The sequence below is a fragment of the Moschus berezovskii genome, chromosome 18 (assembly GCF_049115385.1).
Source record: "Moschus berezovskii isolate FMDL1 chromosome 18, NW_MosBer_1.0, whole genome shotgun sequence".
Taxonomy (NCBI): Eukaryota; Metazoa; Chordata; class Mammalia; order Artiodactyla; family Moschidae; genus Moschus; species Moschus berezovskii.
Window position 1 is genome coordinate 47,519,325 of NC_142477.1, and position 288,358 is coordinate 47,807,682.

The 288,358-nt window shown below is 37.0% G+C and overlaps 1 protein-coding gene and 1 pseudogene across 1 annotated transcript; both read right to left on the bottom strand.

Moving 5' to 3' along the window:
* Window positions 1-12,835: 12,835 nt before the first annotated feature.
* HCN1 (hyperpolarization activated cyclic nucleotide gated potassium channel 1) lies at window positions 12,836-233,813 on the bottom strand. The gene is given in 8 exon segments (XM_088827586.1): window positions 12,836-13,830; window positions 17,339-17,503; window positions 68,870-69,110; window positions 96,477-96,623; window positions 148,843-149,061; window positions 232,756-232,932; window positions 232,935-233,017; window positions 233,810-233,813. Coding segments are annotated over 8 exon segments (1,905 nt in total). The 3' UTR covers window positions 12,836-12,961.
* LOC129553462 (U6 spliceosomal RNA) lies at window positions 171,398-171,496 on the bottom strand (annotated as a pseudogene).
* Window positions 233,814-288,358: the final 54,545 nt, after the last annotated feature.

A 288,358-nucleotide genomic window follows, 5' to 3' on the forward strand; every position in this document is an offset into this window, starting at 1 on the left:
TTCTTGCCTGGAGAATCCCCATGGGCAGCGGAGACTGGTGGATTAGTCCATGGGGTCACAGAGAGTTGTACACAACTAAGCAACCAAGAACACACACACAATACCTGTAAGTCTTGGGTCATGAGGAATGGTGTAGTAACTAGAAGCATGACTGCCCATAGAAAATTAAGATTGCATGCATACATAGTTCCTTCCTCTGGGAAAGCTAGGCATGAGATATCAGCTTCATCTAGTTCATATTCCAAGTAGCCCAGCATGACTTAGAAAATTCTGTTCTTTGCAACTAGAATGATGTGAGTCAAGAGTTGGGATAAACTTTTTTGAACAGTTTATCTCATTTAATACTCCTAATCACCCTGGGAAGCAGAAACTATTTCAATTCTTACTTGTTCAGTTATGGAAACTGAAATATAACAGTTTATGTAACTCTACCGTGGCTCCAAGTGAGGAGAGCCAGGTTTTGTACCAAAAAACTGAAAAAACATTGAAGATATGTAGATATGGCATGAATAGAAGTTCATTTATAAAGCACTGTCCAAATGTATTTATTTTTACAGTGTTAGCATGGTATTGTTAGCATTAAAAACATTACAAAAAGCAATAAACATGTTGGATTAATGTGAGATTAAGAAACATGGCTGGCTATGGCACCAAAATTCATCCCAAAAAAGGAAAGGTTAATATCTAACATGTATGAATTACTTCCTATTTCTAATTAAGAAGCGCCAGGAGGCAGGCTAGGAAAGTCAGTGTGACCAACAGTAAGTCCATGGATCAGTTCAGTTCAGTTCAGTTCAGTCACTCAGTCATGCCTGACTCTTTGGGATCCCATGGACCACAGCACACCAGGCCTCCCTGTCCATCACCAACTTCTAGAGATTACCCAAACCCATGTCCATTGAGTTGGTGATGCCATCCAACCATCTCATCCTCTATCATCCCCTTCTCCTCCTGCCTTCAATCTTTCCCAGCGTCAGGTCTTTTCAAATGAGTCAGCTCTTTGCATCAGGTGGCCAAGGTATTGGAGTTTCCGCTTCAACTTCAGTCGTTCCAATGAACATGCAGGACTGATCTCCTTTAGGATGGACTGGTTGGATCTCCTTGAAGGCCAAGGGACTCTCAAGAGTCTTCTCCAACACCACAGTTCAAAGGCATCAGTTCTTTAGTGTTCAGCTTTCGTTATAGTCCAACTCTCAAATCCGGAGAAGGCAATGGCAAGCCACTCCAGTACTCTTGCCTAGAAAATCCCATGGACGGAGGAGCCTGGTAGGCTGCAGTCCATGGGGTCGCTACGAGTCAGACATGACTGAGCGACTTCACTTTCCCTTTTCACTTTCACACATTGAAGAAGGAAATGGCAACCCACTCCAGTGTTCTTGCCTGGAGAATCCCAGGGATGGGGGAGCCTGATGGGCTGCCCTCTATGGGGTCACACAGAGTCGGACACGACTGAAGTGACTTAGCAGCAGCAGCAGCAACTCTCAAATCCATCCATGACTACTAGAAAAACCATAGCCTTGACTAGACAGACCTTTGTTGGCAAAGTAATGTCTCTGCTTTTTAATATGCTGTCGTGCTGTCGAGGTTAGTCATAACTTTCCTTCCAAGGAATAAGCGTCTTAATTTCATGGCTGCGGTCACCATCTGCAGTGATTTTGGAGCCCCCCAAAATAAAGTCAGTCACTGTTTCCACTGTTTCCCCATCTATTTGCCATGAAGTGATGGGACCAGATGCCATGATCTTAGTTTTCTGAATGTTGAGCTTTAAGCCAGCTTTTTTACTTTTCTCTTTCACTTCCATCAAGAGGCTCTTTAGTTCTTTGCTTTCTGCCATAAGGGTGGTGTCATCTGCATATCTGAGGTTATTGATATATCTCCTGGCAACCTTGATTCTAGCTTGTGCTTCATCCAGCACATCTGGCATTTTTCATGATGTACTCTGCATATAAGTTAAATAAGCAGGGTGACAATATACAGCCTTTACGTACTCCTTTCCCGATTTGGAACCAGTCTGCTCTTTCATGTCCAGTTCTAACTGTTGCTTCCTGACCTGCATACAGATTTCTCAAGAGGTGGTCAGGGATAGTCATGGGTAAAATTATTAAATAGGAAGTTCGTCATCAGTTTCAATGTCTTCATAAAAACTTCAAAATTCTTGGCATGGATGACTCTGTCCATCAACCTCATAACCCTTTACACTGAGACTCAACTAAACTCTAGTATGACTTCTGTTGGCCCAAGTTCATCTCCCTAGAAGGATTCCAGGTCCTTTCAAAATATCTGCCTGAGAAAAATTCAGCATTGCCAAAGGAATTTACTGTTTGTTCCAGCCAAAACATGACTATGGACCGCTCTCTTCCCTTTTCTTAGAGTAGCTACTTCAAAAAAATTGCAACTATAAATCCTTTCTCTCCCCTTTGAGACATTAATGCTCTACCAAATCAGACATATTTCCTCAAAGACTTGGAAGTCATCTCTTTGAAATGTAGGCATCTAGAGACATAACTCTCCTGTCTCCTAATTCCTGTGAGAGGGTAAAAACTTAACTATGGTGCACCTGGCTTCAATTGCAAAATTAACTTCTCTCCTGAATATATAAAATTGTTTCTCTATCAAATAAGTGCCAATCAGCAAACTACATTGACTACCTCCACCCATCTTAACGTCCTTATTGTTTTTCTTTAGCAAGTATGTGTATATGTACGTGGCTCAGTTGCTTAATCATGTCCGACTTTTTGGGACCCCAAGATCTATAGTCCACCATGATCTGTAGTCCTTTGTCCACAGGATTATCCCAGCCAGAAAGCCAGAGTGGGTTGTCATTTCCTCCGCCAAGGCATCTTCCCAACCAGGGATAGAATCCGTCCATGTCTCTTACATCTTCTGCATTGCTGGGCCGACTCTTTACCACTGAGCCACCTTGGAAGCACATTTTGGCATTTAAAAAGCCTCCCACCTCTTTCTTTACCCGTGGTGGAGTTTGAGTAAGCTCAGTTTACACTGAGTCTCTCTCTCCTACTCTACTTGTCTGAATGAAATCTGACTTACTGGCAGTTCTCTAAAATGCTGTTATAATTTATTTACCTCTTCTAAAACTTTATTTACCGTGTACTTTTCAAATATTAATCCACATATGGATCACCTGGGGATCTTGTTAAAATCCTAAACATTGCTTGTAGATACAGGGTAGGATTAGGATTCTGTATGTCTTTCAATCTCCCACATGATACAGATGAATGAACCTACTTTAAGTAGCAAGGCAAGGAGGATGCCTAATTATGCTGACTGATAAATCCCTTTTGGCCATTGTTTAACATTCAACTCAATGACGATCTTGCTGATCATACTGCTTAAAATAGTAAACCCTCCCCAAACCCCTATCCTGATGTTCCCTTTTCTCTTTCCTGCACTGTTTTTCTCTAAAGCTCTTTCACCATCTGAATTATTATGCATTTTCTTATTTATTTGTGATGTATTCCTTCCCAGAAGGATATAAGCTTCACAAAGGAACACATTTATGTCCTTCTTGTCCACAGCCATACTACATTATACAGAATATTTCTCACCACAGCATAGGTGCTCAGGGAATGATTTTGGTGAACTCATAGACCATCTAAATTATACATAGAACTAATGGCTTAGTGTGATTGAACCACTAAGGCAACATGTATACCAAAAATGCAAGCAAATGGAGTGATTAAACACAAGGATTCTAAGCAACACAGGGGAAATATTATGGATTAAAGGACTAACAGACCTTCCTTAGGTGTCACCATCCAGGTAAGTCCTCTGGCTCGTCAAAGAATCAGCTGCTACTGTGCAGTCTGCAAGGTTGAGTGGTTTATTGTTTAATTAATTATTGCAAAATAAGACCCATGTTCCTTCTTTTTTTAAATGTAAAAATGTTTACTAGATCCAGTTGTTTCTTCAATTTTTGGTTATTTTTAATAACTATATTCTGTATTTTAAATTTTATAAATCTGAAAATAGGAAACCTGTAAGAAATAGAGTCCAATTCTTATTTTCAAATTAATCTGACAACTTTTCCTTCACGGCTGCCTATGCTTACATCTATTCTTCCTAATTCCAAATATTTATTGATACTTTCTATTATAAAATGCACAATTATATAAAAATTAGAAGTCCACTTAGCAGTGAGGCCATTACAGAGAATGCAGCACAAATCCCTGTGCATGCATGCATGTTTGCTAATCACTTCAGTTGTGTCCGACCCTCTGTGACTCCATGGACTGTAGCCTGCCAGGCTCCTGTGTCCATAAGATTCTCCAGAGAAAAATACTGCAGTGGGTTGCCATGCTCTCCTCCACAAATCCCTATACACATCAGTATTTAGGACAATGATTCTTAATCCTATCTACACTTTCTTTTCATAACTAATATTTTGTAATAACCCCATTACTCTTCTGAAATGAGTTATTGCTAGAATAAAAAAATTAAATGAACACGTTATTTTATGTGTGTAATGTGAATCAGACCTCATAAAAAGATGTTTGTAGTAAAAGAATTTTAAAACTAATGTATAAATACTAATACATAGTTAGAGCAGATTTTATTTCCCTTTCTCCCCATACAAACCCATACATTCTAAGGATTGATACCCATTAGATTGGAACTCTTTATAAAAAGAATTCCTCTGTTGTATGTACTGGTGATACATATCTTTGATAGTATGCAGTTTTGTGTGAGTGCACCTAGGATTAGTGGATTTCTTGTGTTTAAATTCTGTAATCCCCTGACAACCTTTCACTCTTGAGTGTCCTCCATTAGTAGCAGAAACCTTCTGTGCATCCTGCCCTAATCTCCTAGAGCGTTTCCTTTCTGCTGAGTCATTCTTTGTCCACCAATGGGTTTGCTACTCTTTCAGCTGAAAGCTGCACTTTGGTTCACTCCTATTTCTGAATAGGCTGTATTTTCAGACCTTTTCACACTCATAGTCAATCCAAACCCTGTCCTTTCCAATAGTGACTTTGTTTTTTGAAGTACCCAGTATTTATATTGATGCTATTCGTAATATCTCATAGCTAAGAAGTAAGATTAGTTCTGAAACATAGGCATAAAAATAACTCAGTTTTCCAAAACTTTCCTCCTTCCTAATGTATCATAGATTTTTAATATGTTGAAACAGAATTCCTACAACCTATGACTTCTCCCTTCACTTTCACCATTATAAGCTATATAGTTCTGCTTCATACTTATATTTGTTACTTATAAAAGCTTTGTGACTTCCTTTGAAATCCATATCTTCATTTAAGGCATACATTTTTAGCTACATTATAAACAAGAGCACATGATTGAGATAATAATCATAAAACAATTTCACTTGTCATAAAAAAATAAGATTACTAGGTACTTTGTTATAAAGATCCATGGAAAATATCTTTAAAGAGACTGACCAATGTATGAAAATATAATGGAAGGAAAGTAGGAAAAAATGTGGTACTAAATGAAGACAGCAATAATGACCCAATAATGTCTCATTATGACCCAGATTCTATGCCACATATTCTAAAGTAGATCTTCATAAGCTCTTCAATGTCACATTCCTTTTTGTTATTTAGAACTAATAAGGTGACACTCTTCACTATCAAAATGAATATTTAAAATTCTTTTCATGTATATTTTTGATCTCCTTCAGTGTCATTTTTCCTCTTTTCATGCTCTGTACTTGAATTATTCTCCAATGTATATTGATGGCAAAGTTTGTTTCCTTGTGGACCCAAGGCCCTGTAGCCCCTTTGAATCTTAAAACAATATAAAGTGGGCATGTAGAAGTCTTGAATTGTGTTTATGTACAGAAGATTATATTAGGATAACTTAAGAACTGAGACGTGAAGTGTCTTAGTTTTTGGCTGATGATCAATTCTAATTTATCTTGCTCTCAGATCTAAAATATATGAATAAAGTCAGTTTTCAAAATTCCCAGTCATGATCTCCTTATATAACATAAGTCTTTGAGTCTGGCAAATACTTCATAATCTGGAGAGATAAAGCATCTTTAGAAATGTCACAACTTTTTTTTTGGTTAAGAAACTTCGCTAATTTTGTCATCAGAGAAACACATGTTTTGAGAAATAAGCTGAAACAATAGGTAGGAATTACTTATGGATTATTGCAGATACTTAATATTTTGCAGCTATAAACTAATTCCTTAGGTAGATATTATAGACTGAAGTCACTTTCAAGTGTGCACAGAAAAGTTTATCATTTATTTTACAACTTAAATGAAAAAGATATTTCTCAAACCTACTTAGGTAAAGCCTGCCTGCAATGCAGGAGACACAGGTTCAATCCCTGGGTCAGGAAGATACCCTGGAGAAGGAAATGGTAACCCACTCCAGTATTTTTGCCTAGAGAATTCCATGGGCAGAGGAGCTTGGTGGGCTCCATGGGGTCACAAAGAGTTGGACAGAACTGAGTGACTAACACTTAAGGACCAGAACTTTTTCTGGGATGTATTTTACTGTCCTTCTAGAAAGCAGTTAATATTCATGGTAAAATGAGCAATTTTCTGACAGACTTTCAAGAAATTAACATCTTTTCTGGGAATATGTCATCACCCACTAGACTCAGACTTATAAAGGGGAGAATCACAGGGATGGAGGAGCCTGGAAGGCTACAGTCCTTGGGGTCACAAAGAGTCGGACACGACTGAGTGACTTCACTTCAACTTCACTTCAACCTCTAACCAGGGACTTCCTAGGTGGCGCCAGTGTTAAAGAATCTGCTTGCCAATGAAGGAGACATAAGAGACACACGTTTGATCCCTGGGTCAGGAAGATCCCCTGGAGGAGAGCATGGCACCCTATTCCAGAATTCTTGCTTGGAGAGTCCCATGGACAGAGGAGCCTGGAGGGTTACAGACCATAGGGTCACAAAGAGTCAGACACGACTGAAGTGACTTAGCACATACACACACACACACACAATCTTTATTTAACCAGATAATTTTCTAAAAAAATTATTGTTGAAATGATATTTTAATTTTTACTTACAAAATAGTTCTATCTAGATGGAATCTTTGAACTGTCTTACTTGGAAATATCTTGTCAAGTTTGAGCTAAATTTTTGACATACATTTGCTATTCATTTATATGACAAATTATTTTAATAAAAATATAAAGTCTCAGAGCTTGTCAACATTCATATCTTGGAGTAATTAGCAAAATCATATAGTAGATTTTTGTTTATGTTGTTTATGTAAAGGCTAATAATTAACTTGGGAAAGACTAAGCGTTCATTGTAGGTTTTACTTTAAGAAACTATTATCTGAGAGTTTCAAATATGAAGAAATTAAAATTCAATACCATTTATTCACAGAAATATATGATGTCATATGTATGGTAAATAATCATTCCTTCAAAAAGAACCATGCAAAACAAGCCCAGATCAATAGATTTGATCATCATTTTTCTGTTAGTATAAAAACAGATGCTTACGCTGGATTTAAAGCAATAGTGGTTTAGTTGCTAAGTCATTCCAACTCTTTGAGACCCCAGACTTGTAGCTGGCCAGGCTCCTCTGTTCATGAGATTTTCAAGGCAAGAATACTGAAGTGGGTTTCCATTTCCTTCTCCAGGGGATCTTTCCAACCCAGGGATCGAACCTGTGTCTCTTATGTCTCTTGCATTGGCAGGCGGATTCTTTATCACTGAGCCACCAGGGAAGCAAATGTTTAGAATCTAGACAGTCTGAATTTGGGAAGCTATACATATTTAAAGGGTCATGGAACATGCCTAGAAAGCCTTCAAAGATCACTTATGAGCCACACACATAAAAGTAACCACAATTGTTTTTTATTCCAAAAGTGATGCCAAACTAGGTGATTTATTAAGAAAATTGAACTTCAAATGAGTTTTGACTGCTTTCCAAAATGGAATTTACTGTTACCAAGTAGAGGTAAACAGTTGGGGATATTCACATCAACTTGTCCTTAGATTGTTCTGAGCTGGGGGTCAAACATATTTTGATTCATTCTACTGGCTTTGTGATATATGTTTAGTGTTTTAAGGTAATTACTGTGCAAAGGACAATCACTTGAATCTTTCCATATGCTTGTTTACAAGCCAATATTGTTAATAAAGACGATTTTGGGCATGGAGTTATATGCAGACTATATGCTATATAGTGTATTTAAGTTTTTCATCCATTTAATACTATTTAATATTTCTCAAATGAAATACTTCATTATGTTAAGTACCTGGATATCACACTTTGAGCAACTCAGAATTATATGTACCTTCTCAATACAACTGAGGGGGTAATCAATTCTGAGAAGCAATCAAATATTAAAAAATCACTAAGATTTTCTTCTGCTGCTAAGTCACTTCAGTCGTGTCCGACTCTGTGTGACCCCATAGACGGAAGCCCACCAGGCTCCCCCATCTCTGGGATTCTCCAGGCAAGAACACTGGAGCGGGTTGCCATTTCCTTCTCCAAAGATTTTCTTCTAAACAATTTTAATAGAATTATCTTTTTCTGGGGACAGATTTGTGAATATGCCATAAAATTTTTCCTGTAAAGAAAAGTTCATGCTTTTCATACCCTAAAGCTATGAAGGAAATGATGAAGAACAAAATGACATATTAATGGAAATGTCAATTGTTCCCAGCGAAGAAAAGAATGTGGCCTCTGGTGAAAAACTCCAAAATGGGAGGAGGAGCAGTATGGCCAGTCTGTTTCTAAATCCTTCATGAATTTAGACAAGGTACTTCCTACTTTATTTGTTTTCTTTTAAAAGCAGAGATTCTCATCATGATTAACTTCACTGTTGGCCAGTATATAAATCATAGATGCTATTTTTATAAAAAGGAAGGAATCAAAATTATGTGAGAAAGTCACTGCTTTCAAGTGCCAGTAGCAGGTATACCTAACCCTGAATACAGCACATTTTTGTTTCATCCTGTTTTCCTGGAAAAAGGACAGAGCGAATAAAGTTATAGAAGTAACAATTCAGTTCAAGGAGCCAGTCACACTTTAAAAAATTTCTGACCATTCCTTTCAGCTATTGATGCTCAGCATTCAATTATCCTACAAGCACCTCATTTCATTCATATTGTACAATACAAGCAATTTTTTCAAATAGAGCATGTAGTTACAAACAAAATAATCACAGTTGGGTTTCATGGCACATATTCTAGAAGGAAGGTAAGGAAATGGCAACCCACTTCAGTATTCTTGCCTGGAGACTCCTGTGAATGGAGGAGCCTGGTGGGCTGCTGTCCATGGGATCGCACAGAGTTGGGCATGACTGAAGCGACTTGGCATGCATGGCATTCTAGAAGGATGGAGGTAGAAGGGAGAGAAACCTTGTTTAAAGAGCTTAATGTTGTAAATGATGATAGTGAGATCCACAGAAGCAAAGTAGCATAGTGAAATTAACACATTTAAACACACACGGTGAAAGGAGGTGTGGAGTCTTTAAAAATAGGCTTGAAAGACAGTACAGATCGTTTGCATTTTGAAGTGTAAATAATTCAAGATTTGAAATAATACATCTAAAATTCAAAACACATCACATTGTTTAAATCACCCAAGTCCGTTAGTGTGTTCTAGCAATTTGACTGAGTACTTTGTAGTGTCTTGCAGATGTTATGTTCTTTTTTTGTAAATGGAAAAACAGCCACCTACAGAAAGTGAGGCAGCATTCACTTAAGGAGTGGTGACAGAGAAAGGGAGACAGGCCATTTATTTGATGACTATAATCTATTTCCACTCCTGCTATTTTTGCTTAACACTTTTGAGAATCCTTCACTTATGGTAATATCCTCTGTCTCAAGCCTTTAGGTCTGATTCAAAATTCATTTGCATATGGAGATTCTGTCACTATCCAAAGTCTTTAGAAGACTGATGGCTATCATAAAATAGGTTTGTATATGTAAATTATAGGGCAATTATTTCTCATCCCCATATCCAATAAAGCACAGAAATAGCTGTGTTTTGAAATTGGATAAAACCACATGTAAGAAAGTACAGCGTGAAGAAGAAAAAAAAAACTCAACTTGTACAGTATAGAAGAGGAAAAAAACACAGGGATAGCTGGAAAATCCATGTTCTATTTAAGTTCTTTTCTTTCTATAGTTAGAGAATACCTATAATTAATTTTATGACGATTATCAAGTAAAAGCACTCTTGGACATCTTATGATATAAAGACAGAAAGACAGAGGCAAATCAATACTCTTAAATAAAATGTTTGATTAGTGTATATTAATAAAATAAAATATTCATGATTTTAGTTTTTTTTTGTTGAATTTATTAATAATCTTTATATATATTTATATATGTATGGCTTTGAGCAAAGACAAAAGAAATTCTCTAATTCATCCCTGATCATACAGTTGTTGTAAGAATCAGCTATTCTACTATTTTCCCAGCAGCAGAAAGATCAATCTTTTCAGTAATACATTTCTTTCTGTACAGTTTAAAACTCCATACTTATGGGCTTAACTATGTACATAGAAAAGTGGTCACTTTTCAACTAGTAATGAACTTTTATGTTACAGGAATGTGAGTCAATTTTCTTCTTAACCTAAGTATATATATTCATACATATATATGTATATAATTTACCCTGTACCACTTTATTAGTTTAACATATAAACCTTAGGGTTTTTTTTTTTCTCCATTCTATTACAAAGTGAATAAAAACTTTATGGTTGCACTGAAAGACCATGCAATTCAATTTTGCTTATGTTTCTCAATAGTGCTCAAAATAAAAAACCAAACATTTATATATATAAAAATATTTCACTACCAAACCCATTAGTTCTATCAAATGTAAACCTTTAATAATTTAAAGGACCAATAATGATCTTAATAAATTGAAGTTAATTATCAGTATTTTAATAAAATAAAGGAGTTTTGTACTGATATGTAAATGGTCTTGCAGCTTCCCCATAGGTCCTAGGTAGACTGAACAATCCCTTTCTTACACCACTCCTGACACTCCATCATAGGTCACCAGCATGTTCATGATTACACATTATCTAGCATTGTTGATTCCTTTCACACAAGCTAGAATCTGTTAGAAATTAAACATAACAACTCATTTTGGTATTATAAGCATTATATCCATAAAAGGCATAACAGGCGGCATGGATCCATTTTAGCGTTTTGCTTTTGTTTTCTGTTCTCAAGTCTATCTGGAGGCCCTGCCCCATTTAGTGCATGATCTTTGTTAAGTTCTTCTTAAATGCATCTCCAGTGTCAGAGATACGGAAGACCTCCACTTTAGGTCATTCTCTTAACTTGGGTTATTTACAGAAGTCTGTTATTGGTAATCTTCCAACTGTGTTCCAGTCATCCACCATATTTGAGGGGTGTGTTAGGCACAAATGATTTCTAAGGGACTTCTTTGAGAAGAAGCAGATGTTCACAGATCATGAACAGAGTTAAGGAAACATACAAACAAACAAACAACAAAAAAAACGATGCTCGCAGACATTGACTTTGACCTCCTGCTTGATGTCACCAGGTCTGTACTTTTTTCAGCACATCTAAAATAACAAACCTGCTTTCTAAGGACTATGTTAGTCACCACATTCCTTAAGATTTACTAACCATTTAGTTAACAATACACAAAGAGCAAAGTGTATGTTTCCAAACAGTTGATGCTATAGTGTATTTATTTTTTTAATTAACAACACAGTAAACTATCAACTACAGTGAGAGACACAGAACACACTGGCAACTCCAAATCAAGCTGTAGTTTACATATTGTCATTTAAATTATAAAGATAATAATAACATTAAATGAAAGTGAAAACCTCACTTCTAGACTTAAGTCAAAGATCCAAGTCAGCCTTATAAGAATTTTAAGATAGGCAATTAATGAATGGTTATACTTTTCTAGAAATGAGAAATGCTTTAAGCTTTCCCCTACAATGACTGCTTTGAACCTACTTTTTTTCCCCCAAAGCATGCAGGGCCTATTTTCAGATGCTTGATTATGGCAAGAAAGAAGAAAAGTAATGATTTTTGGTATAATACAAGCAATTTGTAGAACCAAGCATACAATTTTGCATAAAACATTGCAGGTTAAAATAATATTGTAGGTTTCAAGCCATTGCATTACAGTTGAATAATTGTCACAATTAGGTTTTGTAAAATTTAAAACTCTAAGTTTTGAAGTGAAGCAGTAAAACTAAATTCTTAAACAATGACTTTTACCTTCATACAGCACAGGAGAACTATTTTTATTTGGGTTGAAACAGTTATTTACAGCTAACATTGATTGAGTCTTGGTAAAAGTCTGATAACACTTGAAGAGAAATATCCCTTCAGCTTTCTGAAAGATCAATGAACATGTTTGAGGTTAGAGATAGTCATATCTCTATGACTACAGAGATCATAGCCAATGCTACTCTCCTACCATGGCCAAGCATATGGTGTGTTCTTTAATCTAATTCAAAATTCAAAGCACCAAAATACAATTTAGATTTAGAAAATGGGATCTGCTATTTAACCCTCTGTAATTAATGATTAACAATTTAGATGGAGAGACACAGCTAATGAGAAAAGTTTTGATTGGTGCTATTCAGCTCACTTGAGTTGCCTTTTTAAAATCAGAGTTTTGTTTCCACGGAATCCAAGAACTCTTCATAAAATAGAGAAATACATATATCAAAGGAATTAAGTAAAAGTAGGTTAAAAATAAATAATCTTACAACAACATTTGAAATCCTTTAATGATTTAAAGAAAGGAAGACATATAACACTGAATGCTAAACAAGTCTTTTCAACTTCTCTTGAGATTTTCAGATATAGATTTAATAGCATATTTATATATATATATATTTTACATTTTGCATGTAGGCCAGAGCTGTCTAAAATATCTCTTCATAGTAGGCTAGAGGGATCTATCAGGAGATAGAATAAAATCAGATCTGAGAAGCGCCTCAGTTCGTTAGAGTATTTCTTTCTGCTTTGACAATCAGCAGGGATCATAAATTTGAAGCAAATCGTGGCTTTTCTGCCTCTGGGTCTGCAGTTAAGACTGAGGACGCCTCCCTCGGGTGAGCGGCTGCTGGTGGAGGGGGCGCCGGGGGGACTCCTCGGTTGGGGGGGATGGCTCCCGACGACATCTGTCGGAACAGGGTGACTCGCTGGGGGACGGTGCCCCTGCCCCCTGCCTGCAGGCCCGAGCCGTGGACCGTGGTCACGGGTTGAGGGATGGAGGCCAGGGACTCGCCCACAGTGGGATGCGGTCTGGAGATCAGGGTGGAGACCTCGTGGGGCAGCGAGGGCTGCGAGGCCGAGAGGGGCCTGACTTCTCGGGTCAGGCTGGTGTTGTGAAGCGCCTGCGTGCTCTTGTGCACTTCGTTTTTCGGTGTGGAGCTGCCGGGGGTCTGAGGAGGCTGGGGTGGCTGCTGGGGCTGCGGTGGCTGCTGCACCTGCTGCTGCTGAATGAGGGACAGCTGGGAAGCCGTCGGGGAGGCATAGTGGAAAGTTCGAGTGGCTAGCGGGCTCTGTACAGGAGGGCTGCAGACAGCGGTGGTGTAGGAGCAGGGCGAGAGGATTGCTGACGGCTGGGGGGTCTGGGTGCTGGGGCTGGGGGAGTGCAGGTTGCTATGAGACAGACTGGTGGCTGTGTACACTGGCGGCGACTGTGTCCTCAGGCGAGAGGTCGGGGTAGTACTTGAAGAGGTGGAATTCAGGGCTGTCATTTGAGGGTAATTGAGGGGAGGGATTGCCTGCACCATTTCCCTGTCGTGTTTCACAATCTGCTTCAGGATCTCGTTCTCCTGATTGTTGAAAACACCCGTGTTCAGATCCTTCTGGAACTTTTGCAGGAGAATTGAATTTTTCTTCCCTGTCAGCGAAAGGAAGATAGGCACTTAGAAAGTCTATAAATGACTGATGACAACTCCAAGCACCAGTGGCTCCTGCCAACAGGACTATGGCAGTGTTTCATTGAAGAAGCTTAAAAGTCGAGCACTTACCTTTAGACACCAAATAGAAAGTTGCCTCCTGCCTCTCATGCTTCCTGTGTCTTTCTGTTAAGTCTTACCTTCTACAGGAGTCAAGTTGAAAAGTCTGTAATATGGCAAAAGCCATCATACTGAAGAAATGGAGAGATTAGCCTGAGGGCTACCCTGAGAGAAAACAGGTCGCTTGGAACAGGATGGGTCTGACAGCAAGATTTCAGTTTCAAGTTCCTTTTTCAAGAAAGGTCAATGGAAAACATACTATGTGAAAAGCACTGTACCCAAGGCTTTTGTTGTTGTCCAGATGCCAAGTCCTGTCTGACTCTTTGTGACCCTGTGGAGTGCAGCACGCCAGGCTTCCCTGTCTTTAGGCAGATTTATTTTATTTAATCCTCAACTCTTTGAGGTCGGTGTGCTTATAATTCTACCTCACCTAAAAGGAGACTGGAACATAGAAAGGCTAAGACCAATGCCCAAGAAAATATGGTTAATTGACAGAGATGGGCAAGGAAACCAGTAGATCTGACCACAGATTGCCTACAGACTATGAAGCAGCAGCCTGTGTGTCACGTGAGTGTTTGCTGGAAATGAAGTCTCCTGGGTCTCACCCACTTGTTGCACCAGGTGCTGCCTTTGACTCTGATATCTGGGGGATTGTTACATGTATGTCTGAGAAAGAAAGGCCTTTGCTTTTGACCAGTGCCCTACACCAGTGATTCTCTGCTCTACCTGTGTATTTATCTCATTGCTGGAGTGATAAGAGTTACTGATTTCCAGCTGCACCCTAACTAAAATGAGAATAACCAGACAAGGGTCCAGATTGTGGCACTTTATAATCAAATTTTGTCAGGGGATTCTTATGTGCAGCCAGATTGAGAACTTTTTCATAACCTTTCCTCTTCTGAGAGGTTGTTGTGAGCATCAAGGGGCACTGATGTATGCCAAGCGCTTAGCTCCCTCTAGAACCTCAATAAGCACTATCTCTTCTTGCTATTGTCTTTGGTTTGCATTAACAAGACATTCTTTGGAAAAATAACAATTAGCATCAATTGTAGGTTGATAAAAAGGGGGAAAATTAGTGTTTTTTTAAATGATATCAATAAAATAATACCTTCGTAAATATGGTAACTGAAAAGTAAATCAATTTGCCATATCACTAAATAAAGTATCACATCTAAACTAACAAGGAATTTCTTTGAATAGAAATGTGGTGTTATAATTTACTTGGCTGCTGGGAAAGGCAATCATTTAAAAATGACTACCAATATGAACAGTTACTTCTCTTTTTACAGAATCGTCCTAATTTCCCAAAGAACAAAGACTTCTATATTAGTAGAAAATATAAATTCTTGCTTAACATATTCCCTTTAACTACAGTATATGCATTTATAAGCAATGACCCCAAAACTGAGAAGGATATTTTTTTGTGGTCATGTGGATAGTCAACATTTCATAATCTGAGTATCTGGGTCCTTGTGGAAAAATACTATAACTTTTAATGCACTGTTGGAATTTTGTGAAGATTAAAAATGCAAATACTGGTGCTCACTTGCAATTTTATTGCCTGTATTATTGGAATGAAAATAATTTCATGCAAATTTTTCTTATAAAAATTAATTGTAGTAAATTATATGAGAGAGATGCTCTATCAGAGCAACAGAAAGTCTCTATTGAAATACCTTGATTTTGATGCTTTTCAAAATATGGCTAGTTGGCTTAGGATAAAACTCATATGTTCAGAAATTAGTCTCTGGTTCTACCATGAACACTCACGTACCACAAAGAAGGAAGTTATTTTCAAATTAAGTAAAGATGCTTTCAGGAATACTCACGTCTTTCATGGGCACTGTCTCCTGGACACTCCGTCCTATTACAGCCTCTAAGTTATCAGTGTGGTTTTAATATGTGTGTTGTGTCTAGTGTGCATGTGTGCTCAGTCATGTCTGACTCTTTCCAACCCCATGGACTGTAGCCCTCCTGGCTCCTCTGTCCATGGGACTTTCTTGGCAAGAATACTGGAGTGGGTTGCCATTTCCTTCTCCTGGGGATCTTCTGACTCAGGGATTGAATCGGCATCTCTTGTGTCTCCTGCATTGGCAGGTGGATTCTTTAACTCATTACTATTGTGCCACCTGGGAAGCCTTGTTGTGTCTAACTAATGGTAATGTCCAAATACTATCCTTAACTTCTCCTAACCAAATTTCAGATCCTTATGCAGTCTTCTGTCCTACTAATACAGAGGAAAAGAAAGACGTAAAGTGCAGAAGAAAAACTAACATAACCATAACATCAATCAAAAGTCCTTACCTTTAATAAGAATGAAGCAGTTGAAGTACCTCTTTGTTTACTTTTCAGTGATCCCAACCCCATCTCCTTTGAGTTCATTGATTCCTTCATCCCTCCCTAACTCTCTTCAACAATATTCATTGTGTACTAGGTACTGTGAATGTAATAGTGAATTAGACATGATTCTCTTCATTCATAAAGCTTAGCATCTCTAGAGCAATTTAAATAATAAAAGCTGTACTGTGATGGAGGAACATCCCAGGGGTATGGGAGAACATATCCAGGGTGCTCAAACTATTAAGGAGGAGTGGAAGGTCATAGGTTTCTACAGGGAAATGATGTCTGAATTGAAATATGAAGGCTAGTAGGGTTAAGCTGGGAAAGGGAGCAGAGAAGGGTCTGGTGGGGGAGAATTTGGGTGTTGAAATGAATGCATACCACCTTCTGACATCAGAATGTTCCAGCATATCTTGGGAAGTTAACAGCAAGCCAGTCTGATCTAATTTTACAATGGCAATTATTCAAATGTTTAAACTAGTTTAACTAGTAAGGCCTTATATATCAATATTTTGAGAGAAGAAAAGATTTTAAAATAAGTTGATGTTTGCAAAATAAAGCATCTATGTGGGCATTTCTATTAAGGCTTTTTCTGCTTGAGTCTGTATTACAAACATTAAAGTTTCTACTGTGACAAGTAAAATGCACAATTCTTTTCAATTCTCAATGTAAGAATAAATGTAAAGTTGATCCTTAAAATTTAAAAAAAACTTGTGATAAAATATAGTTTGTAATGTAGACTCATACTATTTTATTTTTAGTTCTATTTTAATGCCATCTAGAATTTGTAATCATTGTTTTTACCTTTTGGTATCCCTGAGGAAATCAGACTGTGTAGCTAGTAAAAACAGAGATAAATAAACAAACCTAGAATACTTAGAAGAAAAAGTTAGTGCCTCAGATCTTTCTAGAAATATGGCTACAGCTAATTGCTGTTTCTATGCTAGTTAATGAGCAATCTGTAAACTAGCATTTGGGACTATACTGCAAATATATACTCAACCACTAGATTAAAAGTGAATTGTAAGTAAAGAAGAAAATAAACAGTACCTATCCTATCTAATCGGTCAATGGCAACCGTCTCAAAGGCTCTTCTCATCATTGGATATTCCTCTAGGACCTCATTGAAATTGTCCACAGAAAGTGAGTAAAGACGACAGTATGTATCAGCTCGAACACTGGCAGTGCGCCGTCCCTTGGTCAGCAAGCAAATCTCTATAAAAACAAAGAAGAAAGATATGTTAGGTAATTTTCTTTAAAAGGACATTAAGACCCACCTCAAAAATAATGTCTCATGGTTTGAGAAACCAATGACTAGCAGCATTTTATATTTTATCAGAAAATCCCTTTTGACAATTAAAAGTACCCAATTGATAATACGTGATCTTAAAATATCCTTTTTTTTAAACAATTGAGAAAAGCTGAAACAAATTTATCTCCCCCAGCTCTCATTTCAATTCCCCCAAAGTAATAAGAAATTGCAGAAAAAAGAATAATAAATATAAAATGGAGTTGAAAAAAGAAGAGACCATGCTCAGATAAAAGTTTTTTTATGAATTCTGGAAGGCAGGGAGGAGATGGTATCTTATAGACAGAAACCAAGTGCTCAAAGTGTTAGTCGCTCAGTCGTGTCTGACCCTTTGCAACCCCATGGACTGTAGCCCATCAGCCTCTCTGTCTATGGAATTCTCCAGGAAAGAATACTTGAGTGGGTTGCCATTCCGTTTTCCAGAGGATCTTCCGGACCCAGGGTTCGAACCTGGGTCTCCCACATTGCAGGCAGATTCTTTACCATCTGAGTCACCAGGGAAGTAAGCACCAAATCATTGGCTTAAAAAGTCCTATGATCAAGCAAAGTTGGATCACAGGGTCAGATGTATGCATTATAGAAATGCTTTAAGTAGTTCATATATTCCCAATAAGATCAGTATAAAAATTATGTTCCAAATCCATAGAGGAATTTTTCATTTACATAATTTCTAAGGAAAATCCTTTGTTGAAATTTTGATTCCCAATATATGGTAAGCAAATATTTGTAAATTTGGATTTTCATATTAGGTAAAATCAATGATAAAATTAATTATTTTCTATTTCATTTTCCAAAATTTATTTGTTAAAATCCTGTAGATTTTACTTCTTTAAAAAATTTAAAATAATAGAAAAACATTGCTTCAAAATAACGTATTAGAAAAAAAAGGAATGGGAGTATTTCTGAAATACACACTCCCAACAAAAGGAAATACAGCAAAATCATTATTGCAGAAGGCCTAAATTCACACTCCTCTGAACTTATTTAAAGGATTTCAGTTCACGTTGATAAACATCATAAGTAAATTATGTGGTAGGCATTATGTCCTGGATGTTAGAATTGGAAACATTAATCAAACAATATCTTCTTTTGTATTAATTATATGCTGGTAATAAGTTTGAGTGAACTCCGGGAGTTGGTGATGGACAGGGAGGCCTGGCGTGCTGTGATTCATGGGGTCGCAAAGAGCTGGACACGACTGAGCGACTGAACTGAACTGAACTGAATAAAAAGAAAAAATTCATTTTAGTTAAAGAATTCATTTAAACTCAATCTGGCAAGAATAACAATATGCAGGCACTGTGGGAGTACTAAAGATGTGCATCTGAACCAATCTGGAAATTGAGAAGATTTTAGGAAATGCCACCTAAGCCTCCAGTTACACTGTTATTGTTCATAGTGATAGATGTTTTAAATTTAATAAACAATATTGTGGTGTGGCCAAGTTGGCAAAAGAGGAAGTCACTGAGGTCACCTCCTCTTTCAGGCACTCCAAAATTACAACTGCTTACAGAGCAATTATTGATGTGAACGACTGGAGACTAGCAGGAAAGATCTTCTACAACTAAAGATATAAAGAAGGAATTAGAGCAAGATGGGCAGAAGAGGCAGCCACGCTGTACAGTTAAGTCCCATAACCCTGGGTAGGTGACACACAAACACAATAATCAAAATGGCAGAGATTCCTTTTAAGGAGAAAGGAGCCTGAACCTGATCATAGGCTCCCCAGCCTGTGAGTCCTGAAATAGATCCCCAGAAAGTCTAGCTTTAAGGGCAGTGGAACTTGCATTCTGGAGAGTGGGAGTGCTGTGGGAAATAGACTCCACTCTTTGTTGTCATATGTGAAACGAATCACTAGTTCAGGGTCAATGCATGTTATAGGATGCTCGGGGCTGGCATGTGGGGATGACCCAGAGGGAGGATAAAGGGAGGAGGGAGGTGGGAGGGGGGTTCAGGAGGGGGAACTTATGTAAACCTGGGGCAAATTCATATCAATGTATGGCAAAACCAACCAATATAATATTGTAAAATAATTTGCCTCCAATAAAAAATAAATTAATTACCAAAAAAAAAAAAAGAATATCTGCAAAACCTCACACCTTCCAACACTGAGTGCAAAAGCAGTAATTTGAAGGATCCAGGGTCAAACCTACTAGCTGATCTTTTAGAGTCTCCTGGATTGGCAGGAGGCAACTGGGACATACCCTGAGGACACAGATACTGGTGGCATCCATTTTTGAGAGCTCATTATACCCTAAGGTCACTGGTGCTGGCAAGTACCATTTTGGAATCCTCCTTCTATTTATTAACACTAGAACCCAGTCCCATCCACTAACTGGTCAGCACCAGCCCTGGGACTCTCTGGGCCATGCAGTCAGCCATGCTGGGATCAAACCTAGACAAAGAAGCAGCCAGCAACCTCTACAGTAGCGGGAGTCAAAGGTACATTAGATAATACAGAGGCCTGAATCAGCAAACTGGAAAAAAAGAGTAGTAAAAAATCAACCAGTCTGAATAGAAAAAGGAAAAAAGAGTTTTGTGTTTTTTTTTTTTTAAAGTATAGTTTAAGAGACCTTTGGGACATCATTAAGCTTACTAACATTTGCATTATTAGAGTCTCAGAAGGAGAAGAGAGGAAAAGGGGGCAGAGAACACATTTGAAGAAATAATAGCTGAAAAGTTCCCTGACTTGGGAAAGGAAATAGACAGTCCAGGTCCAGGAAGCACAGAGAATCCCAGGGATGATCAACCCAAGGGGGACCACCCTGAGACACATTATAATTACAAAGGCAAAAATTAAAGAGAGAATATTAAAAGCAGCAAACTAAAAGCAACTAGTTACATACAAGGGAACGCCCATAAGATCATTAGCTGAGTTTTCAGCAAATCCTTTGCAGGGCAGAAGGGAGCGGCGCAATATATTTAAAGTGATGAAAGAAAGAAACCTACAACTAAGAATACTCTACCCAGCAAAGCTATCATTCAAATTAGAAAGAGACACAGAGATTTCTACAAACAAGAAAAAGCTGAAAGACTTCAGCACCACAAACCAGTTTTACAAGAAATGTTAAAGGGACTTCGCTAAGCAAAAAAAAAGGACAAAAAGATAAATATGAAAGCTATGAAAGAAAAAATCTCATTCATAAAGGCAAATATACAATAAAGATAGATCAACCAAATATAAATCTAGTAGAAATGTTAAAAGAATTGTTCATTTAGAAATAACATAGTGTTGTAGGTTAATTGTACTTCAATTATTAAAAAAATATATAGACATGGAGGAAATCCATCAACATGCTAATGGTAGTTATTTCTGGAGGATGGGGTTTCTAGGTGATTGTTCTTTTCTTACATCATGCTTTTATGTAGTTCTATTTGTCTGCAATGAACATTCCTTACTTGTAAAATTAGAAAGAAATAATGTGATTAAAATTGAAAAAAATAATATTGTGAACTGTTCACATTTGTGTGCATGTCTGTTTGTGAGTACCTTTGGTGTGTGTAGGAAGACAAATCTCTATTGGTCAATGTTGAAGTGTAAAGTATATGATTATACCATGGAATCTAGGCTCTTCTAATCTAAAAAATGTAATAAAAATATTTTAAACCCTATCTTAAAATTAAATTCCTATGTCACTATAGTGCTAGTGTTATATACAACTTATGATTGCTAAATTATGTCAAACAAACTGATGAGAAATATTTTTATTGCTAAGTGTTGCTTTCCAATCTGTATTGTCATATAGAATGATTATAAGCCTCATGGAAAATAACTCAATGACACATAACAAAAACCTAAAAGTGTATCCATACTCTAACCAGAAATTTCACTTGACAATCTAGCCTAAGGAAATAGCCTGTAATCAGACACTGATATGGTGATATACATTATGCATTTATGAATGCATCTGAAAATATGGAATTGCCTTAAATAAATCAAGAATCAGAATCAACAATGTAGTAGTTAATAAAAGTAAACTTTTAAAGTCTCTGTTAATAGTAGAATGGTCATGAAAGCTGAAGCGAGAAAATCAGGATACAACATTGTAATTATAGCATGATAAAAATGATCACATATAGTGCGATTAATAAAATCTACCAATGACAATAAAATCTACCAATATGCATTGCTCTGGTTGGAAAATATTCCTTTATGTAGATATACTGTTTATATGTTTTTGTTTTTCTGACTTTCCTTTATCTAAATTGGTTCTTTTTTAATTTATTTTTTTATTGAAGGATAATTGCTTTACAGAATTTTATTGTTTTCTGTCAAATCTCAACATGAATCAGTCATTGTTGCTAAGGCACTTCAGTCGTGTCCGACTCTGTGTGACCCCATAGACGGAAGCCCACCAGGCTCCCCCGTCCCTGGGATCCTCCAGGCAAGAACACTGGAGTGGGTTGCCATTTCCTTCTCCAATGTGTGAAAGGGAAAAGTGAAAGTGAAGTCGCTCAGTCATGTCCGACCCTTAGAGACCCCACGGACTGCAGCCTACCAGGCTCCTCCATCCATGGGATTTTCCAGGCAAGAGTACTGGAGTGGCTTGCCATTGCCTTCTCCGTGAATCAGTCATAGGTATATATATATATATCCCCTCCCTTTTGAAACACCCTCCCATCTCCCTCCCCATCCCACCCCCAAGGTTGAAATAACTTTTATTTTTTAAATGTTCCTTAAAAATTAATATCTAAGTGCACAGAATAGAAAAAGAAAACAAGATAGGAAGTAATAAAAACAAACCTAATAATGGTGAATAACTAGTGTGGGAGATTTCCTCATTTTTACCTTTCATTATTTTTAATCTATTTTTATTTTGGCACTTACATTTTTAATTTACAAATGTTTTTCAATTTCCTATGTTTGTGGCTTTTTCATTATATCTTCCTCTTTTGCTGGGGATGTAATATCATCTATCTTCCAGTAGTTGTTAAGAGTTCTAGTTTTGAATAATGGACATATGCTACAGTATGGATGAACCTCAGAATATTTCACAAACATAATGAAAGAAGCAAGACATGACAGTCAGTACATGCTACCACTGATACAATTAGCAAATCTAAAGCTAGTGGAAGTGATGGAATTCCAGTTGAGCTCTTTCAAATGGAAGATGATGCTGTGAAGGGGCTGCACTCAATATGTCAGAAAATTTGGAAAACTCAGCAGTGGCCACAGGGCTGGAAAAGGTCAGTCTTCATCCCAATCCCAAAGAAAGGGAATGCCAAAGAATGCTCAAACTACCACACAATTGCACTCATCTCACACGCTAGTAAAGTCATGCTCAAAATTCTCCAAGCCAGGTTTCAGCAATATGTGAACCGTGAACTTCCAGATATTTAAGCAGGTTTTAGAAAAGGTAGAGGCACCAGAGATCAAATTGCCAACATCTGCTGGATCATGAAAAAAGCAAGAGAGTTCCAGAAAAACATCCATTTCTGCTTCATTGACTATGCCAAAGCCTTTGACTCTGTGTATCACATTAAACTGTGGAAAATTCTGAAAGAGATGGGAATACCGGACCACCTGACCTGCCTCTTGAGAAACCTGTATGCAGGTGAGGAAGCAACGGTTAGAACTGGACATGGAGCAACAGACTGGTTCCAAATAGGAAAAGGAGTACATCAAGGCTGTATATTGTTACCCTGCTTATAACTGAACTGAGAGTACATCATGAGAAATGCTGAGCTGGAAGCACAAGTTGGAATCAAGATTGCCAGGAGAAATATCAATAACCTCAGATATGCAGATGACACCACCCTTATGGCAGAAAGTGAAGAGGAACTAAAGAGCCTCTTGATGAAAGTGAAAGAGGAGAGTGAAAAAGTTGGCTTGAAGCTCAACATTCAGAAAACTAAGATCATGGCATCTGGTCCCATCACTTCATAGGAAATAGATGGAGAAACAGTGGAAAGAGTGTCATACTTTATTTTTCTGGGCTTCCAAAATCATTGCAGATGGTGATTGCAGCCATGAGATTAAAAGACACTTACTCCTTGGAAGGAATGTTATGACCAACCTAGACAGCATATTAAAAAGCAGAGATGTTACTTTGCCAACAAGGTCCGTCTAGTCAAGGCTATGGTTTTTCCCAGTGGTCATGTATGGATGTGAGAGTTGGACTGTGAAGAAAGCTGAGCGCCGTGATGCTTTTGAACTGTGGTGTTGGAGAAGACTCTTGAGAGTCCCTTGGACTGCAAGAAGGTCCAACCAGTCCATCCTAAGGGAGATGAGTCCTGGGTGTTCGTTGGAAGGACTGATGCTAAAGCTGAAACTCCAATACTTTGGCCACCTCATGCGACGAGCTGACTCACTGGAAAAGACCCTGATGCTGGGAGGGATTGTGGGCAGGAGGAGAAGGGGACAACAGAGGATGAGATGGCTGGATGGCATCACTGACTTGATGGACATGAGTTTGAATGAACTCCGGGAGTTGGTGATGGACAGGGAGGCCTGTCATGCTGCGATTCATGGGGTCGCAAACAGTTGGACATGACTGGGCGACTGAACTGAACTGATAGGGATATATAACAGATAAATAATGGAGAAGGAAAGGTCAACCCACTCCAGTATTCTTGCCTGGAGAATTCCATGGACAGAGGAGCCTGGAGGGCTACAGTACATAGGGTCGCAAGTGTCAGACACGACTTAGTGACTAAATCAACAGATTAATGGTTGCTTGGGAAGTGGGTGGAAAAGGAGATTAACAGTAAGTGGAAAGGAAGAACCTTATGGGGATGATAAAAACTTGAACCTGTTTGGTTTGCATAATGTTGGCTTCATAATTTGGGAAATTTCTAAAAATATTGGTTACTTTAAATGATTGAATTATATATGTAAAACGTTGCAATAACAGTGTAAAATAATCCAAGAAGTTTTAAAATATATTTTATCTTTATTATATTTTATATTTAGTTTTTGTTCTGTTTTCTGAATTCGTTCTTCTTACTCTAGAATCATTATTTCTGTCACTGTGTTTAGATTTTCCCTTTGTAATATATGGAATGTTTTTTTCAAGGAACCTATTGATGTCTATTTCTACTTGAGGATGAAAACTCCAGTGATGTGGCAGAATATGTGAATTTGGAGTTTTTCTTTAAGGGTGAAGTTTATTCTCATATTTCCCTAAATGCTAGAAGGAAGAAGGCTGTACTCTACGATTACCAATATGTCTTTTACTTATTCTAGTTCTCTGCTTTGTTTAACTGCTTTAGAGAAGAACCACTAGCTTTTTTCTCCCCTCAGGAAAACAAACGCTTGATTACAGGCTGTTCTGCAATGTGGAGGGAGGGACAGAGAGTCTATTGTAATGCACACAGACCTTCCATAAATCACCGTTCTCCCCTTCACTTTTCAGGTGGCCCTCTGTCATCATACTGTATCTTCAGTCAGTTCAGTTCAGTTCAGTCGCTCAGTCATGTCCGACTCTTTGCGATCCCATGAATCACAGCACACCAGGCCTCCCTGTCCATCACCAACTCCCGGAGTTCACTCAGACTCATGTCCATCGAGTCGGTGATGCCATCCAGCCATCTCATTCTCTGCCGTCCCCGTCTCCTCCTACCCCCAATCCCTCCTAGCATCAGACTCCTTTCCAGTGAGTCAACTCATCGCATGAGGTGGCCAAAGTATTTCAGTTTCAGCTTTAGCATCAGTCCTTCCAATGAACACCCAGGATTGACCTCCTTTAGAATGGACTGATTGGATCTCCTTGCAGTCCAAGGGACTCTCAAGAGTCTTCTCCAACACCACAGTTCAAAAGCATCAATTCTTCGGCGATCAGCTTTCTTCACAGTACAACTCTCACATCCATACTTGACCACGGGAAAAACCATAGCCTTGACTAGATGGACCTTTGTTGGCACAGTAATGTCTCTGCTTTATTAATATGCTATCTAGGTTGGTCATAACTTTCCTTCCAAGGAATAAGCGTCTTTTAATTTCATGGCTGCAATCAGCATCCACAGTGATTTTGGAGCCCCAAAAAATAAAGTCTGACACTGTTTCCCCGTCTATTTCCCACGAAGTGATGGGACCAGATGCCATGATCTTCGTTTTCTGAATGTTGAGCTTCAAGCCAACCTTTTCACTCTCCTCTTTCACTTTCATCAAGAGGCTTTTGAGTTCCTCTTCACTTTCTGCCGTAATGGTGGTATCATCTGCATATCTGAAGTTATTGATATTTCTCCCAGCAATCTTGATTCCAGCTTGTACTTCTTCCAGCCCAGCGTTCCTCATGATGTATTCTGCATATAAGTTAAATAAGCAGGGTGACAATATACAGCCTTGACGTACTCCTTTTCCTAATTGGAACCAGTCTGTTGCTCCATGTCCAGTTCTAACTGTTGCTTCCTGACCTGCATACAGGTTTCTCAAGAGGCAGGTCAGGTGGTCTGGTATTCCCATCTCTTTCAGAATGTTCCACAGTTTATTGTGATCCACACAGTCAAAGGCTTTGGCATAGTCAATGAAACAGAAATAGATGTTTTTCTGGAACTCTCTTGCTTTCTCCATGATCCAGCGGATCTGAGCTCTGGTTCCTCTGCCTTTTCTAAAACCAGCTTGAACATCTGGAAGTTCACGGTTCACATATTGCTGAAGCCTGGCTTGGAGAATTTTGAGCATGACTTTACTAGCGTGTGAGATGAGTGCAATTGTGCGGTAGTTTGAGCATTCTTTGGCATTGCCTTTCTTTGGGATTGGAATGAAGACTGACCTTTTCCAGTCTTGTGGCCACTGCTGAGTTTTCCAAATTTGCTGGCATATTGAGTGCAGCACTTTCACAGCATCATCTTTTAGGATTTGGAATAGCTCAATTGGAATTCCATCACTTCACTAGCTTTGTTTGTAGTGATGCTCTCTAAGGCCCACTTGACTTCACATTCCAAGTTGTCTGGCTCCAGGTGAGTGATCATGCCATCGTGATTATCTTGGTCATGAAGATCTTTTTTGTATAGTTCTTCTGTGTATTTTTTCCACCTTTTCTTAATATCTTCTGCTTCTGTTAGGTCCATAACATTTCTGTCCTTTATCAAGCCCATCTTTGCATGAAATGTTCCCTTGATATCTCTAATTTTCTTGAAAAGATCTCTTGTTTTTCCTATTCTGTCGTTTTCCTCTATTTCTTTGCATTGATCGCTGAGGAAGGCTTCTTATCTCTCCTTGCTATTCTTTGGAACTCTGCATTCAGATGCTTATATCTTTCCTTTTCTCCTTTGCTTTTCGCTTCTCTTCTTTTCACAGCTATTTGTAAGGCCTCCTCAGACAGCCATTTTGCTTTTTTGCATTTCTTTTCCATGGGGATGGTCTTGGTCCCTGTCTCCTGTACAATGTCACGAACCTCCGTCCAGAGTTCATTAGGCATTCTATCTATCAGATCTAGTCCCTTAAATCTATTTCTTACTTCCACTGTATAATCATAAGGGATTTGATTGAGGTCATATCTGAATGGTCTATTGGTTTTCCCTACTTTCTTCAATTTAAGTCTGAATTTGGCAATAAGGAGTTCATGATCTGAGCCACAGTCAGCTCCTGCTCTTGTTTTTGCTAACTGTATAGAGCTTCTCCATCTTTGGCTGCAAAGAATATAATCAATCTGATTTCAGTGTTGACCATCTGGTGACGTCCATGTGTAGAGTCTTCTCTTGTGTTTCTTAGTAGCAGCTTTTGCAGTGTTCTTCCAGGAGCTTTGCTCTCTCTCTGGTCACAGCTCTGAGCTTATATATTCCAAGCTCCCTCTATTTTTCCTTCAAGTTTCATCAGTAACCACCAGCATAATTAGAAAAAAAAAATGTCCTCAACATCAGAAATTTATTTCTTCACAATTCTGGAGGCTGGAGGTCCCAAATCAGGGTGTCTATATGGCTGAGTTCTGGTGAGAGTGCTCTTCCTGGCTTGCAGATGGCCATGTTCACACTGTGTCCTCACATGGCAGAAATGGGGAGAGCGCCCATCTTTTCTTTGATGAATATGCTCATCAATCCCATCAGGAAGACACCACACCTATCACCTCAACAAATACTCAGTGTGCTCAGTCATATCTGTCCCTTTGCGACCCCATGAACTGCATTCTGCCAGGCTCCTCTGTCCATGGGATTTCCCACACAAGAATATTGGAGTGGGTTGCCATTTCCTTTTCCAGGGGATTTTCCTGACCCAGGGATCAAAACTCGTGTCACTGGCGTCTCCTGCATTGGCAGGCAGATTCTTTTTCACTGCACCACCTGAGAATCCCCCATCATCTCATCTAACTCTCATTACGTAAGTTTCCCCTTCCAAATTCCATCTCATTGCAGCGTAGGGGTTCAACTTATTGAATTTGGATTTGGTTGGACACATGGACACAGTTCATAACACCATTTCTCTTGTCTTGAAATACAATTTATATCCTTACTGCTCTTTAAAAAAAACACCCAAAACCAGAAATCTGGCTTTACTGAGGTATAGTTGATATGCAAAAAAAATCTGCACTGCACATATTTAATGCATATGGTGTGATGAGTCTGGACATCTACCTGTACCTCTGAAAACTTCAGCATGTCCTCTCACTTCCAAGTTTTCTTAATTTCACATTACAGAATACCTGAATTATACTGGTTTACCAATAAAATATCTTAATTATATTACAAAGCAAAAATCTGGGAGTAGGCAGTTCTAGTGCTAAGTTAGCATCTCAGTGATGCCAACGCACTGTGCTGACATGACTTTATTTTTTTGGTTGACTTCTCATGATCACAAGCTGAAAGCAGCAGTCTACATCTTCACATAAACCGTGTCCATACAGGGAAAGACTTCCTTCCCACATTTGTTTCTTTTAATTGTGAAGGTAAAACTTCACAATATTCTTTTACTACTTTTAATTTGGTTTCTAGAAGGGAAGATATAAAGACATGGTAACATCCTAAGTAAGAAATGGATTTTTATTTACTATTTTGTATGCTGAAAATTTATTTGAACACTTTTTACAATGAGTATGTGTTTCTAGATTTTGTATATAAAAAGTACATATAAAGATTAGAAAAAATATAGCTACTCAATACTTATTTTGGAGATACAGTAAAAATAGTTTTACTTCAGCATGGATATAAATGTATTTACGATTTCTCTAAATTATTCTTTAATAATTGTTGGCCTCTGTCATCTGGAGTTTTCAAATAATGAATGTACAATATATGTAGCTAAATGAAGCAAAGGGACATGCATTACATGGTAGAGGTCCCCATTTCTTACTGATGAATCCATTAAATACTGCCTTTGGTAGGAAAAGAAATCTTAATGGAGGATGCTTTTTAAATAAAAATGAATACATGTGTTATGAGACCTTACCCTTTTTATGATGTTGTTCAATCTTTTTTCCCTAATAGCTTAGTTGGTAAAGAATTTGCCTGCAATGCAGGAGACCACAGTTTGATTCCTGGATTGGGAAGACCCCCCTGGAGAAGGATAGGCTTCCCACTCCAGTATTCTTAAGCTTCCCTTGTGGCTCAGCTGGTAAAGAATTCGCCTGCAATGTGAGAGACGTGGGTTCGATCCCTGCATTGGGAAGATCCCCAGGAGAAGGGAAAGTGTACTCACTCCAGCATTCTGGCCTGGAGAACTTCATGGACTACAGTTCATAGCGTCACAAAGAGTTGGACATGACTGAGTGACTTTCACTTTTCAGTCTCTTTTAACCCTAAAAGCTCCTAATTGCTATCTCAGTAAAACTTCAGAGATGTTATTGTCCAGCAAATCTTACTTCTTTAGTTCAGTCAGTTCGGTTCAGTCGCTCAGTCATGTCCGACTCTTTGAGACCCCATGAACCACAGCACACCAGGCCTCCCTGTCCATCACAAGCTCCTGGCATTTACTCAAACTCATGTCCATTGAGTTGGTGATGCCATCCAACCATCTCATCCTCTGTCAACCCCTTCTCCTCCCACCTTCAATCTTTCCCAGCATCAGGGTCTTTTCAAATCAGTCAGTTTTCCTCATCAGGTGGCCAAAGTATTGGAGTTTCAGCTTCAGCATCAGTCCTTCCAATGAATATTCAGGACTGATTTCCTCTAGGATGGACTGGTTGGACCTCCTTGCAGTCCAAGGGACTCTCAAGAGTCTTCTCCAACACCACAGTTCAAAAGCATCAATTCTTCAGTGCTCAGATTTCTTTATAGTCCAACTCTCACATCCATACATGATTACCGGAAAAACCATAGTCTTGACTAGATGGACCTTTGTTGGCAAAGTAATGTCTCTGCTTTTTAATATGCTGTCTAGGATGGTCATAACTTTTCTTCCAAGGAGCAAGCATCTTTTAATAACATGGTTGCAATCAGCATCTGCAGTGATTTTGGAGCCCAGAAAAATAAAGTCTCTCACTGTTTCCATTGTTTCCCCATCTATTTCCCATTAAGTGATGGGACCAGATGCCATGATCTTAGTTTTCAGAATGTTGAGTTTTAAGCCAACATTTTTACTCTCCTCTTTCACTTTCATCAAGAGGCTCTTAAGTTCTTCGCTTTCTGCCATAAGGGTGGTGTCATCTGCATATCTGAGGTTATTGATATTTCTCCCAGCAATCTTGATTCCAGCTTGTGCTTCTTCCAACTCAGCATTTCTCATGATGTACTCTGCATATAAGTTAAATAAGCAGGGTGACAATATACAGCCTTGACATACTCCTTTCCTGATTTGGAACCAGTCTGTTGCTCCATGTACAGTTCTAACTGTTGCTTCTTGACCTGCATACAGATTTCTCAGGAGGCAGGTCAGGTGGCCTGGTATTCCCATCTCTTTAAGAATTTTCCACATTTTGTTGTGGTCCACACAGTCAAAAGCTTTGACATAGTCAATGAAGCAGAAATAGATGTTTCTCCGGAACTCTCTTGCTTTTTTGAGGATCTATCAGATGTCAGCAATTTGATCTCTGGTTCTTCTTATTTCTTAATTAAATTTTATTGAAAATAAACGCAATTTTGTACTTCTTTATCTTTTGTAATTTTTGAATCAAAACTGATTTTTCAGTTCGGTAGATTTCTTGCCAACTAATGAAGTAGAGTGCTTTCTCGGTGATTATCTGCAGCAGTGATGGTCACCTGCTGACTCAGCTACATGCATGCATGCTCAGTCATATTCATGTCCAACTCTTTGTGGACCCATGGACTGTAGCTCACCAGGCGTCTCTGTCCATATTTTCCAGGCAAGAATACAGGAGTGGGTTGTCATTTTCTCTGACAGGGGATCTTCCTGACCCAGGGTTTGAGCCTGCATCTCCTGCACTGCAAGTGGATTCTTTACCACGGAGCCACCAGGGAAGCCCCAATTCAGCTATATACATGCATTTAATTTCTTAGGTTATTTTAGAGTTTTTTTTTTTTTTTTTTTGGATGAGTATAAAGAGTATTGGACTGGGGATTAGGAGTCCTGTGTTACTCTCTCAAACTGACTGATCTTGGGTGTGAAGATTTGAAGAAATACTTATATTCTCTGGACCTTCATCTATTTATCTGTAAAATGTAAAATTCAGTTGCATCTCTATAGTTAAATCAACATTTAATCTATAATTTCAGACTTCAGTCATATTTTCTATCTAAAGTTCCACTGGTTTTTATATCTTTAGTTCCTCCATGGCATCTGGTAGGTGCTTACTGTTTGCTGAATTAAATCACTGAACCAACATGCAACATGTTCTACAAAATGGATTTCAATCACCCGTGGAAAAACTAAGGGCTAAAGATAGATTTATACTAGCAAAGTCCTTTCAGAAGTTATCTAATGAACTTTGTTCATTCCCAGCACAAAACTCCTTTGCCATTCTCTCTCAGTATCTCAAAAATTTCTTAGTGAGAAACAAAAAATTAGAGTATATTCATGAGGCATATTCTAGAAATAGTCACTGGTTGGTGTGAAGAAAAACAACAATTTAAATAGTTCTTTTGTGTTTAATGCCTCCAAACACTTTGTTTCATGGACTGAAATAAACAATGCCACATATTTAGCAATGAGAAAAATTAAACTTGATCCTAAAAGTCTTAGATTTCATGAATTGAATTTCCAGATTCCATATGAATGGAGTAGCTGTTATTTTGTAAATTAATTTTCTCTTGATTTTAAGTTATTTTGGGTATCCACTTATTAAATGAAGAGAATCCTGTTTAGATAATTTGCCACTGAGCTACCAGGTAAACAACATGATGTATCTTTGGGGTTTTTGTGTAATGTGTATAATAGAGAAAGTATCTAGAAGGTTTGATAATGTTTTCTTCAATGTAGATATGTTCCTACTCACCAAGTAGAAAATTAAGTTGCTTTTGTGCTCAGATTACTGCACAAGGAAAATAAAACAAAATGGAATTAAAATATGAAATAAAATTGAACTTCAAAAGAATAAGTGGAGTGTGGCTTACACATGTAACCTTTTAAAAGATTCTTCTAGCATATTTTCTAGATCTTGTTGCTTGATTCAATCTTTCTGCTTATTTTCCTTGTTTGTTTACTCTCTGAGAACTCAACTAGGAATTTCCTAGAGGTGTAATCACTGCTTTTAAAATTTCAGTGCAAATTTACTTGGAAATACATCCTTTCATCAGGATACCAATTTCTAAATGATAAGTGCACAAGTAATGGAAACTTGGAATCTTAATTTTAATTCTGCATGATTCTCCTGTTTTTCTTTACAAAATAAGTTATTTTCTTTACAGGTTAAGTTATTTCACTTATCGAAGAGAAAAACTGGGGCTTCCCTGTGGCTCAGTCAGTAATGAATCCGTCTGAAATGCAGGAGACCTGGGTTCGATCCCTGGGTTGGGAAGATTCCCTGGAGCAGGGTAAGGCAACCCACTCCAGTATTCCTGCCTGGAGAATCCCCATGGACAGAGAAGCCTGGCGGGTTACAGTCCATGGGGTCGCAAAGAATCAGACACGACAGCAACTAAGCCCCGCCAGAGGGAAACAGAGTAATGCACCTCATTACAGGAGTATTAGAAATCTGTTTCCAATTGCAATATCATTAGAAGTGTGTCCACGGAGATTAAATTTGGCCTCCCACACTACACACACACACACACACACACACACACACACATGCCTGCTAAGTCACTTCAGTCCTGTCCAACTCTTTGCGACCCTATGAACTGTAGCCCACCAGACTTCTCTGTCCATGCCTTCTTCTCCAGGCAAGAAGACTGGAGTGGGCTGCCGTGACCCAGCGATTGAACTCATGTCTCTTAAGTCTCCTATATTGCCAGGTGAGTTCTTTATCACTAGTGTGTGTGTGTGTGTGTGTGTGTGTGTGTGTGTGTGTGTGTGTGTGATTAACTCAGTCGTGTCCGACTCTTTGCAACCCCATGGACTATAGCCCACCAAGCTCCTCTGTCCATGGGATTCTCCAGGCCCCAAGAATACTCGAGTGGGTTGCCATTCCCTTCTTCAGCGGATTGTCTCAACCCAGAGATTGAAACTGGGTCTCCTGAATTGTAGGCAGAGTCTTTACCATCTGAGTCATATACCACATATATACATATGTATACTTTCAATGAGCTTCCCTAGTGGCTTAGACTGTAAAGAATCCATTTGCAATGCAGGAGACCTGGATTCAATCCCTGGGTTGGGAAGATCCCCTGGAGGAGGGCAAGGCAACCCACTCCAGTATTCTTGCCTGGAGAAACCCCATGGACAGAGGAGTCTGGTGGGTATAGTCTATGGGCTCACAAAGAGTCGGACATGACTAAGTGACTAAGCACAGTGCAGCACACCTACTTTCAATAATCTTTAGGGTATATATCAACCACCCAGTGCTACTTTTGCAAACATTAGTTAAAACTGATTATAAACATTTCAGTCCACCTGACATTGCTGCTACTGCTGCTAAGTCACTTCAGTCGTGTCCGACTCTGTGTGACCCCATAGACGGAAGCCCACCAGGCTCCCCTGTCCCTGGGATTCTCCAGGCAAGAACACTGGAGTGGGTTGCCATTTCCTTCTCCAATGCATGAAAGTGAAAAGTGAAAGTGAAGTCGCTCAGTCGTGTCCGACCCTTAGCGACCCCACGGACTGCAGCCTACCAGGCTCCTCCATCCATGGGATTTTCTAGGCAAGAGTACTGGAGTGGCTTGCCATTGCCTTCTTCTACTATCACCTATATAAACAGTCATTTTATAAGGTAAGTCAAATGGCCTCTAATATTTTGCAATTCAGCACTATTTCTCTAATATCTAAAACAGAACTTGACATCACTGTAAATAGAGTTAATCAGGAACTCATGACGGAAATTTCTAAGTCATTGAAAATTTTTAACCTGAGTTTCTAGAATTTATGGGAAAATTTGTACTTGGTTGATTATATTAACCTTATATTAAGTGAAGCAAGAGATGCTTCCTTCTTTTGAACCCAATATGAGGAAATACAAGTAATTCTGTTGTGTCTTAAAATACTAAGTTCCTAGAAATTACTTGGGTTTCTAATCCAGTGTCTCGTAATAATGCTTGAGAGGAAATATCACTTCTTTGTTTTCTATTTGTATTTATATTCTTTCCATATCCATACTAGTGAATTAGTAAATTGGCATAGGATATGGTAACATCTGGCTTAAATCAATTTGTATATCAAGCATGGTGATAGAAGCACTTTAAGTGTCAAATGGATCTGAATATAAGGAGCTAAAGAAATTTAGAGTAGGATAAAACATGGGGATTCAATTCCTGGGTTGGGAAGATCCTCTAGAGAAAATGCAATATTTTTGCCTGGGAAATTCTGGGACAGAGGAGCCTGGAGGGCTACAGTCTATCGGGTCACAAAGAACCAGACAAGACTGAGCATGCATGCATGTGAAAACATAAAATAGATGTAAATTTTGTGGTAATGTATTTTGAAAAATTTTAATTTTTATAATTTTCTGAAACAGAGACTAGATATAAAGTATTTTGATATACAGATTATATGTAGACAGATTTTACAGCATGATAAATATCCTAAGAAACCAAATACCCAATTTTGCTTTTTTTCTAAAGATCTGATTATTTCAATCCTGGAGACACAGTCATATTTGCACAGTTATTAGTGTCCTCTACTGCTGTTTATTCTGTTATTTAGTCATTTACAGTTATTGCCTTGTAATATGAGCTCTCCCCATATGTTTGGTCAATTTATTTCTTTTAAAAACCAGGATTAGGGTGATCACCTGGGGCTGTGAGTATTGACTCTAGAAGTAACATCTCGGACAAGTTACGCATTGGCAAAATTGTTATGAGGTTTACCTAAAACAATGTCTATAAAGTGTCTGGTACAATCAGTACAGTATGGACTCTCTCACATGAGTTCCCTTCCTTTTTCCTTTATGTTCCTTCTCCTATCTCTGAATTTTTTCCTGTGATTTTGTCTCTAAATGCTGCTGCTGCTGCTGCTGCTAAGTCACTTCAGTCGTGTCTGACTCTGTGTGACCACATAGACAGCAGCCCAGCAGGCTCCCCCGTCCCTGGGATTCTCCAGGCAAGAACACTGGAGTGGGTTGCCATTTCCTTCTCCAATGTGTGAAAGTGAAAAGTGAAAGTGAAGTCGCTCAGTCGTGTCCGACCCTTAGTGACCCCACGGACTGCAGCCTACCAGGCTCCTCCATCCATGGGATTTTCCAGGCAAGAGTACTGGAGTGATTTCTCTAAGTGCTAGAACCAGGAAAAAGTTATGCTTCATATATTCAATAACCCTCTAAATTGGTCAAAGATAATGACCATCTCCCACACCCACCAAACTGTTTATGAAGCAGTTTGTTCATAATCTAACCATCTTATTTCTTTAGACTTGTCTCAAATAAAATGGTTTCATACTGATGGATATCTTTTTCTTAATTACCCAGGGAGAATTCACCTTTGTGCATCCACACAGTTTTGATCCTCTGGTAACATAGCCTCTACAGCACATTATTGCCCTTATTTATGTGATATTTCTCGATGCTAAACTATGAGGTATTTAAAGAAAAGTACACCAATCTAATTTGCAATGTCAAGCCTTTACCATACAATATCACACAATGTCTAAGTCGTGCAATATAACCTGGTTCACGAAATGAGGAACGAAAGAGTCAATTGATAAGGAGCAGAACTTAGACCCGGTTGGAAGCATTCTTCATAAAACAAGGTACTCACATCTGAACGCAACATCCCAAAGAGCCAGAACTTTTTGAGGAGCACTGATGCTATTCACCAGATGCTACATTGCTCTTCTCTTTTATCTCGTTCCTATTGATCTCAAATACTTTAGTACATTACTGTTTTATTCTGTTGGATACGTGGAAGTTTGTATTAAGGTTTATAGCTTTCACTCCTTAAACCCTCTCTCCTTCCCCTTCCTTAGGATCAGTTCAGTTCAGTTGCTCAGTCGTGTCCAACTCTTTGTGACCCCATGAACTGCAACACATCAGGACTCCCTGTCCATCACCAACTCCCAGAGTTTACTCAAACACCTGTCCAAGGAGTCGGTGATTCCACCCAGCCATCTCATCCTCTGTTGTCCCCTTCTCCTCCCACCATCAATCTTTCCCAGCCTCAGGGTCTTTTCAAAAGAGTAAGTTCTTTGCATCATGTGGTCAAAGTATTGGAGTTTCAGCTTTAGCATCAGTCCTTCCAATGAATATTCAGGACTGATTTCCTCTAGGGTGGACTGGCTGGATCTCCTTGCAGTCCAAGGGACTCTCAAGTCCTTCAACACCACAGTTCAAAAGCATCAATTTTTCGATGCTCAGATTTCTTTATAGTCCAACTCTCACATCCATATTTAACTACAGGAAAAACCATAGCTTTGACTAGATGGACCTTTGTTGGCAAAGTAATGTCTCTGCTTTTTAATATGCTGTCTAGTTTGGTCATAACTTTTCTCACAAGGAGTAAGTGTCATTTAATTTCATGGCTGTAATCACCATCTGCAGTGATTTTGGAGCCCAGAAAAATAAAGTCTCTCACTGTTTTCATGTTTCCCCATCTATGTGCCATGAAATGATGGGACCAGATGCCATGATCGTAGTTAACTGAATGTTGAGTTTTAAGCCAACTTTTTACTCTCCTTTTTCACTTTCATCAAGAGGCTCTTAAGTTCTTTGCTTTCTGCCATAAGGGTGGTATCATCTGCATATCTGAGGTTATTGATATTTCTCCCGGCAATCTTGATTCCAGCTTGTGCTTCATCAAGCCCAGCATTTCTCATGATGTACTCTGCATATAAATTAAATAAGCAGGGTGACAATATATAGCCTCGATGCGCTCCTTTTGCAATTTGGAACCAGTCTGTTGTTCCATGTCTAGTCTAAGTGTTGCTTCCTGACCTGCATACAGGTTTCTCAAGAGGCAGGTCAGCTGGTCTGGTATTCCCATCTCTTTCAGAATTTTCCAGTTTGTTGTGATCCACGCAGTGAGAAGCTTTCAGTTCAGTTCAGTTCAGTTCAATCGCTCAATCATGTCCGACTCTTTGCGACCCCATGAATCACAGCACATCAGGCCTCCCTGTCCATCACCAACTCCCAGAGTTCACTCAGACTCATGTCCATCGAGTCGGTGATGCCATCCAGCCATCTCATTCTCTGTCGTCCCCTTCTCCTCCTGCCCCCAATCCTTCCCAGCTTCAGAGTCTTTTCCGGTGCATAGTCAATAAAGCATAAATAGATGTTTTTCTGGAACTCTCTTGCTTTTTCCATGATCCTACGGATGTTGGCAATTTGATCTCTGGTTCCTCTGCCTTTTGTAAAACCAGCTTGAACTTCTGGAAGTTCACGGTTCACATACTGTTGAAGCCTGGCTAGGAGAATTTTCAGCATTACTTTACTAGAGTGTGAGATGAGTGCAATCGTGCAGTAGTTTGAGCATTCTTTGGCATTGCCTTTCTTTGGGATTGGAATGAATACTGACCTTTTCCAGTTCTGTGGACACTGTTGAGTTTTCCAAATTTGCTGGCATATTGATTGCATTGTTTTCACATCTTCATCTTTTAGAATTTGAAATAGTTCAACTGGAATTCCATCACCTCCACTAGCTTTGTTTGTAGTGATGCTTCCTAAGGCCCACTTGATTTTGCATTCTAGGATGTCTGACTCTAGGTGAGTGATCTCACCATCATGATTATCTGGGTTGTGAAGATCTTTTTTGTAATGTTCTTCTGTGTGTTCTTGCCACCTCTTTTTAATATCTTCTGCTTCTGTTAGGTCCATAACCATTTCTGTCCTTTATTGAGCCCATCTGTGCATGAAATTATTCCCTTGGTATCTCTAATTTTTTTGAAGAGATCTCTAGTGTTTCCCATTCTATTGTTTTCTCTATTTCTTTGCACTGAGGAAGGCTTTCTTATATCTCCTTGCTGTTCTTTGGGTATATGTTTCCGCATTCTAATGGGTATATGTTTCCTTTTCTCCTCCGCTTTTCGCTTCTCTTCTTTTCACAGCTATTTGTAAGGCCTCTTCAGACAGCCATTTTGCTTTTTTGCATTTCTTTTTCTTGGGGATGGTCTTGATCCCTGTCTCCTGTATAATATAATGAACTTCATCCATAGTTCATCAGGCATTCTGTCAGATCTAATCCATTGAATCTATTTGTCACTTCCACTGTGTAATCGTAAGGGATTTGATTTACATCATACCTGAATGGTCTAGTGGTTTTCCCTACTGTTTTTCAATTTAAGTCTGAAAATGGCAATAAGGAGTTCATAATCTGAGGCACAGTCAGCTCCTGGTCTTGTTTTTGCTGACTCTATAGAGCTTCTCCATCTTTGGCACAAAGAATATAATCAACCTGATTTTGGTATTGCCCATCTGGTGATGTCCATGTGTAGAGTCTTCTCTTTGGTTGTTGGAAGAGGGGGTTTACTATGACCAGTGCATTCTCTTGGCAAAACTCTATTAGCCTTTGCCCTGCTTCATTCTGTATTCCAAGTCCAAATTTGCCTGTTACTCCAGGTGTTTTTTGGCTTTCTACTTTTGCATTCCAGTCCAATATAATGAAAAGAACATCTTTTTTGGGTGTTAATTCTAGAAGGTCTTGTAGGTCTTCATAGAAGCATTCAGCTTCTTCAGCATTATTGGCCGGGGCATAGACTTGGATTACCTAAGGATATCTGATTATAATATACCTAATATGCCTATCTAATATATTTATTAGATATCTAATATACCTAAGGATATTTCATTGTGACTTCTTCAATCACCAAATGTCTGCATAATTTCAGCTCTATATGATATTATTTATAAACTGATATATACTATACATTTATACCACTTGTCACTGGCAAGTTAAAATACTTTATGAAGTATTGCAATGATTTTCAGAATATCTACTGGGTAGATAAGAAACCATCACTGGTATTCCCATGGTAGCTCACATGATATACAGAAGATAAAAAGGGATGTGTTTTGTGATTGGAACAAAAATCACATAAAAATATCAAAGCTAAGAAGAGTAAGGCCACCGTTTTCCTGCTTTTATCCTTCTTTAAAATCTACCAGACCACTCCAAATCTTTCCTTTTGATTTTAAATCTACTAGCACTCAACTCTTTAAAAGTTAATCAAACACTTTGAATTATAAATGCCTTTAAAAAGCAGTCAGCTTTTAAAAAATTCATCAAATGATTTCCGCTCTTAGATACCTCAACTGTATTTTTTGAAGTAATATCTTGATAGCTCTGTTTTCCTATGTGATTTAACACAAAATGGAAAAAAATAGTACAGCAGAAATAATAGTCTAAATAGAAAATATATTCACTAGATTATTATGAGGTGAGTCTACTAAAGCAAAAAATTGCTTATCCCCCAAATTTTCCCCTGGTTCTCTGTCTTCCTCTCATTTCACACAACACACATATACATGTGGATGATAAAAAAGAGATTTAAATACACATTTTCCTGGCTTACTGAATGTAAAAATCAAAGATCACTGATTCAGAATGAATTCTTTAGTGGCAATGTTTCCAACTGATTCAGACTGGATTCTTTAATGCAATATTTCCCATATCTTAATATGCATAAAAATCACTTTATGCATGCTAGTGTCTTGCTAAAAAGCATATTAGGATATAACATGTCTAGAGTGGGGCCAGAGACTGCATTTCTAAAATGTCTTAAGTAATGGCAATGATGGACTTTTTTGGGAAATTAATTCTTCTAGCAGTCAGATTTGCATATAAAATAGGGTTTTTTATTTTAAGTTAAGTTGGGTAAAGGTGGCAAAAAGAAAAGGAATTTCAGGGATAGAGTAAATTCAGGTTAATGAATGATTTTCTTGTACCAGCACATTGGTGGAAACTGTGGGAGCTATAAAAGAAATGAAAGACACTGATCCTGACTCAAAGCTTTTATAATTAATTAGAAATTCAAGTACAGTATGTAACAAGAACTTGAGAATAATCCCAAAGCTAAATCATCTAGTGGTTTCTAAAAATCTAAAAAGTTCAGTTTGTACAGCTTTGGTGGCATTGAAGGTCTTAGGTAGGCTCCAAAAGAAGTATAGGAATTACAGTGCTTAGGCCATGAGGCTGGAGAGGACAGGGAAAAGGGAGTGGGAGGGGAAACAAAGGACACTGGAATGAAATAATCATGAGAACAGGTTCAGAGAAGAATTTACAAGGAGATTTTCTTGAAATTGAAAAAATAGCAGTTTCACAGGATTATAGGATTTTGATTGGTCATAGAGAATATTCCTCCTTAGATAAGAAGTTTGGTCTTGATCCACAGTGGGATTGCAATGCTTTTAAGGAAGAAATTTGTTTATAAAATATTGTCTTGGAAAAGGAGATTATATAGAATAGTATGGGGAGAACTAACTCTCTAGATATCATGCCAAATTTTGGAAAGGTATTCAACCCCTTTTTCTCTTGAAGGCAAATTTATTCTTTCAAATTTTCTGTTTTGTGACACAAGGATATTGATTTAGGGTTGTCTTATAATATGAACTAAGAAAGAGATTCTTACCAGTTAAAATAAAGAGTTGAAAAGAAGTTTTGACAATAATTAGGGGTATGAGATGATGGGAATTTGCATGAAATAAAGCTATAGAACCAAGAAATGATCTCTCCTGAGAAGCCCTGTGAAATGAAGCTTCAAAAGATATGAAATGTGATGAGGCACCCACAATTTTCAATGTTGATGTAAAGGAAAACCACAGAAGGGTAACTGTCCTCTAAGTGAACGTAAGATGAAGGTTGTTTTGGAAAAAAAAAAAAAATTAAGCAAAACTTTGGCATCCAGAGAAACCTTTCTGACATTAAACCTACTAGTAACTCATTTTTCTCAAATTGGTTAGAAGCAGTATTTGTCAGGTATGACCTAAATCAATTCCCTTATGATTAAACAGTGGAAGTGACAAACAGATTCAAAGGATTAGATCTGATAGAATGCCTGAAGAACTATGGATGGAGGTTCATAACACTGTACAGGAAGTGGTGATCAAAACCATCCCTCCAAAAAAGAAATGCAAAAAGGCAAAATGGATTTTTGAGGAGGCCTTACAAATAGCTGAGAAAAGAAGAGAAGCGAAAGGCAAAGGAGAAAAGAGAGGACATATATCTAAATGCAGAGTTCCAAAGAATAGCACAGAGAGATAAGAAAGCCTTCCTCAGTGATCAATGCAAAGAAATAGAGGAAAACAGTAGAATAGGAAAGACTAGAGATCTCTTCAAGAAAATTAGAGATACCAAGGGAAAGATAGGAACGATTATGGAATTATAGAAATGATATGGACCTAACAGAAGATATTAAGAGGAGGTGGCAAGTTCTTCTCTCTTAATGACCCAGATAACCATGATAGTGTGATCACTCACCTAGAGCAAGACATTCTGCAGTGTGAAGTCAGGTGGGACTTAGGAAATATTACTATGAGCAAAGTTAGTGGAGTTGATAGAGTTCCAGCTGAGCTATTTCAAATCCTAAAAGATGGTGCTATTAAAGTACTCCACTGAATATGCCAGTAAGTTTGGAAAACTGGGCAGTGGCCACAGGACTGGAAAAGGTCAGTTTTCATCCCAGTCCCTAAGAAAAACAAAGAATGTTCAAACTACCACACAACTGCATTCATTTCACATGCTAGCAAGGTAATGCTCAAAATCCTCCAAGCTAGGCTTCAACAGTACGTAAACCAAGAGCTTCCAGATGTACAGGCTGGATTTAGAAATGGCCAAGGAACCAGATGTCAAACTGCCAACATCCATTGGATCATAGAAAAAGCAAAAGAATTCCAGAAAAACATTTGCTTAGCTGACTACATTAAAGCCTTTGACTGTGTGGATCACAACAAACTGTGGAAAATTCATAAAAAGATGGGAGTAGACAGCACCTTACCTGCCTCTTGAGAAACCTGTTTGCAAGTCAAGAAGCAATAGTTATAACTTGACATGGAACAACGGATTGGTTCAAAATTGGGAAAGGAGCATGTCAAGGCTTTATATTGTCACCCTGCTTATTTAGTTTGTATGCAGAATACATCATGCAAAATGTTGGGCTGGATGAAGCTCAAGCTAGAATCAAGACTGCTGAGAGAAATATCAATGGCTGAAACCCCAATGGCTGAAAGTGAAGAGGAATTAAAGAGCCTATTGATGCAGGTGAAAGAGGAAGAGTAAACACACTGGTTTAAAACTCAACATTCAAAAAAAACTAAGATCATGGCATCCAGTCCCATCATTTCATAGAAAATACATGGGGAAAATGGAAACAGTGAGAGACTATTTTCTTGGGCTTGAAAATTACTACTGAAGGTGACTGGAGCCATGAAATTAAAAGATGCTTGCTCTTTTGAAGAAACGCTATGACAAACCCAGACAGAGTATTAAAAAAAGCAGAGACATCACTTTGCCAAAAATGGTCCATATAGTCAAAGCTGTGGTTTTTCCAGTAGTCATGTACAGATGTGAGAGCTGGACCACAGAAAAGGCTGAGTGCCGAAGAACTGATGCTTTCAAACTGTGGTGCTGTAGAGGACTCTTGAGAGTCCCTTGGACTGCAAGGAGATCAAAACAGTCAATGCTAAAGGAAATCAACCCTGAATATTCATTGGAAGGACTGATACTAAAGCTGAAGCATCAATACTCAGGCCATATGATGCAAAGAGTTGACTCATTGGAAAAGACCCTGATGCTGGGAAAGATCGAAGGCAGGAGGAAAAGGGGGCAACAGAGGATGAGATGGTTGGATGGCATCATTGACTCACTGGACATGAGTTTGAGCAAACTCCAGGAGACTGTGAAGGACAGGGAAGCCTTTCGTGTTGCAGTCCATGGGGTCACAAAGAGTTGGAGACGACTGAGCAACTGAAAAACAACAAAGTATTTATTTGTGTGTGCCAACTGGTAAACTTTTATCCTCTGACTGAAAATCTGTAATAACTGATTCCAAGATTGATGCCTATCTGAAAGATGGTAATCTGTAATCCAGTTAGAAGCCCACAGGATGGCCTGTCTGGAAAACTCTTCCTGATGGGCATGCTTTATATTGGACTGTGACTAATAGGCCTGATTATGTCTTCTTATGAGGAGACTGACAGTAACGAAGGAACAGCTGGAAAAGTCAGAGAGTGCACAAATTGCGGGACTGGTGTATCCCTACAGTGGCGCTTTGACCAGTGGAATCACTGTTTCTTGAGGGCTGTTCCCACTTGCCAGCAAGTTGGCTTCGGACTGTCTGGAGGCAGTCTGCTGTTCTTCCTTTCTTCATGTGCTCACTTACAATAGACTCTGTCACCTCAGGTGACCTGAGCTTGACTCTGTGCCATTCAGCTCAAAAGCGCCTGACTCATACACACTTCCATCTGTGACCTCTTTCTAGATGTGCACAGCCATCCATTTTGCTAAAAGCATCTCCCTTTCCTTCTCTTTCCCTCTCTTGAGAGGCTACAGTGAGTTCTGCAAGTCCAGGATATGAGTACCATAGAGAGGTCTTGAAGTGAGTTGAAAACTTATATCCTATTTGTGTGGAGCTTTCATTTTCTACTTCTGCATAATCCAAAGTATCAGTACACAAGTCAGCCAGAAATCTCTGTGTGCAAGATAATAGCAAAAATTTATTAGGCAAAAATGCAATCCTACTAATATCTCCTCATCAAAAAGGAAACAATATATAAACAAAAATAAAAACTTAGTACATTAAAAATTAATCCTAACAAAACTAAATATCTGTTTATCTGTTACCAACCTAAGAAACATCACTTATGTGACAATAAATGAGGAAGTTTACGGTAATAATTATAATCATAAAAATGACACTGAGTTTTGAATTTAAAAGTTTGTGTGTAGGCTCAAGCATGTGTTATAGATGATAAAATATAACACACATCTAATCTAAATCTAATTAGTTGGTCTAGTTAGCAGCATGTATTACTTGATAGAGCTAAAATGCATTAAAGTGATAATAGCAGAAAGTAAAATATAATTTATTGAATGATTTTACTTGTACTGTCTTATTCAGAATGATATAAATTTGAAAGAAAAGCTAGTTTTAAAATGAGAGGTTGTATCTGGAGTCCTACAGGCAAATCCAACCATAATATATTTTTTGCTACTGAGCTAGGAATAGTTTTCACATTCTTAAAGGTTTGTAAAACAATATATGACAGGGACCACATGTGGCCCACAAAGCCTTAGATATTTATTATTTGGCTCTTCATAGGAAAAATAACCCTTAGTTTGCCAACCCCTAATTTAAATATATTTTTTTCCTAGTCCGTTAAATAGGTAACTTTTTTTATATCTTTGCATGTGTGCATGCTTAGTTGTTCACTCATGTCTAACTTTGTGACCCTGTGGACTGTAGCTTGCCAGGCTCCTCTGTCCACAGTATTCTCCAGGCAAGAATCCTGGAGCGGGTTGCCATTTCCTCCTCCAGGGGATCTTCCCGACCCTGGGATCGAACTTTATCAAATAACAAAATCTGGAAGGAGTAGAAATCAGTGGGCTAAAGATGTATGAACCACATTTTAGCTTGTTATTTTAAGCAAAGTGAACTGAAGAATTGGGTCAGATGCCCCAACAGTTTATCTGAACTACATTTTAAAAAATTCCTCCCTGACCTACTTGGTCAGTATGATAAATGGACATTAGGACACTGTCCTACAAGAGATGGTCTGGATCATCATGGAGAAAAGCTTTATATATTTTCAAATCATATCCAATAAAAACTTCACTTAACCAGATACTCAGTCAACCAGTATTTTCTTAGGTTTGTGGAAAAATTTGGAGCAGGGGAAAATGAAAGTGAAAGGGTTAGTCACGTCTGACACTTTGCGACCCCACAGACTGTAACGTGCCAGGTTCCTCTGTCCATGGGATTCTCCAAGGCAAGAATACTGGAGTGGGTAGCCATTCCCTTCTCCAGGAAATCTTCTTGACCAAGGGATCGAAACTGGGTCTCCTGTATTGCAGGCAGATTCTTTATCATCTGAGCCACAAGGGAAGCCCCTTGGAGCGGGGGGAACACATCTAAAAAGACAAAATTATAAAAAGGGCTAATATTTTATTATTTTGATTGTTTTCAATGTGGAATATTTAAGTTGATAAAAGAACAGCATAATATTAAGTACTGTAGGATAGCATAATATCACAGTCAAATAAACTTGTATGGTAGTATAAATAAATCCCCACATGTTCATTTTCCAGCTTAAACAACTACTGACTCAATTAAACTTTTTTCACCGATACTCACATATTCCCCATCTCCTTTATTATTCTGAAGTAAACTGCAAATATATTAATTCAGCTTTAAATTTCTATATGCATTAACATATAAACATATTAACTAACATATAAACTTTCAATAAAAATCACCATAAAGTTAACAGTTATTTCTTAATATTATCAAGTATTCAATTAGTATGGGGGCAATTTCTGTATTATGTCACAACTCTTTCTCCTTTCTGAGAAGCCTAAATAGAAATGTCCCCTAGAACCTATACATGTAAAATAATTAAAAATAAGTTTTGAAGGATGAAAGACATGCAATCCATTATAGTATTGTACCAGCACAAGAAAAGCTTATTAATGTGCTCCCCCAAATTATAATAACCTATTTTAAAAGAATATCAGTTGAAAACAAATAGGGATTTTGTTATTGTTAGACACCAGTAAAACATAACTAAGATAACTTAGACCTGGAATATAGACTTATCAAGGTATATCCTTATTTACTTTCTCTCTCTTTTTTTTTTGCATCATCATTATCATCATTAGTGGAAATCCCTAAATGGAAGACTGGACGACAGTGGAAAATTCAGAGATCACATAAGAGTAAAGAGCAGAAAGGATTGCAGGAGAAAAAACAAATGCAAGAAACCTACTTATTCTTGTTATTGAATTTGTATTAATATTGGACCTGTTTTCTAAAATATCAAACTGAATGAGGCTCTTTAGACCAGGGTCTCTCTGTCCCTACTGGCATTTGGGTCTGGATAATTCTTGGATACCAGGATGTGTCCTCTGTGTTGAACGATGTTTCCCAGCTCCTTCGGTCTCTGTTACCAGATGTCAGTGTCAAACCTCTCACACTAGAAGCATCTTCACTGTGGGGTGACAGTAGCATTGATGAAGACATATTTCTGGGCTCACGCCTCTGTAAACCCTGCTCTAAAACCTAAGGTGTCAAACACGATATTGCTTTGTGTGTCTGCACAACTTTCACATCAACTCTACAACAGAAGCTTAAAATTACATTTTTGATATCAAAGCATTCATAATTAAACTCTTTGGGACATCTGATTTCATTATGCAGCCTTTTTTGGATAATCTTGGAACACTGTAACATGATGCTAATCATTTTGTTGATGAGAGAAAGCTATTTAAACACATGAAAAATCCTTTTTTGAAACCTCCATCGATTTTCCTCCGCCATTCAAGTCTCAGGTAACTCTAGTGGTTTACTACTTTAATTATTGAACAAAAAGGATAAAAGAGATCTGCAAAAGAATCCATGGACTTAGATACAGAAAAAAAAAATGAGAAAAAAGAAAATAAAATTTATATTAGTGTCAATAAATAGCAAACAATGTACAAATTGCTTATAACAGATAAAGGTTCACTAAGTTGGGGTTTTCTGACAGTTGTGGGGACAAAAAACATCTGAAGGTATGGAAACAAAAAATGGAGGGAAGCTCTCTTATGCAGACAGAGTTCACATATAAAGGTGTTTCTTTAGTGTTGGGATGTCTGGTTAAATTTTATAGCATTTCCAGCAAAGGAGACACAGATGTAAGGAACAGACTTTTGGACTCAGTGGGAGAAGTTGAGGGTGGGATGATTTGAGAGAATAGCATTGAAACATATACATTATCTTATGCAAAATAGATGACCAGTACAAGTTTGGTGCATGAAGCAGGGCACCCAAATCCAGTACTCAGTGACAACCCAGAGAGACAGGGTGGGAAGGGAAGTGGAAGGGGGGTTCAGGATCAGGGGGGCACATATACCTGTGGCCAATTCATGTTGATGTATGTCAAAAACCATTACAATATTGTAAATAATTATTTCCCAATTAAAATAAAAATTTTCATAGCATTTTATCTGATAAAAAGGCAGAAAGTATTGCTCTGTGTGTGAGTGTATGTGTGTTGAAGAGAAAAAATGAATGAAATATATCCAGTATGTGTCACACAGCACTATCATGTGACACCATAAGGGAGAGGCCCAGCAACATGCTTATTGTCACGGTGATGACTGATTCCCCGGAGTAGATGGGTGGGTAATCCATGTCAGTCCAGTTAAAAATGGTACAGTACTGGTGCAATACCTAGCCATGGAAAACACTTACGAGAAACTGTTTTGCTGTTGTTCTCAATGCATTTGCAACTATCTGGAATTATCTTATTTATTTCCCTTTTGTATTGTCTGTCTGTCTTGATGAAGATGTAATCTGCAGGAAAGCAGGCTATTGTTTCTCTTCCTCATGACTGTATTTTCATTACCTACAATAGTAACTGACACTTTGCAATTGTTCAAATATATTTGTTGAAGAAAGAATGAATAATGAATGAATTCATTATGCTACATTTAGATATTACAGATCAATAATGTTAAAAATTGTTTAATTGGGACCAAGAAGTTGTAGTGCATTTTTAGTAGGTTTGGACACAGATAAAAAATTAAGAAAAATAAATGAAATAATCATCCACCATCACCATCAGTGCATAAAGAAAAAAATTTAACATAGAAATAGCAAGAGTAATTTCAAAATAAAACTTAGGCATAGAATAAAGGACAAGACAGTTATTTATTTTTTGAACACACTAAACAGCATGTGGGGTCTTCACTCCCAACAAGGGATGGAACCTGTGACCCCTGCCTTGGAAGCATGGAGTCTTAACCACTGGACCATCAGGGAAGTCCCAGAACAAGACAGCTAAATAAACTCATCTCTAAGGATAACTCACTCCATTGTTATTATATTACTTATTTCATCATAGATCAGTGACACATCAGCATGTTCACTGGGTTTTAAAAAGACAGCTATAAAAAGTGGCTTTCCATCAGGAAATACAGAGATGAATAACTATTAATTGTTATTTTTATCATAAACTCATATGTTTTTCCTGAGCCCCAAATTACTGAGTTAGACTAACCATATATATATATATAGTAAGAATATATAAATATATAGTAAGAATATTTGGTAATTGGTTTTAGGGTCAGAGGTTTGTCTTCATTCTCCTTGTTCTTAGAGTCAGAGACTTGTCTTTGTTCTTGTCCTCATTGCCGAAGCCCCTCTTGCTGAATAACTTTCTTTAAGGTCTGGTATGTCTTCCCAGCTCCCTTCATTCTCCTACATAAAAGTATCTTTCTACCATCTCAACAAATTGTCTTTTCTTCTGCAGAGACAGCCAGAGGTATTCTATCATGAGTGTTTGTTTTCACAGACTAATTGACAATTAGAATATTAGATAGCAGAACTGGATAGGGGCCTCTGTTCCTTCTTTCCTATGTAAGAATTATGTAACTTCAGTATTTTTATATAAGAATTCTGGATATTGTAAAGTTCAGGTATAGACTTGGCCTTTTTGAGAACAGACACATCTAGTAATATGTAGAATAGTTATAGAAAATGTGTTGTAAATGTGGATCCAGAAACTTATAAGAGGTGGGTAAGGAAACTGAATAGTAACCCTAGTGAGAGGTATGTCAAAAGCTTCTTTTGTTTTCCATGTCTATGGCTCAGAACACTTTCTATGGGAACTGGTTGTTCTAGTGGAGGAGGAGAGACTTTCTCAGTGAAGGCTTCTAATCTAAACCATATAACACAGAAAATTATTTCAGTGACTATTTTATGAATTCTCACAAGGATGGTACATAAGTAGATACATAAGTGCTAAGTTAATTCATTACTTGTAATATATGCTTTAAGATAATAGGGCTTGATTCTAAGTTCTGGTTGAGAAGCACTGGAGAGTAGCAGACTACATTGGGAGAGGAGTAAATAAGTTATAATAGAAAAAATATAAACTCATAATTTTGTAAGAATTCCTTATGTTTATGAGGCTAGTGATCATCTTCTCTGTTCTCATGTTAGTGGCAGCTTTCAGCAGGGAAATTAATTTTCTTAATTTTTTGTGAACCACATTCATCTTAATCTTCATTATATGATTTCAGACGTGGGGTACTACAAACAGACTATTGATCCTCCTGGACGTTTACAAGCTGCTTGTTCCACAGGCACTCATTAATGTACTCACCAAATAGATATTAGGCAAACATATGTATTAAATAGTTGTAAACATGGCAGATTTTGGTATAGACTGTAAATACAATTCATTCTTTGAATGTGTGGTCCAGCAAGCTCAAAACCCAACTCATTTCTTACTTCCTCCCACCACAAACTCTGCAAACCTGCTTTATCTATATTCACTAACCCTGGTGGTTCAGTGGTAAAGAATCTGCCTGCAATGCAGGAGGGGCAGGTTCAATCCCTGGGTCGGGAAGATCCCCTAGAGGAGGAACTAGCAACCCATTCCAGTATTCTTGCCTGGAAAATCCCATGGACAGAGGAGGCTGGCAGGCTACAGTTCATGGGGTCACAAAGAGTCAGACATGACTTAGTGACTGATCTTGAGTATCATGGAGGCACCACATTTACCCAGTTATCAAACCAAAAATATGCTACTATTTGTGGATCTTCCCTTTATCTTATTCTTCATAGAAAGCAGGAATGTAAGTTCCATTAATTCTTTACTTTTTTCTTTAGTAGTATTTCTAATCCCTTGTTGAAGATTAAATCCTCATAACTTTTTGTCTGAGTTATTTTAAGACCTTTCTAACTATGTCTATGAGGATACTTATTTCCAAAAGCAAATGTCATCATGCCAGTCCTCATGCTAAAAGCCTTCAATTCTTGTCTATTACCTGTAGGATAAAATCCTAATTTCTTGCAAAGACAGAGATCCACATTTACTCATCTCCTGTGGCTGCCTGCCTCCCACTCTGCATCCCCCAAATTTTGAACACTGTGCATGCTTTTCTTCAAATGGCCATGCTCTCACCAGCCTCTGCTTTTATAACTTGCTGCTCCTTCCACTTGGAATGCTCACTCCACAAACATCCTCTCAATCCACCACCTCCTACTCAGACTTTGGAACTCAATACCTCCTTCACAGAGAATTTTTAACAGATTCCTCCATCTTAAATTGCTATTTTATCTTATGCTTTTAATGCATTGAACTGTGCTGATTTGCATATTGTTTTGACTTCTTACATGTTTACTTTCTGAAAGACATACTGATTATAGGCCACAGTGACTAGCATAACTGGAGTCTCCATAAAGCTTGTTGAACAAATGAATATTAGTCAAAGCATGAGCTGTTAATATTTAGTAGATTATATTACTTCAAACGATCAATGTTTAATTTTAAAGATTATTAGTGTATAATAATAGATTGAAAATAATTTTATGATAATAAGTCAGTTAGGAAGATATTGATATGGAATGGTGAAGCAAATGATGAATGAGAAACAAAATATGTTTGTGTCCACATATGTATGTGTCTGTGGATGGTTATTTTGACACACATTATTGATGACCTGCAAAAACCAGGGTCAGAAAATAGCATTACAAAGTTTAAAAGGATCTAGTCCAGTTGGCAAGCACAGCTAACTTAATTGTAATATATTCAATAAAGAGATAGAAATACGCTGAGAATACTATAGACCAGCTTAGAGGTTCAGAGCAGGCTTGTTGGAGGAGTAAATATTTTGAAGAATAAATTCAAAGCAGACAAGTAAAGATGAGAAATGACGTTTATGCCACATGTGAAAATGTAACTAGCTATATTATCTTTAATCATGAAATCTATCTGAAGAATTTCACTGGAAAATGATATTTTTTTAGAGTTACTCAGACCTTGGGAGAATGAAAAGACATTGAAAGATAGGGTCAAACACTGCAAGCACACTTCCGTTCCGTTCTGTCACTCAGTCGTGTCCGACTCTATGCGACCCCGTGGACTGTAGCCTACCAGGCTTCTCCGTCCATGGGATTCTCCAGGCAAGAATACTGGAGTGGGTTACCGTTTCCTTCTCCAGGGGATCTTCCGGACCCAGGGATCGAACCCGGGTCTCCCGCATTGGAGGCAGATGCTTTAACCTCTGAGCCACCAGGGAAGCCCACTATTCTATGGCAAATAATTATTTTATAAAATGGATGAACAGACACATGTGAATCTGTTTGGACTATTATAACAAATGAATGTTTGAATTTTACTTCTGTGTCCACTTGCATCCACTTTACCGAACCATGTCTGGTATGTTACACACAAGTACACCCCCCAAACATAGTTATATATAAATATTCCTTGCAACTGCCCTACAAAGTGAGTAGTATTATCCTGATTTTATATACTCCCACACTCAGCTAAAAGAACTGAATAAAACTACTTAAGGTCTAGTGACCAGTTGGTAATAGATTCAACATCTGATTCTCTGTCTGTGTGAGGTCATTCCTGTTCTGTCATGCCACCTTGACAGATATTGCATTGAGCTGCTTAAAATGCTACTCTTAAGGAAAAAAGACTATTTTAATATATGGTCAGCTCTTTCTTTTCCAAAAAACATGTTTTGAAATCTTAGAGGTAGATGATCACATTCATATAAATCACTATAAGGATGAAAATTAAAAGAAACTGAAACAAAAATATATTTAGTTGATAGCTAAGAAGGAGCAAAGTGATCCAAAGCATAGTTCCAAAGAGATTTAGCATCTGTGCACTGAAACGCTTGTTTTAACAAGTCCAACTGTGTTTCCTAACTATGCCAATCCTTTCCCTTGGCTAATGCAGCATCCAGTTTACAGAATATATCAAACTGCAGCTTTCTTGCTGAGAGGAGCTGAATGCTGCTTTAATTTCCCAGCCGGGAGCTGGTATTTCATCATGAACCAGGCATATTAAATTGTTGTGTAAGTGGAAAGACCACAATGTCAGCCATATGGCAGTTTCTCTTTGCAGAAGAGGAGAGACCTTCAAATCAAACTGTTAAGTCTGATGTCAGTTATTCATTTGGAGATATGGACAAGCGATTTATTTCCCCTAAGGTGTTTTTCCTCCCTCTTATGCCCCATAGAAATGACGAGTACATTTTAAGTTGAAAAAACAGTGTAGATTAACCTTAAACACATCATGTTATGAATATGACTTCCAGAAGTTTCTATTCTATAACAGAGAGGAAAATGCTTCTTTACAATCAATTTTCCAAGTCTACATTTAGGGTTGTACTTCACTCTGGAATGAGCTGGATAGATTTCAGACCATCAGATGTGGGTTTCTTGAGCTGAAAAGGCAGAAGTGGTTCCACATCATTTCCATCTCTAAAACAGGTCACCCTTCCCTTCAATGAGCTATCTCCACCCCAATTTCTCTTTGACTCAGCACACTATTGTCCAGTTTTTACAGAAATTGCTTCAATTATCCATCCCAGAAATTTATGTTAGAGACTAGTGGTGAATTTGAGCAAATTCTGGGTGACAGCTGAGGACAGAGAAGCCTAGTGTGCTGCAGTCCATGGGATCGCAAAGAGCTGGACACAACCTAACAACAGAACAACAACTAGTGTGTATCAGATTTCATCCTACATGTTTCAGGTATAAAACAAGTTCCTTATTCTCATGGAACTCACACTCTAAATAATCAAGTAGATGACTTGTATAATACTGACTGCTATAGAAAAATAAAACAAGGTAATGTGATGGAGTGATAGTGCTTGTCTCAATGGCAAGCCACTCCAGTACTCTTGCCTAGAAAATCCCATGGATGGAGGAGCCTGGGAGGCTGCAGTCCGTGGGGTCGCTAAGGGTCAGACACGACTGAGCGACTTCACTTTCACTTTTCACTTTCACACACTGGAGAAGGAAATGGCAACCCACTCCAGTGTTCTTGCCTGGAGAATCCCAGGGAAGGGGGAGCCTGGTGGTCTTCCGTCTATGGGGTCACACAGAGTCGGACATGACTGAAGTGACTTAGCAGCAGCAGCAAGAATGTGATAATTGCAGAACGGTGGGTGTTTTAGGACTTTTGATATCTCTATGAATCATTTTTGTTTTAATGATTAGGTTTTCCTTGCAAGATTTTCTTCTTCTCAGTTCAAAACATTTAGACGTTTCTGAAGCTGTGATCTAGATTACAGGTTCTTCACTGACATGTTCACAATCTCCTCTTCTCTCCCCACTGCTGCTGTAGCAAATTCTAGTACTAATCCCTGCAATGATGATGATGCTGTTAGACTTACTGATGGGGATTTCTGAGAGAAGGAAAATCCACTCCTTCAGAGTCACGTGCAGAGTCAACCCCCCGAAGGTCATCTCTTTCACTAAATAATCACTTCTCTCTCCTGTAGGGCTCCACCTCATCCCCCTTCCTGGCTCCTCTCAGAACCTCAGGCATTTGGTTCAGGCACAAGTGGGCCAATGAAAACAGCAAATGCAAAGAACTGAGCATTAAATCCAAGATCTCTTTCTAAAAAGTTATCCTCTGGGCTGGAAATAAAATTTCACATTCCCTGGTGAATGTTTCTCTCATTTTTCACTCTTCTTATATCATTATAGAATTCTCACTCAGAAGCTGGTGGGAATTAGGTTTATTCTCAGGTATTCCTGAAGCCCTGTAGACTTAGACTCTTTAAAAACAATAAATTTCATTAGGAAGGGAGTCCACTAAAACCTTTTTACTGAATCTTTTCAGCTTTCAGTTATTAAAGGTTTCTATGTTTTGATTTCTTATTTGTTGCCATGGTCTCTGAGCAATATCTCAAGACAACAACCTGAAAATGTAGCCAAGAACAATTATCACTCCTCTTTTTTTTTTTTTTTTTTTCTTCACACTTTTAGTGATAAAAGGGCTTGGGTCCAAAAGATTCAAATTAACGATGGCAGGGAGTTGATTTTTTTCCCCTAAAACAATACATACCTTCCAGCAAAACTGCAAGGTATAGGGCTACATCCACTTAAACACAAGGCAATTATGACAAATGAGTGATCTAGAAGGGCTCCATAAAATAGAAATGACCTAGGATTTATTCCGGAGAAGGCAATGGCAAGCCACTCCAGTACTCTTGCCTAGAAAATCCCATGGACGGAGGAGCCTGGTAGGCTGCAGTCCGTGGGGTCGCTAAGGGTCGGACACGACTGAGCGACTTCACTTTCACTTTTCACTTTCACACATTGGAGAAGGAAATGGCAACCCACTCCGGTGTTCTTGCCTGGAGAATCCCAGGGACGGGGGAGCCTGTTGGGCTTCCGTCTGTGGGGTCACACAGAGTTGGACACGACTGAGGTGACTTAGCAGCAGCAGCAGCAGGATTTATTCAGCTGGATTCTGACTCCCTGATATATAAGATAACCATGCATTCCCAGTTTTCTCTGATAAACTCTTTATTGTTTGGGGGAGAACTACAAAAGACAACATTAAGTCCTTTTTTTTGAAAAAAAAAAAAAAAAACCACCTATTTTAGGACTTTATAACAACTGAGGTTCTGGACAACAGCAAACTTTCACTGGATAAAATTCCTATTTAAGGGAAAGAGTTTATGATTCAATTTAAAAATTTTCATTCTTTATTGTTGAAATAGGAACATATTCTTCAATAGAAGCCCAACATGCACAATGATACTTTCACAATGCATTTGCTCAAATATAGCTATTTTCCCTGATTTAACTTGCCTACAATTTTCCATGTAAAATTATCTGTCTGGAGCACAAGCATTTTGAAATCCTGTTATATATTATTCTTTATGGTAACACTCTCTTGTCCTTCCACAGATTACCTTATTGCAGCTCAAATAAATCACATCTAGTAAGAAAATTAATCTCCATCTGTAATACAATATCTTGGTAAAGCTGTGTCCACACAGTGCAAGGACGTGAGCTGGCAACTGTGTGTTTTATTTAACCCAAGATAAAGTCAAGTCAGAAAATTAAGACTCTAGAATGATCAAATGGCTTAGTTCAAGGCCTTTCTTTACTCTGAACTATACAGTTATAACCAGAGTGCCCTGATAGTAAAGGCACTAAAACCATAAAGCAAACTAGACCAGATCAAGATTCTCAGAAACTTGGAACCAGCTTTCCTCTAGAGCCTATCCCTTCTCCAGTGGATGTTCCCGACCAAGGAACTGAACCAGAGTCTCCTGCGTTGCAGAAGCCCATTTCTCTAGAGCACATACTTCGTCATCAGATAGGAAAAGGGACAGATATATAGAACACAATATATGAAGTACTATTTTGGTTCTTTTCTCACTGGAAACTTCATAATGATAATAATAATGATACCTCTACCCGTTTATGGGCTTCCCTGGTGGCTCAGGTAGTAAAGAATCTGCCTGTAATGTGGGAGACCTGGGTTTGATCCCTGGGTTGGGAAGATACCCTGGAGAAGGGAACAGCTACCCACTCCAGTATTCTGGCCTGGAGAATTCCATTGACTGTATAGTACATTGGGTCACAAAGAGTTGGACATGACTGAGCTACTTTCACTTTCACCATTTATATTGTTTCTTTAAAAAGATAACCTGTTAAAAATTATGAGTCCAAGCATCTCTCTTCTTCAACTTACAACAATACATGCAAAAATATGCATATTATTCACATAAAAATGATTTCAGTACCAAATGTTTCCAGTTTCCTATCGAGCAGGAAGCAATGGTGATTGTTTTACAATTACAAATATCTTGTAAACGCCAAGAAAACGAGAACTTTTAATGTACTCATATTAAGTCCCTACAATAAGAGGATAAATAAATATGAACTGAATTAATAAGTGAACAGTTGTATTGTGTAATGGATTCAATTAAGATTTCAAATGTTCTTCCTTTAAGGAGTCTAGACTAAGGAGTCTAGACTTTAATTAATGTTCTCATTCATGTCCAGTGTGAATGTATAAGTACGAGTGGCTATTACTGACTTGCTAACATCAATAATATTTAGACACATCTTTGGAACCTACTATTCCTTTCATTGGAGGTGCACATATATATCCTGGAAAAGGGAACCACTCACTGCATGTCACTAAACCATCATGTTGTTAATGTGTTTCTCTTGTGATTTACAGTATGAAGTACAAAGAAACATTTTAAATACTTCTGGTATTTTAAATTTGTTAAGGGTATTAAAACATTTCAAAAAATTTACTATATCTTTCAAAATAGGTGATGAAAAGCAATTTAAAGTGAGTAAACTTTTCCTACTTCATTATCTTTTTGCTGAACTATTCTGACTGATAATTTCAGTATTCCCTTCTAAGTAAATTCAACCATGGAGAAATGTCTCTATGGATAGCAGAAGCATGCTTAGACTTAGGAAACAGATTTTCTAGCAACAGACTAGGAGGATGCAATTGTAGGTATGTGTGTATGTGTGTAATAGGAAGGGATATTTGTTTTCTGAAATGCTATAAACTAATAACATTGTAACGACTTGCAGAGGGTGCACCTGTTACTGTGTGAAGAGCAGTGGTCTAAAGTCAGTCCATCTCTGTCACTGCTCATCTCTGTCGCTCTTCAATTGCACAAAAGAATGAAATAAGGCCTCCTTCTTAATTCCAAATTTTACAAAAATGTTTCTGAATAATTTAACTTTTGAAAAATATATGTCTGTTCTCCCATTTCCCTTCTAATGCATTTGGGAAATTGATATAGAAAATGATAAAGATTATGCATTTTTGTAGTTACATTAATCTAATGTGGAATTATATGATATACTTGAAATGAGTACAATGCAGGACACATTAAAGTCTAGTTATTTGAACAATTTGGATTTTATGAAATCTTAAGTTATTTCTTGGGGGTGTGTGTGTGCATAAACATGAACACACATATGTATACAATAAGGCAATTAGGATTTTTCAGCATTGAGGTGACCTTTAATTTTAAAGAGCTTTCAAAACTGTTTATTTCATCCTCACATCCCCACCTCCACCACACACACAAATTGATTTCTCATAAATTTCACTGCTATTGCATTAAGACTAACAGTGACTCAGGGGAATATACAAATTGAGTATTAGATTCTCTGTTAACTCAACATGAGCATTGATTCAAGAATACTTCGGTAATGTCTTACACATGTGTCCATTGCTCTGTTTGAGGCCAGTCGGTGGCTTTTGTTACTACCTATCATCATAGCACAAATATATAAGCATTTTGTATATGTTAAGTCATTTAGTCCTCTAAGCAAGCATAATGAGGTAGAAATTATTATTATCCTGATGTTACCAATTTGGAAACAGGGGCATAGAGGAGATCAGTGAATTTCTCAAAACCCAATAGCATCTCAAGATCCAACTCTAACGCCTACACTCCTTAAGCAGCATCCTTCTGTCACATTTCAAGAACTTCACAACCAGCCCCTGACACTTTCTATTTTTCACTACTCATGAAAAAGAGTTGTAGTTAATTTTCATCCACTAGAACATGAATCATCACAAATATCACCTTCCTCCATTTTTTTCAATGCTGGGATCTTGTCCTAGAAAATATCCTCAATGGTAATACTTCAAAAATATTGTGGACTCTAGAATAAGAAGGAAGACATTTCAAATACTCAGAAAAGTATTAAAACAAGCACACTGGCAAAAGAGAATATGTCCCCAAGAGTCCCATCCCAACAACATCATAGACCCGGAAAAGTACAGACAGTGTCTGTTTTAATAGTCTCCTTTTACAGATGATGAATCTAAGCCCTACAATGTCAAACAGACTGCCTGGGGACATGCAGCTGGGTTGGGGTCTTACTGACAGAGATGGGATTGGTTCCTGACTCTGTGGATGTTGAGAACTCTGCCATATCTTATTGTTTCCTAATCCTCTTACAGTTTTGCTCCTCAAGATAGAATTTGTTAATTTAATTGGCAATATTATGAGAGTAGAACAACCATCCAGTGAAATATGCTTAAGCTACTCTGACATAACCTTTTAAATGGTGCATGGCACAAGGTTCAACAAGGCATGCCACTGTGAAGTTGCATAGTTTCAGTGATGTGGACCTTCAGATTTGAAGGTAGGACCTAAATTTAAGAGTAAGTAAAATCTGGGCACAGAATAAAAAGCCTTTGTTATCAGCTTAAGTGGACAGCCACATGGACAAGGAGCATGCTAGAGATAGAGTTGAAATGAGGACACAGTGAGAACCTATCCATCTGTCTACCAGCAATTATGCACATAAACTCACCACAGGACTTCACTCCAAATGAACCTGTTCAAAGAGTGAATTTTTTAAGGCCATAAACACTACAGGTTGGGGGTATTTATCAAAGAAAACCTTAACTTATGTTTTATACTAAAATACTATATTATGGTAAAGAGCCTGGCCTGTTTTACATGCATACCTGTTAACTCTTTTATAGGATAAAAATGTAACTTTGGTAGCATTATAAAAGTTTTAAATTACTTTCAAATTACCCATGCCTCGAAAGGCAACATATTTTCCACAGAAAGATGGTCTTACTTCACCTTATCCCACTCTGGGCTGATAGTATAGAATAGAAAATGTGAGAGGGAAACAAGCTAATATTCAAAATAAAAATTTGAACCTCTACCCTTCCCATGCAATTGCTATGCTTTTATACTTTATTGAAGTGTGCCTACTCAAAGACACACTTCTTCCTGCTTTTTGCGCTGAGATTCCACAAGTATCATGAAGTATGATAATGATCCTTAAAGAAAGTGTCACAACAGAATAATAGTTTGCACAGCTTTCATCCACAGAACTCAAAGTACTTTACTAATGTTAGCTCATTCATTGCACCTGCCTGTGACAGGGGATGAGCAGATCTACTGAAGTAGGGCAAGAAAATCTTAGCAATGTTGTACTGAGGCTCTGAAAGCTAAATGTGAGGCTGGAAAGCAAAATAAAAGAACAAAACCAAGAGCATTAAAAGAAGCAACCAAGAAGGAATCTAGCTTCTCTATTCAGCATTAGGTAAAGTTACACTTATGACCTGTGTTAAAAACTTACAGGAGAAAAATGAGCAGTCATCATAATTTTACATTTGAAAAACTGAAAGGAAATATAAAGATCATTTATTAAAAACTTGATCACTGACTTCATGATATAAAATATTATTCAATTAAAGATGACTTCAAAGTTAGATTCAATGCCACAAATATTTATTCAATAAAAAGGATATACCAGGAAATGTGCTAAGGATGAAGACACAAATAAAACCTCCGGGAGTTGGTGATGGACAGGGAGGCCTGGTGTGCTGCAGTCCACGGGGTCACAAAGAGTTGGACACGACTGAGCAACTGAGCTGAACTGAACTGATGTGGAGGAAAAAATGGAAGGAAGGGAGGCAATATAACTTGCTCCATTTATGGCATAAGTTGAAATAATGATTTTTTGGAAGATTGAAAAATTTCTAAGAAGGCAACAATAGGGGAGAGATGTGTCTGACTTTATTTATTTGGCTCCAAAATCACTGCGGATGCTGATTGCAGTCAGGAAATTAAAAGACGCTTGCTCCTGGAAGGAAAGTTATGACCAACCCAGATAGCACATTAAAAAGCAGAGACATTACTTTGCCAACCAAGGTCCGTCTAGTCAAGGCTATGGTTTTTCCCGTGGTCATGTATGGATGTGAGAGTTGGATTATTAAGAAAGCTGAGCACAGAAGAATTGATGCTTTGGAACTGTGGTACTGGAGAAGACTCTTGAGAGTCCCTTGGACTGCATGGAGATCCAACCAGTCCATTCTAAAGGAGATCAATCCTGGGTGTTCATTGGAAGGACTGATGCTAAAGCTGAAACTGCAATACTTTGGCCACCTCATGCGACAAGTTGACTCACTGGAAAAGACTCTGATGCTGGGAGGGATTGGGGGCAGGAGGAGAAGGGGACGACAGAGAATGAGATGGCTGGATGGCATCACCGACTCGATGGACATGAGTCTGAGTGAACTCCGGGAGTTGGTGATGGATAGGGAGGCCTGGCGTGCTGTGATTCATGGGGTCACGGAGAGTCGGACACGACTAAGTGACTGAACTGAACTGAATAGCCCTCTATATTATTCTAGATACAATTATTATATTATTTATACAATTATTTATATTATTCTAGATACAATTGCCTTGCCCTTTTACCCCATTTTTTAATCTGCATAGTGTTTTTGTTTTTCATTAAAGTATAATTGATTTACAGCTTCAGTTATTAAAGTGATTCAGTTTTATATATATATATATATTATTTTCCAGATTATTTTCTATTATAGTTTATTACAAGGTACAGTAAGTGCCCTACATACGAGCCTTCGAGTAGTGAACTTTCAAGATGTGAATGTGTGTTCGCATGTCTAACCACTCAAGGTGCGAGTGAAGCTGCAGTTTGCCCTCTGTCTCCTGTTGCTGGCAGTCCTTCAGCTCTACCATCTTCCACTTCTTCTCCCTCCTCCAGTCAACTCTTCTCACCTGTTCGCTCGGTGCCAGCCCCTGTATGCCAGCTGCTGTACTGTATCTACTTACTTTTCAAGGTACTGTACTATAAAAAATGTTTTCTTTATTTTTTGTTTGTTTTCATTGCTTGTGTGAAAAATATTATAAACCTATTATGATACAGTGCTATATAGCCCAACGTGTTAGCTAATTCTGTTGGCTAGGCTAACTTTGCTGGATTTACAAACAAGCTCTTGGAACAGAATGTGTTCTTATTTGGGGATTTACTGTATTGAATAAAATTCCCTGCTGGTAACTATAAGCCTGTTTTCTATGTCTGAGGATCTATTTCTGTTTTGTAAATATGTTATTTTGTGTCACTTTTCCATCTTCCACATATACGCACAGTGTTTCTAACAACTGAGATAACTGACACTTGAGTCTTCACATCAAGATCTAGATCTGGTTTTCTAAGCAGACGGGAGTACTGGAAACACAGGGCCTCTTTAATGAGTGAGGGTCATGGGGAAGGCCTGGGTAGCCACCATCCCTCTCATCTGGGTTTAGAAGAGCCAATCCTTGTGTCTCCTTGACTCCAAGACAGAGCATTGGCTGCCATCAGTCACCATGCTTGTTCTAATGTTCACATCTCACTGGGTTCACTTCACTGCTTTCCTGCACCTGCAGGCTCTGGGGCATTTGAGTCATCATGCTTGACAAGGTTCTGGGACTGCAACAGAGGGCCTGATGAGGTCCTTTCACCCTAATTTTACAGCAATCTAGAATAGATTTCCTGAGAAGGCAATGGCACCCCACTCCAGTACTCTTGCCTGGAAAATCTCATGGAGCCTGGTGGGCTGCAGTCCATGGGGTCACTAAGAGTCGAACATGACTGAGTGACTTCACTTTCACTTTCATGCATTGGAGAAGGAAATGGCAACGCACTCCAGTGTTCTTGCCTGGAGAATCCCAGGGACTGCGGAGCCTGGTGGGCTTCTGTCTATGGGGTTGCACAGAGCTGGACATGACTGAAGCGACTTAGCAGCAGCAGCAGAATAGTTTTATCCAGTATGGTAGGAACTAGCCATATGTGGCTATTTACATTTAATCTAAAATAACTGCAATAGAATGACATTAAACATTCAAATAGTCACACTAGCATCAAATGTTCTATAGCTGCATATGGCTAGTGTTTGAGCAGTATTAAGTAGAGAATATTTCCATCACCACAGAAAGTTCTAATGAATGGCACTACTCTAGATTCTGTTTTAAATTCTAGAACCATATTATTTGATTCTTATTATACTGAGATTCATTTAAAATTAGATAGAAGGTAATTTAAATATTAGTATTGAGTTTCTCAGAAATAGTTAATGCTTTGTTTCATTCAGCGTAGTTTATAATTTATCATTATTATTTGTATTAGCTTCCTGTCTTGACATAAAGATAATGAGTTTAGCACAGTATAGTACCGAAGTGAATGGGATGTTTGGTTGCTTTTTTTATTTTAGAGCTGGAAAGAAAACAGAAGAGATAGAATAAGGAGTAGCAATGAGGGAAAATATATCTGTTCATCCATTCATCCACTGACTCATTGTACAGGTTCTCCTTAAGTTTATGTAAGAATTCAAGCACTATTCTTTGGTATTGCAGATTTAAACTGGAAAAAGTCATTGTGTCAAAGCTCAGAAATCTCATAATCCATTATAGAAGACTGACATAAATTATAACAAAAACAGTTCAATAATAGGTTGCTGCTGCTGCTGCTGCTAAGTCACTTCAGTCGTGTCCGACTCTGTGTGACCCCATAGACGGAAGCCCACCAGGCTCCCCCGTCCCTGGGATTCTCCAGGCAAGAACACTGGAGTGGGTTGCCATTTCCTTCTCCAATGTGTGAAAGTGAAAAGTGAAAGTGAAGTCGCTCAGTCGTGTCCGACCCTTAGCGACCCCACGGACTGCAGCCTACCAGGCTCCTCCATCCATGGGATTTTCTAGGCAATAGTACTGGAGTGGCTTGCCATTGCCTTCTCCGCAATAATAGGTTAAGTGGTAGGAAAGCAGAAAGAAGAAAAGTCTGCCCAGGGGAGACTAAAAAAATTACATTTCAGTGATGTCTTCATATGGGAAGCAAGTGCCAGCCTAAAGAATGGAGAGGGTTTTTCGTTGTATTTTGCTTTTTTTTTTTTAAACTAAAGGGATAAATCTTTACAAAGGCAACTTTCATTCTTTGCTAATGTAAGAGCTAGCAGCCTTGATTTAAGGATAAATCAAGGTTGATTTAAGTATATTTAGAGAGGAAGATATGCATTGAGGTTAGGAAAATAAACTGGGCCAGATTGTATAGAGTTATGGAGATTTTGTTTAAGAATTTGGATATTATTCTTCTTCATACAAAGGGCAAGGTACATGATTCAGATGAGCCTTCCTAAAAGAGGAATAGCTGCAAAAGGATGAAAACACAAAGAGTATATAGGTCTGGAGTCTCCTCTCCAGAATCCTGGGAAACAGGCATGAATGGGAAATGTTGGGCTTCAAAATAAGAGGCCCATGGTCACTCTCAATTCACTAATGCATGGTTAGTTTAAGGAGAACCCTTAAAGAAAACATGAGAGCTTTGCTAGTGTGGTAAAGATTCCACCTGCCAGTGCAGGAGATATGGGTTTGGTCTCTGATCCGGAAAGATCCCATATGCCAATGCAGGGCAACTAAGCCCATGTCCCACAGTGAATGACCCTGTGCTCTAGAACCCAGGAGTCACAAATACTGAGCCCACACTGCAGCTATTAAAGCCTGTGTGCCTTAGAACCCATGCTCCACCACAAGAGAAGACACTGCAATGAGAAGCCTCTGCTCAGCAACTACAGAGTAGGCCCGGCTCACTGCAACTAGAGAAAAGCCTTCACAGCAACTAAGACCCAGCACATCCAAAAATAAATAAAATAAATTTTTAAAAAAGATTTCTCTTTAAAAGAAAGAGGAAAAAAATATCATTCCAGGAGACAGTTCTTTCTTAAGGCTATCCTTATTGATGATGTATATTCTGCCTAAAATCCTTTTTTCTCCAGTTATGCTTGATGGAAAGCCCTGCTTCTTTCTACCTTTGAGCTATGCATGCAAATGAAAAAAAAATCTTCCATCTGTTCTTTATTACCAAACATTCCCTTAATAGCATATACAGAGCTTATTGTTACAGAAGGTAGCATTTGAAAAATACAAGTAAAATGCAAATACCAATAATGCAAGTAAAATGTGAATACCAAAGAAAACTGGTAATCAAAAGTCACAATTTTTTGCTTTCAAGAGAATGATAAAGAGTATGTCAAAATAGTCAAATCAATTGTACATTCTAAAGTGAATCATAACCTGCTAGATTTGTTTTTACCTTGCAACAGAACCCCATAAAATCAATTACCCTAGTTTTTGATAGAAAACCCTTACACGTTAAATAAGTACGGTTCTTATTATTAGATTCTAACAGCTTTTCTTTATCTTATTTGGTGTTTAAATTGAACAAATATCAACTGTATGTGTAAAATAACTGAAAGTAATGCAGACCTACTTTTTTCCATAAAAAGGACAGGCCCACTAATAACCATTTCAAATCACCATAATGAAAATATGAATGACACTAAAAGCACTGAACCCAAACCAATTGCTATTTTGGAGTATTTCTTACTGAGGTGAGTTGGATTGAATAAGTAGATATTTGTTTCACAGGAATAAACTATAGGTGAAATATTTGTTAAATGGTTAAAATGAGGGATAACTTCATCAGTAATTTTGTAAAACTATATTTAAAGATGATCATTTATGTCTTAAAAAAATTTAGAAAAAGGATGGAGAAAAATTTTATTTTATCTAGAATTACATCTTGATAGTTATAACTAGGTTTAGTAATTGAAGATCACCTCATACCTCTTTTAAAATAAATCTCATTTAATCTTATCTTTCTTACACATTACTTATAGTCAATACAATTTATTTAACATCTTTGATATTCTGTAATTCTCCTATACAAACATTATATGTGCTTTTTTTCTCTCCACCATTCTATCCCCTAATGTTTCCATTTAAAATTTTTAAAGAGAATTTAAATAAAAGATAACTCATGTACTATACAATGAATCCAGATGGAAAGTGCAATCTATTTTTACAAAGTAATATTGAATCAGTATATTAAAAGTGCAGTGGAACTTAACCAAAGCAGTATAGACAGACTTATGTATAATATAAATTGCAGTCATCAAAGATGAAGAGTAGTTCAGAATAAATATACTAGCTTTTAAAGTCAAGAAGCTAAAAGAAGTAAAACTAAAGTAAAAAGTAAAATGAAAGAACAGATTTTATACAGAAAAAATACAGAAATTAGTGAAATGAAAAGCAAAAATAAAAACTGCTTCTTTGAAGACACCACAAAAATAACAAATATTTAAGTAGCTCTGAAAAAAAGTTAACAAAATTAAAAAAACAATATTAGGGAGAGAAAAGGCATAGAGATTTAGCAGAGATTAAACACTTTTGAGGAAATACAGGTGCCTCAGTGGTAAGGAATCCTTTTTCTAATGCAGGAGATACAGGAGACCTGGGATGATCCCTGGGTGGGAAAGATCCCCTTAGGAAGAAACGGTAACCTGCTTCAGTATTCTTGCCTGGAAAATCCCATGGACAGAGGAGCCTGGATAACTACAATCCACGTGGCTGTAAAGAGTTGGACATTGACTGTGACTGAGCACACACATTCTTAATGCATAATAACAACTTTCAGAAATTCCTTTCTAAACTTTTATGTACTTGTCACATTTCCATTAATTACCTTAAAAACCTTTTCCCCAAAGCTGGATTATACTTTTATTGTTTACTACCAGCTTTTATTTATTTCCATCAGCTTTCAATTTCTACTTTTTCTTCATGTGAACACTAATTCTCTGAGCTTACTAGATTTTTTTAAAGTTCTTAGCTTTCCCTAATTTCCTATTTCTTTTTTCTTAGCATAATCTGCACAAGAGTAAGGGGCTGATGCAATCAGAATCCTGACAAGGAAGAAGAGTGGGAAGAAAGTGAAAGATGAAGAATTAAAAAATCATCCTTAATGAATGGGGAGAAAGTCAAAGAAGCTAATCATTTGGTTAACCAAAAACTGGCCAAATATTTTGAGCTGATAGGCTTTACTCAGTTGAAATAGGTTAATGAATGAGAGCCTTATGGTTATTTTGGGCTTCCCTGGTGGCTCAGCTGGTAAAGAATCTCCCTGCAATGCTGGAGACCTGGGTTTGATGCCTGGGTTAGGAAGATTCCCTGGAGAAGGGAACTGTTATCCACTCCAGTATTCTGGCCTGGAGAATTCCATGGATTGTATAGTCTATGGGGTTGCAAAGAGTTGGACACAACTGAGTGACTTTCACTTTTCATACCTGTGGTTAACTTGATATATTCCAAACAAGCATTTAATAAAATTAAAACTTTTCCCAATAAATTTTATAGCTGTTATTGAAGAAAACTTCTTAAACTCAGCATATTATTGTTGTTTTTATAATCACTATTTTAAAATAAAAATGAATATATTGCCTAGTTTTCAGATTAGCCAACATCACTAATTTACTTTCTTTTTACTGATTTTCAGGGGCTCAAATATACTGGTTATTTATTATCTAACTGAACAAACAAATAAAATATTATCCTAGTCTGGATTTACTGAATTAGAATCTCTGATAGGCAGAGACTGAACTTAAACAGCTTCTTCAATGATTCTGATGCACATATTTTTGCCATCTAATATCAGAAGGAAGACAGGTAAGTAACTACAGTGTTCAGTATGGGCCAGAAAGTAGTCAGAACTCTGGAAAGCCGTGAGAAGTAGTATGGAGACACAGAGCTGGGAGACATTAATTCTGACAGAGAAAACTTCTAAAAGCATATTATAAACTCTGTGAAGAATTAATACAAAGTAATAAGAACCATTTATGAACACCTCATTCATGAAAAGAAAAAGTTTCACTTGAATTTGTCTTGTAGAATAAACCTGATATGTTTAGGCAGATTTCCTTACTTTTTCTAAAGAAAACATTTCAGTTTCCTACTGTTGAGTAATATTTAACTATTAAACTTGCCAATGTCTGACACTGTACTATTGATCATTGTCTTTAATGTTATATCAGAACTGGCATTAAGAGACGTTAATAGTCATTCCCCGTCACTTGTTCTAACAAGGTAAAATTGTAATAACAATGTAATGAAACTAAATAAAATAGAAGTAAATATGGAAAACATTTTTATAATTTTGCAGTGCAAAAAACCAACTTTAGAAACACACATGCTCTAAGATTCAAATCGAATAGACAATAATGAAGATCAGAATGGCAAAACAAAAAATTAGAAAGAAAGTTTAAAAAGAAGTAATAATTTTGGAGAAAACAGTTACAGTATATCAAAAATGTATTAGATATTTCTGTAAATTTCCTTTAAGAAAACAAACAACACATTAAAAAATGCAAAAATAGCAATAGAAAATCAAATAAAAATAATCCATATCTATGAAGAAATGCCTCAGTATCACTGTTAATAATGGAAGTACAAAGTAAATAATAAGAGGATGTCAATTTTACTTATTAGGAGGAAAAACATAAAAATCAATGGGAAAAGCAATGTAGAAATTGGCAGTTTCATCAAATAAATGATTTGATGTTTTTTTTTCAATTTAAACGTATGCATAGACTTTGACCAAGTAAATCAACTCAGAGGTAAGTTTTGTACATTTGCACAAATATAAATATATACCTTATTACAGTAAAAAGTTGGAAACAACTCAAAATGAAAGAATTTTTAGCAAGGCAAATAGCCCCTTGTGATGGCTAATTTATGTGTCAATTTGACTGGTTATAGGATGCCCAGAAAAATATAATTTGGGATATGTCTATGAGGGTGTTCCTAGATGAGACTAGTATTTCAATCAGGTGACTCAGTAGTCTGCCCTCTTCAGGGTATGCATCCTCCAAATCCACTGGGGGCTGAATAGAGAAAAAAAAAGAAGGGGAGACAAATATTTTTTCCTATCTCATTGCTTGAGCTAACATCTCAACTCATCTGCCTTCAGATTGGATTTACATCAGACTGAATTTAATCACCCGTTTTCCTGTTTTTCAGTTTCAGATGCAGATCATAATATTTGTCAGTCTCCATACTCATATGAGCCAATTTCTCATAATAAATCTCCTTTTCTGTATGTGTGTGTGTATATATATACACACACTACACACACACACAATAGTGTATATATATATATATATATATATATATATATATATATATATATATATCTTATTGCTTCCCTTTTTCTAGAAATCCCTGACTAATATATCACACAACTAGAAGCTACATTCCCCAGCTTTCCTTATACCTAGAGGTACTCTTTTAACTAAATTCTGGCCAATCGTGTGTGAACAGAGGTGAAGTTGGCTATTCTGGGCACACATCTAAAGAAACTGCTCATTTTTCAATTCCTCTGCCCCCTTCTCCCTTCCTGTGGTCCATATTGTGGAGAGGAATAAATTTGTCTTGTATAAATAAGGAAAATACTCTAGAGGATGGCAGACTAGCAAAATAAATAAAATCTGCATGCCTGAAAACTATCTTGGAGAGAGTCATTAAACCCTCTTGGGACTTCTGTGTGAGAGAAAAACATACTTTCTCTCTGTTAAGCCACTGTTATCTGGTTCTGGTTTAAGAGGCTGAAGCGATATTCTAACTAATACAATAGTAAATGCATATGCACTGAACATGTGACACTGAAATGTGAAAACATACCAGTTTTCAATGAAAAAATGTTGCCTGCCATATCAGTAAACAAATGATGTTCAGCCATCAATCCATCATATTACAGCCACCCAATGGTGAGCCCAGAGCAAACTCAGGAGAAAACAGGATGCCCACCACCTACCAGTCAACTGCTGCAGCCACCCCAGATGATGTACTCAGAGGAGACTAAGGATGAGAAAGCATGGATACCAGTCCCAGATAACTGATGTGCACATCAAAAGAATAATTTCAATGAGCCCAGACTCTTGCATCTTTTCATACAAAGAAAAGCACTAAATTCTTTAATTTGAGATACCTGGTTTTCTCTAACCAACAGTAATCATTCCATGTTTCAACTACCTGTCTTTGTTGCAAAAACTGCTATATACCCTGGCTCCTCCCTTACCTCTTGGAGCAGTCTCTCAGAGTTATCTGAGATACTGTGTCCTGGACTTATGTTCTCAGTTTTGTCTGCCAAATAAAACATAATTCTCAACTTTTAGGTTGTGCATTTTTTTCAGTCGACACACTATTTATCAGAATTCAAATACAAGTCCACATTCAAACTCAATAAATCAACATTCTGACATCTACAAAATTCTGATAAAGATACATATCGCAAGCAAATTAGATTTCATCTGAGTTACATTTTCTTTTTTACTAACCTCCAAAGTATGAGCCATCTGTCAGCTTCATTTCTTTACTGGATTTTGTGATGACACCAGCTACACCATGTTGAATGAAATACATTTTTTTACCCACAGCTCCTTCTCGTATGATATAATCTCCAGGTTGAAACACCTCAAATCTCAACTTGCTCAGCATGGCAGTCACGAAATTAGGATCCGCATTAGCAAAAAGAGGCATTGTAGCCACTAGTTTTCGGCAGTTGAAGTTGACTATCTCCTAAAGATGGCAAGAGTAAACAAAAATTAAGAAAGATTAATCATATCAGGAAGCAAAACAGGTGCTGAAATTAAGATCTCTATAGAGCATAACATTGTAATTTAAATTAAGAAACAAAAATACATAAATTTTAATAATCCACATATTGCTTCAAAGTCAGGGATTATGTTTTATTGTTGAGTTGAAATGTTGTATTCTTAGTATATAGAGTAGTACAGGCATGTATTAAATATCAATAAATATTAATTAAATATATACAAGTTTGCCTTTTATAACTTCCCATTCCTTTATCATTCTTTATACAAAATTAGAATTAAAATGTGGAAGGGTTTTATCTGTTTTTATGAAGAAAAGAAGCCACATCACTTCCTATTAACCTTGATGTTACTGCTTCTGTGGTCCATTGTGTTGAACAATCTAATTTGTACCTGCTGACTGGAGTTCTGAAACAAGAGCCCAGCTGCCAACAAAATGCCAACAGCATTCTGACGTTTTTTCTTAATGTCATTCATATTATGGGAAGGAGACTTGATATTGTTCACATTACACAAAGGAGACTCTAATTTGACTACAATTATAAATTCAATTTGTTTCTGGGTTAGATCAGAAAATTACCCTTTCAAAACCTCCTGGGTTATCATTGGAAGTTTTGGACTGGACAGAGGCCATATTTTCCTTTTCCTAAATTGCTTTATGTATGGGATTGGGTCAGTTCTAAATTAAGAGATTTATGCACCAGATTAGACACAGTGCTATCACTATGAATCAAAACAAGGATATGGGACCAACCAGTTTTAATGCTGAAAGTTAGATATGGAACAGAATAAACAATGGGAATCTAAATTTCACTTCAATGCCATTTCTTAGAAATACCTTCTCCAGTGCCCACCCTCCATCCCAAAGAACAGGGTTGGACCTGAATTTTTGAGCATGCTTAAAAGACATATAAAACGAAGTCACCTCTGCCAAGAGATGGAAAAAGGGCATAAAGATTCAGAGGTATTAAAAGAGAAGGAGATCTGAATTCCTGCTTTGGGAATACAAACTTCTAGATTCCAATATGGGGAAAGAAACTTTCCTCAATCTTCTTCATAAAATAATTTGATATTTAATATTCCAGGATAGTTAAAAAATTCCAGTTGATGCAGAAGGCACAGAATTTTGAGTCCAACATGGAAAAGAAAGTGTTTCATCCTCAACAATATGCTGTGAATTCAGCAAAGCAGATAAGTGTCTTTAATAGTGGAGTTTCATGGGAACTGGTAAAATATTTAAAAATCAGCAGCAATAACCAGAAAGTGAACATAAAGACAAAAACAAGAGAAGGATATTACATGTGGTACTTGGTACAGCATTATCCAAGCTCTATAATGCACAATAGAAATTTGGGTGGCTATATCTAGGGGCATTTGTGATCAATTTTAACTGGTGTTGAAAAGCTGTGGTTGGAGTGGGGGACTACAGTAAGTTCAGCACGTAGCAAGTGTTCAATTAATATGCATAACATATGAGTAGAGAGAAGGAATGGATAAAAAAAGAAAAGAAGGAAGGAAGGGGGCTAGAAGGGAACGAAGGGGGCTAAAAGGGAAAGAAAGCAGATGGAGTTTTGGCACTGGAAAACAAAGTGCTCACAAAACTTGGTTTATATACCTATTGGGAGGTGGCTGTTTAAAATTCTTAAAATGCTTTCTCAAGTCAATAGCTCAAGAAACAAGCCCTATGTATATAAAAATGTGGTTTTTCACTATTCAAAATATTGGATCTTCCATACAAAAAAACACATGAAGATAAAGGTGAACCATTCAAGGTAACCAAGGTAACCACATGAATTAAAAGGAGACAGAAATATGTTATTAAAATGATCAGATTGCTTGTTTGAAAGTTAATGATATTATGTGTAAAATGACATAGAAGTATCCTGCGTAGGAAACTTAAAATAAGCCAGGTTGCAGAGAAAATAAGTTTTCAAAAAAAATAATAAAATAATCTTTTCATATATATTCTTTGATTTGAAGCATACAGATTTTTCTCTTCACTGTTTTCTCACTTTTATTTTAGAAAATAATTGAAAGCATATTTTACAAGAAACTTAATTGGTCTTTATTTACATGGGAAATTCTTTTCTATGATGCATCCCATATTTAGGTGCACCACTGGAGCTGCCTTGATTATATTACTGTGAAAATAATTTCATATTATTGTTAATTTGAAGGAATCCATTCATTTTCTCTCTGTGGAACTTTTACCTCCTTGTGAATTCTTTCTGATTTAAACTGTAAATTCTAACAGAACTTGGACAGCAAAAGACATAATGGGACAGAAAGTTATTGGCATTAAGCTCTTCCTCTTCCCATGAAGTCTGCTTGCTTTGAGAGCATATAGTTTAATGGACTTCCCTGGTAGTTCAACTGGTAAAGAGTCCACCTGCAATGCACAAGACCCTGGTTCGATTCCTGGGTTGGAAAGATCCCTGGAGAAGGGATAGGCTACCCACTCCAGGATTTTGGCCTGGAGAATTCCATGGACTACAGTTCATGGGGTTTCAAAGAGTTGGACACAACTAATCAACTTTCAGTTTAATGGAAACAATCAAGTGAGTCTTGAGGATAGAAAAATTTTTAAAAACTCTTCTCCATCAATCTTATTTCTTCATAGCACATTTTCTTAGAGAGAACATATTTAGCTAAGTTATTAATATCGCTCTATTAGGGACATAACTTTTAACACTCCTCCTCTTTAATCACAGGTCCTTATAGCACATTCACTTAAATAAAACACAGTTAAGTTATTAATATCCGTACTCTCCATCCAGATTCTTTACGGTAGTTGTTCTAATGAGAGTTTTTAGTGACATGTCTGGCTTGAGTTAGGAGTATTCTCTATATGCAATACACTGAGGAACATTCACTCCCTAAGGGAATCAGACATATGGCCCTCACCCTGAGATAATAAAGTATGACCCCATGGACCCACCAGGCTCCTCTGTCCATGGAATTTTCCAGGCAATGGAGTGAGTAGCCATTCCCTTCTACAGAGGATATTCGCAACCCAGGGTCTCCCACATTGCAGGCAGATTCTTTACCATCTGAGCCACTGTGAAAGTGAAAGTGTTAGTCGTTCAGTCAGTCATGAACGACTCTGTGATTCCATGGACTGCAGCCCACCAGGCTTTACCTATCTCAGTGATTCCTCTGTCCATGGAATTCTCCAGGCAAGAATACTAGAGTGGGTAGCCATTCCATTCTCCAGGGGATCTTCCCAACCCAGGAATAGAAGCTGGGTCTCTTGAATTGCAGGCAGATTCTTATAATGTCTGAGCCACCAGGGAATCCCAAAATATGAGCTTGTACATATATAAATAAATAGCTAAGTTAAAAAGTAGAGGAAAACAGACAAATCTCCTTTTTAAATTCCAAATAAATCAACTTTTATATATTGAAAACACAGCATAATATAATAAGACAATGACAATGAAGAATCCTACATTTGATCTTACTTTGACATGTCAGTTTAAGATATGAAAGCCTTTCTTTTTCAGCAGTCCATCCCAATATTTTGCTAAAGTACAACAGGATTATTCATGTTAATTGTTAGTGTAGAGAATATTCTTTTAACTATAATATGGATATTGTTAAAGTGCACAAGTCTTAAACATACACAAATCATAGATGAATTTTTAAAATGTATATGACCCTATATAAACTCCTGGATCCATGCACAGAACAATTTTTAGAAGGCTTCCTTTTTTCCTTTTCTAATCAAGCCCAGAGGTTCTCACTCTACTGACTTATATCACTATAAGCAGTTGTACTTGAAATTCACACAAATGGCGTCACACACTGCAGAGTCTTTAGTGTCTTGCCTCTTTTGCTCATCATCATGTCAGTGTGATTCATCCATGCTGTTGTGTGGCAGCAGCTCCTTCTTTTTATAATTCAGGCTGCATTTCATTCTATGACTATGCCACAGTTCATTTCTCCATTCCACCTTTCATGACACTTGGGTTGTTTCCAGTCTCAGGCTAATAAAATCAGCCTGTTATGAACATTCTTGAAGTGCCTTATGCACTGATTTCTCTTGCATATTTACCTTATGTTGGAACTTCTGGGTAATTGGATAATCATGTTTTTAACTTTGGTAGATACCGCCAAAAGCTTTCTAAAATGATTATATTATTTTTCACATATACCAGCAGTAAGGCTATTGAGTTGCCCTACATAATTGGAAAAACTTGATGTTATAACTTAATTTTACCCATTAGCCATTAGGGGGTTTGAACCCTGCTTGGGGGAGACTGCTTAGAGAAGCAATCCACTCCAGTATTCTTGCCTGGAGAATTCCACGGACAGAGGAACCTAGTGGGCTACAGTCCATGGGGTCGCAAAGAATGAGATATGACTGACTGACTAGTGCTTTAACTTTCATTAGCTATTAGGAGATCCGTGGTTTTACTCTACATTCCGCCAGTGATTAAAGCTGCTATGCACATTTTCATAGGCTCATTGGTCAGATGAATATTTTGTTTGGTGAAGCGTCCAGTCAATAGTTTTTCCTGATTTTTCTATTTAAGGAGTTCTTTTTATATTCTTGACAGGAGCTCTTTGTTGGGATAGCCACCGCAAATAGCTTCTTCCCATCTGTGGTTTGCCTTTTCACTCTCAGTGGTATCTTTTATTGTTGGTAATTTGATTTCTAGTTTGTTTAACTTTATGACAATAAGAAAAAAAATGGGATTTGAAATGTTTAGATTGCTTCAAGGATTTATTTTAACCATAAATCTGTGCTTTGGAATCACACATATTCTGTAACTTTGGGAAATTTTATGCAATATCTTGTTTGTTATTAAAAAGAATAGCAGTGTTTTAAGGTTCTTTCTAGCACTACAATTCTTTATTGACAACTTAAGTATCATTCTGGAAAATTTTGTAAAACATTTTGTTCTCCTCCATTCTACAATATTTTATTTCACACAGTATAGCTCTAAAAAGTTTTAATCGTGGTCGCTATAAATATAATTACCATCATTGCAATAATGAATCATAGAGTAATCTTAACAAAACAGAGTTGCTGCTGCATTGCTAAATTCATACACCCAAAACACTCTGTATTTTTAGACTTTATGGAGCTCACAAGGTTTTCCTTCTAAGAACTTGTGTTAGACAGACATTCGAATGGCATCCAATGTGCAGACTTTTATGTGAACTTTAGAAACAACTAAGTGCATATAGTCAAATCTGTATCAAATGATACTTTATCACCTAGAACATTCTATAAAATGGTGCTGCTAATGTTGTCCTAGTTGTTTTTTTTTTTTCAGTTCAGTGGACTGGGATAGGTAGAATCAAAACAGAGTAATTGCATATGTTAGGGGTTTCTTTAAAGCAGAAATAATTTTAAGGATGAACACGATAAAAATAAGAGATGATATTTATGGGGTTCTTCTTGGTTCCAGGTATTGATTTAAACAAGTATTGGATTTTCCCTGTGGCTCAGATGGTAAAGAATCTGCCTTCAATTCAGGAGACCCGGGTTCAAACCCTGGGTCAGGATGATCCTCTGGAGAAGGGAATGGCAGTTCACTCCAGTATTCTTGCCTGGAGAATCCTATGGACAGAGGAGCCTGGTGGGTCACAGTCCATGGGGTCGCAAAGAGTCAGACATGACTGAGAGACTAACACTACTTTAGGAGTGGAGTCTACTTCCCACTACTACTACAAGTATCAAATTATTTTATCCTCACAAAATGCTATGCCTTAGGTATTATCACTACCCTACTTTAGAGAAGACATTGAATAATATGTCAAAGACCACAAAATTTCAAGAAAAACTATGGCTTATTGGATGGCCCAGCTCCCTAACTTAGTATTTTGAGTAATTCTAAGAAGTCATCTTGCACGTATGCTCAGTCATATCTGACTCTTTATGACCCATGGACTGCAGCCTGCCAGGCTCCTCTGTCCATGGGATTTTCCAGGTAAGAATACTGGAGTGGGTTGTCTTTTCCTACTTGAGGGGATCTTCCCAACTCAGGGATCGAACTCATGTCTTCTCTAGCTCCTGCAATGCAGGCAATTCTTTACCACTGAGTCACTGGGGAAGCTCATAAGAAGCCATCTTATCTTTGCACATAACTACAATTGCTACAAGCCAGAAGATTCTGATGTAAACTATAAGTTCTTTCTTTAGAACTTTATACATTTTTGAGAACCTGACATGTGGGGTGGCAAACATGACTACACACTTGGCTGCTTTTATTTCCCCAGAGCGATTATTTTTAAAGATCAGAATCTGCTGATCTTTACATTGGCATCTATGCTCCAGTTTGCCAGCTTTTAAGTTTTTTATTATTATGATCATTTTTAGGTTTTATTTATTTTGAATTAATTTTTATTGAAGTACAGTTGGTTTACAGTGTGTTAGTTTCTGCTGTATAGCAAAGTGAATCAGATTTGCCACAGTTTTTAAAACATGCTGCTGCATACAATTTGGCTATCTGAATGGCTTTGTAAATCAATAGATTCTGAGATATTTGAACTATAAAGCAAGAGACTGCAAGAAGACAGAGGGAGACCAGAGTTTCTTGTTATTGTTTGTGGGGGTATGTCTTATGTTATAGGAGACAGTGTCAGTGTGTACCCTTGACATCCCCCTTTTAAGAAATGTTTCTTCTCTGGTTCTCCCTACATACCCCCCAAAGGAACACTGTAATTTGACAAGTTAAAGATGATACGTGGAAGGGAAAGAAAGGGAATAATATACATTAGGCACCCATTTTAAGTAGGCACTTTACATACTATGCCTCATTTATTCCTGGAAGATAACAACCAAAGGATGAACTTGAATTTGACTTTATTTCCCCACATATATAAAGAATGAAGATAGTGGAGCTTAGAGAGAAAACACATTGTCCAAGCCACAGAACTAGAATACATCTAGGGAAACTCGTCATTATTATTTGACTTCCCAACCATTGTTCATTCACTCCATTATGGGCCTCCCTATTACCTGGATCAAAGTCACAAAAGCTGAGCAGTTAAAATTAACTCACACTCCTATATTTTGCAATTCTCTATGCTTAGGAATGAAAACAAACAGCCATTTTTATTATTTCATAACTTTTTCAATCAAAAACTTTACCCATTTCAGATAAATACCTATTCTTTTTTACTTCAATGTATTTCTACTTTTCCAATGCAGAAGAATGTAGTTTACATTTTAAACTAATTTGAATGCATTTAAATTAATTTTACGCAATATACATATTTTCAGGGCAGATTATTATATGGCAATATATTTACTGCTACATAATTCTAGCTAATAAATATATATATATAAATTATATATATATATATATGTAAAGGATCTTTGAGTCTATTACATGTGATCCAGTTGCTACGAAAATATAGCTGCTTGAACAATAATTATCAGAAGTTATTTTGAAAACTGAGAAAAATAATGTATCTCTTATGTACTTATTTAATTTTATCTTCAATTATCAACATTCATTTATATATCTGGTAAATAAGAAGCATCTCCTCTGTCCAGAAATTAGTGAAAAATGTAAATATGCAAGAAGACAAATGAAATATTGAAGCATAGCTAAATAATTTGAACTCATGAACTCCTTTCCTCAAACAACCCGATGACATAGTCACAAATGTTGAAGGGAAAGAATGAGATATTGGTGTCAGAAATTATACAATAGTTAATTTAAAAATAAGCATTATAAACCTGGAGCCTAAAGATACTTAAAAAGGATGCTAGGCTTCAGGTGGCTGCTCTGAACCTCAAATTTTATGAGAACAGATATATACCATGTTAGTGTCTTATGGGATACAGATGGTGCTTTCACAGGATTTTCAAAGGAGCCATTACCATCAAGAGGGTAAGTACCACTAGCCTAAATGTAGTATAATGATTTTGATGATGATTATAGTTAATATTTATTGAATGCTTATGACAGAGGAGCCTGGCAGGCTACAGTCTATGGTGTTGTAAAGAGTCGGATATGACTGAACACTTGTCAGTCAGTCATTGAATGATTTGGGTTTTCTCCTTTAATTACAACAACCTGATATACCTATATTATCAAACCAGCAGTACATTTTGAGCCAAATAATTTTCAAATAGGTTGTCATTTCACAAAAATCACATAGCATGCAGGAACTGAGTCCAATATTTAAAAGTATACAGTATGTTTCTAGAGTAACCTTGTCAAACATAGTAGTCATTGGCCACATTGAGTTACTGACCATTAGTAAATATTTAATTTTAACCATTTATCAGCTCTAACTTTAAAGCTGATAATTCAGTTACTAGAAAATATTAAATTGTTTGGAAAAACTTGGAAAGGTGACTATATTTTTTAACTGTAAGTTTTATGAAACCTATATACAGATCAAGCAGTTTAAAAAATTAACATTTTAATTGAAATATTCTGTCAGAATGGCTATCATCAAAAAGTCTACAAATAATAAATGTTGGAGATGGTGTGGAGAAAAGGGAACCCTCCTAAACTGTTGATGAGGATGTAATTTGGTACCGCCACTATGGAGAACGATATGGAGGTTCCTTAAAAAAACTAAAAATAGAGCTACCATATGATCCAGCAATCTTAATTCTGGACATATATCTGCAGAAAATGATAATTCAAAAAGATATAGGTACCACAGTGTTCACTGCAGCACGATTTACAATAGCCAAGATATGAGAGCAACCTAGATGTCCATCGACAGATTAATGGATAAAGAAGATGCAGTACATATATACAATGAAATATTACTCAGCCATAAAAAGAATGAAATTATGCCATTTGTAGCAACATAGATGGACCTAGAGATTGTCACAGTAAAGCAGACAAAAACAAATACCATATGATATTGCATAAATGTGGAATCTAAAAACAAGGATACAAATGAATTCTCTTATGAAACAAAAACAGATTCACAGACATAGAAAACAAACTTATGGCTACCAAAGGGAAATGGGAGGGGGAGGGAGGAATTAGAGGTTTGGGGTTAACATATACACACTGTTATACATAAAATAGATAACAGACAAGGATCAACTGTATAACACAGAGAACTATATGCAACATTTTATAATAATCTAAAGCAAAAAGAATCTGAAAGCAATATATATATTTACAGATGTATATATATATATACATATAAGTGAATTAAAGTGAACAACATTGTAAATTAATTACACTTCAATTTAAAAAATAGAGCTGACTCTGGACTTAATCTAAAAATAATGAATGCAAACTATCTCATTAAAGATATTTTTTAATTGATTACATTTTGAAATTATAATATGGTGAATATACTGAGTTAATAAAATTTGTTATACTTGGTTTCACACATTTATTTTTAAAATGTCACTGCTAGTGTGAAGTCAAGTGGGCCTTAGGAAGTATTACTACGAATGAAGATAATGGAGGTGACGGAATTCCAGCAGAACTATTTAAAATTCCAAAAGATTATGTTGTTAAAGTGCTGAACTCAATATGTTAGCAAATTTGGAAAATTCAGCAGTTCAGTTTTCACTCCAATCCCAAAGAAAGGCAATGCCAAAGAATGTTCAAAATACTGCACAATTGTGCTCATTTCACAGGTTAGCAAGCTTATGCTCAAAATCCTTCAAGCTAGCCTTCAGCAAAACATGAAGCAAGAACTTCCAGATGTATGAGATGGGTTTAGAAACCACAGAGGAACCAGAGATCAAATTGTGAACATTCAGTGGATCACTGGGAAAACCAGGGAATTCCAGAAAAAAAAAAATCTACTTCTGCTTCACTGACTAAAGTCTTTGACTATGTAGATCACAAGAAACTGAAATTTTTTCTTAAAGGGATGGGGATACCAGACACCTTACCTGCCTCCTGAGAAACCTGTATGCAGGTCAAGAAGCTATAGTTAGAACTGGATATAGAACAGTTCTATATCCAAATTGACTGGCTCCAAATTAGGAAAGGAGTACGTCAAAGCTGTATGTTGTCACCCTGCATATTTAACTTATATGCAGAGTACATCGTGTGAAATGCCAGGCTAGATGAATCACAAGCTGGAGTCAAGATTGCCAGGAGAAATATCAACAACCTCCTACGTGCAGATGATACCACTCTAATAGCAGGAAGCAAAGAGGAACTAAAGAGCCTCTTGATAAGGGTAAGAGAGGAGAGTGGAAAAGCTGGCTTAAAACTCAAAATTCAAAAAACTAAGATCATGGCATTCGGTCCCATTACTCCATAAAAAATAAATAGGGAAAAAGTGTAAAAAGTAGTAGATTTTATTTTCTTGGGCTCCAAAATCACTGCTGATGGTGATTATAGCCATAAAATTAAATGACACTTGCTCCTTGGAAGGAAAGCTATGAAAAACCTAGACAGCATATTCAGAAGCAGAGATACCACTTTGCTAACAAAGTCATATAGTCAAAGCTATGATTTTTCCAGTAGTCATGTAGGGATATGAGAGTTGGACCATAAAGAAGGCTGAGTGTCAAAGAATTGAAGCTTTCAAATTGTGTTGCTTAGAAGACTCCTGAGAGTCCCTTGGACAGCAAGATCAAATGAGTCCATCCTAAAGGAAATCAACCGTGAATATTCATTGGAAGGACTGAGGTTGAAGCTGAAATTCCAATACTTTGGCCACCTGGTATGAAGAGCCAACTCTTTGCAAAAGACTATAATTTTGGGAAAGATTGAGGGCAAGAGAAGAAGGGGACAACAGAGGATGAAAGAGTTGGATAGTATACTGACTCAATGAACATGAGTATGCACACAGTCTGGGAGACAGTGAAGGACAGGGGAGCCTGGTGTGCTACAGTCCATGAAGTCTAACAGGGTAGGATATGACTGAGCGACTGAACAACACCTAGAAAATTTAAACTTACATATGTAATGTGATTCATATTATATTTTTACTCAACAGAGAGCATTCCCGCAAAATAAGCATGATATGATATGTATGAAAAGTAGATGCAGTTCTAGATTTTATTTAATCTTCATGTAAAATATGCTAATTATTGAAGAATCCAACAAGACAAACATAACATATAATTTTTTGATATTTATTTCTACTTTGAAGCTACTGGTAAAACTGAATGTGAAATTTTCATAGAAAAGTAAAATATTCTGCTTGATTCTTGAAAAGATTATATTTAGATCCTCTGATTTCTAAGAGTAAATGAATATCTGGGAAATGCTAACCAACATTTTTTTTTTAAGAGACCTCACTGAAAAGCTCAAGAAGTGATCTCCAGTCATTATCTTTAAAACCATTACATGAAGTTTGTGAGGCAATAAATAAATAAAAATATCCATATCAGCTTCTGAGCAGTCCTTAGTGTTCTGGGAGAGGGCATTTCTGAAAAGACTGCTGAAAATGTCCAACACAGAGCAGGGTCCATAGAGATTTCCCAGAGTGGGTAAAGTTTGGGTTCACGGTATGATGTATAGCCATTCTTGGGAAATAACAGAATATACTCAGGATTAGTCTATGGGACTAATCATGGTTCTTATGAAGACAGCGTCAATAAGGGGAAAAAAAAAAAAAGCTTTGATGGCCTGCCAAAGATGGCATTTTCCTACTTGGATGTATTTATAATACTTTTTCTAAGACACAGTTTACCAGGCTCCAGTCCAGATTCAGAGAATCTGAATCTAAATCTTTAAGGAATATGACTCAAAAAATCCTTGTTTTTAATAACACATTTCAAGTCATAAGCAGTCAGATATGGAAACCATGGTCCCTAAAATAAAGAAGTATCTGCAAGTTGAGGAAGGAAGATATATATGTATATATTCAGAGTAAGATAATTGTAAAAAGTAAAACAAACATGGGTGAGACTCTGTGTGTCTCTTGCTGTGTATGTATCTGGGCTTAGTCCTTGATACCAAAACCAACTGACTCAGTGCCTGTACAAAGTGACTCATACCTTAAACTTTTCACTTCGAAGCAACTCTACCTAGATAACTGTAATGATTAAATTAAAGATACAAGGAAAATATTTAATTTCATAAAGTGTTATCTATCATTTATCATTATAAGTAATAGTTGTATTATAAAACAAATGAATGTTAAAATCAAAGTAATGGTAGAGACTATATATTCTATAAAATTTCAGAGAAAAAAGAGTTCAGAGTAATTTGGTAAGAATAGCCTGCCAGGTTCCTCCGTCCATGGAATTTTCTGGGCAAGAATATTGGAGTAGGTTTCCATACCCTTCTCCAGGGGATCTTCCCCACTCAGGGGTTCACGGGCCTCTGGCATTGGCAGGCAGATTCTTTACTGTCTGAGCCACCAGGGAAGTCAAGAATATATTAGGTCAGATTTTTTCTAAATATTGAGTTGAGTACTGGTTATTAAAGACAAAAGTCAAGATAGGAGCAGGGGTTCAGAAGATAAAAATGACAAAATAGTCTTTGAGCACAGTCAGTGATATTCCCTGTGGCCAAAGTAAAAATTCTTATAATTCCCTAATGATGTAGTAATTTAGAAATTGAATGGCAAATTAAATAGACAATCCATTTTTTTTTAAGGAGCACATAGTTGAAATTAAAAAAAAATTTCCCTCAGCATTTCCAACAGGTTTATATTGATCTGGTGGTTTGTATTTTAATTTGCAAGATGGTTGACTGCATGTATAAGTCAATCACCCCATACAAACCTTAAAGCTTGAAAATGTTTTAAACACTTATGCAAACATTAACTAACAGGTAACTGCTTCAGTTTCTGAGAGTCAAAGCATTTCCCTTGATTTCTGTGTCTCCATTACAGAGAATTTATGAAGCACTATTTCTTTAGTTGGGATAATCTGTTTTAGTCTTTTTTTTAAAGAGAGCATTTAACTGTCTTTATAATTCCTAAATAATCTGAAAATAAAAAATATGTAATAAAATTCAAAGGTAAGAAATACATTTAATATTTATTTGGGGGAATTTAAAGGAGTTAGAGATAAGAAAGTGAGGTCTCTTAAAAAACTTTGGTTAGAGATGTGCTATGTGCTTAGTCATTCAGTTGTGTCCAACTCTTTGCCACCCCATGGTCTTAGCCCACCAGGCTTCTCTATCCACGGCAATTCTCCAGGCAAGAATATTAGAATGGGTTGCCATGCCATCCTCCAGGGGATCTTCCCAACCCAGGGATCGAACCCAGGTCTCCCACATCATGGGTGCATTCTTTACCATCTAGCCACTTGGGAAGCCCAAGAATACTGGAGTGGGTAACCTACCTCTTCTCCAGGGGATCTTTCTGACCCAGGAATCGAACCAGGGTCTCATGAATTTCAAGCAGATTCTTTACCAACTGAGCTGAGATGAATAACATTTATATGGGGGAAGTTAAAGGAGTTAGAGGTAAGATAAGGAGTTAGAGTACTGATGAATTAATGTATAGGGTGCCTCAATTTTAGTTTATTGCAGTTTTACATCTTATTAAAAAAATAAAAATTTTTATATTAGCTAGCAATTATATTTTTAAAAATCTTTAAAATAAAAATGAATATACACACATCCCTTAAAATAATAAGAGAAAAATTCACTGTATTTCCATCACTGAAAATAATTTATGTATTCTTTTAGTGTGATTTCTTATTCACCTTAACCTAACTGAAATCATAATAACATTGCATATCTATTATTCTGCACATTTATAACATAAAATACCATTTTGAGTTATGGTCTTCAATAACATTCTTTTTAATAGTCACACAATATTTCATCTTGTGTTAATCGTAGTTATATTCAGAAAAACCCAATAGAGATAAAGAGATAAATAGCCTGCAATGGACTCTTAAATATTGGCCAGTATTTTTCACCATTTCTTATTTTTAAATTCGGCTATAGCATTAATTGTTAGGTTCATAGTCTCTTCATTTTACGAGTTAAAAGGTAACTAGCCTAAAATCTCTGCATATACAAATGGCAAATTATGATTAAGTGGCTTAAAAGAAATCTGCCTGCTTGTAAAGAATAGATCAGAACATGGTGAATTTTGAGAGATACAGATTCAAAAATTTAAATGTTTTCTATAGTTACAGTTCTCATATGCATCTAATTTGGTTCTGAGATATTAAATCACATTTAAACTTTACCAGACGAATGCAAATGAAGCTTCAGATTAATTTGGTCTTTGCATACTCCTACTGTTTTGCCTTCCTAAAACACAGGAACATATTAGGTACCATGCAGGATGTCAGCGGATGACATAAAATTCTCTTAACATTCACTTAAATTTGATTGTACAGGAAGGAAAATAATGTAGAAACAGACCAAAAAGACTAAATCAAAATATTGTATATTGAGACTTCCCTGGTGGTCCAGTGGTTAAGAATCTGCCTGCCAATGCAGGGGACACAGGTTCGATCCCTGGTCCAGGAACTAAGATCCCACATGCAGCAGGGCAACTAAGCCTGTGTGCCACAACTACTGAAGCCCGTGAGCTCTAAAGCCTGTACTCTGAACAAGAGAAGCTGCTGCAGTAAGAAGCCCACGCGCCACAAACAGAGAGTAGCTCCCACTCGCTACCACAAAAGAAAGCCTGCAAGGAGCAACGAAGAGCCTGTGTGCTGCAACGAAGACCCAGGCTAGCCAAAAATAATTAAATTTTAAAAAATTGTATACTGACAATGACAGTGTTCATTAGAGACTTAGTATCACTGTACCACTCTGAAATCCTAGCCTGAATCTCAGTTAGGATTTGTGTAAACACCAGGGAGTGCAGCTCCAGTGGTCTGCAAACTGTGAGCAAGTTGAGTGATTTACAGAACAGGAGTGAAGCCCACTTGGCAGGATAAAAACAGATTAATCTGGACTGTCAAATACAGTGAATACATCAAACAGCTAAACTGAAAAATATTATTCAAACAGGACCAGTGGATAGTACAGTGAGTTAAAAAATTCTGAGAAGGGATTTGGAGAATTTGATAAAAAAACCTATTCATGAAATTTTGTAATAAAATCCACATAAATTCTCTTTCACCATTAATAGGCCAGCAATAGAAATAACAGTATGTGTACACTTGCAAAGGACATGAGGAAATCAGGCCACTCCCTAAAACTAAGCAGGCATTCTAAGCTGCATTAAATATTTATTTGTCTGTCACATTAGTTAGATTTAAGCATTGAACGTGTCGGCAAGCGTTATGGGCTTAATGGTGATACCTCTACATTCATATGTTGAAGTCTTAACTCCCACTACTTCAGAATGTGCCTGTGTTTGGAGACAGGACTATTAACGAGGAGATGAAGTTAAAATAAAGCTGTGAGAGTGGGTCCTAATCCAGTCTGACTGCTATGAGAAGAAAAAACTGAGCACATAGAAAGAAATGTGGCCATCTGCAAGCAAAGGAGAGAAACCCCAGAAGAATCCAAACCTGCTGACACTTGATCTTGGACTCTAGCCCCTAGAAGTGTGAGAAAATGATTATTTGTTGATTAAGCCACCGTGGTATTTTGTGACTACAGCCTTAACAAATTAAAATAGCAAGTTAGGCTGGCTAAAGTGTGGCAGGAAGGACAAAGCTGCCCCCTCGGAGAATCTGTCAAGACACAGCAGCACCTCAGCTCTGGAAGTACTGCAGTGGCAGGGGTAATACACATGATCCAGCTCAGATGGCTCCGAGAAGCTGTGGAATACAGCCCACACACTTCAACAACTTCTGAGCTCTTCAGTCTGGGGTGAAATAAATTAAAAAACAGAAAATGAAAAAAAACTTTACTTACACGAAAAAAGGATTTTGCTTTATTTTTGTAATGAGCATGAAGTATCATGGGCATTTAGTTGACAAGAGCTACAGGCAGATGGAAATGACTTTACAGGCAGGACGAGAGTTATAATAATGGGTGCAATTTTATAAGATTCACTTTTTAGATTTTTATAAAATATATACAACAATACTTATACTTTAAGCAATTCCATTTATACAATTCACAAGAACATTCATAATGTTGTATGAGCGTTGCCATTGGTGATTGTGCATGCTAAGTCACTTCAGTCTTGTCTGACTCTTTGATATCCGATGGACTCCTCTGTCCATGGGATTCTCCAGGCAAGAATACTGGAGTGGTTTGCCATGCCCTCCTCCAGGGGATCTTCCCGACCCAGGGATTGAACTGGCATCTCTTATGTCTCCTGCACTGGCAGGGGGGTTCTTTACCACTAGCGCCACCTAGACGTTCCTCTGTATCTATACCTAGAACATTCTCACCAATTTCAACCAAAGTTCTGTAACCTTTAAACTATAACTTTCTCCCTTCACTCAAATCACTGATAAATTCGCTTATTCCACCAGCCTCATAAGTGGAATTATACAACACTAGCAAAGAGTCGGACACAACTGAGCGACTGAACTGAACTGAGCACAGGATTAATTTTTGAAGTCCTAAACATTGTCACCCAGAAAAATATTGGGGTAGGGGTGAGTACTGAAGCTCAGTTCAGTTCAGTCGCTCAGTCCTGCCCGATTCTTTGCGACCCCATGAATCACAGCACGCCAGGCCTCCCTGTCCATCACCAACTCCCAGAGTTTACTCAAACTCATGTCCATTGAGTCAGTGATGTCATCTAACCATCTCATCCTCTGTCGTCCTCTTCTCCTTGCACCTTCAATCTTCTCAGCATCAGGGTCTTTTCCAAAGAGTCAGTTATCTGCATCAGGTGGCCAAAGTATTGGAGTTTCAGCTTTAGCATCAGTCCTTCCAATGAATATTCAGGACTGATTTCCTTTAAGATAGACTGGCTCGATCTCCTTGCAGTCCAAGGGACTCTCAAGAGTCTTCTCCAACACCACAGTTCAAAAGCATCAATTCTTCGGCGCTCAGCTTTCTTTACAGTCCAACTCTCACATCCATACATGACAACTGAAAAAACCATAGCCTTGACTAGACAGACCTTTGTTGGCAAAGTATTGTCTTTGTTTTTTAATATGCTGTTTGGGTTGGTCATAACTTTTCTTCCAAGGAGCACGTGTCTTTTAATTTCATGGCTGCAGTCACCATCTGCAGTGATTTTAGAGCTCTCAAAAATAAAGTTTCTCACTGTTTTCATTGTTTCACCACCTATTTACCATGAACTGATGGGACCAGATGCCATGATCTTAGTTTTCTGAATGTTGAGTTTTAAGCCAACTTGTTCACTCTCCTCTTTCACTTTCATCAAGAGGCTCTTTAGTTCTTCTTCACTTTCTGCCATAAGGGTGGTGCCATCTACATATCTGAGGTTATTGATATTTCTCCTGGCAATCTTGATTCCAGATTGTGTTTCATCCAACCCAGTGTTTCTCATGATGTACTCTGCATGTAAGTTAAATAAGCAGGGTGACAATATTCAGCCTTGACATATTCCTTTCTTGATTTAGAACTAGTCTGTTCCATGTCCAGTTCTAACTGTTGCTTCCTGACCTGCATACAGATTTCTCAAGAGGCAGGTCAGGTGGTCTGGTATTCCCATCTCTTTATGAGTTTTCCACAAGTTGTTGTGATCCACACAGTCAAAGGCTTTGGTATAGTCAATAAAGCAGAGTACTGAAGGGATGTTAGGAAAAATCAAGGAAAAGGTCCAGCAACCTGGCTCTTGCTCAATGATACAAACTGTCTTCCTCCTGACCCTCCCAGTTTCCCTTTCCTCCATGTCCTCCCTGGTACTTGCTATATCTTGTCCTTTGATAACAGACATTCTAATAGGTGTGAGGTGATAGCTCCCTGTGGTTTTCATTTGCATTTCTCTAATGATCAGTTAAATTCAGCACATTTCAATATGTCTTGTGGCCATTTAAATGTCTTTTCTGGGTGAAAAAAAGTCTATTTGGGTCCTTTGCACACTTTTTAATTGGACTACTTGCTTTCCTGTTCTTGAGTTATGTCCGTTGTTTATATATTTTGAATATTAACCTCTCCTCAGATGTGTGGATTCCAAGTATTTTCTTCCAGTCCATGGGTTGTCTTTTTATCATGTTGATTGTCCTGCAGAAGCTTTTTAGTTTTATGTAGTTCAACTAACTTGACTAAGTTTTTATTTTATTGCTTGTGTTTTAGGTCTCACCCAAAAAAATCATTTTCAGAACCCATGTCAAGAAGCATTTTTTCCTATGTTTTCTTCTAAGAGTTTTATGATTTTAGGTCCATAATATTTAAGTCTTTAATCCATTTCAAAGTTTAGTGAGTAATGTCTGCTTTGCTCTGGCAATTAACCATATGTAACTTCCTACATTTCTTGTATTTTTAGTAATGTATTTTAACTTTTTCTTCATTTTTTTTTCATATTTTTCTCTTTTCTCGACAAACACACAGTAAAGCACTGTGGGACTAGAAGTGACATTTTATGATTTACTTTCTCATCCTGCCTGAATCAGTATCTTGCACACATTAAGAAATCAATAAATGCTTTTTGTCTGTTTGTTTTCTAAAAACTAGGGATGCAAGGGAAAAGTTCTAAGATGAAAGTGTAAAGACTCAATTTCTTTCCTTGGTAATGTGACCAAGATTAGATCACTTACATATATTTTCTAGCCTTTGATTACTGTGCCTATTACGTGAGTGTATGACACACAATTCCTATATAGCTTTATAATACTACGTGTCTAGGCTATTTTAATTAACCTGAACTAAACACATTTTTAGGAGACATTCAAAAAACCAACAAGTATGTACTTTAAAAACTTATTCTGAATTACACTAAATATATGCATGCAAATTAGGATTTTTTTCCCTAACACTCTATTCAACAAATTAAAGGTCAGAAGGACAGTATTATACTCTCAGCCCAATTCATGTTCTGTGAAAATGAAATATACTGACGTCCTATATTCTGCTGGGACACATGATCTGTACCTATTTTCAGCCCACAGCTCTTCACATGCCATTGTTTAAAAATAGATCAGTTCTGAACTTTGGAGACAGACTTAGAAGTGCATTAACCTCTTTCTCGACTGTTAAGTTTGTCATTTTGCTCTAATCAAATCAGTATAAATCTGATCATGATAAAAATAAACCTTCTTACTTTGTACACATTCCAACAGGCTCTCATAAGCAGAGGGGTATGGCTCACTGAATCTTTCTAATTAGTTTTTTGTTTTAAATATACTCCTGCATTAAAGCGTCATCAGTCTCTGATCCTAACATTCCAATGCCAAGTTTTGATGCTAAGATGCTATCTCCAGAAGGCTGGTTGTTAAACTGGAAGAAGGGCTTGTTAGCAGATTATTTCAATAAATTACAAAAGAAATGAGACATACGATAAACCTGGAGTTAATGTCCCTTTGAGGTATGGTCTAACACCCTCTGAATGACCTCTCATAGCACTAACAGACAGTTGTAATTGCTGGTTTAAATTTCTGTCTCTCATCAAGTTGTAAGAGCTGTGTGGACTGAGACTATATACTATTTTGCACGGAATTATAGTAATACTAAGAATCAAATTTTACTGTGTACTTACTATGTACCAGGCACTTTTCAAACTTTTAATGTTTTTTTTCTCATTTAATTTTAAAACATCTCTGTTAGGTACTTATCATCATCATTTATAGTTAAAGATGAAAAAAAGTAAAATATGTACAAGTTATAAAAGAGCCCCAAATTGTGCAGATACTAAGTTGTGGTACTGCATTTATATGAGGCTGATGGCACTATGGAGAACAGTGTGGGACCTACCATATGATCCAGCAATCCCACTACTGGGCATGTATCTGGAGAAAATTATACTTCAAAACAATACATGCACCCCAATGTTCATTTCAGAACTATTTACAACAGCCAAGACATGGAAGCAACCGAAATGTCCACCCACAGATTAATGGATAAAGATGTGGTATGTACAATGGAATATTATTCAGCCTTAAAATAAGTATGAAATAATGCCATTTGCAGCAACATAAATAGGCCTAGAGATTATCATACTAAATTAAGTCACACAGAGAAACACAAGTCTAAAAGATGATACAAAAAACTTATTTACAAAACAGAAACAGACTTACAGACTTAAAAATAAACTTATGGTTACCAAAAGGGAATGGTGGGGAGGGGGGCTATAAATTAGGAAATTGGGATTAACATATACACACTATTATATTAAAATAGTCAAAAAGGATCTACTGTATAGCACAGGGAACTCTACTTAGTATTCTGTAATAACCTATATGGGAAGAGAATATGAAAAAGAATACACACATGTATATGTATAACTAAATCACTTTGCTGTACACCTGAAATTAACATAACATGATAAATCAAGTATTTGTTGTTTGGTAGATCAGTTGCGTCTGACCCTTTGCGATCTCAAGGACTGTAACCTGCCAGGTTCCTCTGTCCATGGGATTTTATAAGCAAGAATTCTAGAGTGTGTTGCCATTTCCTTCTCCAGGGGATTTTCCTGACCCAGGTATCAAACCCCTAAGTCCTGCATTGGCAGGGGGATTCTTTACCACTGAGCCACCAGTAAACTTCAGGATAAAATGAAAACAAACAAAAAATGAGGCCAGTGGAACCAGGGCCATACTGTACCCCTGATGCTGTATGGCTCCTGCATAGTTGGCTTTCACTCATACATGATGCTATTCAAAACACTGAGAATATCATAAAGGCAATTTGAACCATTCAAAACAATGAAACAGAAAACTTCTGAGCCCACAAGGCAAAACAGGTGCATATTTGAAGTGGATGGAAGAAGAACAGGAGGGCTCTCCAGGCGAACTAGAACTGGGCACAGCTGTGAGGGAGAGGAGGCTTCTGATCGCCGAAGTCCGTCTTTGCAGACCCAGAATTTTAACCAGACACAGTCACGGACCAGAGAGTGAAGAACACAGATCAGACAACGAATGCATCACTACAGTGGCTCTAATTTAAAATGCCAAGTTTCTAGGTACTATTCTAAGTAATTTTTTCAGAAAACTGTAGTTCCTGTATTCTCGGGTCCATGTATATTAGTTGACAGTGAAACAAACATAATGTTTTTAGATGACTTTCCAATCACTTCTCAGGATGCTGACAATGTCAGTGGGGTCAGTGCTGTGGTCATATGGCCTAGCTCGAGGATGAAGCACACACAGATTTATGTGCCATTCTTAATTTTCTCCACCTCGAGTATCTCACTGCTTAGGTTCAGACAGGGAATCCAGCAACTTTTGTTTACAAACCACTGCCATTACCCTAGGCACACCTGGCATAGCAATGTAAGAAAAATAGTATTTATTTTCTATCTATTCCATGGATACTATTAATATTATAGAGTTCAGACAAAATACTCAGATACCTTTAACAATTGTACTCTCTTGGCGTACTTCCCCACCCCTCAGATTTACTCAGAAATAAATCACTAATGTGTATAAACGTTGAGAAAGTTAAAAAGAAAATAAAAACAAATGCATGCAAAATAGGACCTTCTGAGTTTTTAGTGTGTATATCAAAACAAACTCACAGAGGAATCTAAAGATGCCAGCATCCTTCAGTTATATGTTAGAAACCACATTCTCCATTGTACAATCTAAAGTGATACTAAGAAAGTTAAGCAGCCACAGTACATCATAATTCTGGGTATCAATTTTCTTCATGCCAGAATCTCTACTGTGTCTCCAAAATGCTTCCTTCAAGTTCTAATCATCTAATAATCTCCAGCCTCTAACAATTTGACTTTTATTTATCCAACAAGCAGTTATTAAAGATGTACTATGGAGGGGCTGGAGCTATGGTGGAAATCAAGAAGTCCTTACTTTCCTGGGTCCTGAGTTCCTATAGCAGATTAGACAATTAACAAATAAATAAAAAGAGACAGCAAGACAACAAAGTTATGTGTACCAAAAACAAAGCTCATGTGATGGAGAATGCAAGGAAATTAACTAGGATGAACTTCTCAGTGGAGGCCCTGGTAAGGAGGTAATATTTGTATTGAGACCTCAACAATGAGTCAGGTATTTGTTGAAAGCATTTCAGCAATTTGTCTCCAGTGTATGAAAGAGATAAATCACCTAGTTTCTGCACAAGAATTCTTTCAATAAAGTAGTGCTCTTGAAATATCTACTAGCTAAATTATTTTGCATATGCATGATATGAGTTTCTGGTAAGAGCTTTCAAAGGTCACACAAATGAAATTCTTCGTGCCATTTTTCAGTTTGGAGATTCTTCATATTTAAAAATGTTCTAACACATTGAAAAGAAAGGATGAAGAACAAAATAGATGCAACACAGACTTAATTGATTATGAGTAGGAATAATTTCACATTCGTAAGAACCACATTTTATTTTCTTTCTCTATTTCCAAACAATGGGTTTTTTTAATTAGCTTTTTAGAATCTGAAGTTTGACTTGACTTTCACTTTTATACATTTGTGAGTACCCAGACTTGTGTTAGCAGAAATTGTTGCTCTAAAGTAAATATCAGCATCTCAAATTATGCAAAACACTTTTATAAAAAAGAGTCTTCTGGACAATGAAGCATTTTAAGTTAAAAGTCTTATTAAAATGTAAGATAGTGTTGGCTCAAACTTGAATATATGATTAACAATTACACGTGGCAGGTATTTGTGCATACAATGCACATCTTATATTTTTACCTTTTATTAAAATATACATATCAAATAAGCTAGTTTACCCTTTCTAAGTATCTTGGTTTCATTCATTTTATATTTATAGTATCAATCATTCAATGTCTTCTATATGCCAAGCACTTTCTGGACACAAGAGGCACAATAGGGACCAAAATACATCTTTGCATAAATTAACACCTTATCTTCTAAATTAGAATACAGATTTTGAAAGACAGATGATGTATTTTACTACTTTTAAAATGTTTCTTGTGATCTACCACTATGACCTAAATATAGCAGGTACATAATACTCCAAGTTAACAGAGAACAAGATATATTTCCCATTGTTCTTACTAAATTTTTCTTGTAAAACATACCTGGGTTTTTTAGATCCAGGTTTCATTTGAATAATGACTTCTGTTACCTGCTGGCCAATGTCTTTGCTTACTTTCCTATGCTACTCTTCCTGTTTCTATAGTTTTAGTTCCCATTAAAGTTTGGCTTTTGTGTGACTCTGATGCTAGAAGAGCAAACATTGAAGAACAAAGGAATAAATATTGTTTTCACCTTTTTAAGGTGTTAAATCTTTCAGCATTTCATGCTTCTACTTCTAAGATCTCTAATTTAAGTAGTTATAATTTTTTACCCTGCTTTTCACTCATTATTCAGTAAAAGACCATTTTTTTAATAAATATTTAATGAGCTCCTATTAAATACTAGTCATCAGAGATACAGAGATACCATGGCTCAGTCTCTATCCTCAAGAAGCTCACAGTCTTGAAAGAGACGAAGAGTAAACCGACAAATGAAAATACAGTGATAGTTTTCAGAGAAAATTTATGAAGAAACTCATGCCTGGTAAGACTGTTTGATGGAAAATGGAAGGAAAGTAGGGTAGAAAGGATTGAAGATAGAGAGGGTAGCATAAAGAAAGGCCAAGAGACAATCAGCAACATTTTTCCTCCTAGGGAAATTATCAACAATTTTCTGTCAGTGAATCATGAATGTAAAGATGGAGGCAGATCACAGAGCTTCTTCAGCACAATTCAAGCAGCTCGGCCTTTTTCTTAGAGGGGATAGGAGGCTATAGTTAGACTCCAAGAAAGTAGCATTGAACTTGTATATCATTCAATATGATAGCCAAGGGATGGGATGCATTTGAGCTAATTGAGATCAAAGGCAGGGAGGAAAATTGTGGGTGTACGTAAGAAAGTGAAGTAAAAGACGCTGAAGCTTTGAAATATGCTGCTGCTGCTGCTAAGTTGCTTCAGTTGTGTCCGACTCTGTGCGACTCCATAGATGGCAGCCCACCAGGCTCCTCTGTCCCTGGAATTCTCCAGGCAAGAACATGGCATTTGAAAATATAAGGAAAAAATTATTATAAGTGAATGACAGAATAGTTGTAGGAATTGAGGGAATTGGGGGCATGTGTATGGATGTGAGAGTTGGACTATAAAGAAAGCTGAACGCCAAAGAATTGATGCTTTTGAAATGTGGTATTGGAAAAGACTCTTGAGAGTCCCTTGGGCTGCAAGGAGATCCAACCAGTCTATCCTAAAGGAAATCAGTCCCAAATATTCACTGGAAGGACTGATGCTGAAGCTGAAACTCCAATACTTTGGCCACCTGATGCAAAGTACTGACTCATTGGAAAACACCCTGATCCTGGGAAAGATTGAAAGCAGGAGGAGAAGGTGACAACGGAGGATGAGATGGTTGGATGTCATCACCGAGGCAATGGACATGAGTTTGAGTAGGCTCTGGGCATTGGTGATGGACAGGGAAGCCTGGCATGCAGCAGTCTATGGGTCGCAGAGTCAGACACGACTGAGCAACTGAACTGAAGGGGATAAAAATGAAAAGTGGAATTTTTCCACTTAAAATCAGAGTCAAAGTGTGGCAGTAATTAATAACAAACATGATTAAGAAAAGTTTCTTGTTATCCTGATTTTATATTACATTAAGCATTTTTAGCATGGAGAAATGTTTCTCATTTAATCATTCAGCTTTTCAGGGTTCATTTTTATTCTCACTTTCTGTTGGCTTTCTATAATCCCTCAATGACATTTTCAGTTGGAATCCTTACTTTTCTACTTCTTTCAAATAAATCCTTAGATCAATCAATCTGCCTATTGATTCCATCTTAATCCCTGATACTGTCTATTCAGTTACCTTTGTCTCTACACTGTGGTTCATCCTACCCCACCTTTGAATCCTGCCTGGCCCTTGAGAACGTAACCTGGTTTCAGTATCCTGAGCTTTGGTCTCTTAGTGAAGAGGATTTTTATTTAAAACAAAATCTATAATCCAACAAAGAGATAAAGCAAAACATATTAATAGATTACAAAACATGACATATAGCTTTCTTAAAAATACAAAGGTTTAATTCTATTTCTCAAAGCAAAAAGATTTGCATGTTATTATTTGATTGGGGACTTTTTAGAGAAAATAAGTTAATCAATAGCAGATATTCAGCTCCTTCTGTTTCCAAAACTCTTAACTGATGTCTTAAGGCTTAAAAATTACAAATAATTTTTAATGGATGTAGATACTTAGGGATGGTTATAAATGGTAAAGATGTTAGGTGAAATGGACATATTTGCTGAGTATTTTATATTTGCTACATATAGTAGGAATTTCAAGAAAAAATTAAAATAAAGAGGAAGTGACCTTTGCTCTTAAGGAACTTTCAAGACAAAACTGGAGGAAACTAATGTGGAAAAATCGTGATAATAGACAAAATGGAAAGTAGCACTCAAACATTATGGACTCAGTGCCCTGGGGATCAGAGAAAAAAGAGACCAGATCTAATCTGGACAATCAAAGGAAGTAAAAATAAAGAAATATTATTTGAATTACATTTGCCAACCGATGAGAAACTTATCTGGAAAACATATGATGCAAGTTGAAAAATCAGAATTGCTTTTTGCAAAACAGTAAGTTGCACAATTTGGCTATAGGCCACTTTGGAAAATATAGGGCAATAGGGAAAAATAAAGCTGGAAATTTAGCAAGGATCAGAGCATAGAAGGGCTCGAAAATGAGCCCAAAGAGGCTCTATTTGATGAACTTGTAAAGACAATGTTTCTGAGCAGAGACATGACTATCTCATACATATAAAAGAAGATTAATTTGGCATCACTGCTTTAAGTGGTAATTAGAGAAAACAGACCAAAGGTTGGAAGGTAAACTAAAGGGATAGTGCAAATAGTTCCTGTGAGAGCAATAAGGTTAGGGTCATGAACTTGGTAAAAGAGACAAGGACACAGCTGTAAGATACATTGTTACAGTGAATTGATAGCATTTGGGGATTGCCTGGATGTGCAGAACAGAGAAAGATTAAAAAAGACTAAAGTTTTACATTCTATATGATCAAAAGAATAAGTAAAATATTTACAGAGAGGGAGACTTCAAAGGATAAATGGCTTAATGATGGAAGATAATCACTTTAAAACACAGTTTACTATATATGTATGGCAAATGGAAATCATGTAGCAATGGCAAAGGGAAATCATATAGCTTTTAAGAAAGCAGAGATCATGTCAAGAATTTGGAGGTCAAATTTCCAGAACTAAAGAAATAAACAAAATAAATCCAGAGATGGAAAGTGAAAAGCCAAAGACAGTAGTGGTTTAGTGTTAAAGCAGCTCCCTCAAAAGAGAAACTGGAGCCTATTATACAGAGTGAAGTAAGCCAGAAAGAAAAACACCAATACAGTATACTAACGCATATATATGGAATTTAGAAAGATGGAAATGATAACCCTGTATACGAGACAGCAAAAGAGACACAGATGTATAGAACAGTCTTTGGGACTCTGTGGGAGAGGGTGAGGGTGGGATGATTTGGGAGAATGGCATTGAAACATGTATATTATCATATCTGAAACGAATCACCAGTCCAGGTTTGACGCATGATACAGGATGCTCGGGGCTGGTGCACGGGGATGACCCAGAGGGAGGATAAGGGGAGGAGGGATAAGGAGGAGGGTGTATTCATGTATACCCGGGGTGGATTCATGTCAATGTATGGCAAAACCAACCAATATAATATTGTAAAATAATTAGCCTCCAATTAAAAAAAAAACACTAAAAAAGATTCAGGATATAGGTGTTATTAAGTGTTTAAAAGAAATGGACCCAAGACAAATGATCTCATCACTAAATGTTCACTGATAATTTTCAAGGAAACGATTTTGGTAAAGAAGTGGAGATTGAACCACAGTGGAAGATAATTATAGAGTAATCTTTCTCGATTGGTAGGAAAAGAAAAGAGAAAGCGAAAACCAGTGTAAGAAACACAAGAGAATGTCTTTTGATTTAGGGGTGACCTGAACATTCTAGTGGGCAGAGAGAAGACATCTAGGGAGGGAAGGAAGGGCCACTTGAGAAAAGAGGTGGTTATAGAGGCTGCAAAGTGTTTTAATGAAGTAATAGGAAATGAATGACTCACAAGGGTCGAGTCAGTCTGTGAGATGAACAGGAAAAATGAAAATAGGGAAAAAGTAGAAATCACAAAGAAGTTAATGAAACAGTTTGGTGAGCATGAGATGAGAGAGTGGAAGACTGGGAGGCTATGGACAATGAGGACCAAAGAAAGGACTTGTAGCCAGGGATACAGAAAATAAATTGGTATTTTGACAATCATAATTAGAAGAACAATTCTCCAGTCATTTTTTTAAAAACACAGAGCCTGTAAATGTGAGAACATAAGGGTGAATAAAGGGAAAAATTGTTTTAACATTCAGTTTTAATTTTTTTTGAGTAATGTCAAGACATGGAATTGAGGATTTCCTAGGGAAAGACAAAGTAAACAATGATCACACTTGGATCACACAATAAATCTTACCTCTCTCAGAGGATCATTGAGTTCATTGAGAATGTTTTCCTCATCAAAGATTTTGCCTTGGTATCTGTGTTCATAATAATCATGTATCTTCTGACGCATATCAGCTGGTAACTTATGGAATGACATGTATTGTTCCACTTGCTTATACTGTAAGGAAAGGAAAAAACATATTAGAAAATGTTGTTAGGCTGTATGAGAAACCATGATGTGATTTTGTTATGCTATATTCAACAACTTTTGAGTAACAGTTAAGAAATTCTTTAAGGTGAAGGAATTAATGTACTAGGTTGTAAAGTACCTACTCTATGTCACATACTATAGATGGTATTTGTTTAGGTAAACATTTCCTGTAAAGACCTGAAAAGTTATGGAAAGGAAGCATGGAAGGAGTTCAGAGTGAACTGGGTATAGCCCCCAAAACCCAGTGATGAGGCAAGAAAAAAAAAAAAATGCTATTAAAAAAAAAAAAAGCAGTTCTAAAAGAAGTACGCAGTTGCTGTTTAGCATTTGGAGAAAGAATCTCATAACTTTGGATAGTACAAAGGTTTTATCTTAGACCTTATAGCCAAAGATAAGACCAAATTAAAATTTTAATCTGGCACAAAGTTTGACAACCGTTTGTAAGTCATATATACTCAAGCGACACTCATGCCCTGTAAATTAAGAGATTACATTTGACTTAAATTTAGGATTTAGAAAAATATCAGAATGAGACTAGATCCACATAGTTTTATAGCTGAAACTTAATTTAATTTTATTTAAATAAGTACTTCTTAAACCTGATTGTTTATAAAACTTGGGATGAGGTGGTCTTTGGGGAATGATTTGCATTCCTAACTCCAAATATTGATTCTGTTGAGGTACCTGCCTTTGTAAAATTATATACGTACTTATATACATAAACACACACTTTAAAAAAGACCCTACAAATTAAACAGGAACCCAGAAGCACGTATATTACTTGGTAGCTTATTAGAGGAGAATTTCAGGCTTTAAAAAACCAGAATCTGCATCTTAAGAAAGATGCCCTGGATGACTCACACACATTTAAATTTGAGAAATATTCCCTTGATATTTCAAATGCAGGCAGTCATAAGACTATACTTTGAAAAAAATTGGTTAGAACCCCCTAAATTAGTTCCACTGTGCAGATGATAAAGCTGAGTACAAATAAAAAGGTAGGTAAAAAAAACTGGATGAAGATAATGGAAAAAAATCTTTCCTTAAACATGACACATTTGGTGTATTATCTATGAATATTTTTATTTCAAATCTTTTCCTGATAACAGAGCTCAAGCCAGAAGATCTAGATGACTGGGCTCCATAACCATAATTATATAACTGGTAATTGATAATAAATATACCTAATGGGAAACAGCAACCCATTGTATTGTACTTCTTCAAATATTTTAAAGTACATTATTTATTCATAAAATTCATATTTTTTGGAAATTCTCTTTTAGAGATTAGTATATTCAAAGGAAATACAACTTTGTCATGAGATCCCTTTACTTGGTCACCAGACTGTTCCTTAAAGTAAAGCCTGTTGGCCTAACTACCGTGGGTGTGTACATGTGTACCTACGGTAACCCTAGTAGGTTACACACACACACATTTACATACTAAAGTAAAGCCTGCAGGCTTACTACTACTGTAGGCACACACACACACACACACACACACACACACTGATGATTTTGAGCTGTTGTGTTTGAGAATACTCTTGAGAGTCCCTGGGACAGCAGGGAGATCAAACCAGTAAATCCTAAAGCAAATCAACTCTGAATATTCATTGGAAAGACTGATGCTAAAGCTGAAGCTCCAACATTTTGGCCACCTGATGTAAAGAGCTGACTCTTGGAAAAGACCCTGATGCTGGGAAAGACTGGGGGCAGGAGAAGTAGGGGGTGACAGGATGAGATGGATGGATGGCATCACTGACTCAATGGACATGAGCTTGAGCAAACTCTAGGAAACAGTGAGGGACATAGTGAAGCCTGGTGTGCTGCAGTCCATGGGGTCGCAAATAGTCGAGACACTACTTAGCGACTGAATAGCAACAAATATATATGCATATGCATGTGTGCATGTTCAGTTGCTTCAGTCACATCTGACTGTTCGCAACCCTATGAACTGAAGCCAGGCTCCTCTGTCGGTGAGATTTTCCATGCAAGAATGCTGGAGTGGGTTGCCATGCTCTCCTCCGGAGATCTTCCCGACCCAGGGGTGGAACCTGGGTCTTCTGGGTTGCAGAAAGATTCTTTACTTGCTGAGCCATCTGGAAAGCCATTATGGGCTTCAGATATATATATATATACATATATATATATATACACACACACTTATATGAAGCAAATTGATTATGATTTCAGGCTCTGAATTTAGGCACCAATGCTGTCACTGTCATTGTGTGTAAATGGCTTCTTGTATGTACTTCAGTAGGACTGGGTTAATTTTTCCTGAAGAAGTCAGAATCTGTGTGCCTACTTAATCTTGGTAGCCTGCCCCTAGCTAGAGACCTGGGGTTCAGCCTTCTTGACCCCTTGTGCATCTGGTTCTAAGGAAAGAAGTGTCAGCTTTTCTCTAACCTACAAGATTGCTGTGTAGGATAAAGTTCATTTGCAGCTGGACTGGAAAAGCTCTCTCCTTATTTTTAGAGACATTTGTGTATCTTATTTTTACTTATAGCCAAGAAGAAGGCAGTGGGATATTTGATATACTGTTTAGGATCTGAAATACCACTGGAGATCCACAAGGCCAACTTCTGCATGAATGATTAGCAACTAGCCTACTTGATTTGACTAATTTGGGTGGACTTTTTAAAGACCTACTGAGAGTTTTGTTGGTGAGAGCTCCCCAAACTGACTCTTTTGTGACTTCAAGGACTGTAGCCAAACAGGTTTCTGTGTCCATAGGATTTCTCAGGCAAGAATACTGGAATGGGTTGCCATTTCCTTCACCAGAGGATCTTTCCAACCTAGGGATCAAACCCGAGTCTCCTGCATTGGCAAGCAGGTTCTTTATCACTGAGTCACCAGGGAAGCCTGAAGACTGGTCAGTTCTATCAAATATCCAAACTTGGGAAAACAATATAATAGCTTCAGACAACAGACCTGCCACAGTTTGGACACTTATAGCATTGATGAAAGTCCTTTCGATTCTGGGCAAATGAAGAATTCTAACCTGCAGAATTCTTTCTGTAGGACCAGTATGTGTCAAGTAACCTCTACTCACTTTTCTCAGCTGATTGCTTGCCAATACAGTGCTTGGGGTGATAAGAATCTTGAATGCTAACCGGCATACTGAGCTCTAGATTTCTCCCCTCTCTACATGCATCTCTGGGGATATGGGAGGCAGCATTAAAATTTAGCAGCATTTTAATCATTTTGGGAAATTTGTGCCTGTATGCAAATGTCTACTCATCTAGAGAAAAAAATAATCTGTTGTATGAATAATCTCTGAAGTTAAAAAACTAATACTTGATTAGCTAAATAAAAATGTGACCTATAAAATTACTTAAGTTTCACGGAAAGTCAAGATGGGTTGAGTCTACTTCTTTTTCCTTCTTTTCAATCCCTTTAGACTTCAGTTTAATGATCTACAGTAAGAGGTTTTTATACCAATGGATCTTCCCTGTTTCTTCAGTCAGAAGTTCTATGAATATTTTTTGTCATTTACTGAGTTCAGTTCATTACTGAGTTCAGTTGACTTTGAGCATATATTATATATTTTAAACATTCATTTGCTCATAGAAATGATTTATCTAACAAGTATTAATTGATTGCTGTGTGCCAGTGGTTCTCAAGGTGTGGTTGCCAAAATGTCAGTATAACCTGGGAACTTAGAAATTCACATTTGTAGTCTCTACCCCAGGCCCACTAAATAAGAAACTCTGAATTAGAAAGTCTGGCAGTTTGTGTTTTAACAGGTCCTCCATACACTAAAATATCAGAACCACTTCTATATGCCAAGTACTGTGTTATCTTAGGATGTAAGGAAGTACATTTGAGGGAGTGTAGGGGAAAGAAAAAGAAATTGAGTTTCTGACAAGCTAAGTTTAAGATGCTCATGGCACATTCTAATGCTTATATGTAGGTCAGGCACTCAGAAGATAAAACATGCACAGAGTCAGTGACTAAGGGATCAGCAAGGATGCGTCAAATGAAGACATAAAAAGACAAAAAGTGGGACCGATATTTTAAAAGCAGTTGAGTCATGGACCTTGAGCAAGTTAAGGGAACTCACATTAGCCAGCAAGATGTAAAAGCGGACAGAAAAGCTTGGTTAACAAAATCCAAAGAAGGATAAAGTTTCAAAGGACAAGAGGCCACTCAAAAGGAGTATATTCAGAGAGAAGAGATATTGAACCATGCTCCGAGAACTTGGGAATTATGTTAGAACATGACACTTACTGAAAAGCTATTTCTTATGAATAAGAATATTCCTTTCATGTGAAGTGAAGAGATAAAAATAATAAATAAAACTTTGAAGAAGATGTCTAGTGGTAGGTGGACAGGGAAATAAACTAGATGTTAAAATTATGCATAAGCTGGCAAAGTAGTAATGAAAATGAAAAATAACAGTTTCTGTTAATTCTAGTGATGTGTGTATATATATATACAAAAGATAACCTCTCTATATATAACTAATCAATACATTTTTGAAAAGCAAAGATTCAAATATAATTATTTCTGGAATATATAAAATCAAAAATTCATTCGATCATATTTACAAACTATAAAATAGGTACCATTTAAAAGTGTAATGTACTTCTATTTTTCAAATGTTCTGTGCAATTAAAGTTATAAGAAGTTGAAGCTGACTGGTTCTATAAAGCCCTACAACATTTTCCAGAACCAACACCAGAAAAAGATGTCCTTATCATTATAGGGGATTGGAATGCAAAAGTAGGAAATCAAGAAAACAATGAATAACAAGCAAGTTTAGCCTTGAAGTACAAAATGAAGCAAGGTAAAGGCTAACAGAGCTTTGTCAAGAAAACATATTGGTGATTATCTTTTTAAACAACAATTGAAGAAAGAAATCTACACATAGACATCACTAGACGGTCAATACCAAAATCAGATTGATTATGTTCTCTGCAGCCAAAGACGGAGAAGCTCTGTACAGTCGCCAAAAACAAGACCTGGTCCTGACTGGGGCTCAGATTATGAGCTCCTTATTGCAACATTCAGGCTAAAATTGAAGAAAATAGGGAAAACCACTAGGCTATTCAGGTATGACCTAAATAAAATCCCTTATGATAATACAGTAGAGGTGCCAAATAGAGTCATGGGATTAGATTTGGTAGACAGAAGTGCCTGAAGAACTATGGACAGAGGTTCTTAACATTGTATAGGCGGCAGTGGCCAAAACCATTCCAAAGAAAAGAGAAATGCAAGAAGGCAAAGTGGTTGCGTAAGGAGGCTTTACACATTGCTGAGCAAAGAAGAAAAGCAAGAGGCAAAGGACAAAGGAAAGATATACCCAACTGAATGCAGAGTTCCAAAGAATAGCAAGGAGAGGTATGATGGCCTTCTGAAATGAACAATGCGAAGAAATAGAGGAAAATAATGGAATGGGTAAGACTAGAGATCTCTCCAATAAAATTGTAGATGTAAAGGAAAAATTTTATGCAAGGATAAGCACAATAAAGGACAGAAATGGTAAGGGCCTAACAGAAGCAGACGAGATTAAGAAGAGGTGACAAGAATACACAGAACTACACAACATAGATCTTAATGACCCAGATAACCATGATCACCTAGAGCCAGATATCCTGGAGTGTGAAGTCAAGTGGGCCTTAGGAAGCATTACGACGAACAAAGTTAGTAGAGGTGACAGAATTTCAGCTGAGCTATTTCAAACCTTAAAAGATGCTGCTGCTAAAGTGCTGTATTCAATATGCCAGCAAATTTGGAAACCTCAGCAGTGGCCACAAGACTGGAAATGGACAGTTTTCATTCAAATCTCAAAGAAGGGTAATGCCAAAGAATGTTCAGACTACCATACAATTACTCTCACTTCCCATGCTAGTAAAGATATGCTCAAAATCCTCCAAGCTAGGATTCAGCAGTATGTGAACCAAGAACTTTGAGATGTACAAGCTGGGTTTAAAAAAGTCAGAGGAACAAGATATCAAATTTCCAACATTCATTGGATCATGGAAAGCAAGGAAGTTCCAGACAAACATCTAATTTTGCTTTACTGACTATGCTAAACGCTTTGACTGTATGGATCACAACAAAGTTGGAAAATTCTTAAAGAGATGGGCGTATCAGACCACCTTACCTGTCTCTTGAGAAACCTGCACGAGAGTAAATAAACAGCAATTAGAACTGGACATGGAACAACGAACTGGTTCAAAATTGGGAAAGGAGCTGCAAAATATACAAGCAGCTCCTGCAGCTCAATTCCAGAAAAATAAATGACCCAATCAAAAAATGGGCCAAAGAACTAAACAGACATTTCTCCAAAGAAGACATAAAGATGGCTAACAAACACATGAAAAAATGCTCAACACCCCTCATAATCAGAGAAATGCAAATCAAAACCACAATGAGATACCATTTCATACCAGTCAGAATGGCTGCTATCCAAAAGTCTACATGCAATAAATGCTGGAGAGGGTGTGGAGAGAAGGGAACCCTCTTACACTGTTGGTGGGAATGCAAACTAGTCCAGCTACTATGGAGAACAGTATGGAGATTCCTCAAAAACTGGAAATAGAACTGCCATATGATCCAGCAATCACACTCCTGGGCATACACACCGAGGAAACCAGAATTGAAAGAGACACATGTACTCCAATGTTCATTGCAGCACTGTTTATAATAGCCAGGACATGGAAGCAACCTAGATGTCCATCTGCAGACGAATGGATAAGAAAGCTTTGGTACATATACACAATGGAGTATTACTCAGCCATTAAAAAGAATGCATTTGAATCAGTTGTAATGAGGTGGATGAAACTGGAGCCTATTATACAGAGTGAAGTAAGCCAGAAAGAAAAACACCAATACAGTATACTAACGCATATATATGGAATTTAGAAAGATGCAAATGATAACCCTGTATACGAGACAGCAATAGAGACACAGATGTATAGAACAGTCTTTGGGAATCTGTGGGTGAGGGTGAGGGTGGGATGATTTGGGAGAATGGCATTGAAACATGTATGTTGTCATATGTGAAACGAATCACCAGTTCAGGGTCAATGCATGTTACAGGATGCCCGGGGCTGGTATGCGGGGATGACCCAGAGGAAGGATAAAGGGAGGAGGGGGGGGGAGGGGGGTTCAGGAGGGAAAACTCATGTACACCTGGGGCAATTCATGTCAATGTATGGCAAAACCAACCAATATTGAAAAATAATTAGCTTCCAATAAAAATAAAATTGGGAAAGGAGTACAACAAGGCTATATATTGTCACCCTGCTTATTTAACTTATATGCAGAGTACATCATGAGAAATGCTGGGCCGGATGAAGTACAAGCTGAAATCAAGATTGCAAGGAGAAATATCAATAACCTCAGATATGCAGATATACCACCCTAATGGAAGAAAGCAAAGAGGAACTAAAGAACCTTTTGATGAAGGTGAAAGAGGAGAGTGAAAAAGTTGGCTTAAAACTCAACATTCAAAAAACTAAGATCATGTCACCTGGTCCCATCACTTCATGGCAAAAGAGGAAATAGTGACAGACTTTACTATTTTGGGCTCCAAAATCACTGTGGATGGTGACTGCGGCCATGAAAAAGATGCTTTTTCACATCCATTAAAAGATGCTTTCTCCTTGGAAGAAAAACTTTGACAAACCTAGACAGCATACAGCATAGAGACATCACTAAACAAACTTAGAGACACCACTTTGCTGACAAAGATCCATATAGTCAAAGTTATGGTTTCCAGTAGACATGAATGGGTGTGACAGTTAGATCCTAAAGAAGGCTGAGCACCAAAAAATCGATGCTTTTGAATTGTAGTGCTGGAACGGATTCTTGAGTGTCCCTTTACAACCTTGAATATTCATTGAAAGGACTGTTGCTGAAGGTGAAGCTCGAATATGCTGGCCACCTGATGGGAAGAACCAATTCACTGGAATAGACCTTTACGGTGGGAAAGACTGAGGGCAGGAGGAGGTTGGGAGTGACAGAGTATGAGATGGACATGAATTTGAGCAAACTCTGACAGATAGTGGAGGACAAAGAAGCCTGGCATGCTAGAGTCCATATTGTCACAAAGAGTTGGACAGGACTTAGTGAATGAAAAGCAGCAGAAACAATTATATAATACATATGTGTATGACATATATAATGCATGTACATGATATTATAGGGTTTCAGAAGAGGCATCCCCAATATGCACCACTTTTTCATGTTGACTATTTTTTGCTACAGGCAGTGGAGACCCTGTTGGCTCAAGAGAAACTATTGCCCTTCGCTTAATTACCTAGGATAATTTAAATTGGGGAATTTTCCCAGAGAAAGTTATTTCCAGAGATAAATTTTATCTAAGTGGCCCCATCTGTATGAGTGGGTAAACATCTAACTACCCACTCAAGAGAAGGGTTCTCTTCTTTTTTAATCATTCTGTGAGTTACCCTCCTGTCTTTGAGAGTTTCAGATCCTTCTCCCATTGCCAAGATAGTAAATACCCCTTAGTCTACCCTTTTGTCTCTGAACCTCCCCTGTATGTGGGGTCTCTGACCCTAGCAACTATGTGGGATTCATATACACACCAAAAATTAAATTTGGTTTTCACCTGTTAACTGGCTCAAGTTAATTTAGTTCTTAGACCAAAAGGAAGAACCTAGAAGGATAGAGGAAATTTTCTTTCTCCCTGACAATAGTAGAAATGAGCTCGAATATAGTGTTTATAACGATTACAAATATTCATTGTCAATTCAGTCTCACTTCTCCCATGTCATCATTTTTATTTATTTTTAATTGGTGGATAATTGCTTTTGTGTTTCTGCCATACAACAACACAAATCAGCTCTAACTATATACATCTATAGATAGATAGATATAGATATATATGCATATATGGAGAGGGCATGGCAACCCACTGCAGTGTTCTCTCCTGGAGAATCCCAGGGATGGCGGAGCCTCGTGGGCTGCCGTCTACGGTGTCACACAGAGTCGGAGATGACTAAGCAACTTAGCAGCAGCAGCAGCAGCAGTGTATATATATCAATACTACTTTTTCAATTCATCCCACCCTGTCCTTACCCCACTATGTCCACAAGTCCATTCTCTATGTCTGCATCTCTATTCCTGTCCTGCGACCAAAGGTGTTTAGTCCATATCTCTAAGCTATATGCTTCTGTCTCTATTTCTCATTCGGATTAATTATAGGCATCATGTATTGACTTTTTGCCATAGGAAAGAGGTTTAACTACTTACAGTCCCCCATATATTTTCAGTCCTTTTCTCATGCGAGGATTCTGTTACTAGTGCTAATTCTTCCCTATATCTCCTTTATAACTTGACATAATCTATTTATACCTTTATTTCTTTTTCAGTGAACTCTAGGCAAATTTACCAGATGAAAGTAACAAACTTCCTCCTTCATCCTACTTTCTAACTTTGGTTGTCTCTACTTTTAAGATGTAAAAATGGATATAATTTTGTACCCATAATTGAACCTACCAAACCCATGAAGTGTCTGCATTACTCTGATCATGTGTCATGATGCTAAGTGGAGTATTTGACGACATTTTCTTTTCTTTCATGGATTTTTAAATGACTTTTATTTCTTGCACAAATAGCTCTTATTTTAGTCTCATATTTTCCAAGCTTCCCTATATTACCCAATATCTATTGAGTTTTCTTCACAGAGTTTCCTTTAGGGTTTCCCTACAACATCCCTGGTTGGGTTCACTGTTTCAAGATCCTATGTTTTTCTTTTGGTTTATATATTCAGGTTGCTGGAACCAATCCCAAAGTAAACAACTAAGAGTTATTTAGTGGGAATATAGGTTTTTGGAATCAATTTTTTTGTCTGAAAATATTTCTGTTAGACTCAGACTACATGACAGAATTCTAGGTTGAACTCCTCTGGTTGGATGTGGAGCTTTGGGATAATGAATTCACTTAGCTGGATATGGTCCATGTTTCCTATCACTTATTTCACATATTTTTTTTTCTCTGTGTTTACCCCTACATTTCCCTATAATCCCGACTTTTTCTCTACACTTTCCTGCACTCTTGAATATTTCCTAAAATTTCTAGAACTCATTTTAATTACAAACATTTTTTCATTTTCTTTGAGCTTTTATTTTCTTAAGTTTACTGTGTTCAGATTAGAAATATGTCAATATATGAAATTAAGAAGTAATTTAAAGGCATCTTTTTATTCCTGAAAAATCTGGGATGCCTCAATAGAGGGGAACTGAAAAGTATCCACTGAGTTAGGTTCAGTAAAGATTTTGGTGACTTTGCAGTTGGTGGTTTCACTGGACTCTGTGTATACAACAGGAGCAGGGACAATTCAAAGCAAGTTGCAAATGATTTGAGAGTGACTGGAAATAAGAAGTGAAGACGGAAATTGCAAATGTGATCATCTCTCTGACATGGTCTAGTTAAAAGCTGAGAGCTAGAATGATGGCTCGGTAAAGGTAAGCAATTCAGAAAAAAAAAATTAAATTACATTTATATTGTTTTTCTGTTCATGAAATAATACCCTTACCAGAAAACTGAATCACTCTTATTTTAATATTCCCCAGTACTTTGTGGCTCAGTGGTAAAGAATCCACCTGAAATGTGGGAGACCTGGGTTTGATCCCTGGGTTGAAAAGATCCCCTGGAGTAGGGAAAGGACAGTATAACTCCAGTATTCTGGCCTGGAGAATTCCACGGACTGTATAGTCCATGGGTCACAAAGAGCTGGACACAACTGAGTGACTTTCACTTTCACTCCTTCATCCTGGGCTTCCCTAGTGGCTCAATGGTGAAGGATATGTCTGCCAACACAGGAGACTCCAGTTCAATCCCTAGGTTGGGAAGATCCCTTCCTAGAGAAGGAAATGGCAACCCAATCCAGTATTCTTGCCTGGAAAATCCCATGGACAGAGGAGCAGCGACTAAACAAAAATAACTCCTTCATCCTAATCCTCAAAACATTACCAAATTATGTAAATTTGATCTGCCAAAGTTTTAATAATTTGCCTTTCCCCTACATCACTATTATTATCATTCTAGTCAAAGTAACTTTATTTATCCTTTAAACTAATTCCTAGTTTTCTAACCATATTCTTTGCATCTATTTGCACATGCCTTCTTACAATCCTAAATCATTTTTCATAATCCAGACAGAGAAATCTTTAAAAAATGTCAGGCTTATTGTCACTCCTTTCCTAAAAGCCTTTTAATAGCCTCTCAGGATCAAGTCCAACTTCCTTGGCCTGTATGGCCTCTCATGCTCTGCCTCATGCATTCTCTTTTGTTCACTATGCCCTGGTATAGTAAGTGTCTTTCATATTTCATATGAAAGCTCTACCAGTTTTAAGGCTAAGAGTACACTTTGCTTAATTAATATTAGTATATACAAACAATATATTCCTCAATCCATCCTAAAGGAGATCAGTCCTGGGTGTTCATTGGAAGGACTGATGTTGAAGCTGAAACTCCAATACTCTGGCCACCTGATGCAAAGTGCTGACTCATTGGAAAAGACCCTGAAGCTGGGAAAGATTGAAGGTAGGAGGAGAAGGGGACAACAGAGGATAAGATGGTTAGATGGCATCACTGATTCAATGGACATGGGTTTGGGTGGACTCCAGGAGTTGGTGATGGACAGGGAGGCCTGGCGTGGTGTGGTTTATGGGGTCGCAAAGAGTCGGACACGACTGAGCGACTGAACTGAACTGACTGATTGACATTCCTCAAGCTATTTATATGGGGTTTTATTAGATAATAAACTTAGTTTTAGTTTAATAAAATGATTTGAAAATAATCAGTATTTCAAATAATAAACTGACTATGGATAATCATCAATAGATATCTGTGAATATATATGTATATATAGTATATATATGCGTACATATATTTAAAGTGAGTTTTAAAAACATACACCAACCAAAATAAGTTATTCTTTTTAGCATGCACAAACAATGTTATTAAGGGCTTCCAAAGTGGTGCTAGTGGTAAAGAATATGCCTGCCAAGGCAGGAGACATAAGAGACTTAGGTTCAATCCCTGCATTGGGAAAATCCCTTGGAGAAGGAAATGGCAACCCACTCTAGTATTTTTGCCTGGGAAATCCATGCACAGGTATCCTGGAGGGAAACAGTCCATAGGAACTGAAAGATTTGGATATGATTGAAGCAACTTAGCACACTTGTTCTTTTTAGAATATATTTGATAATAGCTACTTTACATTTCCAGAATATTCTATTTTACTCACATAATTCATAAGGTTCATTTAATTGTCTTACAAATAGGCAAAAAATAAAAGTATTACATAGGTCATTATACCAAATATAGGCAAAATAAAAGATATTTAAAAATTTTATTTATCATTACATATACTATGTATTATGCATTTTCAGCATACATCAAAAATAAATTTTTAATTCAAAAACAAAAAAGAAAAAAAAAGGTGTAACTCACTAAACACTTTTAGTGTTGCCTCTAAAACTTGTTAAAGCATGAAGGTTTTTTTACAGCCCTCACTTCCTGACGTAAGTACAGGTTTGCTACAGAGATAGATATTAATACCATAAGATCCTCCTTAAAAACTGTATACTTATTGTGATATTCAAAATAACGTGGCCACAATTCTTATTTCTAAAAACATATTTTTCACTGCATTATCTTCAGAATAGTTTTATTTTGAAAAATAGAAGAATAGAACATCTTTGCAAATGACAATAAAGGGCAATGAAAAACAAAACACGTTAGTATAAACCATTGCATAATTTAGTCATGCTATTAAGGAATTGTTCTACTTATGAGTAATTATTGGGAAAATCACTAAATAGCAAATAGTTAAAAATCCAATTGAATTAAAATACATCTTATGTGCAATATAAATACAACATATAAAAATGATGCTTTTCTTACAGAATAAAAATTAATGTAAGGTTTATTTTCAAATGATTCAGTTCAGTTTAGTTCAGTTGCTCAGTCCTGTCCGACTGTTTGCGACCCCATGAATCACAGCACACCAGGCCTCCCTGTCCATCACCAACTCCCGGAGACCACTAAAACTCATGTCCACAGAGTCGGTGATGCCATCCAGCCATCTCATTCTCTGTCGTCCCCTTCTCCTCCCACCCCCAACCTTTCCTAGCATCAGAGTCTTTTCCAGTGAGTCAACTCGTCGCATGAGGTGGCCAAAGTATTGCAGTTTCAGCTTTAGCATCAGTCCTTCCAATGAACACCCAGGATTGATCTCCTGTAGAATGGACTGGTTGGATCTCCTTGCAGTCCAAGGGACTCTCAAGAGTCTTCTCCAGCACCACAGTTCAAAAGCATCAATTCTTTGGTGATCAGCTTTCTTCACATCCAACTCTCATATCCATACATGACCACTGGAAAAACCATAGCCTTAACTAGACAGACATTTGTTGGCAAAGTAATGTCTCTGCTTTTTAATATGCTATCAAGGTTGGTCATAACTTTTCTTCCAAGGAGTAAGCGTCTTCTAATTTCATGGCTGCAATCAGCATCTGCAGTGATTTTGGAGCCCAAAAAAATAAAGTCTGACACTGTTTCCGCTGTTTTCCCATCTATTTCCCATGAAGTGATGGGACCAGATGCCATGATCTTTGTTTCCTGAATGTTGAGTTTCAAGCCAACCTTTTCACTCTCCTCTCTCACTTTCATCAAGAGGCTTTTTAGTTCCTCTTCACTATCTGTGATTAGATGTTGTAAATTTTAAATATAATGAGAAAAATAATAATCAATAAAAATATTTAAAATTTCCCATAAAGACCAAACTTTTTTTGTTTTTTATGTTTAATCCAATCATCATTGGATTTATGATTAAGCTATGATAACTTTTCCAAAGATATATTCAACATTGTCATTTCTTTACATGTTAAATTATTTTGTTATTATATTTAAAAATAAAAGAATCCCTTTTTATATATACATTAAAAGCTAGGTTTCATGCAAGTGAGTTTACCAAGCCACAAGGCGGAAACACCAAGGAGGCGCCCCGTGAGCCCGGCTCCCGCCGCCCGCCGGCCGGTCACATCCTTAGGCACATCCTCCCGTCCACTTGCTCACCGGAGACAAGGAACCCTGAAGGAGATCCGAACTCTTCAGAAGACCACACACCTGCTGTTAAGAAAGACCCCCTTCTGCCGCCTGGCAAGAGAAATATGTGTTCAATTCACTCGTGGTGTGGACTCCAAGTACTATTTCTAAAATATTTACAGCAGATTGAACCATTTTCAAAAATAATGTTATAAACAGCAAAATGTTCGATGGAGGTGGGTTTGAGTGAACTCCGGGAGCTGGTGATGGACAGGGAGGCCTGGCGTGCTGTGATTCATGGAGTCTCAAAGAGTCGGACACGACTGAGCAACTGAACTGAACTGAACTAAAGAAAAGGTTTCTTTTAGCAAAAATGGATTCCTCATTATTATGTGAAATCCTTTCAAGCAGCATAATAGATTAAGTCACATAATAATAAATGAATCCAAATACACCTAAATTTGACTTTCAACATATTGCTGCTGCTGCTGCTGCTAAGTCACTTCAGTCGTGTCCGACTCTGTGTGACCGCATAGACGGCAGCCCACCAGGCTCCCCCGTCCCTGGGATTCTCCAGGCAAGAACACCGGAGTGGGTTGCCATTTCCCTCTCAAAATTAAAAGCTAATGGTACATTTTCCATGGTTGTAACGTTTTGTTTTTTCCTGCATAAATCTATGTGAAATACTTCCTTTTTTTTTTCTTCATTCTACTTTGTCTTTTTGGAAAGTTGGAAATCAAATATGCGTTTCTCTATATGAGAGTGAATTCTTTAGCTGTAAGAATATGGGGAAAGATTTTTGTGGTAATGGAATATGTATCAATTTGACCTGGAAATCTATCAAATTTACAACCTAATGGGTGGGTGATCTTAAAATTCTTAAAGAAAATGTTACTAGATAAAAATAGTTATTCTTCCACCCAGAATGATCCTCCATTACAAGCAGACACTTGACCTCTTGTGTATGGAAACTAGCACTATCTATTTAGATATTTCACAAAATATATTTGAATATAAAAGCAAGATTTTTAAAAAATTGGAAATTGCATACCATACCTTTTTTTTCTTTCCTTCCTTCCTTCCTTCTCTCTCTCTCTCTTTCTTTTTGTATTTTTGGTTTGAAAATGGTCAGATTTCAAAAAAGTTTGACAAAAGTCAGAGAAAAACTGTTTAAGACTTAACTGAACAAGTAATTGAAAATCATAGTAGTAATGAGAATTCAATGTATTTATCAATTAGAAGAAAATGCTTAACTACAAAATAAATTGTTCATGTAAACAATTTTAGAAAGTTAATTTTTATCAATTATAGAATAAAGGCCAAGGGGGATAGATGACTGCCAGAAACTGAAACAGTCATTATTATCATTATAACAGTGTTAAAATACGTGCTTGGATACTTTAGTAATCCTTTAGATTGCCTTCCTGCTCTGAATGCTTTGATCGCTATTACTGTAATTTTTCTCAGTCTGTGTGTTTGTGTGTCTCTCTTTGTGGGTGCATATAAGAAAATGATTTTGATGCATGATCATCTAATCATTCTTTCATTTTTCAATGTTGTTGTTCAATCTCTAAATCATGTTCAACTATCTGCAACCCTATGGCTTGTGGCTTGCCAGGCTCCTTTGTCCTCCACTATCTCAAATTCATGTCCATTGAGTCAGTGATGCCAGCCAATCATCTCATCCTCTTTCACTGCCATCTTCTCCTGCCCTCCATCCTTCTCACCATCAACGTCTATTCCAATAAGTTAGCTCTTTGCATCAGATGGCCAAAGTACTGAAGACTCAGCTTCAGCAATAGTTCTCCCAATGAATATTCAGGATTGATTTATTTTAGGATTGACTGGTTGGATCTTCTTGCTGTCTTAGGGACTCTTAAGAGTCTTCTCCAGCACCACTATTTGAAAGTATCAATTCTTTGCCACTCAGCCTTCTTTATCATCCAACTCTCATATCTTTTCATGAGTACTAGGAAAACGGTAGCTTTGACTATATTGACCTTTGTCAGCAAAGTGATATTTCTGCTTTTCATTACGCTGACTAGGGTTGCCAAAGCTCTCCTTCCAAAGAGCAAGTGTCTTTTAATTTCATGACTACAGTCACTGTCTGCAGTAGTTTTGGAGCCCAAGGAAATAAAATTTGTCACTGCTTCCACTTTTTCCTCTCTGTTTGCCATGAAGTGATGAGACCCAATGGCATGATCTTTGTTTTTTGAATGTTGCATTTTAAGTGATCTTATTCACTCTACCCTTTCACCCTCATCAAGAAGTTTTAGAGTTCGTCTTCACTTTCTGTCATTAGAGTGATATCATGTACTTATCTGAGGTTGTTGATATTTCTCAAAGCAATCATAATTCCAGCTTGTGATTCATCCATCCCAGCATTTCATATGATGTACTCTGAATATAAGTTAAATAAACAGAGTGACAACACATAGGCTTGTCATACTCCTTTCCCAATTTTGAACCAGCCTGTTTTTCCATGTCCAGTTCTAATTGTTGCTTTATGACCTGCATACAGGTTTCTCAGGTGACAGGCAAGGTGGTCTGGTACTCTCATATTTTGAATTTTCCACAGTTCGTTGTAGTCCATACAGTCAGAGGTTTTAACATAGTCAATGAAGTCTGGGACTCCCTTGCTTTCCATGATCCAATGAATATTGGCAATTTGACCTACTGTTCCTCCGCCTTTTCTAAACCCAACTTGTACATCAAGAGTTCTCTGTTCATGTATTGTTGAAGCGTAGCTTGAAGGATTTTGAGCAAAACTTTGCCAGCTTGTGAAACAAGAGCAACTGTTTGGTAGTCTGAATGCCAATTCTTTGGCATTGCCTTTCTTTGGGATTGAAATGAAAACAGACTTGTTCCAGTCCTGCGGGCTCTGCCGAGTTTTCCAAATTTGCTAGGATATTGAGTACATCAATTTAACAGCATATTCTTAGGATTTGAAAGAGTTCAGCTGGAATGCCATCCCCTCCTCCAGCTTTGTTTGAAGCATTGCTTCCTAAGGCCCTCTTGACTTCACATTCCAGGATGTTTGGCTCTAGAAGAGCAACATACTATCGTGGTCATCCAGGTCATAAGACCTTTTTTGTGTAGTTCTTCTGTGTATTCTTGTCGCATCTTCTTAATCTCATTTGCTTCTGTTAGGGCCATACTGTTTCTGTCTTTTATAATGCCCATCCTTGTATGAAATGTTCCCTTGATTTCTCCAATTTCTTTGAAGAGATCTCCAGTCTTTCCCATTCTATTGTTTTTCTCTATTTCTTTGCACTGTTCATTTAAGAAGTCCTTCTTATCTTCCTTGTTACTCTTTGGAACTCTGCATTCATTTGGGTATATCTTTGCCTTTCTCCCTTGTCTTTCACTTCTTCTTCAGTTATTTTTCATTTTTTAATAGGACAATTTATAGCATTCTATGTGGTCAAAACACTTTCACTTCCCTCCCCCGACAAATTCTTTCATTTATAGATAATCACCTTATCTAAAATTTCAGAGGAATAGAAGCCCTCACACAAGTACATCCATTAACTCATTTAGAAACTTACCTGTATTTTTCCCTCTTTCCTTCTTCCTCTTGCCATAATGGAAAAAGTGTCTTTTCTCTCACATGAAACTAACTGTTCAATTGTGTTTGGATATCATTTCCTCACCCCTCCATAGAACCATCACCCTATCCGCTATACTTTTCTATCTTGTATGTTCAGTGTTCTCTCTGTATGGTTGGCTCCTGCCAAATAGCTTTTAAATAAACTCGCCTCTCTACCATTTTAATGAACATGAGTTTGAGCAAACTCCAGAGACAGTGAAGGACAGGGAAGCCTGGCATACTATAGTCCATGGGCTTGCAAAGAGTTGGTGAATAAACAACAACAACCTCTCTAGTTAATAGTAATAAAAATAATACCTAATCCTTGGATATTACAAACTATTTTAAAAGAACTTGACTTGACAGTACTCACGTTTACTTGTTTAATCCTTACAACAACCCTAGGAAAGGTAAAGTGTTAGTCACTCAATTGTGTCTGATTCTTTGCCACCCCATGAACTGTATGGACTCTAGCCTGCCAGGCTTCTCTGTCCATGGAATTCTCCAGGCAAGAATATTGCAGTGGGTTGCCATTTAGTTATTCCCATTATGTTTATGTTACAGATGATGAAACTGAGGCACAGATAATTTAAATAATATATGTAAAGTCATGGAGCTAGTTAGTATTGTAGCCAGGATTTGAACCTAGGCAATCTGGATCCAAAGTTCTTGCTGTTAATTCACTACATGATATTCCTGTCTTCAAAAAGTTCCTCTCAATTGAGCATGGTCTACACTCATTATTACATTGTCTTTTCTTCACTGAAAGTTTAAACACTGAAACTTTAAACTTTAAATAGCTTCCATTCCTTCTATTCCTTAATAATCCTCTTACATTTCCAAAATTTCCCAATGATTACCAATAATTCAATACTTTGCAAGATTTTTTATTGTTATATGAACAGCATTGAAAACTAGTAGCAGACATGAATGATGCCCCATGCAACCCCTCTATTCTTGTAAGCTGGATAACTCTGCCCTCACCTGTAACTATGGTGGAGAGTCCACTCAACATTTCTGACTCATGGCTTCCTGAGAAGCCTAGAAAACTTGCTCATTTCCGGCTAGAGTTGCATGGCAATTTGGAGATAGGGAAAGAAGTAGGTAATATTCAACCAATGAGGGACTTGAGTTTAATGATTACTATATATCGCCTCTTAACCTTTGAAAAGACAATTATAAGGAACATTCTGCATGGTTCTTCACAGAGTCTCAGTAAGATTAAGTCACACTGCCCACAATAGAAAAAAACTCAATAAACACTCAATTCAGTTTTCACATTAGAAAACAACTCGATAAAATGTGGAGCTTCCCAGGTGGCTCAGCGGTAAAGAATCCGCCTGCCAATGCAGGAGATGAAGGAGATATGGGTTCAATCCTGGATCAGGAAGATACCCTGGAAGAGGAAATGGCAACCCATTTTCAGTATTCTTGCTGGACACAATTAAGTGAATGAAAGCAATAAAATACATGTCATTGGTTTTCTTTTTTCCTTCAGTCTTACTCTCCTTGTATCGCCGTTTTTTCCTCTTGAAATTACTACACACCCAAATGAATTATCTACACCCAAATCCTTTTCTTAGGCTTTTATAGGACAACCCAAACTAAGACATTACTATTTATTCCTTCCTTTTAGAAATAACTTATCCTTTATATCGCCATGTATCTTCTCTTCCTATTTTCTTTCTTTTCTCTGGCTTCCCTCTGAAGTCTTACTTGTTGATATATTTTTCATTGTTGGTCTTTCCAAGAATTGTGCCGAAGGTCTTTAAAATTTTTTTCACCTAACATATTTTCTTAAGCAAATCCTTTCTGCTCACATGAATTCAGTCACTATCAAGATACCAATATCCAAATCAATGACTCCAATAAGGAACTAACTCCTGATCTCTAGACTTATAAGTCCACCTTCCCCTTGAGGATCTTCCTTGAAAACATGGCTCAAAAGCATAACAGATACAACATACTCAAAACTGAAAACTTACTTCTCTTCTGCATGGTTACTCAGAGGGTCTCATTAAGACTAAGTCACACTTGCTCACATTAGGAAACAATAAATACTCAACTCAGTTTTCACATTAGAAAACAACGTAATAAAACTCAACTTAGTTTTCATACTGTTTTCAGTATGAAAACATACTCCCTTCTCTATCCACACTTTCTCTATGTAACCAGCAGCCTAAGCTATAGATCTGGTTTACAGGACAATCCTCTCTCTGTTTTCAACACATTTTACCTTTTAGTTCAGTCGCTTAGTTGTGTCCTACTCTTTGTGACCCCATCAACTACAGCATGCAAGGCTTCGCTGTCCATCACCAACTTCCAGAGCTTACTCAAACTCATGTCCATTGAGTCGGTGATGCTATATAATCATCACATCCTCTGTCATCCCCTTCTCATCCCACCTTGCCTTCAATCTTTCCCAGCAACAGGGTCTTTTCAAATGAGTCAGTTCTTTGCATCAGGTGGCCAAAGTATTGGAGTTTCAGCTTCAACATCATCCTTCCAATGAACACTCAGGACTGACCTCCTTTAGGATGGACTGGTTGGATCTCCTTGCAGTCCAAAGGACTCTACAACACCACAGATCAAAAGCATCCATTCTTTGGCACTCAGCTTTCTTAATAGTCCAAATCTCATATCCGTTTATGACTACTGGAAAAACCATAGTTTGACTAGATGGACCTTTGCTGGCAAAGTAATGTCTCTGCTTTTTAATATGCTATCTAGATTGGTCACAGCTTTTCTACCAAGGAGTAAGTGTCTTTTAATTTCATGGCTGCAGTCACTATCTGCAGTTATTCTGGAGCCCCCAAAATTAAAGTCTCTCACTGTTTCCATTGTTTCCCCATCTATTTGCCATGAAGTGATGGGACCAGACACCATGACCTTAGTTTTATAAATGTTGAGCTTTAAGTCAACTTTTTCACTCTCCTCTTTCCCTTTCATCAAGAGGATCTTTAGTTCTTTGCTTTCTGCCATAAGGGCGGTGTCATCTGCATATCTGAGGTTACTGATATTTCTTCCGGCAATATATATTCCAGCTTGTGCTTCATCCAGCCTGGCATTTTGCATGATGTATTCTGCATATATGTTAAATAAGCAGGGTGACAATATACAGCCTTGACATACTCCTTTCCCAATTTAGAATCAGTCTGTTGTTCCATGTCCAGTTCTAACTGGTGCTTCTTGACCTACAAACAGATTTCTCAGGAGGCAGGTAAGGTGGTCTGGTATTCCCATTTCTTTAAGCATATTCCACAGTTTGCTGTGATCCACACAGTCAAAGACTTTGATGTAGTCAATAAAGCAGAAGTAGATGTTTTTCCTGAACTCGCCTGCTTTTTCAGTGATCCAGCGGATGCTGGCAATTTGATCTCTGGTTCCTCAAAGCCGGCTTGAACATCTGGAAGTTCACAGTTCATGTACTGTTGAAGCCTGGCTTGGAGAATTTTGAGCATTACTTTGCTAGCCTGTGAGATGAATGCAATTGTGCAGTAGTTTGAACATTCTTTGGTATTGTTTTTCTTAGGGACTGGGATGAAAACTGACCTTTTCCAGTCCCGTGGCCACTGCTGAGTTTTCCAAATTGGCTGGCACATTGAGTGTATCACTTTCACAGCATTATCTTTTAAGATTTGAAATAGCTCAATAGGAATTCCACCCCTTCCTCTAGCTTTGTTCATAGTGAATTTTCCTAAGGCCCACTTTGACTTCGCATTCCAGGATGTCTGGCTCTAGGTAAGTGATTACACCATCATGGTTATCTGGGTCATGAAGATCTTTTTTGTATAGTTCTTCTGTGTATTCTTGCACTTCTTCTTAATCTCTTCTGCTTCTGCTAAGTCCATACTATTTCTGTCCTGTATTGTGCCCATCTTTGCAAGAAATGTTCCCTTGGTATTTCTAATTTTCTTGAAGATATCTCTAGTCTTTCCCGTTCTATTGTTTTCCTCTATTTCTTTGCACTGATTGCTGAGGAAGGCTTTCTTATATCTCCTAGGTATTCTTTTGAACTCTGGATTTAAATTGGTATATCTTTCCTTTTCTACTTTGCCTTTAGCATCTTTTCCTTTCTCAGCTATTTGTAAGGCCTCCTCAGACAATCATTTTGCCTTTTTGCATTTCTTTTTCTTGGGGATGGCCTTGATCACTGCCTCCTGTACAATGACAGAAACCTCCATCCATAGTTCTTCAGGCACTCTGTCTATCAGATCTAATCCCCTGAATCTATTTGTCCCTTCCACTATATAATCATAAGGGATTTGATTTAGGTCAGATTAAATTGTTTTCTTTACAGGACAATCATCTCTCTGTTTCCAGCACATTTTACCTTTATCCTCCACAAACTAATCATATTGACCCTTAGAAATTCATTTTTAATGTTACTTTCTCTGAGTACTTTTCCCTGATATCTGGCTCAAACTTGAATGTGCATTCCAATAATATGGGGATCTTGTTAACTACAGATGAGCATTCAGTATGCATGGGGTTGGAACTGAGATTAGGTATTTCTAACAATATCACTGAGTTTGTTATTTAATTTCTAAGCCGTGTCCAGCTCTTTTGTGACCCATGGAGAGAGGAGCTTGGTGGGCTGCAGTCCTCAGGATTTCCTGGGAAAGAATACTGGAGTGGGTTGCCATTCCTTCTCTAGGGGATCTTTCCAAGCCAGGGATTGAACCCATGTCTCCTGCAAGTCTCCTGAATTGCAGGCAGATTATTTACTGCTGAGCCACAAGGGAAGCCCCAGCAATGTCATAGGTGATGCTTCTGATGGCTAACAGAAAATCACAGTAGTAAGAATCTAAATTAGACTAGATGGGCCATTTTGCTCTGATAACACCAAGCCTTTAACCTGGTTCTTTTCCTACTATCAAAATTTCTTATTAAATGGTCTGTATTCTCTACTAGACCATAAGCAAATTGTGATGTTTGCTTACTGCTGTATATCTGTTCTTACTGCACACGATGTACAGTGACTCACATATAGTGTTCAATATTTGCTGAATTAATTAGTTACATATATTCTAAAATATTCTCTTTTTTTTGCAAAATATATTATTTAGTTCTCTTTGGTATCAGATTTGAAGTACTTTTTTAAAGTACTAACAAAAGAGATATTTTTATTTGGTAAGGCCAGTGTATATTAAACATTCGAACTGTTTTACTTCTTTTTTAAATGCTAATGATATATTACAAAGGAAAAACAAATATTTATTCACTGTGACAAAATGCCTAGTCTTTTGTATTTTTCCAGAGGATAATATGTCATATTTGAAAGAGTTGAAAGATCCGTAATGTAGTTCTTCAACTTTTAAAGAGCCATCATTTAATTTTTAAAACTTACCTGGTGAAGGACAAACTATTTCCTAAACTATGAAGCCTATTCAGTTCAATTCAGTCGCTCAGTCATGTCCGACTCTTTGCGACCCCATGAATCACAGCACGCCAGGCCTCCCTGTCCATCACCAACTCCCAGAGTTCACTCAAACTCATGTCCATCGAGTCAGTGATGCCATCCAGCTATCTCATTCTCTGTCTTCTCCTTCTCCTCCTGCTCCCAATCCCTCCCAGCATGAGGGTCTTTTCCAGTGAGTCGACTCTTCGCATGAGGTGGCCAAAGTATTGGAGTTTCAGCTTTAGCATCAGTCCTTCCGATGAACACCCAGGATTGATCTCCTTTAGGATGGACTGGTTGTATCTCCTTACAGTCCAGGGGACTCTCAAGAGTCTTCTCTAGTACCAGTTTAAAAGCATCAATTTTTCGGCGATCAATCTTCTTCACAGTCCAACTCTCACATCCATACATGACCACTGGAAAAACCATAGCCTTGACTAGACGGACCTTGGTTGGCAAAGTAATGTCTCTGCTTTTTAATGTGTTGTCTAGTTTGGTCATAACTTTCCTTCCAAGGAGTAAGTGTCTTTTAATTTCATTGCTGCAATCAGCATCCACAGTGATTTTGGAGCCCCCCAAAATAAAGTCTGACACTGTTTCCACTGTTTCCCCATCTATTTCCCATGAAGCCTATCAGTTCAGTTCAGTTCAGTTGCTCAGTCGTGTCCAACTCTTTGTGACCCCATGAACCACAGCACGCCAGGCCTCCCTGTCCATCACCAACTCCCGGAGTTCACTCAAACTCATGTCCATCGAATCGGTGATGCCATCCATCCATCTCATTCTGTGTCATCCCCTTCTCCTCCCGCCCCCAATCCCTCCCAGCATCAGGGTCTTTTCCAGTGAGTTGACTCTTCGCATGAGGTGCCCAAAGTATTGGAGTTTCAGCTTTAGCATCAGTCCTTCCAATGAACACCCAGGACTGATCTCCTTTAGAATGGACTGGCTGGATCTCCTTGCAGTCCAAAGGACTCTCAAGAGTCTTCTCCAGCACCACAGTTCAAAAGCATCAGTTCTTCGGCGATCAGCTTTCTTCATAGTCCAACTCTCACATCCATACATGACCACTGGAAAAACCGTAGCCTTGACTAGACGGACCTTGGTTAGCAATGTAATGTCTCTGCTTTTTAATATACTATCTAGGTTGGTCATAACTTTCCTTCCAAGGAGTAAGCGTCTTTTAATTTCATGGCTGCAATCAGCATCTGCAGTGATTTTGGAGCCCAAAAAAATAACGTCTGACCATGAAGCCTATCAGTCAGCCACAAATCTGGAGGTTATATTTCACCCCAAGTTTGAACCTTATGGTTTTCCCTGGTGGCTCAGATGGTAAAGAATCTGCCTGAAATGAGGAAGACCTCAGTGTGATCCCTGGGTCAGGAAGTTCCCCTGGAGAACGTAATGGATACCCACTGCAGTATTTTCACCTGGAGAATCCCATGACAGAGGAACCTAGTGGGTTTCATGGGGTCAAAAAGAGTCAGACACAACTGAGCAACTTTCACTTGAACCTTACAGGTTACCCATGATTGCTGCTTTTAGACTAATAATTTCGGCTAAAGTGATTAAAATCATAAAATTTAAAGATATTAGCTGCATTGATTGTTGTACATTATGTCCTATGTGTGTGTATGTGTATGATTCTTCAATGGAACGATGCAGTTTTAGTTATGGTGTGCCTCCATGGAAGATATAGTCACTCTGCAATGCAGAGTTGAACATTTTTTTTAATAGTGTATTTCCAATCTTCCAACCAAACCTTTAAGCTTTTACTGATGGATAACAAATTATTTGGGGGCTTCCCTGGTGGCTCAAAGGTAAAAAAAAAAAATTGCCTGCCAATGTAGGAAACATGAGTTTGATCCTCTGGAGAAGGAAATGACAACCCACTCTAGTGTTCTTGTCTGGGAAATCCCAAAGACAGAAGAGTCTGGGGGCCTACGGCCCAAGGGGTCAAAAAAGTCATACATGACTTAGTGACTAAATGACAAAAACAATTATTTACATAAGCTTTATATAAGTGCATTAAAAAGATTAATAGTTTGAAACGAAGGACATTGTTTAAATATCACTGATACTCTTCATTATTTCTGGTCAAAATATTTCTTAGTATTTGTAATAGCTTGATTTATTTCTGCAAGTCTCTCTAGTTTGTTTTTAATACAGCTGTTTCGATTTCACTGTGCTTAGCTTTCCAAATTAAAAAAAAATTGATATCTGAGGATACACAACAATTACTAAGAGTAAATATCATCTGGAGAATAACTAAAAGAAGACAATAAACTAATGACTCACCAACAAATTACCATGGAGAAGCAACGTATTCAGTGAAAGAGCTTTTACAATGGTTAAAACTTACACTCCTTTGGATTAATTTGCTTTTCAAAAGTGAACAGTTCTAACAAAGATATCATTCCTTCTATACAAATTAGAAGAGTAATATAAAGAAGATTGAAATAGATGTTATTATAGTACTTATCAAGTCTGACATCATGTGGTATTAAGAAGCAATGAATCAGCACACACATAAATTAAGCACAACCAGTCAAAAACCCATGTTTCAGACCCAAGTATTGATATGTTGTCAGTTTCCAAAATCACTGCAGATGGTGATTGCAGCCATGAAATTAAAAGACACTTACTCCTTGGAAGGAAAGTTATGACCAAACTAGACAACACATTAAAAAGCAGAGATATTACTTTGTCAACAAAGGTCCATCTAGTCAAGGCTATGGTTTTTCCAGTGGTCATCTATGGATGTGAGAGTTGGACTGTGAAGAAAGCTGATTGCCGAAAAATTGATGCTTTTGAACTGTGGTGCTGGAGAAGACTCTTGAGAGTCCTTTGGACTGCAAGGAGATCCAACCAGTCCATTCTAAAGGAGATCAATCCTGGGTGTTCATTGGAAGGACTGATGCTGAAGCTGAAACTCCAGTACTTTGGCCACCTCACGCGAAGAGTCGACCCACTGGAAAAGACTCTGATGCTGGGAAGAATTGGGGGCAGGAGGAGAAGGGGCGACAGAGAATGAGATGGCTAGATGGCATCACCGACTCGATGGACATGAGTTTGAGTGAACTCCGGGAGTTGGTGATGGACAGGGAGGTCTGGTGTGCTGTGATTCATGGGGTCGCAAAGAGTCGGACACGACTGAGTGGCTGAACTGAACTGAACCATGGACAGTTTAAGTATCTTTTAATATGATGGAGAAGTTACATTATATAACTACTATCATAATTTTTGGTAAATACCTACCAGAGAGTAGGGTAGCTACTCTGGTAGTATCGGTAGCTGGTAGCTCAGTCAGTAAAAAATCTTCCTGCTGTGGAGGAGACTTGGGTTCAATCCCTGGGTTTGGAAGATCCCCAGGAGAAGGAAATGGCAACCTACTCCAGGATTCTTGCCTGGAAAATCTCATGGACAGAAGAGCCAAGGTAAAAGTCTATGGGGTCACAAGAGTTGGACACAACTTAGCGATTAAGCCACCAAAGTGAGTAGGGAGATGTTATTAGAAAACAATGTTAAGCATAGCACTGTAGAATAAGAAAAAGTTTAGAGGTCTTATTTAAACAAGTCCCTGCCATTAACAAAAGGTGAATACTGGTGACTGATATTAAAAGAAAATGAACATACACATTCATGTTTGCATTCTGCATATATATCAATATACAGAAATAGACTTCTGAACATATGTTTATATATGCAATTCACTTTGAACAACAGTAGTCTGCACTTGCTATGACTTATTAACATCTATTGACCCTGTTTTAAATTTGATAGCAAACCAACATCATGCATTATAGTATCAAGGGAAAGAAAACACTTTCAGAAAACCAGTCATGGGATTTATAAAAGAAAAGGATTCAAACTTTATAAACTCTAGCATTATGAAACTAATATTTTGGGACTGCAGCCATGAAATTAAAAGACGCTTACTCCTTGGAAGGAAAGTTATGACCAACCTTGATAGTATATTAAAAAGCAGAGACATTACTTTGCCAACCAAGGTCCATCTAGTCAAGGCCATGGTTTTTCCTGTGGTCATGTATGGATGTGAGAGTTGGACTGTGAAGAAAGCTGATCTCCGAAGAATTGATGCTTTTGAACTGTGGTGTTGGAGAAGACTCTTGAGAGTCCCTTGTACTGCAAGGAGATCCAACCAGTCCATTCTAAGGGAGATCGATCCTGGGTGTTCATTGGAGGGACTGATGCTAAAGCTGAAAAACTGCAATACTTTGGCCACCTCATGCGACGAGTTGACTCACTGGAAAAGAGTCTGATGCTGGGAAAGGTTGGGGGCGGGAGGAGAAGGGGACGACCAATAATGAGATGGCTGGATGGCATCACCGACTCTGTGGACATGAGTTTGAGTGAACTCTGGGAGTTGGTGATAGACAGGGAGGCCTGGCGTGCTGTGATTCATGGGGTTGCGGAGAGTCGGACACGACTGAACTGAACTGAACTCTTTGGTTGATATAATATTTGATTAGCTTTCCAGAACCAAACCGACATCGAAATTTCCAAATTATTTCCTGAAATGGTGAGAGATGACAAAGACCTACAATCTAACTAGCAAAAGTGCCCTATTAAAGTGAACTATTTGGCAGGACAATACAAAGCACACTTGTCAGGGAAACATCTTAGCAGAAGATGAAAGTAACTGATTATTAAAATATTGGACCCACCACAAGAACAGTGGCATCTGATACAATATGAAGATGAGTCAAGACATATGTGGTATCAGAGTCACCATTAGTCAAAGTGAAGAAGTAGATCCGATAAATGCCTGAATGGGTCATCATCAGATATCCACAGTCAAACACAGGTGGGCAGAGAGAGTAAAATGAAGCAGCTTCCAGTTCTGTTCTGTTCAATCAAAAAGGGGCCAGGGTTTTACACTGTTCCTAATAATCAATAAGATCTTTTGTTAATTTATCTTGACAGGGGTAGATCTCATTTCATTTGGTAAGTATTCATGGCCTCAAGTTGTAATTACTCAAAATCATCTGACACTTCAAGATGATGACACTAGTTTGATCTCTCTTCTTTTCTTCTCAATGCTGGATGATCTTAAGGAGATACTTTCAAACAGTAGTCATTGCTAATGAGGATCTTTTTTAGCCAGGCATTTTCCTATAACTTAGCTGGCAGCTAGAGTGGGTTATAGGCATTTTAAATAGAAATGAGAGGTGACAGAGAAATTTGGAAATTATTCTAGTGCCCCTCTTCTCTCTGCATCAACATTCACTGATATAGAATGTTGTCATTCTCTAGTTTTCTGGCTCTGAATTATATATATAATTTATATATAGTGAAGTCCTCACTGTGTATCTGCAGCTAGATTTTTTTCAATCCATATTTATATTTACAATTGCTTAACTGGAATTTCTGCTTGGATGTGTAATAAGACTCTCACATTTAACACAACCAGAGCTGAAATTTCCCCCTCCCCATCACATTTTACCATATAGCAAAAAATGATGGCTTCCTACCAGTAGTTGAGACCAAACACACTGCAGTTGGCTTTCTCATATTTCTTTCTCTAATACACCATTTTGGTAGGCAAACTTTATTTGATGCACTTTTTTTTTTTTTTTAACTGCTTTACTGGAGTATTTGTGTATGCTCAGTCACTCAGTCATGTCTGACTCTGTAACCCCATGGACTGTAGCCCACAAGGTTCCTCTGTCCTTGGAATTTTTCAGGAAAGAATACTGGAGTGTATTGCCATTTCCTCCTCCAGGGCATCTTCCTTACCCAGGGATCAAACCCGTGTCTCTTTCATCTCCTGAATTGGCAGAGGGATTCTTTCAGTTCAGTTCAGTCGCTCAGTCGTGTCTGACTCTTTGTGACCCCATGAACCACAGCACGCCAGGCCTCCCTGTCCATCACCAACTCCCGGAGTTCACTCAAACTCATGTCCATCGAGTCAGTGATGCCATCCAGCGATCTCATTCTCTGCCGTCCCCGTCTCCTCCTACCCCCAATCCCTCCTAGCATCAGACTCTTTTCCAGTGAGTCAACTCATCGCATGAGGTGGCCAAAGTATTGGAGTTTCAGCTTTAGCATTAGTCCTTCCAATGAACACCCAGAATTGATCTCTTTTAGAATGGACTGGTTGGATTTCCTTGCAGTCCAAGGGACTCTCAAGAGTCTTCTCCAGCACCACAGTTCAAAAGCATCAATTCTTCGGCGATCAGCTTTCTTCATAGTCCAACTTTCACATCCATACATGACCACGGGAAAAACCATAGCCTTGACTAGACGGACCTTGGTTGGCAAAGTAATGTCTCTGCTTTTTATTCTTTACCACTTCATAATATCCGTATAAAAAGGAATAGTTTGGACACAGAGACAGACTTGCACAAAAGAAAGATGGTGAAGGAACAGAGAGAATGCTGAGGCTGATGGAACTGATGAGACAGGTCTGCAGCAGATTCCCCTCAGTCTTCAGATGGAATCCCTTACTGGAATATAATTTACATATAATAAAATTCACACTTTAAGTGTACATTTTCATGAGCATTCACTACCATACCCAAATTTTTGAACATTTCCAAAATCTCCTTCATACTCCCTTGCGGTCATCCTAACACTCCCACCCCTGGTCCTAGAAAACTACCAATCCATTCTCTGACACTTATTTTGCCTTTTCTATAATTTCACATAGATGCAATGATACAATATGTAATCTTCTGCATCTGGAACTTTTTTTCACAGCGTGATGTTTCTGAAGTACATTCATTTTGTTGAATATGTCAGTAAATGGTTTTAAAATTGCCAAGTAATAATCCTGGGTCTGCTTTTTAAATATGTTCACCCATTCATCCCTACCTATGCAAACTTAGTCCAAGTCATTATTATCTCTTATGTAGTTGATTTCAATAAACTTTTAATTGGTCTCTAAATAATAGTCAACTTTTGACTATAATCTATTCATAAGCCAGTAACTAGTACGGTCCTAAAATGTAAGTCTGACCATGAATAAAAACTGGCTTGTTTTATAAAGTCTGGCCTTGGTTAAAATCTTCCAAGTATTCCTGTCTTAGAGTGGGAACTGAAAGCTTTCAGTGACCTACAAGTTCATATGAGTCCTGGCTTGCTCCTGCTTCTCCTAGTACCATTCTCCTTGCTCACTGAACTGATCTGACTGGTACCTCAAACCTGGAAATACAGGACAGGATACAGGAGTATCAGAGAAGACATAGAATTATATATCATATATACCTGAATCATAAGTTTCCTTCAATGGTGAGAAATTCAAAGCCTTGTAATACTAAAATGAGATAAATCATAGAATATATTATAAAATTTGAATTCAACAATAAATTTTCATGTTGAGACAAGTGGCTTTAGTTTATACTCCAAAACTTTCTAGTGTATGTGTTTAAGTTTCTCTATACTTTAATTGTACTTGGTAAAGAAGTATAAAATTCATGGACTTAATTGATAATTCTGGAACATGAGCATAACAAAATTTAATTACAGCTTAAGCTGAACTAAGCTGATGTAGGAGAACCTCCAGGAATAGACAATGTTAACTCTGAATGTTGTTAAATCAAGTTTCCACATTAGTAACAATGATGACAACAAGTCAATATAATACTATGTTAGTGGATTCAATATTTGATGAGAATTTTTCTCTCATTGTGTGGAATTCAAACAAAATCAGCTAATTTTTATTTTAGAATAATAAAAATGGTATGAGATTTATCTTTCCTTCAAAAATATAGCACCATACTCATGTGGTTCTATTTCTCTACTAATAGAGTATGTTAAAATACTACAATGTGAAAAACAACTCCTCATATATTTATTTAATAACATATATTTCCCTAATATTTTCCCTAAAATTAAAAAAAACAGAATGGAATAAAACCCTTGAAAATGGAAGTAAATTTGGGATCTGCAAACTACCGTAAAATAAAGTGTTAACTATAACACAGCTCATTCAGATTCCCAATTTTCCAAACTTAAAAAAAAAATTCCAGCACTTTAATATTTTTCTGTACTAATGCAGATATTTTTAGTGCTTCAGAAAACACTGAGTACATCTCCAATAGCATACTATAGTTCAGATGAGGAAAATTGTTGAAATATAAATTGTTCCACATATCTTCTGTAGCATCAAGTTTATGAAAAAGGAAGAGGAAACTGGAGCTTATAAATAAATGAAAACATGAATGCTTAAATAATAGAAACTATATAGATTTTTCTTGCTGTTCGAAGATTTTATGATTATAAATTGTTTTCCAAAAGCAGACTAATACTTACTATTTGTTAAATTCATATGTCTCATTATTCTTTTCCAAGTAATTTCTCTAGAACTCTGTTAGACTGTAGAAAATTTTTAGTGAAAGAGCGAAGACCAGAAAATTTTTCTCTTAATTGCAGAAAATGTTCTTAGCCAAGCACATAAAAATGCTAAAGATAACTATTCTTCATGTGTATTTAAAAAATTAAAAAGCAGTAGGATGGTGACTAAGCCAAGTAAGCCATTTAATAACTTAGATTCTCCTTTTTATTCTTTTTATTGACATTCCACAAATGTTTATCTGTTGAGGAGTCCCATGGTTGTTTTATTTCATTCAAGTACATAAGGAAGAGGGGAAGACTCTCTAAAGGCTAGAAAAGACTGAAAAGGAAAGACTTCAAGAAGAGAACATACTGAGTCAGCAGACACTTGGACACAATGAATTATTAGAAAGCAATCCATGTTTTTTAAATTTACTGGGTGATGATAATATTAATGAATAACATTTTTATGATGATTTACAGTTTACAAAGAACATTTGTCTTTCCATCTACCATATGAGGTAGGCAGAGCAAACCTGGTTATGTTTCTATCTTCATGAAAATATTGAGGAGGTAAAAAACATGTCTAAAGCCATACAATAATCTCTTTGAGGAGCTGAAACTGAATCACGTCCTTCACACGCAAAACATATGCCATGTTTTCTGTGGATTATGTGTTCCATAATGTTAATGAAGCCAGTGAAAATATGTTGTAGCTTCCTGATATTATTATTTTTGAAGGCTTCTGTTGATTCAAATGTGCAGCCCAGGTTGAGAATTACTGGTCTAAAACACGAAGAAAGCAATCTGGAATTTGTAATGTGAGAAAAAATATACATAGTAGGAGCTGTTGAGAAAAACAGGCCCACTTTCCTGGAAAAGAAAATTTTTTGGAAAGAAAGAGTTTGACTTTTTTGTTCAGCTGTCCCTGGCAGAACTAGGGACAGTGGTTAGAAGCTGAAAAGAGAGATGCCAAATTAATAGATGGCTTGATGTTCATAAAATTAAAACATTTCGGAAGAAATGTGTGCCTTGTGAAGTTGTAAAGTCTCTCTCAAGGAAAGTGCTCAAGCAAAAACAGACCAGTATAGGTCAAGTGAAATGGCAGATACCAGTAAGGAATAAATTGAAAGATACGACATCACTCAAAGACTCAAGGTTTTGAGATAGTTAAACAGTTTCTCATTTTCTTAAATCTAATTTCCATTCTTCAGTTCATGATTAGTTTAAATTTTGTGCATTGGTTAATGTGTTAAAAACAAATGTGTTTGTTTTAAAAATGGCTTCGGAACTCAGTCATAAAATTTAAGGAAGAAATGTGTTTCTGTGGACTGAAGGGAATGCCTCACGTCCAACCTAATTAGTAACAAGCTCCTGCACTGGCATAAACAAGGACACTATGAAATATGGCGAGTGAAGTTCAAACAATAAAAGGGCACAAAATAAAATTACTTACATAAACATACTAAAAGTTTAACTACAAGGGAACATGAAGATACTTCATTTACCCCCAAATCTCAAATTTAAAAATCTCTGCACAAATATTAAAACTCTGTGATTCTAAGTCTTTCTCAAACCATTTACTTCTTGATCAGGAGTAAAACAGAGCATACTGAACATATCTTGATGATTCATGGTAATCGTTATAAAAAATGCTTCCTATACTATACATAGTTTGGTAGTTACTGCCTGGATTTTTCCATATTTCCGAATTGCTTTTTCTCAGGGTGTCTGCTTCCTATCTCACAGGTTCATTATGTAGTACTGTTGGCTTTCCATTAAATTGTCCTTGCCTGCTGCTATTGGTGTTTTTCTACCTCCTTTCTCTGTGATCTAATCTATTTTAAACTGTAACTTTCCAAATAGTTAGGGGTCTGGATAGTACATGATCACCCACAAACTTTAAGGCCTAACTTGTCAGACTTCTTGCTCAAACTAACCTAGAAACAATGGCTTTTGGAAAAACAGATAAAGATATATTATTAAGAATTTAAGAAGGCAAGAAATGCAAACATTTCTTTTTATTTTTTAAAAATATTTATTTATTTATGTAATGGAAGTATAGATGATTTACAATATTGTGTAAGTTTCAGGTGTACAGCTGAAGTGATTCAGTTGGGCAAACACTACCTACATGTTGACACCTATTTCCCTAAGATTCAGGAGCATTTTAGCTTAATTATTTTTGGTTTTGTGAATGACCTACTTAAGACAGTTGGAAGTCAGGTAGCTGTGTGATTGGGTGTTACTATAAATGTGTAATGCCGTAACAAACTAGGTTGCAGCTACAAACCCAAAACTAGTGGAATAAAGTCCCCCAAGAGGGGTATATCGAAATACAATATTTGATATTAAAAATGTTAGCATAAGTCCTGAAAGTCATTTACATAGAATAAAATTTAAGAAAGAGTATTTACTCACCCTATATCCCCAAATATTTTCCCCAATATATACTCCCAAACTAGTACAAAGTATTAATGAATTACATTTATAAGGGTGACCCAACAGGCATTTAAAGCTCCTTTTGGCTCATCCAAGGGAAACTAACACAAATTTAGTACAAAAGGAGACACTCAGAGCTCAGGGCACATAGAGATAATAGCTTCAAATCCTGTCATTTCACCGATGAAGAAAAGAGGTCTAGGGTGGCAAATTCATTTATACTAGTTTAACATCTAGTTAGTAAATGTCAGGAATAAAACCAGGTTTCACAGTTCTTAATGTAGTGCTTCCCTATTATCTCCATGGCCACCATACAATTCAGCATATTTTATTATTCTTTGGTACTTTGAAAAAAAAATTCTTGAGTCAAATTCATAAAGCTATTGTTTTGGTTTGAATATTTGTGTCTCCTCAAAATTCTTGTTGAAACCTAACTCCAAGGTGATAATATTAGGAGATGGGGCCTTTGGGAGGATGGAGTCCTTATGAATGACTCAGGTTCAATTCCTGGGGCAGGAAGATCCCCTGGAGAAAGGAATAGCTACTTTCTCCAGTATTCTTGCCTGGAGAACTCCATGGACAGAGGAGTCTGATGGGCTACAATCCAAGAGTCACACATGACTGAGTGACTAACACTTACATACTACAGATATATTTATATTTTATTTTGGAGTCAGATAATTAAAATGGAAACTTTTCTGTTATTTACAACATAGGAAACTTTCTGGGACTGAGAGATTAAGACATCCTGTTGCTTGTTCAAATTAAGGTTAATTTCCTTATTCTTTGTAAAATCAGAAAATATTAAATGTTATTTTCTTTTCTAGAGAACACGGCACAGTCAAGAGAAGTATGCTGTGAGCACAGTAATTAATAGCAGCTATCTTCAGCTTCACTGAATCACACAGTGTTTTCCTTTAGAAAAGAGCTATTATGATACTGCAAGGCTCTTTTCAAGGTTACAAAGCTAGATTTCTTACACAATTTCTTAAAATTAATTTCCTTAAGAATCTTATTAAGTATAGGATTATCAGATGCATAAAAATAAGTAGTTTCAGTTCAGTTCAGTTCAGTCGCTCAGTCGTGTCCGACTCTTAGCAACCCCATGAACCAATGGGATATATTCTTCATAAAACTTGATACCTCTGAAAATAATTTAATATTTTTTCTGGAAAATTTCAAGAGAAAATTTCAGAACTCACAGAAGTCTAATCTATATATATGCATTTCAGATAAGTTTCTATAGAAGTAATAGATCCTAGGGTGCCCTTTCTATCACTGTAGAAACATTAGGGCCAACATTATCACAACTATTCTAGTAAATTGTTAGAGATTACTATTCCATGATACATTTTGTATGTATAATGCCATTATATCTTCTTTTAAATTATTGTAAAATGTGGACTAATTTTCCCGAAAAAAAAAACAAAACAAAACTACTATTTGATAACATGAGTATATAAGTTCAAAATCTGCAACAAAGTTTCAAATTCCACGAGGAAATTTAAAAAAAAATAACTTTCACTCATTTACAATAATTGGCTATGTCCAACTAATGTAAAAAATACTTAATATTTTAAAATATAAAATAGTATTCCCAAAGAAAGGCAATGCCAAAGAATGCTCAAACTACCACACAATTGCACTCATCTCACACGCTAGTAAAGTCATGCTCAAGATTCTCCAAGCCAGGCTTCAGCAATATGTGAACCATGAACTTCCAGATGTTCAAGTAGGTTTTAGAAAAGGCAGAGGCACCAGAGATCAAATTGCCAACATACACTGGATCATGGAGAAAGCAAGAGAGTTCCAGAAAAACATCTATTTCTGCTTCATTGACTATGCCAAAGCCTTTGACTGTGTGGATCACAATAAACTGTGGAAAATTCTGAAAGAGATGGGAATACCAGACCACCTGACCTGCCTCTTGAGAAACCTGTATGCAGGTCAGGAAGCAACAGTTAGAACTGGACGTGGAACAACAGACTGGTTCCAAATAGGAAAAGGAGTACATCAAGGTTGTATATTGTCACCCTGCTTATTTAACTTATATGCAGAGTACATCATGAGGAACGCTGGGCTGGAAGAAGCACAAGCTGGAATCAAGATTGACAGGAGAAATATCAAAAACCTCAGATATGCAGATGACACCACCATTATGGCAGAAAGTGAAGAGGAACTCAAAAGCTTCTTGATGAAAGTGAAAGAGGAGAGTGAAAAGGTTGGCTTGAAGCTCAACATTCAGAAAACAAAGATCATGGCATCTGGTCCCATCGCTTCATGGGAAATAGATGGAGAAACCGTGGAGACAGTGTCAGACTAGTGTTTTGGGCTCCAAAATCACTGCAGATGCTGATTGCAGCCATGAAATTAAAAGACGCTTACTCCTTGGAAGGAAAGTTATGACCAACCTAGATAGTATATTCAAAAGCAGAGACATTACTTTGCCAACCAAGGTCCGTCTAGTCAAGGCTATGGTTTTTCCCATGGTCATGTATGGATGTGAGAGTTGGACTGTGAAGAAAGCTGATCTCCGAAGAATTGATGCTTTTGAACTGTGGTGCTGGAGAAGACTCTTGAGAGTCCCTTGGACTGCAAGGAGATCCAACCAGTCCATTCTAAAGGAGATCAATCCTGGGTGTTCATTGGAAGGACTGATGCTAAAGCTGAAACTCCAATACTTTGGCCACCTCATGCGACGAGTTGACTCACTGGAAAAGACTCTGATGCTGGGAAGGATTGGGGGCGGGAGGAGAAGGGGACGACAGAGAATGAGATGGCTGGATGGCATTACCGACTCGATGGACATGAGTTTGAGTGAACTCCGGGAGTTGGTGATGGACAGGGAGGCCTGGTGTGCTGTGATTCATGGGTTCACAAAGAGTCGGACACGACTGAGCGACTGAATTGCACTGAACTGAACTGAAAATAGTAAAATACTAACATAATATTTCCACATATATCTCTAGATAAAAAATCAGCTTACAGAGTATCCCAGAAACATGTACAATGTTGCTAGCAAAACTCATGAATTGACTTATTTACATTCTAAAACAGTGAAATGCCTGTGTCCTGATTTGTTTTATAATCCATTTATACCACTGTTTCTCCAGCCATTAAAAAAGTAAAATAACTTTTTATAGAATTTTGGGAAATTTAATGATAAATGCTTAATAGTTATAGCAAAAACTGTCTATCTTTTTAATCTATATATTACTTAGGGTTTTTTGTAAAGCTCTAAACAGTGCCAAACACATCTTCTTTCTGATAAATCCAAGGTTTGTGTTTAAAATTTAATGACAAATGTAATAAGATATCAATAACCCTCACAGACATCTGAATGTGTATGTTGCATCAAACTGGGCCAAAGAAAACCTTTGGAGCATGATATCAGTGGGATATTATTTTATTGTCAATAAACATCAGATAATTGATTTGCTATTCGATTGACATGAGTTTGAGTGAACTCCAGGAGTTGGTGATGGACAGGGAGGCCTGGCGTGCTGTGATTCATGGGGTCGCAAAGAGTCGGACACGACTGAGCGACTGAACTGAACTGAACTGAACTGAAAGTGTAAATTAACTATGTATACAGCTGACTGCACTGGCAAAATAATTTTTAAGTGAAAAGTTATTTATATTTGGTTTAAATGCTCACTTACACTCTACTTCACAAACACAAGTTCTGAACCAAGGAAGAATGTAATTAATCTGCTAATCAAACGTTTGACCTAAGCACTTCTGCCTTTTTCAAAAAAATTGTTTATATGAATGTTACAGTCTTAGAGTAGTAATTTTAGCTTATAGTGTGGTCTTCTTTGGATGTCATAGTCTGCTCTTGGAGTTGGAAGAAAATCACAAAGACTGAGTTGTAAAGTACTTCTGAAAATTTTATCCTCTTTAGTAACATATACATCTCTTCAAAGCACAGTGAATTGCAAAATTAGAATGCTGTTTTTTGTTAGTTAGATGTGTGAATATGAAATGTAACTTAACATCTCTTGATCTCAACCTTCTTATCTCTAAAACGTGAATTGATTGAGAGTAAAAGCTCAGGCGGCAATGAATTCACCTGCAATGCGGGAGATCTGGGTTAGATCCCTGGGTCGGGAAGATGCTCTGGAGAAGGGAATGGCTACCGACTCTAGTATTTTTCCCTGAAGAATCCCATGGACAGAGGAGCCTGGCAAGCTACAGTCCATGGGGGTGCAAGAGTTAGTCAGGACTGTGAGTGAGACGAACACTTCGAAAACCATAATAAAGATATCTAACTAGACAAATCTTCCTTCTTTCCAGTTAAAAGCAAATAATTTAATTTAGCTTTTAAACTAAGAAAATGTTTATGCTAATTTCCCTAGATAGTACTAAAGATCTGGATGATAATTTAGCCATTTAAAAATGCAGATATGTCCTGTTGATCAGAAACAAGTAGACTGCCAGGTACTTCTCCAGCAGGGATGGGTTTACTGAGGATCAGCAGAAAACTGTAATTTGGGGTCTGCAACCAAGACAAGCCATGTGCAAGTTCCTGCACAATAAGGGGAGGAAAAGGAAGGTGGGATGGCTAGGGTAAACAAAGAGTGCATGCTTTTTGTGGCTGGTACATAGACAGCAAAGAAGAGCACTCTTCTTCCTTTTGGAATCTGCTATTGCTCTGGAGTGTGAGAGATCCCCTTTCTGGTCTCCCAACTCTATTTAATTAAGGTTTCTGTTTGTTAGTTTTTTAATAGCTCTGTTGTCATTGTTCAGTTGCTAAGTTGTGTCCAACTCTTTTGAGATCCTGTGATCTGCAGCCTGCCAGGCTCCTCTGCCCATGTAATTTTCCAGGCAAGCATGCTGGAGTGGGCTGCCATTTCCTCCTCCAGGGGATTGTCCCAGACCAGGGATTGAACCCACATCTCCTGCATTGCAGGTGGATTCTTTACCAGTGAACTGCCATGGAAGTTCCAATAGTTCTCCTAGATATATTCTAATACTGATGAACCCCCTGCAAACTCATTCTGAGAATACTATTTTCTTTGTTATGATTCATTAGAATTGTGTAGATTCACTTTCCAGTTATTAATATGTAAATCTGAGATGATAAGAGGATGCTATTTTATAATATATTTATAAAATATGGTGATATAACATTCTTTATGCTAGATTTTTCATATTGCTAATTTCAATCACTGTGACTGCATAAATACTTTATTAATGTTTCAAAGTTTGGAATCCAGTCATCTGACTCATTTATAAAAAGAACAGAGAACTGATTTGTATATTTGACGTCTTAAATTTTGTGATTTCTCCAACATACAACTTCCTGGAGCATGTATTACTAGAACGCTATAATAATATTGCCAGGAAGAAGGGAAAAATGAATCACTCAATCAGGGAACAATGTTTCAATAAAGAAAAATTCCAGGATGATTCAGGCTTTTATCCTTTCACCCTTCAAAAAGTTTAAACATATTTTAGAATAATAATTCTTTGTAACTTTTTCTGACATTTTAAGTAATGTTTGTGTGTGCTCAGTCACTCATTTGTGTCTGATTCTGTGATCCCACGGACTATATCCCACCAGGCTCCTCTGTCCATGGGATTTTTTCCTCCTTCAGAGGATCTTCCCTACCCAGGGATTGAACTCATGTCTCCTGCACTGGCAGGTAATATTTTTTTTTTTTTTACCACCGAGCCACCTGGGAATCGCAAGCAATGTTTGCCACCTTCAAAAAAATGTCCTGCAGTTTTTTTTTTCTTGGTTTGTTTGTTTGCGGAATTTCTGGTTTGTTTTTAAGTACTAAATATTGTGGGTGAAAAATATGAATGGATTACATGGAAAATGCAGCTAAAAATAAAAAGGAAGGTTCAGTTCAGTTCAGTTCAGTCACTCAGTCGTGTCCGACTCTTTGCAACCCCATGAACCACAGCACGCCAGGCCTCCCTGTCCATCACCAACTGTAACTGTAGCTTGCCAGGCTCCTCTGTCCATGGAATTCTCTAGGCAAGAATACCGGAGTGGGTTGCCATTTTCTCCTCAAGAGGATCTTCCCAACCTAGGGATCAAATCCAGGTCTCCCATATTGCAGGCAGATTCTTTACCATCTGAGCCACTAGGGAAGCACATTTTATAAACTGATTCAAATTTGTGGAGCCCAGATGCTGGATGGGAGTCCTCCGATCACAGACTGATTGAAATCAGTTGAAAGCTACCCTGGCAGACAGGCAAGTTTTGGTCCTGCACTGCACTGTGCCACAGGGCTGAACGTAGCTTTTATCTTTTCTTGTTCCTGATCTTGTTTACAGCTTTTGTCCCCCATTCCTCTCCATGCACCTACTTTTAGCAGCTCTTCATCTACTTTTAATGTGTTTCTTTTTCACTGAATTCAGAGATGAAGCCTAATTCAGGAAGTCATGATTACTATTAATTTGAGCTCCAAATAGGTGAGATATTTCTGTTAAAAAACAAAAAGTAATTTGATGCTCTAATGATCATCTGACCCCTGGGAAAGTAAAGAAGTAATCATACCATTGAAATGAAATTCAGTATTTTATGTTCTCATTGGGAAAAAAGTCAAAATAATCTATTTCTGTCATTTAATAGACATCATAGATCCTCTTTAATTTTCAATTAATAAAAATACTGTACTAAAGTTGAAGATCATTTTTCATAAAATATGCTAATGCTAAGTATTTCAATAGTGACTTTTCCTCAATTGCTTAAAATAACTTTTAAAATTTTACTTCATTAATTTTAATAATAACTTGGTGAATTAGGACAGCAAGAAATCTTTTAAAATGAATATACTATTCTAAGATAATTTCACTTGGCAAAGCTGAAGTAGTGAATGTGGAACATAATCATCTATCTTATGCTATCATCTGAATTATGTCTTATATTATTACCTGATACTGCTCAATATCCTATCATTATATATTAGGTTGATAACATAAGGTATACTTTAGGTAAAATTTTTGTTATTGTGTTTTGTTATTATTAACAGTAGCATAATAATAAACACAATAATCATATTGCATTTTGTTCTTGGTAAATTTTGTATAATTTAAACAAAATAATGTATCTTTTAAGTAAAATATTCATTTCAGTTCAGTTGCTCAGTCGTGTCCAACTCTTTTTTGCATTAAAGTGATTTATACTTGTTTCATTTGTATGTCAAAAGTTCTAAAACTGTATTTCAGGCTCAGACTATCAGTATACTCAGTTCTAAATTCATGAGTTCTGATTTCATTGAATACATTCTTCAGACAGAAAAAAAAATTCTGACTTTAGACAGAGAAGAGTGAATGCTATGTTATGACACATCTGGTGAAACTCTGTTTTATAAGAATCGTTTTTCAATTCTTATAAATGACAGAAAATCCACATTGATAAGTCAGTATGTATGATAATCAGACCACAATTGAAAAGCGAGAGTAAATAAAATGATTGGTATCTAATTTTTGATATAATAGATTTTTAACAGTAATACATCTGTTAATAAGAGTATACAGCCCACTGTTTCATTTAAAGATACTTCATTACCCCTGGTAGATAAGTTACGGTGCATAAGAGGCATTCTAGATAATACATTCCAAGTTTACCAACAGATGGCTTAATGGAAGACATAAGTTCTTCCCTCCATTTTATTCTTCTTGTTCATCTCTTTATTCTTCTTTATCATCTCTTGTTCCATATTTCTCCTCATTCTCTATCATCTTCTTATAGTGTCGGGACATATTCAAAATCTCAATGTCTCTCCATTACTTATCAAATCAGTACAAATGGCTTTAAGCCTTGGATCTACTACTACTTTTCAAGTACTTCATAACCCATCCAAAATGTATGCTTCCTAGAAAATCCCAAGTATTTTTCTGACTCATTTTCACTCAAGTATCTGTGGCAGAGGCCAGGAATTTCACACCTAAATCCATCTTCTGCCTCTTTCATATTGTACAGAGTTGCTAACTGGTTGCAAAGTTGCCCAGCTGGACTAAATGTCTCCTCTTCCTTCAGAAATTATCATCAATTGAAAGTTTTCAACAACGAGATGTGAGTCGAAGTCACGTGTGGGTCTCTCTTTCCTCTTATGAGCTGGAAGGCAGACATGTCCAAGGCACAGCTTTAGACATGCAAACTAGAAAAATACCCTAGGGAAGTGGTTCTTGAAGGGTGGTCTCTGGACCAGAAACAACAGCTGAGATATTGTTGGAAATAAAACCTCTCAGGCTTCACCCTAGGCCTAATGAATCAGAAACTCTGGAAGAGGGGCCCATGAATCTGCTTCAACAAGCTCTCCAGGTAATGATGATTCATAGGAAATGCTGGGGAATACTCTCCAGGTGACAGTGGAGGAACAACTTGGAAGAAAATGACCACCTGGAGCAGTGCCATCCCACTGACCTGGCCTCTCATCCCACAGAGCTTTTTAGCAAAATGATACAGTTCCTTAGGGCACTAAATTGTTGGATCTTCTTCTTACAGCAGCTCAGCATTTGCCCTGAGTAGTATTTATTCACTGTGGAATGGCCTGTGTAGTATTTCCATCCCATTCAATACTTTTACCTGGAAATCTGAAATCCTACTTGGGTCTCTGCAAGATAGCACTGGTGCGTTTACCTAATGACAAAGAACACTAGGATATGTTTGCTATCCTTTAATCTATTATGCACATTGAGGACTGAACACTCTTTTAAAAAATTAAATCTAATGTACCACTCTTCTGCTTCAAAGTTTTACCAGACTCTTGCAGCATTTAGCTAAAATACAACATGTTTAAGTAGGCCTATGAGGTGCCATCCACCTTGACCTAAGTCAGTCTCTCCAGTCTCGTCCAGAGCTGTTTCACTTATCTCTGAGCTCTAGTCACACATTCCTTCTGTCTGTTCCTGAATCCTGACAAATCTTTTCACACTCAGTGCTTTTTCCCATGCTGTTTACTTCACTGTCTTACTTCTCTTCATTCTTTAGATCTCTTCCTAAATATTATTTTTCTTCGCTCCCACTACATCCCACATGAATCAAGCCAGAGACCTAAAATCTCTTATCAGAGAGATTAATATACATTTACATTCTGAGCACTTAAAAATTTATGATAATTGATTGCTCTTAAAGCTGAAACTCCAATACTTTGGCCACTTCATGCAAAGAGTTAACTCACTGGACAAGACTCTGATGCTGGGAGGGATTGGGGGTGGGAGGAGACGGGGACGATAGAGAATGAGGTGGCTGGATGGCATCACCGACTCAATGGACATGAGTTTGAGTGAACTCTGGGAGTTGGTGATGGACAGGGAGGCCTGGCGTGCTGTGATTCATGGGGTCGCGGAGAGTCGGACATGACTGAGCGACTGAACTGAACTAAACTGAATGAATCTTGTTACTGTGCCATGACCCTCCTTACCCCATTGTATTACAAGAAACATGATGAGAGAAGACACCATATATACTTGCTCACTTTGTATGCAAAACATCCAGTACCAGACCCATCACATAGTAAGCATTCAATAAATGCACATCAAATGGATAAAAACTGGATTCTGTGAGACTCAACTCACATGGCATCTTAACTCTGAAGACTTTCTGGATCCTGCTTCTTTAGAAAAGACTGTTGTTTCCAGCAATTTTATTGACCCAAGTGTCCCTATCTACTTAAAAGGTTGGCATTCTTGTCCTGTTAATATGTTTGTTCTAGTAATTCCAAAATCACTGCAGATGCTGATTGCAGCCATGAAATTAAAAGACGCTTGCTCCTTGGAAGGAAAGTTATGACCAACCTTGATAATATATTAAAAAGCAGAGACATTACTTTGCCAACCAAGGTCCGTCTAGTCAAGGCAATGGTTTTTCCCGTGGTCATGTATGGATGTGAGAGTTGGACTGTGAAGAAGGCTGATCGCCGAAGAATTGATGCTTTTGAACTGTGGTGTTGGAGAAGACTCTTGAGAGTCCCTTATACTGCAAGGAGATCCAACCAGTCCATTCTAAAGGAGATCAATCCTGGATGTTCATTGGAGGGACTGATGCTAAAGCTGAAACTGCAATACTTTGGCCACCTCATGCGATGAGTTGACTCACTGGAAAAGACTCTGATGCTGGGAAAGGTTGGGGGCGGGAGGAGAAGGGGACGACGGAGAATGAGATGGCTGGATGGCATCACCGACTCTGTGGACATGAGTTTGAGTGTACTCCGGGAGTTGGTGATGGACAGGGAGGCCTGGCGTGCTGTGATTCATGGGGTCGCGGAGAGTCGGACACGACTGAGCGACTGAACTGAACTGAACTGAGTAATTCTAACAGTAAGCATTTATGAAGTGATCTTGCTCTTGGACCCTTACAATCTCAGTTAGGAGGACAGCATATTTCATGTACTACTGTGATTCACTTTCTTAAAAGCTTCAATGACTACCTCCCATTGTTAAAATTTTGCAAGGGTATCTTTTTCCTAACACAACAGTCTTATCATTCCAGCCTTGAAAATTATTCTTAGGCAGAGCATCCGTTCCGTTCCGTTCAGTCGCTCAGTCGTGTCCGACTCTTTGCGACCCCGTGGACTATAGCCTACCAGGCTTCTCCGTCCATGGGATTCTCCAGGCAAGAATACTGGAGTGGGTTACCATTTCCTTCTCCAGGGGATCTTCCCGACCCAGGGATCGAACCCGGGTCTCCCGCATTGGAGGCAGACGCTTTAACCTCTGAGCCACACTTAATTCATCCTTTGCCAATCAAACTAGACACTTCAATATCTACCTCACATAGCCACCACTGGGCCTTTGCACATTTTGTTCCTGTCTGTCAAGAATCTTCTCACAGTTAGTGCTCTTTTAAGGACATTTCCCCCATGGTGGCTACCTCTGTCTGGTGATTTCTTCTGCATTCTTCAAGGCACATTTCAAATGGATCTCAGTGATCTAATTAAACAAATGCAAACCCATGCAGTGATTCTCATACATTGTGGGATCTTGTCAGATTAGTGAATCTTAGTGACAAGTTTTTGCCCTATAAAGATGCTTAATAATGTATTTATGTGTTATGACATATAAGGGACCAAATACAATACATCAAAATACTTGAAACACTGTCATACTGAGTGAGGTAAGTCAGAGAAAAACAAATATTATATGATATCCCTTACACGTGGAATATAAAAAACAAATGAGCTAATCTATGGAACAGAAATAAAGTTACAGATGTAGAAATCAAATGTATGATCCCTGGGGGTAAGGGGGAGAGGGAGGAATAAATTGAGAGATTGAGATGGACCCACACACACTACTATACATAAAAAGATAACTAATAAGGACCTACTGTATAGCACAGGGAACTCTACTCAAAACTCTGCAGTGGCCTATAAGGGAAAATAATTTTAAAAAGAGTTGATATACGTATGTATAACAGATTCACTTTTCTGTATACCTGAAACTAACATAGCACCACAAATTAATTATACCCCAGTAATTTTTTTTAATTAAAAAAAAAACTTAAAGGATATTCAAATGAAAATTCACACATTTCTAAAAGATAATATCCATACATCAATCAATAAAAGAAAATAGTAGAAAATGCAACTCTACTTTATAGCCACTACAAGAAAGTTGTTAGATACACTGCAAATGGTAAATGTTACCTACAAAGAACTAAATGAAGGATTGGTGAGGACAAATCTTTAGCAATTTTACAGTCCTTATTCATAACAAAGATTCAGGAAATTTCAGCATTTAATATGGAGTTTCATACAAAAATTATCACTGAATGAAAGAGGTACCTGTGGGATATATTAAAATACAAAGATTGAAAATCAGTGGTAAAATAAAAATTTACAATTGGCAAAATTCTATTTTTCTTCTTGGTTAAATTAAGAGCCTCAAACTCTCTTTCTCGTAGATTTTGTTCAGTCACTAAATGATGTCCCCATGGACTGCAGCACATCAGGCTTCACTGTCCTTTACTATCTCCATATATTTGCTCATACTCATGTCCATTGAGTCGATAATACCATCCAACCATCTCATCCTCTGTTGCCCCAATTTCTTCCTGCCCCCAATCTTTCTCAGCATCAATGTCTTTTCCAATGAGCTGGTTCTTCACATGAGATAGCCAAAGTATTGGAGCTTCAACTTTAGCATCAGTCCTTCCAATGAATATTCAAGGTTGATTTCCTTTAGGATTGACTGGTTTGATGTCCTTGCAGTTCAAGGGACTCTCAAGAGTCTTCTCCAGCACCATAGTTCAAAAGCATCAATTCCTCAGTGCTCAGCCTTTTTATGGTCCAACTCTCATATCTGTACATGGAAAAACCATGGTTTTGATGATATATACCTTTGTCGGCAAAATGATGACTATGCTTTTGAACATACTGTCTGGGTTTGTCATATTGTTCCTTCCAAGAAGCAAGCATTGTTTAATTTCATGGCTGCAGTCACCGTCTGCAGTGATTTTGGAGCCCAAGAAAATAAAATTTGTCATTGCTTCTATTTTTTCCCCTTCTATTTGCCATGCAGTTATGAGACTGCTGCTGCTGCTGAGTCACTTCAGTCGTGTCTGACTCTGTGTGACCCCATAGACGGAAACCCACCAGGCTCCCCCGTCCCTGGGATTCTCCCGGCAAGAACACTGGAGTGGGTTGCCATTTCCTTCTCCAATGTGTGAAAGTGAAAAGTGAAAGTGAAATCGCTCAGTCATGTCCGACCCTTAGCGACCCCACGGTCTGCAGCCTACCAGGCTCCTCCATCCATGGGATTTTCTAGGCAATAGTACTGGAGTGGCTTGCCATTGCCTTCTCCGAGTTATGAGACTAGATGCCATAATCTTAAGTTTTTTGAATGTTGAGTTTTAAACCAGGTTTTTCACTCTCCTCTTTCACCCTCATCAAGAGGTTCTTTAGTTCCTTTTTGTTTTCTGACATTAGAATGGTATCATCTGCATGTCTGAGGTTGTTGATATTTCTCCGAGCAATCTTGATTCCAGCTTGTGATTCATCCAGTTTGGAATTTTGCATAATGTCACCCGCATATAAGTTAAATAAATAGGATGACAATATATAGCTTTGATGCAATACTTTCCCAATTTTGAACCACTCCTTTGTTCTGTGTCCAGTTCTAACTGTTGCTTGGTGACCTGTGTACAGGTTTCTCAGGAGATAAAGTGGCTTGGTATTCCCATCTCTTTGAGAATTTTCCAGTTTGTTGTGATCCACACAGTCAAAGTCTTTAGTGCAAACAGTGAAGCAGATATAGATGCTTTTGGGGAATTCCCTTGGTTTCTCTATGATCAAACAAATGTTGGCAATTTGATCTCCGGTTCCTCTGCCGTTTTTAAATTCAGCCTGTACATCTGGGAATTTTCGGTTCAAGTACTCATGAAGCCTAGCTTCAAGGATTTTGAGCATTACTTTGCTAGCATGTGAAATGAGTGCAATTGTATGGTAGTTTGAATATTCTTTGGCCTGACCTATCTTTAAAACAGTACTTATAGTTAATGTAAAAATATTTCTCCCTGTGGAACATTTAAAGTATTATTTGCCAGGAGCCCAATTGTTAGCAGCTGAAGTGGCAACATGAAGCTAACCCAAGGGCTGCAGCACTGTTAGTTTTCTATGAGAAAATCTCACAAATATTCCCAGTCCGAGGGCTGTCCTGGCCTGAGAATGTTTGGCAGTACTACCACTTTAACATATCTGAGTACAATAAATTCAGCTCCTGGGAAGCAAAAGTATATAGAATAGCTGAATTGGACACTTTTCCAACTAATTAAGGAACCATGTGGGAGTTCTGTTCATAGCATTCTCATTTGTAGCAGAAGAAGACATTCATTTACAAATAATGAAGAAAATAATATGAAATATTTTACTGAATACATATGAATTTTAGAGCTACCTCTTCCCACTAAGAATGCTTCCAAAGAAAATGAGGGCATCAAGTCAGTTTTCCTTTAAATACTGGGTCAGTATGATTTTCCAAGTTCAAGATCATTATAACTTCTAAGACCTTTTGTTCTTCTGAAGACAAATACTATCACAACAAATACTATCACAAGTCTACACAACCAGCAAACCAGATTAGAAGCTCAATTGACTAACTTCTTGACATAATGAAGAAGGGGTGAGAAATAAGAGGCAACTTTTTTCTTTTTAATGGAATATTAAAGTATTATTAAATATTAAGCATTATTTATAAACCATCATGGCCAATGGCCATTACTCCAACTTTTTTTTCCCTTTGATCTGCCATTACTCTAGTCATAGAATGGTTTTTTGAAATTGAAGACTTGGAATCACATGACAGTCCTGACAATCTCTCCCATCCTTCTTTCTGAAACAAAGGGTTTCATCACGGCTTAAAGCAGAGCACCCTCCTGATCAACCCAGGAATCAAGCAATGGCTTCAAGAAAGATATTTTGATAATGTATCTTTTACTTACAGGAAACCAATCTCAGAATTCCAGAAGGGAAAGCATATTGAAAATTTAGTTTCCAAAACATGACCTGTGTGTAAGCCAAATGCATACATACATACATAAGCATTTGCTGTAACAGCTGAAGCAATATGTTTACATACATATAAATAAACAACAGGATCAACATTTCGAAGATGCTCTCATGTATATTCAAGTGACAGAATTCAAAAATTTCGAAGGATAAACTCTTATTCCCATTTATTTGCTAGAAAACACAGTTGGACAACTATAAACTGGAATATAATACCCTGGTAGGAAGATCTGTGTCTTTGTTATTGTGTATTTCCTCCCCAATACACAGAAACCTCAGTGCGTGATGCTCAGAGGGGACAGTTGTGTATTGGGGTATTATGCTCCTCTGAAACGGACAGAATATACACAGTAAACAGATTATTGTAGGTTAGGATAATCAGGGAAGGTGTCACAGTCTTCCAAAGGGAAGGGTAGAACCTGTGTAAACAGGAAAAGGGGTAAAGTATGTCAGGAGTAGGATGAAAGGTACGGGGGCAGATCAGAATCATTTGGTTTGTTGGGAGAATAATAATTTTCTGGTCAGAAGAGAGATTTGGCTATGAGATCCATGAGTTTAAAAGTCGGTTTGGCACCATTCTTTTTCCAACAAATTATTTTTGAAGGGCGTATTACCCGTAATCAGTTCATTTTAAATGACCTGAAATTTGCTTTACTATAAATGGGATTTGACTAGTTCAAAAATGAAAGCAGGTCTTAGTGCCTAGTCTTTTGTCTTTATTCATAACATTACCTTATACAAATTTGGAAGACTAGATTGATTAAAAATATTTCTATGAAATAAGAAGCTTATATGACAGTCCTGATTACAGACTTTCATTACAAGAAAAGAATAATAATCCATGGATTATTCATTAAAAAAAAAACAAACACTTGCCTGAACTGACTAGGTTTAGAATATAATATTTTTGATATGATTACATAAAATTGCACAACTGCATGATTTCATTCAGGATTACATAATTCACCTGCATGGTTGAGAGGCTACTTATGTTAAACTATACCTTCTTATTCCAAAGGGATCATAAACATTTGCTGACATGATACAATTTTGTCCATTTGGAAAAATTTAGAATGTTAAATTTGTTATCATTATTAAACAAAGAATCAGTAGTTTTTACAATTTTAGGCAACATACACAATATCTGAAGCCCAGAGCAGCACTGGCTTACTGCCTCGTGCTCTATCATTAGAAAGCACAGTCTATTTAAACAAGTCATTCATTGCTGAACCTGCCTTAGATTAATATACACTTCGCTTCTTAGATTCAGAAGCTATTCAGTATATAGTTATTTCAATCTGATAATTTCCTCATACAATTAAATACTTGTCATGTTCAAATTTCACACTAAAAGTCATTCATGTACGTCAGGTACACCAAGGTGAGTTGAAAATTTCTTATTCTAAATTCATAATGTGCTTTGTGTTAAAATTCTTGCTTATTACAAAGGAAAATTGCACACCGAAACACTGCTTTTACTAGAATTATTTGGCAGGAAAACAAGTGAGAAGTGTAGAAATAATAGTAGGCTTCCCAGGGGTGCTGAAGTGTAAGAACTGAGACACAACAGTATAAAGACACAGAGTGATCTAAAGCAATTCCATTTTAAAAGACTAGATGAACTGTGGATCTATCTAGAAAAGATAGTAACTACCCAAGGTCAACGTAAGAAAACGGAATGCTCACTGTGGGGAGTACGTCTGGATAGGCATTTCCCAAGTGTTCATCAATCCCTTAAAATACAAGGGGGTTTGGCAGAGGGCAGACAAAATGTTAAATGTTCAGAGCGCACACACTAATAGCAAAAATCTTTCAGTTCATTGTTTCAATCAAGATGTACAAACTTATCTGACCAGGAAACAATCAAATAGGTAATTCAACAATGAAGCAGCTCTGTGACAACCTAGAGGTATGGGATAGGGTGGGAGGTGAGAGGCAGGCTCAAGAGGGAGGAGACATATATATACTTATGGCTGATCCATGGTGATGTATGACAGGAAAAAACACAATATTGTAACTATCCTTCAATTAAATAAATTAAAATAATAAAAACATATATACTCATGTGTGTACAGGGGTGTGTGTGTGTATGTTTATGATTCATTTATATTAGCTGTGGAATAAGTTTTAAGAACTGAGATTTTAAAATAAAAGGTCTAAAAATCTGCTACATTAGGATTTATTCTTCCTTCCTCATGTTTACTGAGCTGCTAGCCTGAGATATCACAATGCTGGTTATGTAAGAGGCTCCCTTCTACACAGGTTTGCAACTGTAAATGGGGATCCAACTTGGAAGACTTCTGAAGGTATCAATCTCATCGAAGGTCTACAGAGGTCAGAGAGTAGAAAGAGAACTTTCCTGGCAACAATAGTGAGCAGACCTCTTTGAAGGGAATGACTGCTCTTCTGTGAGTCCCTTCCCCAGCCTGCTTTGGGATAGGGCTGTGGGAGGGCTACCTTCTAACCCTTGACCTTTCAGAGGGACGTCAAGAAAATCACTTGGGGATCTTTGATATAAGTTCATGTAGTTGAGACATGAGTCTGGAGCCCAATTCACATCTGAGAACATGTAAATAGCCTGTGGACACTGGGGTGTGACTCTGCCAAGAAACTGAAGGCTAGACACAGGCTCTTTGTTGCTCTGGTGGAGGAAGCAGTAGTGCTGAGAGATGGGCTAAGAGATGGATGCCTGAGGCCTTCTCTGTGGACCAGATCTGAGTGATGCAGCAGGGCTAGCCTGACATCTTGGGTCTTATCCAAGAGCGCCTTCTGGCAGAGCACAGAGCCCTCAGCAGAAGGAGGCTGGTGGTGACTGCCAGGTTCTCAGGGCCTCTTCTAGGGAGATGTAGGAGAGGGACTCAATGCTGTTCACCTAAATGACCAGCTGTTCCTGACTAAATTGTTTCAAGTGTCAGAAAGTAACAAAAACTTATTCCAGTATCCTTTATCCTCGACCAAATCCTTGTAAGATCAAGAATTTGATGATGAATTATGGCAAACATAAAGTGTTGAAAACTTCTGTAAATAAAGTCACAAATGAAATGATCTTTGCCTGTTTGGTGAAGAATTTATGAGTCTAAGCTGTTATTACTCATCAGGAGACATTCTAGAACTGTTTGAACCATTACTTTCATATATGTTTTTTAGCAAGGTGCATATATATTATATATTCTATCATGTTCAACAGAGCTCCCACACTAGAAATTCTTTCTTCAATTATAAAACATTCTTATCTGTCAGAAATTTACTGATGTTTGTGAAGAATATAAGTACTGTCTGATTATCCAAAGGTCTAGTACCAACAAAATAATTCAGCATATTAAAACAAAATCCAATGAATAAATCAGTGCACATATCTACTTTCTCTCTTTTGAGAAAAGTTTAGCACAGCAATCATTTCAATTAACACATTGTGTGTAAGAATGCATGATAGCATCTGTTAGTATGCATTTTAAAGACTGGAGGGTGTGTGGTGACTTATGTAGATATAAGTACAACATATGCTCAGCTATGCATATGGACTTAATATAAATTATGATTGCAACATGCAGAGAGGCAAAGAGAGACATGTGCAATGGTCGTCTCTCTGCATTTAATCAGTTCACATTTTTCTAACATGTACAAGAGAAGTCTTTATATTATCTTAACTGTTTAAAAATTATAGAATAGGAACCAAGACAAAAACCTCAAATCAGCTTCATACATTTGAAACATGGAATTATTTTTTTGTGAATGAAAATTCAGATTTTTTTAAAAAGAAAATACAGTATTTAAGAGAGAAACTGGAAACAAAAGCTATGAGGACCATCTTGAAGAAACTTCAAAATATGGAAACATATTGTGGTTTCCTCCTTTGAACATTTTAGCTCATTATAGTTTCGATACAGGGCATAGTTTATTTATCTGAATACTATTTATTAAATTGACAAACTAGATGGTTGAATATATTATAGATAAAACTAATTACCTTCTCTTGGTATTGCCGCCTTGAGGAATCCAAAGACTGGATTAGAGCCGTGGCGTGGCCGACAAACATGGCGTAGCAGGTGGCCCCAACAATCATGCTCAGCATGGTGATCCACAGGTCAGACATGCTGACTGGGGCTTGGGCTCCATAGCCGATGCACAGCATGTGACTCATTGCTTTGAAGAGTGCGTAGGAATACTGCTTTCCCCAAGAATCATTCTGCAACAGAAGAGAAAAAGGAAATAGAGTGAACCATTAGGATAGCAGAAGAAAAATGATTATGACCGATACACAGAAGCATTATAACATTCTTGTAATAGAACATTTACACAGATACTTCGCCCCAGTAGTTAATCAAAAGACCTGTTGTTTTTCAAAACTTGATAAATATAATGAAATAGAAATAGTCTACAGTTAAAATATGCAATCCTAGTCAGTTTTATATGTTTTTAAAACTAAAAATTCCTTTTGGGACAGTTGCGTGAATGAATGTTGATAAGTTCATTTAAAAATTTCCAGGAAATCTGTGTCATTCTCTAGTAATATATTAATATTTACAAATTGAGAAATGCTGCTGATTGATATGAAGCACATAGGCTTAAGTATAGGAACTTTTATCAAAGCTATGATATTAAAATTTTGAAAGTCCAAATGATATATTTATATAGACCACAACGAATACCTCAATACCTTAAATGAAAAATTAGCATAATTTGGAAATACAGATCTGATAAGTGAAAAGACTTCCTTGAAGCCTTCTCTGAGTAATGTATATTGAAGTTCAAATGTCAAAGTTGATGATGGATGAATCTTACTGGCTTTCTATAGAATAATAAAATAAAATAAATAAAATAATATCTTGGAGGACAATGAAATAAAAAAACGCTGACTTCTGAGATTAATTATTAGATGCAATTTCTGATGTCATTTCAAAACTCTACCTTAAGCTCAATTCTACAAAAATAATTTGTTCAATATATCTTATATATTGTCTGATAAAACTTAAAGAACTTTTTTGATCAGTGTATCAAACTGCCTACTCCAGGATTTACCTCATTTATGAGACTCAGGGTAAAATAAAAATTTGAAGCCTTTAGTTTAAAATGTAGGGGGAAAAAGTATTGTTGAAGATAATATATAAAGAATTTTCCTTAAAATATTTTATTCATTATAAAACTTGGGATAATAGTGCTAGTTGAGTAACAACATAAACATACATTTCAAAAAGTGAAATTCTGGTATCATAATTTTAATATAAGTAATACTGTACTATCGTGATATCTTGAATGATCATACAATTTTTATAGCTTAGTTTTCTGACAAATTCATTCCTTAGGTCATCAAAATTTTATATGATTAATAATTTCATCTTCAAATATAAAACTGAAAATTACATCAGTTCCTTTTGGCTAATGCAAGATCACAAATAATTTCTGATACATTTTTAATTTGGGGGAAGATCTGTTGATGCAACCTTTACTGGAACTGGCGTATTTTATAGCCTGGGGACATTAGGATGAATGTTTGATAAATTATTTTAATACATAAATTTTAGTACATCTGGAGCTGATGATTCTCACAGAATAATTTCTAATAAATGATTTAACTCCATAAAAATCATATTCATGAAACTGTGTCATATTTTTAAATTACAGTTTTTAAGATAACTGTAAATGAACATGGACATTGTAAGAAATAATAGAGAAATATGTACAATTCATCAGTTTTTCTTAAAGGTGAAATCTTGTAAACTATATAGCAATGTTACAACAAGAAACTGACATGAATATAATCCACTGATCTCATTCATATTTCACTAAATGTGTACTCATTTGTATATATAAATTAGTTTTATTCAGCTTTATTACATGTATCAGTTCCTATATTCACCAACGCTGTCAAGATACAGAACAATTCTATAACAACAAAGAACCATTGCACTGCTTTTCTGTTGAACTTAATGTTAAATGTAAATGTATGCAATGGTATTTTAATGTTTCCTCTGACATTTCCTGTAACTTTTAATTAAAGAATGATCAATGCAAGAAGCCAAAAATAGTTTCATGATTTGTATATAACCCATAATGCCTGATTATGTTTTATCTTCCTGTATTTTCAGTTACAAGGAAAATTTAATTTAAAAATTGTCTTCCTTGTTAATAACTGGCTCATTTAAAACTTCATATGAAAATAGTGTTATTTTCCTCTATAAGTGATCTTTAAATTTCTTACTGCTAGGCTGGTGCATATTTGCATCACAATGTTGCAGGAGTTGTCAAATCTGGACATTTTAAAATCAAGAATTCTAATAACTCCCTGATAACTTTTATTGAAATGGCTATGGCATAACCAACCAATATAATATTGTAAAATAATTAGCCTCCAATAAAAATTAAAAAAAATAAATAAAAATAAATAAATAAAAAATGAATTCATTTATCATGTAATAATTTATTGACAAAGTTTACTGTTTGAGCTCCATAGGGTCTGTCTTGGAACTTAGGAGATTTAATATTTGTGTAGATACTTTGGAGATGGGTTCCTGGGCCTGATAGGGGAGTCAGCATGGTCCTCTCCTGGCTGGCATGGAAAGTCCTCCCGTGTGTCTCTGTAGCCAAGTGTCACTACGGCTGCTTCTGTTGCTGCCTTTACCACTGCTAACCTGGCCCCAGTTCAGGCCTGTCCACACTAGGGACACACAGCATCCAAGACTGCTGAGGCGTGCATATCTGTGCCTTGCTGCCAGGCCAACTGCTTGGCTTCGGTACTTCCTGCTATGCCTGTGGGCTTGAACCTGTGTATAGACAGCTGCCTCCTTGCAGCACCAATGCTCATATTCATGGTTCCATGTCCCAGTGGACTTTACTTATGAACATAAATTCAGAGATAACGCTATTATGAATTTCAAGATGGCTGCAGCAGAGCATGAATCCAAGTGCAGAATCTTTCCTAAAGTAGGTCCTTTTACAACTCCCAGATCATAAATCACATACACATACAGTGTCTGTCAAAGTAACTCTTAAATAACCATAAATTTTAAAATAATGTATTAATATTAAATATATGTACAGATATTTTGTTCATTGCTTTAATAGGGCTTTCTAAAGTTAAGTTTATAGATTAAAACAGAACATGATAAGTTTGAAAAACCCAGCCTCATAAACTTTGGAACTTGAGTCTGCAGACAAATAAAATATAATCAGTTTCATTTAGTTGAAAGAGTTAAGGTTCTTAAAGTGAAATTCATTTTATTTTTCTATACAATAGGTCATGTTGCCATATTAAGCTACCATAGTCTCTGTCATTATAAAAGGAAATTTAATTTTAAAGAAAGAAAATTATTTATGATATTATACATGGCAAGTTGTATAATGAACTCATGTACAAGTTTGCATTTTGGGGAATGAACAGAGCTGATACTTTCAGGAATATACTTAGGGTTCCCCAAATTCTAGATGTTTCATAAACAAGAAATGGAATATTTAATTAACAGAGCAATGTGCTCTATAAAAATCTTGAATGTACCTATTATTTAAAATGATACTTAAATTCTTGAAATCTGACTCAGTTTCATACTGATAATACTAAAACTGGATACATTATAAACCAAACTACAAAATAAACAAAGGTCTTTTATCCTGTGATCCATTCAAAGAATGGATAGAAAGAAAACAAGCTTGACTAGTTTCTTACTGGATTTAAATCTCTTGGGAACGCCTAGAGAACTACAGGTATTCACCTGTCATGGTGACTTCTATCCTGTATATGATGATCGTCATGCACTTATATTTTCTCATAGATTAGAGTCTAAATAGCATAATTCAGGAGAGATACTCAAATTTTTTATTACTGTCAAAAGAAGTGAATAAATAAATTTTAACAATAATGTTAAAACTAGCACAAAAATTTCTTCCTTTATGTTGTTTAAGCATTTGAGGTAATTAGATATAATAGAAATAATTAAAAAGTTCAAAAAGGTGTCCAATGGAGGTTGCACTTTCTGTTCATTTTGTTGGTTTTTTAGGAGAAGCAGTATGAGGAGCTAGAGAGTAAAGTTTAAACCAATTTCCTTAAATAATGCAACTGGATAGCTGCTAAACAATTTTATATAAGAATGTGTGTTACGTTCATTTTCAGTTATCTCCTAAGGCACACACAATAGACATATATACTCTATCTTAAATGAGCTGAAATAAGTGTCTATTTTATATGTTTCATGATTACTTTGAATCATGGAAAACTTTTCAACTTGTGTTTTATCCACCCCTCTCTTCCTTTCCCTCCATTTCTACTTCCTAAACCAAGCATGGTTTTCTCTATACCTTTTTCCATGTTAACATAAATGTATGTAAAACACACACACACACATTCTGAGATTGTGGCTTTTTATCCTTCAAAAATGAATTATATACATTTTTTCTGTATATTGCTTTTCTCACAGAAATATCCCTCCAAATATCTAGTGATGTCACATAGCTAATTCACCCATTTTCTATTGTTTCATAGTTTTTTTCCATGACAAATTATTCTATAATAAACAACCTAGTACATATAACCCTTATTTTGATCGATCAGATTCCTAGAAAAGTGTTTATTGGGTCAAAAAGCAGAGTTTTCAATTTGATTTTAAAATATACTGCCAGAATGAAAAAAACTGTGAATCAGTTCAGTCGCTCAGTCATGTTCAACTCTTTGAGACCCCATTGACTGCAGCACACCAGGCTTCCCTGCCCATCACCAACTCCCGGAGCTTGCTCAAATTCATGTCCATTGAGTCAGTGATGCCATTCAAACAACTCATCCTCTGTTGTCCCCTTCTCCTCCTGCCTTCAATCTTTCCAAGCATCAGGGTCTTTTCCAGTGAGTGAGTTTTTAGCATCAGGTGGCCAAAATATTGGAGTTTCAGCTTTGGCATCAGTCCTTGAATCTTTAGGGGTGATTTCCTTTAGGATTGACTGGTTGGATTTCCTGCAGTCCAAGGGACGCTCAAGAATCTTCTTCAACAACACAGTTCAAAAGCATCAATTATTCAGCACTCAGCTTTCTTTATATTCCAACTCTCACATCCATACATGACTGCTGGATAAACAATAGCTTTGATGAGATGGCCCTTTGTCAGCAAAGTAATGTCTCTGCATTTTAATATGCTGTCTAGGTTGGTCATAGCTTTTCTTCCAAGGAGTGTCTTTTAATTTCATGGCTGAAGTCACCAACTGCAGTGATTTTGGAGCCCAAGACAATAAAATCTCTCACCATTTCCATTGTTTCCCCATCTATTTGCCATGAAGTGATAGGACTGGATGCCATGATCTTCATTTTCTGAATGTTGAGTTTTAAGCCAGCATTTCACTCTCCTCTTTCACCTTCATCAAGAGGCTCTTTAGTTCTTCTTCACTTTGTACCATAAGGGTGCTATCATCTGCATATCCAGAGAAGGCAATGGCAACCCAGTACTTTTGCCTGGAAAATCCCATGGATGGAGGAGCCTGATAGGCTGCAGTCTGTGGGGTTGCGAAGAGTTGGACAAGACTGAGCGATTTCACTTTCATTTTTCACTTTCAGGCATTGGAGAAGGAAATGGCAACCCACTCCAGTGTTCTTGCCTGGAGAATCCCAGAGGTGGGGGAGCCTGGTGGGCTGCCATCTATGGGGTTGCACAGAGTCGGACATAACCGAAACAACTTAGCAGCAGCAGCAGCAGCATCTGCATGTCTGAAATTATTGATATTTCTCTTGGCAATCTTGATTCCAGCTTGTTCTTCATCCAGCCTGGGGTTTTGCATGATGTACTTTGCATATAAGTTAAATAAGCAGGTGACAATATACAGCCTTGACGTACTCCTTACCCTATTTGGAACCAGTCTGTTGTTCCACGTCTGGTCCTAACTGTTGCTTCTTGACCTGCATACTGATTTCCCAGGAGACAGGTCAGGTGGTCTGGTATTCCCATTTCTTTAAGAATTTTTTAGTTTGTTGTGATCCACACAACAGCTTTGGCATAATGAATAAAGCAGAAGTAGATGTTTATCTGGAATTCTTTTGCTTTTCTGATGATGCAACAGATATTGGCAATTTGATTTTTGGTTCTTCAGCCTTTTCTAAATCCAGCTTGAACATCTGGAAGTTTACAGTTCACGTACTGTTGAAGCCTACCTTGGAGAATTTTGAGCATTACTTTGCTAGCGTGTGACATGAGTGCAATTGTGCGGTAGTTTGAAATACTTTGTCATTGCTTTTCTTTGGGATTGGAATGAAAACTGACATTTTCCAGTCCTGTGGACATTGTTGAGATTTCCAAATTTGTGGCATATTGAGTGCAGCAGTTTCTGAGCATCATCTTTTAGGATTTGAAACGGGAATTCCATCACTTCCACTAACTTTGTTCATAGTGAAGCTTCTTCCTAAGGCCCACTTGACTTTGCATTATAGGATGTCTGGCTCTAGGTGAGTGATCACACTATTGTGGTTATCTGGATCATGAAAATGTTTTTTTGTTTAGTTCTTCTGTTCATTCTTGCCATCTCTTAATACCTTCTTTTTTTTGTTAGTTACATACCAGTTCTGTCTTTTATTGTGCCCATCTTTGCATGAAATGTCCTCTTGGTGTCTCTGATCTTCTTGAAGAGATCTCTAGTCTTTCCCATTCTATTGTTTCCCTCTGTTTCTTTGCACTGATCAGTGAGGAAGGCTTCTTTTTCTTTCCTTGATATTCTTTTGAACTTTGCATTCAATGGGTATATCTTTCCTTTTTGCCTTTGTCTTTTGCTTCTCTTTTTCTCTCAGCCATTTGTAAGGTCTCCTCAGACAACCATTTCACTTTTTGGATTTCATTTTCTTGGGGATGGTCTTGATCACTGCCTCCTGTACAATGTCACGAACCTCCGTCCATAGTTCTTCAGGCACTCTGTCTATCAGATCTAATCCCTTGATCTATTCCTTGAATCTATTTGATTTAGGCCATACCTGGTCTAGTGGTTTTCCCTACTTTCTTCAATTTAAGTCTGAGTTTGGCAATAAGGAGTTCATGATCTGAGACACAGTCAGCTCCCGATCTTGTTTTTGCTGACTGTACAGAGCTTCTCCATTTTTGGCTCAAAGAATATAATCAATCTGATTTTTATATTGACCATCTGGGGACGTTCATGTGTAGAATCTTCTCTATGACCAGTGTGTTCTCTTGGCAAAACTCTGTTAGCCTTTGCCCTGCCATGTACTCCAAGGCCAAATGTGCAGGTTACTTCAGGTATCTCTTGACCTCCTACTTTTGCCTTCCAGTCCCTTATAATGAAAACGACACCCTTTTTGGGGTGTTAGTTTTAGATGGTCTTGTAGTTCTTCATAGACCCATTCAAATTCAGCTTCTTCAGCATTACTGGTTGGGGCATAGACTTGGATTACTTGTGATACTGAATGGTTTGCCTTGGAAATGAACAGAGATCATTCTGTCATTTTTGAGATTGCCCCCAAGAACTTCATTTCAGACTTTTTTGTTCATTATGACAGCTACTCCATTTCTTCTAAGGGATTCTTTCCCACAGTATTAGATATAATGGTCATCTGAGTTAAATTCACTCATTCCAGTCCATTTTAGTTCACTGATTTCTAAAATGTCAATGTTCACTCTTGCCATCTACTGTTTGACCACTTCTAATTTACCTTGATTCATGGACCTGACATAACAGGTTCCTATGCAATATCATTCTTTATAGCATTGGGCTTTACTTCTATTACCAGTTCCATCCACAACCGGGCATTGTTTTCACTTTGACTCTGTTTCTTCTTTCTTTCTGGAGTTATGTCTCCACTCTTCTCCAGTAGCATATTGGGCACCTACCGACCTGGGGAGTTCATCTTTCAATGTCATATCCTTCTGAATTTTCATACTGTTCATGAGGTTTACAAGGCAAGAATGCTGAAGTGGTTTGCCATTCCCTTCTCCAGGGGACCATGTTTTGACATAATTCTCCACCATGACCCATCCGTCTTGGGTGGCCATGTTTCCCAAAACAAGTTTTCCAAAAACAAGTAAAAATAATTCATCACTTTCTATAGTGAAAAAAGCTATGCATTGTTACTCTTATTTTTATATTTCATTGAGTAGGGAATTTGAGAAGGTGTCACATACTTATTAATTAATTAGACCTCTTTTCTGATGAAATTCTTATTTTTCTTTATTTTAGAATACAGTAATATTTTGAAGACTGGATATCAATTCTTTAACTATTTGGTTTAAATATTTACATCTAATTTACTCTGCCATACAAATTCATCATTTTATGTAGAAAAATAAATTGCAAGGAAATGGCAACCCACTCCAGTATTCTTGCCTGGAAAATCCCATGGACAGAGGAGCCCGGTAGGCTACAGTCAATGGGGTCACAAAGAGTTGGACACGACTCAATGACTTTACTTCTTTCACTTTGACAGCTACAAATTTCCTGTATTGGTTTAAAAAACTCCCTAAATCGGAGATTATTCATATGTCCTAAATTTCTTGAGATTATGTTATTTTATGTTTACTTACATTTATATCTTTTATCTAAGTAAGGTTTTTTGTCTTTGGTATACAGAATGAAGTTCACATTTTATTTCATTCTAAAAATTTATTTCATTCTCTTGAGATAGCATCCAACTTCTAACCCAATCCCCACTGACAGAAAAATTGTCTCCTTTGTTATATACTGTCTTTAACCATGGGTGTTTGTTTCTGGGCTCCATATTTTGCTCCATTAACTTACTTGACTATTTCCATGTTGATAGAATGAGGTTTTAAATTACAGTAACCTTAGAATCTATTTATCTGTCTATCTATCTATCTATCCATAAAGCAAAGACCCCTCTCAATCCTAACGGGAGTTTAAATTGAGTTACTGAGTAAAGGAATTTGAGCAAGACCATATTTTAAGCAGAAAAAGAAAATCTGGATAGATGATTGCAGATGTGGGACAGGATATTTGGGAGAAAACTCTTATAGGAACAGTCATCAAACCCAGAAAATTCATTATCTATCTATCAAAAGAGTTCCTCATGAACTAGCCAGTCTAAAATATAGAATGATATGTAAGAAAATAAGGAATACACCAGCAAACACATTGATGGCCAGATCTGAAGGCATCACAACATTTTTTTTAGTATAATATGAAAAACTGAAGTTTCTCAACAGGGAATGATACAATCTGAAAGGAGAAAAATTATACTTTAAGAAGACTGATCAGGAAGCATTGTCGTAGAGTCATTCTAAACTGAGGATGATTTTTTCTGCCTAAGGGACATGTGGCAACATAAGGAGACCTTTTTGTTTTTAATAGGTAGAAGTTAGTGAAGCTTCTAAACATCCTAAATTCGCAGGAACGTTCTCCCACAGCATAGAATTATCTGGCTCCAAATGCCAACAATGATGAGCTGAGAAATCCTAGTGTGGAGGACAGACTTAACAATGGATTGTTGCTGTTGCTGCTGTTCAGTTGCTAAGTTGTGTCTAACTCTTTGCGATCCCATGGACAAGGAGCCTGTCAGGCAAGAATACTGAAGTGGGTTGCCATTTCCTTCTCCAAACGATGCATACAGAAGTCAATTTAAAAGCTATTACAAGTTTAAGAGAGGTGAAATGAGAGCTAAAATCATATAAAGGTGTAAAGTATAAAACAACGACAAGAAGAACAGGTTTTTCATAAAATGGTAAAAGAAAGAGGGGTCCTTCCCTGGTGGCTCACTAGTAGAGAATCACCCGCCAATATGGGAGATGTGAGTCTCATCCCTGGGTTGGAAAGATCACCTGGAGAAGGAAATGACAACCCACTCCTGTGGTCTTGCCTGGGAAAGACTACCAGGACTACTAAACGGCTACTAAAGGGCCACCGTCCATGGGGTCAAAATGAGTCAAACACAACTCCACAACTGAGCACGCCCATGAAAGAAAGAGGATATTAGAATAACTCAGGGGGTTCATGCAATATATGTTTTTATTTATGGAGGAGAGTGGATCCCACCACTGAATCAGGTGATGGGATCTTCCCTATTATTCTATAAGACCAGTATCATTGAATTTCCACTGCACACATTGTGTTTACAAGAGCCAACGCAGCCTTCACAATGGTATGGAAGTATTTAGGTGGTAACCATGTGATTATGAGGCTGTTGTTGAAAGAATCCCACCTGGAGGACAGTATTTTATGCCATTACCTCCATCGTCTTTTATCCCTTCTCATTCTTCCCAGCACCCCCGTCCCACTACTGCAATCCTAACAGGAAAAATTCAAGTTGGGAAATTATATTGACTGTGATAAAATACAAATCCAGCATTATCTTTGAAAACTAATATGATAAAAAGAGCATGTATAGCTCTAAATTGTTCAAGGCACCAATTATTATACTAAACTAGTTTAGTCTTATCATCATACAATTCTTAAGATGATGATGTTGAGGTGGAAAACATAGTGACTTGCTCAAGGTTACCAATTTGTAGGTGGAATAATCCACTTTTATAACCCAGGCAGTCAGACTCTGGGGACCATATCATTATTAACCACTTTATTAACCCAGGCAGTCAGACTCTAGGGACCATATTATTAACCACACTGTATGATACTGATTGTGACTTTGTAAACTTAATTATATTTATAACTTCAGGCAAAATACTGAGGGAGGAAGACTAACTGACCAGTTCAAATTTCACATTTCAGCCCTTATTTAATATAGCAAATTAAAATAAAGCAAAGAACAGGCATAAAGAAAGAAAAGAGAATCTTAGAGGCTTTTGTGAAAAATCCAAGAACGTTTCTATTCCCAATACATTCTACTTATTTTATTATGTGTTTGTTCTCTTTTCATCTTTTAAAAGTGATTCTATCATATTTTAGTTTACATCAATAATAACATGAAAAAGAAAGTGTATACTAACAGTGCTTTACCATACCATCTAAATATTACCAGTTTACATGTAATCTGAATCTTACTGAAAGTAAATAAATTATCTGTGAGCTCTAATTTAATTAGGGCTTATCTTGTTTTCATTTCAAGTAATGATTTACTAACAAATTGCTCCTTATAGATTATTTTTTATTATTCAAAGTATTCACTCATTTAATTCATCACTTCATTGAGATATCATTGAAACTGATTATCTTTTGAGGAAAATATACTGAGCCAAGTTATAGGAAAATATACATATATACATGATAATTTTATTATACCTTCACAGAAATTTCATATAGAAAAATTGTATTTTGAATTTTCTCTAGGTTTACTTAAAAACCTTTGTAAGCATTTGATTTGACACCCTGTTTTTACTGCTATTGAACTTGGGACAGAGTGAAGGGATGTGGCAAAAAGAGAAATATTTATTCTAGAGTGTCTAAGACTTTACCTACTTAACATATTTGTATTCATATTTGTGTCAGCAGCAGCAGCAGCAGAGTGTCTAAGATATCCTGACACAGGACATTCAAATTCAAACTAAACCACTCAGTAACATAACATGGCAACAAAAGTTTTCCAGTTCATCATCTTTCACATGAATTAAATTTTTGTTGAGTTAGGAGGCCAAAATAGTCCATCATTGAATACCTGAAATAACTATTTATCTTTTGAAAGCAAATATGAATACAAATATGTTAAGTAGGTAAAGTCTTAGCAAAATCTGATACACAGAATTTAAAAGTTCAAAGATTCACACATGTATTCTTAAGTTATTAAAGAAGACGGATAACAAAGTATTAAACTAGAAACCCAGGTAGAGAATCAGCTAGGTCACCAAATTTCTATCAGTGTGTTTAATTACTGTCATGATTATTGAATAAACTTATTATTTATCCAATTATAGCAATGCCAATCAGACCAAAAGTTGCACTGAGTCTCCAAAGTAAGGAATATAACATAATATAATATGCCTGAAGTCATAACAAGTGTCAGTAAAATGGGTCACCAATTCCAGATGTACTGTATTCACTTGAATATGTTATGATTTTACTTTATCTGTATTTACAAAAACAGAATTAGGGTACTAAACAGTTGTTCTCCATCGATCTCACAGTGCTGAAGAAAGATACCATCAACAGACTTTGGGTGCAAGCTTTATTGCTTTGCCTGAGTGCTCAGTCACGTCCAACTCTTTGAAACCCCATGAACTATAGCCTGCCATACGTTTCTGTCCATGGGACTATCCCAGCAAGAATACTGGAGAAGATTGCCGTTTTCTCCTCCAGGGGATCTTCACGACCCAAGAATCGACCCTGTGTTTTCTGTAGCTCCTGCATTGGCAGTCAGATTCTTTACCACTGAGAGACCCGGGAAGCTTTATACTGAATAGTAGTATACTGGAATAGAATTAACTCAGTTTTTAAGTATTAATTTTAGTTATTTTTTCTTTGAAATATGTCCTCTAGAATGATTGGATTCATATATTTATTACAAACCCAAACATTTAAACATTTTTGGAGAGGTCCCCATCTTAGTTGAATGAAACACAGTGACTTTTTGTTACAGATCATATTCAGTGATAATGTCAGTAGGAAGACAAGTTTTAAAAATACATATATACCATAAACATATATATATATGTGTGTGTGTATATATATATATTTCCCCTATAGCATGGTGTGGTGCAAAGTAAACATTAACCCCAAAGGTCATAAGAAGATAGACCAACACTGTCCTTTTGTTAATTCTGTAACCTATCAACTTTGCTATGTAACATTAGCACTGTATTTTTAAACGTACTGTGGGTTTCCCTCATAGCTCAGTTGGTAAGGAATACGTCTGCAATGCAGGAGACCCCAGTTCTATTCCTGGGTTGGGAAGATCCTCTGGAGAAAGGATAGGCTACCCACTCCAGTATTCTGGCCTGGAGAATTCCATGGACTGTAGAGTCCATAGGGTGGCAAAGAGTCAGACACAACTGAGTGACTTTCAGCTTCAGGAAATAATGAATCACTTCTCTTCCAGTCACATGATAGAAGCTCTTGAATTCTTGGAATATATATTTGTACTCTTGATAGTAATATTTCCAAATAAGTCCAAAGCCATGAATTTTAGCAATGACATTAAAAAAAATCAAATATACAGTCACATGCATTATTTCAGTTGGGGAAATTTACTTTTCTTATTTGTAGAGATGATCTGCTTACAATGCTTACAAACATTTGCACCTTTGGCATCAAACCTTTTGCATTACAGGAGAGTTTAAACAGTTTATTTTTAGCAATAAAATATAAAGTAACTGAATAACTAAATTGTTGCTAACATAAACAGAATGATGGCTGGTGATTTTAAGAGCTTGATTTAGACATGTTCCCTGGTCAATTAATCCTTTGAATTCTTTCTTGTTTCATTAGTGATGACAAAATACAAAATCTGCATTAAGTAGGTTTATAAATTAAAGTTTAACAGTGATTTAGATTATCGATATTTTCCTCACATTTTTTTAATGTTGGTGCATTATTTTACAATAAAAGTTAAATGAATCAATTACTTTTAAATTTGGCATGTCTATTAACTCCAATTTTTGTACTGAGAATTCATTAACACTTATTGAAAGGCACTAGTTGGACATTATTTCAAGATTTTAAATGTGATTTTCTTTATTTTTTTTATTAGAATTAGCATTTCAAGGAAAATATTTCATTGTTGTACCTCTCTGCACAAGTAAATATAAGGAATTGTATTTTACCTATTTTCTATATACAAACATTGGTAAATATATTTTATATACACATAAATATAAAGGAACGATGGAAGAGATTGGCATAAACAGAACATTTAACTCTTTGCAAGATACTATTACATCATCTCAGACTTCCCTTATAGCTAAGTTGGTAAAGAATCTGCCTCCAACACAAGAGACTTGGGTTCAATCCTGGGTCTGGAAAATCCTCTGGAGAAGGAAATAGCAACCAACTCCAGTACTCTTGCCTGGAGAATCCCATGGAGAGAGGAGTCTGGTGGGCTACAGTCCATGGGGTCGCAAGAGTTAGAAATGCCTCAGTGACAAAACCACCAGCATTACATCATAATCCTCTCCATCCCAAAGATCATAGTCATGCATTTTGTAACCATTAAATGAGTAAACTTCACGATAATTATAATGCAGATTTTTCAAACATTTTAAGAACATAACTGTAGCACAGAAATTCTTTACAGTATGTACATACTTTCATTTCAAAGGGAAAAGGAAATCTCTACTGCACCTTAAGGGAATTTAGACGAAAAATTATCTCAGGTTTTCATCAGAGAAGACCTCTGAGGGAAAATCCCCTGGAGCATCTGAGGTCAATAAAGATGGCCTGGTTATATGGTTGCATTTCACTTTCATATTTTCCTATTGGCCAAGAACTCTCAAAGGGTTCTCCTCCTTTCCTCCTATCCCCATAGCCCAGGATGGAGCAAACTATCTTGGTGTCTAATAAGAAGGAGTCTTGTGAAAGGAAATCCTTGTCTGAGACTTAATCCTCCAGAGAGTTGGAAGGTGCAGGTGACATCAGGAGGCGAATTCACCATGAAACAGTAATTGATGCTATGTACTATCACTCAACACCTGGCTGAAGTAAAATAAGCAATTGATGTCATTTTCTAAGTGCTTTTATTTAATATGCATGCAGTCAGTCATGACCTAGTGACTGAACAACAAACGTGCGTTAAACTAATTGTATGGGTTTTGGTAAAGCAGCCCTGCACTGATTATCTTCCAATTAGTAGATCATCTCCTTTTTATGGCATTCTCAAGTTGTTTAACTCTGCTAATTAGAGGTTTTAGCATCTTACTAATGTTAAAAACGACTAAAATTAAAGTGAAATGAAGAATCATAATCTTTTCGCTAGGATCAAACTTCTGCTCTTAATAAGAAAAGTAGCTACCTGAGACATAAAAGAAGCAAAGAGTAAAGAACATTTTTCCTGCCTGAGCATAGCCTTTGGGTGATAATTATTAATTATTAGATTATAAAATTTACTAAATATGCAATTTCTGTTTATGTTGCCATATAAAAAAAAGGGATTAGATTTTCTTCCTAGATAATGTGCACATATGTCAATTTGTATGGCAGATGGTGGACTGTAGAAAGAATTTGCATTTTATGCAGGTTAAATGCAAAAGACTGACTCATAAAGTAGCTGTATATAAAAAGGTGGATACGGAATAAGATGTTTATGTGTTTTCCACATAACATAGTCCTCTAAATTTATGAATAGGCTGTGTATGCGTTTGTCTTAATTTAACAAACCTGTTTATAGCATTTTCTATTGCTAGGTACAATTTTAACCTCTTTACAAACATGTAAGTCATGGAGAATTTTATTGAAATATAATGTTCAGAAACAAGTATTATTAAAATATAAAAAGATTTAGACCATAAAAAAAGAAATGCGTAAGCTGCTAAGAAGCTTACTTAATAATTGTCTATTTATGTGGAAGTTAAAACAGAGCTTTTCTATTAACACAAAAGTCGGGCTTTCACTTTTTACTCTGAAACCCCACCTTAGTCATAGTAAAATTTGTTCTTAACATTTAGCATATCCATGTGATTTGGATGGTATGATAAATAAACTTCTCTGCTTTTTCTTTCTTTATCTGGATTTGCTACTGGGCCAGGGATCCCACCACCACTTGTAAGAAGGGACAGTGAAATAAATAAAAACTTCAACCCATTAAACATATTTATCTACAGTAGACTGACTTTTATCGATAGAGTAATAGAAAATTATAATTGTATGAGACTTGGGCAAAAATTTAGTCTATCCCCTTATAAGCAAACTAAGTTTCAAAATCTCCATGGTGATAAGATAAAACTGTAAAAACATATAAGTAAATAAGCAAATAGTTACCAAAATGAGAATACTCAGGCTACCCAATTTTATTTTAATCTAACATGCAAGGAACAATATACCTAAGGTTTCAACTCATCTGTCTAAGAATTGAAAAACAAAATGATGCTCTCATGTCTCTACATGCTTGCAAGTATCACTTCCACTATAGTTGCATAATTACAATAATAATCATAACATCACCACCATCAACAACAAAACCACTGAGTTCAGCTTATATAGATCTCTTACAATTAGAATTTAATTTGCTTTTGTGATTATCACAACACTTTTATGGTAGCTAGAGCAGCCTTCATTATATTCATTTTACTGTTGAGGATGAGGTTCAAAGTTTTGTTAACTTGCCCGTGGTCTCATGGTAAGAAGCAATACCTCTCCTTTTGCTTATTGCAAATATGTTGCATTTTAAGCTATAGCTTAATAATTGCTATTCTGTACTCTGTTCATATTTGGGTATTTAAGAGGAAAAAAAAATCAATCATGATCTGGTTAAACTATTTCCATTCTGAAAGTGATAGTACAAGTCGTTATTATTACAATATATCTAGGTAAAATGATAAGGCCATCCACTATAATTTGTATTGCTCAGCATTGCCTTCAAGTTATCTATTTCAGGGAAATATCTCTTATTAGATCAATGTCTAATTAAATTATACAGAAAACCATTTCCCAACATTCAGGCTATTTCAATCACAAGTTTGAAAGATAAATGACATCAGTTAAAATTATTGTGTTACTTTAGAAAAATATTTTAAAAATTCATCTTATTTACAGCAAAGTAGTAATTACATAAATCAGAAACAGTACATCTTATTTAATTCTAAACAGAAGACCTTAAATTGCAGACAAACAAATAAAGCTTTCAATTACAATCAATGCTAGAACTTGGTGTATTGATTATGCAATTGAATAAAATAAACTTAGGAAATCCTCTGCTGTGTAAGGCTGTGCAAAAGGCAGAAGGTATTGAGCACTTAGAGTTATTTTTAGAAGTCTAACCCACAACTTAAAGCTCTTTTAAAAAAATTTTTCTTTTTTTGTTATATTGCAATATAGCCAATTGACAATGTTGTGATAGTTTCGGGTGGACAACAAAGGGACTCACCTATACATATAAATGTATCCATTCTCCCCCAAGATGCCCTCCCAACAAGGCTGCCACAGAGCTCCCTGTGCTATATAGTAGGTCCATTTTTAAATATAGCAGTGTGTACATGTTGATCCCAAACTTCTAACTATGCCTTACCCAAATCCTTCCCTTCTATAAGTCTGTGAGTATGTTTCTGTTTTGTAAATAAGTTCATTGTATCATTTCTTTGTATATTCCCCATAAAAGGGATATTATACTACAATATTTCTCTTCCTCTGCTCGACTTACTTTACTCAGTATGACAATCTTCACTTAGTATGATAATCTCTAGGTCCACAACTTAAAGCTCTTATCCCATGACATGTATTTTTGTAGTGTTTTTGTAGCATGTATGGCTTGTGCATTAGTTACTGATCTGAGAGAATACTCTTGCTTTGGCTTCTAAATCTACACAAGCCTTATACAAATGTAAGTCATATAACATGTGGACTCCTTGATCTTACCTATAACCTCACATAAAATTCAAATATCAAATAGTACTTAAGGCAAAACATATTTCTTGATCAAGAATAGAATCAAACCAAATACACTTTTTACTAGTACTAGAATGGTTAAATGCTAGAGTCTCAGTTCTGTATAATAAATCAATTCTCCAATCACATTACATTTCATTGTGAGTGTGAGTGTGAGTGTGTGTGTGTGTGTGTGTGTCTATGTATATTAGAAAGAGAAAGGGAGGGCATGAGACAGGGAGAGAGACAAGAGTTTCCTCTTTTCAAGGCTCAGACTATCTTCTTTCAGCCATATCCCTGAATTCACGTACAGACTGACTTGGAAGTCTGTAAGCAAACAAACTATAAAACAGAAAAAAGAAAAAGAGAGAATTTGAAACAGCTTGTTTTACTTTTTCCTTTTCTTTTTTTTCTTCCAGTTTTTGGTTCTACCAGCTTACAAAAAGACCAGGAAAATGGTGATTCAGACAAATCTCCCATCTCTGATAAGCTCCTTTCAATTCTCTAAATCAGAGCAAAAATACATGCACGATCATCCCATATTCAACATGGCGTTACTATCTATAGAAAATGTTGACGTGAAATAAGTTCTTGTTGAACTTCAGGAGATTCCTTTGAAAATATGATAATGAGCATATTCTAGCTATTTTCTTATGACATGAAGAAGGAAATTAAGGTTATCTTAGTTTTAGGAAAGAAGCAGTTTTTACTCTAGTTCTGCACAATAAAAAATATCATAATAAAAAGGCAAATGTTACAAGAAATGAAGTGTCCCTAAATTTTTTGGTAGAATTCTTACCTATTTCTAATTCTAAAATTACCTAATGCCAATGCAACTCACAATTTTAACCACTTCGGATGTGGAACATGATAATCAGTGCTTCCTAAGAAACACTGCTTAGTATAATTCCTGAAGAAGACTGATCTATATCATCTTAATCAAATTTGCCAAATTTGTTACAAACTGGCCAACTTGAAGGAAAACAACCAGACAGTTCATGTATATGTCTTAAACTTCCTCTGATATGGAAGGAAACAACACCATGGCTTACTAACACAGCTAGAGAAGGCCTTAACAATTAACAGCATGTATTTCTCAGTCAACATGGACTGTTCAGGAAAAAAAAAAGAGTAAACATTCAAAGCTTAATGATTTATCTTGTGCATCACTTACATGACTCATGCCAAATTTTCCCAAGCTAGTTCTAAAATGGTTAATCTGCTCTGATGAGTAAACAGTCTTTTACCTTCAACTAGTTTGGGCACTAGTGACATGGGTTAACAAAACCATCTGTGTGAGTTCGGCTGTGGGTATAGGTGTCTGTGGACCCAAGGCTTGACTAGAAAGGGTATAACATAGTGTACAACCTGCGTGCTGTCCCAGGGAGTACTGTGACACTAGGTTCTCCAGACAGTGGAGAAGCAGTGGTAAACCTCAGTGGTACCAACTTTCATCAGATTGCAGATGAGGTTTGGAAGAAGAGTTCCAAATTCTCCAACCAGAGAATCAAGACTTTTGCCTACTCAAAAGTCTCTCCCACATCTTCTTCTAAGATGCTAGAAATTACCTTGAGTCTCTCTATTTTAGGTAAGAAAGTAAAATCAGTGACATTTTCTGGATGGTCATGATTTAAATGCCTGTACACTACACTAGCTGTATACCAGGGCTTCCCTGGTGGCTCAACTGGTAAAGAATTCGCATGCAATGCGGGAGACCTGGGTTTGATCCCTGAGTTGGGAAGATCCCCTAGAGAAGTGAAAGGCTGCTCACTCCAGTATTCTGACCTGGAGAATTACATGGACTGTACAGCCCATGGGATCACAAAGAGCTGGACACGACTGAGTGACTTTCGCACTACCTAAAATCAGTATACCCTCCTCCTGTGGCCTGCAGTTCCCTTGGCTGGCCCCAGTAAGGTTCAGGCTTGACTCAAATACTGGAACTGGATGAGTTTTGGATAGCCCCAAGCAGAGAAGGCAGGAGGAGCATCCCAAGATGAGTTCTTTAGAGAAAGATAAAACTTGAATGCCATAAAATTGAAAGCAAATGTCAGAAGTAGACTCTTTCAATTGAAAAGATATAGGACTGGAGTCAGGTATGAATGATGAGATGTGGACAGATTGCTGTTGCTTTGGAATGGTCCATGGCTTGCCTTTGGTTATCATTGGAAATGTATTATTGGTTAGAAAGTAATGGTTCAAAGGATTTTTTTGTATCCTTTATTTTTTTAGAGTGAGGTGGCACGCTACGTTAGTGAAGAGTCACCCTTGAAGGTTGGAAAAGGATAAAAAATATATGTCTCCATATATGGAATGGGTCTTTGCAGCACCATGGACTGTAGCCTGCCAGGTTCCTTCGTCCATGGGATTTTCCAAGCAAGAATAATGGATTGGTTTGCCATTTCCTTCTCCTGAGGATCTTTCCAATCCAGGGATTGAACCTGGGTCTCCTGAATTGCATGCAAAATCCTTGTCATCTCCATATAAGGAATAGAAAGGTTTATAGAAACTTGGGGTAGAAAATGAATAGCACTCAAAAAAGTAAATCACAGAGCATCATTCATGATAAAGGTGGAATCTGAGCAATGGGGTAGGTAAAGTAGTAATAGAAGTCATAAAGGAAAAAAATATTAATTTTACTTATGTTTATAAACTCATCTGACATTAACACCATAGAGACATAATGTAGCTTTATGAGAAGACATAAAATGCATCAACATTCTTTGTAAACCAATAGGTGCCATGAAAGTATAAATGATAGTATTACTGTTATTATTATTAGTCAGCACTAAACATTGCTAACGACATGGTTCCCTGAGGATCTCAATTACATATGCCAATTTGAAGATACTCAGAGTTGATTCTAGTTATGCATTTCTCTCCATATTTTGTTAGCCACATTATGCAGGAGTAAATTGCACAAGTAAAATGGATCAGTATTTTGACAAAGTATAAATACAGAACTTTCAGAGGTAGAAAAAAGGTGAAGAATGATTAGTATTTAGAATGGTAATACAATCACAGGAATAAGGGACAGGAAAATTTGGTTAAATTACTGATCTTGATAACATTATCGATACAGGAAAAATTTTATCTCAGAATGAACTAAGACATTTCTAAAGACAAATTCTGTAGTGAACTAAGGGATTTTCAAAGGCTATGGTCTACCCTTGAAATTTCAAAAAAAATGATAAATATATACCCATGAACACAAAAGACAAGGGATTAAAGCTAAATTAGAAACAGAATTCACATATCTCAAAGCCAACAAGTTGTCCCCAAAGTTTAAGAAAAACAACTGACCCTTATCATGTACTCCAGATATTAATAAAGTGGACCATTTGAAAAGGAAAGAAGTTCCAGAAAACAAATGTTCATGAGCAATGGACCTTTGTTATCCTAACAACATATAAATAACAACATATAAATCACAGGGGCACTGATGCCATTTACTAGACTAAGCAGGAGTTGTACTTTACATATTTTTATTCACCAGTAGAACATGACAGGTTTCACTTCAATCAAGAACTTATTTATTTGTTAACCTATTTCTCTCTTCCATGATGCCTTTTCCCATAAAACAAGCAACAAATCCCAAACAAATCTAGTTTACTCTCAATACTTAGGTGAACAGAATTGAGTATGATTTATCAAAATAAGAGACCACTCCCCTTTCCTCTAGCCCTAACAATTTACATGGATGCCCTCTACTTGGCTTTAAACAGATGTACCAAATTCTGTGTGTCCAAACAGAATTCTGTGTGTCTAAACCAAGCCTACCAGCATGGAAACCCCCTGTTCCCAAATCCCCCAGATCAGCTGACTGACTCCATATTGTAGTTACCTTCTGTCTACTGGTGGACCCAAAGCATCCATGCAGAAGGGCAGCTAAGAGATTTCCCTGGCACTCGAGTGGTTAACTCTGCCTCCCAACGCAGGGGACCTGTGTTTGATCCCTGGTCCGGGAACGGGGATTCCACATGCTGTGGGGCAGCTGTACCTGTGTGCCACAGCTATCACCACAACTAAAACCTGATGATACCAAATAAATATTAAAAAGAGAGAGCAGCTAGGCAGTACCTGTTGCCACTTTATCACCTGCTTTACCATAGTTCTCAGGCCAGCAGGCTTGAAAGTACATATTTATAACAGAAAAAGTGAAAGTGTTAGTTGTTCAGTCATCTCCAACTCTTTGCAACTCCATGGATTGTATGTAGCCTCCCAGGCTCCTCTGTCCATGAAATTCTCCAGGCAAGAATATTGGAGTAGGTTGCCATTCCTTTCTCCAGGGGGATTTCGTGACCCAGGGACTGAACCTGGGTCTCCTGAATTGCAGGCAGATTCTTTACCATCTGAGCCACCAGGGAGGCCCATTTATTATAGAGCAATCAATCAAACACACATAAACAACAATTTTAAAAAATCCTTTTTTTTATCATCACATTTTAATATTATGGAAAACAACTTGACATCGCTAATAGTCATGCTATTAACTATTATCACTAATAGTCATGCTTCTGTGTACTTCTTCCAGGATCATGACCCTGGCCAGTTGTTTCCCTTCCTAAGTTTTTAAAAATCAAATTATACTTCTGTGATGGACATTATGTCATAATTAGATGCTATCATCTTTTAAGTGGTGGCTGATGTTAAACTGACCCTTCTGTTGTTTCACCATCCTTAGACTTCGATTCTGCTGCTTTATTCCTAAAGCTGGTTAGGGTCTCTTTTATCATCTGTTTTACTTCTCTCTTAAACAGAACATAAAGCTCCTTTCTTTTTATTCTAGCTTTATTGAGATAATCAGGGCTTCCCTGGTGGCTCAGCAGTAAAGACTCCACCTGCCAATGCAGGGGACATGGGTTCAACCCCTGGTTTGGGAAGATTCTCTGGAGAAGGAAATGGCAACCCACTCCAGTATTGTTACCTGGGAAATCCCATGGACAGAGGAGACTGGTGGCTACAGTCCATGGGTTTGCAAAAGAGTCAGACACAAGTTAGGGACTAAACAATAACAAATTTGATAATTGATAAGTAACATTGCATTGATTTAAGGTGTACAATATAATGATATATGTATCTATTATGAAGTGATTATCACAATAAGTTAGTTAACATCCACCACTCCACACAGTTGCAAAAATATAGAATGCTTCAGGAATTTGCATGTCACCCTTGTTCAGGGGCCATGCTAATATCTGTATCCTATTTTATGTGTGTGCTACAGAAGTGAACACTAAAGCTCCTTTTCTTCACCTCGATGAAAAAATGCTTCATTTTACTTGCATTTTTATTGTCTGGATTATTACAAATCAAGACACAAATGTGGAGAGGGAAATGGCAATCCACTCCAGTATTTTTGCCTGGAGAATTCCAAGGACAGAGGAACCTGGCGGGCTATAGTCCATGGAGTCGCAAAGAGTTGGACATGACTGAGGAACTAACACACACACACACACACACGACACAAATGACTACTTACTATCTCTACTTTCCCTTTCTAGTCCATTCTTCAGCAGCATATTCAATCTATGTACACACATGCTTAAAGCTTTCTCATAGCCTCAAAATTAAGTCAAATGTACCAAGGGATCACACCAAGCTGACGTCACTCCTATCTCTATTTTCAGTCCCACTCCTTAACTTCGTTACCCCATACATCAAAACCCAGACAGCTTTTGCCACCCTAAACTACTTGCAATTCCCCAACAAGGGTATTTCCACTGTGATTGAAATGTGAACTTTAAACTTAATGAAATCAAACAGATGCTCTTAGCAGTTTGATCAACTATTCTTCCAACAGATATCTGTACAGCAGATGGCATAAACAATTCAGCATATATTTAAATACTGATATAAAGTTAAAATAACATAAAATCTTCCAAATTTATTAGGGATTTGTTCCTTCATGAGTGCCTTTTCAGGGGACTGGCATCCCTGACTAATTTTCAGACATGCTCTCAAAGATTTCTCTCCTCTTCACTTTCTTTCTTCTTCCAGGAGGAAGACAAATGCCCCTTTGCAATGCTGCTACTGTTAAGTCGCTCAGTTGCGTCTCACAATCTGCGATCCCATGGACTGCAGCATGCCAGACCTCCCTGTCCTTCACGATCTCCCAGAGTTTGCTCAAATTGATGCCCACTGAGTCAGTGATGCCATCTAACCATCTTGTCCTCTGTTGTCCCCTTCTCCTCCTGCCTTCAACCTTTCCCAGCATCAGGGACTTTTCTAATATAATTCAATGTTACATTTATGCTTTTCTGGACTCAACTTGAAGCACCATTCTAAGAATGCAAGTATCATCCTTTATATATTTTTTTCAGGAATAAAGTTGGCACACATACTCAGTATATACAAACTGATAAGAAACCTCACAGAGACTACTTTAGGTTTCCTCAGACGAGGATGACAGACCTAACACTGATAAAGGAGGTAAAAATTGCTGTCCATTATTCAAATGTGCAAATGTCACCTGTGTAGTGAAGACAGTCCCTACAGGGCTTACGAGACAAGCACGAGAGGCATAAATACGAATATGCAGTATTGTTTATATGGTGTTATCATTTAGCTTCCAATCATCCCTGTGCATATAAAAAACTAAATACAAAAAAAAAACCCACTATTTTTACTTTCTCAGTTCAGTTCAGTCATTCATTCATGTCCAACTTTTTGTGACCCCATGGACTGCAGCACAACAGGTTTCCCTGTCCATCACCAACTCCCAGAGCCTACTCAAACTCATGTCCATCGCATTGGTGATGCCATCCAACCATCTCATCTTCTGTCATCCCCTTCTCCTTCTGCCTTCAATCTTTCCCAGCATCAGGGTCTTTTCCAATGAGTCAGTTCTTTGCATCAGATAGCCAAAGTATTGGAGTTTCAGATTCAGCATCAGTCCCTGCAATGTATATTCAGGACTAATTTCCTTTAGGATGGACTGGTTGGATCTCCTTGTAGTTCAAGGGACTCTCAAGAGTCTTCTCCAACACCACAGTTCAAAAGCATCAATTCTTCAGAGCTCAGCTTTCTTTATAGTCCAACTCTCACACCCATACATGACTACTGGAAAAACCATAGCTTTGACTGGATGGACCTTTGTTGGTAAAGTAATGTCTTTGCTTTTTAGTATGCTGTCTAGGTTGGTCATAACTTTTCTTCCGACGAGCAAGTGTCTTTTAATTTCATGGCTGCACTTGCCATCTGCAGTGATTTTGGAGCCCAAGAAAATAAGTCTCTCCCTGTTTCCATTGTTTCTCCATCTCTTTGCCATGAAGTGATGGGACCAGATGCCATGATCTTAGTTTTCTGAATGTTGAGTTTTAAGCCAACTTTTCACTCTCCTCTAGAACATAATTAATCAGATATGATTGTTCTCAATATGCTCCGATTGTCTCTTGAGGGTAGATAAAATGGCAGAGGCTTTTTTCCGTATAAGAATAAACCATGAGTCTCTGGTGAACAAGGGCACTGAATTTATCCTGTTCTTTATTATCTCCCATTAGTGGGTTAGTCGTTAAGTGTGTCTAACTCGAGACACTATGGACTGTAGCCTGCTAGGCTCCTCTGCCCATGGGATTTCCCAGGCAGGAACACTGGAGTGGGTTGCCATTTCCTTCTCCAGGGGATCTTCCCGACCCAGAGATCGAAACTTGGTCTCTGGCATTACATGCAGATATTGTCTGAGCCACCAAGGAAGTCTCACCATTCCCTCATTACTCCCCCAACATATTTTAGGACAAAAGCAATTCAAACAGTCTATATTGCCTAATCTTAGAATTCCCTTGGGCTTGCCAGAATCATTCCCCATATAAGGACCAAGCAGCATTACACTAAAGTTTTAAGGTGCTTTGCCAGTATCCCTGAATTAGTTTGACATTCTGTATGACTCAAGACTCAAATGCAGTTTTCTCTCAGTGCAGTGTCAGGCACATAGTCATTAAGTATCAGTATATTGACTATTTTTAGTGGGTGGTCAGAGGTATTATGTAGCTGCTTATAATTTAGTATTAAGAAAATTGCCTTTAATAATTTACTTTTCTGCCTAGAATGTTAAGGAAATATTTCTGTAATGTATTGTTCTCTGAAAAAGATAGAGCAATTACCAGGGGAACCATTTCTATCAGCTTTTGGCACTATTAGGTCAAGGTCAGAGTTAGGGGCAGAATCTATAGCTTGAGTTTACCAAGCCATGCAGTATTTGACCTTTAAATTGCTATTTTGTCGTGCCATAGCTATTGCAGAGAAAGTGATCCTGTTATATCCAGTTTCATTGCTAAAATAAATACAAGGTCATTGCCTCCAGCAGGTGACTGGAAAGCATACAGTATAATATTCTTGGTCTTGACACCCAAAGCACAACTAAGAGTTTTTCTCAAGGCCTTTTGAATGCACTGAGAAATATAAATAAATAAAACAATATGTTACTCATAGTCAGCTATGATCAATTTAATTTGGCCAAGCATACACAAGCAGCTTCCTTAAATAAGAGCTACCCAGGGTCTCATTAGTGCAGATGAAAAAACAAAAAATCAAGGTCATGCTAAAGGTGTATGACTTCATGGTGGAAAATTTCAATCCTCCAAACACCTCCGGGTAAGAAACCGAAAAGCAAGAGGAACAACAACTGTCAGGCAGACTTCAAAATCTTGTTCAGACCACTGGACAAATACTAAGTTAGGAAAAAAGCTGAAATTCTAAATATACTGAGGTATACATTTTTACAAAGTAAGGTTGACAAGGCTGAAGGCGGGTGTCAAATGTCTCTTATAATGAGCCGAACTTAGCATCATCTCCACACAAATGTGAAAGTGGAAGACTGGGCACCTCAGAATTCAAAAGTGACCTTTTCATGTGAATTACATCTTAGGGGAAAAAAAGCAACAATTTGTGAAATGTTCTTATGAGTAGATAAAAATGCATTTTTCTGTTTATCTTTTAATCCTGTCTTCTATCATATTTTGAATGATAGAAGAAAAGTGATTATAATGTTGAAATGCAAGCAAAGATGAGAAAACATTAATTAAACTGTATTTATTGAATAATAAATGTAAATATTAAACCACTATACATGCTTCTATCTACTTTAACACATGCTTAACTATATATCATATATACTATACTAGAATATATAAAATGAGGATAGTTACCTATCAGAGCTCATCTGAGCTAAAAATTAATGCTGATAGCATTAATGGACTTGTGATCATTTTAATGTTGCAGCTTTTATTTTTTTATTTTTTATTTATTTTTTTAATTTTTATTTTTATTGGAGGCTAATCATTTTACAATATTATATTGGTTGGTTTTGCCATACATTGACATGAATCTGCCCCGGGTGTACATGAGTTCCCCCTTCCGAACCCCCCTCCCACCTCCCTCCTCCCCTTATCCTCCCTCTGGGTCATCCCCGCATACCAGCCCCGAGCATCCTGTAATGTGCATCGACCCTGAACTGGCGATTCGTTTCACATATGATAATATACATGTTTCAATGCCATTCTCCCAAACCATCCCACCCTCACCCTCTCCCACAGAGTTCCAAAGACCGTTCTATACATCTGTGTCTCTTTTGCTGTCTCCTATACAGGGTTAGGAGAAGGCAATGGCAAGCCACTCCAGTACTATTGCCTGGAAAATCCCATGGATGGAGGAGCCTGGTTGGCTGTAGTCCGTGGGGTCGCTAAGGGTCGGACACGACTGAGCGACTTCACTTTCACTTTTCACTTTCACACATTGGAGAAGGAGATGGCAACCCACTCCAGTATTCTTGCCTGGAGAATCCCAGGGACGGGGGAGCCTGGTGGGCTTCATCTGTGAGGTCGCACAGAGTCGGACACGACTGAAGTGACTTAGCAGCAGCAGCAGCATACAGGGTTATCATTTGCATCTTTCTAAATTCCATATATATGCCTTAGTATATTGTATTGGTGTTTTTCTTTCTGGCTTACTTCACTCTGTATAATAGGCTCTAGTTTCATCCACCTCATTAGAACTGGTTCAAATGCATTCTTTTTAATGGCTAATTGCAGCTTTTAAAACCAAGAAGCTGATCTTTTGTAAATGACGTTATGGTAGGAAAAAAGTTATGAGTGTAGAGTGGCAAGTCCATAGGAAAATAGTAGTAAGTTTCCAGTTAGATTCTGATGCTGATAAATCAATGTAACTGTCAACAGCTGGGTCCTAAGATAAACGCAGATGTGTAAACAGAAAGCAAACAATCGTGGAAATGGAAGCAAACAGGGTGCTTAAGGACATCAGCCATCTGGGAATTGCTTCTTTGAGAAGTTGTAAATCAAGTCAGTCTGCCTTCTCTGTAAAAGTGTTTTATTTTAATTTGGAGATTTATCTAATTCTATAAATCATTGGCATAACCCAAACCAGAAGTATTACCAAAGCATAAATTGCACATTCACACTGGAGTTACTTGTCTTCATCACAAAATATTAGATCAATAGCAGTGTCCTTGGGGTCTTCAGGCAAGTGTCCCTTTGTGTCATGAAGCCCCAGTGATGCACAATATATTTTTGCCTGGTATATCCTTGGACACTAAGGAATTTAAAAAGAATATCATATTTTGGTGGTCTGGGTTTGCTTTAAGGTAGCAAATATCTTGTGCCTTATTTGGGGGAGCTTAGAGTGTGGCCTGGCGTGCTGTGATTCATGGGGTCGCAAAGAGTCGGACACGACTGAGCAACTGAACTGAACTGAACTGAACTGAGAGTGTGGTTCACTGTGACACTATCCCGGCTTCCTTTGATAGACAAAGACTGTGAAGTATTATTTCAAATCCTAAAAGAACTATATCATAGTTACTAGGATGGAAAACTCATGGAAAGACTGGGACAGTTTACCAAGTGGCTGTTTATACAGTTCCTACAAATAGTTACCGCGAATGCAAGAAATCCTCACCCCTTGGGAGAGGTGGATACCCTCATATCATGGGGAATGAGCAGGGAAGAAGGCAATAGTTGGATGTCACCCAGAAACCCGAAGGAGTGCTGATAACCAGGCTGCTGGAAAAATCAAGAGCCAGAAGTTCCCTAAGATATTTGAGTAGATAAGCAGGTGTTTCTATTAGAGACCTTGCAATAAACTTCCCTGCTGGCAATCTGTCTACCCTTTCATATCTGTCCTTCAGCTCTCTCTGCCCTGCCCTTTGCCCAGAAAACTGACCCATTTGGATAACACAGTAACGTGTTCTGACTTCCAGTTGGATTAAGTTAATGAGAAACCTTGACAGATGATCAGAGAGAAGAAGAATGTGGTCAGTATTTTGGACTTCCACTTTAAAGAGAGGGAGTGGGCTGTGTTTTCTGTTAGAGGTAACTTCTCCTGTCAAAGCAGCCCCACCTACAAGACTTTGTCTTCTGGGTTTTAGTGTTGGTAGCAGTTCTCTGATTACAATCCTGGGCACTCTGCTATCTCTTGTGGTCTCTAAATTCCATTTACAACTTAAATAGTCTCCTTTTGAAAACTTCCCTCAGTTTTGTAGCTTGAGAACGCCAAGTGTACTTTGTGTGGATCCTGGCTATGTAGTGTTTCAGGTAGAAAGGGGAGAACTATTAATACACCAGGAAAGAGAAATAAACTTGCCCGAGAGTCAGGATGTGCTGGCTTAAAAGATCATTCACTAGTGATTCTGTGAACTGAATAGTCTTTTCCTTTCTCTGGGCACCTTTCATTTTGAAAAAACTAAATTTGTATTTCTGGGATGAAAATTTAATTTTTGCCTCTAAAATTCTGTCTTTCTCTTATTCTAGACACAGAAACAATTTGTTTGATTATGAGACCACGAATGACTATTTTATTCTCTTTCTGCATCCCGGGGCAAACTGCTGATCGCTTTATCGATATCCACTCCCCTTTCCCTACAGAACCCCATATGATTTGGGGTGACAATATGCCTAGGTTTATAAAATACATTATTCATACTTCTTGGGGAAGGATGGGACAGCCAAGTGATTGACTACTGGTCAATGAAGTGAAAGTCCAAGTTACTGGGCAGAGTTTCTGGAAATCTAAGAGGCCATCTCATTGGAGTTGCCCTTTTCTGCCCTTTGCCCTTTCTCTTCTTGCCTAAAATGTGGATTGATGACTGGGGTAGGGAAGACTTCCCGAGAGTGACAGCACAGGCTTGCTCTATGGCAGATGGAGGCTGGGAGCTGACAGCATCATGGAGGTGGCAATACAGCCATGGATAATACCTTTCTACCTACATGGTGCATGCTAAATCACCTCAGTCGTGTCCGACTCTTTTCAACTTAATGGACTATAGCCTGCCAAGCTCCTCTGTCCATGGGATTCTTCAGGCAAGAATACTGGAGTGGGTAGCCATTCCCTTCTCCAGGGGATCCTCCCAACCCAAGGATCAAAACCAGGTCTCTTACATTGCAGGCAGATTATTTACCCCTGAGCCATGGTAGGGCTTACTTAATTTAGTCTCATGTTTCTGTAACATAAAGTCTTCTATATTTCTCTAACTCAGAAAATAATCAAGTTACATACAAACCATGTAGTCCTGGATAACTCAGGTCAGAGCTCTAGTTAGTAAACCCTTGCTTCCCCTTTCCTTATCCTGTATCCAACTTATCCCTCAAACTTCACAAGGACTGTACTAAAATCACGTGGCTCTAATTTCTAAATCCAGACGTGACAGCTAACTTAATTCATGTGATTCACTCTACAGTTCCTCAGTTTTACATACAGTTAGATACCTGAGCGGAGCAGGCAATGGCAAGCCACTCCAGTACTCTTGCCTAGAAAATCCCATGGACGGAGGAGCCTGGTAGGCTGCAGTCCATGGGGTCGCTAAGGGTCGACACGACTGAGCGACATCACTTTCACTTTTCACTTTCACACATTGGAGAAGGAAATGGCAACCCACTCCAATGTTCTTGCCTGGAGAATTCCAGGGACGGGGGAGCCTGGTGGGCTTCTGTCTATGGGGTCACACAGAGTTGGACACGACTGAAGTGACTTAGCAGCAGCAGCAGCAGCAGATAACTAAGAGGAGCTCCTGCTCACAGGAACTCCTGTGTGTAAAGAAGAAAGTTCACATCAGCATGGCTTTTAACAGGAAAGATCTAGAAGCAGTACATGCATGTTGTGGAATATTATACTGCATTGAAAATAAATGAGATACAGTAACATGCATGGATGGATATGTCAACAAAATAATGAGTGAAGGAAGCATATCCAACAAGGTATATAACTTACTAACCTTTTCATAAATTTAAACAAAACAACTAAAACCAAATAGTGTGTTTTGAAAAATATAATGTCACTGAGCAAGACCCTCTGAATAGTTCCCTACCTATGTCCTCTGCCTGCCTTTTGTTTGTAGAAAAACTTGAGTCAAAGAATAAATTTAATCAGATAATTGAAAAAATGCAAGGAGAGAAAAACAGTCAAGCAAGACAAAACAATAATACTTTAGCCATTAAACAAAGTGAAGGACCTTTAGTTTTTCCTCAAGGACTATAGTTAATTGATGCCATGTCCTTTGAACAGTTTTGCAGATACTGAATACCCCAGCAGGTGGAAGAAGTTAACTGTATGCTGCCTACAAGCACGCAGACTGCAGACTGGTTGGAAACCAAAGGCTGATGAAACCAACTCCCAGTTACTTCACTGCCAACCAATCATAAAAAGGTCTACAAGCTGATCACGCCCTGTTTATTCTGTACCCTAAGACTCCTCAACACCCGCTCCAGGGTGGGTCACACAGTCTTGAGGGCATAAGCCTGCTATGACCCTCTTTGCCTGGCAAAGCAATAAAAGCTACTTGTATCTACTACATCCAAAACTCTGCCTGAGTTTCCATTTGGCACTGTAAACAGAGGTCGAATTTTGGCAACAGTACTGCTTAGATACGCACATGTTTTTACAGCTATAGTTTAAAGGCAAGGGACAGAAAAATACAGAATTCAATATTGAACGTACACTTTTTAATTTACAATTATTAAATAATTATAACTATAGGTATGTTTGTATAGATAGATAGCTTCCATTATCAGTTTGAAATGTATACATATGGTATGAGTTAAACAGGCAAAACATCTAATAGCTATCTCATAAATATTTTTTAGGCTCACTTCTTTTTTAAAAAAAAATTGTTTTTATTGTGGTAAGAGTCACATGTTATAAAATGTACTATCTTAATCATATTTAACTGTACATTTCAATGGTACTAGGGCTTCCCTGATGGCTCAGACAGTAAAGAATCTGCCTGCAATGTGGGAGACCTGGGTTTGATCCCTGGGTTTGGAAGATCCTTTGGAGAAGGGAATTGCAACCCACTCCAGTATTTTGCCTGGAACGTCCAGGGACAGAGGAACATAGTGGGCTACAGTTCATGGGCGTCAAGAATAGTCACAAAGAGTTGGAAACAACTGAGCTACTAACACTTTCAGTGGCACTAAGTACATTCACATTTGTTACAGGTGGGGTGGGGAGGGATGGGGGCTTAGGGTCACTTTTTAAACTACTCATACTACTCCAGATAACCTTCCAAAGTGAGAAAATTGTCCTTTCACTCGCCATAATTTATCAACCTGAAAATATATGTAGTAATTAACTATCCCATCCCTTTCACATTCTGCCACACACAAATTTCCTCAGTTACCTTGCAGTCACTCTGCATTGCTGAGATGTTAAAAAGAAATATTGTGTTCAAACAGGGACTGAAAGTAAAGAATTAGTTGCTCAGTTATGTCTGACTCTTTGCAACCCCATGGTCTGTAGTCCATGCTTCTCCATAACTCGCCTCTGCAGCTGAACTCCTTCTCACTCCCAAATAACCTGAAGACTTTCCTAAATCACATTTCCTCTCAAGGAAGCTTTTTGTTCACTATATTCTGGGTGTTTGGGAAGCTCTCTTCCTCACTTTCTATAGATTTAAAATCTGTCCATCCTTCAAAATTCAGCTCAATTTTTGCCTCTTCTGTGGCAATATTTCCTAAGAATCACTATTAACAGTTTTCATTGGTAAAACACTCGCTAACACACGCACGCTCCGTCTTCTTCCGCTCCTGTCTCTCTTGCTCACCATTGTAGCCCCGGGGTTATCCCAGGGTCTGGCCCATGATGAAGGTTGAAGAAAGAGCTTCTGAATGTAAGAACTTGAAAATATCTTTAATTACTCTCTTGGGATATTCTTTAAATTATTTATTTTTTTCCTTTCTCTCTTCTTCTCAGCTGAACTTTTTGGAGGGTAAGAACTATGTCAATCCCATGCTTCCCCTGATCTTGCCAATTTGATTGCTTATAAAAAGTACTTCCTAAAAATCTAATTTACTTCAAAAGAATAAACAAAAATAGAATTGGGATTGAATTTAATTAACTGCTCCATTAAAAATAATATACAAACCAACCAAGTGCTAACAACTTCTATAGAAATTAGGATATGAATATTTATCTTCTGAGTAAGGCATCTAAGGTTCAGAATCAAAAGTTACAGGGACAAAAAACAACTCTTTATAAACAAATTTACCAAAATTTTCCAAAGATTTTGGAGAAAATATTACTTTCACTAATAGATGGGTTGGAATGCCACTGTTAAATCGCAAATACTATTAAGTTATATTATAAACTGCATTCAGGGATTTGCTTTCCTTAATAAACTGTAACATATTATTTTCACTTTGCATATTGCTGGCAATGTTGAAAATTTATCCAAATATAGAGTGTAATCTCGGTATTTTAAGTCTTCATTAGTAAACACATTTATTGAAACAAATAACAGAAAAGAGTGATTTGTTTATATAATGTTTATTATTTATTTTGCGCCGGTTCTTTGTTGTTGCGCAGGCTTTTTCTTTTCTTTTCTAGTTGTGTTAAGTGGGGGCTACTCTGTAGTTCTGGTGTGCGGACTTCTCGCTGCAGTGGCTTCTTTGTTACAGAGCAGGGGGTCCAGAGTACATGGGCTTCATTAGTTGTGGCATGTGGCTCAGTAGTTGTGACTCTGGTTCTAAAGCACAGGCTCAATAGTTGTGGTACCTGGACTTTGTTGCTCCATGGCATGTGGGATCTTCGCAGATTAGGGATTGAATCCATGTCTCCTGCATTGGCCGGCTGACTCTCCACCCCTGAGCCACTAGGGAAGCCCTCTATTGCTCCTGTTTATCATGGAAAAGATATTCACTTTTATTTTATTTTTATTAAATCCAAATGGGTTTTATTTATTTTTTTTTTAATATTTTTTTAAGTAATTAATTTATTTTTTATTGGAGGCAAATTATTTTACAATATTATATTGGTTGGTTTTGCCATATATTGACATGAATTCATCCCGGGTTTACATATGTTCCCCCTCCTGAACCCCCCTCCCCCCTCCCTCCTCCCTTTATCCTCCCTGTGGGTCATCCCCGCACGCCATACTGTGCATATTTTATACATTATATCAATAGAAAGTATATATTATATATGCAGATATACACATATATGTGGCAGATGTGTTACTCTTCATCATCACTAATGATCAAGATGTTTTAAATCAAGGAATCATTGCTTATAATTCTCATTAACAGTCTTCAGTGTTTACTATGTAAACATAATGAAATCAAGGAAGATGGCATTTATATTTTATTATAATCAGTAGCATATAATTTCTTGCATGCAGTGAGAAATTAATAATGGATTCATGGTGCTTTGGGCTTTTCTTGCCCCTTGTTGATTGGAATAGCATGAGATCATTATCATAAATTCAAATGCAGTGATGTATGCTCACAATTAACAGCTTGTACCTTCTTACCTTGTGCAGCATACAAGAAAGCACTTATACAATTTATATTCATGTAATAATAATTAACACCCTCTGCGTGGCATTTCATTTAATACTAAGTAAAGATCAAATTGCCAACATCCGCTGGATCATGGAGAAAGCAAGAGAGTTCCAGAAAAACATCTATTTCTGCTTCATTGACTATGCCAAAGCCTTTGACTGTGTGGATCACAATAAACTGTGGAACATTCTGAAAGAGATGGGAATCCCAGACCACCTGACCTGCCTCTTGAGAAACCTGTATGCAGGTCAGGAAGCAACAGTTAGAACTGGACATGGAACAACAGACTGGTTCCAAATAGGAAAAGGTGTACGTCAAGGTTGTATATTGTCACCTTGCTTATTTAACTTATATGCAGAGTACATCATGAGGAACGCTGGGCTGGAAGAAGCACAAGCTGGAATCAAGATTGCTGGGAGAAATATCAATAACCTCAGATATGCAGATGACACTACCCTTATGGCAGAAAGTGAAGAGGAACTCAAAAGCCTCTTGATGAAAGTGAAAGAGGAGAGTGAAAAGGTTGGCTTGAAGCTCAACATTCAGAAAACAAAGATCATGGCATCTGGTCCCATCACTTCATGGGAAATAGATGGAAAAACAGTGGAAACAGTGTCAGACTTTGTTTTTTTGGGCTCCAAAATCACTGCAGATGCTGATTGCAGCCATGAAATTAAAAGATGCTTGCTCCTTGGAAGGAAAGTTATGACCAACCTTGATAGTATATTAAAAAGCAGAGACATTACTTTGCCAACCAAGGTCCGTCTAGTCAAGGCAATGGTTTTTCCCGTGGTCATGTATGGATGTGAGAGTTGGACTGTGAAGAAAGCTGATCGCCGAAGAATCGATGCTTTTGAACTGTGGTGTTGGAGAAGACTCTTGAGAGTCCCTTATACTGCAAGGAGATCCAACCAGTCCATTCTAAAGGAGATCAATCCTGGATGTTCATTGGAGGGACTGATGCTGAAGCTGAAACTCCAATACTTTGGCCACCTCATGCGACGAGTTGATTCACTGGAAAAGTCTCTGATGCTGGGAAGGGTTGGGGGCGGGAGGAGAAGGGGATGATGGAGAATGAGATGGCTGGATGGCATCACCGACTCTGTGGACATGAGTTTGAGTGAACTCCGGGAGTTGGTGATGGACAGGGAGGCCTGGCGTGCCGTGATTCATGGGGTCGCGGAGAGTCGGACACGACTGAGCGACTGAACTGAACTGAACTGAATCCAATTATTGGGTCATTAGACAAACTCAAAAATCATGCATTAAATCCTTGGAGATAAAGGACACAAATGCATGAAATAACTATAAGCTAATTTCTGGAAACACATTAGTAATGATGTCAAGCAATATTTTTAAGTACTACAAGAGTGATTTAGTAATTTTAGCTGAGAATATGGCAGAAGATATTTCATATATAGATGGTAGTGATGAAAAGGGAAAGAAGGGAGAAGGCCTACTCAGAGAGGAGAATATTCTAATTCCATGTAAGAGAGAGCAAAGGAATAACTAAGCACATAAAATACTAAGTAATGAACCAGTGAGACATGACTTGTTTGAAGCATTTGGGAGAGAGCTTTGAATCATTCCATGCTGTAGAGTTTGAAATGAATTAGAATCACTAGGATTCTGGACTGGAAAAGTGATTGTTTTTTGTTGATTGATTAAGAGATTTTACCAGAAGGAGGATATGGAATCATCCCAAGAGAGAGGGAGACACTGGCAGATTTCACCTATAATTTAAAAATGAAATCATGGTGACATGAAGTAGCCCTATGCTTGGAAATGACAGAAGGAACACACACAAAGCAAATGACAAACCAAGATTTAGAACTTGATGATGTGGAATCCAAAATGCGTGATGAATAGTGTTGCTGTGATTCTGTAGGAATGAGATAAAAATAGTATACATTTACTTTCCAGAGCCTAGACAAGAGAGATTCCTCCTCATCTAAAGAATGGCTTCATCTCTCCCTACAGTTAATTCTATTTAACAGTTTGAAAAGGGAAAATCTGCTTAGAATAAAGTGCGATGGATCTAATGGGTATGATTCTTCACTGAAACATTCATAAGTATTCTGAATGCCATTCCACTCCATCTCCTTTAAGGATTATTAATTTGGAACCAAACAAACAAATGGATTATGAAGCAAATGAGAATGGTTGGCCATGTTAAGCTCCCCATTCTCTTCATTGGTGCACACATTTTAATAGGATCTACTCCCTAAAGAGAATTCAGAAACACTTAAATCTGCTCACCATATGAACCTAAAAAGGTTTATGTGTTTTTGTATTAACTACAGAGGGGGAAAAATATTTCTTCTTCAATCACCTATTAACTGATGGAAAAGGAATTGCTTTAAACTGCAGAGCATTAAAAGGAAAATATAATCTAAATTCACAAAATAACAAAAACTTAGCAGTGTCTATACCTAGTTTATTAAAGTCATATTCTCATTGTCGTGCTGTGCCTCATATTACATGTCTATAATTCATTTTATATGTCTATAATTTATAATGTGAATTGTGCTATAACATGAAAGGCATATTCATGTATTCTTGCTGTGCTGCAAATGAAATAAGGTTAAATTGCTTTGGCATACCAGTATTTTTTTATGAATTGACTCCTACACAGATAACTGACACTGGCCAGCTCTATATTTTTAAAATTGTTTATTTCCTAAGGTGTTTTTTTACAGCTGCTTGTTTCCAAGATACCAAGAGTTGAGTACATTGCAATTTCCTACCTTTAGATGCCAAAGAACAACAACAAAAGCCCTAATGACTCTTGCTTGCATTTCGTTCACTGGTTTATCTTTTTTAAAAATGTGTTTGTGACCAATGGTCTAAAAACCCAGCTTTTAGTTTATTAAAAACACTAAAATAAATTTAAAAAAAAAGACCTCCACCCTCCACAATTTTCCATGTTTAGGGTTAACATTTAAGTCTTAAACTTACTCTTTTGAAATTCTTTTGCTTTTTAAAAAATATCTAAATATTTATCTTTGCTCCAAAATCTACTCAGCCTTTTCTTTTAGATAGTCTTTAGCTTCTCTTGCAAAATAGCCTGCAAATATATGGGTATTTTATTAGGTTTGACGAAGCTGTAGATTTTGATTCCATCTGCAAAAAAAATTTATTGATTAAATGTTGTATTGTTTCAGTTAGTGCTGGAGAAAGTGTGATATTCCTAATACCTGGAAACATATATCAAAAGCATAGTTCCACTAAATTACTTTTATTTTCACTCGTGCTTATTGGCTATAAGTTATTTTTAAAAATCTTCACAATTAAAACAAAGTGTAAAATACTTATAAAGAATAAAGGTCACCTTGGAGTTTGATATATAAACTAGAAAAACACTTTCAACTTAAGAATTAATCCATAAAAACTTTTATTATTTAGCACTGATGAAATTACCTGATTGGATTTATGGTACAATATGTAATGACATTGTTTCCAAGTCATTTAAAATACAAGGCAGTGTTTCATGTCCTTGCTTAACTAATCTTTGGTTCTGGGAACAAATCCTACTTTACTAAGATTGTATGGAGGTAATTCTTCATTGCTTTCCATTTTCATAATTTTGGGGCATTATCTGAGAAAGAACATTTTGTCTTTAGCCTGTTAACTCTGTGGTATGGTGGAAAGATGAGGCATAATTTAAAATGAGATGGTCTTAAAATGTGTGTTTGGCTTCTCACTAGCTGTTTTACATTGAAGAGGCTGCTGAGTCTCTCTGAGCCTGTATTATCCTGTATAAAAATGCAGATTAAACTTGCAGAATCATTACAAGGATTAAATGAGATAACGAATGTAAAGCACTTGGCACACTGGAAAAAAAACAGTATATACTTTAAAATCTACACATCCTCACTATATGTAAATTAAGTAACATTGCACAATTTGATTTTAGACATGATTTTAATCAGCTTCAAATTTTTTACTGTGAGTTCATTTCTGCTTTGAATTTTCTCCTAAAATTTTGATTATTCATATCAAGGGTCATTTAGATGTTTATTTTTCCTTCCAGTCTATCAGGATATGTGGTTTAGGTCATTTTAGCACTAACTTGAAGCAATATAGAAACATTCATTTAAAAAAAATATTCAAGTCACTAATTTAGCTTTCACATTTTATGAATCTATAAAAACGAATATTAGTAAACTTTATACTTAAGTGGTTCAGTTCAGTTCAGTTCAGTTCAGTCGCTCAGTCGTGTCCGACTCTCCGCGACCCCATGAATCACAGCACGCCAGGCCTCCCTGTCCATCACCAACTCCCGGAGTTCACTCAAACTCATGTCCACAGAGTCGGTGATGCCATCCAGCCATCTCATTCTCCGTCGTCCCCTTCTCCTCCCGCCCCCAACCTTTCCCAGCATCAGAGTCTTTTCCAGTGAGTCAAGTCGTCGCATGAGGTGGCCAAAGCATTGCAGTTTCAGCTTCAGCATCAGTCCCTCCAATGAACATCCAGGATTGATCTCCTCCAGAATGGACTGGTTGGATCTCCTTGCAGTATAAGGGACTCTCAAGAGTCTTCTCCAACACCACAGTTCAAAAGCATCGATTCTTCGACGGTCAGCCTTCTTCACAGTCCAACTCTCACATCCATACATGACCACGGGAAAAACCATAGCCTTGACTAGACGGACCTTGGTTGGCAAAGTAATGTCTCTGCTTTTTAATATACTATCAAGGTTGGTCATAACTTTCCTTCCAAGGAGCAAGCGTCTTTTAATTTCATGGCTGCAATCAGCATCTGCAGGGATTTTGGAGCCCAAAAATATAAAGTCTGACACTGTTTCCACTGTTTTTCCATCTATTTCCCATGAAGTGATGGGACCAGATGCCATGATCTTTGTTTTCTGAATGTTGAGCTTCAAGCCAATCTTTTCACTCTCCTCTTTCACTTTCATCAAGAGGCTTTTGAGTTCCTCTTCACTTTCTGCCATAAGGGTAGTGTCATCTGCATATCTGAGGTTATTGATATTTCTCCCGGCAATCTTGATTCCAGCTTGTGCTTCTTCCAGCCCAGCGTTCCTCATGATGTACTCTGCATATAAGTTAAATAAGCAAGGTGACAATATACAACCTTGACGTACACCTTTTCCTATTTGGAACCAGTCTGTTGTTCCATGACCGGTTCTAACAGTTGCTTCCTGACCTGCATACAGGTTTCTCAAGAGGCAGGTCAGGTGGTCTGGGATTCCCATCTCTTTCAGAATGTTCCACAGTTTATTGTGATCCACACAGTCAAAGGCTTTGGCATAGTCAATAAAGCAGAAATAGAAGTTTTTCTGAAACTCTCTTGCTTTCTCCATGATCCAGCGGATGTTGGCAATTTGATCTCTGGTGCCTCTGCCTTTTCTAAAACCTGCTTGAACATCTGGGAGTTCACGGTTTACATACTGCTGAAGCCTGGCTTGGAGAATTTTGAGCATGACTTTACTAGCGTGTGAGATGAGTGCAATTGTGCGGTAGTTTGAGCATTCTTTGGCATTGCCTTTCTTTGGGATTGGAATGAAGACTGACCTCTTCCAGTCCTGTGGCCACTGCTGAGTTTTCCAAATCTGCTGGCATATTGAGTGCAGCACTTTCACAGCATCATCTTTCAAGACTTGAAATAGCTCAACTGGAATTCCATCACCTCCACTAGCTTTGTTCGTAGTGATGCTTTCTAAGGCCCACTTGACTTCACATTCCAAGATGTCTGGCTCTAGGTCAGTGATCACGTTATCGTGACTATCTTGGTCGTGAAGATCTTTTTTGTACAGTTCTTCTGTGTATTCCTGCCACCTCTTTTTAATATCTTCTGCTTCTGTTAGGTCCATACCATTTCTGTCCTTTATCGAGCCCATCTTTGCATGAAATGTTCCCTTGGAATCTCTAATTTTCTTGAAGAGCTCTCTTGTTTTTCCTATTCTGTTGTTTTCCTCTATTTCTTTGCATTGATCACTGAGGAAGGCTTTCTTATCTCTCCTTGCTATTCTTTGGAACTCTGCATTCAGATGCTTATATCTTTCCTTTTCTCCTTTGCTTTTCGCCTCTCTTCTTTTCACAGCTATTTGTAAGGCCTCCTCAGACAGCCATTTCGCTCTTTTGCATTTCTTTTCCATGGGGATGGTCTTGGTCCCTGTCTCCTGTACAATGTCACGAACCTCCGTCCAGAGTTCATCAGGCACTCTATCAATCAGATCTAGTCCCTTAAATCTATTTCTCACTTCCACTGTATAATCATAAGGAATTTGATTGAGGTCATATCTGAATGGTCTAGTGGTTTTCCCTACTTTCTTCAATTTAAGTCTGAACTTCGCAATAAGGAGTTCATGATCTGAGCCACAGTCAGCTCCTGGTCTTGTTTTCGCTAACTGTATACAGCTTCTCCATCTTTGGTTGCAAAGAATATAATCAATCTGATTTCGGTGTTGACCATCTGGTGATGTCCATGTGTAGAGTCTTCTCTTGTGTTGTTGGAAGAGGGTGTTTGCTATGACCAGTGCATTCTCTTGACAAAACTCTAATAGCTAATTTATACACATGTTTATTAATTTTGATTTACTAGAGATAAAAGCTATTGCACATTTTTATGTTAAACCTTTTTTCTGATTTGTAATGATTTAACATATTTCATGTATTATTAAACTCATACATTATTACCACTCTACAGCTTTAAAAATCAAATCCGGCCTTGGTCCAATACAGAAGAAAGATAGGAAAGTGGGAATGAATTAAATTGTCCATTAAAATGAAAGAGAAAAGCTGGATTAGAAATGAAATGATAGGAAGGACCAAAAAAAGCTTAAAACATATTAATACAATGTGGCTATATAATATAATGGACTTCCCAGTTGGTGCTAGTTGCAAAGAACCTGCCTCCCAATTGTTCAGTTGCCATTCATGTCCGACTCTGAACCCCATGGACTGCAGCTCTCCAAGTTCATCTGCCTTTCATTATCTCCCAGAGTTTGCTCAAATTCATGTTCATTAAGTCGGCCATACACATGAGTATTGACTAAAACATGTCTTTGCAGCATCTAGGCCCTGCCACCACTAAGTCTGGCTGAGTTCACAAATCTGTTGTAATCAGTAGATTTCCTCTCACCTTTCTGACTCTCTTCTCCTGCTAAGCTTTCTTTCCTGGCAGTAATTAAAACCTGCCACTGTTGTAGCTACTGCTGCTGCTGGAAGCATCATAGTCATCTTGGTTTCGTGGTGTCGCAAACTATTGGCCTCCACTACCACATGGGCCAGAACTTCTGCCTCCAAAGTTTCCTCCTTTCATGGGTCCAAAATTTGAAGACTGATTGCTGTAATTGCCAAAATCACTGTAGCTTCCACCACCTCCCAAATTGCTTCTATCACTACCAAATCTATCATGGCCATCTACACTGTCACTACATCCACCTGCCAGTGCAGGAGACATAAGAGACATGAGTTTGATCCCTGGATAGGGAAGATCCCCTGGAGGAGAAAATGGCAACCCACTCCAGTGTTTCTGCCTGGAGAAGCACATGGACAGCACAGCCTGGTGGACTATAGTCCATAGAGTCACAAAGAGCCTGATATCACTATTACTGAACCGACTTAGCACGTGTGCATGCACACATATCATATTTTACATATAATCTGGAAAGGAGAGAGAAAGGAATGGAGGATTGAGCAAAAAGATTGGAAACAAGAATATTTTATAGCCTGAAGGAAATACTTATTATACAAAGTAATAACAATTACCAAAAATTAAAGCATCTGCCTCCAATGCGGGAGACCTGGGTTCGATCCCTGGGTCGGGAAGATCCCCTGGAGAAGGAAACGGTAACCCACTCCAGTATTCTTGCCTGGAGAATCCCATGGACAGAGAAGCCTAGTAGGCTCCAGTCCACGGGGTCGCAAAGAGTCGGACACGACTGAGCGACGGAACGGAACGGAATGGAATGAGACATTATCATAAGCTAAATGATTATTCTAAGAAATGCAAATGCCCTATCTCATTTAACTCTCAAAATAACCTTAAGAGATTGGGATTATAGCTGTCTTCTTTTCCAGATGATGAGAGACTTGAAGAGGCTAAATGGCACTCTAAAGTTCAGAGTTTCTAAGAAATGACAGCAATTACATTATCAAGATTTTGTCCCTATAATTACCTGTGATATCATGTATTATTACTTAACAAGTCATTGTAAAATTTACTAGTTTAAAATACAACAATCATTTATTTTGCTCAGGGATCTAAAATGCAGGCAGGGATCAGCAAGAATGGCTCATCCCTGGTCTATGCAGCTTTATTTGAGGTCTTTCAGCTGGGACTAGATAATACACTTCTTGGTTGTCACACACATATAGCTGACAAGTTGGTTGTGTTTGTCTATTAAAACATCACCTAGTGCTGATGGCTTGGGAAAGAGAACTCTTATTTTGGAGGGAGAATGAGGATATGAGTTGCATGAAAGATAAGGGAAAGAAGGTACAATCAATTAACTGATTAAAGGTCCTGGTGGATTGTTAAAATTGTTGGCATTTTTACAATTGTAGAAAATGCAGTGAGCTGGAAAGCTGTGAGGTAGTGGTCAGAGAGCAGGATGTTTGCAGTCGAAATTCTCGAAGGGATATAGGTGGGTAATGGAAATGTCTGCCTAACAACTAGCTCTTAGAGGAAATTCCCTGTTTGTTCTGTGGTTAGCGCCCTGAGCTTCTACTGCAGGGGTCATGGGTTCAATCTCAGGGAACTGAGATCCTGCAAGACGGGCAACCAGGAAAAAAAAAAAAAGACTATGTGTGAAGACTAGCTGTGGTAGGGTGGAGGATAATTTCACTGGAGGAGATGAATCTGAGTTGCTGGAAGAGTCATCTGTTTGGATATTGAGATCCACAAGAAAAGTATCAGGACTACTAGTAGACAGAGGATAGTGAGTATGAAGCTGAATCCTTCAAGGAACACAGGAAATAGTTTACAAGGGAAGGAGAGGTAGTGGGGAAAGACTGAAACAAGAAGTGGTAGTTAATGACACTAGGACTCTCAAGCCGGATGTGTCAGCAAAAAGGGCAAGAGAATGAACTATGAACAGCCATATGAACAAGAACTGAGCCAACTATAAGTGCAAAGTATATATATTTTTACCCCTGTGTGTGTGTGTGTGTGTGTGCGCGCGCGCGCACGCGCGCGTGCGCATGCTCAGTCAACCAAAAACAAATACATAAAAATCCCCCAATAGATACTGTTTCTTGTAAATCTCTGGATAATTAAATGAGTATTGAAGAAGAGAACATTCAATATTTATTAAATACTCTGGTTTATAATTAGGGAAATTTTACAAAAAGCACAGATAACAATGACATCAGCTATCCGGAACAAATTACTTATTTGTGATGCGACATATTTTAGTCAGTGTTTCCTTTCCACGTACTAAGAAATAGCTGCTTGTATTTATTTCTCTTCCTTCCTCCTATTTTGTGACTAGCCTGGTAAAATGTGCCAACTTAATGTGCTTTTCTGAGGGCTAAATGCTCAGGATAATACATTTTTCAGATTAGCTGGTTTCCTGAGATGAGCCCAGAATGTAAACATGTCTTTCTTCACTGTGCCTGCAAGACTTAGGGAATGCCTGATTTACAGTAGGTGTTCAATTAATATTTGTTAAATGACTGAATTCAAGCTGATAAAATATTACACGTGGAAAAAATACAAAAATACAAAAAAATTACACTGATACAAAAATGAATGTAATCTGAGGGAGGATTAATTAATGAACAGTGCACTAGTCATTCAAATGGGAGTGACATCCCAGGTTAGAGAAACATGAAGGTGAATCGCTGGCTCCCTACAAGGTGTATTCAGTAGAGGTGATTTAATAGCAGTGTCAGTTATAGCTCAGAGTGTTTTTCATTTCTCTGGAGAGAGTAAAAAGAAATGAATTTAAGTTGGTTATGAAGGATTTATAGACTTAATATTTGAGTCTTGCGATACAAGGTAAGGATTTATAGAGAAAGTGGTAAAGTTTTCATTTTTATAAAAGTGTATAAAATGGTGGATTCCTAGCTATTAACAATATCCCTGGAGAGACACTTGAGGTCTTCCCCCTAAAACATCTGTTCTAGAAGTATTTCAGTCCAAAGGCTTACACACTACTGAAATGAACATCCCCAGGCAGCCTTATGAAATGAAACAAAGACTATCATTCTTTCCATATTGGATAAACCTTAGTCAGTAGGACTCTAGAAAGAAAGTAGAAATGAAGGACTGCAAAAACCAGAAAACAGAAATTAAAGTAGATACAACCTGAAGGGATAAATCTGACAACTTCCTGAGACTAAATTAAATGAGAATTAGATCATCAGTATCGAAAGACTGAGAAGGTATTTATTTGGTCAGAGCCTGAACAATGATGAAGAATATGGATAAATTTAAAATAGTTTTGCAAATTTGGGGGGCTAAATCGCTAATGGCTAGTATTTTTGAGTGGTGATTATATGCGGCATATGCTAATCATTTTGTAGATAGTGTTTATAAATCTTACAACAATCTAATGGAAAGGGCATTACTGGGTCTTTTGACTTTGAAAAGGAAAATACAGATTAATCAAAATAAAATTTAATTTTAGTAATATGTACATTTTCTAAAAGAATTAAAGTAAAGTCGCTCAGTTGTGTCCGACTCTTTGCGACCCCGTGGACGGTAGCCTACCAGGCTTCTCCGTCCATGGGATTCTCCAGGCAACAATACTGTAAAAGAATTACAGTCTTTATTATCAAAAGAGCCAACAGACCATTAAAAACTATTGTAATTACAGGTCACAGTTATTTCTCTTAAAATGGGAGTTGCTATATTATTTTTAGTTTAAAACTAATGCAAGAGGGTCCAAAATCAAGGTTAATGAAAAATATCCATCACATTAGACTAAGAACAGCATTAACTGTATTTTTTTTGTAAGATGTAAGATACAATTTGAGATACAATTTATATTATGAATTTATAAATTATATAATGAAATCACTAATTTGTATATTAAAAAGGGAAAATTTATTACTGCAGAAAAATTTTAAAAGTTATGAGTTTGATGGCTGAAGCTTAAATATTATCAAGCATTTTATTACTCTGATGTATCTTTTGAAGAAAATAACTAGTAAAAATATTTTTTTCACTTTATTTTTATTATTTTGTTAATATAAATTTATTTATTTTAATTGGAGGCTAATTACTTTACAATGTTGTATTGGTTTTGCCATACATTGACATGAATCTCCCACAGGTGTACTCGTGTTCCCCATCCTGAACCTGCCTCCTGCCTCCCTACCCATCCCATCCCTCTGGGTCAACCCAGTACACCAGCCCCATGCATCCTGTATCATGCATCAAACCTGGACTGGTGATTTGTTTCACATATGATAATATACATGTTTCAATGCCATTCTCCCATAGAGTCCAAAAGACTGTTCAATACATCTGTGTCTCTTTTGCTGTCTCACATACAGGGTTATCGTTACCATCTTTCTAAATTCCATATATATGCATTAGTATACTGTATTGGTGTTTTTCTTTCTGACTTACTTCACTCTGTATAGTAGGCTCCAGTTTCATCCACCTCATTAGAACTGATTCAAATGTATTCTTTTTAATGGCTGAGTAATATTCCATTGTGTATATTTACCACAGCTTTCTTATCCATTCATCGTTTTGTTTCTAACTTCTTTGAAAAGTTATTCATCCCATTATATATATAATTATAATTATATAATATTTTTTCAGTAAAGTGAAATATAAAGAAAGAAGATGAGACAGATTTGGCTTTTTGGTAAATAGATTCTAGAAAAGAAGAACTAGAAAATCTGTCAATAAAATAATATCATAATTGTACTCTAGAAAAGGCTCAGGCAACTAGATTTTATTAATGACATGGACTACATTAAAAAAAATCAAAAGGATGAGCTAGACATAAAAAAAGAATAAACTGTTTATAACATTTTTGGAGATGGGGTGTGGCTTTAAAAATCCATGAAGAGAATAAAAGAAATTATATGAGACTTTGGCAATCTGGAATCTACAACAGTAGTCAAAATGTTCAATGACATTTCCTAGTAACATTCTTTAAAGAAATGTCAATTAACACCAAAAAGATAAAAAAAAAAAGTCACCCAAACATGATAAAATGAATAAATATTAGAGCTATTATTTTCTTCAATAGAACATTTAAGGAAAATCAATCTGTGAAAGTGAAATATTGACCTGTTTTCAAGAGAATGTGCATTTCAGATTTGCTTCACATGACCCCACCCCTCCAGAAACCAAAATGAAGTACTTGCTCATTAGAAAACTTAATTATACTGAAGATTCCATCATTTGAGCATTTTATCAGGAGTTCCCAAATTATCTCATGCATGCTAACAAAAAAGACTAAGCTTCAGTTTCCTCTGTGTTTACAAATACATAACATATATGTGCATATAAATACATGACCCGAAGCATACAGTGACAGTACTTGTGTCATGCTGTATGGCTTCTGTGAATGTCAGTGGATAAGTCCTACTTATGGTGCAGATCTGCTCATTCCCATAGTTTTTATTTTATTTTGGCAAGTAGTTTACTTAGAGCTTTAGGGTTTGTCCATTGGGCTTAAAGCCCAGCACACCATCAGTATGAAATTTGTTACCTAAACCCAACAGACTATAAGAGGTGCTGCAGATATTCTTCTTAGCTCAAACAACTGATGTTGAAGGCAGAGAGGAGATTCTGCATTTTAACACAACTGAGTTACTTGTTACATTTATTTATTTCATATGAGAGGTTGTTTAAACCCACTGAATTCTTATATGGGCCTATGTATCAGTTCAGTTCAGTTCAGTTCAGTCGCTCAGTCACGTCCAACTCTCCGCGACCCCATGAATCACAGCACGCCAGGCTTCCCTGTCCATCACCAACTCCCAGAGTTCACTCAAACTCATGTCCACAGAGTCGGTGATGCCATCCAGCCATCTCATTCTCTGTCGTCCCCTTCTCCTCCCGCCCCCAACCTTTCCCAGCATCAGAGTCTTTTCCAGTGAGTCAACTCGTCGCATGAGGTGGCCAAAGTATTGCAGTTTCAGCTTTAGCATCAGTCCTTCCAATGAACACCCAGGATTGATCTCCTTTAGAATGGACTGGTTGGATCTCCTTGCAGTACAAGGGACTCTCAAGAGAGGTCACTAATTATGATATAATGATGATGAAATGGTAATATTTATTTGGGCTTGAGAAGGTAATGGCAATCTATTCTAGTAGTATTGCCCGGGAAAGCCGATAGGTAGAGGAGCCTGTGGACTACAATCCATAGGGTTGTAAAGATCAGACACAACTTACCCACTAAACAACCACAACAACAACAACAAAAATTTACTTATGAGCAAGTAAAAAGTGTTTATGAATTGATTAGAGCTCCAAAGGAAAAGCACTTTATTCAAATTTCATTTTTCATTTAAGGTAACATAACTGTTAAGTGGGTTCTACTTAATAAAATTTTGGAATATTATAAATACAATAGCTCTAGAGAGCATCTAATCCATTGGGATGTCACACCATGTTTCCACCAACACTGACAGAGCCTTGGAAGGATATGGGGAGATGAAAGTCTGAACTCCAGGGTCCTACCCTTATTTAGCCAGATCAGCAACATTTTTTTAATGCATATTCATTTATTTAACATATTGGTCCTCAGTTTTTCACTGAATACTGAGAATTCTAAGGCTAACAACTAATAGTCCAGTGTCCTCATTTTACAGATATGTGGTCCACTGGAGAAGGGAATGGCAAACCACTTCAGTATACTTGCCTTGAGAACCCCATGAACAGTATGAAAAGGCAAAATGATAGGATACTGAATGAGGAATTCCCCAGGTCGGTAGGTGCCCAGTATGCTACTGGAGATCAGTGGAGAAATAACTCCAGAAAGAATGAAGGGATGGTGCCAAAGCAAAAACAAAACCCAGTTGTGGATGTGACTGGTGATAGAAGCAAGATCCGATGCTGTAAAGAGCAATATTGCATAAGAACCTGGAATGTTAGGTCCATGAATCAAGGCAAATTGGAAGTGGTCAAACAGGAGATGGCAAGAGTGAACGTCAACATTCTAGGAATCAGTGAACTAAAATGGACTGGAATGGGTGAATTTAACTCAGATGACCATTATATCTACTACTGTGGGCAGGAATCCTTTAGAAGAAATGGAGTAGCCATCATGGTCAACAAAAGAGTCCGAAATGCAGTACGTGGATGCAATCTCAAAAATGACAGAATGATCTCTCTTCGTTTCCAAGGCAAACCATTCAATATTACAATCATCCAAGGCTATGCCCCCAACCAGTAACGCTGAAGAAGCTGAAGTTGAACAGTTCTATGAAGACCTACAAGAACTTTTAGAACTAACACCCGAAAAAGATGTCTTTTTCATGATAGGGGACTGGAAGGAAACAGTAGGAGGTCAAGAAACACCTGGAGTAACAGGCAAATTTGGCCTTGGAGCACAGAATGAAGCAGGGAAAGGCTAATAGAGTTTTGTCAAGAGAACGCACTGGTCATAGCAAACACCCTCTTCCAACAACACAAGAGAAGACTCTACACATGGACATCACCAGATGGTCAACACCGAAATCAGATTGATTATATTCTTTGCAGCCAAAGATGGAGAAGCTCTATACAGTTAGCAAAAACAAGACCAGAAGCTGACTGTGGCTCAGATCATGAACTCCTTATTGCCAAATTCAGACTGAAATTGAAGAAAGTAGGGAAAACCACTAGACCATTCAGATATGACCTAATCAAATCCCTTATGATTATACAGTGGAAGTGAGAAATAGATTTAAGGGACTAGATCTGATAGACAGAGTGCCTGATGAACTCTGGACAGAGGTTCGTGACATTGTACAGGAGACAGGGACCAAGACCATCCCCATGGACAAGAAATGCAAAAAAGCAAAATGGCTGTCTGAGGAGGCCTTACAAATAGCTGTGAAAAGAAGAGAAGTGAAAAGCAAAGGAGAAAAGGAAAGATATAACCATCTGAATGCAGAGTTCCAAAGACTAGCAAGGAGAGATAAGAAAGCCTTCCTCAGCGATCAATGCAAAGAAATAGAGGAAAACAACAGAGTAGGAAAGACAAGAGATCTCTTCAAGAAAATTAGAGATACCAAGGGAACACTTCATGCAAAGATGAGCTCGATAAAGGACAGATGGTAGGGACCTAACAGAAGCAGAAGATATTAAGAAGAGGTGGCAAGAATATACAGAAGAACTGTACAAAAAAGATCTTCACGAGCAAGATAATCACGATGGTGTGATCACTGACCTGGAGCCAGACATTTTGGACTATGAAGTCAAGTGGGTCTTAGAAAGCATCACTACAAGCAAAGCTAGTGGAGGTGATGGAATTCCAGTTGAGCTATTTCAAATCCTGAAAGATGATGCTGTGAAAGTGCTGCACTCAATACTCCAGCAAATTTGGAAAACTCAGCAGTGGCTACAGGACTGGAAGAGGTCAGGCTTCATTCCAATCCCAAAGAAAGGCAATGCCAAAGAATGCTCAAACTACCGCACAATTGCACTCATCTCACACGCTAGTAAAGTCATGCTCAAAATTCTCCAAAGCCAGGCTTCAGCAATACGTGAACCGTGAACTTCCAGATGTTCAAGCTGGTTTTAGAAAAGGCAGAGGAACCAGAGATTAAATTGCCAACATCTACTGGATCATGGAGAAAGCAAGAGAGTTCCAGAGAAACATCTATTTCTGCTTCATTGACTATGCCAAAGCCTTTGACTGTGTGAATCACAATAAACTGTGGAAAATTCTGAAAGTGATGGGAATACCAGACCACCTGACCTGCCTCTTGAGAAACCTGTATGCAGGTCAGGAAGCAACAGTCAGAACTGGACATGGGACAACAGATTGGTTCCAAATAGGAAAAGAAGTACATCAAGGTTGTATATTGTCATCCACCCTGCTTATTTAACTTATATGCAGAGTACATCATGAGGAACGCTGGGCTGGAAGAAGCACAAGTTGGAATCAAGATTGCCGGGAAAAATATCAATAACCTCAGTTATGCAGATGACACCACCCTTACGGCAGAAAGTGAAGAGGAACTCAAAAGCCTCTTGATGAAAGTGAAAGAGGAGAGAGAAAAAGTTGGCTTGAAGCTCAACATTCAGAAAACGAAGATCATGGCATCTGGTCCCATCACTTCATGGGAAATAGATGGGGAAACAGTGGAAACAGTGTTAGACTTTATTTTTTGGGGGGCTCCAAAATCACTGCGGATGCTGATTGCAGCTATGAAATTAAAAGACGCTTACTCCTTGGAAGGAAAGTTATGACCAACCTTGATAGTATATTAAAAAGCAGAGACATTACTTTGCCAACCAAGGTCCGTCTAGTCAAGGCTATGATTTTTCCCGTGGTCATATATGGATGTGAGAGTTGGACTGTGAAGAAAGCTGATCGCCAAAAGAATTGATGCTTTTGAACTGTGGTGTTGAAAAGACTCTTGAGAGTTCCTTGGACTGCAAGGAGATGCAACCAGTTCATTCTAAAAGAGATCAGTCCTGGGTTTTTTTTGGAAGGACTGATGCTATAGCTGAAACTCCAATACTTTGGCCACCTCATGTGAAGAGTTGACTCGCTGGAAAAGAGTCTGATGCTGGGAGGGATTGGGGGCAGGAGAAGAAGGGGACGACAGAGAATGAGATGTCTGTATGGCATCACCGACTCGTGGACATGAGTTTGAGTGAACTCTGGGAGTTGGTGATGGACAGGGAGGCCTGGCGTGCTGTTTTTCATGGGGTCGCAAAGAGTCAGACACAACTGAGCGACTGAACTGAACTGAAGTGAAATGAAAGAGAACTCATGGAAAATAAATTATGTTTATAAGATTAAACAAAGCAGAAAAGGAAAACATGGATTAAAGCCTAGTGCTTCTAATCTCCTATCTAGTACTCTTCTTGGCACGATGTTGTCTTCTTAATGTTCAAACACCAAATATCCCTGCTCTAGACCCAGGTGTGGATAAGGCAATGGCACCCCACTCCAGTACTCTTGCCTGGAAAATTCCATGGATGGAGGAGCCTGGTAGGCTGCAGTCCATGGGGTCTTGAGGAGTCGGACACGACTGAGTGACTCCACTTTCACTTTTCACTTTCATGCACTGGAGAAGGAAATGGCAACACACTCCTGTGTTCTTGCCTGGAGAATCCCAGGGACAGGGGAGCCTGGTGTACTGCCGTCTATTGGGTCTCACAGAGTCGGACATGAATGAAGCGACTTAGCAGCAGCAGACCCAGGTGAGTATGTTCAAGGGTTTGGTGTTAACAGATATATACTACTACATATAAAATATATAAAAACTTACTACATAGCATAAAGACACAGAAACTATATTTAATATTTTGTAATAAAATATAATGTAAAAGAATCTGAGGGAAAAATACATAGAGATATATATATGTATATATTTTTTCTTTTTTAATCCATCTCTCTCTATATATATATATGCTGCCGCCAAGTCGCTTCAGTCGTGTCCGACTCTGTGCGACCCCATAGACGATTCTCCAGGCAAGAATGCTGGAAGCATTTTGTCATTTCCTTCTCCAATGCATGAAACTGAAAAGTGAAAATGAAGTCGCTCAGTCGTGTCCAACTCTTCGCGACCCTATGGACTGCAGCCTACTAGGCTCCTCCATCCATGGGATTTTCCAGGCAAGAGTACTGGAGTGGGGTGCGATTGCCTTCTCCCTTAGGGTGGATCAAAATATATTGGGTTGGTCAACCCAGTACATACACAGGTATAACTGAATCACTCTGCTGTACACCTGAAACTAACACAGCATTGTAAATAAAGTATACATAAATTTTAAAAAATTGGTGGTAAGTCAGAATCAGTGTATTACAGAAAGAAATGCAGTTTCGATGCCAGTTTAAGTATCAATTGGGAATTACACTAGCAAAAATATGCTAATGTAATGCATTTTGTAGATATAAATAAATGGGATATGCTGAAGTCACGTAGGAGAATCAATACCATTGTGTTGTAACCATTGACATGAATAAATGTAAACATGATTACAAAGTATAAATTATGAAATGTTTTTACTTAATATATTTAAATTTATTTTTACGTACACATGCTTTTTTAATTTGCTAGTAATACTTTCTTCAAAGTAGTGAAAAGGCAAACTTTATTTTTGTTTCAAGTAACCACAAATTCTTAATTTATAGTGAAGGCATTGTATTATTTCCAAGAATATTTCCTAATGACTTCCATTGATATTCATGGTATTTATATGACAAATTTGTCATACCATGCACTTAACGCAGGACACAACTTTAAAGTCTGAGAGTAGCAAAGTGAATGAAAACTTTCATAAAAAAGCAGGTTTTAAGGGATGCTCTAGTGGAGAAGAGAAATGGCTTGAAAGCTACTTCGGCTAGGTTAGCATAAAATAAAAAAATATATAATGCCAAGATTATCACTATTCTATTGTAGTGCAGCAAATTGTTCAAAAACTGAACAGCTTAAAGTAAGCAACACCTCTATTCTCATAGTCTCTGAGAATCAGGGATCAGGGAGCTGCTTATTTGGGTAACTCTGGTTCAGGATCTCTCCCAAGAGGGTGAGTCCAAAAATAAGACAGGAACACAAGGTCCAAAGGACTGCTGGAGGACTCACTTTCACCTCCTCTTATGTCTGCTGGCAGGACACTTCAGTGCCTTTCCACAGGGCAGCTCACACATGGCAACTGGCTTCCCACACCCCTCCTTCTCTCCCAACCCCCTGCAATGGATGAGAGACACAGAGAGACAGAAAATAGGAGATGCACTTCTACCGTGTGTGTGTGTGTGTGTGTGTGTGTGTGTGTGCGCGCGCGCGCGTGCGCGCATGCGCACATGTGTGTGTGTATTTGATAACACAGACCAACCCTGGTACAATGTGGAAAGTGTGAGTCTTAGGAGGCAGGATCATCAACTGGCTGCCACTCCAGGTGAAATATTAGCTTGCTGCTGCATCCAAATTTGATGCCTGAAAAATGTGCCAGGTTGGGGTTAAGCTGGAATTAAGAATTAAAACAGGCTAGAGTTTATGTACAAAATTGTGTCTCCTTGCCCCTCACACATACACTTTGTCCATTTGTATGTTGAAGCCCTAATTTCCAAGGTGATGTTATTTGAAGATGGAGTTTTGGGAGGCAATTAGCTTAGATGAAGTCACGAGGATGAGGTCTTCATGGTGGGATTAGTCATGAGACCTTATAATAAGAGACCAGAGGGCGTAGTCTCTCTACTCCAAGTGAGGACGGTGAGAAAATGGTCATCTGCAAGCCTGAGAGAGAGCTTTCACCAGGAACCAAAATGAGAGACACCTTGATTTTGGACTTCCTATCCTCTAGAAGACTAAGGAATACATATCTATTGTTTAAGCCATCTAGTCTGTGGTATTATTTTTTTATGGTAGCCTGACCTAAGACACTAATCAATAAAGTCCTAGATGTTAAGACAGAATGACTAAGCCATTAAAGAGCTTCTGCGGCTCAGAATTAGACAAACTCGAGTTAAATCTCAGCTCTACCTCTTACAACAGAGATATTAAGGACTCAGAACTCCAGTGTCTTCATATAAAACTGAGACTAGCAATTTACACTTTAGAGTTGAGGATGATTAAATGAGATAGTGTGAACATCCAGGTTCCTAATATATAGTGAGCACAAATATTAAGTAGAAGGCCAAGTAAAATAAGAAATTCCCTGTTTCATCCACAATAGTGCCGAGAATGTCTCTTATATTCCTAGCTACAGAAAGAGTATGCACTTAAACTATGTTTTTTTTCATAGCAATCTCTGTGAAAATAATCATGGACAGCCTATCACATGCCTAATACGACAGCAATTGCCCTGAAAGAATTTTGAGATATTCTGAATACCCCTTGCTGCTGCTGCTGCTGCTAAGTCACTTCAGTCGTGTCCGACTCTGTGTGACTCCATTGACGGAAGCCCACCAGGCTCCCCCGTCCTTGGGATTCTCCAGGCAGGAACACTGGAGTGGGTTGCCCTTTCCTTCTCCAATGTGTGAAAGTGAAAAGTGAAAGTGAAGTCGCTCAGTCGTGTCCGACCCATAGTGACCCCATGGACTGCAGCCTACCAGGCTCCTCCATCCATGGGATTTTCTAGGCAAGAGTACTGGAGTGGCTTGCCATTGCCTTCTCCCTGAATATCCCTTAGGCCCCATGAATAGCTTTCTTTCATTAAAAGAAAATTTGTGACTCTCACAGAGGACTAGACGATATAGTTCAATGAAGGCTCTGTGTGCATTCTCACTTTTTTTCCTATAAATCCCTATCTCCATTTAATAAATTGATTATTTTATGTTTTCAACCACCAGTAATCAATTAAAATTTCGCTGGAAGCTCAATAAGAAATAGTTTCCCTATGAGTTGAAGTGTAGTTTTCACTTTCAATTTTGATCTGCGGTGTTGGAGAAGACTCTTGAGAGTCCCTTGTACTGCAAGGAGATCCAACCAGTACATTCTAAAGGAGATCAATCCTGGGTGTTCATTGGAAGGACTGATGCTAAAGCTGAAACTGCAATACTTTGGCCACCTCATGTGACGAGTTGACTCACTGGAAAAGACTCTGATGCTGGGAAAGGTTGGGGGCAGGAGGAGAAGGGGACGATGGAGAATGAGATGGCTGGATGGCATCACCGACTCTGTGGACATGGTTTTGAGTGAACTCCGGGAGTTGATGATGGACAGGGAGGCCTGGCGTGCTGTGATTCATGGGGTCGCGGAGAGTCAGACACGACTGAGCGACTGAACTGAACTGAACTGAACTGAATGGAGTGAAGAGAGAGAAACAAATAGGACCCTGAGTGTAACTTTTTTCTCTTAAAGTGTAACTTTTTCTCTGAAGTATACCACTCAGAGAAAATCTCTCTTTGTCTCTAATATCATTCCATATATGTTTCAGAGTGGCTATTGTTCAAATTTGATAAAATCAAATTTCAGATAAGAAAACTATATCATTATCAGGGAAACATCATGAACCAACTGATACTTAGCCTTCACATTAAATACACAGAATAATTTAATATTTCTGGTAAGTTTTTTCTTCTAGGAAAAGAAAACAATGAAATATGATAAGTTAAAGTGATAAATATTGTAAATATGTTACTTTTTTCTTTTTTGGACAGAAATATTCAAATTTCTCTTTTATTTATTGATTCATTTTTAATTTTTTATTTCATATTGGACTGTAGCTGATTAAGAATGTTGTGTTAGTTTCAGGTGTATAGCAAAGTGATTCAGTTATACATAAACGTGTGTACTTGTCATTCAGTTGTGTCTGACTTTTTGCGACCCTTTGGACTGTAGCCCAACAGGCTCCTCTGACCATGGGATTTTTCAGGCAAGAAGACTGAAGTGGGTCACCCTTTTCTCCTCCAGGGGATCTTCGTGACCCAGGGATCGAACCTGCATCTCCTGTGTCTCCTGCCTTGTAGGCAGATTCTTTACCTGCTGAGCCATCAGTGAAACCCACATGTATATATGTATCTATTCCTTTTCAAATTCTTTCCCCATTTAGGATGTTATATAATATCGTACAGAATTCCTTGGGCTATATAGTATGTCCTTGTTGTTTATCCATTTTTAAATATAGCAGTGTATACATGTGAATCACAAATTCCCTAATTATTTCTTCCCTCCACCCTTCCCTTTGCCCCTCCCCTCTGGCAGCCATAAGTTTGTTCTCTAAGTCTGAGTCTGTTTCTGTTTTGTAAATAAGTCCATTTATATCATTTATTTTAGATTCTGCATATAAGCCATATTATAGGGTATTTCTCTGACTTCACTCAGTTTGACAATTTCTAGATCTGTCCATATTGCTGCAAATGGCATTGTTTTGTTCTTTTTAATGGGTGCGTAATGTTTCATTTGTATATGTGTACCATGTCTTCTTTATCCTTTCCTCTGTCAAAGGACATTTAGGTTGCATCCATGTTTTGGCTACTGTAAAAAGGGCTACAACGAACACTGGGGTGCATGTGTCCTTTCAGATGATATTTTCTCTGGATATATGTCTAGGAATGAGATTGAAGGACTACGTGGTAGCTCTATTTTCAGTTTTTTAAGGAACCTCCAAACTATTCTTCATAGTGGCTGTACCAATCTGTATTCTCAACAATAGTTTAGGAGGATTCCCTTCTCACCATACGCTCGCTGGCATTATTGTTTGTGAGTTTTTGGATGACAACCATTTTGGCTGGTATGAGGTGATACCTCATTGTAGTTTTGGTTTGCATTTCTCTAAGAGTTAGTGATGTTGACATCTTTTCATGGGCCTCTTAGCCATCTATACATCCTAAATGTCTATTAGATCTTCTGTTCATTTTTTGATGGGTTGTTTGTTTTGATGATATTAAGTTACATGAGCTGTTTGTAAATTTTGGAGACTAATCCTTTGTTGGTCACATCATTTGCAAATATTTTCTCCCATTCTGTGGGTTGTCTTCTCATTTTATTTATTGTTTCCTTTGTTGTGCAAAAGCTTTTGAATTTAATTAGGTCCCATTTGTTTATTTTTATTTCCATTACTCTGGGAGACAGATTGAAAAAGATATCGCCATGAATTATGTCAGAGAGTGCCTATGTTTTCCTCTAAGAGCTTGATAGTGTCTGATCTCACATTTAGGTCTTTAACCCATTCATCAAAACAGCTATTGGGACAAAAGTAGAAATATAGATCAATGGAACAGAATAGAAAGCCCAGAAATAAACCCATGCACTTATGGTGAATTGATCTACAACAAAAGAGGCAAGACTATACAATGGTGGAAAAACAATGTCTTCAATAAATGGTGCTGGGGAAAATGGACAGCTACATGTAAAAAATGAAGTTAGAACAGTCTTTAACACCATACACAAATTTCCCTTTTATTCAAAGAGAGTTTGGCTTCCATTAAGTTATTCCAGTCACCCTGTATCACTACATAAGTGGAGTGAAATAGAGCAAATGACTCATGGAAATGAAAAAAAAAAAATGTTCCCCAGAGTTAAAGACAGCACATTGACAAACAGTATATTACTTTTACAAGTGTAGCCTAAGCATTTTAAAATGGATTCCTAATGATTTTATTTTATATAAATGCAAATAAACAGAGTACTTTTACAAAGACTTCTTAGAAGTAATGATATTAAAGGAGATTAAAGGGATGACAAAAAAGAACAAAACATAATAGTTGTTACAGTATACATCAACAAAGCACCAGTTTAAATTTGTGCTTGAGAATCTTGCAAATAATGAAGTCAGAAAGAAATCAAAGAGAGACTTCCTTCCAGTGGTTAAGAATCCACCTTGCCATTCAAGGGAGGATGGTTAAGCCCTCATGCTACAACTACTGAGGCCCAATGACACAACTAGAGAGGCCGTGGGCCACAGTGAAACATCCTACATGCTGCAATGAAGATTCTAAGTGTCGCAACTAAGACCTGATCCAGCCCAAATGAATAAATTAAACAAAAACAACAATCAAAGAACTCAAGTTCACAAGGTCCGAGACTGCCAGAAATCAAACCTTAGTTTTGGTTTCTCATCCTTGAACACGATACTTGAAGAAATCAAGCTTAGCCCCAATTATTCCTTGTATAGTAACAAGTTCAATTCAAATGTAGAACTCCCAAGGCAGGAATAATAGTACCATCAACAGTGCCTGGCACAGAGCAGATGATCAATAAATACTCGTTTACTGACTGACATAACAAAAGAACAAGTCTAACCAAATTTTCTCTTATTAGAAAAATAGAGGTCAGCTTAGTATTTATACCTAAGTTGTTAGCCTCTTCCACCTATGTGACTGAAGAAACTTGGGCCCTCTCTTCCACCTGAAATGTTAAGGAATATGTCACATGTTTCAGATCAGTCTGATCTATTTATGTAGGCCACTGTGCTCCTTTGCTTCCCCAGAGGGAGGGCAGCTGCCACCCCATGGCTGGACCTCACTAATCAGGTCACACTCCCTCGCTGCTGGTTTTGCCCTGCTCCACTGTCTGGAGCTTTCATTACACACAGCTAACCTCTGCACCGCTCTGGACCCTGCTGCCCCAACCTCTGTCACCTTACTTAGACCTGCACTCACACCATTGCCCCCTTAGTACCTGGGTGCTGTAACTTTTTCTGTAAAATGAGAAAGCAGGACTTCCTCTTCTGCTTTCCGCCCTGGAAGGGCTTCTCACAATGCAGGGCTTCTCACTGGGTCTCATTCATTTCTCCATTTTAAAGAGAAGAAAACCTCATATCTTTCTGCGGTTTATGAGATGCTTAGTGATTTGGCTAGCCCCTGCTATCTTTCCAACATCATTTTTGTATTCCTCTCAGATGCCACTCTAGCCCCACCAGTCAGCTGTCCCTTCATCCAGGACTACTGGCCTTTAAATAGATCTGCTTGACCCAGGTCACTGTACTCTGTTCTCTCTTTAGCTTTCTTAGTAGGATTTGTGCTGCCTGAGATTATCTTTTGCAGCTGTTTATTTTGTACATTCCTGGGTAAAAATAGACAACTATTAGGGCAAGATTTTATCATTTTCCCACTAGGGTATATGAATAGCCACTCAATAAATAAATAGGTAAGAAGATAGATAAGAAGAGAGAGAGAATAGATAAAAATTCTACTAATGCATCCTGCTGCTGCTAAGTTGCTTCAGTCGTGTCCGACTCTGTGCGACCCCATAGACAGCAGCCTACTAGGCTCCTCTGTCCCTGGGATTCTCCAGGCAAGAACACTGGAGTGGGTTGCCATTTCCTTCTCCAATGCATGAAAGTGAAAAGTGAAAGTGGATTCGCTCAGTCATGTCTGACTCTTAGCGACCCCAAGGACTTCAGCCCACCAGGCTCCTCCATCCATGGGATTTTCCAGGCAAGATTACTGGAGTGGGGTGCCATTGCCTCCTCCAACTAATGCATCCTTCAGTTCAGTTCACTTCAGTCACTCAGTCGTGTCTGACTCTCTGCGACCCCATGAATCACAGCACGCCAGGCCTCCCTGTCCATCACCAACTCCTGGAGTTCACTCAAACTCACATCCATCGAGTCGGTGATGCCATCCAGCCATCTCATTCTCTGTCGACCCCTCTCCTCCCACCCCCAATCCCTCCCAGCATGAGAGTCTTTTCCAGTGAGTCAACTCGTCGCATGAGGTGGCCGAATTATTGGAGTTTCAGCTTTAGCATCAGTAATCTCATGCAAATAAGTGGATGCAAATATATACTGTGGTGTGGGAGAGGAAGTCTTATATTTAATTACATGTATGATATTCTTCCAAATCATTTTTAGTCCAGCCAAGACACTTCATACTTAAAACTGAAAAACATCTCTAGTGATAAATTTAAGATGCTGGATATGTTTTTGATTTTATCACTACCATAAGGCTGAGTCACTAATGTGTTCAAATTCCCTTTCTCCCATGTTCCTCAGGGCCCTTTTACATTAATTTTTTTTCCTTTTGTAAATGGAGGAGAGAGGAGAAATTCTATTAGGGCCTGAGTCTGCAAAGAAAAGACCAATGAATGCAGGCAGGAAGCCTATAATTCTAGTTTTTACTCTATGAACTAAATGATTAATTTCAGAAGCTGGAAACTGATGGCCCATTGGATCTAAATCAGCTTATTGGCATTTTTTTCTTAAATAATTTTCAAAAAGTAATAATTATGTAAAATAATATGTAGTTGATGGCATCACCAACTTGCTGGACATGGGTTTGGGTGGACTCTGGGAGTTGGTGATGGACAGGGAGGCCTGGTGTGCTGCGGTTCATGGGGTTGCAAAGAGTTGGACATGACTGAGTGACTGAACTGAACTGAACTGATATATATCCTTGTACACTTGTGTATGCATATATATCTTTTGTGCTCACAGGCATACCTCAGTGATGTTATGGGCTTGGTTTTCAATCACTGAAATAAATCCAGTATCACAATGAAGTGAGTCATAGGGATATTCTGTTTCCCAGTACATATAAAGTTATGTGCAGGATTAAGTCTAAAAGAAATGTATATACCTTGATTTAAAAAATACTTTATTCCTTAAAAGCACCAACCATCATCTGAGCCTTGAGTGAGTTGTAACCCTTTTGCAATAGTAACATCAACAATAACTGATCACATCACCATAATGAATATAGTAACAATTTTAAAAGTTTGAAATATTGCAAGAATTACCTAAATGTGACACAGAGACACAAAGTGAGCATATACTGCTGCAAAAAAGGGTGCCTATAGACTTGTTCCCGGAGAAGGCAATGGCAAGCCACTCCAGTACTCTTGCCTAGAAAATCCCATGGAGGGAGGAGCTTGGTAGGCTGCAGTCAGTGGGGTCGCTAAGGGTCGGACACGACTGAGCGACTTCACTTTCACTTTTCACTTTCACACATTGGAGAAGGAAATGGCAATCCACTCCAGTGTTCTTGCCTGGAGAATCCCAGGGAAGGGGGAGCCTGGTGGGCTTCCATCTATGAGGTCACACAGAGTCGGACACGACTGAAGTGACTTAGCAGCAGCAGCAGCAGCAGCAGCATAGACTTGTTCCATACAGGGTAGCCACAAACTTTCAATTTGGAAAAAAACCCAAAATGCAAAATGTAATAAACTGAAGCAAAATAAAATGAGGTATGCTGTCTATGTGTGTATCTGTGTGCAAGTCTGTATGTGTGTGTGTGTGTATGTAAGTTGCTATATCTAAAAGATTATGGCATTTCCCATAAAAATCTGAATAACTAGCTCTCCTTAACATTCTGGACAACACTGGATATAATTATCACGTGATAATTATCAGATGAAATGGAGGAGCAGCTGTGCTCCTTAGAAAAGGTAAGATTTGCCTAGTTGACCAGAGGCGAGTGGCTGCTTTTTATTTTACACCTGGTCTAATACAGGGATCTATATAATTGGATTGGCTGGTATAGACATTTAGGCTTCTGACTCATTTGAAGTCAGTTTGATTAGATCAGATAATGTCTGTGTAATACGTTACAATGGAACTGTGTTTTCCATTTTATTTACTTTTTAAAATGCTTGCAAGTTAATTTGATAGCCTTAAGTTGTCATGCAATTATCACTTTCTATGTGCAGTCAAATTCATTAATTAAATTGTATTTTTAGAAAGCAAAGATTTCTGCTTATTTATTGATTCAGTTGACTCTTATCAGTTCAGTTCAGTTGCACAGTCGTGTGCAACTCTTTGTGACCCCATGGACTGCAGCATGACAGGCTTCCATGTCTATCACCAACTCTCAGAGTTGACACAAACTTATGTCCATCACATTGGTAATGCCATCCAACCATCTCATCCTCTGTCAATCCCTACTCCTCCCACCTTCAACTTTTACCAGCATCAGGGTCTTTTCCAATGATTCAGTTCTTTGCATCAGGTGGCCAAAATATTGGAATTTCAGCTTCAGCATCAGTCCTTTCAATGAATATTCAGGACTGATTTCCTTTAGGATGGACTGGTTGGATCTCCTTGCAGTCCAAGGGAATCTCAAGAGTCTTCTCCAACACCAAGTTCAAAAGCATCATTCTTTGGCACTCAGCTTTCTTTATAGTCCAACTCTCACATCCATACATGACTACTGGAAAAACCATAGATTTGACTAGACCGACCTTTCTTGGCAAAGTAATGTCTCTGCTTTTTAATATGCTATCTGGATTGGTCTTAGCTTTACTTCCAAGGCGCAAGCGTCTTTTAATTTTATGGCTGCAGTCACCATCTGCAGTAATTTTGGAGCCCCCCAAAATAAAGTCTCTTACTTTTTCCATTGTTTCCCCATCTATTTGCCATGAAGTGATGGGACTGGATGCCATGATCTTAGTTTTCTGAATGTTGAGTTTTAAACCAACTCTTTTACTCCTCCTCCTCTTTCACTTTCATCAAGAGTCTCTTTAGTTCCTCTTCATTTTCTGCCATAATGGTGGTATCATCTGTATATATGAGGTTATTGATATTTCTCCTGGAAATCTTGATTTCAGCTTATGCTTTATCCAGTCAGGTATTTTGCATGATGTACTCTGCATATAAGTTAAATAAGCAGGGTGACAATATACAGCCTTGACATACTCCTTTCCCAATTTGGAACCAGTTTGTGGTCCCATGTCCAATTCTAACTCTTGGTTCTTGACCTGCATACAAATTTCTCAGGAGGAAGGTCAGGTGGTCTGGTATTCCCATCTCTTTAAGAATTATCCACAATTTATTCTGATCCACACAGTCAAAGGCTTTGGCATAATCAATAAGGCAGAAGCAGATATTTTTCTGGAATTCTCTTTTGCAATGATCCAATGGATGTTGGCAATTTGATCTCTGGTTCCTCTGCCTTTTCTTAATCCAGCTTGCACAGCTGGAAGTTCGTGGTTCAGAAACTGTTGAAGCCTGCCTTCGAGAATTTTGAGCATTACCTCACTAGCATGTGAGATGAGTACAGTTGTGTGGTAGTTTGAACATTCTTTAGCATTGCCTTTTTTGGGAGCTTTCCTGGTGCCTTAGATGGTAAAATCATCTGCTTGCAATTCTGGAGACCCAAGTTCAATCCCTGGGTCAGGAAGATTCCCCTGAAGAAGGAATGCAACCCACTCCAATACTCTTACCTGGAAATTTCCATGGATGGAGGAACCTCATAGGCTATAGTCCATAGGAACACAAACAGTTAGGCACAGATGAGCGGCTTTGCTTTCACTTCACTTTTCACTTTCTTTGGGACTGGAATGCAAACTGAACTCTCCATTCCTGTGGCCACCACTGAGTTTTCCAAATTTGCTGGCATATTGAGTGCAGCACTTTCACAATCTCTTCTTTTGAAATAACTCAACTCGAATTCCATCACCTCCACTAGCTTTTTTCATAGTGATGCTTCTAAGGCCCACTTGACTTCACATTCCAGGATGTCTGGCTCTAGGTGAGTGATCACACCATCGTGGTTATCTGGGTCATAAGCATCTTTTCTGTACAGTTCTTCTGTGTATTCTTGCTACCTCTTCTTAATATCTTCTGCTTCTGTTAGGTCCCTACCATTTTTGTCCTTTATTGTGCCCATCTTTGCAAGAAATGTTCCCTTGGTATCTCTAATTTTCTTGAGGAGATCTCTAGTCTTTCCCATTCTATTGTTTTCCTCTATTTCTTTGTATTGATTTCTGAGGAAGGCTTTCTTATCTCTCCTTGCTTTTCTTTGGAACTGTGCATTCAAATGGGTATATCTTTTCTTTTCTCATTTGCTTTAGCTTCTCTTCTTTTCTCAGCTATTAGTAAGGCCTCTTCAGACAACCATTTTGCCTTTTTGCATTTCTTTTTCTTGGGGATGGTCTTGGTCACTGCCTCCTGTACAATGTCACGAACCTTCATTCATAGTTCTTCAGACACTCTATTAGATCTAATCCCGTGAATCTATTTCTCACTTCCACTCTATAATCATAAGGGATTTGATTTAGATCATACTTGAATGGTCTCGTGGTTTTCCCTACTTTCTTCAATTTAAGTCTGAATTTGGCAATGAGGAGTTTATGATCTGAGCCACAGTCAGCTCCAAGTCTTGTTTTTACTTTGTTTAGTAAGGTTAGAAATGTCTAACTCAGTGAATCTATGAGCTGTGCCATGTAGCACCACCAAAACAGATGGGTCGTGGTGGAGAGTTCTGACAAAAGGCGGTCCACTGGAGAAGGGAATGTGAAACCACTTCAGTATTCTTGCCTTGAGAACCCCGTGAACAGTATAAAAAGGCAAAACGATAGGACACTCAAAGATGAACTCCCCAGGTCGATAGGTGCCCAATATGGTACTGGAGAACAGTGGAGAAATACTCCAGAAAGAATGAAGAGACACAGCCAAAGCAAAAACAACACCCAGTTATGGATGTTACTGGTGATGAAAGTAAAGTCCTATGCTATAAAGAACAATATTGCATAGGAACCTGGAATGTTAGGTCCATGAATCAAGGTAAATTGGAGCTGGCAAGAGTGAATGTCGACATTTTAGGAATCAGAGAACTAAAATGGACTGGATGGAATGGGTGAATTTTACTCAGATGACCATTGTATCTATTACTGTTGGAAAGAATCCCTTAAAGAAATGGAGTAGCCCTCATAGTCAATGAAAGAATCTGAAATGAAGCACTTGGATGCAATCTCAAAAATGACACAGTGATCTCTGTTTGTTTCCAAGGCAAACCACTCAATATCACGGTAATCCAAGTCTATGCCCCAAGCAGTAATGCTGAACAGGCTGAAGTTGAACAGTTCTGTGAGGACCTACAAGACCTTCTAGAACTAACACCTAAAAAAGAGGTCCTTTTCATTATAGGGGACTGGAATGCAAAAGTAGGAATTCAAGAGCTAGGAGTAACAGGCAAATTTGGCCATGGAGTACATAATGAAGCAGGGCAAAGGCTAAAAGAGTTTTGCCAAGAGAACACACTGCTCACGGCAAACACCCTCTTTTAACAACACAAGAGAAGACTCTACACATGGGGTCAATACTGAAATCAGATTAATTATATTCTTTGTAGCCAAAGATGGAGTTGACTCTTATAGTAACATGCAATTGTTTGTTTCTAAAGTTGGTGAACTATTTTCTATTCCTGTCATTTTAAACAGAATATTACAGAATATATTAAATTACTGCTTGATAATCAAACTTTTTTGGATTATGTTGTATATTCAACTGTGGCATGCTATGAAATATAGCACGGGACACTACATGCTAAATTGGGTTGAACTTTCATTAATTCCAATGGATGCAGGAATGATTTTTTAAAATAACTTTCAGATATTATCCCTATTTTCTCTTACCATTGAACTCTTGTACCAAATTATTGGGAAATAAGTGAAAATAAGCTATATAAAGACTTTGATTAATTGTGTTCTATTTATATTGATGGATTTAATTATAGGTGTTTGGTTGATTGGTTATTTATTTTATAACCCTTCTCCCATGTTTGCTCTGGATTCTCTAAAGAAATGTAATTTCAGAAATGAAAGATTTATAGAAGAGTTAACTTATAATCTATTATCTCTTTTATCTGTAAATAAAGAGATAAGCAATTTTAAGACACTGTTAAGTTCAGTTTTCCATAACTTGGTGGCAGTGAAAACAATCAACAATGAAAGCAACTAGCAAGTGCATAATAATTATATTTGGAATAGTATTATTTTTGGTGAAGTCAAATGTGAAATGTGCAGCTTCTGACTTTCTTCTTGCAACTTAATAAGTAATCGTTTGCTCTGATTTTGCTCCAAATGGAAACTGGCAAAAGACTAATTTAATCTAGGAGAATATTTCATTATAATTTTAGAGATTTTTCATATTACAAGTAATAAAGGAAAATAGGACTAATGAGACAAGATGTTAATGGTTTGTGGAAGCAGAGCCACATTGCTTCTACGTTTCTCAGTCAAGGATTCATCGAAGTGATCTGTCAAAATGAGTGATGATAATTTATGAACTAAATTCAGCTACATAGTAAGTGATGCACTACAAAGAAAAACACTGCACAACAAGGAGTCTGTTAACATATTAATAATTGAAAAGATTAACTGTAAAAATAATGAAATCTCCTTTGTTCATTTTTATATAATTCCATTCCTGATCTGCACTCTCACTAGGTTTTTACTATATGTAAGTGGGTTTTAATGTTTTCTTAATACCAAAATACTCTGTTAAATAATCAAGTGAGTTATTTGAGAAAAGTGGTTATTGAAAAAAATCAAAGTTAATTATTAATGTGTCATGATGTCCTTAATTTATCTTACACACAAATGAACTTATAAATGGATCAAAATTAGTTTTAAAAGTATAATTTCAGGTATAAAAGTAGATAACCCGTGAGCATTAAATTTCCAAGAGATAATTAACTGTGTTTCTTCAGGTCAGAAAATAATTGCCTATAGAATTACCAGATCTTAGAATCTGATGTCCAAAATTAAGTAATTTTTTTATAAAATTATTGTAAGTTAGAACTTTTAAATTTATTTAACATGGGAAATAGCTCAATTATTGACACATAGTGAAATTACAGTCATCAAAATCCTATGCATTTTTCACATCCTTGATTCAGCCATGTTTGATTCCTGTACCTTTCCTCTTTTTGATTATTATTATTATAAGACCTTATATTTTGCCACATAATAAATCCATTCTATTAGACTCAGTTCATTTTCCTATATAACAAGATCTTCTTGAATATTAATCTATAATATTGTATATTAGCCATTTCTTTTATGTTTTGTGTTGGCTGCATCTTTGGAGGCTTCAACCAGGTTATTGCTAATATGCAGAAAACACCTGAGATCACATCAATATGTTAAAAAGACAAATATCTTACAGACATCCACTAAATATTTTCTATATTGATATCAAGCTATTAATCTGCATTTTAGTGTATGAGAGCAGAAAATATGCTCTGTCCAATTCTATTTTTGTTAATTGAAATATTTTATAAAATGTCATGAAGAACATGACAGAAAACTTACAGAAAACTCTGTATAAACTGCATATACCAGTCTAATGCCCATCTCAAAGAGCAAAGAGTGGACTTTCATATGTCCTTAGCAAAGTTTTCAAGAAACTGTTTTCTTTTTTATATCATACATACAAAAGAAAAATGAGAAAAAGTCTGTGCTATTATGACTTGCTTTCGTTAAATGTTTCTCTAACAAAACACAACCTTTTCTCAGTGCTCACAATTTATTTTATAATTTAGTGCAGAGTCTTATTTGAAATTAACATGAAATATTGTTGTTGTTTAGTCGCTAAGTCATGTCCAACTCTTTTGGGACCCCATGGGCTGTAGCCTGTGAGACTCTTCTATCCATGGGATTTCCCAGGCAAGAATACTGAAGTGGGTTGCCATTTCCTTCTCCAGGGGATCTACCTGACTCGAAGATCAAACTAGCATCTCCTGTGTCTCCTGCTTTGGCAGGTCAATTCTTAATCATTGAAACATCAGGTTGTCTTTAGCAGCATTTTTCTGCATTCTCTCTTTGTCAATTCACGCATTATTTACATATACCATGGGCAATCAGTGCTTTGCCCATTTTGTGGTTTATAAAAGTACCTATTCAATCAATCCATCATTTCTTCTCAAATATATCACCACTTTAAGGAGTAATTCATATGGATCATGGGTCCAGTCTAGGTGGAGTACCAAAGTATTGACTTAGAGTTCAATTTTCCTAGTTTACTCCATCTATTCAGTTTAAAATATTTCACTACACAAACTAAATTATTAAACAAAATTGAAAATATTCCATACATGACTACTGTAAAATTATGACCAAACTAGACAGCATATAAAAAGCAGAGACATTACCTTGCCAATAAAGGTCCGTCTAGTCAAGGCTATGGTTTTTCCAGTAGTCATGTATGGATGTGAGTGTTGGACTATAAAGAAAGCTGGGTGCCAAACAATTGATGCTTTTGAACTGTGGTGTTGGAGAAGACTCTTGTGAGTCCCTTGGACTACAAGGAGATCCAACCAGTCCATCCAAAAGGAGATCAGTCCTGAGTGTTAATTGGAAGGACTGATGTTGAAGCTGAAACTCCAATACTTTGGCCACCTGATATGAAGAACTGACTGATTGGGAAAGATCCTGATGTTGGGAAAGATTGAAGGTGGGAGGAGAAGGGGACGACAGAGGATGAGAGGGTTGGATGGCTTCATCGACTCAGTGGACATGAGTTTGGGTAAACTCCGGGAGTTGGTGTTAGACAGGGAAGCTTGGCGTGCTGCAGTCCATGCGGCTGCAAAGAGTCGGACACGATTGAGTGACTGAACTGAACTGAAAATATTCCATATTTTGTCATTTATTAGTATTACCATTCCATGAATCCCAGGTGAAGGGGGAATCTATTTCCTGGTCTTTGGTCCAAGTATTAACAAATGTCATTAATGTTTCTGTTATTTTAAATTTAATTTACAGATATCATTGTGGGTTCAAACCACTTTCCTTAGTATTTCTGTAGGTGGTAGGAAAACAAAAGCAAGGTCTTACTGTCAGATTCTTTTTTTTTTTTCCTTTACCCAGGCTTTTGTATTACAAACGTTTTTCTTTCCATGCCATTTAATATTTCTAGGTATATGGTATATCAGCTTCTACTTCAAGCTCTCAAATCATCCTTTTTTTTTTAATGGGAGGGTTATACATAAATTTATAGAAAGAAAATCAACTCTAGTTCACATGCAACTACAATTATTAATAATGTGTACTGAGCTGTGAAACATAATAAGAACTGTTCTAAATATTTGGCACGTGTAAGTTCCTTCATTCACTCCAAACTCTGTGAAGCAAATATAATCGCCATCCCCATACCGTGTGTGTGCTCGACTCTTTGTGACACCATAGGCTGTAGCTCTCCAGGCTCCTATGTTCACAGAATTTTGCAGGCAAGAATACTGGAGTGGGTTGCCATTTCCTTTCCCCAATAATCCCCACATTTCCTTCTCCTGTAATTCCCACATTACAGATGAGAAAACCAAGGTACAAATAGGCTAAATCTCTTTTCCAAGGTCACACAGCTAGTACATATGAGAGAATCAGAAGATGAATCTATTCAATCTATTTCCAGAGCTTGAGCATGCTTAGCCACTTTACAATCATACCATTTCTCATAGTTAGATCAAGATTACTTGCATTCTTCCTTTCAGATTATCACTTCGCCTTAACCAATAATTTTAAAATAAACTTTCATCACTTTTATTATGCTTTGCAAAATAATTTTGTCCATTGGGTAAGCCAAGAATTTGTCATTATTGTGCTCTATGGAGAGTACGTGTGTACCTCCAGCACTGACATCCTCTCCCAGTGCTGTGATTTGCCACAAAGCCACCCCCATTTAACTAGCTCAGTACCTTCTAGTATATCCTTTAACAATACCATTTTATTAATGTTTCTCTATACCTCTTTGCTTCAATCTTCTCTAACATACTACATTTCCAGTAGATGGGCACTACCTGACACAATTGGTCTATTCCAATTGGGTGAAATTCATATTAAAAAAAAAAACATATTTCAACTGCAAATCTTAGCCCCAAATTGATAGAATTTGCACCATTATGCCCATATTTATGCATTAGAATATTGGAAATCAAGGCCCATATGTTTTACTTATATCATTCAAACTGCTTCCCTTAGAGAAGTCCTGGGACAGGAATTTATTTTACTGAATCATCTGGACATATTATTTCTTCAAAGTTTTCAGCCAGTCTTCATTTATACATTAATGGAAAGCAGGGGCGAGTGTTAGGATCCTGCTGTCTTAGATCTCATTCTGTCGCAACTTTCTGCATGAACTTTGACAGATCTTCGCAATGTCTCCTTCTTTAGTCATAATATATTCATAACATTGCTTACTGCATGTAAAAGTATCTTTAAAAGGTAAAGAAGTGCTGCAAGCTAGGACACTGCAATTAATCAGCTCTTTATTCATCACTGAATATAGATAATTTGCTGAGCATGGTTGTGAATGAATGTCACAAAGCTGACAGATGCATAAAGAACCAAATAATAATAATACTTGATTGCATATACTAATTGTTAGATACCAGATAGAAGTTTTAACTCTTATAGTAGTTTGTTAGAAAGAAGTGGGTAGAACTATGCCCATAAACATATTGTTTACTTACTAGGTGAGAAATAAAAGATCTTAATGAGACTATATCAGCAAAAGAAAACAGTTATCTTAAACAATAGCTGCTGATGCTAAAGGCATACATTTCCTTCCCTTTGACTAAGAACGGGCTTTTTGGGAAGATGCCCTGGAGAAGGAAATGGTAACCCACTCCAGTATTCTTGCCTGGAGAATCCCATGGACGGAGAAGCCTGGTAGGCTACAGTCCATGGGGTCGCAAAGAGTAGGACACGACTGAGCGACTTCACTTCATTTCACTTCAAAGACATCTAGTGACAATGGTAGATGGCCTCAATGGTGAACAGAAAGCCCAAAGGAGAAAAGGTAATCTATCCTTTTACTGCTTTAGCTATTTGTTTCTTATCTCCTACTTCTATTTTGTATGTTTTATTCTTATGTAAAATAATGGGTTGGGCTGCCCTGGTGGCTCAGTGGTAAAGAATCCACCTAACCATGCAGGAGACATGGGTTTGATCCCTAGGTCAGGAAGATCCTGATCCCCTGGAGAATGAAATAGCAACCAACTTTGGTATTCTTGCATGGAAAATTCCATGGACAGAGGAGCCTAGTGGGCTACAGTCCTTGGGGTCACAAGAGTCTGACATGGCTGAGTGTCTAAACAACAACAAAATAATGGGTTTAGCTTCCTCTTTCTTTCTCTTTCAAATTCTGTGATTATTTAATTTTTTCAGTTCAGTTCATTTCAGTTCAGTCGCTCAGTCATGTCTGACTCTGCAACTCCATGGAGTACAGCACGCCAGGCCTCCCTGTCCATTAACAACTCCCGGGGCTTGCTCAAACTCATGACCATTGAATCAGTGCTGCCATCCAACCATCTCATCCTCTGCTGCCCCCCTCTCCTCCTGCTTTCAATCTTTCCCAGCATCAGGGTCTTTTCCAATGAATCAATTCTTCGCATCATGTGGTCAAAGTATTGGAGCTTCAGCTTCAGCATCAATCAGTCTTTTCAATAAATTCAGGACCGATTTCCTTTAGTATTGACTGGTTTGATCTCCTTGCACTCCAAGGGACTCTCAAGTCTTCTCCAACAGCATAGTTCAAAAGCATCAATTCTTTGGCTTTTACTTATTTCTTTTTTAATTAATTAATTCTTGAGAATACTAAACCACTATAATTTGTTCACACAATGCATTATGATACAAATTAAATTATTGAGAAATATATTAGAAGACATTAGAAAGTCATTCTCATAAATTTTTGTATATAAATGGCATCCAGATCTATCATCTATAAGGTTTTCTTGTTTATACAGTTTATTATATAAAAATTAATGCATGGAATCTTTTCCATACATTTCTAAAGAGCTATTTTTTAAAAACTTCTGATCTCTTGGTAAAATAATAACAAAATCTCAGAGACAAAATATAACCTCCATGAGTGAAATGGAAAGTTACCCTCAGGAGAATGACTTTCATAATTGCTGTAGAATAATATCAACTTTAACTTGATTTACTGATTACATATGTCTGCCAAATTTCTTTTTGCTTTTTCTTCTTCCTTAAGAATCGACAACCCAATTGACAGCATAATTACAAAAGTGCTAGACAGAATGTAGTCATTTAATGGAGTATTAATGCTTTACTTTTAGCTTGGGAGTAGTAGCGAGCTAGTAGTGGGTACCACCTGAAATGGTATTTTTCCCAAACATGTTATAATTTTATCTAAATATTTTTTAAAATATGAGTCAATAGCTGACCTTAGAACAAATACATAAATTTAAAAATCATCTAAAGGACAACAACATAGTTTACAACTAATTAAAATGGTGAAACTGAATTACATCCTCATATTAAACAACTGAAATTATATTATTATTATTATAAATTATTATTACTATACTAGAAGGTCTTTCCAAACTTGCATGAGTCAGGATCGTAGATTATCACCTTGACCATAACGGCAAAGGCTAGCACAAAATGTTCTGTGTATATAAACCAATTGCTTTGGTGGGTAGGAATAATAATAATAACAATAGTAATAGTAATAAATAGGTATTATGATCAATATTTATTTCTATCTTTAGAATGTAATTTAAGAAAAATTCTGCTGACTTCAGTTACACTCTGGAAAATGCTATTGGATTATACAGATTATATGATGGTTTGTTGTTATATATCTCTTTATAAATTACAAAGATGTGGTAGTGAATTCTCAAATTTTCCTATGTGATTTTTCATCATTCTCACACCTATTCAATTAGGATAAATGGTTATAATCCAGTGATGAATGTGCTTACAACTCTGTGCATGGAGTATGAGTCAGCAGGTTGTACAGATGAGCCAGGTGTTAATTAACTCTCACTTTGTTGGAGCTATGATTCTGAGGCTCCTGGCTGGTAATGCTAGAAAAGTATTTAAGGGCTGATTACACTGCACCCATCTCTGTAGTCTCAAAACATAAAGAAGACTGGTCAATAATTCTAGCACAAATTCTTAATATCTTATTTGATAAAATGCCTATGATTTTTGGCATACTGTAAGAATATATATAACTGAAATAAACTAATGATTCACAAGCCAAATTCAATTTTTCATAGGGACTACTCATTTCCAGAATGTACTGTAACTTTAAAAATAAGAAAGTATCTCAGAAATAATGGAATATATAGTGGGACTATGAAAATGTTCATTCTGAAAGAGATGGGAATACCAGACCACCTGACCTGCCTCTTGAGAAACCTGTATGCAGGTTAGGAAGCAACAGTTAGAACTGGACATGGAACAACAGACTGGTTCCAAATAGGAAAAGGAGTACATCAAGGTTGTATATTGTCATCCTGCTTATTTAACTTATATGCAGAGTACATCATGAGGAACACTGGGCTGGAAGAAGCACAAGCTGGAATCAAGGTTGCCGGGAGAAATATCAATAACCTCAGATATGTAGATGACACCACCCTTATGGAAGAAAGTGAAGAGGAACTCAAAAACCTCTTGATGAAAGTTAAAGAGGAGAGTGAAAAGGTTGGCTTGAAGCTCAACATTCAGAAAACGAAGATCATGGAATCTGGTCCCATCACTTCATGGGAAATAGATGGGGAAACAGTGGAAACAGTGTCAGACTTTATTTTTTGGGGCTCCAAAATCACTGCGGATCCTGATTGCAGCCATAAAATTAAAAGACGCTTGCTCCTTGGAAGGAAAGTTATGACCAACCTAGATAGTATATTCAAAAGCAGAGACATTACTTTGCTGAGCAAGGTCCGTCTAGTCAAGGCTATGGTTTTTCCTGTGGTCATGTATGGATGTGAGAGTTGGACTATAAAGAAAGCTGAGTGCCAAAGAATGATGCTTTTTGAACTGTGGTGCTGGAGAAGACTCTTGAGAGTCCCTTGGACTGCAAGGAGATCCAACCAGTCCATTCTAAAGGAGATCAATCCTGGGTGTTCATTGGAAGGACTGATGCTAAAGCTGAAACTCCAATACTTTGGCCACCTCATGCGACGAGTTGACTCACTGGAAAAGACTCTGATGCTGGGAGGGATTGGGGGTGGGAGGAGAAGGGGACGACAGAGAATGAGATGGCTGGATGGCATCACCAACTCAATGGACATGAGTTTGAGTGAACTCCGGGAGTTGGTGATGGACATGGAGGCCTGGCGTGCTGTGATTCATGGGGTCGCAAAGAGTCGGACACAACTTAGCGACTGAACTGAACTGATGAAAATGTTCATTCTAACATTCAGAAAATGTTCCCACTGTTGTTTTTTTATATCCTTCACTTATCACATGGCTTTCTTCATGTCATGTAAAACTTTGGTAAATGAGGAATTCAGAATAAATGAGTTAAAATGTCTTTCTTTGCCAGATTCTTTTAGCTTTATGAAAGTAGTAAAACAATAAACCTTAAAAACCAACAGGCACAAACAAAACGCAATGAGTTTCTCAAATATTTTCAAATGTATTCCAAGGTCTTCCACTGGTGCAATCGATTTATAGTTGTTTTCTACAAGTCTGAATTGACAATTAATGGATGGAGCTCTTTTGGGCCCATTAAGTGAGATAAATAAGATGTTATGGTAGGTTCAGTATTAATTCAAGGGAAAAATTTGATCAGCTCCCATACTGTCATACATCAGTGCCATACATCAGCTCTCATACTGTCTGCTTCATATAAACCTAATAACAGTTGTCTCGGTTAGACTATTCATCTGCAAAACAGGAATGAATGTGTTTTCCTTTTATTCAGAAAAATGAGATGATGTGTTACATGTACTATTACATTTCATCTGTGAAAGTCTCCACAGTATTCATACAAATATAATAAGTAGAGATGGAGAACAAGGGCTAATAAATTAATCTTCTTATAGAAAATATTGAACAATAAGATATTTTCCAATTTTAATAGGTACCACTTGTTAGATAAGTTAATTTCATGAATGGTGCTTCACCTAGACATTGGTCAGTCAAAATTTATAATCTAGTCTATCTTTTGGAACATACAGATTGGATTTGTTATCACTGAAGCATCTTGACTTCCCTGGTGGCTCAGAAGGTAAAGACTTTGCTGCAATGCAGGAAAACCAGGTTCAATCCCTGGATATGGAAGATCCCCTAGAAAAGGGAATTGCTACTCACTCCAGTATTGCCTGGAGAATTCCATGGACAGAGGAGCCTGGTGGACTACAGTCCATGGGGTCACAAAGAGACGGATGTGACTGAGCAACTCTCACAACTCACTATAGTCATAGCTAACATATAATATAAGTAATATCCTTTATTGTTTTCTATTAGGGGACTATAATTTCATGTTAAAATTTTTCTAAAATGTACATTGCACTTGAAAACAAGACATCACATTATAAGTTATTTCCATATGTTGGTTCCAATAAAAGAATACACATCTGACAAGGAAGAAGACAACATGTGAACTGCTTCACTTCTGTGACGAGGCTGTCTTTCCATAAAATAGGGAAGAGTCACCAGGCTGGCTTTCCTAATAGGCAGAATGAGGATGGCAAAGAAGAATCAGAGCACTCAGCAGTCTGCTGACCTACTTTGTTATTATAACTCATTAGAGCTATGAATGTAATTTTTTTCAGTAAAGTTACATAGTGACTTGTCAGCAAATTAGGTACCTTTTGATAGGACTTTAAAAAACTCTGTTAAGGCAACACATCTTCTTTTAGAAAAAAAAATCAGTAACCTAATAATATAATTTCTAATTTATAGAATTCAAATCTAAAATACAATGCTAGACCTCAAGAGAGGATAAATATATTTTTAATTGAGATGTTTAGTTTCATTTCTTAGTTATATTATTTCAATCACTGTCTAATTACTTTTATGGCCTTTGCAAAACAAAAAGTGAATCTATTTTAATTTTATCTTTATACATTTGCTAGAATATCAAGAGATAATAATATACTCATGCTGTTTCAATATTAACTTATATATGGGGGCTTGCATATGAATAATATGTATTCCTTCTTTTTTTCAAATTATTCTCTAAAAAAATAAACAGCTCTTTCCACTGTAGCCACTAAGCACATATTTATTTTTACTACTACAATTTTTGAGCTAGAAGTGACAGAACAGCCTCAATCCCCACACTTTGTTGAAGGTTCCTGGCTCAAAGGAAATCAATCCTGAATATTCATTGAAAGGACTGATGCTGATGATGAAGCTGAAGCTTCAATACTTTGGCAACCTGAAATGAAGAGCCAACTCACTGGAAAAGACCCTGATTCTGTGAAAGATAGAAGGTAGGAGGGGAAGGTGACTATAGACAATGAGATGGATGAATGTCATCATCGACTCAATGGACACGAGTTTGAGCAAACTCCAGGAGATAGTGAAGGACAGGGAAGCCTGGTGTGCTATAGTCCATGGTGTTGCAAAGAATTGGAACAACTGAACAACAATGATACTGTCATTCAATGACTAGGGACCATCCCTCCCACAGGGTTTCATCCAGTTGGAAGGGAGCTGGAAAATATGCATAGTGTGTGGCTTCTTGGTTCTTGTACTGTATCCCTGATATATTATTTCAAATGAAAATAAAATTTTTCAGTAATTAAAATTTTTCAATCAAATCTCATATTTTCTCCACATAAATTGTATTAATTAGACTCTTCCAGACACTTTATATCTCTTTTTTCCTCTTATAATCTTAATATTGTTCATGCATCCTAATTTTTCTCTAAAGGTATTATTATTTATATAGATATGAAAGGCACTAAAAGGTCATTGATTTGGACTGTATGACTTTTGAGTACATTACATTGCCCACAAATTGGTCAAGTGAGTACTTATCTTTTAAAAACTAATTTGATGTACAAATTATTATATAACACAAACTCCAAGGAATAACATTCAAAATGCACAATAGACTCCTTTACACACACTTTTCAAATGCTGTTGTTAATTTCCTGTTTGGTTATAAACAATTAATATTTATGTAGCAATATGCACAGGATGGGTATAGGACATGTGGGGTACAGAGATACTTAGAAGGCATATTGCTTGCCCTTTAGAACAGCATCTCTCAAAATGAAATAATACACAGATGCCCTCAAATAACAAAACAAAATATTACAAGGAATGATCTTTGAGTTGGCTTAAATCATTTTGATTATGATTATTACTAAAATACAAGTATAAAAACTCGATATAAGTTTCTTGTCCTTAAAGTTTTTGTAAAGTTGAAACAGATGTACATTTATAAATAAAATGTTAAGAAATAAGTTAATAAGCACATTTCAATTTACACTTATTGTGATGGATGGTATTTATTTTTCTGAAACCAAATAGTTGTATACAAGGTAAATATAGTGCTGATTATTATATATCACTGGGCTTCCCTGGTGGCTTGGTGAGAGAGAATGCATCTGTGATGAACGAGATGTGAGTTCAATCCCTGGTTAGGGAAGTCTCCCTGGAGAAGAAAATGGCAACACACTCCAGTATTCTTGCCAGGGAAATTCCATGGAGAGAGGAGCCTGGTGGCCTATAGTCTATCGGGTCACAAAAGAGTCAGACAGGACTTAGTAATTAAACAGGAACAATTATAGCACTAGTTTTTCTAGAGTATGTACTTTAAAGGGCTTCCCTGATAGCTCAGTTGGTAAAGAATCTGCCTGAAATACAGGAAACCCTGGTTCTATTCCTGGGTTGGGAAGATCCCCTGGAGAAGGGATAAGCTACCCACTCCAGTATTCTTGGGCTTCCCTTGTGGTTCAGCTGGTAAAGAATCTGCCCGCAATGCAGGAGACCTGTGTTTGATCCCTGAGTCAGGAAGATCCCCTGGAGAAGGGAAAGGCTACCCAGATAGGACTAGCAACTTAACAACAATTACAGCACTAACTTTTCTAGAGTATGTAGTTTAACACATAAATTACGTGTCTTGTGATTAGTGACTGAATTTTCAAACCTAGTTCTCCATTTATTCTATGGTGATGAATTTGTATAATGTTTAATTTTATGTCATTTAGCCTTCACCCACTATAAATGGATCATTTATTTATTAAACCTATATGCTATAATTATTATATATAGCAACTCATGACACAATTCACTTCAACTACAAAAGTAAATCTAGAGGTTGATTTAGGGGAGCAATACTAAACTCATAATATGTTTATACTGAAACATTTCAAACTGTTGCCAACATGTGTCCATATATTTATTTACAAGATTGCTAGGAGAAAACCTGTATACTCTCCAAGATTAAACCTGCAGACTTTAATTAGAGAAACATTGCTTTAGGAATGTATTTCTTAGCTGCAAATTGTTTATTCTGTAAAACCATTCCCTAAATTATGTCATGATTAATATGCAAGTTCAAATGTATCATACATATTTTTTATTTTCTTAGTTAGATTCTCAAATAAATATTTTATAATATTTCATATTTTAACCCCAAAACCCATTGCCTCTGATCCCTTTAAAAATCAACTGTTACAATATTAGTATAACTGATACACCTAAAACATAGTCATAAAGTATCATGGGAATGACAAGATTTTCAAAATTAATCTTATCAAACATTAAGTACCTGGCAAATCTAAGATCTTCACCCAGACAAAAATCAAACATTTTTGTTTGATTCAAGTAAAAATAATTTCTTGAATGAATTGCAAGAAATGAGACATTTCTTGAATGAAACAAAAGCAAATATTACAAATGAACAGCAAGATTAATCCCTGTTCAGGTTGGTTTTTGTAAGTCAGTATCTCTTACCACATCAGTTCAAGTAGCCCAGGATACTTAGCAGTTGGCTTTTTAAAAAATAGCATTTAAGGAATAATTTTAGTGGAATTTATAAGGACTGGAAAGGAACTGGCTAAAAGAAATTAATGTAACAATAAATTTACTGAACAAATTACCAGTTAGGGATGTAGTATAGTTATGGCAATGCCTCTGAATTTCTCATCACAGCACATATATGGATAAGTAGCTAGAGATTTATAAATAAGGATATACATTAAAATGCAGACATCATTTGTTGTTGTTGATTCGCTAAGTCTTTTCTGACTCTTTTGTGACCCCATGAACTGGAAACTCCAGGCTCTTCTGTCCATCGGAATTTCCAGCAAAAACAAAGGAGTGGGTTGCCATTTCCTTCTCCAGGAGATATTCCAGACCCAGGGATCCAACCTGCATCTCCTGTTTGGCAGGCAGATTCTTACCATTGAGCCACTTGGGAAGCCTGCAAACATCATTAAGGAGGATTTAAATATATATAGAGAGAGAAGGGTACAGATATATTAATACACGCTTATGTGTTTAAGCAAGACTTAATACATATATGTTATATATATGTAAATAAGAACATAGATATAAATAAAAAAGTGGTTAAGGAGGATTCAAAATAGTACTTATAAATATAATTCATTTAAGAACATGACGTGGAAAAGAAAGAAGATATAAGGAATTCACTCAACATTCTACATAATCATCATGTTAAATTGTTTAGTACCAATGTCAAATGTTAAAGCACAGCTGTTAACCTCATTCCCCAAAATGACTAGTGTCAGTCATGTCCTGCATCCTCCTAATTTGGCTTCTCAATTTTGGCCTTCCAATTTGACTTCTGTTTTTCTACAGCTATGCCTCGTATCAGTCTTGCCACTTTTTATTGTCGGAGTTCAAATACTGATTTATATGACTTTTTACTTTAATTGGTGTGCTGTGACTATAGGTCTCTTTTTCTTGGAACTTCTCTTTCCTGTTTTCTATAATCTATATAATAACATCAGGTATTAAAATGTGGTTTAGAACAGAAATTACAGAGTCAAATAGATACAGCAGTCTAACCTTGATTTTATAATCTACTAAAGGTGTGAGAATGATTAATTGGCTTACCGTTAAAGATTTCAATTTTCTGAACTAAAATGGAGAACAGTGTTTACCTCATTCTTATGCTGCAAGAAATAAACAAGATAGCATTTCTCAAAGTGCTAGGGCTTGTATACTATAAGTATGATAATGTAAACATAGGGTGCTGTTTTCTTATTATGGCTTTTCACTTCTTTATAACTTTCTTTGTATGTAGATATACTTCTCTTTGTTTTGTTGAGATGGATGAAAATTTTTGGAGAACTTTAACATCGTTGTTGTTCAGCCTCTCAGTCATGTCTGACTTTTCATGACCCCATAGACTGCAGCACAAAAGGCTTCCCTGTCCTTAACCATCTCCCAGAATTTGCTCAAACTCATGTCCATTAAGTCAGTGATGCCATCAAACCATCTCATCTTCTGTTGTCCCCTTCTCCTCCTGCCTTCCATCTTTCCCAGAATCAGGGGCTTTTCTAAGGAGTCGGCTCTTTGAATGAGGTAGTCAAAAGTATTGGATCTTCAGCTTCAGTATCAGTCCTTCCAATGAATATTCAAGGTTGATTTCCTTTAGATTTGACTGATTAGATTTCCTTGCAGTCCAAGGGACTCAAGAGTCTTCTCTAACACCACAGTTCAGAAAAATCAGTTCTTCAGCACTCAGTCTTCTTTATGCTCCAGCTCTCACATCCATACACGACTACCAGAAAAACCATAGCTTTGACTATATGGACCTTTGTCAGCAAAGTAATGTCTCTGCTTTTTAATATGCTGTCTAGGTTTCTGATATATGAACCGTGAACCTCCAGATGTTCAAGCAGGTTTTAGAAAAGGCAGAGGCACCAGAGATCAAATTGCCAACATCCTCTGGATCATGGAGAAAGCAAGAGAATTCCAGAAAAACATCTATTTCTGCTTCATTGACTATGCCAAAGCCTTTGACTGTGTGGATCACAATAAACTGTGGAAAATTCTGAAAGAGATGGGAATACCAGACCACCTGACCTGCCTCTTGAGAAACCTGTATGCAGGTCAGGAAGCAACAGTTAGAACTGGACATGGAACAACAGACTGGTTCCAAATAGGAAAAGGAGTACGTCAAGGTTGAATATTGTCATCCTGCTTATTTAACTTATATGCAGAGTACATCATGAGGAACGCTGGGCTGGAAGAAGCACAAGCTGGAATCAAGATTGCTGGGAAAAATATCAATAACCTCAGATATGCAGATGACACCACCCTTATGGCAGAAAGTGAAGAGGAACTCAAAAGTCGCTTGATGAAAGTGAAAGAGGAGAGTGAAAAGGTTGGCTTGAAGCTCAACATTCAGAAAACGAAGATCACGGCATCTGGTCCCATCACTTCATGGGAAATAGATGGGGAAACAGTGGAAACAGTGTCAGACTTTATTTTTTGGGGCTCCAAAATCACTGCGGATCCTGATTGCAGCCATAAAATTAAAAGACGCTTACTCCTTGGAAGGAAAGTTATGACCAACCTAGATAGCATATTAAAAAGCAGAGACATTACTTTGCTGAGCAAGGTCCGTCTAGTCAAGGCAATGGTTTTTCCCGTGGTCATGTATGGATGTGAGAGTTGGACTGTGAAGAAAGCTGATCGCCGAAGAATTGATGCTTTTGAACTGCAGTGCTGGAGAAGACTCTTGAGAGTCCCTTGGACTGCAAGGAGATCCAACCAGTCCATTCTAAAGGAGGTCAATCCTGGGTGTTCATTGGAAGGACTGATGCTAAAACTGAAACTGCAATACTTTGGCCACCTCATGAGATGACTTGACTCATTGGAAAAGACTCTGATGCTGGGAGGGATTGGGGGCGGGAGGAGAAGGGGACGACAGAGAATGAGTTGGCTGTATGGCATCACCGACTCGATGGACATAAGTTTGAGTGAACTCCAGGAGTTGGTGATGGACAGGGAGGCCTGGCGTGCTGTGATTCATGGGGTCGCAGAGAGTCGGACACGACTAAGCGACTGAACTGAACTGAACTGAACTGATGCTCTACATTAGAGTTAAACATGGAAAATATATTAAATAAATGTGTAAGGAAACAGGAGCCAATTTTATAAGCAAAACTATAGCCAAAAAGAAAAAAATTTAGAAGCGGCAAATTGCAAATGAAGGAGAGGATTTTTCAAATTTTAATAATTTATTTATTTGGCTGCATCAGTTTTAGTTGAAGCATGTGGGATCTAGTTCCCTGACAAGGGATAGAACCCAGAACTCTGACATTAAAAGCTCAGGGTCTTAGTCAATGGGCCACCAGGGAAATCCCAGGAAAGGTATTTGTTCAACATCCGAATGTAACACGTTTGGCTTTGATAGATTAAATACACAGACAGACCCAAACGAGTACATCCAGTGGAATTTAAAGAAAAACAAGTATGATATTACAACTTTTCTTCATTAAATGTGCTTACCACTACACATATTAAGTAGTATATTTCCTATCAATATAATTATACAATCATATTCTATTTATCAATACCTAAAAATAATCCCTTTCCTCTTTTAATAATGACAATATTTATTTTGGGAAGATACCTAGAGAGAATTTAAAATAAAAATTATTTGGAAACTTAAATATTAGTTGACACCAATGATGAATCATATTTTGGCAGCAGTGTTATTTAGTGCTTTTTATAACTATTCACTCAGTCAGTAGTGAGTTTATATGTGTTTTTGTTTTTTCCCTCACCCCCTAGTATCTTTGTATTGTCTTTATATTTTGCTTCTTCAGTGATAAGAAAAGTGACATCTATAATCAATGAGAATACATAGATTTAAAAAGTGAGTTGATCAAACTTCTTGATTTATTTAGATATCAGAAGCTACATCTAGAACGTTTCTGAAATTTTTGATGATAAGTAATTAGATTACAACAAATTACTGTGTCTGGCACTGTTCAAGGCACCAGAGACAAAGTATAGACAAAATCCAGACAAATCCGTTGACTTAATGGCATTCACATTTACCTTCCAGTGGGGGAAAACAGAAAAATAATAAGTGACAAAAGTATGTGTGTTTGTGTGTGTGTGCGGGCCCGTATGTGTGTGTGTGTCTGCTGTTAAATTCTTTAAAGATAAAATATAAACCAATTGAGTAATACAAAGGTTCGTGAGGGAAGGCTTCTGTGAGCAAGAGACCTTTGCTACTGCTAAGTCGCTTCAGTCGTGTCCGACTCTGTGCGACCCCATAGACGGCAGCCCACCAGGCTCCCCCGTCCCTGGGATTCTCCAGGCAAGAACACTGGAGTGGGTTGCCATTTCCTTCTCCAATGTGTGAAAGTGAAAAGTGAAAGTGAGGTTGCTCAGTCGTGTCCAACTGAGTGACCCCATGGACTGCAGCCTACCAGTCTTCTCCATCCATGGGATTTTCTAGGCAAGAGTACTGGAGTGGCTTGCCATTGCCTTTAATCAGATATAAATGAAATGAAGGAAAGATCCAGGTGAACATTAAGTCTCAAAGAAAAGAGTGAAAAGAATAAAGAATGGAGCAAGGAAGGAAGGGAAGAAAGTAGGGAGGAAAACACATAGGAATAAGACAAAAAAGATAGAAGAAAAGACATTCTTAACACATGCTATAAACCCCTTAAGTCTTCAAACACAAAGCCTAAGCTTCAATTATTAGGAGATAAAAATGTATATTAAGATGTCAGTGTCATTTCCACAATAATAAACTATGGTTAATAACAGAACAATCTGGGAAAGAGGAGGGTATTTGATTTATGCCAAAGTTAAAATTTTGTGAAAGTCTTAAACAGTTTGCCTCCTATAAAATGTGAAATGTAAGAGAAGGCAATTCTCATGCACAGTTAACTAATACCGTAGTAAATGTAATGTAATACAAAAAGAAAATATGAGAACTTAAGGAGAAAACAAATCTTTGTGTGTATATATATGCTAAAAATATTCACCATTTGTGAGTGTAGAATTATGTATTTATATCAAAACGTATGCTCTCAAAATTAAAATAAGTGTGACTGTAAGTACACTTAACTTTGGAAGTCAAATTTCTATTTCACAGATTTTTTTTATATTTGCATCTTTCTATGGTAAAGTTTAAAGGGCCATCTTTTCCATGATATTTTCACTAGATGGAAGTACTATCTGAAATAGCACTGCATGTCATACATATCTCATTTGCATTCATACTCATGTAATATGTCTTCATGTTTCAGTTCAGTTCAGTTCAGTCGCTCGGTCGTGTCCGACTCTGCGTCCCCATGAATCACAGCACGCCAGGCCTCCCTGTCCATCACCAACTCCCGGAGTTCACTCAAATTCATGTCCATAGACTCGGTGATGCCATCCAGCCATCTCATTCTCTGTCGTCCCCTTCTCCTCCAGCCCCCAAAATTGCAGGTCTTGAACACAGTAAATGTTAAAATCATGTTGAAAGGGAGAAGAAGTTATTCTAAGTAATAGACATTTTTAAAAGAACATAGTACTATGATTTGTGTGTGTGTGTTTGGATGTATACCTTTGAAATAAAATTCAATATACACAGAGTAACATCTAAAAATAGATGCTATAACATATACCCCCCCGGAACATTTCCTGTAAATAAAATTTAGTTGTAGAAACAAGAACATAACATCTGATTTTATATCCACAGAAGCAAAATTTTCTCTTACCAGTTAAGGAGGATAATTAGATTATTCTACCATAAATATTTAGAACTTTTTTGGCAAAATGTAGAAAACACAGTGTAAAGTAATATGAATTACTTACAACCATCTCATTTAGAGACACCCAGCAATCTGGTGGAAAGTCCTGCAGCAGTGGTACCAGGAACTGAAGACAGCCATCCCAGTGGCACAGGAGCAGCATCATGCCAATGAGGTTAAAAATTCTCACCACAGCGCTGGCAAGATCATATGTCATGTGGAAAATCTGTTGACCAAAATAAAATCAATTCTTATAATCAATTTTTTTAAAGTTAAGAATACTACCAATGTCAGTAGACTATCTGTGCTAGATTTATATACCAACTCTATTATATAGTGCTCACAGAATTAATTTCATAAACTGTCTCCCTTTTTGACCTTCAACATTGTGTGTTCTAAAGTGATCTCACTGTTTGGAGCCATCTCAAAACCTAACATGGGAACAAACACAGAAATTTGGCTATTTTGACACCAGTTAATATCAGAAGCTAATTACAAATAGTCAAATCCATGTAGCTCCATCCTGATTTATCTACCTGATTAAAAAAACCACCATAATGTATGCAGTATTACTTTTGATGTATACAGGACTGTGTGCAGTTGGCTGGGCCCAATTTGATTGTTGAGCTCTTATAATTAATATACCTCAGCAAGCATAAAATTCACATGTGAACAGTTGCTGAGATGGTTATTATTTTATTTAATATTTATTTTTTATTGCGATAACACTGGTTAGTAACATATGTTTCATATATATGACATTATACGTCTACTTCTGTATAGATTCAGTTCAGTTCAGTTCAGTTCAGTCGCTCAGTCGTGTCGGACTCTCCGCAACCCCATGAATCACAGCACGCCAGGCCTCCCTGTCCATCACCAACTCCCGAAGTTCACTCAAACTTATGTCCGCAGAGTCGGTGATGCCATACAGCCATTTCATTCTCTGTCGTCCCCTTCTTCTCCCGCCCCCAACCTTTCCCAGCATCAGAGTCTTTTCCAGTGAGTCAACTCGTATGTTTCATATATATGACATTATACGTCTACTTCTGTATAGATTACAGCATGCCTAACCCCAAAATTTGGTTTCCATCCATCATCATAAAGTTTATCACCTTTACCCATTTTGCCCATCCCCTGCTATTTTCTCTCTGGTTACCCCTACTCTTCTCTGTATCTATGTGTCTGCTTTGTTTGTTCATTTATTTTGTTATTTTTTGTTTATTTATTTATTTTTATGTTCCACATAGGAGTGAAATAATATGATATTAATCTTGCTTCATCTGACTTATTTCACTTGACATAATACACTGAAGGTCCATCCATGTTGTTGCAAATGGTAAGAATTCAACTTTTTTATAGTTGAGCAGTATTCCACTGTATTTGTATACCACATCTTTTTTATCCATTCATCCATGGATGGGCACTTAGGTTGTTTCCACGTCTTGGTTATTATAAATAATATTGTTTGAACATAGGGTGCATATATCTTTTAAGATCAGTGTTTTTCATATTCCTTGGATAAATACCCAGAAGTGGGATAGCTGAATCATGGTAGATTATTAATGGCCTTGTTAAAACCTTGCTCACAGAAGATTTGGAATGAGAAGACCACTTCCTTATGGAGCAATATATCTGCAGACAGTCACGCTAACCAAAGAAGGAAGCACCTGGTCTACTTTAAACAAAGCCACAACTTCTTATTGTCTAAGGGTCTTCCCTGGTGACTCAGGCGGTAATGAATCTGCCTGCAATGCGAGAGACCTGGGTTTGATCCCTGGGTTGGGAAGATACCCTGGAGAAGGGCATGGCAACCCACTCGAGTGTTCTTTCCTGGAGAATTCCCATGGACAGAGGAGTCTGGCGGGCTACAGTCCATGGGGTCACAAAGAGTCGGACATGACTGAGTGACCAAGCACAGCACAGCTTGTAGGGTAAGTCTCAGGGCAAGCTTTACTCAACTTCTTGATCAAGTGGCTAACATCATTGATTAATATTTTCAGGGTTTTTTTTTTTCCATCTATGAGGTAGACATTCTAAAGTGATAAATTCCTATCTAAATCTATTCTTAGTGCCACTGCATGAAAGCCAGAAAACACAAAACGACACTATAGATGATACTCAGTGAATTGTTAAATGAATGAAGGAGAATTTTGCAGAGTTAATAATAACAGCAAAAGTAACCTTCTGTGACTTGGAGTGTAAAGTTTTTGTTTTTGTCTTTTAAGACAGGAAATTTTTAAAAAATTCATTATTTGCTACCATCCAAGTGATCTGAATTTTAAATTGATTTGATTTCCAGGGTTGTGGGTAACAGAAAGACAGACCATTCTGACCCACTAGTAATATGTTTTAAGTGGTACTTATGAGTCAGCAGAATAAAAAATAATCAAAATACGTTTTAAAGGTAGTGCTTTAATTTTATTTTCACCAAACTAAACTACAAAATAAGTCAGTGGAAGACTACTGTGCTTTACATTTGCCCAGATCAGAACATTATGTTGTTCATATGACTTCAAGGTGAGGAACGAGCTGGTTACAATACTCACTGAGTTCTTTTTTATAATATTGTAGTTCTAGAATTATGTCCAGTTGGAGTCTAATAACTCTAGAGAGAATAGGTGGAAGAATATTTGATTAAGATAAGTTGATTCAGAATACCAAATCCTGCCCTAATATTTGCATAATTGTCCACCAGAAGTATAATTTTTTGTAATATTTTCCCCAGGAGCAATGCATAATCCACCCTGCTCTTAAAAAGGTCAAATCCTAGACTGTGCTATATGAATATATCCATAAATTAGCAGACTAATTCCACAATACTTCCACATTCATACTTGATAAGTTGCATTCAGGGTCCTCTCAATCTAATAACCATGTATGAAATCAGTGAGCCTTAACCTATCCTTAAGTATTTGGTTTACTTTACTATGGTTTATTTAACCAAAAAGTCATCAAAAGTAATTCAAGATTTCTCATGGAATATATTGATCTGTTCTTTTTGGTTTCACAGATGGGAATCATTTAGAGGTTAGGCTGCTTCTATGATCTCAGTTATCAATTGAAGGTTTCAAATATGCTTTCAGAATTCTTATTATTGTAACATTAAGAAAATCAAATGGGCCAGAAAAAGCTCTCTTGACACAGAACATTCTTATTTTTAAGGTATTAAAATAAGGTCAGTTTCTTTGGTTTACCTTTATATATTTTTACTTGCATAAACTTTCATGTCTTTTAAGATGGGAGTATTTCTATGTAGAGTCGGATACGACTGAGCGACTGAACTGAACTGAACTGATTCGATCTCTATGTCATGTTGACAAAAAATATAAGAACACAAGTAATTAGCTACTCAGTTCATTTCACACCTAACATATATCCAGAATTCAATATGTGGTAGTCCTAATCAATAGTAAAATAAGAATTTTAAGAGTCCTTTTGTACCTTTTGTAATTCTTACCTTGAAAGTTATCCAGATTAGCCTACCATGCTTTAGGCAAAGTGCAGAAGGTTTCATCTGGTATATGAGAGAAGAGTATGCTTCACAGAGGTCTTTTTGAACACTGACAATGACTATAGTCATTGGAGTAATTTTATCAGTTCCTACTCTAACCAGGATCTTATTTGAATGGCCAGCCCATAACCTTCAGAAAAGTCAACCAATTGGCCTCTCATTTATCGATCTGTGTTCATAGTCAAAATGCAGTTACCTACTCTTCAGTTTCCCATACCTATTATCAGATCCTCATGCTCTTGAGTGTTTTTATTTTTTTAGAGGGGGTGCTTTCTTCTTTCCACTGTTACTTCCAAACTCCTACACTGTCCGTGAATTCTCTCATACCCTCAGCCTCATAATAGAATTATTCCTCTCCTTCTGTACTTTTCCTGAGATGTATGACTGCGCCTCATCATCTCCTTAAAGACTCAGCTCCTCTGATAACTTTCTCAACTAGAGTTTATTCAGTTCTTTCACACTCCATAAGCCTTAGATTTTGATGATGACGCCCTCATTTTCTCAGGTCTCCTTTGCCACTTTCAGATAGTTATTTGTCGAGGCATAGCAAAAAAAAAAAAAAAAAAATCCTTCTCTTCAGTGCCCACTCTATTTGGCTATTCTACCTGTACCTTTCCCTCATTTCTAGCATCTTAACAAGCTCTCAATCTCTACTCGTCACACATCTCCATTTATTAAAGGCTGTGTTTTTCCACTGTCTTTTTCTGTAAAATGTCAATTTCTGAATAATCAAAACAGCCACTTTCTATACCTAAGTCAGTGAAAATTACTGATTAGGAAACTGTAGACACTTTTGCCTAGAAAATCCCATGGATGGAGCAGCCTGGTAGGCTGTAGTCCGTGGGGTCGCTAGGGGTCAGACACGACTGAGCGACTTTACTTTCACTTTTCACTTTCACACATTGGAGAAGGAAATGGCAACCCACTCCAGTGTTCTTGCCTGGAGAATCCCAGGGACGGGGGAGCCTGGTGGGCTTCCGTCTATGGGGTCACACAGAGTCGGACACGACTGAAGTGACTTAGCAGCAGCAGCAGCAGCAGACACTGTTTAATATTTTTAGAGGATAGCAACCCTATTTGAAGACTTCAACTATGGTTATGCACTTCTTTATTCTTAGTACCTATGCTTTTCCCTCTTACCACCAAAATATCCTATATTTTTTCCCTTTTCTCAGGTTCCCAAAGACCAAGACCATGTTGCTGAATTTCAGCTAAAACGTTACCTTTCCAAAGGAGACACATTCTTATGCTTCAGTTCCCTCACCTCTGATCCCTCATGCTTTCCAATAGACATATATCCACAGCTTTTCTTACTGACTTTTTCCTAGTATCAAAATATGTGTCATTTGATATTAATCTGATCTTCTTTTCTTATTTAGGAACCTAAATAATTAGTTCAGAACTCTAAACTATGAGTGGATATTTTTGTAAAGCACTGAAAAAAATGAATTAATGTAAAAATTAAAACTTAAAAGCAAATACATCTGTAATAATATCCAACTGCAAATCCTCTTGGATGTCTCAGGAATATCAAATTACTATAATTACTAGATTATGTTTTCTTCAGAATTGCTAACTTCTACATTGATTATACTCCACATATTTAAAAATAATGAAATTTCTCATCTCCTCAAAAATGTTTTAAATTGAAAATGAATCTTCACTTCCCAGGTACTTTCCTACTTTTATTTTTTTTTCCTTTATAGCCTTCTTGGTTCATCTTCTCAAAAAAGTCTCTTCACTGAAACTTTGAGACAGAAAGAGATCTGGCCTGCTCTAGTGGGTAAACTGGTTTTCTTTGCATAGTTACACATGCAAATTACCACCTGGTGCAAAATCTGATTTCCTGAAGGACATATTTGTCGTAGCTACACTGTGCTTCTTCCCTCTCCTCCTCCCCACATATTAGGGGAACATAGAGATATTTTAAGCTATCTCCATTTCCCTACATGTGGAACTGAAACTTTATAAAAGTATGTCCATCTATTTGAGCATTCTTTTTGAAGTTGTACAGATACCCTATCATTGCAGCTATAGAGAAGGTTATCTCTTACCACATGACTCCACAGTGAACTAAATAGTACTTATATAGTCAGAACAACTACATACTTACAGAAGTACAGTTATGGAATAGACTGTATTAGTCATCAGTCATTATCACTAAAAATACACAGCTGACTCTGCATGTCTCATCTTGATCATATCTATGTAGTTCTTTAACAAATATATATATATATTAATTAATATATATATGTTTCTCATTATATATAATGAAAAAGAAATAAATTTTAGCCATTGCTGTTGTAAAAAAATTGTCATTTCCTAACTATGTTTTATCTTGACTAAGATAAACTTGACTATCACTGTCAAAGTCTATCTAGACTAGATTGTAGGAATTTGTTTCATTTCTTTGATACTATAAAATATACCAGCCATTTCCTATCGTACATATTTTTACATAAGATTTTAATTCCTTATACCCCAAAATTTAGAAAAAGTATTTCTTCATGCAAAAATTGTTCCTTGTTGGCCTTGCTAGCCTGAGAAAAAGCAGAGATTATGAATTATGAAGAAAACATGGGAAAAGTAATATAATCATATGAATTCTTTGAAGATTTTTGGTAGGAAACAATGCTAAGAAACAGTTACAGTGTAAACTATGAAAGTACAAACCTTGAAAATGGAAGCACAATGTCTAGTGGTAGAGTTTTGCTCAGCAAAAAATTTTTTTTCTCCCACAGAGGTTACTCATCTAACAATGAATTTGCATAATTGGGTCAGTGTTAATGAGTACCTAACTGAGATGAAGTATTTCTTCTAAGATCACTCATTTTCCTTGGAATTTAAACTCAATGTAATCTCACAAATGGAAATAGGTCAGAAACAAAAATGCTTATGATAGGTTACATTTTGTTAATTGAATATACCCAAATCGTCACATTTTAAAACTCCTTAGGAAAAAATGGTACCTCTTTTTAACTTATATGAGGACTGCATAGTATAACAGAACATCTAATTATTGGACAGGGCCCTAGAGAAATGAAAGAGCAAGCATAATCCCCATTTGCATAATTTACTTTAATAAGAAGTAGCTTACACATTGGGAAAATAAAATTACGAATGAATATTGAAAATGACCCTACTAAGAAGAGAGTTGAATGGATTAGTACTACAGAAAAAAGATGAAATTAATTAAAATTAAACAATTTAAGATCATTATTCCTCTTTTAAAAATTTCAAATGACTATAAATGTAGACAATATATACAAATTGTGCAACTACTAAAATACATAAATGAAGAAAATAAAAACAAACACATATTGCATGATGGATCTTTAAACCTTATTTTAATGACGGTTGTGTGAAGGCTATCTTCTACTTAATACACCCCTATTTCATTAAGTCAGGACTTATTTTCATGAATTTAGCACTAAGATATTGATTTAATGAAATATGTTAAATATTCTTCTGAACTTTTTTCCTGTAAAATTAAAGATTTATAGTTATTTTTAATAAAAATGTAATAATCTCTTTTCATTGTCTAGTATACAGGTATAAGAGAAATCAAGAAAATCATTAAGTGGCTATGTAAGTGTGTGTATGTGTCTTTTTATGTGTAGAGAATGAAGGTGAAAAAAGTCAGACTAACTGGAATATTCTATCAATTTTGCATAGCTCTTGTGAATTAATTTAAATGATATTTCCCTAACATTGTGTTTTTGGGAGAGGTTTAGGGAATACTTCATTTAAAAATTAAAATAATGCTAGTAACAGTCCCATATATATTTTTATAATTTCTCATCAATCTTTTGTTTGCTCTCTCTCTTTTTTGTCTTACCAAATTCGTAATATCTTACATGCCTCAATAAGTACAAATGTAGTTATCTCGGCATTTTGAGCTACAGTTAGATGTATTCTAGTTTTTATTACCACGTAGCTCATTTCCTCAGCATACAAAATCCATTGCATGAATTTATGCTTTTGACAGGTAAAAATATACCATACAAAGAAATAGAGAAATGTACCTAAGACTGGTAAGAACAAATGTTTTATTTTGAAGGCTTCAAATCAGTAATTTGCGTGTTAAAATTCATCTAAATAATGAACACACTTAAAACAGAGAGAAGACCACTTCAGTGTACAATCTCTGGTAACTGAACAATAAAAGCAAATGAAGCAAGGGATGTTTCAATTCATTTTATATACTCTGTAAGCTGTTTTCCCATAGGTAGTTATTCTATAAATACTACACAGTCAATAAACAGCTACTGAATTGCTTAAAAGTTATGAAGTAAGAATGTGACATATTTTTCCATTCTACTCATTTATCATCCAGAAAGAATGTTTGTGCTAATCCCCAGTTAAATAAAGTCTATTAAATTGTCCATCTGACATGTATAAAATGCATAATATATTTCAGTGGTCTCTTGCTAACATATTTTAAGTATACTCCTAAATAATATGATATATTGTTATAGCTTCCATCTTCTATACATTCTGTGAGAAAGAATCTACTTCAATATTTGGCCTCAGAATCATAAAATTTGTTAAATTCACAAGTGATGATGAATATCTGGCATCTCAAACAACTTTTTTGGCTTAAAATACTGAAAATTGTAGTGTTCATAGTGTGATAAAAAAATCTTTAAAATTTGTCATGTACATTTGCATGGAATGTTAAATTGCTTGGTATATAATATATGCTTTCAAATCTTTGAACAACTATTTTATTAAATAACAAAGTTAATATGAAATCAAATTACACTTAGTAGCCAAAAGTTTTGCCAAGTAAAGGACTTAAAGAACTTGTCTATTGGGCAAATGCATAACTTCACAGGAATGAAGTTCCGCATTAATCAGTTTCTAAAAATGTGCCTTGACTTTTCCACTAAAAAAATTAGGTAAAAGAGTTCCGAAATACATAGTACATGCAAAATTCCACAAACTTTTACTTTACAAATTAAAAAGTACAATTTTTTAAAAAGTGAAACACACAGAAAAGTCAACATCACACACACACATGTCACATCAAAGAGAAGCCAGAGGTAAAATACTATTTTATGTAAGTAATTTGTTGATTAAACAAATAAAATGAAATATAATAAAACTAATGGTAACAAATATATGGTAAAATAAGACAAGGTAGAAGCCATCATATTTAGATAAATTGCATAATGTGCTTCTCAACATCTGCAGCCTCCATTTGTCAATCATAGTCTAGAGATTTCATGTACAACCAGCACATATCCCCATTTGCCAGAAGTCAACAGGGGAAGCAAAATAAAGTGAAGCTAGCTTCTGGAAAAAAAAAAAATAAAACTGTTAAGATGAAAATAATGCTTCTTCATAAGTTTTTAATAGTGGCCATCAGTTACATCATGTGTTGTTATGTCATCTAGCTAATTAGATGAACCAGCTAAGTTCAAATTACTAATTTATTTGAGTGGATTTGTGTCAGTGATGATCTGGAAAAGAAAGTGGTGCTGGTTCACTGTCTTGGCAAATGCCTTGGAAAGAAATCACTAAATACATGATTTGCGGCATGAAGCCAATAAAATAGAACTATGAATCTTAGTGAATAAACCACACCTTGTGCCATTTGGTAAAACCTAAAGGAGATCAAGGCAGAGGCACCAGAGATCAAATTGCCAACATCCGCTGGATCATGGAGAAAGCAAGAGAGTTTCAGAAAAACATCTATTTCTGCTTCATTGACTATGCCAAAGCCTTTGACTGTGTTGATCACAATAAACTGTGGAACATTCTGAAAGAGATGGGAATCCCAGACCACCTGACCTGCCTTGAGAAACCTGTATGAAGGTCAGGAAGCAACAGTTAGAACTGGACATGGAACAGACTGGTTCCAAATAGGAAAAGGTGTACGTCAAGGTTGTATATTGTCACCTTGCTTATTTAACTTATATGCAGAGTACATCATGAGGAATGCTGGGCTGGAGGAGGCACAAGCTGGAATCAAGATTGCTGGGAGAAATATCAATAACCTCAGATATGCAGATGACACCACCCTTATGGCAGAAAGTGAAGAGGAACTCAAAAGCCTCTTGATGAAAGTGAAAGAGGAGAGTGAAAAGGTTGGCTTGAAGCTCAACATTCAGAAAACAAAGATCATGGCATCTGGTCCCATCACTTCATGGGAAATAGATGGAAAAACAGTGGAAACAGTGTCAGACTTTATTTTTTTGGGCTCCAAAATCACTGCAGATGCTGATTTCAGCCATGAAACTAAAAGACGCTTGCTCCTTGGAAGGAAAGTTATGACCAACCTAGATAGTATATTAAAAAGCAGAGACATTACTTTGCAAACCAAGGTCCGTCTAGTCAAGGCAATGGTTTTTCCCGTGGTCACGTATGGATGTGAGAGCTGGACTGTGAAGAAAGCTGATCGCCAAAGAATCGATGCTTTTGAACTGTGGTGTTGGAGAAGACTCTTGAGAGTCCCTTATACTGCAAGGAGATCCAACCAGTCCATTCTAAAGGAGATCAATCCTGGGTGTTCATTGGAAGGACTGATGTTAAAGCTGAAACTGCAATACTTTGGCCACCTCATGCGACGAGTTGACTCACTGGAAAAGACTCTGATGCTGGGAAAGGTTGGGGGCGGGAGGAGAAGGGGACGACGGAGAATGAGATGGCTGGATGGCATCACCGACTCTGTGGACATGAGTTTGGGTGAACTCCGGGAGTTGGTGATGGACAGGGAGGCCTGGCGTGCTGTGGTTCATGGGGTCGCGGAGAGTCGGACATGACTGAGCGACTGAACTGAACTGAACTGAACTGAAAGGAGATCAATCCTGGGTGTTCATTGGAAGGGCTGATGCTTAAGCTGAAACGCCAATACTTTGGCCACCTCATGCAAAGAGTTGACTCACTGGAAAAAGACTCTGATGCTGGGAGGGATTGGAGGCAGGAGGAGAAGGGGACGACAGAGAATGAGATGGCTGAATGGCATCACCGACTCGAAGGACATGAGTTTGAGTGAATTCCAGGAGTTGGTGACGGACAGGGAGGCCTGGCATGCTGTGATTCATGGGGTCGCAAAGAGTCAGACACGACTGAGCGACTGAACTGAACTGAATAAGTGAGAAGGGGCTTCCCTTGTAGCTCTTCTTCCCAGTGGTAAAGAATCCTCCTGCCAATGCGGGAACTGCAGGAGATGTGGATTTGACTCCTTGGTCAGGAATATCCTCTGGAAAAGGAAATAGCAACCCACTCCACATTTCTTGCTTGAGAAACTCCATGGACAGAGAAACCTGGCAGGCTACAGTTCATGGGGTTGCAAAATGTTGGACACAACATTTTGTGCTGAGCAACTAAGCACAAACACAATAAATAAGAAAGTCATATTATTATTCCAACTTCCTAAAAAGAAACTAAAACTTTATTATTATTTTTTGGTCATACAACAAGGCTTGTGGGATCTTAGTTCCCTTACTAGGAATTGAACTGTCTCCCCTGTTTCCTGCACTGCAGGCCAATTCTTTACCACTGAGTCATCAGGAAAGTCCAATATATGTGGAAATAACCTTAAAAGCAATAAACTATTTTTGTATAAATTTGATTTTTCTTATCACCCAAAAACCACCTATCAAATAATGGCCCTATGCAGAAAACAATGTTAAGCTCAGGATTCTCTGGTGCTCATCGATCACCTCCATCACACACTCACAAACACCTGTTTTGTTCCCCCCACCCTCGGACTCCTCCCACCTGTTTTAAGAAGGACTCATTTTTCTCTAGACCTGCTGAAGTGCTATCATAATTATTGTTTCCTTTAATGCATCTTCCGGTATTCATACTTAGTCTCAATTTATACCTTTATTTGGAGAAGGAAATGGCAACCCACTTCAGTATTCTTGCCTGGAAAATTACATGGACTGAGGAGCCTGGTGGGCAACAGTCCATGGGGTTACAAATAGTCATCCATGACTGAACAACTGAGCACATACTTTTATTTGGGGTGGGAATATGGTAAGGGCAGTAAGCACATGGGAGAGTCTATCTTTCTCTCTTACTCGGTTGAGAATAGCTTGTCTGGCTATAGAATTCTAGATTGAAAAGCACTTCCTTCACTTTATTTGAAGACTTGACTCCATTCCTCCTAGTCTAGTGAAACTGTATCTTTCTTCAATTATAGGTTTAATCTCAAGTGAAAAGATGACCAATTTTTTATGGGGATAAATGAAAACTTCCCCAATTCTTTACATGTGTGTGTGTGGCAGGGGTGCACATTGTGAGAGATGGGTTAGACCTTAAATGAAGCATCCTTCTTGTGATAGCCCTACTGCTCAATTACATCCTTCATTATGCTTTCTAAATCCAACTATGTCTCAAATCTTTCACAGTACAGACTGGCCCTCATGTCCTTTGCAGACTCTTTTGCAGCACATTCCAGAATGCAATTTTCTCTCCTTGTGCCATCTCTCTTTCTGCTCCCTTTGGTTTTCAATCTTTTAAAATTTTTGAGTATTTTCTCTTCTCAATAAGAGTCTTCGGCTCTTGTTCCCTTCTGTGTTATACATGCATTTCTTTTATGCATTTTGATTCTTCATTTGTGTTGGAGTTTAAGACAGACAGAAGGCCCAGCTATGTGTCTTATCTATCTTCTGGAATCAGAATTCTTTATTTTATAATGTACCTTTCTGTGAACCTCTAATATAAAATAACTTGTTTTAGTCACTAAATTGTATTTGACTCTTTTGTGACCCCTTGATCTGAAGCCAACAGGCTCCTCTATCCATGTGATTTCCCAGGCAAGAATACTGGAGTGGGTTGCCATTTCCTACTCCAGATAAAAGAACTTACATACACAAACCAAGTCATAATTGCATATTCTTTCTGGATTGACTGATTTGTTCTAATGATCTGTCAATCTAATCAAATGCCAGAAAAGTACTGACAAGTTTATCTTTGTAGTATTTTTCAGCCTAAGTTGCCATCTATCAAGTATCCCTGTAAATAATTTGTATTTCACACACTTATATTTTAATATATACTTAGAATGACTTGGTCAAGTCCCTTTTCCACTCACAATCATGTTAGGCTTTATTGTAATTGATTGAATTTGTGTTTCTCATTGTTTTTTTCAATATTACTTACCTCATATCTCCAACTCTAGTCTCATCATCTTTGAAAATATAGTCTATTTGGTATCTAGACTTGTCATTTTATTGTTCAAACTTGATCATAGAAGTTCCCAGCTTGAACTTTTGCAAGAAATCCAGAGAAGCTTCATGATGTTCAAACTCTAAAGGTTCCTTATGATCTGCCCTCTGTCCACCATTTCACTGTTATCTTTCATCCTTTCTCTGAAAGTATTCCGTGCTTTGGGCAGACAAAAATGTTATAGTAGTACTGGCACTAGTGGTAAAGGACCTACCTATCAAGCCATAGATGTAAGGGACACAGGTTCTATCCCTGTGTCAGGAAGATCCCCTAGAGGAGGACATGGCAACCCACTCCAGTATTCTTGCTTGGAGAATCCCTTGGACAGAAGATCCTGGACAGTTACAGTCCATATGGTCACAAGTAGTTGGACATGACTGAAGTGACTTAGTATGCATGCACCCTTTCCACAACATGATTGCATCCCTTGACATAATATTCTTTCCTGGTATAGTTTCTTTCATTCTATCCCTTTTCTGACTGATGAACTTATTCATACTTCAAAACTTGGCTCAAACATCACTTCCTCAGGAAAGAATTGTTTGATATCTCCAGGGAAAGAATTAAGGGTTTCCTCCCACAGAATCTAGTCCACAACTCTTGAAATTATTTAATACTTGACTATAATTATGTGTTTATATATTTGTGTCCTCACTAGATTGTGAGCCCCTAGAGGTGAAAGACTGCATTCTCAAAGCAAAAGCTTAATAAATTTTTACAAAGTAGAATGAAGTGAATAAGAGAGGAAAAAAGGAAGGAAAAGAAGGATGGATGGTAGGGAGGAAGTGGAAAGGATGGGGGGAAGGAGGGACAGAGGGAAGGAAAAAGGAAGGGGTTACCAGTTTAGAAATAAGTGGCTCATTTTACTACATGGGAACTTTAGGATTATTATATACTTTTCCAATTTTTTTTGTGTGTGTATGACACAATGGAGATTTTTATTTGAAGACAATCATCATCATGTACTTATAATGAAATAAATTGATATACAAATTCATTTTTAACTTTGTACCCAGTAATTCCAGAATATCTGTCAACCTTTGTCACATCCTGGTTACACAATCAATGTCCATAGAGACGTTTTCATCATTGTAGCTTGTCCTTCATTCAAGCTTTAAGTACCAAAATTTACTTCTCTAATGACATTTTTCTATCTAGATTTTCCCCCTCACTGTACTACTCTCATTGAACTTTCTTTCAATTGCTTGAGATAAGCAGTCTTGGAAAAGTTCTATTTTCTTTCATTCTCTACCTGCTCATCGTCACTTCCATCATTATCCAGTCTGACACAAAAATCTATTATTTCAACCAATATCTTATCAAAATAGTCAATTCTCTTCTCCCCCAGTCTGTTCTCATGGTAATACACTGTTTAAAAATTAACTGACTGTCCACAAGATTACTCTTGTATATGAGCTTCTATATATGATAGAGAGAAGTCCACAAATGCATGGCTAGCTCATGGTTTTAACATCAACAAGGTTGTCAAGGCTGTTTAGTGTGATGGGCATGTTCTAGACTGCACATGTCTGATTCTCAAACTTTACCAAGTCTCCCGAAGTCTACCATATCTTGCTTGTTCTTATCACAAGAAAATATTTAACTTCTAATTTTACTGAGAAATATTGTCATTTAAAAACATGTGATCTTCTTTCTACTTCTTGTTTTACTGTATGGTATGTCTCTTTCTCTCTTTCTTTCTATTTTACCATATGCTCAGTAATTGTGCTTCATTAATTATCCCCTCTCTTCCTTCACAGATTCTTATCTACATTTATCCTCATCAACATTTAAGAATGTTTAAGTGTCTCCTACAAGTATTTTAAAAATTGTACATTGCATCTATAGTCTCTTTTATAATGTCTAATTCTCAAATATAATAAAAACACATTCTTCACTTTTTATCCTTATATTCAATTTTTAAACACTTTGTAGGTGGCACAGAGGTAAAGAATTCACCTGTCAACACAGGAGATGCAAGAAACGCAGGTTGGATCCCTCAGTCAGGAAGATCCCCTGGCGTAGGAAATGGCAACGCATTCCAGTATTTTTGCCTGGGAAATCCCCATGGACAGAGGAGCCTGGCAGGCTACAGTCCATATGACCATAAAGTGTCAGACATTATTGAGTGAAAGCATGTATACACACATCACCTGTCTGGCAACCAAACATTCACGGTAAAATTGGCATAGATCGTTGTCGCAATCCATTAAAAAACTTCCAAATCTCATTTGCTTAACTTCACTTCATATTCACTAGGTTATATCTACTCCTTCTTGACACTCTGTTTTCTCTGATTTTAATAATGCAATGTTCCTTACTACTCCTTGTTTACTCCCATTTATCTGATCAGTTGTATTCAATGTCCTTAAGCTACACATTCTGTTCTCTCACTTTGTGTTTGTGTGTTTAGTGGCTCAGTCATGTCCAACTCTTTGTGACCCTTTGGACTGTAACCCACCAGGCTCCTCTGTCCATGGGATTTTCCAGGCAAGAATACTAGAATGGGTTGCAATTTCCTCCTCCAGGGGATCTTCCGGACCCAGGGATCGAACTCATGTCTCCTGTATCTCCTGCATTGCAGGCAGATTCTTTACCTGCTGAGCCATAATTGAAATTACTAGAAGTTTCCACTCCACACATTCTCTCTGAGGGATGCTTCCATGTCCTTAACTTCATCTATTGGTTATAATCAGGGGAATCCGTTCCTTGACCTCTACTGAAGATAACACTCTTAATTTTAAAACTCACCACCCAGTTACTTTGAAGATGTCCAAAATGATATCTCCTACCGTCCACATCCCAGTTGAATTCTCTGTAGGAACTAATACATATAAAGCTTCAGAGTGGCTTTTCATCAGAGTTATGCCAGATTTACTGTTTCCTCACCTTCCATATTCAACTGGTTACTATGTTCTTTAAGTCTCCCCTTGTAGAAGTTCTTAAATTGCAAATTCTTTAATTCAGATAATCTTCATCGTTCACACAGGTTATTTAAAATCTTCTTAAATTATTTCCATCTCTCTAGATTTGCACTCCTATACCTTGCAACTAGAATTTTTTCTGAAACAAAAATATGATGATATCACTTTCCTGGTTAGAAATCTTCAACAATCCTGCAATAAATTTGACTTAAAGGCTAAAGTCCTAAGTGTAGCAAATACAGTCCTTTATGATCTGGTCACAGCTTACTTCTCAAGATTCATGTATCCCTTTCTCATAGCCTCCACATCATTTATTTCTAATTATCATATTTAAACATACCCCTGTCTCTATTAAAAGGTAAATTTGATGGGGAGGATTGTAGTATCTCAAATGTTTTAGTATCTCAAACTCTTTGGCACACTATTAATTACAATAAACTTGTTGAATGACAGAAAAGATGAGTGAAATTTACCACATGTTAACATTAATTCAGTTTCAGGTCTATATTAAAAAAATAGCACACAAAGACTGCAATACAGGTGTCACTCAAAAATGGTTTGTATCATTTTAAAACATCTGAATGATTTCAATCTGATGTTTCAGTTCAGTCCAGTCCTAAGTTATCTCCGACTGCTTGCAACCCCATGGACTCTGTCTATCACCAACTCCCAGACTTTACTCAAACTCATGTCCATTGAATCGGTGATGCCATCCAACCATCTCATCCTCTGTCATCCCTTTCTCCTCCCACCTTCAATCTTTCTCAGCATCAGGGTCTTTTCCAGTGATTCACTTCTTCACATCAGGTGGCCAAAGTATTGGAGAGTCAGCTTCACTATCAGTACTTCCAGTGAATATTCAGCACTGATTTCCTTTAGGATGGACTGGTTGGATCACCTTGCTGTCCAAGGGACTCTCAAGAGTCTTCTCCAACACCACAGTTCAAAAGCATCAATTCTTCAGTGCTCAGCTTTCTTTATAGTCCAACTCTCATAGCTATACATAACTACTGGAAAAACTATAGCTTGGACTAGATGGACCTTTGTTGGCAAAGTAATGTCTCTGCTTTTTAATATGCTGTCTAGGTTGGTCATAGCTTTTCTTCCAAGGAGCAAGGGTCTTTTAATTTCATAGCTGCAGTCACTGTCTGCAGTGATTTTGGAGCCCCCCAAAATAAAGTCTCTCACTGTTTCCATTGTTTCCCCATGTATCTGCCATGAACTGATGGGACCAGATACCATGATCTTAGTTTTGAGAATGTTGAGCTTTAAGCCAACTTTTTCATCACCTTTTTCATCAGGAGGCTCTTTAGTTCTTCGCTTTTTGCCATAAAAGTGGTGTCATCTGCATATGTGAGGTTATTGATATTTCTCCTGGCAATCTTGATTCCAGTTTGAGCTTCATCTGGTCCAGCATTTCTCATGATGTACTCTGCATATAAGTTAAATAAGCAGGATTACAATATACAGCCTTGACGTACTCCTTTTTCTCTTTGGAACCAGTCTGTTCCATGTCCAGTTCTAATCGTTGCTTCTTGACCTGCATACAGATTTCTCAGGAGGCAGGTCAGGTGGTCTGGTATTCCCATCTGTTGAAGAATTTTCCACAGTTTGTTGTGATCCACAGAAAGACTTTGGCTTAGTCAATAATGCAGAAGTAGATGTTTTTCTGGAACGTTCTTTTTTGATGATCCAACGGATTTTGGCAATTTGATCTCTAGTTCCTCTGCTTTTTCTAAATCCAGCTTGAACATCTGGAAGTTCACAGTTCACATACTGTTAAAGCCTGGCTTGTAGAATTTTGAGCATTACTTGACTAGCTTGTTAGATGAGTGCAATTTTATGGTAGTTTGAACATTATTAGGCATTGCCTTTCTTTGGATTGGAATTAAAACTGACCTTCTGCAGTCCTGTGGCCACTGCTGAGTTTTCCAAATTTGCTGGCATATTGAGTGCAGCACTTTCACAGCATCATCTTTCAGGATTTGAAATAGCTCAACTGGAATTCCATCACCTCCACTAGCTTTGTTCATAGTGATGCTTCCTAAGGCCCATCTCATTCCAGGATGTCTGGCTCTAGGTGAGTGATCACTCATCGTGGTTATCTGAGTCATGAAGGTTTTTTTTGTATAGTTCTTCTGTGTATTCTTGCCACCTCTTCTTAATATATTCTGTTTCTGTTAGGCCCATACCATTTCTGTCCTTTATTGTGCCCATCTTTGCATCTTTGGTATCTCTAACGTTCTTAAAAAGGTCTCTTGTCTTTCCCATTTATTGTTGTCCTCTATTTCTTTACACTGAGCACTGAGGAAAGCTTTCTTATCTTTCCTTGCTATTCTTTGGAACTCTGTATATAAATGGGTATATCTTTCCTTTTCTCCTTTGCCTTTAGCTTCTCTTGTCAGATATTTGTAAGGCCTCCTCAGGTAACCATTTTGCCTTTTTGCATTTCTTTTTCTTGGGGATGGTCTTGATCACTGCCTCCTGTACAATGTCATGAACCTCTATCCATAGTTCTTCAGGCACTCTGTCTATCAGATCTATATTCCTTGAATCTATTTGTCACTTCCACTGTATATTCCTAAGGGATTTGATTTATGTCATACTTGAATGGTCTAGTGCTTTATTTTCCTTATAATTTTGTAGAAACTAAGTAAAATCTATGATTTCTTGTTGTTTATCAATAATGCAATATTGATCCGTGTAAAGAGGGTGTAAAATAACTAAAGGGTGATTAACTAAATTTTGATTCTACATAATAAGTGTGTGAAAACAGTTTTAATTATTAGCTTCATGGTCATTTTCATATGTTTTATAATAATAAAATTGCTTTTAAACAGAAGAACTTTGTTTCTATGTTCTGAATACATATATTAGAAGAATTTTTAAAATATTGCAGGATTGTCAATATTCTCTTTACGATGGTACACACTGCTTTGAGTTTTTGAGACTGTTTTGAACTAACCAAAAATATTGTTCACCTGTGATATTGGATCCAACAACATCAATTCCACTGTGTTTTAAGGCGTTCCAGAACCATTATGAATTTGAGCTAATGGGCTAATCCTGTAACAGTCAACTAGACTGAGCCAAAATTCACTCTAAAAAATCGCAGATTTGGATGTATTCCTATTGAGTTGGCATGAGTTAAATTCAACAGAATTCAGTATTTCTGACAAATTCTAAATGGAAGAGTCCAAAAGGTTACTATTATTATTATCTGGGCTTTCACCCAGCATTCAAACTCATAAATCACTGTCATGTTTTCTGCTAAAATCAGCATCGATTCTGGACTCCACATTATTTGATTCATTTGGTATATTTTTGTAGTATGAGAGTTTATAGAATATTTTTGTTTTATGCTCAGTAGTTTATTTAGAAAGAAAAACATGCATTTTCAGTTTAGATTAACAAGGGTGAAAAGATTTAATATATCTACCTCTGCTTTTACATTTCTGTAACCCCTTTTCCTAACGTCCTTCACAAAGAATCAGAATTTCCTAACAGAGATGCAGATGTAGAGAACGGACTTGTGGACACAGTGGGGGAAGGAGAGAGTAGGACAAATTGAGGAAGAATCACACTGAAACATATACATTACCATATGTAAAGTAGACAGCTAGTGGCAAGTTGCTGTATGACACAGGTAGCTCAACCTGGTGTTCTGTGACAACCTAGAGGGGTGGGATGGTGCAGGGGATAGGGGGAAGGGTCAAGAGGGAGTGGACATCTGTATACTTATGGCTGATTTCATGTTGTTTTATGGCAGAAAACAACACAACATTGCAAAGCAATTATCCTCCAATTAAAAAAAATAATCTGAAAAAGAAAAAAAAAATCAGCATTTTCTAAAGGATATAGGTATACATTCAAGGGCCCAGTTTCAATGAGACAAATCATAGAATTAAATTTAAATGAAAATATCTACAAAGCATTTTTTAGCTGAGAGGAGCAGCAGCAGCTATAGGAGCATTTTTACCCTAAAGTAAGACAAAAGCATCATCAAGATTCCCATGGATGCAGTCAGTACCACAAAGCTCTTCCTCAATTACCCATCAACCAAAATTATACATAACCATGCTTTCAAACGAAATGCTTTGGAATGAACTGTGTCCTCCCAAAATCTACTTTGAAGCACTACCCCTGATGTGATAGCATTTGGAGATGGAACCTTTGGGAGTTAATTACTGTGAGGGTAGAGTCCTTATGGGTGTTCTTATATCAAGAGACGAGAGAGCTTGCTTTCTCTCTGTGACATACAAGGATACAGCAAGAAGGCTAATGTCTGGAAACAAGGAAGAGGACCTTCACTAGACTTCAAATCTGCCTGCATTTTGATCTTGGACTTCCTAGCCTCTAGAAGTATGAGAAATATATGTCTTGTTTAAGCCACTCAGTCTGTGGCATTTTTTTTTTTAGCAACCCAAGCTGAGTAGGATGTGGAGGTATTAGTTTTACTGTTAACCTGAAAATCAGAAAAGTCACATTCATTTCATAAATTTAAATAAGCAAGTTAAATATGTGAAAAAAAATCATACATCTTGAAAGATTTAGCTATCATATTATCAATGAGAATTCATGGTGAAATCACTATTGTATGTAGTAAAGCTAGCTTTGACTGAATGGTATGTATTAGTGTGGAATATGTGTGATTTTAAGTACATACAAAAATATTTGAATTTTATGGTCAAATAGACTTGTGTCCTAGGAAACCACAGAGCCTAGGAAACAAGTTCAGGTCCAAAGTCTGGACTAGCGAAGTCCACAAGACTTGCAAGATCAGAAGTTAACACAGAGTAAAACTGTCATTGCTGGAATAATAGAGAAGTTGGAGAAAGAATAGATATATGTTATATAAATTTGCAAGTAGACTCAATGTCAAAAATTCAGAGAGAAGAGGACTTAGCATCTAAGAGGAACATAAGACCCAGACACTTCCAAGTGTGGCAGGACCAGAGACCAGCTTCACACACTCAGGGAATTCACTGTTTCAAAAAGACTGGGAAAGATGCCTAGAGACTCATAATCATTCAATTAGTCAGCAACCAGTGGATTTATGCTCTTTTCCCATTCCTTCTGCTTTATTTATATTGTGAACCTATATAATTCTTGATTGGGCGGGAGTAACTGCTTTCTAAAGAGCTTCCCTGTCCCTTAGCTGGCTTTTTCACCATTTAATTCTTCTTGAGGGCTTCTTGAGGGCTTCCTGAGTACGTTAAGGCTGTATATTGTCACCTTGCTTATTTAACTTATATGTAGAGTACATCATGAGGAATGCTGGGATGAATGAAGCACAAGCTGGAATCAAGATTGCTGGGAGAAATATCAATAACATCAGATATGAAGATGACACCACCCTTATGGCAGAAAGTGAAGAGGAACTCAAAAGCCTGTTGATGAAAGTTAAAGAGGAGAGTGAAAAAGTTGGCTTAAAGCTCAACAATCAGAAAACTAAGATTATGGCATCTGGTCCCATCACTTCATGGAAAATAGATGGGGAAGCAATGGAAACAGTGGCTGACTTCATTTTTGGGGCTCCAAAATCACTGCAGATGCTGATTGCAGCCATGAAATTAAAAGACGCTTACTCCTTGGAAGGAAAGTTATGACCAACCTAGACAGCATATTAAAAAGCAGAGACATTACTTTGCCAACAAAGTTCTGTCTAGTCCAGGCTATGGTTTTTCCAGTGGTCATGTATGGATGTGAGAGTTGGACTGTGAAGAAAGCTGATCGCCGAAGAATTGATGCTTTTGAACTGTGGTGTTGGAGAAGACTCTTGAGAGTCCCTTGGACTGCAAGGAGATTCAACCAGTCCATTCTAAAGGAGATCAATCCTGGGTGTTCATTGGAAGGACTGATGCTAAAGCTGAAACTCCAATACTTTGGCCACCTCATGCGAAGAGTTGACTCACTGGGGAAGATTCTGATGCTGGGAGGGATTGGGGGCAGGAGGAGAAGGGGATGACAGAACGCTATGGCTAGATGGCATCACCGACTCGATGGACATGAGTTTGAGTGAAGTCCGGGAGTTGGTGATGGACAGGGAGGCCTGGTGTGCTGTGATTCATGGGGTCGCAAAGAGTCATACACGACTGAGAGACTAAACTGAACTGAACTGAACTGAGGGCTTTCCTGGTGGTTCAGACAGTAAAAATTCCACCTGCAAGCACCAGACCCTGCTTAAATTATTGGATTGGAAAGGTCCCCTGGAGAAAGGAATGGCTATTTTTTTTCCCTGGAGAATTCCATGGAGAGATGGCACCATATGAAGTTTTCAGTCTTAAACTTTCTTCCTTATGATCTACCGCACACCTTAGCTCGTCTCTTCTAAAGTCAATTGGTGTGTGTCAAGACTTCAAATTTTATGCTACCCAAGCCCCAAGCCAAGCACCATTTGGCAAGGGTTGGTGGGCGGGGGGGATAGGGTTGGGGGAAAGAAAGGAGATTTAATCACATGTGATATCCTCTTCTAGTTTTTTTCCCTTAATTTGAAGAATTTCTGCAGTTTAGGTTATAAACCTATTTATGTTTCAATCATCCTTCAAAAAATAAAATTAAAGAGAAGTAACAACAAAAATAAAATTGGAAAGAACTTCACTCAAATTCTTATCTGGATATCATTCTTTCTTTTCCTCTCACAAACCTATGAAAAACTCTGCTCATATTGGCTATTTATACTTCCTTATTTGGTTGGATGGCATTACCCATTCTATGGACATGAGTTTCAGCAAGCTCCAGGAGTTGGTGATGGGCAGGGAAGCCTGGTGTGCTGCAGTCCATGGGGTTGCAGAGTCGGACAGGACTGAGCAACTAAACTGAACTGAATTTTTTACTCACTGCCTTATCCTGTAGTCTAGTTTTTGGGGCCATCACCTTTTCCTGATGCAGTCTATATCAATAACCTCTGTTATAACCAATTTATGCTTTGCAGTCCATAATTTCCTTTAACATCTCTATTGCTTTTTACACTTTTGATTTTTGTCTTTCTGGAACTTTCTATTCCCTTGGTTTTCAAGACATCTACTCTATAATACTACTTATTCTAGCCTCATTAATAGATTTTACTGTTATTATGGTTGCCCTTTAATGAAAATTCATTTCCCTAGTTAACTTCTTTCATTCAGCCCCTGAAAAAGCCCCTATTATAGGACACATCTTCTCTATTTTATTTTTAAAATGTTTTTGTTGAGGTATATCTGCTCTCCATATTTATGAGTCTGTTCCTTTTTTGTTATATACATTCACCTGGGTATCTTTTTAGATTATACACATAAGTAACAACACATTATTTATCTTTCTCTATCTGACATTTCACTAAGCGCAATGCTGTCTAGGCCCATCCATTCTGCTGCAAATGGCATAATTTCATTCTATGATTGAGTAATATTCCACCATGTATATGTGTGTATACACACACTCACACCACAACTTTTTCCATGCATCTAATGATGGACATAGATTGTTTCCATGCCTTGACTATTATAAAAAGTGCTGCTCTCTGATGATGATTAATAGCGCTAAGCATCTTTTCACGTGCCTGTTGACCACTGTATGTCTTCTCTGGAAAACTGTCTATTCAATTCTGCTTTCCATGTTTTAACAGCTGTTTGCTTTTTATACTAAGTCATATGAGCTGTTTATATATCTTGGATATCAACCCCTTATCAGTCATATTATTTTTAAATACTTTCTCCCATTCACTATATTGCCTTTTCATTTTGTTGATGGTTTCCGTTGCTGTGCAAAAGCTTTTAAGTTTAATTAGGTTCCCTTTGGTTATTTTTGCTTTTATTTATTTTGCTTTAAGAAAGAGACAGATTCAAAAAATTATTGCTCAGACTTATGTCAAAGAGTAATCTGCCTATATTCTCTTCTAAGGGTTTTATGGTTTCAGGTCTTAAATTTAAGTGTTTAATGCATTCTAAGCTTATTTTTGTATATGATGTTAGAGAATGTTCTAATCTCCTTCAATTACATGTAGATGTCCAGATTTCCCAGCACTACATATTGAAGAGGCTATTTTTTCTCTATTGCATATTCTTGCCTCCTTTGGTGTAGATTAATTGACTCTGAGGGCATGGATTTAATTCTGGGCTTTCTGTTCTGTTCTACTCATGTAGGTGTCTGTTTCTTGTGCCAGCACCATGCTGCTTTGATTCCTGTAGCTTTGTCTGATCAGTGAGCATAACACCTCCAGCTTTGTGCTTTTTTTCTCAACATTGTTTTGGCAATTTTTGGTAGTCAAAGAGAATAAATACCTTGACCATCACAAATATAAAAATCAAGAACTAGTATTTCCACTGCCTTAAATGATTTTCTTATCACTATGTTGAATATCTCTGACTCTGCAACTGACTTTTATTTTCAAAATACTCCAAGAGGTGTGTGTGCATATGTATTTTTTGTCTTTAATTTGAAATTTATCTGTTTCTCTTTGACATCCTCATCCTCCAGAATAACAGAGAAATTTGGGGATTTATATTTATATTTTGTCTAAAACAGTTTTAATTAATATAATCTTCTAGTTAAATCTCTTACAGTGCCCTTACACTGATATGTATATATCTTACCTAGTCAGGTAGAAAATTGCATAAGGGAAAAGCATGTTAACACATTTTGGCTAATGTACACTTTTTTAAAACTGAAAGCTAGGTTGAGAAAGAATTTATTCACTCTTTGAAGTATTAAAATTAAAATGTACAAACCCTAAGGCCTGTCAAATTGTTCATCATGATCTATAAAATTATTTTAGACATTTATTCATTGAAGTTAATAGAAAAAGACTTATCTTCCTGGCAATTAAAGCAGATGATGTATTTTTGACAGAGAATTCATGTTCTATTTGTCACTATGAAAGATTAAAAAATATGTTTTCCACTGTGACAGAATTGTAATAATATTATAAAATATACACATCAGAATTTACTGCAAAGTATGATTCTGTTTAATTCTAACTGGAATCAACATTCTTTCAGATAAAGATAATGCAGTTTGTGCTTAAAGATATTTCTTGTTCTTTATTAATAGTTTAGTCTTAATTTATAACTATTTACATTTATTATATAAATTTGTCCTTAAATCTCTCATATCATCTCTACTGAAACTAGGATACAATAGAAGTGGTTTGTGATGCATTCCTTTTCTTACATTTAAATTTTTATATCTATAATATATATAAAACATTTAATATATAACACTATATATAGATTTCCTTAAAGAGAGGAAACAATAGCTATAAATTACAATGTGCAGAAACCTTAATTATATTTTTCACCAAAATGTATTTTTCTTTACTCAAAGAAAATAATTTATATTTATATAAAAATATGAGCTAGAAAAACAAAGAGGCTTTTTACTATACTTAATTATGTAGAACTGTATTCTTTCTAATAGCCTTCCTTATTAATAATGAAAAGTGAACACGGGGCTAATCTGTAATATTAGCAAACAGAAATGTAAATTTCCAAATGACATATGCATGCATATAGAATAAGCTCAAAAATAAAAACAATAAATAGTGCTTACCATGAATCATATTTGCACCACTACTTTTTTTTTTTCATTAAAACAGTTCACTATTTCATGATTTAAACAAACAGCTTTAAAGTGGCCATGATAGCCTATGAATTTCTTACCTTTGTTTTCATCTTCTCTACAACTTTAACTCCTTTACAAACTTGGTCTCAGAATAGCCTCACTTCCCCTAAATAATCTTCCCTGAGCCCCTTGGAATTATATTGGAAACCCTTCATTATGCATTTCACAGCACCCTTAAGCTTTATTTTAGCACTTATCATGGGCTTCCCTGATGGATGGCTCAGCAGGTAAGGAACTGCCTGCAATTCAGGAGACACAGGAGATGCAGGTTTGATCCCTATGTGGGGAAGATCCTCTGGAGAAAGAAATGGCAACCCACTCTAGTATTCTTGCCTGGAGAATCCCATAGACAGAGGAGCCTGGCGGGTTACAGTTCATGAGGTCCAAAGAGTCAAACACTACTGAACACGAGGCACATGAAGAGGCATAATTGACTTTGTCTATCCTCTTCATAAGTCCCTGAGCTCATGTTCAGAAGGGCTATGGTTTGTTTTTCATTTTATTGCTAGGATTTTATATATATTTTTAGCTCTGCATATAGTTGAGTAACATTTGTTGAATTGAAAATCTTAGAATTTAAACAGACTTAGCTGATTTCACTGCATATTATTTCCAGAAAACATTTTTACCACTTTAAGAAGTACTCAAAGAAGCCATTATAAACACACCAGGACATGACATTCAACCTAATTTCAAAATCTCACCACATAGTATAAATCTGCACTGTATCAGTGACAACACTTTGCATTATACCATCATTCCCGAAGTCAACTAAATCATTCTTTCCAGAAACAGAAAGCTTTCATTTTATCACTTTATTGAGAAGATCTGGAATCAACAAAGTGAGGAGATAAGTAGACTGTACTATCAAACCAATATTGTTCAAGGTTATGGGCACAGACACATTGTTCCTGGAGTGATTCTTGAGGAAAATATCTAATCATTCAGAACGGTGATCCAAAGTTCGTCTACAGAAGAAATATGACCAAAAAAAGAGTACCTAGAAAGTGTTTTGAGAAATAACAAGCAAAGCCAAGACTAATTCTTTTAAAATCAAAAGTAGATTTTATACAAAAGAACAACAGAAAGAAAAAGTCAAAGAGAAAAGATATACCTTTGTTTCATTGGTGAGGAGGTCAGTAAACTTGGTAAAAAGGGTTTATGAAGCTAGCATAGGCAATAAACAAAAAAAGGCATAAGACAAATTATGAGAAAAATAGCAATGAATTTTTGTCAAATATTTTTAAGTTAAAGGGATAGTGTAATTTGTGTGCACAAATATATTACAAACATATAAGAAAAATGCTAATATTCAAATAGAAAATTATGCAAAGATTATAATTCAGTTCAGTTCAGTTCAGTTCAGTCGCTCAGTCGTGTCTGACTCTCCGCGACCCCATGAATCACAGCACGCCAGGCCTCCCTGTCCATCACCAACTCCCGGAGTTCACTCAAACTCATGTCCACAGAGTCGGTGATGCCATCCAGCCATCTCATTCTCCATCGTCCCCTTCTCCTCCTGCCCCCAACCTTTCCCAGCATCAGAGTCTTTTCCAGTGAGTCAACCTGTCGCATGAGGTGGCCAAAGTATTGCAGTTTCAGCTTTAGCATCAGTCCCTCCAATGAACATCCAGGATTGATCTCCTTTAGAATGGACTGGTTGGATCTCCTTGCAGTATAAGGGACTCTCAAGAGTCTTCTCCAACACCACAGTTCAAAAGCATCGATTCTTCGGCGATCAGCTTTCTTCACAGTCCAACTCTCACATCCATACATGACCACGGGAAAAACCATTGCCTTGACTAGATGGACCTTGGTTGGCAAAGATTATAATTACAATTTTTTAATGAAAGAAAAATAAATTTCTTGGATGAAAACTATAAATAATGTCCAATTTCTGAATCTTCCCTGATAGCTCAGCTGGCTGCAATGTGGGCGATTGCTGGGTTGGGAAGGTTCCCTAGAGGAGAGAATGGCTACCCATTCCAGTTTTCTGGCCTGGAGAATTCCATGGACTGTATAGACCATGGGGTCACAAAGAGTTATACATAACTGAGCAACTTTCACTGAGTCTCTGAATCATGAAAAATTATATAACAATTTTGAAATAAAATGTCATTTCTCAACAGGAATACAGGTTAATCCAGAAATTTCTTCTATTGAAAATTTGGAAAAATGGATTCATTCACTTCTTTTTGATGTATAAACTGGTATAATACCTATGCAAAACATTGACAACAACGCATCAATATTTCAAAATATTCCATATACTTTGAAATAGTAACTTAATATGTAAGGGTCAGCTGTGTGAAAATACACAGCCTTGTGTTAAAATATTTACCTGTGGATCTCATGATACATTCATGAACAAAACAAAGATGTCCATACTCCTGAAGTTTACATTCTAATGGTGGACTAGGAGGTATACACACAATAAAATAAACAAAAAAAAATTAAAACCACATAGTATATTAGAAAGGAGATTATAAGTTTTACTGCTAAGTAGGAATAGAAGAGCCATATCCAAGAGATTAGTAAGGAAGTGACTTGGCTAGAGTGGAGCAAAAGTGGGCAACTGCAATTTAACTGGGATCATCAGGGTTGGTGGGCGTCAAGATACAATTCTTGAATGAAGTGGCAGAATTAGTCAATTCTGGAAGAAAACAATCACAGTGAGAGACCTCCACCAATGAATGGAAAATCCCTAAAGTGGCAGCATATATGGCACGTTAAGAAATTGGTAGGTGACCCAGGGGGGCAGTGATAAAAGAACCCACCTGCAATGCAGGAGATCCAGGAGCCATGGGTTCGATCCCTGGGTTAGGAAGAACCCCTGGAGAAGGAAATGGCAACTCACTCCAGCATTCTCACCTGGGAATTGCCATGGACAGAGGAACCTGGTGGGTTACAGTCCATGAGGTCTCAAAAAAGTTAAACTGAGCACACACACACACACGCAACGTGGCTATAACAGAGGAAGTAGGAGAGCTTTCCTAGAAAATAAATTCAAAGAAGTAAAGCTTGTGGAGTGTGTATGTGTGTTGATTCTGTGGAGGAAAAAAAGAACCTGACTGCAATCCATAAGTTTGCTAAATCAAATGGTGACGGGAATGAACACTGAGGAAAAATGAGCTAAGCAGAGAGATGAGCTGGGAAAGAGCCTGGGAGTGAGAGACCCTGGTATGCGTGAAACTTTTAAAAAGACATTCAGTATAAAGTACCAAAATGCAGAGTAATGAAAAGGAGAGGAAATTGGGATGGAAAGGATGGGTTGTGATGAAAGATGATATTGAAAGCTTCAAATATAAATGACCATAAGCCTTATTTAAGAAAGTAAGAATGTTATCTATGAGTTTTAAAAAAGGGGATGAAATGACTGGAAATAAGCTTTTTTAAAATATCACTCTGGGAACTATATTGGAGAATGGTTTATAAAGGAGAAAATATAACTAAAATGAAATCAGTTTCTAACTGTTGTTGGACTAACTCAAGCTTAAGATAATGCAGTCCAAATCAGTGGCACAGGGATTAGAAACAATTTATGAAGCAGAACTAACAGTGCTTGATGATGAATTGGATGGAGGCAGAAGACAGAGGAGGAAAGAAACAAGATGACTCTAGTGTGGGTATTGAGATAAGTGGAAGTATCTAACATCTAACATAGAAAATATAAAGCAGTTTTCAGAGTAAAAATAACAGAATTTCAGTTTTGTACAAACTGACAATCAATTGCCCATAGCTTACCACTGGAAATATCCAAGGCAGTTGGAAGTGTGCATATGACATTCAGAAAAGGGATTGGGCAAGAGGTAAGAATTTGGAAGGCAGTGGAGTTTCTGTGGTCAAGATCTCTGGTAGTCTAAAATCCATAATTAAAGTGTGACATTTCTGGACAATGAGATAAAGTCACCCCTCAATGAGGTCTCAGCCTCACAGACATGAGATTTGGAATCTGCAGACATCTTTGCACAAAGAAAACAGTCTTCCTCCTCTTTGGCTGAGGGAAACTATAAGAAGGCTCATGACTTTGGAAATGGAAGAGGCTGGATTTTACTACCATCGCCGACACCCAGCGCCTGTCATGTAATCTGTGGGACCCAGTGAATAATAAAAATACAAGGCCCCTGATCAAACATTTTTAAGAATTTCAAGATGGTGTCAACCGGGCATTAAGCCAAGCATAGGGCCCCTCAAAGCCTGGGGGACTAAAGACACACTCTATGAAACCTGACTTCCAACTTCCCACTCAATCCTAAAGTTGTGAGAATTAATGAGGAGATATCCATGAGGAGAGAGTAGAATGAGAAAAGGTAACCTAAGACATATCCCTGAAGACTAGCAACGTGATGTAAAATGTAAATGGATTTCTAGAACAAAAGACTGGAAAATACAAAAAATGAATATGATGATCATGATTAGAATGAGAGTAACACTTTTCTTTATAGTATTTTTTCTATTTCTATAGAATATAAAATGCGTTTAATGCTTTATCAGTCAGTTCAGTTCAGTCACTCAGTCATGTCCGACTCTTTTCGACCCCATGGACTGCAGCATTCCAGGCTTCCCTGTCCATCACCAACTCCGGAGCTTGCTCAAACTCATGTCCATTGATGCCATCCAACCATCTTATCCTGTTGTCCCCTTCTCCTTCTGCCTTCAGTCTTTCCCAGCTTCAGGATCTTTTCCAATGAGTCAGTTCTTCAAATAAGGTGGCCAAAGTATTGGAGCTTCAGCTTCAGCATCAGTCCTTCCAATGAATATTCAGGACTGATTTCCTTTAGGATGGACTGGTTGGATCTCCTTGCAGTCCAAGGGACTCTCAAGAATCTTCTCTAACACCACATTTCAAAAGCAGCAGTTCTTTAGCACTCAGCTTTCTTTATAGTACAACTCTCACATCTGTACATGACTACTGGAAAAATGTTTTATAATTTATAATAAAAAATCAATAAAGTTATTTTTAACACTATCTACCTCATTTTAGGGAAAAGTTTAGAACTGAAGTAGCATCAAAGCAATAAACTTATAAACCAAAACTCTTAGTTTATCATATTGTTTAGGAAGCTGAAAAGAGGGTAAGATTAACAAAATGAGAATCTTACAAAAGGGACATTTTCCCCCTCAGGTAACACAGCAGTATAGTTTTAGTTCTGTGGTTATTTAAATTATGAATCAATTTATACACTTAAAAAAACACTCAAGGTAGGCTGAAATGTGTGACAAATTATCAAAGTAAGCTACAACGGCATGGTAATACTTATCTTTAGCCTGTACTATCCTGGAGAAGGAAATGGCAACCCACTCCAGTATCCTTGCCTGGGAAATCCCATGGACAGAGGAACCTGGCGGGCTACAGTCCGTGGGGTCGCAAAGAGTTGGACACGACTGAGCGACTAAACAACAACAACAGCAATCCTGCTTGAAGAATAGAAAACAGTAAGACAATTCAACTCTGCCCTTCCAGATAATGCTAGAATATCTTCTAAAATTCAAAGTAGACAATTGGTACATTCATTGTGAATAAAACTTAAGGCATTCTAAAATCATTCTTCTTAAAAGCAAAATCAATTACCATAAGAAGAATATTTTTTTAACCACCACTTCCCCATATTGGCTTGGTTTCACCCAAGTTTTCATTTTTCAGAGTCTGTTTCCTCAGGAAAGAATATTGTCCTGACCATATAGAGGAATCTTTGAATAAAGACTATGTGATGCTAAGTGAAACTGCCAAACACTTGATGCAAGCTACAATGACAACAATCACAAAAGGGAAAACAGTCCATCACCCATAAAAATATTTATCTTTAGAAGGTAAAACAGAAGTTGATCTAAAAATTCAAAAAGTTCAATGTTTGATGAAGCTTACAGAAATTTATGTTGCTAAATGTAAACCAAGTGTTTATTTATAACAGGCGTTAGATTGATGGCTCACTTGTATCTTGTAAGTACATCATATCCCAGGAGTAATTTTAACGTTAGTAACATTTTAACATTAGTAATTGATTTCAGTATGGTAATATAAGTGTGAATGGTTTAAAGATAAAGACAAAAGGTAATAATTACATATTTTTAAACTGTCATGCTGTTCTCTTTGATTCACCCCTTTTATCACCAATTTAAGTCTTTGTTGACCTTGGTCTCATTCCAGCCTCCAATTAATTCTCCCTAGAGAAGATCTATGGTATTCTGTCCTTTGCCCTCACCCCTTGTTCCATTCTTTGTTGCTTGACACACCACATTATTCATAACTCACACATTCTTCACCTAAGTATTTGTCAAAAATAACTTTAAAGATCTTTAGGATATGCTGTATATCAAAGTTCCTTGTTTAAATTATAAAATGCCCATCCCAATACACCTAAAGACCAATGATTTCATCCTGCGGAAAACTTAGATAAAAATCGATTTCAATCTCCAAATCATCTCCTTCTCCTAATTTCCATAATGGTCACTAGAATGATACTTCACTAATGAGTTGAACCTAAACAGGAGACAAAATACAAGTAAATTCTCAGTTTGGCATGCATCTGAATGTGTGAAAAGCTTGCTGGTTGCTGGTTTAGAGGCTAAGACGTATCTGACTCTTGTGACCCCATGGACTATATAGCCCACCAGACTCCTCTGTTCATGGGATTCTTCAGGCAAGAACACTGGAGTGGGTTGCCATTTCCTTCTCCAGGGGATCTTCCTGACCCAGGGATCGAACCTGGGTCTTCTACAATGCAGGCAGATTCTTTATTGACTTGGCTAAGAGGGAATCCCAAAACAAACAAATGAAAAGCTCGTTCAACATAAAAAATGTTTCTGCCTTGCCACAGTAAAAGTGGCTCTTATATATTTACTGGAGTAAAGACACTTTAAACTTGGCTTTTTAAAAGTGTCGTCAACAAACTGCTTACATTAGAATCATTGTGATTCATGTTAAAGTGAACACAGGTGTGACACACAATTAACACTTTACTGGACTCTCTAGGAAAAACTCTTGGGCATCTGCAGCTCTAATAAGCCTCTCTTTGCATGTTAGAGTTTGATAATCTCTATATATCTGATTTATTTACATATTTAGTTATTCAATATTGCACTCATCCTAAAAAGTTTAAAGTGGTTTACAACACAAGGTAAGTATGATAATGAACTGATTTAGAGGAAAATGGGAAGTAGAAAAAAACCTTAAGAGAAATGTAAAAAGTGATGAGGCAGTACATAAAACATCATATTCCATGAAGGGAGTAGCTTTGCTAGATGAACTACACAAATGGCTACACATTTTAAATTACAGTTTATGACAGGAAATGAAAAAGAAGAATGCAAAATCTGAAATGAATTTTCAAACTTAGCTCTGTAATGAAGGCAATTTTCACAGCTACCTATGAGTTGTTAATAAGCCAGTCTCATAGCCTACTCCTTTTTTCAATGTCCACTCATGGTTTTTAAAATTAAAGTTATCCAAATACCATTTGTATTTTTAACTTCATTCTATGATAACTCTTTAACCATTATTGGGTTGAAAATCACTGAGATCAGTGTGAAATTTGTTTTTTTGTTCATTTTGTTTTTCTTTTAGGTCTGCTAAACTTTGGGATTGCAAAATAATACACAAACACTTTCTCTTTATAAAAGATCAGACAATACCATGGTGACCTAAATGAGAAGGAAATCCAAAAAAAAGGGATATATGTATACATGTAGCTGATTCATTTTGCTCTACAGGAGAAACTAATACAACATTATAAAGCAACCAGCTCCAATAAATTTATTTTAAAACTAAAGAAACATGTAGAATAAAAAGCAAATGCTTTCTTCCTCCTTTATAGCTGTCTTATACTTCTAACTAGTCAATTCATACACTCATACATTTTACCTCAATATATTCTGGAAATCCGTGACAAGATCAATGACAGATCAAACTTCCAAAAACACATCTGTGCTCTACTGATGCCCTAAGTCCCATGATTGAGCATTCTGTTCTGGAGTAAGTGAATTGTCCTAGCCTATCCATTAAGGCACTCATTTCTCAACTGGCAAAATGCCAAAATAACCTCTTAGATGTCCTCTTTGCTTATGACTAATTGAGTTATTTGTTTTCTCACAAAAATGTTTACACCTTCCCACATATTTACACCTTCCTACAGTTGATACCATTCTTAGTAAAACCACATCACCAAACCTTACTTACTAAAAAAGCATACTCATTCTTCTAGGTCTAGAAATCTCTTCCCTAAAGCCAACTATAATACAAAGATCATCAGTGGTGTCCCTCTTGACTCTGTGAACTTTTTTTCTATAGTTTTCATATGCTGACTTGGAATCCAAATTTTAAGTCAAATTCATATACATATCTCTAAATTTTAATCACTTGGCATACCTCTAGTTCTTAATACATATTTGTTAAATAATGAACTGTATAAAGAGGTTAGACCTAGGCATCCACTGAAAACTCTGATAAGTTCTTTAAGCATTCAAGAGTCCACTTGGAGAGACAGCATTTACAAGCCAAGCATCAGAGGAAGAGAAGATGGACATGGCAAAACTGGTGATCTGTTCCAGGACTGAGAGTCTAAAAAGGAAGGAATAGAGATAATGCCTTAACTCTTGGACAGTGCCTTTAATGGACATAAAATTCTCTGAAAAGTCAAGAATAAAAGTCCAAGGATGAAGTACAGTAAGTTTTTAAACCTGAGTGTGATACTATCCAATGTCATTAACAGCATGTTTCTTAACTAAGTCTTAAGGGAAATTGCCCCTGACATTTTTCCTCACAATTAGTGGGCTACAAGAGAGTTAAAAAGGAAGATAATTAAGACAGACCTGAAATATTAGGAACATTGGATTCAATGCCACTATTGGAAGTATCCTAAAAAATTACACAATTGAATTGAGGTGACTTCTTGCAATATAACTTGAATTTTTCAAACACTGTCAGGTAGATTTTGAGAATTATTTTTCTACATATTCAGAAAACTCCAATGTTCAGTGTTTTAATATTATAATGTTTGAAGATAAGGCCTAGAATTTAAATACTGTTCACAAATGTATGTAGTTTGTTAGTGGCAGAGCAAAAAGGTGAATAATCACAATATCCTGCCTTACAGAGTAGCAAAGCATAACCTGGTGTTGACCCATCCCATTAGGAGACCAACAGAAGAACAAGGCAGGTGACATAAGAGGCAGAAAAGAAACTACCACTGATGACTGCTGACCTCTATCATGACACCAGCAAGGATATATACATCAACTGTTCTTCCCGTCAGAAAAATAAGGGACTTGAGTCATTTGTGTTTCAAAGACTCTTCTAATCAAGTTTTAAAATTATATACTAATCTGCTTATGTACATATCACTTATTTGTATCTTCTCATATTTTAGGCAGATGGAAAACAGACAAGCAGATGATGAAACAAGATAGGATCCAATCAGACAGGGTTTAGCGAGAAGGTGACAGTTTGAAGAGGAAAGAGGATTGATTTCAGACATGACTGAAGATTGTGGCTGGGGTGATGCCTGGAAGATGGATGGATGAGAAGGAATTCAATCTCTGACACTGTCGCTAAGGATAAAAGGAAATAATCTGTGATACTGAGGAAGGATCTGGAGTAAAGAGTGAAACAAGGCCTCTCTTGGGGAGGTATGTTTTTGACACATTGGCTTTCCTATCTTGCCTCTTGCCATATGCATCTACTTCATTTTCCTTTTATATTATGTTAATTAATCAGGAGGTAGACACAATCTAATTAAGGTAGGGAAAGGGGGGATCATCAGGTTTTTTTTTTTTGTCTCTTTCCTTTCCCCATAAAGGAATCAGTATAGCAGAGTAAGGGCTTCCCTGGTGGCTCAGATGGTAAAGAATTTGACTGCAGTGCAGGAGATATGGGTTCAATCCCTGGGTCAGGAAGATCCCCTGGAGAAGGAAATGGCATCCACTCCAGTATTCTTGCTGTAAAGTTCCATGGACAGAGAAACTTGGCAGGCTACAGTTCATGGGATTGCAAAGAGTCAGACAGAACTGAGTGATTTTCAATTTCATGGTGGAGTCAAAGGAACATGGCTTTGAAGTTTGTTCATTCATCCAGGTATGAATCTTTTTCTACTACCAACTGTAATTTTGAATAGCTAGTTTACTCTCTGGGTCTCTGTTTCCTAATTTATAGAACAGAGTCGATAAAATGTATTTTGAAAGGCTGTAATTGAGGATTAATTGATGTCTTCAAAAACACACAAGCACTGAAGATAAGCATTTGATAGGCACTCAAAAAAAGACCTTGATTATTTTTTTTTAATTGCTTTCCTTTTCTCTTCAATTTGCTTCTTCCTCTTTTGCTAACATCTGATAAATTAAAATCTGACTCCACTAGTATTAACAACCTGGCAAAGATGAAAAAAAGAGGACAAACACTGAGTCTGAAGCATTTCAGAGATTTATTGATCTTTCATGTACTGCAGTGTCTGGAATAGAAGGTAAGCAGGTTCATCACAAACAGTGGCAGCACCAAATGGCAGAGAAAGGAACTTCACGCTTCCGACTCACAAACAGGGTCTGCCCAATTTTCTTATATAGACTAGAGGCAGGTCTCCATTTTACATAAAAGGCTTTGCCTCTGCAGCTGCCAACACTCTGTACGTCTTCAGCCCCCTTAAAAAGATTCCCACCCTTAATCTCCAAAAGAAATGTTGGATCTATTACCACTGAAAAAATTCAAAAAGAAGACTTTCTACAGCAACACAGATGGGGGCCATCAACAACTCTAAGATGGTTCCGAGACCTCCAAAGAGATTGCTGAGCATCATCAGCCCTGTGGACCAGAACCTCTGCAAGGTGTGTCTTCATGCAAACTAAACTTTGAACATTACTGTTATACATGTATTGTCCCTAAGCTAAAGTGAAAAGTTAAAGTGCTAGTAGCTCAGTCACGTCTGACTTTGTAGCCCTCCAAGCTCCTCTGTCCATAGAATTCTCCAGGCAAGAATACTAGAGTGGGTAGTCATTCCCTTCCCCAGGGTGTTTTCCCTACACAGGGTTTGAATCTGGGTCTCATGTATTGCAGGTATGTTCTTTACCATCTGAACCACAAGGGAAGCTCACCCTCAAGCTAAGGCATGAGTATATAGAAGTTCCTGGGTGTGTGTGTGCTCAGTTGTGCCCAACTCTTTGAGACCCCATGGACTATAACCCACCAGGCTCCTCTGTCAAAGGGATTTTTCAGGCAAGAATACTGGAGTGGGTTGCCATTTCCTCCTCCAGGGGATCTTCCCAACCCAGGGAATGAACTTGCATCTCTTTCATCTCCTGCCAGGCAGATTCTTTGCCACTTAGCTACCTGGGAAACCCACAGAAGCTCCTATGGGTACCTATTTGCTGAAATGTTTTTAGATACATGATCTAGCTTAAACATAAATAAATTTATATATGAAATCAAAACAGATTCACAGACACAGAAAACAAACTTATAGTTAACAAAGGAGTAAGGAATGGGGGAAGGACAAATTAGAGGTATGGGATTAACAGATACAAAATACTATACGTAAAATAATCAACAAGGATATACTGTATAGCACAGGTAATTATATTCAACATCTTGTAATAATCTATAATGAAAAAGAATCTGAAAATGTATATATATAGACATATATAACCGAATCACTTTGCTGTATCCCTGAAACTAACACAATATTATATCAATAAATCAATGATATTTCAATTAAAAGAAAAAGAAAGGGTATGGTAGAGATTCTTGATTTCCTATCCAAGAGCCCTTAATACTTTCATCCTTAAAATAACTTCATTTTGAAAGGTTTCTAGTTAAAAATAACATTTTTCGGGTTCCCTCATAGATAGAAGTAGGCAATAAAATGTAAACAGAAGTACTTCCTTGGGGCTTTCCAAAAAGGTCTTTAAGAAGGAAGTGACTCTGAGAGGGCTCATCTCTCGACCTTCCTCTTCTTCCTTTTACAATTGGGACAAGAAGATGAGGGCTCCAGCAGTCATATTGTGATTATAATGTGACCTTAATCATGGAAACCACAGAGTAGGTTGGTGGAACAGTGAGAAAGAAATGGCCTGGGTCCCTGAGGACCACAGAGCTGTCACATAACCCTTGGACTCTAGTGTTATTTTGGATCTCTGATAATAATCCCTGAACCTGTTCCTAACTGATAAAGAGCTTATACTTTTATCATGTTAGAACTTTCTAAAAAGAGATTAGAAAATGTTTAGAGCCAAGGTGGAAGTCGGTGTTTGGTCCCGAAGTGAGTATGGATTCTGTGATGAGCTGGTGCCAGGTGTATGGGAGCACTGCTGGCCCAGAAGTCATTAGGGAGTGAAGCTCCTCTGACGACCTGAACACCTTGTTATATAGGGCACAGGTGGCAGTCTGGCAACTGTAAGCCTGGCCTTTTGAGTCACAGCCAAAACTCCATTTGGGTAAACTCATTACCTGTACATCTGCCCTAATTTCCTGGTAGATTTCACTCATTTGTGGTAGTTTTCTGCATAGTGTCCTTTATCACTTATTACATTTGTCAATGGAAAATATGTTCTAAGAAAACATTCAAAGGCAATTGATTGGTGTGTATGTCAATGCAGACTCTAAAAGAATTCATTTAATTCAAGTAAGTGATGATTTTCTGCCCTATGAATATCTCCTCTTTATTCCAGTCCTCTTACTTAGGCAAATGACTATCAATATTATTAAACTGAATGAAAACCATGTTCTTTTTCCTCTCCTCCTCGCTTCCAGGGCTTTCAGATTTATCTCCTCTTTCTTTTGGATGTACAACAAAACATTAGGGGAGATTACTACAACAAAAAAGCAAGTAGAAACAATGATAACAAAGTAAAATTTTAGTTTTACTGCTTCCTTGGTGGCTTAGATGGTAAAGAATCTGTCTGCAGTGCAGGAGATGTGAGTTCAATCCCTGGGTGGGGAAGATCCCCTGGAGAAGGGGATGCAACCCACTCCAATATTCTTGCTTGGAGAATTTCATGGACAGAAGAACCTGGTGGCTAACCAGTCCACGGGGTCACAAAGAGTCGGACACAATTGAGAGACTAACACTTTCATTGCTTATTAAGAAATAAAACTGCTTTCATCTTGTTTGAATCATTACAAATGGTTTCTATTTTATAAATTCCCAATAACTTTTTCAGTAAAGAAATATTAATATATTTTAATGAAGCCAGTATTCAATGGTACCTTAAAGAGTAATTTGTAATTTATTTTTACGAAAGTTATTACCTCTTTTTCTCTGAAGATGAGTCAAAAGAAAATCTATTCACATATTTAGAAAAAAATAAAATCAGGGTTAGAAAAGAAAATGTGCAAAAGATGACAGTGCTGTGATTCATAGCTTTACATACTAGGGAATAGTCAAAGGGTCAAAACACGTATTTCTGAGTAATGAATCTATTCTCTTCTATGTGGTGTCGGGGTGAAAGTTAGTAATACAAGTAGCATGGGTAGATGATGCCAACCATGGTAATTCCATGTGTTCAGAAATAGGTTGGGAAATTACCCTCCTTCCGGGATTTTGTAATAGGAGGAAGCATAGTTATTTCACATTTTTAAATTGTCAGTGCTTATACTTTTAACCCTCAAAAATGCTTCAAGATTTATATCATCCAATTATCTCCATTTCACAGATAAGCAAACACTAGGTCATAGAAATTAGGTAATTTTTCTAATTTTACCAAGAATGGGGTTGCAAAGAATCTGATACGACTTAGTGACTGAAAATAACAACAAAGAATTGGTGAAGTCATTTTTCAAATCCATTATATCTATTGCTAAAAACTTGTTTTTCAACCAACACCCCAGGGAGAAAGAACTATTTCTTTTTCTAAGAGTCATATGAAGGAGAAATATTACCTACGATGTTAATTAAAATATAAGACAATCCACTCAGGGATGTATCCAGAATTATATACCATCATCTATTGTTGTACCAGTTATATCTCAATCCTTTACATAGGAGTCATTCGTTCTTCATCATTTATGACACATATTTCATGGTGAATTTATAAGCCACTTAACAGAGTGAATAAATAAAATTTATTTTAATAAAATTACTAAAAAATAAAATGAAGCACTAACAAATAGATGATGAAAAATTATCTCACTATCCTTTCATAGCTCAGCCTAACTACAGGGAGTAGACGTGTCTCCATGTACAAGAATAATTTCTCATCAAAATCTTTAAAGTGTAATTTAAGTGAAATGTTTTAGAAATATTATAAAGAAAAATAATTATAAGAAATATTATAGGAATATAGATACATATATAAACTATATTAATATATAAAATAAAAATTTTATGTTTTTTAAATTGAGATAATTTGTATATATCTTCAAATATGTAGGGTGCTTACTGTAATAACCAAACCAACCATCTATTTCAGTTGCTAAAGTAGATACAATTATCCTAGTTGTATAAATTTCAATCCCTATTGTCTACTTTTAAGAAGCATCTCATCTACATTTCCATTAAGGTCACCTATAATTCATCAGAAGTTTTACATCCCCTCTGACAGTAATTACTTTTTACTTTCTTAAACTGAACAATTGTAACCAATATATTAAAACTGAACATTCTTCTACCTAATGCCAAATGGAGTTGAAACAGTAAAATCACTGCATTAATAATTTCAGGTCCTTAATATTCATGGTATATTTAATAATAATTTGGGGTCCTGAAAATATTTCTGATTAATACACTTAAACTGAAAATCCAGTCATAATATCAGTTCTATAAAAAATATCAAATTCTATAAACAGTTTGAAAATGGTAAGCTCATATGTTTCGCCATTCTCTGCACTTCGTGAGTTAACACAGGAAGAATACAAGTTCTATGTGGTGACACACACTGAGGTTTTCTTAAATATCTTTCTTGTTCAATATTAACTACATTTTTGAGAACAGCACTGTACATTTAAAAGATCAGTAAGATGATGGAAATTGTGCAGAATCAGCTCTATATATTCTTTTGGTTAGAGAAATGTATGGTGGACCTATCACTATTTTTGATATATCTAGGCCATTTCAAAATTAAAAGACATATTCCATCAGAGCTTTGCCCTAGTACAAGCATCACAAATATGAAAATCTGTTATCATATATGACTTTTTAAAGACATGTGCATACACAAGGACTTCCTTGTGATTTTTTTATTCCTCCTGAGAAAATGGGCAAAATAACATGAGTTCTTTTTCCAATTTCTATGACTTGAATGTTTTTTAATCTTTTTAAAATAATCTATATCTAAGAATATTATTGTTATAAAGTAGCAATGGCACCCCACTCCAGTACTCTTGCCTGGAAAATCCCATCGACGGAGGAGCCTGGTAGGCTGTGGTTCATGGGGTCGCTAAGAGTCGGACACGACTGAGTGTCTTCACTTTCACTTTTCACTTTCATGCATTGGAGAAGGAAATGGCAACCCACTCCAGTGTTCTTGCCTGGAGAATCCCAGGGACGGGGGAGCCTGGTGGATTGCCATCTCTGGGGTCTCACAGAGTCAGACAGGACTGACACGACTTAGCAGGAACATCAGCAGCATTTTATGTATATCAAGATTTGAAGAAAAATTCACTGAAAATTTAATTAAATGATTTCTTCCAGATGTACATGTCTAGATAGACAAATAAAATAAAATTAATATATTCAGACCACATTCTTAGAAAATACAAGATTGATATGTGTACCATGTGGGTGAATTAATCCTGGAAGCCTGGATTAAATAAAGTCAGAGGCTGAGGGAGAGAGGAGAAAAGTGGGGTTTTGAACTGGAAATATTGATTTGACTTTTCTATTATATTTTTAAAAGATAGAACACAAATGATTTTCACACTCATATGAGAAGCTGGACTACACTGAAAATATAGTAATCTTGACTGGAGACTATGCAATATATATTAAATTAAGGTTGTCTAAATTTGGATGAATGTACACAGGACTTACCATCAACATCTGCCATTATTCCTTGTTCAACTCTTAGCTCAAATTTTACATTTCATTGAGGCCTTCCCTTGCCATCTGGTGTACTACTGCAACCTGCTTTCTCTCAACACTTCCCAACAACAGTCCTCCCGCTACTCTTGATCTTTTTAACTTTTTACATTTTTTACCTAAAACTTTTTGAGTTCATAAAACCATGTCATTTACTTTTTATTATATTTATTTAGTATTATATGCCTCTCTGTTAAAATAGAAACTTCATAAGAAAGGGAACCTATTGTTCTATTTTTTTCACTAATAGATCTCAAGCACTTAAACTCTAAAGGCACTTCATTATAGCTCAATAAATATTTGTTAGAAGACTAATAATACTTGGCATTGAGAAACATTGGACAAAAATACATTTCTGTTATAGAAATCCATAACTATCAAAGAAAAGACAGCTTATATTCACTGTAATACAAAAATAATAGCACGTCAGTTTTACTTTCACTGCATTCGGAATAATATAGTTTGAAAAATATATGGCATTTCCATATTGTCATAAACTATACTAAAATATCCTTGGGGGCTACCAGAGTTCATAAAAGTCAGTCTTTTGAAATCTGCTGTAACAACCTTTATGCTAAGGGGAAAAAAAGAAATCATTCAGAAACTCCAAAGTTTGTGGTCCTAGTGGGCTTTCAGGCATGTGGTAAGTAAGTCTGAGAATATAAAATACCCATAATAACTGCAGAAAATAACATCACAGCAACTACTATTCCCCCCTCCAACTACTATTCCTCCATTCCTGTGATTAATGCTTACGTATGTTTATTTAGTCTATGATTTCATAGTAGTTGTTGTAACCACAATTCTCTTAAGAAATTAAGAAACCAGAAGCCTTCTAAGCTCATCTCAAAGGCAACGTTTGTATTATGACAGGTTCTAGCCCTAAAGACTTGACTGTACAATTCACTGGGTAAAACATTTACTAAATGTCTGCCATAAAAACAAATCAGACCACATCTCTGTCTTCAAATAGTTATTGAGAAAGGCTGGCATGTACCTAATCCATTCTAACACAGTAAGGCCTCAAGAAATTCCCAAATAGAGATGAAGGACAATGTGCACGGACATCACAGAATGTATGCTGCTTTACTGGAGTTGCAGTTTGGAGGAGGATTTCTGAAGAAAAAAGGAAGAAGAATTATAGCATTAAATTGTTGGGATGTAAAGTTTCACTGTTCTGTGGGGAAGAATTTATAATTTTGTCTGATGAGAAGTCACACATGTAGGGAGAAAAAAAAAGCATTATGGATGAAAAGAGAAGTTGAGATGAAGAGCCATGAAATACATGTAATAGAATTTAGATTTTATTCTGGAATCCCTAAAGGCATTTAACAAGAAAATAAAATCATATTTGGAACAATTCCAGAAAAAAAAGAAAACAAAACTGTTCTTCCAATAATAAGCAGTTTGACTAGTATATATATAAGAACCACAGGAATACAGAGGATTGGTGATTCTTCAGAAATGCCATATATCGCTATTGTCATTGTTCAGTCATTAAGTTGTGTCCAGCTCTTTTTGACCCCATGGATTGCAGCACTCCAGGCTTCCTTGTCCTTCAGTAACTCATGTCCATTGAGTTGGTGATGCCATCCAACCATCTCATGCTCTGTAATACAATCTCCACACTCTAATCCACCCAGAGGACAAAGGCATCCTCTGCCCCTAAAACTGATGACCAAAGGTATGGTCAACTGCACCCTGGTTGCTTTTTAGTTAAGTCCACAGCACTAAGACAGCCAGCTTGAATTTCTTCATTGAAGGCACGAAACTATTTAGCATGACGAGCCTATGATAAATCAACCTATGATCCATCAGGCATTGTCTGTATGATGAGTCCAGCAAAATGTGTCTCTAGTCTAAAGAAATTTGATCATCTAATGGGAAAGACAGCCAGTCAAGATACAGAGTAGCTGACACTATCAGTTCAGTTCAGTTCAGTTCAGTCGCTCAGTCGTGTCCGACTCTCCACGACCCCATGAATCACAGCATGCCAGGCCTCCCTATCCATCACCAACTCCCGGAGTTCACTCAAACTCATGTCCACAGAGTCGGTGATGCCATCCAGCCATCTCATTCTCGGTCGTCCCCTTCTCCTCCCGCCCCCAACCTTTCCCAGCATCAGAGTCTTTTCCAGTGAGTCAACTCGTCGCAGGAGATGGCCAAAGTATTGCAGCTTCAGCTTTGGCATCAGTCCTTCCAATGAACCGACACTATAATATATGCTATTATAGTGGGTGATATGTTATTAATAGAACATAAAAAACAACTAACCTATTCTGTCTGGGGCTTATGATTAAGGTTGTCAAGTTTAGCAAATCTAAATACAGATCATTCAATTACATTTGAGTTTCAGATACACAATGAATTATATTTTTACTGTAGTTATAATCCCAAATATTTAATGTAACTGGGGATCTTACCTCGCAACCCTACTGATAACACTTCTTAAAATGTTTCTGGGATGGAATCCTAAAGGAGAGGAACTAATCAGATAAAACACGGTAAAAAGAAAATTTGAAACTGAGGGAGCAGAATGGCAACCTGGGTAACATATGGTAGCATGAGGGAGAATCACTCATTTGGGAAATTGCAAGGAAATACAAACATGACTAGGTCACAAAATTCCAACCGTGCATGGCAAAGAAGTAATTTAGATAATTTATTAATTCAAGGACCGTCAGGGGTCTGATCAGGTTGGAACTGGCCTTGCTGATAGATTAACTATGAAGTCATGCTTTCCTGAGTTGATTGGTCCCTCAGTGATGCCTCACAAATGTATTGGTCATGGGTTCTTTGCGTAATATATCTAAAAATACTATTACTGTTTTTGTAACAGTTATTTCAAAATTCTGCATTTTCTTCCAGCTTCCTTTTGTGCTCCTCTGTCTCAGAATTCTAACCAAAGAGACGTTGCTTCTTCCTTCCCAGAAATAAATTGTGATGCTATAGTTCCCAGTCCTCCCCATCCATTACCTCTCCTCCAAATCTCACCCCCACACAGTGGCCATTGCTGCTGCAGACATAACCATACCATCATTACCGAACTGTTTGACCAACTTTGCTTCTTTCTGACCACGCCACATGGTTTGCAGAATCTCAGTTTCTTGACCAGGGATTGAACCCAGGCCTCTGCAGTGGAAGTGCCCTGCCCTAACCACTGGATTGCCAGGGAATTCCCGAGGAATCTTTCCTTTTATCTAATATATACTTTGCTCTAGAATTGACCTCCTTTACCAATCACACTTGACCCTTTCCCACCAATATCATCCCTGCCCACCCTGTTATTCAACTTCTCCTTTTCAAGTGCCTCTCTATTACGTATAAGGACTTGTTCAAGGATCTTCCATCTTAAACAGAATCTTCCATCTTAAACAGAAAACCCTTCCTCATATTGCCCACCTTACCCACCTAGTGGCTTCCCTACCTTATAAATCTTTTCTGTATAAGCCCGTTCTCATCTGAACTCACTGAGACCATGTTTCTGCCAGTTCTCCTCTATAATGAGCCATCTTTCAGCAAGATAATAATAAGACTAAAAGTCTGCATATGAAAATTTAAAATTTGCATGTACTGCCCCAGAACTCTAAAATATCACACATATTTTGGAAATAAATTTTTGTTTGCAAAAAGATACATGCAAGCTAATTCACATTTGATAAGTCTTGTCATTTTAGAAAAGGCAGAGGCACCAGAGATCAAATTGCTTATCAATGTGATAAGCTAAAGCTGAAACTGCAATACTTTGGCCACCTCATGCGACGAGCTGACTCACTGGAAAAGACTCTGATGCTGGGAAAGGTTGGGGGCAGGAGGAGAAGGGGACGACCGAGGATGAGATGGTTGGATGGCATCACCGACTCTGTGGACATGAGTTTGAGTGAACTCCGGGAGTTGGTGATGGACAGGGAGGCCTGGCGTGCTGTGATTCATGGAGTCGCGGAGAGTCGGACACGACTGAGCGACTGAACTGCACTATCATGTCAAATCCTACCCAAAATCAGCCTGAAATTCATAGATCCTACAATATAGCACAGAGAATACAATATCTTGTTGTATGTATATATATACACACACACACACACACACACACATATATATATATATATATATATAGTAGTATTCTTGCCTGGAATATCCCATGAATAGAGGATCTTGGTGGGCGATAGTTCATGGGGCCTCAAAGAGTCAGACACGACTGAGCAACTAAGCACTATAAATCACTTTGCTGTACAGGAGAAATTAATGCAATATTGTAAGTCAATTATACTTCAATAAAGCAAAATAAAAAATCATCCCTTAATCTTTTCCAAGGCTTACACAAAACGTTATCGATGCACTAAATAATATATAATACTTTGGGAAACCTATTCTCATTTTAGGCAATCCTTTGAGATACTCAAAAACTGAATTTAAGATTTCTTTCCTGGGGTGTTTAACCTCACTTCTGGTGCCAGGTCTTCACACTGTACAAACCTTTGCCACTTCCTCACAGATAATCAAGTCTCATGCTGAGTCCCTTGGTAAATTGCTTAACCTTCCTGAATTTTTTTTTACTTCCTGTATGCTCAAGCATTTATTCTACCCACATAGTGTCCTTTGGTATAAGACATGCCCTATGGTATGGATTATCAGATTATCTTAATTTGAATAACGTGGTTCTGACCCTCAGGGTCTCTCATTTTAGCTGGGAAAATCAAAGGAGTATCATAAGAAAAATAATGGAACAAATAAGAAAAATAATGTATGCAAATATTTTTTGGAATAAAATTGTATTTCTTATAGAAATGATACAGAGTTTCTTAAAGAAGGTAAGGAAGTAGGCTCAAACTCATTACTTTTCATGAATTCAAGATCTGCCATAGACTTATTAGATAATTAATAAGCACTACTTACCTATAAAATCTGTCTTACATTTAGGACATTTTTTTTTATAACACAAATAACAGTTAAACAAACAAAAGCACTTCAACTGATTTCACTTTTTCACCTGAGAATTTTAGACAACCACTGAATTTCTGGGCACCGAGTATCATACTGCACAAGCAACAGATTACTCTCGCACCTATCAATGTGCCATAATGAGTGTCAGACCAGCAGGTCTCTCATATCATAAGTAGTCACCACACATATATAGCATTTAACAGATATTTAACCACAAAGCATTTCTTATAAGAGTCTTTTCAGCATAGAAAAAAAGCACAGGGACAAGGAGCTATTTTTACCCTTCCAAATTAAAAAAAAAAGTCTTCAGTAATTTTGACAAATAAGTCAACCCAGATCCTTAGACTTCTTTAAATGAAAGAAAACTATGTATTTCTAAGTAAAATCCTCTCTAAGTATGCCAGGGTCCTTTGCTAAAATTATGTGAGATTCTGGAGCTGGTAACAATTACTCTCTATTTGCACAAGGGCTCTCTAATTGCACTGTACTAGAATGTCTGGTACCAGTTACCTCTTTGACTCCATCTCCTAATTCTCATCCCATCTCTGGCTAAGCTATGGCCACTCAGGCTTCTTTGTTAATTCATTCAATATCAGGCTCACACTTGCTTTAGGGTCTCTCTCAATTCAAGAATAATATCAACGTTTCTATGTCTTACAGCTTATAAACTGTGGAGTCAATCAGTGAACAAACTTATATTAAGCATCAACAATGTCAAATAGCCTTTTAGCCACTGGAATTTTTATGATTAACAATATGCATAGATTCTCTGTACCCAAGAAGACTGCCTTCCATTTGGGATTTGTTATAATGCTTGTAAAATGCAAATTGAAAGGATATGCATACATTCAACATAACGATTGATTAAACATCTGAAACTCTGCAAAGTGAAGTCTAATCTATTGTGATAAAAATGTAGAGAATTTTGCTCCAGAAAATATCATTGCTATGGAAGCAAGGATAAACAATTTAGACTCAACAAAAATCAGTCTCTCTGCTTATCTCTCTTAACTATACAAAAACATTACCCAGTTTTTATTTTTTCTGCAGTTCTTCTTTTCACCAAACATTATACTTTAGTATTGTTAATTTGCATATCTCATTTTCCCACAAACAAATGTAGGATATAGTTTGTCATGACATATGGTAAGCACTCAGTACATATTCATATATGTCAGTTGCTTAGTCGTGTCCGACTCTTTGCGACCCCATGGACTGTAGTCCACCAGGCTCCTATGTCCCATAGAATTCTCCAGGCAAGAATACTGAAGTGGGGTGCTATTTCCTTCTCCAGGGGATCTTCCCAGAGCAGGGATTGAACCTGGGTCTCCTGCATTGCAAGCAGATTCTTTACCATCTGAGCCACCTGGGAAGCCCCGTTACATATTTATAAATGAACAGATTAATTAAATGTAAAATATGCTTCAGTTGTTACTGTAAGTTTTCTGAAATAAAATTAGTATCCTAATTGAAAGTGATATTTGGATTCTTGAAAGAGTAAATGAATATTGCAAATTTTTAAATTTTAATTAATTTTTTTAATTACTCTGTAATTAAAACCAAGTGGATTTAACAGAACTGCTTATCTTTTACAGAAAATACTTGATAATAAATTAATGAGAAAAATGATATTTAAAGGACAGTTGATTGTTAATACATTATAATACATATATAAATCTTTTGCATAAATACTCGTAAAAGTTTTTTTATATCAAATGTAATTATTATGTTAAACAATATAATTAAACAAAGTTTATAATTATATAAAAGGTTTTTTTTGGTGAAATTCTGTATAAGATGAAACTTTTTTATTTACTACACACTCATTCTGTTTTTGCTAATAACATTTTTTATTGTATAGAATTATTCATAAAAACTATATTTTTAAAATAGCATTTTTGACAACAGTATTGCCATTTACAAATATTCTACTAATTGATTATTTTATTCAAAATGAATAGCAAATAAAAAAAATAAAACTTCATTCAAAATAATCTCATTTGGGGAGCCAAATAATATAATGGATAGAGGTGTGTAATGAAAGAGGATCAATTCAGTTCGGTTCAGTCGCTCAGTCGTGTCCAACTCTTTGCGACCCCATGAATTGCAAAACACCAGGCCTCCCTGTCCAACACCAACTCCATAGTATTAATAGGAAAAAAAGTATTAAGGTCCTTACAATCATTTCCAGGTCCAGCTTATTATTTTAATCCTTTACATCGCTTCAGTAAAAAATATTCTAAAAATAATATCAAGAATCTTAGAACATATTTGAGGCAAATCAACATATGAAAGGATACTTTTACTACAATTGATAGAGAAAAAATGCTATTATGTTAAATTCCTAATATGATTTTTTAATATGAGATTTGTTTTTTAAAAACATTGAAGCATCTGGTGTTATCTAAAGGTTCTCAGATATCTTTGGAATTTATATTATTACGAAAGATTATAACAATGTGCTTTATCTTTTCACCAATTCAAATTTTTGTCCTTAATCAAACACTTTGAACATCATTGCTGATTCTTATTTTAAAAGAATAATTTTGCATTTATATTCCTAAGAATATTACTAACCAGTAAACAAAATTAGTATGTGTTGCTTTGAGATTTTGAATAATTTTTAGGGATATAAAATAATGAAATACCTAGGAATTAGACTGAAAGTTGGCAAATTATAGGGACTCCTAGGTCATTTTATCTTAAAGTACACATAGTATAGGACCATAGAATTGTATTTTTCACAGCTCATTAAGAAATATATGTATATTCCCATTAAGATCAGTAGTAATAACTGTTTACAAATTAAAAATACATTAGCCCCAAACAGGAGAAGGCATTGGCATCCCACTCCAGTATTCTTGCCTGGAAAATCCCATGGACTCCATGGGGTTACGAAGAGTTGGACATGACTGAGCGACTTGACTTTGCACTTTCATTGGAGAAGGAAATGGCAACCCACTCCAGTGTTCTTGCCTGGAGAATCCCTGGTGGGCTGCATTCTGTGGGGTCGCACAGAGTCGGACATGACTGAAGTGACTTAGCAACAGCAGCAGCCCCAAACATATCTTTGTCGCTACATTAATAACTTAGTTTCCATAAAATACATATTTCAAATGCCTTAAATTCCTTCTGATTACACAATGTTATACTGTATTTTTATGATGACATAACTGATAGCACATGACTTAAAAAGTGTAACAGTTCGAATGTTTGCATCTTTCCAAAGGTAACTCTAAAGTCATTTCCCAGAGGTAACCATTGTCAATAATTCATGTTTTGAGAAATTTTTATGCAGATAATATACAAACAAACACATACAAGCATACACGTCTTTTTGAAATAAACATAAACAAGAATACTTCCACGTGAGTTAATGATCTTGTCTCTATATTTTGTCTTGAAAGGTTTTCTTTATTAACACATAGAATATTGCCTCAGTCGAGTTCTAACATTTTCATAGTGTTTTACTCTGTATGTCCTAACATTCATTTGACCAGTATTTTGTAGATGAATATAATTTTTAGTTTAAAACAACGGGCTTCCCTGGTAGCTCAGCTGGTAAAGAATCTTCCTGCAATGCAGGAGACTCCAGTTTGATTCCTGGGTCAGAAAAATATGCTGGAGAAGGGATAGGTTACCCACTCCAGTATTATTGGGCTTTCCTCTCCAGTATTCTTAGGGTTCCCTGGTGGCTTAGCTGATAATGAATCTGCCTTCAATGCAGGAGACCAGGGTTTGATCCCCGGGTTGGGAAGATCCCCTGGAGAAGGGTAAGGCTACCCACTCCAGTATTCCGGTCTGGAATTCCACGGACTGTATAGTCCATGGGGTTGCAAAGAGTCAGACACGACTGGGTGACTTTCACTTCACGATGCAATATCAGAAAAGCATTTTGAAAATATAAATCTAATGAAAGAAGAAAGTAAGACATTGAACTACACACATATTTCCATCTTGAAATATTCACTCACAGTTAACATTCTAATACATGACCTTACAATATTTTTATAGTAGTGTAAGGAAATTACCATGAGATAAAATTATTCATGTATTATTAAAATCAGTTCAGTTCAATTTCATTTACTTTGTTTTACCAAATAGTACAAGCCTTGAGAGAAAATCATATCTTATTCATCACCTCTCCAGGGTTTAGGACAGAAGGAATATTCTGAAAATAAATTTGACATAGCTTTTATTTTAAATAGCTAAGAGCTAATTTAATGTTAGATTCCCATTAAGTTTATTTTCCTATGAAGATATTAAAATATTTAAAAACTCTTCTGAAATGCAAAAATTCATATTTTTTAGTACAGTTACATTATGCACATTACCTAAACTGTGATTATATGCTCCTTTAAATTGTTCTCGAATTTCATTTGTATTGAAATTGCCTGCACAAAAATATTGTAAATTTTAGGATAGAAACAAAGTTTTATCAGCCTCCTGTGTTTCCCATATTGTGTGCCATGGTGGTGAAAACATGTAGTTAGCTTAGACCTATAAGAAGTCTAAATTACAATATATGTTTGTATTATATTAAAGGTAATTTCAATCTTGGATTATTTTACAACAGCTACAATTGTTTTAGTCGTTAAGTTGTGTCTGACTCTTTTGTAACCCTATGGACTGCCAGGCTCATCTATCCATTAGATTTCCCAGGAAAGAGTACTGGAGTGGATTGCCTTTTTCTTTTTCAGGGGATTTTCCTGACCCAAGGATCAAACCAGCATCTCCTGCTTCTGCAGGCATATTCTTTACAACTGAGTCCTCAGGAAAGCCCCCAAAGCTACAATACCATTTAGCACTTACAGTCATGTTCAAGGAATATCTGAATAGTCTCTTTAAGATTCAGAAAGATATGATCTCACAAAATAAAATTCAAATACATAGAAAGGATTTTAGTACAACTACACTTTTATTCAATATTTATATCCTTAAGAATGGCAAAATTACTTCTGGTAAACGGACTGAGGTTGATGTTAGCTTTTGTATAAATGAATATAATCTAAGAAGGGGGAGAAAAGTAAAGGATATGAACAGGCAAATATCAAAGAACAAATCAGAATGGCTAATAAATATATGAAGTGAGGTTTGATATCAGCAGTAACCAAGGAATGCATTCATTACTGTTTAATGCTTAAGACAATCCTGAGTCAAGTAATTTTGATTCTACTCCTTACTAGCTATGTACAAGTTATTTAATATTTGTGCCTTTATTGTGCCACTTTTAATTCAGAATAATTATCTACTTAATAAAATTGTTGTAAAATTAAACAAGATTATGCCTTCAAAATATCTAAAATTAGAACTTAATATAGTAATCACTCAGAATATGTTAGCCAAAAATAATGACAAATTATTATTGACAAGTGACTCATGAAATTAAGAAGAAGAATGAACATTTCATAAATCAGTAAATTAATTAAAGACTAAACTGAGAAAATGCTGGGTCACGAGAGACTTTTATGTTCTGCAGGTGAGAAAAATTGGGAAATATTAAAGTAAAAATTATCAAATGTACTAGCATTTATGTGGCAGCATTGTTTAAATCTATAAAAATTGGAACAATGCAAATGTTATAATGATATAATACATTGTAATAGTTGAAATGAAATATGTAAACTAACAGAAACAATCCTCTTCTTTCCTACATGAAACTTATTGTAGGTTAACACAATATCTGATAAGATGTTAGGTATTCAGCAAATAAGTACTTGAATTAGAATATCACTGCTTTGAAACCTTTATTGAAAGAATGAACTTAGGCAATGGCTGCTAACTTCACAAAGAGAGAGACATTATGTTCCTTCTGAAGTAAGTACACACCACCACCTGTGATTTAGTCCTGCCAAAAAAAATAAAAAAACAACCTGAATCTCACTACCAATTTGAAGAAAATAAAGAGAAGAAAAGAACATTTTGAAATTAGCAAACTCTAGACCTTTAGAAAACTCTAAAGGTAAATGAGCAGGTTTCTCCCACAAACAAACAGCTAGGGAAAGCAAGAGACAGAGAGCAACAAAGACAGATTGATTTTATATCTAATTCATATTAAAAAATATTAAGGAGACATCTTTATTTGGATTCTGAGTATAAAAAACGTTGTCTATGAAAAAAAGGAAGGCAATGTAGAAAATTTGAGCAGTAAATATTTAATGAAAATAAATGTTGATCTGCTAACCATGATAGCATTTTATATTTTCTAAAATCTTAATTTTTAACAGTTGTGTGTTGAAATGTTTATAAACTGAATGGAATTATATCTGGGATTTTCTTCATAATCATGGACAGAAAGCTTTGCCTACAGATGAAACAAGACCATCCAAGTCCTGAAAATTGTTAGAACTGGGATGGGATAAATTAAAGTTAATTATACAATTTGTTTTTAACATGTCTAAAATTTCTCTAATAAAATGTTTTTTATAAATGGATGTATGCATATGTATGTAGCAAAAAACATTAAAAGACCAATTTGAAAAGTACACATGTGGAAAGTTAAATTATTTTCTATACTTTCCATATTAAAATATGTATTAATATATATTAATTATATATAATTTATATGTATAAGCAAATACATAATAATATTTTACCACTCTCAAATGATAGTTTGATTTTTCACCAATACAATATGACTATAACCGAGCACACAGTAGAAACAAGGAATGTTGGCTAATGGAGCTTGGTCAATACATCGACATCTTGAACTAAGGAGTATTATTATGTCTTAGCAATTTCAAGTACCCTATTGTAAATAACACAAAGTGCAATTTTTGGGTTAACATTAAAACCCAGTTAACATCTTCATTTTGTTAAAGTAACAAGGATAGTATAATTATGTGTGTCAGAATGAAATAAAACGGGTATTTCTTCACCCTATTAGATAAAAAATAATTGCAATTCATACACAAAGAAACAAAGTCTATTACACCTATTTTACCTATTAAAATATAGTTTAGACAGTAAGATCTCCATTTTCTATGTGAAAATGGAAATTTTTTATAAAAAGATCATTTTATTATTCTCAAATCAAGTGACACATTTTACTTCTAGGAATCAATGTATAAAAAAAACACATTTTAATGTTTGTTAAGTAAATCGAAGGTGCTGGTTATCAACCGACTGATACCAGCCTACGGGAAACAAAATCCCTCTCAAATTTGATCTTCAATTTAAAGAAATAAAATAGTATTGGAATATTAAATAATAACTGAAAATATTACATGTTTGTATCTGGTTTTGATATTTCCTTATTTTAATAAAGAGAAAAATTAAAACAATACCAAATATAAGTTGTGCTTTATTAATAAGAAATTATAGCTCAAATATATTTATTTTCATCTTTATTCATGAATAGGAAAGGCTTTAACACCTCTCCCTTAGAACTATTTGCTTAAAAGTATAGTTCTCTTTAGAGGTCTGTTTTTTATTACTAAATCAATTGTTACTTTTCCTTTCCATTTATTTAATATTAATCTTATTACATCAGAAAGCTCTTTGAGAATAGAAAATCCTTAGTAACTCTAAAGAAACGTCTCTAAAAATACTTAGAACATGTTATACATTTAGCAGCTATAAAACTACAAACTAATGGTGATATTGCCTAGTAAAAAGAAATATCCTCAGTGTCACTATCAACAATAAACAGATATATTATTAATAATAAGCATTCAAGAGGTCATTAGTCATAAGACTAAGGAGATAAGATAAAAAATCAATTTGTAGAGGGAACGTTTCATAGCAAGTCTATTAGAAGTTTTATCATGAAGTTTTTTTTAATAGAGTATAGACATTAGCATGTTTTTCATCAATTTAAAAAAAACTAGGAAATCTAGATTTTGCATTAACGTGGACACCCTCAAGTGAACAATTACTCAGCTTATGTGATGTTTCATGGTTTCTGCCCTTTCCCTTCTCTTTCCATCTAGCTTATCTATTGGAGAGGAACATAGCCAAGTTCAATTCATCACAGCTACACGCAGCTTCCCTGCAATGCTGCCAGTGGCGCCCACTCCCTCCATCTGGCCTTAGTCTGAGCATGGTTTCCTCTACAACTATTGCCAGTCTGTTGCCATAGCAGCAGCTGAGAGGGCTGTGACAGTATGGGGAAAGAAGGAAAGCACACTTTATTCCTTGCTCCTTGGTGAGACTGAAATGGTTCCAAGGACCCACTGAAAATGTGACAGGGAAGAAACAAAACAAAACAAACAAACAAAAAAAACAGCTTTACAAAAGATATTCACGATAGAGAAACACCTTTTCAAAAGGGAACTAAACGTGTACTAGTGAGAAATGTTTTAATCCTGCAAACTCAGAGTTAAGGAAAACCCTCACATGTTCAAAACGGGAACCATGGATTATATGATGAAGGGGTGAAAGTGATAAAGGAGGGTTTTTAAGCTTTCATTAATGGAAGAGTAGAAACACAAGCTACAAGCAAAAAGTGTCAGATCAGTGTTTGGAAATTTCTTTTTAACTAAAAATCATGCACTGACTTTTCAAATTGCGATGTCAAAATCTGAATAATATAAGGTAAACACTTTCTAGCTACTATATTATAATTTCATGTTAAAAATCACTATCACCAATATTTAATTCCTGGTTTTAAAAGAGAAATGGTATAGCCTCAGTTTCCAGAAAATTATGTCTTATCAGAATTTCACCAAAAATATATTTTTACTTTACAGATTCTAAGGGTAGTCAAAGGAATATACAAACATTGTGTGCAGAAAGGTAACATGTCATAAAAACAAGCACTGAAAACTAAAAGGACAATAAAAATCAATGAATTCTAATTCTAGCTTTAAAAAAACTTTGCTGTGAAAGCTTTTGACAAATAGGAATATTACTTACACTTAGGTTCATGTGATGATTACTGAGTGGGAAGTATGTCTTGAAAGGTCATCTTGTCTATCTCCTTCCTCCAAAAGACCACAGAAAAACCCCAGAAAAGGTCTCCCTGTTCTACTTCTGAAAGTCATAGGGAGTCAGATTATGCCACCTGTTTTATAACCCATATTATTCTCCATGTTTGCGATTTTCACATTTTTTTGTAATTTAAATAACTGAAGTAGATGGCCAATTTTTCCTTAAACAGGCATCATTACTTCTGTTTCTATAATCAAACCTGTGCATTGTCTTTTCTGGGAAGAATTAGAAAAAGAGAAAGATAAGGACCTTGTAGAAGCCAAGAATCACAGCACTGACTGAACAGCTCCAGTCCACAGGGCAGCCTCAATGAAAAGACTGACATTTTCAAGCATTCTCATTAAAGGTCAGACTTTCCTATACAGATCTAATATTAGCCAATAATGTAACTTTACTAACAAAAGAAGTAGTGGTTTTACTGAGAATGAGTAAATCTGAGACATTCAAACAATATAAGTGTGCTGAATTACAGGAATAGGTTGAGAAACTAACAGATAAACCACAAAGCTCATTTACAAGGCTAAAGCATTTCCTTCCAGATTGAAGCCTTTCAAAGTCAAAATTCCTATGGCTGGT